This window comes from Neopelma chrysocephalum, unplaced genomic scaffold (genome assembly GCF_003984885.1).
Source record: "Neopelma chrysocephalum unplaced genomic scaffold, ASM398488v2 Primary Assembly neopelma1_82, whole genome shotgun sequence".
Classification (NCBI taxonomy): domain Eukaryota; kingdom Metazoa; phylum Chordata; class Aves; order Passeriformes; family Pipridae; genus Neopelma; species Neopelma chrysocephalum.
Genome location: NW_020897744.1, coordinates 1425435 through 1686638, shown reverse-complemented (window position 1 = coordinate 1686638; position 261204 = coordinate 1425435). Strand labels below are relative to the sequence as shown.

Below are 261204 nucleotides of genomic sequence, written 5' to 3'. Positions count from 1 at the left end.
GCGGCTCCGCAGGAAGCGGCGCAGGCCCGGCCCCGGCGGAGGAGGGGCCGCACCGCCCCCGCCCCGCCACCGGCAGCGCCGCCGCGGCCGCCCCGCACCGGCACCGGCACCGCCCCGCACCCGGATCCGCACCCGAACCCGCACCGGCGCCGCCCCGCAGCCAGACCCGCACCCGAACCTGCACTCGCAATCGCGCCCGGAGCCCGCACCCGAATCCGCACGGTCACCAGCACCGCTCCGCACCGGCACCGCCCCCGCCCCGCACCCGCACCTGCATACGCCCCCAGGACAGCCCGCTCCCGGTCCCGCTCCCGGGTACACTACACCTGCTGCTGGGCATCACCCTGGTCCTGTTTCTGGTCCCGGGCGTTCATTAGTCCTGAGCCCAGTACCCGTCCTCAGTGCCTTCCCGCTCCCCTTTTCAATTCAGGGCACTGTCCTGGTCCTGCTCCGAGCCCTGGTCCCGTTCATCCCGGAGGGATGGTTCTGATCCTGGTCCTAGTCCTAGTCCGGGTCCTGTGCACTCCAGTCTCAGCCCTGCCCCCCCCCCCCCCACACTTGCTTCAGTCCTGCTCTGGGCACTCGTCCTGGATCCAGCACAGCCCTGGGCACCTCCAGCCCTCTTCCCAAAGCTACCTCTGGCACTGTGCACCCAATCCTGTCCACCCCTCCCTCCTTGTTGCCCCATCCCGGATGCACCCCGGGGTGCAACATGGGCAGCCAGGGGCAGACCAGGGGTCCCAGAACACGGGGGTTACCTGCCTGCTCCCCAGGACACTGCAGTGGGGATGTGTGGGTTGGTCCACAGCCCTGGGCTGTTCAGCAGGGGATTTTGGGGGTGGGGGTGGGGGTGGGAACTGGGGATGGTTTGGGGTCTCTTCCCTAACTGTGACCCTACAAGCACTTGGAGCAGGGAGGACACCCCAGTACCATGGGGGCCCCCCAGACAGGTGCGTGGGGGTCAGACCCCTGCAGGAGCCGGGGCAGTGGGGTCAGATCCTGCCCCCCAGCACGGTGGGGCAGGCGGGGTGACCTCACCGTGGGTGACCGAGGAGATGGCTCATGACGTCATGGGGCAGCGGGGCTGGCAGGGGGTGGGGGATGCTGTGCGGGGACCAGGAGTGGGGGGACGCGACCACTGCCACCGCCGTGGCAGAACGGAGAATAATGATGCCGAGGGGGGTTCCCCCCGTGGGAGGGTGGGGAGCAGCGGGGCGGGGGGGGCCGGGAGCGTGGCGCCGGCGGGGGCTGAGGCGGCCGCGGAGGCCCAGCCTCGCATTGTTCTCGGGCGGCAGCCGGAAAACGCGACGCCCGCCCGGGAGAGACGCAGGCGGAAAAGGAAACGGGGCTGGGGGCCCGTGCCTGGTGCTGCGGGGGCGAGAATCGGGGTCCCCTCACGACCCCCGCACGGCCCCCACTTGGTCCCCACCTACTGCCTTCGCCCCTGTCCCACCATGTGCTGGTGCCCGCTGCCCCATGGGGCGAGTGCGGGTCAGCTGGGACAGGGAATATCAGCCTGGGAAGCGGGGGAATTTGGGGAGGATGCTGATTGCCAGCGAGGTGTCCCTTTGCAGCCCCTCTGCGGGGTCGGAGGCTGCGGTGATGGGCTGAGCGGCGCGGGAGGGGGGCCAGAAAGGAGGAGGATGAAGATGAGGAAGAAGAAGGGGGCGATGCCGGGCAGGGCGACTACAAGTCCCATGAGGCCGGGCGGTGCGGGGGGGCCGGGGAAGCACCGGGCGGGAGGTGGCGGCCCGCCCCGCCCCGCGCCCCCCCGCCCCGCGCCGCCCCGCGCCGCGCCCGCCGCGCCGCTCCAGCATGCACGGAGGATGCTCGCGTCTTGCTCGGGCAGGAAGGGGCCGGAGGGCAGGTACCCGCTGCACTACCTCGTCTGGCACAACCGCGCCCGTGACCTGGACCGAGAGCTCAGCGCCAAGCAGGTGGGGCGGCGCGGGGACACTCCCGGCACGGCACGGCCCGGCCCGGCTCCGCTCGGCTCGGGCTGATGCAATGCTCGGAGCCGGGATGAGGATGAGGATGGAGATGAGGGGGGTGATAGGGATGGCGTCGCTCTCTGCGCTGGCAGAGCTCCGGGAGTGTGGGGTGTGTCCCCCCCTGCACCCCGCGACTGTGCCTGCTGCCCCCGGGGCTGGCACGGAGCAGTGGGTACCACCCGCGGCTCCCCTGCGTCCTCCGGCACACGCAGCCCCGAGCATCCCTCCACACGTGTCCCCAGCTCCCTGCTAGGCCTCTGCAAACCCCCCGAACCCCAACCCGCACCCCACTTCTCAGGGTACTGCCACCTCCATGGGGTGCAGTCACCAGCTTGCCACCCTCAGGCTGAGCCCCTCTGAGGGGGGGGGACAAGGACCCTGATGCTGCTGGGGTGCAGCCCCCCATCCCCACGAGGCCAGGGAGGCTCTTCTCAGCGTGAGGGGACCCACTGTGTCCCTCAACCCGGGAACCTCCCAGCCGCCTGGTCGTGGAGCAGGGTGCGGGTGCATCCCCGGCGGGTTCCCAGCCTCCCTCTCCCCCATGGCGTTGCAATTCAGGTAATTAAAACCCAACCCTGAAGATGCAGGAAACCGCAGGCGCTGGAGGGAGGCCGGCGGCGGGCTGTGCTGAGCATCCCCGCTCCCTCGGCCGAGGTCCTTGCACCCCAAGGCACTGAGGGCCATGCTGGGTGGACCCTGGTGGTGCAGGAAACGGGGGTCATTGTGCCGCGATGCTCCCGCCGGGATGCAGGCGATGGCTCCCGCCACACCCGCCTCCATTGTGGGGTCCAGCCGGAGGCTGCGACAGCATCGCCCCGGTCCCCCACCCCGTGGCCAGTGGTTTTATTTCCGTGGTAATGTGGGGTCAGTTTTCCCAGGAGCCCAGCGCGGCAGAGATCAAAGCTGGGCTCGGCAGATGCAGGGAGATGGAGGGGCTGCGAGGGGGGCTCTGACCCACTCGCCTGCAGAGAGGCTCTCTAACCCCCAGCCTGGCCAGTGGAGGGGCTCTGCCATGGCCCCCACTGGCATTTGCAGGGTCAGAGCAAAGCCAGCCCTGTGTGCACCCCAGGGGTGCACGGGGGGGGACCATGGGTGCTGCAGGCCAGACTCTGTGGCAGGTGGGGGCTTGGGGGAAGGAGGTGGGGGCCAGCCCAGGCCCCCTGGTCTCTCCAGGGCATCCAGGGACACAGCTCAGCCCTTCTCACTGCCAGAGCATCCCCTGGGTAAGGGGTTGGGGCTGGGGCTGTGTGTGATCCTGGGGGCTGGATCTCCCCCTGTCTTAGAGCTCTGCCCTTCTCTGCCATCCCAGAGACCCACGCGGGGCAGTGGCTCCACATCCCCCCTTGTCGAAGTGCAAGTGTTTGGGGTTGGGAAGCACTGGGGCAGTTGGCAGCATTGCTCCTCTCTTCCCATAAGGGCCCTGTGTGGGTCACCCCCAAATTGTCACCATGAACTCCCATCCACAGTTTCCTCCACCAGGGAGAGAGGGTCAGCAGGTCCCCAGGGCAGGGAAATCACAAGGATGTGGCAGGCAGTGACACAGAGCCTGTTGTGTCAGGACACCCCACACCACAGCCTGCCCCATCACGCATGACAGGGACCCGAGGCTGCACAGGGACAGCAGTGCCTGGCACCACCTCCCCATGCTGGCCCATGTCCCTCACTGCCACCCAGGAGCAGGCACTGGGGTCCTCCAACCCAGGGATAACCCCAGCAGATGGGACGTGCAGTGCCACGTGCCCAGCTGGCACAGGAGGAGTGGCCAAGCTGCCATCCTGTGCTGCTCCGCTGCCACCCCAAAGCTGCCGCCATCCCTGTCCCCATCCCCGGGGGGTGTCACACCCCCAGGATGGGCAGCACCTCGAGGTCTGTGCTGCAGCCCCCAGGCTGGAGCCACCCCAGCACCAGGACCCAGGACTGAGCTCTTGCTGGCAAAAACTGGGTCACACCGTGTCCCCTGGGGTGGCTCCAGCACCGTGTCCCCAGAGTGGGGACCCTCATCCCACCCGGCGCTGGGGCCAGGCTGCAGCTGGGGAGCCCCGCTGAGCCTGCAGCACCCGCCCCCAGCTGGGGGGCGATAGCTTTAATTAGAGTCATTTCATTAGCACAATTAAGAAGCAGCAGTCGCCTGGAGAGCGATGGAACAGCACATTGACTCCCGGGAAACTGGGGGACTGTTTTGCTCTGGCAGTGTGGACAGACTGGGGGGTCCCCCTGCCTGGTGAGTCCCTGGGGATGCAGCCCATGGGAATGCCCAGCGTGGACAGGGATGGGGACATCCCTGGGACAACAGGACTGCAGGACATGCGCAGAGAGAGGCAGGGACATGCTGCGGGTGAGACCCCAGGCGCTGGGGAGCCCACACCCCATCTCTGCCCATGCCAAAACACTTCTGTCTGCCCAGTCTCAGCTGGCCTCTTTGGGCCCTGCACCCCCAGTTTGTTCTCCTGGAGGTGGCCTCCCCAAAACCCATGATTTGGGGTTTGTCTCACAACCTCCCGCCCTGGCAGCATCGCAGTGCCCCTCTCTGGGCGCAAGGCTTCTACACCAGCTGGGTGCTGGGGACGCAGAGGGTGGGCCAGGCCCCCCTGAGCTGTGTCCCCTGCCCTGGGCACGGGTGTGATGCTGCTCCTCACATGGGGAGCGGGGCCCGTGGGTGTTGGGGGTGCCCACCACCACCGCGCAAGGGATTCCTCGGGGCTGGCTGGGTGCCAGGCTCCGGGTTTGGCACAAACAACGGCAGCCCCGGCAGCGGCTCCCCAGGGCCCCGGGGATCCTCCGAGCAGCCGCTCCGCTCCCGCAGCCGCCCGCCCCCGGCTCAGGCTCAGGCAGGGGAACACGTGCGCCCGCCGCAGCCCACGCCGGCGCCCGCCGCAGCCCACGTCGCCCGCCGCGCTCCCGGCCCCGGCGGAGGGGGGCTGCCGGCAGCTGCTGCCTGGCAACTGGGCACAGCCCCCCCCAAATCCCAGAGGTGCGGGCTTTTCCCGAGCTTGCAGCTGCATCAAGATGTGCAGAGCTGTGTGCACTGCGCCAGGGGCATCCGTGCCCCTGCTGCCGTGCTGTGCCCCTGCTCCATGCCCGCGTCGGGGGTGCAGTCCAGCCTGACCATGCCGAGCTGTGCTGGGTGCTGGCAGCCACCACCGTGCTCTCCACACTCTCTTTGTGGGTATGGCAGTGGCTGCAGGGAGCTGGAAGAGGCTTTTGAGGTGCATCTCTTGGGGGAGCTCAGGGGTGGGGATGTTCTCCGGGATAGTGTCAAACGTTGGCTGCTTTCTGTGTCTGGGAGCTGCACATCTGTGGGAGGCTGCTGGGGAGCAAGGTGTGGCCACCCCGGTGATCCCAGAGCCCCATTCCCTCCTGGCAGGCCGACATCGAGCAGCTGGACCCCCGAGGACGCACCCCACTGCATCTGGCCACCACACTGGGCCACCTCGAGTGTGCCAGGGTGCTGCTGAAGCATGGAGCCGACGTGGGCAAGGAGAACCGCAGTGGATGGACAGGTGAGCAGGTGGCTCATTGTTTCTGTCCTCCCTCAGGCGGCACAGGCACAGAAATGGGCATAGGGACGGACATGAGCACGGACATGGGCACAAGCACAGACACAGGCATGGTCATGCTCACCCTGGTGATGCAGCTCCCCACGGGACCGTTCACATGGTGGTCTGTGCCTGTGGCTCCTGTGCAGTGCCCAGCTCTGCAGTGCCATGTGTGCCGTGCCATGGCCCTGGGCACTGCCCCTCTGCCCCACAGTCCTGCAGGAGGCCGTGAGCACCCGTGACCTGGAGCTGGTGCAGCTGGTCCTGCGCTACCGCGACTACCAGAGAGCCATCAAGCGCCTGGCCGGGATCCCCGTCCTGCTGGAGAAGCTGCGCAAGGTACCTCCCTCCTCCTGCGGGGGCTGCGGGGGGGCTGCCAACCACAGGCTCCTCCTGACCCCTCTGTGTGCTCCGCAGGCCCAGGACTTCTACGTGGAGATGAAGTGGGAGTTCACCAGCTGGGGTGAGCTCAGGGCAGAGCGTGGCTGTGGGAGGAGCGGGAGTTTCCTGGCAGAGTCCCCCAGCCCTGGCACCCATCCCCATCCCCAGGTCAGGGGTTACCTGCCCCTTTAGCCCCAGACACCCCAAGTTTGCAGACCCCCATCCCGCCAAGGCGTTGGGTTCCTCCCGTGCATCCACCGCCCAGCTCAGCGCTGGCAGCCCACTCGGGGGTGCAGGTGGCCCCATCCCTGGCTGGGCTATTGGCATCTCTCCCCAGTGCCACTGGTGTCCAAGATCTGCCCCAGTGACACCTACAAGGTGTGGAAGAGCGGCCAGAACCTGCGGGTGGACACCACACTGCTGGGCTTCGACCATATGACCTGGCAGCGGGGCAACCGCAGCTTTGTCTTCCGGGGACAAGGTGAGGTGGCCCCAGGGTGTCCCCCCTGCCCTCAGCGGGGAGCGCTGGTAGAGTCTCGTGGTGCTGCAGCAGGGCCAGGTAGTGTGGTGGGGACTGTGGTTGTCCTGACCCTGCTCCCTGCAGACACCAGCGCGGTGGTGATGGAGATTGACCACGACCGGCGGGTGGTCTACTCGGAGACGCTGGCCCTGGCCGGCCACGACCAGGAGGTGCTGCTGGCTGCTGTGCAGCCCACGGAGGAGCAGGTGATGGGGCGGCTGACGGCCCCCGTTGTCACCACTCAGCTCGACACCAAGAATATCGCCTTCGAGAGGTGGGCAGGCGTGGCACCGAGCCCACCCCCAGGGGTGTGGAGCACCCTGGGCTGTCCAAGCAAGCCCATCCATTGCTCACGGTGCTGTGTTGCTCCAGGAACAAGTCCGGGATCCTGGGCTGGAGGAGCGAGAAGACAGAAATGGTGAATGGGTACGAGGCCAAGGTGAGGGGCAGTGGGGGTTGAGCCACCCAGAGGGGTATGGCCAGTTGCAGGTGGGGGTTACCCACCTCTGCCATTCCCCTCCTCGTCCAGGTCTATGGCGCATCCAACGTGGAGCTGATCACGCGGACGCGGACTGAGCATCTCTCGGACCAGCACAAGGGCAAGAGCAAAGGTGCAGCTGGCACGGGCTGGGTAGGCAGGGCACCCCCGGCTCTGCCCTCACCCCCTCCTCTCCCGCAGGCTGTAAGACCCCCCTGCAATCCTTCCTGGGCATCGCCGAGCAGCACGTGGGGCCCAACAACGGGGTGAGTGTCCCGGAGGTCTGGGAGGTGGCCCTGCAGTCAGACCTCCCCCCTCACCCCACCGGGCTGTCCCCCCACGCAGACACTGATCACGCAGACGCTGAGCCACGCCAACCCCACCGCCATCACCCCTGAGGAGTATTTCAACCCCAACTTCGAGCTGGGCAACCGGGACATGGGACGGCCCATGGAGCTCACCACCAAGACACAGAAGTAAGAGGGGAAGGAGCAGATGGGGACCCCCTTGTGTCCCCACCCCCAGGGAGACAGGCAGGGGTCTGCAGCCCAACGCCTGTGCCCGTCAGGTTCAAGGCGAAGCTGTGGCTGTGCGAGGACCACCCACTGTCCCTCTGCGAGCAGGTTGCCCCCATCATCGACCTCATGGCAATAAGCAACGCGCTCTTCGCCAAACTGCGGGACTTCATCACCCTGCGCCTCCCGCCCGGCTTCCCCGTCAAGATCGGTATGGGGGGGGCTCTGCTGCCGGCCCAGCTGGCACAGCCAGCTTCCCTCCCTGCTTTTTTTTCTTCCCCTTCCTGCAGAAATCCCCATCTTCCATATCCTCAACGCCCGCATCACCTTCGGCAACCTCAACGGGTGTGACGAGCCCGTCAGTTCCCTGCGGCACAGCCCCAGCAGCGAGGCGCCCTCACCCAGCAGCGACTCCTCCAGCGTCAGCAGCTCCAGCTCCCTCAGTATGTGGGGTGGGAGGGAGGGGCCCAGCAGGATGGGGCAGACGTGGTTGGTGAGGCGGGGTGGGAATGGGTCCCAGCGGGATCAGGGGGACACAGCTGGTTGAGAGGGAAGAGGTCCCAGTGAGATGAGGGGAACACGGCTGGTGGGGCAGGGGTGGGTCACAGCAGGGTGAGAGACACATGACTACTGGGGTGGGAGGAGGTCCCTTGGAATCCCCAGCCATGCCAGCTCCTGTCTCCCCACAGCCTCATGCCGAGCGTGCGAGATGGACCCGGCGCTGTTCGAGGTGCCGCGGGGGTACAGCGTGGTGGGCACCCACCAGGATGCCCTGAGGGAAGATGAGGATGACCTGCTACAGTTTGCCATCCAGCAGAGCCTGCTGGAAGCCGGCAGCGAGTACGACCAGGTGGGCACTGCCACCCCCCTGCCTCCTCCTGCCCGCCTTGGCTGGGGGATTCTGCTGCTCATCCCATCCTGGTGTTTCCCAGGGTGTTCACCCCACATTTCCGCATTGCTGGTGGTGGGATCAGAGCTCACGCTAGGGGGTTGGGTTTTGGGGTGCCACTCTCCCAAGCGCCCCTTTACCACCGACCACAGGTGACCATTTGGGAAGCACTGACCAACAGCAAGCCGGGCACCCACCCCATGTCACACGAAGGCCGCCGGGGAGACAGGTTGGTAAGGTCTGGCCAGTCCCCCTGGGGGGAGTGGGAGCGGGTGCCAGCTCCACAGGGATCCTCGCTGAGCTCCTGCCACCCCCCAGGACTCCCCAGCACACGGCGGCCCCCCGGCCCCCCGTCGCCCCGTCCCCAGGGGGGGGCAGGGGGCCCAGCGCCCTGTTCCCCAGCTACGCAGAGCAGCTGCGTCTGGCCATGGCCCTGTCGGCGCGGGAGCAGGAGGAAGCGGAGCGCCGGACGCGGCAGGAGGAGGAGGATCTGCAACGGATCCTGCAGCTCTCGCTGACGGAGAAGTGACCCCGCGCCCCCACTGAGCCCCTCACCCGCCCCAGTGGGGATGGGGACACGGCCAGTGCCGTGTCTGGGGGCACAGAGGGGGAGCGGGATGGGGGGAGCCAGTCCGAGAACTGTGGAGGGCAAATGGGGAGGCAGGGCATGATTTGGCCCTGGTATGGGGGAGAATGTTGCCAGAGCCGGGGCAGCACGGGGTGGGGTGGGGGCACCCCACAGCAGGACAGGTTGGGGGTGGGTGTCAACCCCGCACCTGGGGTGGCAGGAACCAGGGAGGGCAACTGCACAGACTGTACCCCCTCCCCGGGACAGCCCTGGCCCCCCACAACTGCCCTATGGGGTGCTGCTCAGCGCCTCACCGCAGGAAGGTGGTGGGGGCACATCCAGATGGGTGGGCTGCCAGTTGCGTGGGGTTCCGGGGTGCCCCCAGAGCCAGGGGGCTCTGCCCAGTCCCCTCTTCCGCCCCTTGCCCAGGCGCTACCAAGTGCACTTACCCGGGAGCTGCTCTGCCTGCCAGGGGCTGGGGGGGGCTCAGCCCCATTGCACCCCATAGCCAGTGTGGGGCTGCACAGCCACCCCCCACTACAGTGCGGGGGGTCTGCTGGGGCAGCTGAGGGGGCGCCTGTGAGAGGCCGCCCGGTGTCACCCCCCTTACCCCCTGCTCACACCCCTCCACCCTGCTCGGATGTCCCCCCTTGGCAGCGCTGCACCCCCTCGTCCCGGGCACTGACCCCGAGAGAAACCTTACGTCAAATGGTGCTAACCCCGGCCCCCTGCCCCGGCTGCTCCTCCTTTGCACACAGGGGGCTGGGGGCTGCGGGGTGGGGGGCTGGGCTCGCTCCCCTGGGACTTTTCATAGCCGGCGCCCCCCACCCACCCACGCACCCCACAGCAACATCTGGGCCAGGGCCGGGGGAGCCCGAGCAGCTCCGACCGCGGCCAACACCAATAAATGCTCTTTAATGTTTGTCTCTCTTGGCCTCCCTCCGCCTGTGCAAGGGGTGTGTGGGCAGCAGGTGCTGGCAATGGGGTGCAGGCAGGACCCTCTGTCCTGGTGGTCCCTCGTCCCCAGTACCTGCCACGTGGCCAAGGGTGGCTGAGCCCTTTATTAAAGGGGTTGAGGAGCAAAGAGCTGGTTGGGAGCACTTGCCCAGGGGTTGATGGGGCAGGGGGAGGTGAGGGGGTGATGGGGTGGGGGTGTAGCACCGTACCCAAGCACATCCTGGCCAGGAGGGCCTGGCACCTCCCCGTCCTGGGAGGATGCTGGTGCCCAGCCTGCAGGTCCCCAAAGAAGGATGCTTGGCAGCCCCAGCCTGCAGGCACTGAAGCGGGACCCCCTTGGGTGCTGCAGTGGGGTGCCCATATGCTGGGGCACCCCAGGAGCAAGATGCAACTTATGCCAGTGGAGGTGGGGGTCAGGGTCCGACCCCCTCCCTGCCCCTTCAGCTCCTGGGGAAAGAACATGGCTCTGGGCTCCTGCCCAATGTGGGGACTCGGCTTTAATCCCCGGCAGGCCGGGGCAGTCCTTGCCCTGCCCGTGGCCTTGGCCACCGCGCTAGTCCGTGCCGTTGGTGAACTGGCAGAGTTTGTTCTCCAGGTCGGAGATGCGCTTCTCCTGTGCTTGGACCATCTCCTTCAGGGCACGGATCTCCTCCAACACCTCCTCCAAGGCTGGCTGCTGCAGGGAGGGGAGACACAGGGTCACCAAGGAGTCCCCTCTGGCCCCTCCAACCCACCCTGGAGAGGGGGACAGCCCTGCTGCCATGTCCCTGTCCTCAGGGCACTCACAGAGAAGTCAGAGTCGCAGGTGGAGTGGCTGCGGCGGGGGCCTGGGGGAGGTTTGCTGTCCAGGATGTTCTTCTTGACCACCTTCAGCTCCCGGTTCTTGATGGGGACGTACCCGTCCCGCAGCGAGATGAGGATGGGCTCTGCATCCTTCCCCGACAGCCACTCATCTGCCTCCAGGGCTGGCTCAGGGCCTGGTGTGTCAGGGTACAGGTCATCCTGGAAGAGGTCTGACTGCAGGAGGGAGAGACCAGAGTGAGACATGGGGTATCCCCCCCCAGACCTCCCATCTCCCCTGGGCCCCCCCGGAGCTCACCTTGCGTGGCACCGTCATGACGATGGGCTCACACTTGCGCTCATGGAGCTTGAAGAACCTGAGTGGGGCAGAGGCAGTCAGGGTCCAGCTGACCCCCCGACCCCTCTGGCTCCCCCCGGGCCCCCTTGCTCTCACCTGGCAATCTCGCACTTGCTGACATCCAGCCCACGCTTGGGCATGAAGCCCATGCCCCGCTGGGGCTCCTTGCTGCTGTAGGTGTTCAGGTAGTGCACATAGGGTGCCTCGTCCGTGATCTCAAAGTACCGGATGCTGCTGTCACCCTGCGGGTGTGGGGATGGGTGTCAGCCAGCCCCCCCGGGGGTGGGGTGGTATGGAGGTGCACCCTGGGTGGGGGGTTACCTTCCCGCAGAGGTAGACAATGCTGGAGTCGGCGTCGTAGAAGGGTAGCAGGACCCCGTTGCTCGTGTCCATCTCCTGCAGGGCGATGGGCTCCTCAAAGTTATTCTGCAGGGCCGCAGTGGTGGAGGGGTGTGAGCGGTGGCCACAAAACCCCCACCCTGGTTAGTCACACACATTAGCCACGGCACACTGGGGGACAGGGCTTGTCCCCCTCCCTGGGGTACACAACCCCTGGGCAGGCAGCTTGGCATGCCCCCCCCAGACCCTCGCCCCACTCCTGTTTACCTGCATGGCTGGGTACCCCCCAGCCTGGCTGTACCCGCCTCCCCCAGCACTCCCCGCCTCCCAGCCCCCTCCCCACCCCAGCACAGCACGGCACACTTGGGAACTTGGCATCTTTTGGAGGGGGGATGCTGCAGGCACCCCATCTTGGGGTGGGGGAGGGTGGCAGGGGGTCGGGGGGGCCAAGTTCCCGGGGCAGCACTCCATGCGGCCTCGTTACCGGGTCCCACAAGCCCAGCTCCCGCTGGCTCATTCTGGTAAAGCCCGTGGTAAAGATGTGTCCTTCCCGTGTGAAGATGGCCCGCACGGGCCTCAGCCCTTCGTGGGGGGCAAACCTCTCCTGGGGGGGAGGGAGGACAGTCAGCACGGGGCATGGGAAGGGGAGAAAAATGGAGGGGGTCCGGATCTGTCCCCTAAAACAGCTGTTGAGTCCTACTCCAGGGGAGCACACGATGCTCCCGGGGTACACGCGCGGCCGGGGAGTATCCCCGGCACCCAAAGCATTCCTGGCTGGGCTGAGCTCTGCAAGGTCGGTGCTGGCTGGGCGGGAGCCGCCGTCTCGTACCAGGTCCCAGAGGCCCAGCTGCCGCTCACTCATCTTGCTGAAGCCAGTGGTGAAGATCTTGCCATCGGCCACGAAGATGGCGCGGATGGGGCGGGTGCCGTCGTGCGGTTTGGTTTTCTCCTGCGCCGGCGTTAGCGGGTTAAACCAAACACAGAGACGCGCGGTGCGGGGGTTAGTAGGGTCAGGCAGGCACTGGGGGGACCCCGCGGCGGGCTGGGGGGGACACAGCAGGGGGACTCACCGCTATGATCTGCTGCTTGCGGGGGTCGATGACACGGACCTTCTTGTCCTTGCAGGTGGTGACGAGGAGGCTGCCGTTGCGGTTCCAGCCCACGTTGTAGATGAGGTCAGTGTGCATGTCATCCAGCGCCAGCAGCATCTCCCCCGTCCCCACGTTCCAGAGGATCACCAGGTTGTCACAGCCTGCAGAGGACCGAGGGGGCAGGTGCTGTCACCCCAGGAATCCCCTCTGACCCCGGGGAGGGCAACCCGGGACCCCCTTACCTGCGCTGAGCAGGACGTTGCGGGCGGTGGGGTGCCAGGAGATGATGCTCACCCGCTTGGAGTGTCCCTCCAGCGTCACCACTGGCTCCGTGATGTTGCGCACGGGGACATAGTCAGGGATCTGCCACACCTGGGGGAGGGACAGAGAGCGGGATATTGGGGATCACCCCGCATGTGAGGGCTAAGCGGATGAGAGCCTCGGAGCCAATTAACCTCATCGTTAATCTCGGCTCAGCCTGCAGGGAGGGTGGCGAGGGGACTCCAGAAGCGCCTCCATCCTGGGGTGCATCCCCAGCACTCGGGGTGCTGGTGGGCACAGGGCGGGGGGCATGGCCAGGGCGCAGCCCCCAGCCCCCCCCAGCTATTCCTGGGTGCTGAGTCGCCAGGGCGGGTATATTTAGCACAAACTGCTGCATCATGGAGCGAGCAGCCGCCGCCAGCGCGAACGCATGGCACCGGGGCTAAAAATAGGCCAGTGACACTCCGCAGGCAGCAAAGGGGGGGGAGTGTTCTGCACCGCTCCCCCAGCGCCTGCTGCCCCCCCCCCCACTCGGGGTCCAGCCCCTCACCATGACGGTGGTGTCCTCCGAGGCACTGGCGATGACGTTGTCGTTGTGGGGACACCAGTCGATGTCCAGCACAGGCGCCGTGTGTCCCGTCACCAGCGGGTGGTTCTTGTCCACCCGTCCTGTCTGCAACGTTGAGGTGTCAGAATGAATCTCCAGAGGCTGGGGGCAATCCTGCCAGGTGCCCTGGGAAGCCAAGCCCAGCCCAGCCAGGGTTTGTGGCACAAGTGGGGACGTGCAGGGGATCCCTGGCGGTGGCCAGAGATTTGCACCTGCCTTGAAAGGGGGAAACCGAGGCACGGAGGGGGAACAGGGTTCACTTGGTGTGCAGCCCCATAGGAACACAGAGGGGAACAATGTGCCCCTGAGAGACTGGTGTGTGTCCCTTCTTATGGCATGGAGGGGCTGGGGACCCCCCTTCCAGTCTCTCAGCCAGGGTTGGCAGGGCAGACCCCATCCCCCTGGGTGCTGCTCCATGGGCATCGTGTGTCTCTGAGGAATTGGGGAGAAAGCACCTGGGGATTTCCCACATCACCTCAGTTACCCCTGGGATGTTACTTTTCACAGGTGCTGATGATCAGCCAGGCTGTTCTTGCCCTGAGCCCTCATGTGAGGAGGGGGTGTTGGGGGAAAAGCTGGGGGGCTCTGGGGTCACCCAAAAGCAACACCCATCATGCAACCCCCCCAGAAGCAACACCCCACCAGCATGTCCCCCGGGGAGGCAGCCAGACCTCAGCATCCTCCCCACTCACCTTGGCAAGGGGCAGGACAATGAAGGCTCCCCCGCCGCCAGACTCCACAATGATGGCCACAAACTTGGGGTTGACGGCGCAGAAGGAGCTGTCACATGTCACCTTGGAGACACGGATGTCCTCGTACATCTGGTCGGCCTTCACCGGCTGCCCGAAGACGTGGCGGAACTTGCTCTGGCGCACCACGCGGCGGCTCATGGCTGGGGGGCACAGGGTCAGGCCACCACCTCCCCACTCTGGCACAGCATGGAGGGGTTTTGATCCCCTCAGACCTCGTGCTCCGAGTTACACCCTCTGCCCTGGGCACAGTGGGAAGCCTGGGAACACCGAGGTGGCCGGGGGTGAGGATGCAGGATGGTGCCTGATGTGGCCCCGACCCCACGGCAAGGACTGGAGGCAGCCCTTGTGCAGGGATGTGGGGAGGTGCTGCTGGTGCTGAGGGTGGGCAGCTGATGGCCAAAGCCACTTAAAGCTGAGCAGGGACACAGCTGTGCCATGATGTGCAGGTGTGCCATGTGCCACTGCATGCCATGTGCCACGGCTGTGCCATAACCCACATCTGTGCATTAACCCACAGCTGTGCAATGCTCCACAGCTCTGCCATACCCCACAGCTGTGTCATGCCCCATGGCTGTGCCGCATCCCTCACCTGTGCTGTGCCCTGGGGCTGGCACTGGGTTTGGCACATGAGCAGCTGCAGTACAGAAGCAGGGCTGAGAGGACTTTGTGGCGGACCTGTGACCATGCACCAACTCACAGCTTGTCCCCTTGTATCCCATCCTGCGCCAGTGAGGCTGCCTGGCCTGACCCAGCACCCAGGAGGGAGGCTGTGCCTCCAGTGTTGCCTGCTGGTGGCTCATGCGTCCCTCCATGGCCCCTGTCCCACAGATCCACATGTGCCACCCACTCTGCACCCCCACCTGGGCAAGGGCTGGACCTGGCATAGCCACACAGCCCCTGGGTACACCGGGGCGTGGAGGAGCCCCCATTCTCAGCATGGCTCTGGTGGGGTCTCCAGCCCTCAGCCACAGCCAGGCACACTGCCCATAGTCACCCATCCCTCTCCACAGCTCTGCTGCTCCAGGGACCTTCCCAGGGTGGGCACTGAGACACTCAGGATCCTGAAACCACTGGAGCTGGGGCTGTGCAGCACTCGCCACTGGCTGCCCTGGGGACTGCCCTGGTTCTTTTGGGTCCACAGCCATTGCCAGAGGCCACATCTGGCCACCAAAATGCAGCCGGAGGGCCAGGTACCGCTGTTCCCAGCCCGCGGGGCCGGTGTGGGCAGAGGCAGGAGCAGATCTGCTCCTCCTTGTTCCAGGAGGTAGCTTTTGGATAGGGCACATGCAGCTCCCAGCCAAGCTACATCTGCCCAGTCCCTGGGTGTTCCCGGAGTCCTCATGGCACTTCAGCATCATGCCTGGCCCAGCTGAACGGGTTGGAGCTGGGTGCTAAGGGGCCCGGAGCCCAGCTACCAAGGGAGGCTGGACACCGGCACCGCTGGTGTCACCCCCATGGTCCTGAGCACGGTCTCCGGCCCTGGGGAGGAGCTCTCCGGGGATTTTGCAGCACATCAACCGTTGCCAGTGGGAGCAGAGTTTGGGGTGTCAGCACGCAGGCTAAGGGGGGCCAGCCTGGCTGGCAGGGGAGGGTGCAGGCAGGGTGTGGGGTGCAGGTGAGGGGCGGATGTGGAGCAGGCAGAGTTGAGCAGGGTGCCAGCAGCGTGTAGGGTGCAGGCTGGGTTGGGTGGGGTGCAGGTGGGGTACAGGCAGGGGCCAGGCGAGGAGCTGTCAGGGTGCAGGCAGAGCTGAATGGGGTGCAGGTGGGGTGCAGGCAGGGTGCTAGTAGGCTGCAGGCATGAGAATTGGGTGGGGTGCAGGCAGGGTGCGGGTGGGGTTGGATGGGGTGCTGGCAGAGAGAGATGGGGTGCAGGTGGGGTGCAGGCAGCATGAAAGTGGGGTCAGGCGGGCTACGGGTGGGGTGCAGGCGGCGTGCAGGCAGGATACAGGCAGGGTGCAGGCAGGATACAGGCAGGACAGCCCCGCTCCCCGCTCCCGGCCGTGCCATTACGTTGCCACAATTGAATCCGCAGCGGCTGCTCGGGAACGACCAGAGGTCACTGTCCAAATATAGCCATCTCCGCCGGCGGGCGGCGAGGGGCCGGGGCCCGGGGGGCTCAGCCCCGCTCCCCGCGCCCCCCCCCCCCCCCCCCCCGCGGCCCCCCCCCCCCCCCCCCGCCCGGCTCCCACCTGCGCTCGGCGGCTCCTCCGCGCCCGGGCGCGCCCGGCTCCGCTCCGCGCCCCGCTCGGCTCCGCTCCGCCCGCTCCGGTCCCGCTCAGCCCCGCTCCGCTCCCCCCGGCCCGGCCCGGCCCCGCTCGGCTCCGCTCCGCCCGGCTGGGCTCGGCTCGGCTGGGCTCGGCTCGGCCCCGCGCGGTGCCGCTGCCGCAGAGAACAGCTGAGCCGAGCCGGGCGCGGGGCCGGCACAGCCCCCCCGCGGCGGGCACCGGAGGGGAGGGGAGGGGGGGGCCCGGCCCGGCCCCGCCTGCCCCCGCACCCTGCCCGGCCCCCCGCTCTGCCCGCGGGGATGGGGGCAGCCCCCGCACAGCCACCCCACACTCCCGCCCCAAAAGCGGGGGGGACCGAGGGTGCCCGCAGACCCCCCGGCGCGGTGCGTGGGAGCCCCTCTGCCCAGCGCTGCGGGGGTCTGGTGGGGCAGGAGAAGCCCCCTGAGTCTTCCTAAAGCACTGGGGGAAAACGAGGGGAGGGTCAGCTTCGACAGCCCCAGGCTGCCAAAACCCCGGGGGTCACCTCTGCCCAGGGCTGTGACCCTGCCATGGGTCCCCCCAAACCCCGGAGCCAGCCCAGCCCCACAGGGACCATGACCATGGGCTGCCCCTGGGGCTCCCAACACCCACGGCACCCATAACGTCCCCACCTCCCCCAGGAGAAAGGGATCTGCAAACCCACGGAGTGAGCCCACGTCAGCCCCAGCCCAGGACAGCAGGATGGTTGTACAGGCACATCCAGAAGCCAGATTTGGGATTTAGTGAAGCTCAGCCCCGGAGGGATGCCCTGGCCCAAGGGGATTAAGGGATTGCAGGGCTCAGGGACCAGAGGGAGGGGAGCGGTGGTTCCTGGAAAGGCAGCAAAGCCCTGGACCCTACAAGGGCACCATGTGGAGCTGGACGAGCATTGGCTGAGTGGGCAGGAGGGGGCAGCTGGCAAAAAGGCAGGGAAAACGTGACATCCTTGTTCACCCGGCCAAAGGGGTGGCAGAGAGGGATGGAGGTGCAGAGGCACCCCTTGCCTGCCCCACCCCACCGTGGCCCTGGCTCATTCTGCCTTTGGGGATGGAGTGAGCCCTGTGTCCCCAGCTCCAAGCCACATCCTCAGCAACTGGAGAAAAGGCCATGGGAAGCCTTTCCCCAGCTGGTGCTGCAGGGAGCGGGAAGGAATTGGGCACCCTGGAGACACTGCCCGCCCTATAGCAATGGCCCTGCACCCCTGGCCCCACACCCTGATGCCCTGGCCCAGTGGGAAGCTTCCTGGAAGACAAGGCTGATCTCGAGGGATTTGGCACTCTCAGTATTCCCTTGCTCACAGCAAGGGCAGTGGGAGCCCACAGAGACCCTTGTGCCACTTTCTTACCACAATGGGACAGAACCATGGTGCAAAACCAACTCACCCAAGATGGGCTGTTTCCCAATGCAAAGATCCACTCATGCCGTGGTTATTTGGTGCTTGGATTGGGCTCAGCTCCTTGGCTGACCATGATGGGTCTGGTTCGGCGTCTGGCTAAAACCTCACATCCCCCTTGGAGCTTAAACCCCAGGACCCTCCCCACAGCTCTGCCTGCAGCAGTGCAGGGAGGTCACCCACAGCATCCCAACAGCTTTACACACACAACCCCCGGCACCTGTCCTGCAACTGCAGCAGGATCTGGAGGTACATCTTGCTTGGAAGCACGGCTCCATCACTTGGGACAGGACAGACCCGTCCTCCCTTCTGTCAGGGGATGTAAGTGAACAACCCCACTCTGGCTCCCCAGATTCCCACCGCTGCCCTGTGCTTCGAGAGCACCACAGATCACTCCTCACCCCCAGCCCTGAGCCCCCCGAACAAGGCCACACGCCCACGTCATCTTCAAAATAAAGTTTTATTCATTCGGTAACAATAACATTGAATCTGCACATCAGTGCACAAGTTCACATTTAAAAACAGCTGAGCACATCGGTCATAGAGTCTTTAGGGGAAAAGGGGACGATCCCAGCCACCAAGGAAGATCCAGGAGGGGCAGACAGAAGCACTCCCCTCCCTGGTTTGCAACCCCACCGCCAGCTGCCCGGCCCTGGGCAATCCCTACAAACCAGCGCACGGACATCACATCTCCATAAAGGAAAATAAAAGGCACTGGCACCTTCTCTTGTGCCAACAGAGATGTCTGCAGCATGGGCTGGCAGCACCTCTGGCGGCACTGCCGGACCCTCCTGCGCCAGGCCAGAGCCTCTGCCCCGCGCCAGCAAGGGCTTGGGGGTCCCTCCCTTAGGGAGAAGTGGGGGGGCCTTGCGTGGAGCCAGGACCAGATTAAGGCAGGATGCACCGTGCGGGGAGCAGGGACCTGCAGTGGGTATGGCTTCCTCCTGCCAGCGGGCCAGGAGAGCTGTGAGGCTCTTGGAGCCCCCCGGGCAGGTGCAGTGCACCGGTGCCCACGGATTCCAGGCAGCTCACTCCTTCCAGGAGGTCCCCGGAGCAGCTGGAGCTGGGGCGGGTTCCCTTCCACCAGGCCTTTGCTGGCAGAGGGACACGGAGCTAATCCCTGCTCCGTTCAACATCCAAGTGACCCCAAAGCGGCATCACCTCCTGCCACCTGCTGGGACCGTGCCCCAGGAAAGGGCCAAAGGGGGGGAGATTTGTACATGTCACAACTTCTCAAGCAGACCAGACACACACACACACACACACCACCGAGTGCAACAGAACGCAGTGTAGAACCAGTTTCACGCACACGCAGTCCGTTTGTGCAAGGCTCACACGTTACAGTACGGCCGAGACGGGAGGCGATGGCTGGGATATTGTACAGGAGTCAATGTAAACAATAAAGCGTCCTCCGAGAGGCTTCGCAAGAGACCAAAGAACAGTTGCTTTGTACAAAAATGCCCTTAAAACACGTTTTCTCCTAAAACCCCTCCAACCGCGAGGCTTGGCGGCTGCTGAGCACCCCGGAGGTGCAGCTCCCCGTGGTGCTCAGCGGGGCACAAGCAGCTCTCATGGGTGGTCATGGGAAGCAGGAGCGAGTCACCACCCTCCCATGAGCCACCAGCATGGAGAAAGGGACAAATGTCCCCAGGCAGAGACCTCTGATGCCAGGGGCTTGGTGGCTTCATTGCCCAGACACTGGTCAAGGAGGTTCAGGCCCCTCCAGTCTGCCCCCTTCCTGCCATCCTGCTCAGAGCCTCCAGACCTCCAAGGCCTTCATCACTCTGCAAGAGAACCACCATCCCTGACTCCCTCTGCCTGTCCACAGCCTTCCCAGAGAAAAACCAGTTGTGCTGGGCCAGAGCCCAGGACAAGGGGACAGCAAAACACCTCCCTGCAGGGGCCTCTGCCCCTTCGCTGCTCTCCCCAGCTGAAGCACCCGGAGAGCAGCTGAGTATTGGAAGGAAGCAGCATTTCTGGTCTGCATGGAAGACCCTTCCTAGAGGGCATTTCTCCTGAGATCAAGCAGGGCAAAGAAACCCAATCCTCTTCCTCCTCCTCCTGCCTTCTTAAGGGAACAAATTTTACACAGCGCTTTCCCCTCCCCAGCAGATCCTTGTCACCAGGACACGCTGACAGCCAAGCTTGCTCCCTCCAACGCAGGGCAGGCTTGGTGGCAACCCATCCCTTCCGCCTGCGGAGGGGCAGGCAGGCATGTCCTTGGGGCCAGGAACAGTGGGCAGCAGGGCCTGGTGATGTTTGTGGGGGAGGCAAGGACTGAATCTGTCCTTCACCAGATGACATGAGCCACTTGGCCTTTCCACAGTGTCTGCCCAGCTCCGGAGCCAGCTGGAGCAGGCTAGGAGAAGCCACATGTCTTTCAGTGTCCCAAAGAAGTAACTGGCTTCCCAGGCCAGGGAAGGGGCTTAGGTGACTTCTAGTGACTGAAATGGCCTGGGGCGACACGGTATTTGACCCCAGACAGGGCTGTGCTCCAGCCCGCAGTGAGCACGGGCAGCAACATCCTCCCAGAGCTCAAGTTCCTTGGAAAGGGAGGGACAGTGCTCGTGGCTGCTGGAGCACAGACCAACTCACAGACCAACTGTGCCTGGGCTGCAAAGCAGCACAGGAGGATCCCTGGGAGCTACAGGAGGGCAGCAAGGTGGGATTACCTTGCCAACTGCCAGGCTCTCCTCTGCTGCCAGCTGGGGCGTCACAGACACCCCTTTCCCAGGGCAGGCACATGCTGCTTCCCAATACTCCCCAGCACTCTGGTGCCAGGCACTCCTCTCCAGCTCAAGATGAGTTTGTCCCATCAGAGTCTACAAGGCTCTGCAGCATCAGTGCTGCTTTCCAGGCACAGCCTTGGCTGTTGCTCCTCCCACACCGTGTCCTCTCCATGCTGGGCTTCAGCAGCTGGAGCCATTCTGCATCTTCCCTGTGCTTCATTCCTCCCCGGAGGGCAGGTCTGGGCCCAAGCCAAGCACCAGCTCAGACAGGACCTGCCACGGAACTGCAAACAGGACCCAGAGCTCCCCTGCCATGGCCAAGTGCCTTCCCCTCTGCTCCTACAGCACAGGGACAACTTGCTGATACACACAGCTGGAAAGGAGGACCTTTGATTTAGCCAAACTGCTCAGAAACCACTAAACAGTTTGCTAGAATTTGGAGCAGACCCTTCAAACACAGTTTCTCCAGGGAAGCAAGAACCTGCAGAATGGCTTGGAACCTGCTGACAGCTTTCCACATCTGACTGGCACTTCTGTAACCCAGCTTCCAGCAGGAGGGAGACAGGCAGAGACACAGTGCTCCTCCCACAGTGGGGTAACGGGGGTTCACACAGGACCAAAGGAGAAGGGACACATTTGGCAAAGGCTGGCATCGAGGCTCACTTTTGGAAAGGGAAGACAGCTTACAATGTCAAATCCACTCCCATGTCTGTGCAGATCACAATGAACAGCACTGAGTTTGAGTCAGGTGGGTTTGTTTTCCAGTTTACAGAATGCAGTCTTGCCCTTTTTTTTAAAAAAAACCCATAGAAACAACAACAAAAAACCCCCCCCTCATATAAATATCATATATACAATTTAGGCAAAAAAAAAAAAAAGAAAAATTCCAGAAAACATCTTCCCTCTGGGTTGAGAGTTAGGAGTGACAGCAGAGAGGACAAAGCTTTGCACTAAGGGCAACAATTGTTGTGTAACAATGGTAACAGGTCGAGGTTTGGGAGCAACCAGAAATGCCTGTGAGCACAGCAGAGGGGAGAGGAAAACTCAGGCAGCACGAGAACAGCTTTTGGGCAGAGGGGAGGCAGCAGGAGGGCAGAGGACAGATGATATGGCCATGAACTTAGAAGGCCCACAGCAGTATTCAAGTAATGGGAGGGTTAAAACCCTAATGAGGTGTTTGTTTTAAAAGAACACGCTGGTTTTGGGGGTAGAGGCGAGCTTGGCAGCTCATGGAGGAGCTCTGCCCCACCTCACCCCAGAACAGGGCTCTGTGTGCCCCATGGCAGGTGAGGAGTGCAGGTCTCAGTGCTGCCCATCCCTTGGGAGGATTTACCCCCGTGTGCTCCTTTTTGGGAAGCACCAGCTGAACCGAGCCTGGGAGGGTTTGTCCTGAAGCAGCTTTGTGAGGGACCTGCCAGCATGGTTGGAGTTCCAGTTTGCAGAAATAAAAGGCCAAACGAAGGGACCTTGGCACAGCCTTCACATTTACGGGGGCTCCCACCCCACCAACTGCCCAGCACCATTTCAAGGCATGGGGAGAATTCAAGTTAGGAACTAGCATCTGGTTCTAAGCAAAGCTCCACCTTGCCAAAGCTATCCAACATCAATTTTCGCATGATAAAGGTGTTCTTTTAAAACAAACTAACAAAAAAAAAAAAAGAACATTTGAGGTTATCTGAGTTAAAAAACTTAAAAAACCCAAACAGTCCTGCAGTCAGAGTCACACACAGAAGAACCAACCCACACCTACATGCGCCAGGAACAGTAAAATGACAATATATATAAAATTAACCAGTAAAGTGCATGTTCCTTATATTACACCTTCCCCTTGTGTGAAAGCAACACCACGGGTTCTGAGTAAGAAATCACAGCCAAGGGCCCGGGATCACATCGTGTTGTAGAGGGGATTGGTTGTCCGCTTTTTCTCATTGGTCTTTTTGAGCCTCCTCAGAGGGTGAGTTCTCCCGTGCTGCTGCCGAGGTGCAACAGCCAGACCTTGAGCTGGAGACAAGGAGTCCAGGACCTGCACCTGGAGCAGCGGAGGACCCTCCTCAGAGCTAGTCCACGTCGGATCCGTGCTGGAACACAAACTCTGCTGGCTGGAGCCGCACTCTTTGGCGTACTGAGCCAGCGGCCTCTCCACCGGCTTGCTCTGGGCAATGCACTCAGCTGTTCTGAGCTGTTCCACAAAATGCTTAGTGGGCTCTGGGGAGGAAAGGCGATGCTTTCCACACGTGCTTTCTGAACCCCTCTCCAACCTTCCCTCGCAAAAGCCTCGACCGAGGGCAACGCAGGTGAGAAGCACCGGGTTGGCATGGGAAGAGGCTGAGGCTGACTCCCTCTCGCACAAGTCGTCCTTGGAGAGGTCCAGGCAGTCCAGTTTGGCCAAGGATGCCGAGCGTTTCATGTGGGAGGGTGTGGTGAGCCCTGCGTGCCGGATCCGAGCCTCTATTTCCTTCGCTCGCTGCTTGACCAGCCCGGGGCTGCTGCTGCGCTCCTCCACGCTGCGGCTGCTGGGGCTGTGCGGGAGGCTGTAACACAGGAACGAGATGTCCAGAAGGTCCATGTTTTCGGCATGCTGGCTGGTGAAGTCCTCACTGCTCAGCTGCCTTGAGACGCTGTCACCGGCCCCGCAGACACGTTTGGGTCTGTCCCTGAACAGCAGAGTCGTGTTTCCCTCGACATCACACGGCGTGACCGGCTCATCGTCTGTACCCGTGCTCTGCTCAGTGACACCTTCCAGGTGGATTACATAGGGATAAGGAGAGCGGTCGAGGCTGGCTGAAGGTGTAGAGGTCACCTGGGCAGAGGGAGAGGCAGCACCGAGGCGAGCAGATAACCCACCGCCTTCCACGCTGGGGCTGCCTGCAGTGAGGGTGGCCTGCTCGCGTACCGTGTGCTCCGGCGGGGGGAGATCTGCCAGAGCTCCGAGACAGGCTGGAGCCTCCTCCAAGCACACTGAAGGGTTCAAGTTTTCATCTAAAGATGGGATGGCCGTGGCCAGCCCGCCCTGCTCACAGCTTGTGTCGGGGCGCTGCTCTGCAGACTTGACCGTGGGAGTGTATTCGATGATTTCGACTCTCTTTGGGAGGAGGGAGTGCAGGGGTGGCTCTTCCGTCCCATCAAACGAGACCACTGTCCTGTGCTCCTGCGCCGCTCCCTCCTGCCCTGGACTGGGCTCTGCAGCAGGGGGGGTGAGGGGTGCAGGCAGCTCTGCCCCAGGAGGCAGCAGAGGCTCCTCAGTGCCCGGTACCTGCCCCCTGTCACCCTCCGGAGCCAGCTCCAGGGGCGGCTCCTCGCTCTTCCCCCGCGGCAGGAGCTCGGCAGCAGGAGAGTCGTTCCTGGAGTTCTTGCGGGTGGGTAAGGTGCAGATGGGGGATGTGTGCTGGTGTTCCTGCTCCTGTCTCAAGCGCTCCTCGAACTCCAGCGTGGCTCGCCGGACAGAGCCGGGGCACCACTTGGGCTCAGGGTTGGGGGAGCCACGAGGCTCTTGCTGCTCCCCCACAGAGCCACTTTCCTCCAGCTCTGATTTACCAGATGGCTGCAGGGAGGGGGCAGCTTCTTCCTCAGCCAGCAGAGGGTCCTTCTCCTTTTCCTGGTGTCCAGCACAGGCTCCTTCACTCTGTTCCACCCTTTCCAATGCCCAAATGGCCTCCACTGGCAGGTCATGCACCGTGTTCCTCTTTGGTGTCTGGCTGAGGTTGGCTGAACCCTCTTTCTGCTGAGCAGGTCCTGCTCCCTGGTTGATTGACTCAATCTCTGTGACAATTTCCTTCACAGAAATGGCATTTTCCGAGTGGGATCTCGTGAGATGACCTGCACTAGGCAGCTCAGGGACCTCCTGCAATACACAAACAGGAAAATTACAAAGTGGATCAGCTCTGCTAACACAGCACAAACAGCAGCAGCTTAAAGGAGACAGGAGTACACATCCCTAAGGAACAAAAAAGCATGTGCCAGTGTGTGGAGATGGATCACAAGAGCAGTGATCACTAATGTAGATGCATTAGTGTCTCTGGGACTGAATTTAACATATTCTAGGCTGGATTTTCACTACTTTCACTTACACTGAGATTTAGGAACTTCTATTTAATCGTCACAAACTCCAAAGAAAATTTAGCCTTTTCTTTTTTTAATAAAGAAAAATCCAGCTAACAAAAAGAATCCTAATGCTGCTAAAAGTGCAGTTCCAAACTGAAAATATGAGAGATTCTGCTCACGTACAGAGCAAACAGAAGTACAGCAAAAAGAATGACCAAGTGCTGAAACGCTCTGGTTTCCTGGAGGAAAATGGCCAGAGAGGCTTCCCATCCCCACAGACACTGCCAAATCACTGGAGAGAGCATTGCCCTATTATATTTGGAAGAGCCTTATTGCCTCACATGGAGATGGAAAGGATTCAAGCAATGCAGCGTGGAATTTAAATAAGAGAGGCTCCCAGAAAACGATGGCCTCGGACATCATCAATCCCTGTGAGAGTCCTGGAGGCTGAAAAGCAATTACCTAAATTTAGAGGTTACTAAATTTTGTTCAGGACCATCTCTCTATCCAGGAGAGAAGTGAGCCATGACATGCCCAATGCCATCACTCTAGATCTGGACAGGCTCATTTCTTCCTCCAGCAGTGGAAGCTCTACATCTGCCTTGATTTACTACCCCAGTGCTGGTGCTTCCCAACCAGGGAAAGGCACCAGTTTTGCCCCATTCTTTGGTGGATTTCTCAAGTCAGATAAATATCTGTGCAGGTTTGGGACATTAGCTGGGTTTGGCTGTGCAGGGTCCAGCTGTATTAGTGGGTCAAGTCCCACCTTTCTGCTCTCCTGATGCAAAATTCAAAAATAAGTTTCTCACGAGAACAGCACAGCAGGTCAGGTCAAGGTCAGCTCAGCCAGTGCCCTGCCAATGCCAGCAAACTGATGTTTAAGGAAAAAGTGCAGAAAAGGGCAAGTATCTAAAAGTGAAGGAAGAGTAAAGCATCCAGCAATCCTTCCCCAAACAGCCACCCTGTCCAGCGAAAGTAGGGCTAGAAAATCCTATCCACAGCACCCCCTACAACAGGAGAACTGCCCAGGGATAGGTTTGAACAGCAGTTCCTAAAAAAACAAGCAAGTTATTTTAACCTTTTGTTGTTCTTGATCTGTGGAAGAGTCATCTGATGCCTGAGGAGAGTTTCCAGGGCTGTTCCTTCGAGCATCTGCACCCCCATCAGCAGCAGGTGGCACTTCCAGCACAGGCACCCTGGAGACCCCATTCCTTCCACTCCCTTGCTCCTCCGGCCTGGAATGGGAGCAGGTGCGGGACCGGCTCTCCTGGGAAAGCTCCACGAATTTCCCCAAAGCGCTGAAGAAATCGATCCTGTCTGTACTGAGGTCTGTCCCTTCGGGCTGAGGATTCTGCTGGAGACTCGGGGAATTTTGGTTTGGGGATTGAGGAGAGTCTTTTAAGCATGAAGTGAATTCTTCCATGGGAACCAAGTGCACGTTCATATCAGGCTTAAGGGCATCTTTTTCTAGATCGTCCACTGTCAAATCAGGAAACTCTGTTATTTCCAAGGGGTGCTGGAGCTGCATTAAGGCCTCAGAAGTATGGCAGTTATCAGGGGGGACAGAGTCTACACAACACCCCGCCGTACAACCATTGATATTGTTCAGGTTCAGCTTGTCCTCCATCTGCTCGGCGTGGAAGTCTCGGCACGTAAACTCTAAGTGGATCCTTCTCTCCTTTACACACACGTCCTCGATCATGTTTGTGTCCTCTGGAGGCTGCTGCTCCCTGTCCAGCTCAGCTGAGTAGATGGGAGACATGGGCTGCTGGTTGTCGTTGGTCTTTGCCTCCGAGATCTGGTCGGCTGAGGTGGTGATCTCCTTTTTGTTCAGCTCCAGCCCAGACTTGCAGATGGGCTCGTGGTGATCCGAGAGGTCGCTGTCGGAGTGCGAGCGCCACAGTTTGTTGTGCCGCTGTTTGCTGTGGGCAGGGAAAGCAAATGAAAACACTGAGTAGTTTTCACGTACCAGACTCAGACCCACCTTGTTCTAAGGGGATACAACCTACAGGAAAAGCCGTGCCAAGTACTGGAGTCACTGACCACAACTGCAGCTTCACCTCAACGGTTCAGGGCCAAACCTGCTGCTGGAGAAGTTGGTCCAATAATGAGTCACTTTCCAGGAGCTAAATCCCATGGCTCTATTCTGTTCCACACATGCCTATTCCCCAGCAGTGTTGGATCAGCCCACTCAACAAATGCAATGTTTAATCAACTATTTGGTCCTTTCTCAGCCATCAAGCATTTCCCATTTTTCTAGCAGGTGAGCCATGACCAGAAGAGACAGGATCCCTTGTCCTGGATGCAAGTGGGTGGTGGACACTGAATAAAGTCCAATTTCTCTCATGGCTCCTTCTTTTGAGTAGCTTCAGTGATCAATAAGTGGCTCTCGTGACCAAGGGTTAGGGTGGGGTGAGTGGGCGTGGGTGTGTGTAAAACGCACAAGATATCCTCAACAGCAAACAAACAGCCCAAACCACCACCCACCTTCCACAGGAAGGAAGCTCAGGAGTTCTCCCGCTCTTGGAAAGCCCCTTTAGGAAGGCCTGAGTAACTGCCAGTGGCATTGCATCACCCTCTTCATCTCCACCTGCCAAAAACCCCAGCCCACGCACCCGGGCTTACAGAGAGCCCCGGAGGCAACTTCTCGCCCTGAAACCCCAGAGCTACCCCAGTCTGCCAGGGTTTGCCGAGTGGCCACGGCCACAGGGATGTGCTTCCACCCATTGCCCCTAGGAGGAACACAGAAACCACAGAAACCTCCTTGGATCTGCAGGAGACCTTGCAAAACCCCTCAGTACCTCACTAGCGTGAGCAGGCGCTCCCAGACACATCCACTGGCTGCAGTAAGTTAATTAACAGATGTTATTGAGCTAATTAACATGTGTCAGTGTAGTTGTGGGTGCCCAACAGCTAAGGAGAATAATCCATTGCAGATTTAGCTTTCCAACCCCATAATCAGTGACAACCTTCACGTGTGACACAGGGCAGAATCAGGTCCTTTCAGAGGAGAAGAGGGTCAAGATCAGAGGTCAAATACACTGCTCTGGGGTGCACAAACTCGCCCTCTATTGGGTTTTGGAGCACAGTTTGACACTGGCAGCAGGAACAGGCTTCTCCCTGAGGCAGGTTCTTGCTGGGGCTCTGTATGGGGTGTCAAAGATTTCTGCTCATATAACCCCAGGAGCTGCTGATGTTTTTACAGGGCCCTTCAGTGCTCAAACTCAGCTCCCTGCAGCACATCTGATTTCAGAAGTCAAAAGTGCCTTTGTGTGTGAGAAAAACCAAACTTGCCTGGCACCAATCTGAGAATCAGAAGAGATGTCAAGCACCACTGGGAGAGGTGTGCTGTGTTAGCTTCCAACCTCACATTTCCTCCAGTCTTACAATGTGCAGGAGGTGCTTGAAGCAGGGTCAGAGAACAGGAGCCCATGTCCTTCCTAGAGCCCACAGACGCCTCTTGACTTTCCTGGGCAACATTCCTGGTGCTTGTGCCCACACCAGCTTTGGACCAGGAGCCCCCCACACCTCCCACCAGCTCTCCAGGCTCGGATATAAAACTGCTGTTGATTCACAAGCTGCACATGGCACGGGAGATCACAGACACTGTTTTCCTGTAACTTATCCATAACTAATAACAGAAACAGGCTTGGCTCAGCCTTGCTGTGTTTATCAACAGAGGGAGGGGACAGTTTAACTAACCCCAGGAAGTATGACAGTCCCAAAGAGCAAAACATGCTTGTTGTTGTGACTAAAAGCAGGCAGGGGGTTTTCATTTTACAGCTGGAAAACATATCCCAGTTGCTGTAACCCCAACACAAAACCGTAACTAGATAGTGCGAGCACATGGCTGCCCTCACATACCTCCCCCCTGAAATCGGAGCAGTCACATGAGCGTCAATCTGTTGTTTTTTTGTTTTTGTTTTTTTTTACCTGTCCTGGAATACCACAGCAATAAACAAGGCAGCCAGAGGCCAGAGGGCAAAGATAAACAACACAGAGAAGAAAGATGAAAAAAAAAAAAAGCAGTTTGGAGCTGAGAGAGGAAATAAAGAGGGACCATTCCTGCAGCACGTAGGGGCCATTCCTTGCTTCAGTGAAGCTTCATTTACTGCAGGCTTTTTCGTCCTACACAGATGTAATGCACTGCTCTTGCATTTTTTAAAGCCTCACAAGTAATCCTGTTTGTGCCATTGTACAGGGACCTGCCGAGTAGGTCAGGAGCAGTGGTGTGCTTCAGTGGGAGGGGAGCCACACACCATATAAATGATGGCAGCAAGAAAGATTTACCTCTGAAAAATACTAGAAAACAGGGAAAACAATAATCCTTAATCAAAATGTTTGTAACAGTGTGGCTTTGCAGGTGTGCCAGACTGGCAGATTATCTAAACCAACCCCTGCAGGGCTGAGGTCTTTAAAGATCACAGAACATTCTGACTTGGAAGGGGCCCACAAGGATCTTCAAGTCCAACTCTTCAGTGAATGGCCCCTCCAGGGATTGAAGCTACAGCTCTGGCACTATTAGCACCAGGCTCTGACCAACTGAGCCAATCTCAGGTCATGCATATGAGACACCACCTGCTCCTAGCGCAGGGCTCCTCATAGGTGTTCACCAACCTGTTATTGGTCTGTTTTTCACATCTAAAAAGGTTCTTCTTCTCCATCCAGTCCATCCCTGTCAGCTGTAATTTCCCAGTCTGCTCAGTGCACACCACACGGGTCAGGTCATCCCCAGCTCAGAGTCAGCACTGACCTTTAGTGACTGGTGCCAGCAGCATGTTTGGTGTCACGAGGCACCAAAGGCAGGTGTAGTGTCTGTCTCAAAGGGTTTCAGTCCAGAAGAGCATGATTTTTAAAAGTATCTATTCCACTGTCATTTATCCTGAGACTTGATAATACTTGGTTGCTTTTAGAGAGAAAGAGTGTCATTATGGCAGTCAGTGTTTGGGGAGCAGGGGGAGAGGAAGATGGGCACAGGAAGAGGTGGGGAATGAAGATCCTGTGGATGCACCACATCAGAGAATAAGCTGGGAGGAGCTCTCAGGTGGCTAATCTGCGCAGAGAGGGAAAGAGGAAGCACACTTCAGTGATGGGGAAGATTACACCAAAGGTTTGGTGTAAAAACTGGGAATCCAAACCTGGCCCAGCAGAAAAGACAGTTGGACTGCTGGGAGCAGGTGGAGAGCAAAGAAGGAAGGATATGTCACTAGAATGAAAGTGAAAAGAGGCATTTGTAAGTGGGTAGAACAGACATGAAGGGACAAAACCAAGCAGGGGACAGAGGTGAGAAGCATGCCCTAAAGGGAGCACCTGAGTGCCCAAGCTGCTGTAAAGAACAGCATATAAGACGTGTAGATGTGGCATTTGAGGACAGGGTTTAGTGGTGGGCTTGGCAGTGGTAGGGTATTGGTTGGACTCCATGATCTTAAAGCTCTTTTCCAATCTAAATGGTTCTACAACAAGCAGGCACCTTCCAACAGCACCAAGAAGCTTCAAAATTTACTATTTACTTTGGTCCAAACCTGCCAAGAGCTACCCCCTGTGGCAAGAGGCTCAGCTTGGGTAATTCTGCTTGCTGCAGATCTGCTCCCTGGAAAAGCACACCAGGATCCCAAATAAAATACCGTAATCTGGCAGAACAGAGTATCACTACCTCCTTCCAGCTGATCACGTGAAGACATTGCTTAACACAGCTTAGAAACATGCAGTATTTATGTCTTTTTGCTAGTCAGGTGATAGGCTTGGGATTACAACACACTTGCCCATACCCAGGCCCAGCTCCAGACCAGCCTCAGGACTCCAGGCAGGAATAAACACCACTGTTGCAATGCACAGAACATCCTGTCCCCTCCCCTCACACCAACACTTACCGAAGGGATCTAAATAAAACCAGACCAGCTGCTGAGGAGAGGCATGTTCAACAGGGAACTGCGAGGCTGTGATGGAGACAAAGCGAGTTCCCTGCCAAGTGATGTTACAAGCAATAGGGACATCATTTATCTCTGCTGGAGTCTGCACAGCTCTGAATGCTGCACTCGGATGGCACTTCATGGGATGCTACTCTCCAAAAAACCGACATCCCAGAAGTCAGAGAGCCTCCTAAAAGCTCTTTATTACACCTGTTTTCCCAGGCTCAGCTGAGACAACCCACGTAAACAGAACACTGTAATTCCCAAGACGATCCCGAGCTTACATAACACAGCGATGGAATCTCTAATTAAAATAATGGAGTCAGCCATTTAAGCGTTATGCCTTAACGTGGATAATCAGGATCATTCCTTCCACTCACCTGGCCAGCAGGATCCCTTGGTACTCCTCCAGCTGCCGCATGAAGCTGGGGTTGGGCTTGGTGACGGTGCGTCGTTCCTTCACGTAGTCGTACGCCCTGTCCAGGTTCCAGCCGTATTCCTTCATGGCATAGGCGATCACCGTGGATGCTGAGCGGCTCACTCCCATCTTGCAGTGCACCAGGCACTTAGAACCATTTTTCCTGAAGCAAAAGGAAGACAAAAGATCATTAAACAGAAAACGTGGCTTCTGAGAAGCTTAAGAAAACAGCAACTTCTTTGTCAGAGCATTATCAAATGCGTTTTCAACTCTCTGGCCACAGATGAAGTCTGGGATGTGATCTGATAATCCAATTTACAAACTAGAGCAAGACCCACAGAGACAGTGAAGAACAAGGTCTTATTAATATTCTTAACGGATTTGTTTTTACAACAGCTCTTCTGAAGCTGTTATTGCCAAGTGGACAATCATAGATTTATGAAGACCTCTAATTATTCCAAATAAAAAGAGCACCTATACCACAAACATGGTGTCACAGTTTAGAAACACATCCCTGGAAGCTACTGAGCAGTTCAAGGCAGCCTCTAGCACAGACATGTTCTTCTACTGCAAACTTCTGACAGCATGTTATTAGGTTTGTCAAGTGGCTGAATGAGACCATCATTGCCTTAACCCTCACCTAGCTAGTAGATAGAAAACTACAAAATGAAAATGTTTTGATTCTAGGTAGGCAAGGAGGAAAAGTAGTTACGAAAATCGGCAGGAAAATATAAAATACTTAGTATACATCTCCTAAATGTGTGTGTTCTGTCCTGAAAAAACTTACTTTGCCTTGGAGATGAACTTGTAGGTGTCATTCCAGTAAGCCAGAAGATCTGTTGCTTCTTCATCATAAACCCGAATATTGTGGTATTCGAAGAGCCCGGGGAAGAAGTTGTCTATCTCTCGAGTCACATTCAAAATATACCTCACCCTGCATGGAATCAGAGAGAGAGAAACACAGCAAGTTCAGAGAGATGTCACACTGCTCCACTGCCCTGCCTGGCTTTGCAAGGTGCATTTGAAAGCGGTCTTGAACAAACTTCCTGGGAAACCAGGAATTAGTGTAAAGAAGCAGCAACTAACACAGACAAAAGGTTTTGCTGAGGAGTTTAGAGCCTGATAACAGGGCTGCCATCCACACTGGACAGAAACTTCCTCTGCACTATGTCAGGTAACACTGCCCACCACCTCTATTCTCCATGTCAGCAACACTTGTGTCACAGGAGCCCCTGCAGAGACTCTTCAATTACACTTTCTTAAAGCCCCTTTGTGAATCTCTCCTTCTGCTCCATCAAAAACACAGGAAGATGGAAGACACAAGCTCTTAAGTAACACCACAGCTAAACAAATGCATAAAATAACTACAGAGAGATGTAACAGACAATAAGCCCCTGGGGAGGATTTATTTCTTATCCCTAAATTTTCTGGAAAGGAAACTGCTTGAGAAAGCACATGGTATTTATGTACACTACACTCAGTATTTTGAGCCCTGAGGGTTACTCGTAAGATGCTTATGAAATGCACTCATGCTGGGATATCAGACAGAACAAGGGCACTGCAAGGGAGTGACATCCCTTTTTCCCAAGCAGGTATGAGATTGCTGGCAGCCAAGTAGGACCAGCTGGACTCAAGGAAACAGCAGCAGACCCTGAGCTTAACAAGAGGAGTCACTTTTGCCAGGCTGAATTTCTGAGGTACAGAAGTATGTTATTAACTCAGGACCATGATTGCTTTTTTCCACTGGATTGGCACAAATAAGCCAAACCCATAAATAACAGTTTAATTGCGAAATCTTAGTGCTTAGTTCCACCTGGCCCTAGAGAAGGGCACTCTAAGCTTAAGCTTGAAAGGTAGAAAGGGCAGGAGCCAGAGGAACCCATCAGTGCTCAGCTTGAGAGCTACAGGACTTTACTTCCCACTGGGCCCCACTCAAAGTAAGGAATGCTCTTTTCCATATTTTCCTTCCTGCCGCAGTTCGGAGGTCCAGACTCCGAAGCGCCTCCGTAATCAGTCCAGAACAACAGGCTGGGGCCGAGGGCACGGAGCCAACTATGTTCAGTAATTGTAGCTTTTTACTACTTATAGTTGTGAGATTGCTGCCTTCCTTTGTTCTCCTTGGGGACGTTAGTCAAGGTCAGGGACGAGGGTTTTTGTACTTTAAGGGTGCCTGTTTGTGGGACACGGAGTCTGCAGGAATCAAGAGCTTGTTTGGATCTGTAAACCCCTCAGTAAGACTGAGGTTACACACAGCAGGTATGAAACAGAGCTTGTTGCTTAGACAAGTGTTAAGGCCAGGCTCTTGCTTTTAAGCTGATGGCCTGAAGCTACTTACCCTCTGTTCTGCAAGTCTTCCAAATTGGAGGCGTTCCATTCTGAGCCCTGCAGGGAAAAGATGCAAAGGGATACATCAGGCAGCAGGAAGGCATGGTCAGGCAACTGGTGGAGGGAGAGATTGCCACTACTGAACTGGAAGAGGAAGCTGGCCAGCCAAGTGTTGGATAACTGGGCGTGTTTTGAGTACAGGGGTACACAGAAGAGCGGTAACAGGGCTGATGTTCAGCACCTTCCCTTGCCCCATTAACCAGACCTCTTCTGAAACAAGAAGCAGCTCTGCAAAGCAGGAGCCCAGCACCATATGCTGGCACTTCCTGCAAACTGCTGACTAATCAACCTCGGCAAGACAAGACACACTCCACCCTTTCCCTGGAGGCTGCTGCCAGCTCTGCCCCACAGAAGAGAAACTGCCTGCATTTAAAAGCCATCCAGGTGCTCTTTATACATGAAACACCCATCACACATCAAAGGCAGCAACACCATAAGCTCACTTGGGTTACACCTCTCCACGTTCAAAGGCTCTGTGAGCAGAGAGATGAACACATTTAACCCTGGCTAGCTGACCCTCTTCTCTGCAGCACACACAGGCCTCCAAGCTGCTTGCTTCCTGCTCAAACACAAACCTGACTGAGGACAAAACCACTCTTCCTTCAAAATTTAAGGTGCACAAGCATCTGCTTTCCCAGCTTTAAAATGGCTCCCAAATGGAAAAACGGTTCAGACAGAGCAAGCAACAGGGATCCAGGCAACAATACCATCAGTGCAGAACAGCCCTGCTCATGGCTGCTCCCACGGCACAGGCTTCCACATTGCCCCAGGGCCAGGAGAGGGACAGCCAGGCCCTTGGAGCACACCCACCATCAGCCTGAGAGAGAGAACATCCCAGGCTTGCAGCAGCAGCAGTGTCCACCCAAAGGATGAGTTGCTGCTTGCCCAGAAAGTCTGCACAGGCACCCCGAGTCTGAGACGGGGGAGCTCCAAGAGCTCTGACTCACGGACACACACTCACAACCCGGGCAGCCCTTGCAGGCAACTCCAAGCACTCACAGTCTGTTCAGGAGAACACGCACAGGAAAGGGCCATGGTGCTGTTCTGGTAGCTACTGGGGACGAGTCTACAGCCTTTTCTTGGCATTTCAGGAATATAGCAAACAAAACGCAACTGGTTCTTCCAAAACTGAACTACTTCCTAAGAGAAACCATTGTAATGAAGACACCATTCAAGGGTTCAGCACAGATTTGAGCAGAACAAAGGGGCAAATGTTACATGCCATGGTAGCCCAGATTTCAACAGAATCCATTGCCTTCAGCCACAGATCAGGTCAATCCCAGCACAGTCCAGAGCTGTGCTTGATCTGAAGAAGGACTATATGGGTTCTTGCTATCTGCCAACATATTTTGATCACATTTACCCAAGCCCCCCAGACTTCATGTTGTCTCTTTCTAGACTAGCAAGAATAATTTAATTCAGGCCTGGGAATCACCAGTTTCCACAGGTAAGGAGAACAATGCTTTAGGGGTGAAAGCCTTTTCTCCCATCCTTTGATCCACAATTACCAACATCATCAGGTCTCTTATTTCCTGCTTAGTTGTTTCAGCACTCCCAAAGTGGGATCCCACAGGGCTCTTGCCTCCACTTGGAAATAACAGGTCCTTGCCTTCCAGAGCCCTCACAGGCAGCAGACACACTCCTGAGTGAAGGTGGTGCCCAGCCCCAGCAGCACTGCTCCTCACCGCAGCAGCTGCTTTGCAAATACTTCTGTTCCACACATTAGCCACAGCTCTTCTTGCTGCTGCCTCCAAGCCTTGTTTTAAGGTCTTCTTCCCATTAAATGCACTCGGAGCCAAGACTCCAAGCCCTGCAGCGGACCAAACTGCCTGTACAGCTTTTGAACAGCACCATAAGCCTGTAACAGGTCTCTCTCTCCTTATAACACACAGTCTGCAAAAAATAAAAATCCATTACATGGTAGGTACTTAAAGTTTCCTGGCTCTACCCCAGCGTGATATCCTGGGAGTGCTCACGTTAACACACACCATCCCTTCTGAGCTGGAGACTGGGAGAGGCCCTCTCCACTTGGAAAGACCAGCTGGTCCAAGAGGAATGGCTTTGTGTAAAGCTGAGCCAACCTCATAGGCCAGACAGCCCAACCAAACCTGCGTCCGTCGCTCCGGGGCTGGGAAATCCAGTGGAGCGCTGACTCACCAGAAGGAGCTGCAGCAATTAGACAGGCCCCAGCAGCAATGAAAGGCAACTAGGCAAGCAAAACATTAAACAGCAAAATGTTTACGTTTCCTTAAGTGACTTATCTCCAGGATTCTTTGTTATGTTCTTCCTGGATCACATGAACTCAAGAGTTTTCCATGTTACAAGAGCAGCATTCCACCTGAATGTCACACACACATAATGCAAGAACTGGGGGTGTGGGTACCCTGGAGAGTTAAAGCCATACAACTGGTCTTATATCAATGGAAACAGCCCTGAAAAATAGCTAGAATTAAGATTTTTTTTCCCTTCCATCCTCTAGTGACAGGGTCTACAGCTTGGCTGGTGCTATATGGCAAAGTTTAGTACAGCCAAAAAGCCAGGCTGCTCTTGTTCAGCAGCACTAGTGTCTTGTTTAAGACAATGTGACCCCAGGATCCACCATCTCTCCTTCAGAAGTCCTTCAACTTCCTCCAGAGGCCCCTGTGTCAACCAAGACACAGAGAGAAGTGTTAGGAGTGTTGAATTCACTGTTAGACTTACCAAAAAGACATGATCAAATATCTGTGTGGGGCTGTCCATCTGCCCGAGGATCACTATCATTTCATTGTCAATGAACTCTTTGAACTCCCGCAGGTTACACACCATCTGCATCTCCAGCTCGGTGCGGATCTGGATGGGGAGGAGGGACACAAGGAAGCCACGTGAAGCTTTTGTTCTGACCTCTCCCCGTGGCATGAAGTACAGAGCTCTCTAGTTTGCACAACAGTGCATCCAGTGCTGCTCCCTCACCACTCACCTCTTTTGATGTGATGTTCTCCAAATCCTTCTGCATCATGATTTCCCTTAACTTGGTCTTAATTAGCCGTTCCGTGCGTTCCCGCTCAGTTGGGCTAATCAGAAGAAAGCAACAGAGTCACTGTGAGGGGAAACAAACTGGACTCATGGCACTTATAAAATAGGTATTGTACAGACTGGATGCTCTGTGGAGTCTCAGATTCCCACTCTACTTCCCCCCACCATGTTCTCAGCTGCAGGGAATTCGGGTGACTGTAAAGCCCGGTTTAGATTCCCAGTTGTGTACGAAAGACACCAACTGAATGCCCCTAATCCATTGTAGTCATCCAGAGAACCTCTGGTATTTGGTAAAATTTAAATTGGGAAGGCTGCATTATACCCACTGGAGCAATATCTAAGCCTCTCCCTACCTTTCTTGGAAAGGTAACAGCTCCAAAACTCCTTACATGGAGAGACGAGGGCAGCTAAGCCTCTGCATTCCTCCCGCCCCTGCTGCCAGGGCCTTATCACCAGCTGCAAAAATAGCCTGACTAACACCAGGGGAAGCTGCAGCAGAGCAGCAGCACAGAGCTGGCTCACCCAGCATCTCTAGAAGAGACCCAGCAGTGACATCTTGCAGCACCTTTCCCTTTCTCTGGAAGGCTGCCAGGCTGGAGATGGCACAGGCACTACAGAAGCGTTCAACTGGTGGTTCACAGATAAAAACCAAAGTTCCTGGCCCTTTTAACCTCACTCATTATTTCAGGACTCAATTAACAGAATGCTGTTTAAGTGTCCCCAGGAAATCATTCAACTGCTGCCACCAGGGAAAGGGTGGGTTAGATAAAATTTATATATGAAAAGCTACAAGAAAATATTAATCTGACAGCCTGCCAAAGCTTTTCAGCCACCCTCCTTGCACATTAAAAAACAATCAAGTGTGAAGACTTGTTCACAGCTGAACAACTGCTTAGCATCATTATTCACTCACTGAACTCCAGCAACAGGAAATATCTGGGAGCATAAATCAACCAAAGGCACTATTATGCTGGGAAAGCAGCTGGGGCAGTGAAGTAATTTCTTCTACAAACTGGGCAACTTAAGCCCTCACACTTGGCATAACATCTGGACACCCAGTACTTTTGAGGTTATGTGGTATCAGTACCATCAGGAATGACTAATGACACAGGTGGTAAACCTTGAATGTCTACAAATTTTGCCTTTCCAAATAGTCTGCCCATCTACCTCAGCCACTGTTTGGACCATCTATCAGCAGATATCCAAGCGCTTAGCTGGAGGCATCTTGGGACCTATACACTGTCCTGTTACACACTTGCTGAGCTCCTCAGAATCAAAAAAACTGCATTGCTCTTTATCCCCATTCTTAGGTGTACCAGATGGATGCCATGAGGATGTTTTTGAGCTCACAGGCTCAGAAGTTAATACACAAACACTTCACTTTACAGCAAAATTACCTGAGTAAGGATAAAAAGACCATGTTAGTCTAAACATGAGCAAAGTCAAGAGAAACCGGTTCCTTCCAGGCCTGGATATCAGAAGACAAATCCAGCAGAGAGGAAGGCCTAGGTACACACACCTCTCTCGCTTGGAACACAGGATTTATGCTGCAGAAACAAAGGTCTGGAAGCCTAAAGCCCAAAGTAAACAACTAAACTGAAAACAGAGGCTGGAGAAGAAGCAAGGGAGCCCCAGGAGGGCTAAACTTTCAGTGCTGGGGTTTACCTAACCATGAGTCCGCTTATTACCTCTGGAACAGGAAACCTCTCCTTATTAACACCTAATTAAGAGCAATCTCTTGTGGAAACTGTGTCCTCATTTGGAGTGGGCAGTGCCTGACAGTCAAACACTTGGTCTCAGCAGAGCCAAACCAACTTACACATCTGTGAAGAGGGCAGGCGAGTCGGGCCGGTGGGACTGGACATCTTGCATGGCATTCCACTCGTTGACCGACGACTGGTCCGAGTTGATATGGCTCTCATAGTAACTGACCCACGTGAGGAAGAGGCTCCCTGGATAGTAATTGTTGCTCCGTGCCACTTCACAAGCCTTATGTAAACTCTGCAGGGCAGACCTGGGGAGAGAACAATACCTGCAGGTTTGTAATTTCTTCCTCAGGCTGGTATTGAGCACAAAGCAGCCGCCAAATCCACGATGCTGCTCGTGTTCCATCAGTTGGTACAAACCCCAGTGCTGGAGCCCTGGCACCGAGCAGGAGGCTGTTCTGCAGGAGTGTGGATGCCTACACGCTGCCAGAGCTTGCATGTCTTAACTGGAGTATGCCAAGGCAAGCCTGGATAGTGGTGAAGGTGCCCACAATTCAGAGGGCAGAGGCACCCGTGTCTCTGGCTCCAAAACGTGCTGCATCTACCCAAGCCCTAAATAAGACACACAGAGTTTGTGGCCAAGACAGGGTGCTGACAGCTCCTGCTGTGCCACCAGCTCCCCTGCGTGCAGGGCAGGGACACCCAGGACTCAGAGCTGGACAACCAAGGGCTTAGGACTGTACTGAGGTGTTTAAGTGTCTGCTCCCTCTCACTGCATGAGGGATGTCAGAAGTTTCTTCAGCTGCTGCTGGGAAACAAATCCCCCTCTCCTATTTTTAGCTTATTTTAAATCTTTGACTGTGATCAGAAGGATCCAGGTCAAAATCACTGGGGTGACAGAAGCATGACACCCTGACAGGCAACGTATTTCTGCAATGCAAAGAAGCTCAAGCCAGAAATACTTACATGACCACTACATGAACCACCCTAAAAGGGAAGAGAAATGCAGGCAGCTTCTCTGTCCTTCGCGCTATCACAATGAACATGTCTCAAAATATTTCAAAACATATACTCAAAGCAATTTTACTTTGGGGAGAGTCAAAGCAGCAGCCCTTTGCAAGGAAAATTGCCCTATTCCTTCCTGCCCCCACCTGAGACAAAGCTGCTGTAGAGCAGCACTTACACAGGGTTTTTTTCTTTTGGTATCAATCTTCCTTCCTTGTCTCTGAAGGAAACTTCTGGCTGCTGGAGTAGGTTTCAAGACACCAGCACCGTAAAGTAGCACCTGCTTTTTAAAAGCTTAAGCAGCCAAAACACCTGGAAAAAGGATCACTGGGACAGCTGATAGTAAGTACTTACCACATTGCTTGTACAGAAACGGGCTTGAATATGTGCACCCTGTTATCTGTTGATACGCTGAACCCTCTGGTGAGAAGAAAAAAAGGCACAGTAAAAATGCATCCCAAAAGTCACTTTTTAGTTAATAACTTATAGTCTGCAGCACATTAGAACAGCAAAGGTCTAGCCCTATGCATACACTGCTGAGTTCAGCTAGCAAACAGATCAAAATAGCACACTAAAAGCTCTAAGATAACTTTTTTAAGCAGCTGCTGTTTGGGAACGAAACTAAGACAGTGGGACAGTGCTGGGCTGTGCTGTTTACCTTGGCAACACAAATTCAGTGCCACAGCTGGGAGCAACAGAGTCCAGCTAAAGTGATCCTGGGGCAGCTACCAAGGAAAGAAAAGTCATTCCACGCACTGCACTGGACAGCCTGTGTAACTGGCACAAACAGGAGTCTGCAAGTCAGGTGTCTATTTGGCAGAGAAACATAATTCTTTTTTTATGTTCTGCTGAGCGCTGCCTGCTGCAAGTGTGATGGAGGAACACATAATAGGATCCCTTTAAGGAGCTTTCACTACACACCCACTCGCCAGTAAAAGCTCCTTTACTCCAGCTTAAACACACACATAAGCCACGGTCTCAGTGCATGTTTATTCACAGATAAGTCAATTATTGGTGTTCCCTGCCACAACCACTGTGATTTAGGGCCTTTGAGCCTACTAACCCTATACAGGTCAACAGAGGAGGTCTGCTGGACCTGTAAGGGCTCTGCAATCACTGGAATCCTTCCCCATACATCATGCTGCAAGCTCACACACAGAGACTGACCCTCTGCTATCGACCTACAACATACAAAAGACACTCACCCATCCCCATCCAGGTGGATCAAGGTGTCACTCCACAGTGGCAGCACCAAGCCCATCGTACAAGTGCTACTGCAGTAAGAAAGAGCAGGTCAGTCTATTTACTATGGCACCATGCTGTTATTCTAATTTCATGGCAAAAGTTGTGTATTTTTGTACTCATTAGGACAAAAAGAAAAAATCCCACTGTTGCTTCAGGGAAAAACAATGCCAGTGCTGTTCTACAGGGGTCTGACAAGGATCACTGATCAGATTCAGGGTACAGCAGTATCCTTTAAACAAGCTTAAAGGGTTAACACACACCCAGAGGAAGAGCAAACAGGATCCAGGAGCATTGAGCTCTGTGCAGAAGGTCAGAGGGGGCTTTCAGTCTTTGGTCAGCTTGAGGCTTTCTTTACAGATTAATCCCTCTCAGGCTCAAGTGGTTTGGTTCTAGCTCTGATTTTGCAATCCCCAGCTTTGCTTTCCTGTTTGTTCCCGAGCCACAGCTGCTGGCAACTGGGAGCAGTGCAGTGCAATCACAGGGTGACTGGCAGCACGGCAGGTTAGCAATCACTGCCTATCACCTGTGGTTGACTCCTGACCCTTCTTCACCCTCCCACACCTCGAGACTGAGACCAACAGCCAGCCCAGACAAACACCTCTTGGCAATCCCACTCCTCTCTCAGCTGCTTTGCCCTCTTTGCCCTCACAGTCACCTGCTTTCTGTAGGGCTGAGCAAAAAGCCAAGTTAAAAGCAGAAATCAAGCGACGGAAAAAAGGCAGGGGAACCCAACACAACCTGCACCAGGTTATAGAATCACAGAATATGCCAAGTTGGAAGGGACCCAGAAGGATGATCAAGTCCAACTCTTAACCCTGCACAGGACCATCCCCAAGAGTCACACCATGGGCCTGAGAGTATCGTCCAAACGTTTCTTGAGCTCTGTCAGCCTTGGTGCTGTGACCACTGCCCTGGGGAGCTTGTTCAGTGCCCAACCACCCTCTGGGGGAAGAACCTTTTCCTAATATCCAACCTAAACCTCCCCTGACACAACTTCAGACCATTCCCTTGGGTCCTATCACTGTTCCCCACAGAGAAGAGACCAGTGCCTGCCGCTCCTCTGAATCTCATAAAGCTGCAAAAATCGCTCCGTAATCAAAGCAGCATCTTGAAGAAGAATTGAATTCAACTGCCTCCTGCTCCTATGCTTTGCACTGGGTGCTCTCAAATTTCCACCAGCTCCAACGCCCCTGCCAGTCTCCAGCTCATGAGAAGTGGGGGAAGAGGGTGAGACCAGGCCTTGGAGGGTCAGCAGACACGGAGCCCTGGCCGTGCACACGCCTCGGAGCGCCCGGTGCCCCGCACAAGGAGACACTGCGGCACGCAGCTATTTCTGTTGACAACATGGGATGAGCTCATGGAAAGATGTGTTTTTAAAAGGCTTCCCAAGGTGGCCGGGGTATTTTTAGTGATACTGTGCAGCGAGCGCTTATCAGAGACCATAGCAACAAGTCTACACTGGGTTATAAATACCGAGTGGGCTCGGGGAGGGCGTATCAGAGTGACCATCCAGAACCTCGGTAACTTCAGCAGAAAGCTGAAACGACCCCGGTATGTTTATTAGAGACTGAATACCAGCGAGCTCTCAGTTATCAAAGGTGGCTGTGCTGCTACATCACAGCCAACAGTGAGCTGCTCCAAGCTCACAGCAACCTGTGCAAGGACAAGTTATTCTTACCCCATAGCAAGAGCATCCCCGAGCCACAGCTGTGCACACGCGCGCAGGGAGACAGGAGCCAGGGGCAGCATCAAGCTGGTCTCCTGTTTTAGCAGCAATCACCCAAGCCAAGCGTCCAAACTAAGCCACCTGAGACTAAGCATGGTGGCTGCTGTGACCAGCACGCTGTTTAGAAGGCAATTTCTTAGTCAAATAGTTCAAAAATGTTTTCTAATGACCCTGCTAACTACTTGGAAGTAATTTATTCCAACTACTGTCAAAGGCAAGACTCATTCCCGGAGCAGCTGTGCTAGAAGTAAGCGTGAGTACAAAAGCTTCCAAAATAGGTTAAATATGCAGGTGATTTTCTCACCATGTAGGCCAAGATTTACTCAGAGCTCATGTGCTTCCATGCCCTCTTCAAAGTGCCCAATGTCCCCTTCTAAATGTGAAGCTTCTGCCCCTGAAGCTGCAGGGGTGCTGCCTCCTGGCTTACAGGCCCTCCAGCAGCAAAAGCTGCTTCCTAGCCACATTCTGCAGCCTTGTGGAAAGGTCAGCAGGAATTTAAATGAATGAAGCAGAAGCACTAAACCCTGATGACACACTGCTGTCTGGGGAGAGCACACACTGTGCAAGATCTGCCATCTCCAACCCTGACATTCCCATCAGGCCTTTTTCGCCCTGACCTTGGCAAGGGGCTGCCTCACAGTCACTGTCTTATTACCTGCTCTCCTGAACCCTGACAGCTTCTCTAATTGCAGCTTTTTCTTTCTTTGCATGCAAATTGTCCCTGTCCCTGGTGTGCAGATGCAGGACTTGAAAGACCTAAGAGGCATTTAAGGGCACTGAACACCCTCACACAAGCCTGAGGCTCAGAGGAATCAACAAAATGCTGACCTGCACTGTTGCCTTCCCATTTGCCACCTCCTTTCAAGAAATAAAAAGGGAATTCTGGATCTCAAAACAGGTATTAGGCTGGAAAATTTAAAGCAGTCTATCCCCGGAAAACACGGTCACCAGACAGTGATTTCTACACTTAACTCGATGTGTGGATGAACACAAGGACTTCCCCCATCTGGACCCTCTGAGTACCTGTCATTGGAAGAGAAATCCATTCCTAGGACAATGCTCTCTTCGGTGTCTTGTCTGCCATTGGTGGACACCACCACCATGTATCTAGTGCGGTTCTGGTAGGTACTTTCCAGTCTTACAGCCTGAAGAAAAGAAGGGGAGAGATCAGCAGTGCACTCAGCAAAACACACATTATTACCTTCACAAGCCACTTTTTCATGCTGAGTGACAGGCGCAGAAGCAGTGATGCAGTTTGGACTAGTACGGACGTCCCACACTCCTCAGCTGGGTAAAGAGGGCCTCACTCTCCCACAGTGCCTTCCTCAACAGCTGGGATGTTCCTGGTGCCCTCTGCACGCCTGGCTCCAGGCCTGCTCTGTCCCACTAGGATTGGTTCTGAACAACCTACAGCCCTCTGACTGGTCCCAGCCCTGTGAGCTTCGGGACCATCACACGTTCAGCAAGACAGAAGGGTGTTGAACGTGCTCTTCACCTCTCCGAGGACTTTGCCCAAAAAACTAGAGCTTTCCTTTGAACTACTGTGTGCTACAACAGCTCCAACGAGACCCTTTCCACCACCACCTTCCCAGGCAGCTGGTCAGACAACCAGGATCTAATTCATAGGACCTAATTCATATGTGGTTTCCTGCTGGTCCTTTGAATTCTTCTGGCAACTTCTCCAGTGCAGATGCAACCTTGCTGCCCTACACCTGGCAGGAAAAGATGACTAAGCTGTATCCACCACTGGATTCAGATTGCCCAGAAAAGGTGAAAGTCATTGTGCCTCATTGCTCCTGCCACAACCACATTTACCCCAGTGCCAAAAGAGAGCTCCAGCAGGACTGCAGTTCAGCCCAAAGTCCTCCAGATCAAATACTACTGACAGCATTCAGAGAGCAGCTGTGGAACTTCAGCTGTGAATGTCAGACCAATACTGAAGCTCCTGGAAGGCTGCACTGAGCTGTGCTGCTCCTCCAGAAGCCACAAGGAAGTGAGAACTGAAGTGACTCCAGCAAGTCTTACAGAGAGGCTGCTGGTCAGCGAGGAGCCTGGGAAAGGAAGCCCTGCACTGCCTGTAAACATCTGCAGCAGGCAGCCTTTACTTGCAACACTTTCTGGACTCTGTTCCAAGCCATTTACAGTTATTTTAGTCACAGGATCCCAAGTAGAGAAATTAGGACACCCCTAGAAAGAAAGTGTCTTAATTCTGTATACTGAGCCTTAACTTTGGACAGCCCAATCCAACCCCAAGACCCTGCCTGGCCTCAGTGTTTACCACATTGTTAAACTGTTCCTTGAACTTTGAGCAGGGCCTGCAGAGAGCAAACACAGGCGAGAAGGAGCCGTCCCAGTCCAGCCTTGCCCCGTGCTCGGCAGGGAAAGCTTCCCAGTGGAATTGCAGGGAGCAGCAGCTCTAGTGATGGGGCAGAACAGCAAGTGCAGGCAGGAGACGGTGTTGATGGAGTCTTCTAGACTTGTCCAATGGGACCAAAGACCAACAGAAACTACCCAAATGCTGATGCCAGCAGACAGCCGTGCTCTGTACAGAGACTGTGCCCCACCCCATCTCCTTAGGATAAGTCATGCTAAAACCAGCCTTATTTTCCTTCTTGCTTCTTGAGTCACTGGCATTCCTTTGGAAACACGGAAGATCAAAGCGGTCAGTCCTTCAAGGTGTGAATTCTGCCAAAGACAGCTGTTTCTACCACTAACCACTTGTGGGAAAACAGAAAGGTGCTCTTCAACCTAGAAGAGCAAGTAATCACCAAGGGCTTGGTGGTTAAAGTTATTATCTACATTAGGAACCAAACCTCAACAAGAAGCACGGACTTGCCTAAAACGGGAGCAGACGGACGCAGCTGCTCCATGTCCGGGGCATCCACACACAAGTTCTGTTCTGCTTCTCTTGAGGACAGTCCATAAGCAAGAGGATTAACATAATCTAACTTACTTTGCTAAACCAATTTGGCTGGCAGTAATGGGAAGTCTTAATGCAAGACCCTTTAGAACAAGGCGAGACAAACAGCGAGCAAAGGTCAGGTAGCTATGCGTCGGTGGGGTGGGATTTTCAGAGGCCACTTAAGAGGAACAGGGCATGGCTTAGTGTGGCTCTCTGGGCTCAACACTTACACCCTTAGCACAAAGCAAAGAACCACGACTGGGGCAGATAATGTGTTTTGCTACATTTACTGGAATAATAAACCAGCAAATTTGACACTGTAAATCAGCCGACCTCAAAGATTACTACTAGAGCTCCAACATGCCCAACAAATCACAAATGAGTCTCCAACCTTTCCATTAAGTGCTAGTTCATATGCTCACCTGACAGCAGGAGCACACCAAGCACTCTGATGCCTTTTAAATGAAGGTATTTGAAATCCCAGTCACTTTAGGGAGGATGGCCTGGCTTCAGGGACTGTGATGAGATGGGAAGTTCTTCATCAACAGCTCATCTATATAGAGCTAGCTTTCTCAATTTGGGAAGGTTATTTGTAGTCTGTTCATGAACAAATCATCCCCTGTAGTGCTTTCAGTGCCAGACACATTTTTTTTTACTTTTAGGCTCACCTAAACACAAGCCAACTTTATCTTTTGCTGCATTCTTGTTTCATCAGAAGTATGATTTGATATTTCACCAGCCCTTATGAACAGCACATTCCAAGAAGTTCATACTGACCTTTCATCTTTTTTATTCTCTCTGATAGTGTTTCATCCAGGAAGACATTTCTCATTGAGATACTTGATTTGAAGACAAAAAGGTATGTCCAACTTTCAAGTCCCCAGCTCTGCTAAGCTACAGAAACATGTTCAATCACTTTGTACTCTTAACTCCTTTTCCTCCTTCCTACTGATTTTACACTGGTACCGTTGCTCTAATCCTGCTCCCACAGAGGGCTAAAAACCTCTGCCAACAGCTCCAACAGAGACAAGGGTTGTTCCAAATTTTAAGTGTAGGTTTTTAGAGGATTAGATTCCTCTGCTGCCCTCTGAATGACAGCAGCCAACAAAATGAAGAGAATGCATTTCTCTCAGTACTGTTTATATTTCAAATCTCATTATGTATCTACTGTCTTGTGAGAGACTCCACTGCAGCCCTGCACACCCTTCGTTCGTCAAGAATCAATTAAATTCAAGTAGACTATCGAACTTAACCTCACGCTAGATTTCAGCATTCCAAATGTAGCTCAGAACAAAAGGGTTTATGTCTCAGCCCACAAAGTCCTTATTCAGCTGTTAAGGCTAATTTGTCCCAAATCACACAATGTAGCCAGTGATATTGCCGAACAATGCCTTGTTCAATGGCTTCCAATGTTCTAACCCCAGCTCAGATTCTGAAAAGCACTGAGAGCCCCCATTCCCATCACTTCCAGCGAAATTTCAGTGACAGCAAGGTGTGCCTGAAAAAGTTTAGGAGCAGGTCCTTTAGTTTGCTTATGGCAAATTATTTTCGGTGGTCATTTTGGAAGTTTAAGCATTCCATATAAATTCTGGCTGTTTTCCTAGCTATACTCATACAACCAGTCCATCCCCAGCACGGCTCAGGAGGATTCAGCAAACCAGAGGTGCCAGATAACACTTGTGGTGCTGGCAGTCCTTCTTTGGGCAGACGTTGCTAAGATGCACCAAGACAACACAGGAAAGAAACTTCAGGCTACTGAGTGATGAGAGGTGCAGATACACTTGCAGTCATGCCTGGCCTTGTAGAGCACTTCAACATGTCCCAGACAAATTCCTCACTGCTCACGTTTGGCTTCTGGAGCTCTTCAGGACTGCACGACAATGCTACCAACAGCAATACCTGACTGCATCATTGTAGGAGGCAACAGCCCAAAAAAGCAGAAGGCCAAGGTTCAATATAAGTACATGGCTACATGGGGATCCTACCTGCTCCTTCCTGATAAGCCATGGCTTTTTGGGATGCCACAAGTGAGGAGAGAAGACTGAGGTACACAACTGAACTACTGTAGAAAGGCAGGTGCTCACACTGGTCAGACATAAATCATCTACTCTTGATTTAAATAGGGCACCAAGATAAATTCTTCTCTGGCAATTGTTACAGGACTTTGAGAGCACAGGTCTTCAGTGCTCGGTTCAAAGACAATCTTCTAGCCATACAATTTGTCTCACTGAACAACCAAATAAGCAGGCCTTTCATAATTTGCTGCTTTTCTACCTTTGTGGTTGCAAAGACTCCCCAGACCTGCTGACGAAACCACTCAGACACACACACAGCACTGCTTTCATGAGTTCCACAGGTGTATTTGTCAAGTGGCACTTAACCTTTACACTGGTTCCCAGCAGATAAGCACAAAGCCGACCTACCAGTCTGATGTTGTCTTCTGGGCGGAGCAGGATGAACATGGCCTGCAGGTGCTGCTGGAGATCCCCTGCAGGCAAGAGGGAAAGGTGAGTGCACAAAAATAGTTTTAAATCACATGCAAGTTCCTGGCTCTCCAGCCAGAACAAATGTCCACCAAGAAACCCGACACGTCACCGTGAGTGTCGTCACTCCCACCTCCTCAGAGATGAGTTGTCATCTCTGAGTCAGCTGCTCTTTGCTCCCTGTGCTCACCTGTTCCTCAGTTACTCTGCTCTCTCTTGCTAAATCCTGTTACCTTTTTTAACAGAAATAAACAGTGTTTCGGGGTTCTTTGTTCTTTTAATAGACACGGCAAACTAAGTAGATAAATGGACCCCACCCCGTGGTTCAACATCTCATTCTACCACATGCTTCAAACCAGAAATCTGCCACTTCTTTTATACCAACTTCTTTTTATATCAACTTCTTTTATAGTCAACTTTTATTACCCAGTGCAGAACTATTACCCAGACAAAAGTATCCCCTATGAAGTGAGATTTAGTCCCACCTTAGAGCAGCATGTGCCTATGTATGATTGTGTACCAACCCCTCCCAAAAGCAGCTAAGAATTGCCACCTGAAAAATCAAACACCAGCAATTTTTTTCTTAGAAAACACTTGCAACACTCACTGGTGAGGCTGAGGAAAAATAAAAGAAAATTAAATTTACTGCATGACTATGATTTTGAGTCTTATTAAAAAGAGTCAATCGTCCCAGGTTCCTAAAGCATTAAGTATTTGAAAGACAACTGAGATCCTTTCTGCCAGCACTGCTGCACTGACTTCTCACACTACTCCCCGGCCTGTAGAGAGCCAACATCACCCCCTGAGTGTCAGTCAGCAGCAGCACCTCCTGCAAGGGGCTGTTTTTGCCATCATTGTATGGAAAATTAATCTGCATTCCCAGAAAGGAGAGTGCAAGGCTGCCAGGTGGGTGGCACAGATCAGCAAGAAGAGGAGCCTTTACTCTCCCACCCTCTCCCACTCCCCCACAGCCAGGAAGCTGAGTTGAGGTAACACTGCAGGGAAGACCATGAAGCAGGAGCAAATATTCAGCAGGAGTGGTTATAAGAGCATTTTCTAGGAAGGCTGGTTAATCTCCCTGGCCTCCCTTCCTAATTCATCAGTGGTGCTACAATCCATGCTATTTCAGACTCTCAGAAACCAGGAAATCTTGGACATGGAGCAGCATCCAGAAATGCCCCAAAAGGGAAGGGAAAGAAAAGAAAAGCTGCCCAGCAAGAGCACAGTACCCAGTTTCCTAATGACTTTTACAGTTGGTGGAAGAGCAGCCCCTCTCTGGATGGGACAGAGGCAAGCTAGTGTGGAGGGGGCTACACAGGACACAGCATTCCCTGCTCTCTTCCTTCCTCCTTGAAACACATTTTAGCACATGGAGAATGAGTCAATGCTCTGGGATTGCGTTTTCAACTGGGGGTGGGAAAAACTGAGGCACTCTGCACCGCTGGGGAAGTCACATACAAAGTACCAGTGGCTGAAGCTGCTTCCTGCCCAAGGACATTGTTCCCAGTGCAGGAGTGGCTGGCACGTGCCTCCATAAATGACAACTATTTATGGAGATAGGTAACTCAGGAAAGGCCAACTCATCCATCAGGTGCTTGTCCTCCCAGGAGTGCAGCGACAGGACTTCCCCACGTCATCACCAGTGCAAAATCCTGGCAACGCCGCCCAGTTCCAGCAAGTTTCAGCTGCTCCCACAGTGGGAATTGCTGAGAACAGTCGACTCAACAGGCAAAGGTCCCTCTGCACCTCCTGCCCACTGCCTGGAAGAGCCCTGCAAGTGTCTGTCTCAAGAAGCATCCACGTCTTAGGCAGCTTGAAATGAAAGATGCTTCACCTCAGCTTCTCCCTCCCCAAAATGTAACGGTTCCCACCTATTGCTGCCAGTAATTCAGGAACCGGCTTAAGAGCCAAAGTTTCCAGAGCTTAAAAAAACATCACCAGGAATACTGGATTATCTCCATACTTAAAAACGAGACAAAGTTTCTACGACAACCCTTTCTGCAAGGCTCTGTCAAGGAGCTCCATTATCCCTCATCCTCAGAAAGTTTACCACACTCCTCCCTGTTCCCCTCCCAGCCTTGGGAGCTCCAGAGCTGGAAAGTAAAGGATTGCTTCCTCGGCCAGCTTTAATCGACTTGCAGCGTTTTCAGCCCCAAACACACAAGGCATTTTGTAAGCTTCCTGGATTAAGAAAAACCAAAGGAAAGATTTTAACATGCCAGAATCAGCACAAAGATACCACATCCTGTCCTGTGAAGAGCTGTCAGCTTTGGTGGCATTCATGGCAGGGCTGCTGCTTCCTATCACATTGTCCTGCACTGAGCAGATGCTTTTGTTTCCCTGAGCTGGCAGGATAGGTGCAAAGCATCAGAGTGGGATCTGAAAAGTGATTCACAGCGTTCCAGAGATGGCAAAAGCCCCAGGGAAGTTACACTGTTTTCTGGCCTGTGTTGTTTGTTGTGGAAAAGCAAGCCCACCATCCCACAGATCAGTTTTCCAGGTGGCACAGGACCGCCCAGCAAGAGGAGTGTGGACAGGTGGTGCCATATCTAGTCAATCTGCCAAGGATTCCATCGCTGGAGATGCGATTAAAGAAATGGGTGGGAGAATTAATTACTTCCTGTTACCCATTTACTCTTCCCGCTGGATTCCAGCGCCTCTGATGAATTAAAAAAGCAGGTCAGGAAGGTTAGTGAAGCTTCCTAGAAAATGCTCTTGGAGCCACTTGAAATACTATTGCATCCATAGGCAGCAATTCCATACTGGAAAGTTATGTCCGCTCTCTACCCTCTTCTAATTTTGTGTGCCAGAGATAAGTCATGACATAGATGGGAATGGAAGCTGAGCATGGAATATCAGTGTCCCAGAGAGGAGGCAGCTGCACACACTGTGCCAGCTCAGTGCCAGCGGCCAGTTCACCGCTCACAGCCATGCTCTCTACATCACTGATTTAATTTTGGTGGCACAGATGTTTTGCTCAAGAAGGCGACACGCTGATCCCTCGGTCTGCTGATTATTAGAAGAATCCACAGAAAAGAAAGCTGGTGCACACGCAGACAAGGGACCCTCTGCAGTGAAACCTCTAAGCACCATAAAAATCACTACAGCATTCCCATCACTTGACAAGCAGGGAAACTGAGGAAAGGACAGTACTGATGCCTCATTAAATGTCAGGACAGGAATAAAATACACCTTCTAAGAACAAAAATCCCACCCCTTAGGCAAGCCAGCCTCTCCAGTACCAAACATCTTGCTGTAAGCAATTACAACACACCGGATTTGCTTCTTTGGCAATCTGGCTTCCAAGAGCTCTGGGCTGATTAGACAAGCAACTATTTTTCCACCAAGGTCTCCAGACCTCATGCAAGTCAGTTGGAGCAAGTAGATGAGGGAAGGAGAGAGACTCAACAGCTGTTTGTGCTGCCCTGCAGAGGTTCACAAGGAAAACCATCCAGTGGGTCTCCTCAGCGAGGTAAAGCCAAGGCAGCAGCTGCCAGGGGGAGACCTGGGCTTCAGCAATGGTCTTTGGAGAGATCAAAAATCAAGACAGGCCAAGAGAAACTTTTAAAAGACTGCTGACTACTTTCACACTAAAGACAATTTCACTTCATTCTCGACCAGAAAGGTCAGCTTTAAATTAAGTTTCAGAGCATTTTCTTTTGACAACTGGTAATTAATGCATCTCACCAAAGTAGTTTGAATGCAAGTATGTGATTAACTGCCTTCTGACTTACACCTTTTCTATAAATATGCTTGTAAACAGATTTTGAGGTAGCCAGACATCAGGTACAGGACTCTGCCAGATGTAGACCTGGATGACAAGTCTGCTGGTCTCAAAGTACAAAGTGATCTACACCTGGAATCAGATCAAATCACGTTTTCCTGGTCACTTCCTGGCAAAGCACATTGACTCCTCCCTCTGTTTCTATTTCTGTCCCATATGCAAAAGTCTGAAGGTTTCCATGTTTTTTTTTTCCTGTCAATTGCTCAATGCAAGGGAAAATCCCCACGCTATCCGATCCCTGTAAAACACCATCACTGATTAAGCACCATAGCCAATGAAAAACAACCTACCCTGAAATGTTTGAGTTCCATTATTCAGGTCAACTTGTCAAAGAGAGTCAAAGCAAAAACACAAATCAAACTTGGAGCAGATAAAGGAGGCGGAATTATAACCAACTCTGTATTACTCACTCTGCTCACACCTCTGAGAAGTCACACTGACTTTGCTCAGAGGTTTCCTCACCCCCACGCAGAGGTAAATATCCTCCTCTCCCTCCATCATAACCGGTTACTTTCGGATTAGGGAGAACAATTACTCATCCCATATCACAACCTCAGGTTTCCCAGTGCAATGCCTGAAGGTTTTCATGCCAACCCTCCCATCCCCCTCTCATACAAAAATCACAGTATGGTATTTTGGGGGGCAGTTATTCTGAAGTCTCCACGATGTCATGACTACTGCCTTCATGTCCCTCATTTTCGCAGGAGAAACAAGAGTTCTGAAACCTTTCCATCTAATCAGCATCAAATAGCACAGCCTTGAGACTGGCAGGTCAGGCTTTAACAAACACCAGGAGCAGCCAGAAATGTGTGTCATGAGGTGAGAATGAACTCAAGAAAAGTGGACTTTGAAATTAGAGGGAACAGACAAGCCCCAGTCATCGATACACCACTTTACCTGCATGTTTGTTGCGCCTGTGACTGATCCTGGGAGTCGATGACCCATTTCCACGTGGCAGGAAAAGAGCTGCACCTTTCACAGTGAGGAAGCTTTCGCTGATACTGCAAGGGGAGAGACAAACAGAGAGTGAGGAAAACCGTCTTGTATTTAAAAGGGAAAAAAAGCAATGAACAAGAGAAGTTCAAGGCACTGAATGCAGGCTCTGTTCTTTTGCAAGGAAGTGATTTAGACCAAATTATTCTGTTGGTAAAGAACTTTCCCCCTCGTGTAAGTGCTGCAAACATTCAAAGCATAACTGAGAACAACACAAGAAGAGAAACACTGAAAAGCAGAACATATGCCTGGTGCCACTCTGCCTGCAGAGGTGGAACCTATGGCTACATTTTGGATTTGGAACTCAAGATGAGACATCCACATTTCTGAACGGTGATGAGCAGAGCGAGCCCACGCACCTCGGTAATTACGGACTCCGTTAACCCCGAGCTTTGTGGTTCAGACACAGCTGATGCCCTGCAGAAACAAATGTCTCCCTTCTGCAGTTAGCCAAAAGAAAATTAGTGTACATAACAGATTAAGAAATCATGAAACTACTGTCTATGAGTTGCATGATAATTAACTCTCAATGACTTATAAATTAAAATCAAAACTGTAATGCTGTTGAAATCAGACACCACTTACTGCCCTGATTTTGCCCTTTCTGAAGTCACATGAGGAGAGAAGTTTGTAAAAAAGGGGCAGTAAAGAATTCCCAGATTCTGAGGAACAGCTGGTATTTTAAGCACATCTTCCAGTAGCTTTCTTGGAGATGCTGTGGTTCGTGGAAAAAGCAAGACACACTCCAGGTTTTGCAATTCAGCCGTCCTGTTGCATACTTGAGGGTTCCTGCTTTTCTCAGAATTGATAAGACAGTCATACAGGCTTTGAAGAAAGCCAGAAGCAATTCTGCAGTCAACAGGATGGCTGATGAATATGGTAAGACAGAACGGGAGAGTCCCTGGCATTGTGCATCCCAGCAGCTCCGTGCCTTGAAAAAGATGTTGGCTTGTCCTTCAACTGAGCAAAGCTTAGGAACTTAATTCCTTTCGCTCCTTAAACAAATATCAAACCTAATTATTTATTCCTTTCCTTTAAGAGACAAGGACTGGGAAATTATTAATAGAGTAAAAAGCCCTGCCACGTATTTTCATTATTTGGGGTTGACTGCTTTAGCAAAGGCTTTGCCAACTACGCTTTTATAGGCACAAGAATTACACAAGCTTGTGTTAAAAAGTTGGATTTCCCTCTAAGCTCAGGCACATTTCTGGGCACCTCTCCATTTTGCTGCTGGGGACATGAAAAAATGAAGTTTTCCAAGCTCCAGCAAAGCAGATGCACAGATTCAAAAAGACCTTTCTAAAGCCTGCAGCACATCCCAATGTTTAGACCGTGCTGTCATACCCTCAGCACTCCTCACTGACAAAGTTTCTCCCAGAAATTTTTTTCTGAAATTGAACCAGATGTCAAACATGCTCTGGATGTTTCAACAAAACAGAATTTCAAAAAGGAGAAAATCACTCATCCCATGTTAAAATGGATCAGAGATCTTTACCTATACTAAAATTAAAAACAAAACATAATAAATTCATTGGGCACACTGAGCACAGATGTTTCCTCAGACTCTTCTCATATTAAAAAATTTGACTCAGCCTTTCCAGCTTTTGGTGACAAATAAATCATCTGAAAGCTCTCAAGCTGCACAGTTTCTTACAGCCTGAACTGGAGTTATCTCGAAGACACTTAAAAAAATAGTAATAGTATTATTAATGATAAAAATAAAATTCTTCTCCTCCCTTTATAATCTCACCACAGAAGAAAACTGTTAAAAGATGTTAGGCTGCACAGAAGGAGAAAGAACTCAACACTCACAGCCACTTTTCACACAGTTTATCAGCAAAGCCAACAACTAATATTAGCAATCCTTTAGCCTGTGCCTGAGGTTCCCCCAGAAGGTGGAATTAGCAACTATTTTTAGTGGATACAGCAGCACGTAGCTGGAGGGCTGGGAGGTTAAAAATCTTCTCAATTCTATCACTTTCTCTTATCACCAGCTCTCAGCCACCGGCCTGGAAAGGAACCAGCGGCAGAACTAAAGAGATTCCCATCAGGTGCATCCTTCCAGGAGGCCACCTTCTCTTCTAAAGCCAGGACAGCCTTGTTTTGGGCCATTAACCACAAGCATTAAATTTGGCTTGGTAAGACTAGGGAAAGGGAATGTGATTTCCCATACAAAGGATTGGAAGAGCTGAAGAATGTGGCAAAGCAGATCGTTCTTGTGGAACGGGGAGGTCAAGCAGGGAGGGCAGCACCTCCCCCAGGGCAGGAGCGAGGGCAGGAGATGGCCATCAGCACTGCTGGGACAAGGGCAAATCTACAGACACAAGAGCCCTGGTCCTTCTGCCAAATCCAGCTCTGGGGACACTGTGGAGATGAGGGCACAGCACAACCTCAGCATCCCCCACCCTGAACTCCCAACACCAAACACACATTGATATCCAGCACAGCACCTCAGCAAAAAACAACAACAATACACACACACACAACCAAGCCCTTGCCCTGAGATTCAAGCAGCACAGAAAATCTTGGGAGGAAAGGCCACAAATTTATAGGAAAGTCCGAGGAGCTCTAATAATAACTACCAGCAAAGTTTAACACTGTCCTTTCAGGAGATGCTTATTTTGGTGCCTGTGATGCACAATAAGGGGAAAAAAGCAATCAATCACTGGCCTGACATCCTCTGTGCCACACAGAGATGGCTGCTCAATTTGGGTCCATCCTGTTTGGACAGTCCCTGCCATGACCTTTCCCAAAAACTCCATATTTCAGGGCAAGATCACCTTTGGATACTACCCCTGAAACAAAAGCAGAGAGGATTCCTTGGGTGGGATGCTAACAGCAGGCTCCACCCTGAGATGCTTCAGAAACACAGAAGGTAGAAAAGATGTGTGTGAAAAGGGCAATTAGGGCTCAAAACAACCCTCACGATGTGGGACTGTGCTCACCACACCAGCAGAGCTGTGCTGCCATTCACTACTGATTCCACCCTGCTGACAGCTCAATGGCTCCCAAGTGTAACCTGGGCTTTGAAGTACTCCACAAAATCGGGTTTGCCAGAGCCTGCAGGAGCTTCAATGCTCTTTGAAACTATCTCCTGGGACAGACTGGGTGTTAAAAGACACTCAACGTGGGAGAAGTTGAGCCCAGGACAGCAGAAGACAAAGAGCCAACTTGGCAGAGGTAACAAAGCTGAGCTGTGTTTTATCAGCACACCAGGCTCGTCATCAGTCCTCTGGACTGCACAGGGCTTTCTTCTGGAGCAGACTTACTCGGGACATGCCTATAAAGGAGTAATTAAATCCATAAGCACTCCTCAGCACCACTGCTGGGGGGAAAAAACCCCTTCTGTTCCATGTTCAGCCTGCTCACTTCTGCAGTGAAGCAGCAGCCCCAAGGCCACCAGTGATGTGCTATTTGTAATTCCCTGCTCACTGGGAAGAGAACCAACACAAAGCAGAAAATTTAAGGAACTCCTACGGAAATCGCTACTTGTACCGATTTTACTCCCAGGTAGAAAAGATTTTGTAGAAACTGTACAAGTCACATCAGAACTATTTAAAGCCCTTTGCACAAAAAGCACGGACATTCCCCTCAGAAGACTCCATTTCTAACAAGCATTAACAGCAGGAAACAGAAGTGATTCCTGCACTGCCTGACTTGCTGCCCAGGGGCTGAGCTCCCCGTGCACGAGGAAAACACTGCACAGCTCATACCAAATTCTCATTATGCTACAAAATGGGATCCACATAGAACTTACAGATGGCAAACAAACAGTAAATACCTTCCCAGCTGTTACCCTGCACAGCTCTGTTCATGAACTGCAAGGACATAACACCAACAAAGTGGTCTGAAGACACAAAAGTGTTACTGGTTTAGGGACTATGCCAAAGTGATGCAATAACAGGAATCACTGGAAGCTTTGCCATGACCCTCCTGGATGATGCCTTCCATTGGAGGGGCTGCTCGGCTGGGGAGCTGCCCCACCTGCCAGGAGACAGGTGAATCTGCACCACCCACCAGTTTCGATGAGAAATTCTCAGTCCTCAGTGTAAATTACTCAAAAAGAAACCTTATAGTTTTCTTTTGAATCTGTTGCATAGAGGAAGAAGAGAAAACCTTTTTAAGAGCATGGCAAGGAAAGCAAGGAGGCACCTGAGCAGCTGCTGGCAATGTTTTATCCTAATAAACACTTAATTAAGTTATTGTGAGCCTGAGGACAACTTTCCAAAAGTCGGCTCTACTTACTCATCAGAGCAGCTCCTTTACAGCAGGCTCTGTCCTGTCCAGCCCAGCCCTTAGTCAGGCACTTGCCAAGTAGCACAACCAGAGAGCTGGCACCGTTCCCTGACAGGAGTTCTTCCACCATGTCCCCCTGCACAGCGCACAGGAACTGGTCAGTGCAGTGAGGAGCAAAGCTCCCCGTGCTGTCACCTCCTCACAGCCATGCCCACAGCACACAGGCACTGCAGGGAGGTCATGAACCCCAGCCCTGTTCCCCTCTGTCCTTAGAAGAAACAGGGACGTTAAAAAGTGATGGTAGAGGAAATGAAGATTTCAAGGTACTTCACATTTGAACAAAGTCCACTAACTGTATTATTTACAGAAATATGAACATGATTTCTGTCAGCTGTAGGTATTTATTAAGCAGAACCCTGTAGAAAAGTGCTCTGAAGCAGCATCCTAACACAGCTGGGAGACTACTCTGGGATTTCAATGCCAACCCTAGCTTGAACTGCAGCTCCCCATGACAAGAGAGTTGTGGAGTTACCCCAGACACTTCCAACTCCAGAGTGAAAAGAGATTTCCCTAAAGGGCATCTCTTGGAACACAACCACCACCCAGCACAAGCTCTACAAACACAAGACGCTGCCTGGCAGAATTGGGCACCACTAGGAAGGGATTCCAGTCTCCAATCCATTTGCAGGACATACCTTTCTCCCCAGCAGCTGCTCAGACCAAAGGTAAATAAAAGAAAAGCACTGCACTGATGAAAGCAGACAGGCCTGACAGTAAGGAATTACACAAGTTAACCCTGGTGTTGACTAACTGGGATGATCAGCAGCCCAAGTCTTCAAAATGGGAAGTGTCAATGCAGACTAAAGCACTGGGGACATCAGTCAGGACTCCGCGCTACCAAACGCTGCTCACGTGTGCAGGGAAAGGCAGCCCCTGTCTGAAGAGCCAGCAGCTAAACAGGACAGGGAAGAGATGCAGTACAGAAGGTGTCTATCAGGAAGTGAAACAAAATCGTGTACCCAACTCCCTGTTGTCATTTTTGAGCCAGGCTGCTCGCTCAAGAGTCCCCCAACATTCTGCCCTAACACGAGCAGCCAATGCTGCCTTGCACATCTGCACTCAGATCTACCATCCTCCTTTAATCCACGGGCTGCAAAACACAAAACCAAGAAGAAGACCAGAATTCCAAGGCTGGCAGGAGTGCACAGCAGGAGTCAATACTGAGCTCATTCCAGAGGCTGTGGAGCCAGGAGTGGAAGGAGGGAGAGAGGGCAGCTGGGGACACGAGAGCAAGCTCTGGAGCGGCCAGGACGCTCCCTGCACGGGCAGCAATTCCCCCACAGTTTGCTGTGCCTGCTGGGGAAGAAGTTACAGGAGGGCAGGCCAAGCAGCCTGCTGGCTTTTTCAGCACCTCAAGCCACTTCCCTCCCTCTTCCTGCTCTCCCTCCCAAACTGGCTGTTTCCCTTCCTCCACAGGCAGGCCCGGGGCCTGGCATCACACCTGCTGCAGGAGCAGCTCTCGCTGCCAGCCTCCCACTCACTTCCCCTGCCCACAAGAAAAGTCCTGGTTAATAACCCAGCAGTCCCCCAGCCAAGGGTGCAACAGCAGCTGGGTTCACAGCTGGATTATGTGCAGCCTGGCAGCCCAGGGCACTTCTCCATCAAACCACCAGACAAGAGCACTGCACTCCTCCAGCATCCCTCCCCTGAGAAGCACCTCTTTCACCTTCACTGTAGTTTGTTTTTCAACAAACAACACCCCTACTTCCCTTGTTTACTTTTTAAAGCACTGTTTAATAACTGCCAACAGCATTAATGAATTAAGTAGAGGGAAGCAATGTTTGGCTTCCAGTTTAAGCCTTTGCTCCCAGACAAGTGCTGAAGGCACCGTTTCTCTTCACACAGAGGCCAGATCTAGAGCTGTGTAAAGCACAGTACCACGTACTAATAAAAATCCCCACCAAAACCCTACCACAACAACAGGGAAATGGAAAAGGCAAAGATAACTCAGGACTGCCCTGCAGTGACATTTGTATTAACAGGGTCAGCTGGCAGCACACACAGACATGTCCAGGCTTCTCTGATACCCAAAACAGAAACAAACCCAGTGCTGAGCAAAACAAGGGCCACGACTTACCGAAAAAGGATTCAGCAGAGGTGACACCACCGAGGGCAGGGAGAGAAAGGGGAAGTGGTTCTCCACCAAAGGCCATCTCTTGCCACTCAGCACTTTTGCAACTTAAGAAACAACCAGAGGAGAAAAACAAAGCAAGCGTGGGAACCTACTCAGGCTCAGAGGTTTGACGCAAACTGCATTTTTAACAACATCTGCATTTGTGCCTTTTTCTTTTTTTTAAGAAGGAACTGTCTGCAGGCACTTCCTCTGCTCCAAGGTGGGGCTCCCTGGAGAGAGAACTCAGCTGCAATGACACAGGCAGGCATCACCACAGAAAGATCTGCAATGCCAACCGTTACTCATCTGCATGAACTGATGTACTGATCCCTTCTCACCATCACCAAGTCCCCTTTTCCCTTCCTTTGGGCTTCAATATGGGCATATTCTGAAGCCAAACTAAGACAATAGGAAAAACTCAGAGTTTGCTAGAAGACAGCCAAAGGCGAGGATGATGGGTGTGAATCTGAACTCCCAAAGGCCTTTTACTTGCTCCAAGTGAGGAGAGAATTTCTGGTAAATTCAAAGAGAATTTGCCAACTTGCCAAAGGGAATGGTGATGAGCATGGCTGTGTCTGCAAGTGAAGTGTGTCTGTGTCTGCTTCAGATACATGAAACAACCACAGTTAGAAAGTTTCAGAGACTGAGTCTAACCAGCCTCGGGTCATCCCACCAGGCTGAGGGGAGCACTGATACCCACTCAACACTCGAATGTGTTACCAGTCTACAAGTCAAGCCCTCTGCTGGAACAAACCATCACGCACATGCCATCAGGGCTCTTCTGCCACCAGAACCAATTACTGAGCTACAGAACCCACTTTGCAAACTTCAGTCAGAGCCTGGGCAGCCTGGGTATGCTGGAGAGAGCAGCGGTGTCCTCTGGAGACCGCACAGACGACGACAGCTCCGGGCTGAGAAACTTATCCCTGCCAGAAACTCATCCCTGCCTCGCTGCCAGCAAGGGGAGCAGCAACAGCTGCTGCTTGCAGGCGAAGTTTTCAGCCCACGCAGCTGCACAGCGCCGAGACAAACCCAACCACCTGCAGCATTCCTCTGCCTCCCAGTGCCCCCAGCCTCGCTCTGCAGGGCTGAGCTGACCTTCCTATCAAATGTATTCCCTCGCAGGCAGGGCTGGGATTGATTTGTCACAGGCAAAAGAAAGCAGATTGGGTTTTAAGCCGGACAACATTTTATAGTTTCTGATAAAACTCAAAGTCCACATGGGTTTCCTGTTCCCCTCACGTACTCCCGGCCTGTGGATGAACCAGCTAAACATATAAACTCCTAAAGTAAAGGCAAAGCACGGGCACCAGCTGTCTCCTCTCCATCCCACCTGGCAGAGCTCAGTGCTGCTTCCCCCCAGCCCTGTGCCCATGCCTGTGCCGACAGCTCCGGATTAGGTTTCACTGGGCTGCTGCTGAGCGCGTGCTCATACAGTAACTCTCACATAAACCCCCCCCCAGACACTTCATGCCGAGTCCATCCCTCTTGCTTCCTGCCAGCGCTCAGCAGCCTCAGAAGGGACCAACATGCCGAGGTTGGGCAGCTCTCAGGGTGGGGGAGATGTGCCGAGTGGAGTTTCAATTGCCGGCAACGCCAAAACGCAGCACGGGCTGGGACACTCCGCTGACGCCGGATCATCAGGTAATGTCTTATTTCAGGGAATACAAACCTGGGAACAGGCTGTGTGAGTCACCATGGCAATGAGGAAGACAGTTAAGCAAGGATGGAGGGAAGGTATCACAGAGCATTTTCCAGGCAGCACACTAATAAAAAAAGTTTTATTGCCCATCTCCCTGGCTGTGCAACACTGAGGGAGGCCCAGCAAGCCACGTGTTGGTGGCCCACGTTCAGCCTCCCAGCCGGCTCCGGATAATCTATCCAGAGAGAAGGAAAAAGATTCCAAAAAGCAACAGCAAAACAAGTTGTGCAAACAAAGCTCTGATGTCTCTGGAATTCAAGACTGAAGATACGCGCAAAATCGTTCTTCCTGCAGTCCGACCACGGCAGCTCACGGACTAGAAAGGGGGTGGCTCACACAATTAGGATGCTGATTAAGAAATCCAGGCACTCGGTGTTTACAGAAGAAATCTGATTCTGTGCAGTTTTTAAAGCCAGAGACCCAGACCGGAAGTGAGACCATGAAAGGAATTTGTTTTACATGATAGTCCCCAAAGGCTTCCAGGTCTCCAAGTCAAGACATTCCCAGATTAAAGGTCTACATGACATTCTTGTTGTGGTATATACTGTTTAAACATCCTTGGGCATTTTTAATGCATACCACTGGGTTCACAGAGCAGGACAGCGATACCCAGGAGAACACTCCACAGCGTTTTACCACCACGTGCCACACTCCTGCCACCTCAGTCTGTCCAAAGCGAGCCAGTTGCTGTGTACCAACAAAATGCTTTCACAAATATGTTCTTAAAAACACTTTAATCGACGTGAGAAAACTTCATAAGGGGAATCTATCGCATCGAGGATCAGAGAAAAATAACCAGCAGCTTTTTGATTAGCTGTCCTCAGGAAGAACAGCCCTCTGATTGACATGTACTTATCTTTTTTCCCTCCAAATTAACACAGTCCATGTTGATTATCTTTAAACCACACAATAATCTCCTCTGCCACCAAAGTTTGAAAGTGTTGCCTTCATACACAGCACATTTCTTTTTAAACCTTAAACAACAGCTGACAGACCCCTGAGCAGTTGGTTAGCAACCAGGTCTCTACGCACCATACTGAAATATGTTTAAGACAGGATATTTTATAACTAATTTTTACTCCCATCTCCCTGCACGTCACTGTCACAGACCTGACCATGTTTGGCCTGACTGGCAGTGCCCTGCAAGAAGGACTCCTCAGCTTTAAATACGACTGTAACACAAGTCACAGGAGACACTCTGAGGTCAACATACTGTCCCTCCCCACTGCAGCCAAGTCCAGCGTCCCCTATATTTAGACAAAGTATGTCCAGCACTTTACAGATGGAAGGGGATCACTGACTTGCCTGAACCATGGCCAGTGCTGGCCCTTGGAGCAGAACCGTGCCAGGACTCGGCTCTGCAGCCACCCCAACCAGGGCATGGGACAGAGGAATTACGCTGGGGAAGCTGCCTGGCTCTGATCACAGCCTTGCTGCCTGCCCTCAGTAAATACATTAACAGACCCCTGTAAATAGAGCACCAAAACAAGGACCACTCTGTCTCTACACAAAGAAATCAATGCTGAATAATAAGCCTTTTCCTCTGTGCTAAAAAGAAGCAGATGCTTGTTTACCAAAAGCATCAAAAATCATCAAGAGGCTGTTGGATTTGACTCATAAAAATATAGAAGGAAGTTATTTGTTCAGTATTTTAACTTCTGCTGCACTCAGCACTTTCAATTTTCTCTCATTTTTTTCTGCATCCTCCCCATGCACGAGGGGTGTTTGATCCCTGAATGACAGTTTCCAGCAGGAACAGTAAAATCGGTTTAGGAACGACTGTCCCTTTAGATTAGCAAAAAGGACAGTCAGCAGTAGCCAGTGATGTGAGATGGTTTGTGAACTGTTTCAGAGAGAACTGCCACGTCCCAGGTTTCTTTCAATAGGTTTTGATTTAAAATTGGAAGTCACAGGGAGCTTTACCTGTTGTGCTGATACAGCCCATAATTGGGCTATTGATCTGCTCCCCCTGGCAAGTACACCAGAGACCTCATTTTATGGAATAGGGAAGCTGCAATTAATGGAATACAAAATTTAACATGGCTGTAAATAATAACTTGAAATTTTAATCACTTAGAAGTGAGAAAACATCAAAGACAAAGGATCCAACTTTATAGCTGGAATAGTTTAATGGATTCTGTGTCTTCAAGGCAACACTCGGGACAGTTCTTTGCACAAGCAAGGTCAGTACAAACTTCAGACTCAATTTAAAGTTGCAAACCAAAGAATAAACACAGCATCCCTTTGGGTTAAACAACCCAGCACCACAGGGGATGAGGTCCCTCATCCTTTAAGGACAGGCTGTTCCCCAGGTGAGAGGCTGCCTGTTCTGGGGGCTCAGAGCACAACCTCCCCCCAGCACAGCACACCTACCCCAGCAGCAGCCACAAGAAACAGTGACAATCAGCCTCCAGAGCCATCAGGAAAAGCTCTCCAAATCAGACCATGAGATATAATTATGATGCCTTTCAAAATGCAAGCTCAGCATCACTTTCCAATCCAACTCTTCCCCCCGCGGATGTTACAAATTCTTCCTGGAGACAACATCCCTTGTGACTCTGCTTTTTCTTTTGGTGCTCTGAATAGGGATCAGCTTACCAGGAGTCCTTTATTCCCGAAATAATTTCCATTAATCACTCACCATACACCACTTTAAACAGAAGCTGACAGACTGTGGGATGTCTAACAGCAGCACAGCATCTCCCAGCTTAAATAAAGGCTGAAATGAAGGGCAGCCCAAGAGGCAAAAGGAACTGGGAGGTTTCTATGCAGCAGACAAGCAAACTTCTTCAAACCACTCTTGAAAATTGCAATGTTTTTATACAGCTACTTTAAATAAAAGCAGGGAAGCAGTACTGTTTGAACCATCCACTCTTCACGGTATATGCTCACAAAAAAAGTAAATTAAAGGAAACACAGCAACGTGCACCATTTTGAAACATCACCCTACAGTTTTGCATTTGTGATTCCTCAGCACAGCTGCAAATTAACCAACTCTTTTAGCACCTTAATGCGACTTTCACTTGCAGGAGATGTCAGTGCTTTGCTTCAAAATGCATTTTAAGGAGTTTCAACATAAAAACTCTGCAAAGTTTTGCTGACTAAGACTCAGATTGAAAACACATTATTTAAAGTTTTATTTTACAGGAGTTTGAACTCTGAAGAGTAGAGATTCCAGATGTGTTTATCCCTGCAAAAGTCAGGTGCTAAATTTCAGCAGAATTAGCACTTTAAGCACTTTGGCAGCCAATTTTCTGTGGTTAACTCAGGTCTTCATATTTCCTAAAAGCATGGAAAACCCTTTAAAAACCACACATTAAAGTAGAAAGACCAACAGAATACTAAATGCTGCTGCGTAACACAGATCCAGAGAAGTTTTTAACAAGAACACAGTGTACTTTAGGGAACGGGCTCTTAAACGGCTTTTAAAGAGGTTCCAGAATAGATATTTGCTGAATTTCAAGCTAGAGAGCCTCTCATAAAACATATCATGATGTACTTGAAGGAACTAAGGACAAAAAAGTCAGGAAGATTACAGTGGTGTCAAGGTTTTGCTCTGGTGACTGTGCTGGGAACCTGGTTGGTGGCCTGTTCCATCTCCTTGATGTCCTGCTGAGCAGACCCTGCCCTCTGAAACGCTGAAAGCAGCATCACCCACCTCTGGGAGGGACGTTGGTATCACCCCTGCTTGCCATGGAGGCACACCGATAATCCTCCTTTGCCTTCTTGCAACTTTCTCGTTGTGGCAAACCAACAGGAGGGGTAGAAATGGTGCTGACAAACGATTTGTTTTTATTTAGACTAACTGGCTTTCGGTCTTTGCATCACAAAGGAATGCAGCTGTTCCACTCTGCATTTGTTTTTTTTTTGATTTCTCTGTCTCTTTTACAAAGCAAATAAAGGGGGGAAAAAAACAAAACCCAAAAACAAACAAACCACCCCTAACAATAACAAAGCTGGTGACAAACTCTTGACACGCCACCACGCAACAAGCCCTAAAGAAACATAAACAAACCAAACAACCAAAAATCCCCAATGAACCTCCCCCCCCTCCCAATTCTGGGTTCATTTTAATTCAGCATCGAGTTGCAGAAAGCAAATAGGAGACTAACAGGAAGACAAAGGTAAGACTAATGATAGCTTTTCCCATCTGGAGCGTTGTGCAAATGAGGCACCCCCTTAAATTATGACCTGACAAAGGTAATTTATCATTTGCTAATAAAAATGACCCTACTCCTGTCCCACCTGCCATTTGGAGTCTCACGAAACACCAGCAACACACCCAGAGCAGGGCCTCCCATGCCTGTCTGTCACCTACAGGTGGCTGAGCCAAGACACAGGTAACAGCCCACTCCAAAGCAACCCACTGGGATGCTGTAAGAACAGAGGCTGCAGGGCAACAAGAGGCTCAGGTGAGCAAATCCATTCTCTCCACACTGGCAAACAAATCACAGGGAGAGAGAAAATCCAGCGCAGTCCATTATACACAATAACACCCCTGTACAGACAAGAACCGGCCCACGCTGGGCACCTCGACACAATTCTGGACCCAGGGATGAACTTACTCCGATCCAGCTCGGTGCCTCCACAAGAGCCATCCTGCCACAGCCAGATGTAACAGATCTGCACTCTTCCAGTGAAAAGGTGGAAGTTTAACAGTGTGACCCAGCTGCCGACCCCCGGTGCTCCCGAGGAGATCCCGGGCAGGAGGCAGCCCCGCAGGTGGGACAGTGTGGAGCTCACTGAGCCTTTGTGAGAAGTGTGTGAACAAATGAAGGACTTTGCTAATAAGTGACAAGGATCATTTGTTTAAAAGAAAGGACTAAACCATTTCTGGTTCAGCAGTCTGGGTTTAGCCTACTTGTAACAAAGGTGTTTTGAGCAAAAGCATACTGCTTAAATGGCTTATTGCAAGTAAACCCAGAGAGCCCAAAGGGCTGAATACAATGTTGATGAGGGGCAGATAAGTACTGGATAAACAGGAATATGCACTGAATGAGGAGCCTGTGGCCTCAATGTACCTAGAAATGCCCAAATTTAGACAACTGCCAAGGCCAAGCAGTCTCAACCCTACACAGAGGTCTCTCCAGCTGGATTCCTGTATCACCCCCAGCCTTCACCAACTCTGGAGTTTGTCTTATCATTTACCTCTACAGGCTTTTCTCCTCCCCAGCCTCCCTCCTCTGCAGGCTGATGTTCCTGAACCAGAAAACTCCTGTTTGTCACAAAACACTTGGTTAATCCCACACAACCCAGCAGCAGGTGGCTACAGAACAACTACTGCCAGTCTCCAGTTCCCTCCCAAGTTGCTCAATTCAGGCTCTGGCCCAGGTGCACATGAAAAGCGAAGGGGTGTCTTCAAAATACTTCAGTAAAGGCACAAGCATTCAGAATTAAGGACAGGAATGAGTTTTGTTCCATGTGTTTGTGAAAATAAGAGCATTCAACCAGCTGCTATGAAACAGCACGGCTGGAAACTCAAGTTGCAGATTTGCTCTGTACACAGTACATCCATTACACTGGAGAAAAATATTTGCTGAACTAGTTTTAAGCCCATACAGGCTGATAATTTAAATGCTGTTTATCAGACCAATGCAGAGGAGACAACAGCTCTTCAGAGCCTACTGCAGAATGGGATGCAGAATTTTAAACTTTCTCTGACCCCACAAACACTACTTAGAAGAAACATTTCAAGAAAGTTAGCCTGAAGTTATTTAAAAAACAATGAAGCAATATTTTAACCAGGGGCTCTGTGATAAAGGTACAAGGAAGTACAGTCCTGCAAAAAAATCCCAGCCAGCCCACTCAATAGCCCCGAAAGGTCTTTTTCTGCTGATAATCTCACTGGGGTCCTTCTGCTTTGAGGTCTTTAGAAAAATCCCAAGCATTTCCAGAGACAGGAACATCTGCAGATGTTTCCAGACAACACAGAACCTCAGAGGCAACTCTACCATTCACAGCCTTTTAAAACATTAATTTGGCAGCCCAGCAGCGTGGGCTTCCTAACTAAAACACATTGCTTGAAAACGGGTGGTGGTGTGGGGGGTTTGTCCTTGGAACACTGGTTTTGATTTTATGTCCGATAACCATCTCTTGTCTCTCTTCCAACCCCTACCAGGAAGGATCGGTGAGACAAATACCCACAGCTTCCAGGGGAATAAAAGGAAAAGCCAAACAGGAAAAGGAGTTATGAACAATACAGCCCTGGCTTAGTTAATGATCAACTCTGCACACACCATACTACTTTTACCCAAATACCACAACCTATTTGAATAGAGTTTTTAGGAATCAGTGGGTAGTTAAGAGGCCTCTTAAGTGTTGCATTTGTGTTATCAAAAGCAGCAAAGAAATAAAAAAGATGAGAAATCCCCGCCGACTCTGCTCTGTCAACAGGAAGCCCATCCAGTGTGCCGGGTGAGCTCAGCTGCGTGGAGGGGTGGGCAGGAAGGGTAAGGGGTCAGGTTCCCCTGCCTGCACATTCCCATCACATCCCTTATGGAGCACGAGGCTGCCTTCTGCAGCCGGACAAACCCTCAGCACACAATGGAGAACACAACTGCTGTAGCCCATCCTGATCCTACCAGCCCCTGCATGAGACCAAGAGCTAATCAACTGCTTTCTGTATTGCAAGCACCTCCAACCAGAGCGACCCTCAGCTCTTAAGGCAACTTCAGCAAGAACTGATAGCGGTAACTGGAATCACTCTGCTGATCTTCCAGTCCTTAGAGCAGCAGTTTCCAAGCTCAGCTCTTAAATATCATTGACTCTCAGCACAATGGTAAAACACTCACAAAAGCTACAGCGCTTTACGACGGCACAGAAGCAATTAAAGATTTCCAATAACACGCTGCTCAGAGGATTGCGGTCTAATTGCTGAGCGGTCAAGGTTTTTGGCAGCAATAACACTGTAAGGAGATAAAAAGGTTTCCTATATGAGAAATAAATAAATATACAGCTCTCCAAACAATGGCAGCAGCAGCCACACACCTATCTAAGTTCCTGACTCGGCACTTGGCATAATTCAAGATTAGGTGGTCATGAAATTTTCTAACATAGAGGCCACGGGTGCATGACAAAGGTAAATGAAAGGGGTGGGGAAGGACAAGGGCCAAGCAGGCTGGGCACAAAGACAAGTTACAACACTGAGGTGGCAACACAATGAGCCCGAATTACCCGGTGTTGTAATTTACTGCACAGTTTGTAATTACCTGCACAGCCTGGAACTTCCTCTTACACTGTAAAGTGTGGTTTCTTCACACTACGCTGAAGGGCTGTCACTTAGAGGAAAACTGATTATGGGAGGGAGCAACAGGCTGCTAAGCCAAGTCTGCAAGGACATTTTGTGGCTACTTACTGCTGAAAATAATTCTGTTTAACTTGTGGGGTTTATTTTTTTTCCCTAAAAAAACCCTGTCGTGGTTTTTTTCCATGATAAACCCACAACACTGTGAAGAAACTGCCTACTCTCTCTCTCTCTTCTTTTTTCCCCCTAAAGTTTAAAATACTTATAAAAACTATGAGTTAACAGCTTATAATAGAAAACAGACTGATATGTTGCAAGCACGAGAACCATGGAGAGCAGTGAGCAGATTCAAGTTTTTAGATCCATCTGGCTCCCGAGTGTTGGAGGATGGAGGAGTAAACAGTACAGGAGAGCTTTAACATGTGCTCGATGTGCACCCAGGGAGGGCTCAGGCTGGCAGAAAGGGAGCCCAGGCAGAGACAGAAGTGTTTAAACACAACAAAAAACGCCCAAAAATGCCAGGGGGATGAGGGCACCAGAGTGAGGTGGTTAATCCTCAGGTTCAAAACATGCCTCTGCACCTTCAGGCCCCTCTCCCTGGCTGGACACTGCCTGGTGGAACTCGGCCACGGTCTCACAGGAAGGATGTGGTGCAGTGGGAGCAAGAGCCGAGCCTTCCCAAATACCAAGTGAGTGCCCTGACTGCTGTGTCACCCTGCTTTGCCACTGAGATAAAAGAGGAAAACTGGGTGACAGAGGAATCCGGCATTATCAGAGGGACATGGAAAAACCACTTCAGGGACACCAGCAATGAATTAAATAACTAAAACTTGGCCAGAAGCAGAGGAAGCAACTCTAGGCAGGAAGAACCGATCCATGGCAATTTCTCCACGTTTCTTGTTAAAAATTCTTTGATATTTGCAGACTGCCTGAAGATTTGCTTTTTTCCTTCTATTTTTTCCTCAGCTGCCTTAGAGTTTTAGTAGACCAAATTAAATTTTGAATCCTACACACAAGTAAACTGGTAAATCAGCAGAATTCCCCCTAGATTCAATGAGAGCAGCAAGACTTTCTGGAATGGGTTACAACTATAAATTCTGAGCGTTTTGATAAACACAAGTCTCCCGGACATTATTTGAATCCTTGTGAACCTGAAATGAATTAGACCCAGACCAGCTGACTACATTACTGTCTAAAAGCGTCAACACAAGAGTAATTTCTGCTGATCTCTGAAAGTCAGAGCTGATCAGCCAAATACATCTACTAAAGAATACACTGAAACAGAAGTTTCTGATAATGTTTGGGTCACCACTGCCCTTCCCATTCCACAGAGAACACATTTTTAGCATAGCGAACAACTAAATCTGGATTTTTAGGCCTTGCCCACGATGAAATAAGGACATCCAATATTAATCAGCCTCTGTGAACTTGTAACTAGGAGCATAAACTTTAAAAATTGGCCTTTATTACACCAGACCGAAAGCCACAGCACTGTCCTGATTGAGAACACCAGGAAAATATTAATCCAGTGTTCAGCCTTGTGAGAACACTTATGTGTGGGCCAAAGGCTCTGTCATTCTCATGCTTATTAATCTTCCCTTCCAGAAGGCAAAGGACAGCGTAAGCTCCTGTGATAACTCTGTTATCTCTCTCCCCAGAAAAGGAAAGGGTGGCCCTTCCAACCCAGAGCCATTTAAACTACCACAAGATCCTCCACCACAGGGATACGTGCGGTGGAGGGAGCAGAGACAAGCAGTATTTCCCCTTTCTTTTGATCCCTTTCCATACAGTCTCCAACTGTGGGTTAAGTGTTTGAGTGGTGTATAAAACAAACACCTTAAAAGCACTTAAACTGTTACCTGGCTACCTGCTCTAGCTCGGTAAATCACCCAGAGCTCTAAGGAAATGTTCCAGCCTAGAGCGTGTTGGGTTTTTCTCCACAATTCCAGAATTACTGCTACTTCCCAACGCCCAGGGTATATCCAGTTTGCATTCCTGCCTCCACAGAACAGTTCAGGTACATCCCTGTTAAACCCACGTTATCAGCAACCGCAGGGAAAGCCGTGGTGTTTACAGGCAACAGTGTGAGCGGAAAAAAATTACTAACTACAAACATTTTGGGCTGAGTATGAAAGGCTCAGAGAGACTTAACTAAACTGATTACCAACTACTGCAGTGATTGCTAATGCTCACAAAGGAGGCCACAGAGTCCGGGGACTCATTTCCATATCAAGCCTAAGCAGAGATATCTACTAAAGACCTCGTAAGTGCAAAGCAGCTGCAATTCTAGTAGGAGCTTCTTGCGACAAGAACACAGTTCCAGGTGGGACCCAGCATTTATCCTACTATCTTGAAGTCTTTCATGATGTTTCCAAGAGATAAAATAGTCTGCTAGCTTCTTTAAAGAAATATCAAGCATGGCTAGACCACAGCGACTATCTCTCTGAACGCCTTATCTACCACCCCATAGCTGCCATTTCCCTCCTTAATCCTTCCAGCCAAACCCCACGACTCAGGCAGTCGCTGTTAATTGTCTATAAATTAAATGATTATTCGTATCTGCATTTCAAAGGGGGGTGCGCAGCTGCGGAGACTGATTTTTCCAAGCGGCTTAGTGTGGGGCACAGAGACACTCTGCACTTCAGAACTGCCCAAGACTGACAGCACTTAAAAACTGGCACCAGCTCATGTCTCTGCCTTGTGACCCGCAGGTGCTGTCTCAGACCTGCAACACCCCAGCCCCGCAGTCCCTCTCTGTCGCCTTGAGATAAGCCAAGACATCAAATAAAGGGGCTAATCTCTGCTTTAAGCCCAAAAGACGGCCAGGGCACACGGGCAGGGGAAGGCAGCACCCCGCTCTCAGCGCCCAGCCTGGCTGAGGGTCCCGCACCGGCCCCGCACGGGGGAACCGGCGGATCCGGCGACAGGAAGCGCAGCCCCGAGCTCCCGGGCAGCTCCCCTGTAACACTTTTCGAGGCGCTCAGATGGCACCAGCAGTACTTAAAGTGAAAAAAAAGAAATCAGGGAAGCGAGCGGGGAGCGAGCAGCGGCCGCCCCGCGGTGCCGGTGCCTCTCGCCGCCTCCCGGCAGCGGTGCCGGCTCCGCGGGCAGCGGAAAGTTTGCCCGGAGGCAACGTGCGGCTGAGAGAAGTACAGAGAACGGGGAGAGCGAGGAGACGGGAGAGTGAGGAGAGGGGAGAGAGGGGTGAGCGGGGAGAGCGCAGCGCAGGCGGCGACCCCGCACGCCCGGGGAGCCGGGGCAGGCGGGGCGGCACCGGGGAGGGGAGCAGAGGGGAGGCTCGGCGGCGTGTGCCCGGTACTCACATCTGGGCGATGGCGCCCTGCGAGATGACGGCGTTGTCGGAGAAGTAGGGGATCATCGCTCCCCGGCGCAGCGGCCGCCCCTGCCCCGCGGCATCGGCCCCGCGCCCCGCTCTGCCCCGCGCCCGCCGCACCGCCCCCGCCCCGCCCAGCGCGCAGCCGCGGCCGAGGGGCGGGTCCGGGGCCGGACACGCCCACAGACACACCCACGGCCCGCACGTGGCGGCTGCGGGGACTGGCGGGAGCGGGACAGGGGACACGCGGGACACGGACAGGAAGCAGGGACACCCAGAACAGGGACACCCAGAACAGGGACACGAGGGACAGGGAGCAGAGACAGGCAGGACGGGGACAGGCGGGACGGGGACAAGAAACAGGGACACCCAGAACGCGGGACAGGGAACGGGGACAGGGAGCAGAGACGCAGGACGGGGACAAGAAACAGGGACACGCAGGACGGGGACGCACGAGACGGGGACGCGCCGGACGGGCACAGGGAACAGGGACACGCGGGACAGGGACAGGCGGAATGGGAACGGAGCAGGGACACGCAGGAGGGGGACATGCGGGACAGGCGGAATGGGAACAGGTAGCAGGGACATGCGGGACAGGGACAGGCGGGCGGTCCGCTCCGCTCAGGGGTGGGGGTTTGCGTGGCGGGTGTGCTGGGTTTTGTGTTTTCCGTTCCCTTTCCCCCCTCGTTTTCTCCCCCCAGATCTAGGCCGGGGAGGCTGCACGTTCCGAAATCAGGTTTGTAGCGGCAGCACATCAAAAGGTGTTTTGCGAAAAGGCAGTCAGTGACGACTCGGGTGCTTAGGAAACGACCTTAATTTCTCTCCTGCAAGAGACGGAGGGAAGAGTTCTTGGCAGTAACTTTCATATGCAGAGACTCGACAACTCAGTTTCTGCCAAAGGAGAAGAGAAGCAGCTGCCTTTTAGTGCTGTTTAATCTTTAGCTTCATCACCCCTCAAGAGAAAAGGAAGAAAGGAAGTTATTTAGAACAAAAATCTTGTCCTCTGGCTGCTGGGAATTCAGATCTTGCAGCGCGAGGGAAACTTAATACAGTTTTCCACTGGGGAGAGCCGGGGGCAGCGCACTCGATCCCACCCTGCACTGCCCATCCCACATCGGAATTCTCCAGCCCCTACACCCACAGTGCAGGAGAACAGCCGAGAAGCCTTGGAAGCAAGCTCAGTTTTCTGTTTCCCGTAGGAATGCAGGACATCCCAGCACAGAGGAACACGACACACCAGCCTTAAGTCATCTGCTATGGGTGGCACAAGCCCAGTAAGGAGGCACAAGTGAGCTGGCAAGGGAAGATGACAGTTTAAACACATGTACTTGTTAATGACATCTACTGAAGAGCAAGAAAATACCAAGGCATCACTGCAGAGCTGCCCCTGTGATCAGGCAGCAGAGCTGGCAGCCCAAAAGCTTCATCAGCTTTATTTCCAATTATTAACTAAAACTATCAGAGAAGCAGAGAGGGGTTGAAAAAAGCGACACAGTGTGATGGCAACTGTTTTGGGTCTAAGACTTGGCAGAAGCAGGACAGACACTTGTCTGAAAGGTCTTGACGATCCCCACTTCAGGGACTCACAGGAAAAGGACAAAGCAGTGGAACTGGTGATTCTGCAAGTTTTGCTAAGATATGGTTTGGTTGCATTAATTTAAGCAGCAGCATCTTCTATAGCCAAGAGCGCAGCTCTGGTAATGGTGCCTCACAGCTGTAAAGAAAACGCAGTGCCAGCTCGCTGCAGTGCCAAAAAAAATCATTTTGTTAGGCAGAAATGAAGTCAGTTGCAAGAAGCAATGGAAAAATCGGGACATTAGAGAAATGGAGGGTAACTCAGTTCTTCCAGAGGTCAAGAGACTGGCAAGAACCTCATATTCAGTAGTAACACATACCACACATTCACAGACTGAAAAACAAGCCCAGAACCTCTATTCTATTCTAATTAATAACTTAAGGGCTTTATTCAAGCATTGTAGAAGACTAAATGTACTTAGATACTGTCCAGACACGTCAGATTTCTTACACGCAACATTACAAGGCAAGCCCTTAAAAACTGCTGAAAACAAGTGCAGTGATTAACTACAAGCAGCTACTCATAACATATGGATAATAGATTTGTAAATGAATTAGTCCTGGATTAATACAATCACACACTGCATGCCCATATGCCAGGAAACCACATGATAGAAATATCACCAGCTTTTTTCTTTATGAACCCTTGGAAATCAGAAGAAGGAAATCCTCAAAGAAATTCATATATAGAAATCTGCACTTATAAAAGGTATTTGAACCTGGTTTTATTGCCATAAAGATTGAAAAACCAGCCTGAAACTGGCACTGCCTTCAGGTTATGTTAGTGAGATTAACATTTCAGTTCCCACTGCCCATCTGTGTAGAATCACAGATTCATTAAGGCTGGAAAACAACTCCAACCTTTGACCGATCACCACCTTGTCAACTAGACCACGGCACTAAGTGTCACGTCCAGTCGTTTATTGAACACCTCCAGGGAGGTGTTCATCATATCCACCATTCCACCACACCCCTGGGCAGCGTGTTCCAATGCCTGACAACCCCTTCTGAGAAGAAATGCTTCCTGATGTCCAACCTGAGTCTTCCCTGGCACAGCTTGAGACCATTTCCTCTGGTCCTGTTGCTGTTTGCCTGAGATAAGAGGATAACCCCTACCTTGCTCCAATCTCCTTTCAGGCAGTTGTAGTGAGCAAGAAGGTCTCCCCTGCGTCTCCTTTTCTCCAGATTAAACACCTCCAGCTCCCTCAATCACTCCTCACATAACTTACTCTCTAGACCCTTCCCCACCTTTGTTGCCCTTGTCTGGACATGCTCCAGCACCTCAAAGCCTGTGTTATTTTCGTGTTTTGCTTTTTAAAATCAGACTTAAGGAACAACGCTATTTCTTTGTCAAAGCTGCATTTTACATTTAGACGTGAGCAAAAATACTGACCCAAAAATTTGATCTCCGAGCACACAGGAGCAAGGAGCAGGCAGAATGAAGGGGCTTTGAGGGGATGAACAAGATGGGAATTGAAGGCAGCAGGTCACAAGACAGACAAGAAACTGCTCCTTGCTGGAAGCAGGTGCACTCTGCTGGGACAAATACATGAAGAATTTAAAGTGCACGAAATTGCAGCGATGACAGGTAGCAGCCTAAATCACCGCGGTGCCGCAACAGAGCATGTGAGCAGAGCCATTAATCACTGCATGACAAGTTGTAAATACGCCTGTCTGGGGTCTCAAGTGCTTCCCAGCCCAGTGCACGAAATTACACTTTGCTGCAGGGAAAAGGGCACTGCCTGGCCGAGCTCTGTCGGCGTTTCACACTCCCCAGGAGGTCACAGGATCAGCAGGGCCCTGCGGAGCAAGTGGCAAACACACAGCACAGGACTCACAAGGCTTGTGGGGCAGCAGGATTCCATTTAACCTTTGAACACCACACACTAATAAACTACAGCTACATACAGCACGTGAGACACACTGTAAAAACACCCATCCCCAAACCTTTGTAACACTAACAGCTACTCCAGCAGCTAGAACCAGTTATGGAAGCAGTATGGAAAAAAACTACATTGAAGAGTGGATGTCTGAACAGGCACTTCAGGAGGAGGGAGCAGAGGAAAAGCCACCCGAGCTGCCTCTGGAGAGAAGTTTAAGGGAGTGGAAGGAGAACATATACACAAACCTCTCCTATTGACTTGTAGTGTTTGGTCTGGCAGACTCCAAGGCTGACAATATATTGTTTATTCATATAATCATCATCTCCCCTGGTGTCTGCATCCCAAAGCTACAGAGTCGCAGCAGCTTGCACCGGCAAGTTCAGCTACTCCACTTCTCATGAGCATCCCAGCACATTTTGATCTTGCAGTGATGTAACAGAGTGTTCTGTCTTGCTAATGCTTGCTAATGGCATTCTCCTCGTAAAGCCCAGGCCTCAGTCCACAGGTCACAAGGAAGGGCTCTGGTCAGGTTTGGCACTGGCATGCACAGATTTGACACTTGCAGGAGGCACGCTCACAGATGGACACCCAGTCCTGTCAGTGCACATAGTCCACATGCAAAGAGGGCATTAATCAAGCTTCTGTTTCCATCCAAGATCAACAGCTTAAGGCTGAATTGCTGCTTCTTGTCAGACCACACAAAGGTGTGGGTGTCACCGTGTTCCACCCACTCCTATCCCACAGGGGCTTGCTGAGTGTCTGCTCACATGTTAAGATGATTAAATCTGGAGCATGATTGTCTTATTAGGCATGTTCAATTCTTAGTCTACACTGGGGCCTGGTGACCTCTTTTCATTTCAGAGTATGTCTACCAGCAAGACTTTCTCTGGTCCTGTCAGTTCTCTCCTTTTGAAGAGCTCTAATGAACACAATATACTGTCCTTAGTGTCTCTAAAAACTTATTCCAGTGGATATGAAAGGTTGGGCTTTATTTTAAATCTGTTTTGACTGAAGTCCAGGTACTCTCTGCAAAAGCAAGGAATGTTCTTCTCTTCTTCCAACTGTGGGAGGTACTACAGTAGTAACATTTGTCATGTTCAAGGTAAAAGGGACAGTGGGCGGCTGTCAGACGTAGGAATTTTGCCCTCAATCATTTGCATCACTGTCACAGATAAGGCAATGCAAAACCCAGACCCGTGTTTTCAGGGGATTGTGAAAAAAACTTGTGAAGCTGCTGCAAAAGGCAAACAAACCTCCTCCTCGCCCCCAGCACATCCTCTTCCCACCGAGAGAGGTGCTACGGCCGTGCCTGCTCAGCCACCTTTACTGCACATATGGAAAGTTTGTTCTTTACTGTTCAGCAGCTGTTTCCGGCCACGTTTGTGAAAAGTTACAGAATTTTGAAAACAGCCCATCTCTGCCCGCAGCCGAGCACTGGAGTCCCGCACAGGCACCGCCGGGGAGCAGAGGTAGCAAGTTCATTTCCGTGTGCAGAGGTGGGGCCAAGGGCTTTGTTTTCCTCACCGGAGCTACACTCAAGCTTTGCCCACAAAGGGGGAAAAAGAAGGTCCTAAGGGGTAGCTTTGAAAAATCTGGTGCCACACTGAGCTGCTTGAGGGTCAAACGACCTGATGCCGCTGCTTTTCTGGTGGGAGGTTAATTCATCCTTTTGCTCTGAGGACACGTGGCTTTCAGCAATGAAGACTCATCCACAGATGAGTCTGAGTGGATTAAGGTCCAAACAGATGATTGATCTGGCCAGAGCCTTAAATTAGTGCAGCAAACCTGTAAATAGGTAGAGACCAATGGGCTGAGAGCAACATCTCCTGTGCTCCTCTCCTGCTGCTGCCTCCCTGCCTCGGAGGGAAATCTGTCAAAAGTCTTCTGGATGATTTTAGCATGGGAGACAAAGCCTTCTGTACTGTGCAGTCTAATTTATCAGGACAACATGAAGCCATTTCAGTAGCAGCGATCATAAACAAGCCAATGCATGCAGGGCACAGCGAGATTGAGTACAGTACAGAAACAAAGCTTTCCCAGTGATTAAGAGACATACCACCCACCAAGGCAGGGCTTACATCCACCAGCTGTATTGCACAGAGCCAGGGAAACTTAACCAAGTAATTATAAAGGAGCCCATATCTTGTTAAAACAAATGAAAAAAAAAAAAGGCAGGGGGAGGCAGGAACAGGGAAAGCACGCAAAACTGTACTCGAATCCTGAAGAACCAGTCAGAACAGGAAGCCACATTCTAAATTTGGTTATTTAAGCTGTCAAAGAGTATTTCTGTTTCCAGTTCCTGAGCAAAGAAATCAGACAAGTACAGGGGTAGGGTGATAAGCATCACTGAAAGAACAAACCCCTGCTTTTAAAGCCCGTTTGGTCAGCTGCCCATCAGGATCGATGATTAGGCTGCTAAGTTGAGAATTCAACACCTATTTTGCAATATTATCACTTCATTAAACCCTTCCCTCACCAACCCCACATCCAATCATTGTATAGTTTACTTATCAATGAATCTTAGAGGGTCTGACACAAAGAGGTCAATGCTCAATTACACCACTTTTACAGAGCCCGAAGCAAAGACAACTGAAGAAACCTGAGCGGTGCCACCAGGGGCAGGGAAAGGGACACAAGCAGCAACCTCTGGTCTCAACAAGCAACACCAATGTTGGACAGGGGTAACATGGTGAGACACATCTTTTGCTGAAACACCTTGTGCCACAGCCACCTTCTCCTGCTTTCTGGAGAGCTGCCTTCCACGAGCATTCAACCAACTCCAGAGGAGCTTTAAGAAACCAGCTCTTCAGATGAAAAAAACTACAGTGCAAACTCCCTGCAATCATCTTGCTACTAAAAAAGTTAATCCAGACCCTTGCAAACTGCTACAGCACTGCTCTAAGTCCAGCATGAAGGAAACGTGCCTGAAGGACGTCTGAAATCATAGAATAGGTATTATTTCAGTGACCTATGGAAAAGAACACCCCCCTAATTTTATAAAGGAATGTTTCTGATGCAAAGATACCAAAGAGCTGAACAGCAATGAGCCCAGAAACCCTGGCTCAGGTTATCAAAATAACATTTAAGTGTTTGAAATCCATGAAACACTGAAACTCTGAAGATTCCTGTTTAACTTTGAAATTTTGTGAAGGTGCCCTACCAGGAAAGATCAGGAAAGGGAATTTTGGAGTTTCCCTTTTTATTTGCAACGGGAATCTTAAGATCCCTCTAGGGTAGAGCACCTGGTTCATGCTCAGCAGGAGACACAAGCATGTATGGAATCCTTATGGCACCTCCTGGTCAGCCCCTCCTTTGTTAACCTTGGAAGAAGGAGCACAAGTGCAGGGGAACAGCTGTTCTGAACTTTCTCTGTGCCAACCAGACCCTTTTGGTAGCAGAAGGATCAGACCCACCTTCACTTCTTTTACTTCCCAATTTTTCTTTGCCTTGTTCCTCATTCTCCTCCGTTCATGCACTTAGAACGACAAATTAAAATAAAACTTTTCATAAGCATTCCCGTTTGGAGCGAGTCCCTCTGTTTATCTGGTAATTTGGTAACTCAACAATACAAGTCTGCTTGATCCTTCAGCCTGAAGATCACACCTGAAGTCATCTCACACATTATTGTGATCCACAGGTATGTAATCGGACTGGACTGAACCTGTTGCAAGCACAGTTGCACAGACCTTGCAGGGAACTAGCCCTGCAGATACCTGTTACTAATCCAATAAACCCAAATTTTACTGCCAGTTCTATAGCTTTGCTCACAAGTGTGATGATAAAAGAGCTGGTATTCAAAAACGAAGGCCACAGACCCGCTGTAATAATCGTGCTGTGTGGCCCACAGAACTTTTTCTGGTGGTCAGCAGAGCTGGCAGATTACCAGAACCGTTCTTTATCTCGGTATTACACTCTCCCCAAGCAGCTGTAGTAAATGCCACAGAGAGGCTGAGCTGTCACTGAAAGGAAAGACAGAAAGATGGATTCAGGAAACACATTCTAAAGATAAGGTTCATACTACAGGAGCTTAGTAATCTCCGGGATGGATAAACACACTCTTTCCTGTACACTGTACACAGTCCCCTCTTACTCAAGATCTGGAGTTATCAAGCTGTCTTGCACACCCATTAGAAGACTCAGCTACTGTTCAAGTACCAACAGAGTAAACGTTTGGCAGCTGCAGCAGCAAGCAAAGGCAGCACAAGGAAGGTTTAGTTGCCAGAACTCACAGCGCATGGTTTTGGGAAGTGCCTCTTGTAACACCAGATAGGCTTTAAGGACAACCAGGAGCGTCAGGAGCACCAAATGGTGATGATACACATCTCCAAAAGTCACAGCAGTCACAGGGTGCTGCAGTTCCACAGGTCTCAGGGTGGAGTGTAAATGAGCCTTCTGAAGTGCAGTCAATTCGGTATCACAGAATCACCCCCCTCTTCCTCATGGGGACTCACACACATCTTACACCAGGTCTCAGTTTAAAAATCCAACAGGTCGGCTTAGAATTTATTGAGCTGTTGCCCTGTACAAGGAAACACATGCACCCATTCCACTCACTATCTGAAAACCCATTTTTATGCTGTTATAAACTATAAGCTCCTGCATCAGACTGTGGTCTTCCGCTCCTGCAACAAAGATATTTACTCACAGCTTGAGACCTTGAGGCATCTTGGCACATCCCACTGTTATCATGGCAATAATCTGATTTGCTTTCCTTCCCAGTTCACTCCTGGAAGGAACTCTTTTGACTAAAAAAAACAAACCAGAAGGTAAGCATACTTGGGCTGCAAAAGGTGTGGTTTTCTTTTTAAATTGTATTTTAACACCACGCTCTTGCCCCCACTTAAAGAGGGGAGGACAAGCACTTTTTGAGATTATTTTCAGTTAACAAGCCCCAGATTTCAAGCAGGACCTAATTGCTTTCTGTGGCACCTGAAGGGAACGACAGGCTCTTCACCTTTACCTGAGCAAATGGACTTTAGTCCAATCCAGTGCCAGGCCACAAAAGCTCAAAGAATCCCTCTGAAGTCCCCAGCAGCCTCACTAGGCAGTACAGCTCACCCAGTTTTATATGCAGCAGTTACTGAGCAGCCTCAATGCCACATTTCAGCAACCAGAGCGGTTTCAAGGCACACAGAAGTGGTAAAATCGTGATGATGTGGAAAACAGAGGCACCATTTAAAACATAAACTGGCAGATCCTGACAGCAAATCCAACAGAGGCTGCAGCATCACTGCTGCCCCGGGCCCGGAGATGTCGTTTGTCAGCAAAACAAAGATGCTGAATCCTTAAAACCTTGGCACAGAGCACACAAAACCTGAATGTCAATACCTCGGTGGGTGTAAACACAACTCACAGCTCAATACATGTGCATTTTAGGTAAATTTTAACAACACTGGGATGCTGCAAAGAGACTGTAACACAGATGCTCCATTAAGAGTGTATTCAGCCTGGCAGCAGCATGTCTGGGGACAGGAGAGATGTGCAAGCCAGGCAGCTCTACAGCCTCCAGACAGCCTAATAAAAATGTCAGAAGATAGCTATGAAGGTAATAAATGTAATAAATAGATTGTTGAGGACATCTGCTTATGCAGCACTCTGTCTTAGTCCCGTTAGCCAGGAGTTAGACACCCAACAAGGACTGGCTTGATCAGGGACTCCAGAGCAAGAACTTGGATCCGTGTCAGGGCTTTGGGGATCTCACCCATAAACTGCAGGAATAGTCACAGCTACAGCCAGGCACGGAGACCCTCCTGGGCTTCCCCCAGAGCTGGGCCTGAATAAAAAAATATTCCAGCAGCCAAGCTGGTTTTTACCTGTTTGTTCAGCTTCAGGTATTTGCTGCATTAATTTGCTGGGATTTTTATTAGCAGATAGAAATCTTTGTAGAAATTAGGTCCATGTTCACTATACCCAAGTACTTTCCTCATTAGGAAAGCAAACCATCCCTCTTTGCATCAACACAAAAGAGTTTGCCAGGAAATGCCATTTCAAGCATCTTCCAAGGACGATTGCAGAGCACACTTTCAGAACCCTCTTCTGCACTCTGATAGCACTTTCCATCTTTTGAAGAAAAGCTTTAAGCAGATTCTGCTGATTCCCAAAGCAGAAAGCTCCTCACTCCATAATGGTGCTGGCAAGTGCAGACTTGTCAGGTCATTTGACTGCTCTGTAGAGCAGGTTTAAGTTCAAACAACATTTTCACACAGTCCTCCCTAGTCTGCAAGACCCAAGTCCATGCAATCACAGGCCTCTGTGGTGTTAGATCTTAAACAGCTCCAGCAGGTCAGCAACTAGACAGATCATTTCATTTAGGTATGATGATGTTGATGTACTTCCTACAAGTTTAAGCTCCTGTTTGGAATTCATTTCTCTGCCTCTCTGGAGGACATTTTAGTCTGCTGCTCTTTGGAGCCTCAGCTCAACAAGCACTGGTCACTCCTACTGTCCTGCTGCCAGGCTTTTCCATGTGTTCCTCTTCACCTCAAAATATATCCCATATCTCATCAGGAAGAAAAGATATACAGCAGAAAACTAACACCAGAAGCTATCTAGAAATTGCTAACCACGGGACTAGTGGAACATTTCTTTTGAAACAGCAATCCCTAGACTCTGCAGAGATGCGGGGACTCAGGAATGGAAATGAAGGCTCTGTGCTTCGGTCTCCAGCCGACTCCCTTGCAAGCATTAACACCTCTGTGCACCAACATCCTACTGAGAAGTTATTTTATTAACCCAAATACACTTTCAGCACTACCACAGCAGTATTCCTGCAGTCAGTGTCCAGTTAACAGGGTGAGTCTGGACGTGCCTGATGCCGACCTGCTACGCTGAGGCAGCGTGTGAGCACATTTTACGGGACTGCAGGAGACTAAAGGTCTCCTGTCAGAAGGGTTTTACGAATAGCAAAGATCCCACCCCAAACACTGACCACTGACTGTAGCTGCAGCCAGGTCACCTGAATGAAGCCTCAGGAGAACTTCACCAGCCCGGCCTTGCCCAGGCAGGCAGTGAGGAATGTCAGGCTGCTGCAGAGCTCTGCCTTGGAAACACTGCAGCACCTTTCCTTTAAAGCCCATCTCACTCCATTGCCTTTTTACTGTCTGGATTTTTAATAGCTTCTACTTGCTATGTTCCTGGGGATTAGATATACTCAAGAGCTGTTTATAGGCATCTGCTGCTCCTCCACAGCAGGACTCCAGGTTCACTGCTTACCCCGTTTGACTCTATTATTTTTATCCTACTGTAATCAAACACATTTAACACCCACCCCCTTGTTTTGCCCAAGAAGGAGCTTGGTTTCAGTGAGCTTTCTGACCCCAGTAACAGAAGTCAGGGAGTTCAGATCACCACATCAACAGCAGGTTGTCATTTCCTACCGCAGGAAGTTATTTCAAATATATTAAAAAAAAAAAAAAAAGCTCTTTTCAGACCTAACCTACAATTGTTGCTAAGTGCCCACAACAATTAAATAGCTCCCATCCCTTCCAATACATTATGTATACTGAGATCAAGTCATGAGTTGATCTTGTGACTGCTGGAAGGCCAAGAGTGAAATGAAAAATCGGAGTTTAGCCGAGTTCAATTTGAGCCTTCGGGAATTGCGCTTTCCAGCTTTCCTCTCAGTCATGAAAGCTGTAAAATGAAGAAACACCAATTCTTAAATCATCGTTTAAGGGTATAAGACTGAAGTAAACAGAGCAGTCACCTTCCCTGAGCCACACAATCACAGAACTACAGTGAAATCATGGGAATGTGCAATCAGGACAGCTTTTTCTTTTGCAGATTCATCCAAGTTGGCCCCAGATCCAAAGCCCAAATCTTGTTTAAGTATTTTAAATGCTAGATATTATGGCTTCTGTTACTACCAACTCACACAAACAACATTAAGCAAAGAAATGTAACAGCCAGAGAGCTCATAAAGGGAAAACCATTTCACCTTCACTTCCCCTTTACTCCCTCTGGAGGGAATCTTAAGCCTTTCATAAAATCTGACTGCAACATTTTAAGCCAAGAAAGTGCTCCTGCCATTGGAGAAGTCACCTGATACATACAATTTTTACTTTTATTAAGTTTAGCTGAAATAATTCTTTTGAAGGCTTAGAGGAAAGGAGACAAAGCTTACAAGACTCCAAAAAATCTTACCCTTCAGACTATAACTACATTATAAAAATCAGCATTAATACTTGTCACCGTTCAATCAGCTGAGTTGGTTTTTCCTGAAGCAACTGAAATCAGTGTTTACAAAAGGTGAACATCTCCCTGCAAAACAACCCCATTTAAAAATAAATCCCTGCAAATTCTCAATGTTGTCCTAACTTTGGAGCAGATGTTGGACTACCTGCATCAGTAGCAAATATCCACACACCCGCTGAACGTGCTATTTAATCAGCAGGTGCCCATGTGGCACAGGATCCCCCTTGATGGCAACAGGGACTTTTTAACCAGAGAACAAGAGTTCGTTAGTGTGGTTATGCCTTTCAGAATATTCTGATGATGGACCAAATCCTGAGAAACAACAAAGGACACTGGAGGGAGCTAAGGAACACCACAACCAGGACAGAAGCAAAGTCTCCCCATGCACAGAGAAGTGGAGTATCACTGTTCTATTCAGAGCGTGTCTGCAGGCAAACACCCCTTTGCTGGATGGAAACAATAATCTGGAGAATATGTTCAATGACATCTTTGCAAGCTGTTCTGTATATATAAATATATATTTAGTGTGTAATCTGACTTCTTCCGTTTCCTGCTGCAGCAGCCTCCTCACTGGGAGCATCATTCAGGCCACAGCCAAATCTGATTTTCAGTAAAGTTCACACAGGACAGTTGTGCAACATCAACATCAGGCAGAAAACGATGGGTGTTTGCAGAACATGCCAGAAAACCACAAAACCCCCCGTGGAACATTTCACACAGGGAGGGATCCTCGAGGACTCTCGTGAGCCTCAAGTGACACTCTTACCTTCTGGGCTGGGACCGGCATTCTTCTTCCCCACTGTCTGCCTCCTGCACACACAAGGAGAGGAGAAAATCATTAATATGCTTTAATATATGCAGGATGCATTTCACTGGTTTGATTGTATAAGGCAAGGGAAACTCTCCCTGCCTCTGCATGCAGCTGTCACTAGAGAAGAACTCACTTTCAGCTCAGCTGTCACTTCATGTTCTCTCAAAACCCTCTAAAAAGTCAACGCTACAGGAATTTTTGCCCCTGCAGGATTTTGCCTGTTTTTGCACGGACTTCCAGTGACCCCTGCCAAACAAGGCAAGCCAAGAGCCAAACACATAGTTCACTTCTGGGCAAAAACTCTGGGTTTTTTATTACCTTTATGGAGATCATATTAATTCATAGTCCAGTGTCAGCAATCAAGTGTAAAAATCCACAAAACCAGCAAGTAATAAACCTGACAAATAGGACTGGGTGAGCACAGATAGACTAGAAAGGTGAAATTTGACACATTATGCTGCTTTAGATGAGAAATTAATATGCATAATCTCTAATGTGCTGTGGAATTTTACTAGGCCTACCTACTACAGCCCAAAGCAATACCTCAGCAGAGAGATCTCAGCAATTAATTCTGCTTCACAGCACATTTACATATGCACTGCCAGGCACAGGAGATGGGGTACAGGATCAATTTTATTAGTGAGAATTTACTATGTACGTGCAGGTCTGCAGAACAAAACCATTTTAAAACACACCAAGGGTTCAGTCAGGGCAGGGGCATCCCATGGAAACCAGAGTTCAGCACAAGGGGACACAGGAAGCAAAGAGAGAATTTTGCTCCTGGTTGCTCTGGGCTTCCCTCCCGCAGGTCTCCTCTCCAGTGGAGTGATCAGCTTTTCAATCCACAAACCAGCAAGCAGGTGGTTGCAAGAGACCTGTGTCACAACGATGGTGTTTGACACAAGGATGGAGCTGGATTTACACCGACACGGTGACAGTGCTCTCTCCTCCCCAGAACTGCCCCTGCAGACTCCTCTGCAGTAGGCTCTGATAACCTTCGCCAATGAACAACCCCAGGGGAGACTCTACAGCTCTTTTGAGAAGGGAAACTATCCTTTTCTTCCTCTTCAGTTTGCTTCAGGACAGCGGTTTGGAAGATGCTCCACCATGCATACACTGCTTTCTGTTTTATGTACCATGGCACACAGACAGAAACTAAGGAAAGGAGTGTAAGGGATCTCATGGACTAGGGGAAGGCTGTGGAATGAGATAAATGTCAATTCCAACTGCAGTCAGTGGAAAAAGGAAATGAGGAACTGCATGTCCCTCGGGCCAGTGTTTCAGCCCCACCAAAGAGGACATGTACCTACCTGCTGCCCAGGGCAGGAAGGGAAGCACCAGGAGAGGGAGAGATTCTGGAATAGACACATTCAAAAAAACCTACAGAAACTAACACATAGAAGTGTCAAGCTCAAAAAGGGGAGGAGTGGAAAAGTTCAGTTTCTGTAAGATAACAGTATCAACAGGTGCTTTTTTCCTGAGAATCTTTTGAACTACATTTTTTGTGCTTCCTGGAGACAAAGATCCCATTCAGTTCACTTTTTAATACAGTTAAATGCAGATGCTCCTGCTGGATGTTCTGTTTCACTCTTACTTAAATGATCTGGGTCTATGAGATATAAGAATGACTAGAAAATACTGCTTGCTACTGGTCTTCTAAGAACGGAACTAGAGCCCCACTGCACCATGAAGCTGTTCACTTGGAGCCACCTGCAACCACAAATTCAAGCTAAAACCTGCAGACCATCTACAACAAGCAAGAGCTGGCAGGAATACCTTCTACTCATCATACCTTAGCATTAGCTCAGCCACTCGATAAGGGAGGCAGCATTCCTGACCCCTTCGAGGTGAAAACACCAATGAACTCCACAGTCAACAGAGAAGGACCTGTCACATCATTCACAAGGCTGCAGATGAAGAGCAGCCACCAGAGCAGCAGCAGCTCCTTCAGAGCAGGGAGCCAAGCCCTTGCTCCTGAGATGAAGCACCAGCATTCACTGGCAGGACACTCCAGGACACTCTCTGGGATCCAGACCCAAGGCTGGCCTCGCTGAAGAAGAATCCCATGGCGTGGAGTCACTTCCCATTATTCCAGCTTTTGCAATAATCACACTGGCTCAGGACCTCTCTGGGCCAGACTGTTTGCTGTCCACAGCTCCAGACACTGGACAGCTGTTCTGGCCACCCGTGCTCCCCACACAGCCAAACTCTCCACGCATTTCATCTGTGTTGCTTAACTGACACCCAGGGACAGCAGATATTCAATGGATCATGCTGCTCATTCTCCCTTTTGGCCTATTTTGGCCTGACAGATGGTAACAGCAGCGTTTTAGAAGTAAGACATCAAGTACTTCCAAGCAGTTCGATAGTGGTAAATTATCTTGCATGCATGGAGGCACTAAGTACCTGCATTTCTAGAGCAAGCAAACAAAGTCTACTTCAGTCCCAAATACTTCTCATACCTCCTTGCCTTGCTCCTCTTCTCTTAAATTTGTAATCCTAATTACTGGCATTTCCCAGGAGAGTGTATATTAATTTCTCGCCCCCGTTATGGGAAGTGCAGGCAAGGCTGCCAGAGCACAAGCTCCAACTGAGTTCCTTGTGGGCTGACAACAAGTTGACTTGTGGGAGCAAGAGGAAGAGGTCAGGGGAGGGAAAGAGGTTAGCTAAAGACATGATGGGGTTTGTGAATAAGCCAAAGCAGATCAAAAGTGTGTATTTGACTAGAGAACAAGTTCCTCAAACCCACAGTAAAGCAAAACAACTGAAAGAGCACTTGAAATCTCTACTGTGCTGCTCAGGAACCCAAGCTATGAAAACATTTTTAGTATTGTAATGAATGGCCATTTCCACATGCCAAGAAAAATCCTGGTCACAGCAACTGGCAAGCCATGGTATGCCATAGCCAAAAGTCCCACAAATGAGAGAAGATCCTGAAATATGCAGATCATTATCTTAGCTCCTCTCAAAATTCAGCCCTCAAGAGCTCAGTGTGGAGGAGGCCAGACATGGCCCAATTAGTCACCATCTGTCTCTGCTGAAGCTCTTACATCTCACGTCTCTTTGATATCAGACATAAATGTAGCAGATTTGTGAGGAGCACATTTACTCAGAATATAGCTGACTGTCTACAAAAACAGAACTGCAGACAAGTGACAGTACCTGGGATGCTGTCTGGAGCAAAACTAACCTTCAGCAACCTCCTTCTCTTCTCCTCAGCAACTCTGACCAGCTGCAGCCCACTCCTTCCCTGTGCCTCATGATTTGATCTGGACTTATAGAGTGGTCAGATTCAGGTTTCTGAATCATCCTCAGCCCATCAACTGCCTCCTCTGCAAATGCATCCATGAGAATATGGACAGAGAGTATGAAAGAAGATACGGCCAATGCTCCTATATTTCATATATCCCACCACCAGTCCATGCTGCCATTCCCATCCTACAACTCTCTGCGCTGTGCTCTGGTCACTATAAAATTCTGCAGCGACAAAACATCCCCCTGATCTGTGACTGGAGCCCAAACGGGCTGCAATGACTCGTCATCCCGCTAGAGGGGAGGGCAGGACAGGGATGTGTCCGCTCGGGTGCAGCACCAGGGAGGAAATTACTCCAATATAACAAGACCCCAGCACTGATATGACCCCTAAAACCAGCACCTTCATGTTTTCTTGCCATTTCCAGCGTATTTCCAAAGAGGAAGGAGTATTGCTGCCAGTGCGACAGTTCACCAGCCAAAAAGCACATAAAAACGCTCCTTTTTGAGGACATCTCTGAGAAGGAACATGCTTGGACATCATCCTTGGATACCAAACCCAGCCATTTGGAGGTGTGAACTGTGACACTGATCCACTCCAATCTTCACAGCTGCCACAGGTGGCGGCAGGAACCTTGGATCAGGCCCCACTCCCAGGTTCCCCGAGCTCCTGCAGCACCCATGCTGCGACCACAGCGACAGATTCAAGAGAGGGCAGCTTCCACAAATGCTTCTTGGAGATTCCTGATGCTGGATTGCTCCAGCCTCAAAGCAGCCTCCTCCACCAGCCTGCATGGAGGAGGAAGCTGAGCAGCACTGATGAGCTCCAGAGGGAGTCATGCCCTGCTTTCCTTGACCAGAAACAGAGGCCTCAGGGGAAATGGAAGGAATGAGTCGCATAGCTCTAAACTGGGCCACGATATTAAAAGCAGTTTAAAGTGAAAGATGAAAAATTCCATCTCTGCTCCTTTCAGGCCATGTAGGACAGAATATGCAAAACATTAATCCTGTTTGTGCTTTGATCCACTGCCAACTATCTGTCATCAAAAGGGCAAGGGAGAGGAGAGAAATTTTGGAGTGCTGTTCTCTTCTATACAATGGGAGTCACTCCATGTCACACAAACAATTCTGCTCTTATAAATCTCCTTTTTGCAGACTGATGTAATGATAAACAAGATTCAATCTCCATTCTTACGTACAGGGACTGGAACTGTCTGCCTGGAGTTAACATTAGGAACATCACAGCAAGTTCCTGTACTGTAAGATGTGATTATTAGCCTAAGTCATGCGCCTCACAATCACCACATTTCTGTTAACCAAGGAACATTTCACACAGACTACACCCTAAAAATACATCTTCCAAACCTTAAAAGAATTCCCATTTAATAACTGCTTGCTACGTGTGATTTTATGCCAACATACCTGACTGTACAGACAATGCCTGGGAAGTGTTTTTATCAGGAGTGAGTGGTCACAGCCATCAATATCAAGAGAGCACTGACAATTTAGACAGTTTTCACCACAAGTCAACACTTTGCTCGTAGCTGTGAACACTTCAGACATTACAGAACTTCTCTCCCCTTCTCCATTTTCTAAATTTTGACTTCTTATTCATGCAACAGAAGATTACTTAATATAGATCCCCCAAACCCACAGCAACACTCAGATGTAGCCATCAGAGAGGCTTTCCACTTATCGTGGCCAAACCTCCATCATGCAGGCAGCTCTAGACCCAGGCTCAAAGGAGGCACTACAAAGGAAAGGACTGTAATTAATGAGCAGTTTCTTAGTTCCCTGCCTGCTCTTTCCTTGGGTAGATCCCATCCAGTTGTTCAGACACACACCAAGTGCCTCTGAGCCGCACGTGACCTTTGCTGGGAAGAAGGCAGCTGCTTCAGTCAAATCAGAGGCTGTGCATGCAGGCACTGATCCAGCTGTTAAACCATGCAAATGCTCCTCTTCACACTGTCCACCAGTGTCCCAGTGTTCCTTTGTTTGGGCTACAGCCACACAGAGCCCTGCACACTGCTCCATACGGGAGCTCTCCTTGTGTGCCAGCAAGTATTAAGCAAGTCAGTACAAAAGCCACCCTCCCACAAGTATTTCCCAATGCATGGATAACCCAGTCTGGTCGAGTATTGCAGAGGGTGCCACTGCTGCAGCCACAGCCTCTCCTCTAATGCAGTACAAGGCACACAGAGATAAGAGCATCCACTGGACGATCAGATTCCTTAGGGCTCAGCTCAACTCCTGACAGACATGTGGTGGCAGTGGAGATGCCCTGGGGTATCCAACATCTGCACGGAACTGGCACTAGATGCCCGACTGAATGGAGGCTCCTGAAGTCCAAGGGACCAGGATCTGTGTGTGGACATCACACAGAACTGAAGTTCAGCGCCTTCCAAGATGAAATATTTGACAGATGCTGGTCCTATCAATGATCTCAAATCATCTACTGGAACAAAGCAAGACAAATGTTTGAGTCGGGTTGCCAAATATCTATTACACATTTCTGTGGCAGAGGGACTTCCCTGCAGAAGTCTGAGTTGTATCAATCTCTTAAATAAACTGTGTTAGCAAAAAGCCCACACATGCTGCATTTGCAGTATGGCTGGAGCGCCAGCAACAACACTGGCTGGGAAAGTGAAACAAGGGCTGACTCCAAAAGCTGGGTTGACAAAAGGTTCCCTTTCTTCCTGCAAAAAGCCCAAGATTCCATATAAATTCACCAGCTAGAACTTCTGGGGTTGGAGGGGAGATACAGAACCCTAACAGGTACCATTTCCAGTCTGACCATGTCTAGTAGCAGTTTGGTACTAAAAAGGGTGATTTGATCACAAAAATAATGGGCAGCCAGAGTTTGCAAGTTCCACAGCTGAAACATGGAGAAAAAAAACAACTCAAAATCTGCAGCAGTTTGTGAGAACCAATTTATTCAGTGTAATTTGGAAACCATCAACATGGTAGTGATGTGAAGATACTCATTGATAGAGGATAGGTCTCAGAGCTGAACTGAAAACCAGTTCACTGCAGAATCCTGCAGTCTCTTGAGATGGTTAACCTTAACCATTAATAAAAATTATGAAACTATTTAATGAAGTCACCTAGCATGCTCTAGAGAGCTAGCTCATTGCTACTTTCTGAAATACTTACATTTGCCATCAAACACATTTTAAAATAGAAGCTGCTACCAGGAAGCCTTTAAGTTTGACTTAAAAGTTCTTCAAAATGCCGAGCTGAGCAAAGGAGGCCACAAACGGGAAAGGGGAGAACTGTGCTGTGTTTTGCATAGTGCTTTTAGCTCTCCAAAGCTGTAGGGGTAAAGGGTAAACAAGCAGCTTTCTCCAGCCGTTTCTCTCTCACCCCTCGCTATTTGCATGGAATATTTTGAATGGGTGCTGTTTTCCGCCTCACATTTCTTCTGGGTTTGAGGTTCCACATAAGCAGCAGCTTTCTGCAGCCAAGTGTTCATTCAGAGGTTGGCATTCCTTCTGGATTGTTTTCTGTATCACTTTGCTATGCCAGTAATTGGTATATTTAGGTCAAAGACATTGTGCTCCTGCTCGGGAGAGAGAAAAAAACAAGTTCCTTATCAAAGCTTTCATCTTCCCGCTGAAGCGAAGGGATTTATGCAAACCTTGTTTAGAACAGGCCTCACTAAAAACTGCAGAACTAAAACTCAAACACTTGAAGACAAAAATTACAAGCCTCCAACTGGCACAACAAGAGTCAGGATGAGAAATATAGTGTGACACAGCCTGCTACACTACACCACAAGAACAGATTAAAAAGCAGATTACTGTCAACTGCATTTCTGCAGTGAAATCAGCCTGCCTGATGGGCAGTACAACAGCTTTTGCCTTAATCAGAGACGCACCCAACGGGAAAAACAAAGAATACAAACATTGTGCATACATATTCACATTAAATATTCCTACACCAAAGGTGTATTAATATAACTTCTCTCTAAAACTGTAGCAGCATATCACCCCTAGCCACTTACAGACACTAGGGAAAAGAAAAACCAGCAAAACTATTGTCTCCCTGAATAGACCTTTCCTCTGACTTTCAGCACTGCCTGAGTATGACAGAAAAGGCAGGTATTTACCATAATTATGATGCTTTGCTGGATTTAAAGCCTCTCAGAACCCTAAAGGTACCTGCCTAATCTCCTTTTAGGCAAAGTTAATGACACTCTCCACTGGAAATCTTAAAATCTAGGAGCATTTGTTTCCCTAGAACAATCACAAATGCTTATGGTGATGGGCCAAGTGTGAGAAAACTCACTCACTGTATAAACACAGGCAGTGGAACTCCAGTTTTCTTACTGGGAACTGTCGCTGACGTCAAGGGTATAGTTTGACTAAGACCAAGCCAAAGATATGCATGTGTACACTGGTGAATCTCAGGGCAGGGCTTCCACACCACCACCAGGCTGTGATTAAAATGAAATCCCAGCTCCACAGGTTACCACAACGAGCAGCCCTTCATTATCCACTCATGCAGGCTGACACATCTGCATGCATGAAATTGTCCCTCTGCAATTATGCAGGATGGACATTCACACCTCAGACCCTCTCCAGTCACTACCTGTTAATACACAGACCTTGCTCAACCTCCCGGTGCCCTCGGGAGCTTCCAGGGCAGCGTGGCCACGCATCTCCTCACCCACAGGGCTGACATCTTTACCTCAGAAGCTGGGCCTCTTTCCAGCTGGAGAGAGAGAGAGTCTCCTCAACTGCTGCATTAAAAAAGTGGCAGCTAGAATTAAACAAGATTGAAGGAGCCAGAAAAGCAAACTGGCTAATGAGCCAGATGCAGAGAAGTTGGAGACCCGGAACAGCAGCTGATAATCTTTTATCATCCACGAGCAATACTAAAGCATTACAAGGAATAAGGAGGTAGATCAGACGTGGCAGATGCACAACACCAGCTTCTGGTTTAAGTCACTTTCCCATTAACATGAACAAACATTAAACGTGTTTTTAAAAAAGGGAAATATTTGGTTTTCACTCCTCATGCTGAAGGGCTATTTTAGGAGGAGGAGGGTGGAAGGAAGGGAGGTACACTGCAAAGGGAAGGGTCTTTGTCTTGCAATCAGCCATTTTCCTGTTAGCATCTAGTTTACCTTGGTGCACGCTCGTTTGTATCCCTGCTGCAGTTATCTCCATTAAAAACCAGGGAGTTATTCTGGGCTCTGAGCAAGTTATAACTCCAGAGCTTTGACTTTTTCCAGAACGTACAGTAGGATCACTAATGCAATGCTGATCCACCTGCAACATATATAAAATACATTATTCCCATAATGGGACAAGAACAGAGCTATTTGGATACCACTCTTGGTTATGTCATAGTTGTGTCCACAGAATAAAGCTGTGCCAGCACAGCCCTCTTGTTAAAAGTCCAATTCCTCAGTGGCAGCAGCAGCAGAACAAGGCATGGGTTTTTCATTTTGACAGCTCGCCTCAAATTCCACCACTGAAATCACACACAGCCATCTCTGAGACACGTTTCAGTTGCACCTTCACCCCACACCGGCTCTGCAGGATGCTCTTAGAGCCCAGGGCTGCCTGTAACACATAAGCATCCTTCTCCCTGCCAGAATGCTACAGGAGACTCTCACCCACTCAGCTCCTCCGAGATCCAATCCCTGCAAGCCCCTGTCAAATCTCCTCTTGACGTAACAAACACACAACACGGAGAATTAGGAGCAGCACAGAAATCTTCGTGACCGACCCGAAATATAAGCCCTGGCAGCCAGGCCACTCAGGGCCCTCGGCATATTGCATCAATAATTAAGAGATGATTTTCTGGATGAAAGATATTCTCAAAGGGGGAAGTTATTTAACACTTACGAAGAGGAAATAAAGATTCTGAAAAGGCAGCAGAGCAACACTCAATCTTTTCAAATTCCACAACGCTCAACCTTTAAGAAGCATTATGGAGAGGAAGTCATCAATATTTCAGATTCTTAACCTGAAACTGTGTTCAACGGTACAAGTTGCAAATTATTACCTAGCATTTGTGAGAAAAATAACAACAAAAAAGAGGTATCCAAGCAACTACATTGTACAGCGTGTCTGGATGCAGCAGCATCTGCGTTGGCACTCACAGGCTGCTATTGCATAACCCTGGATTCGAGCAGGAGCACAGCCGGGGAGGCTCTGCTCTATTGCAGTGGCATATCTAGAACAGAAGTGGCTGGTAGAGCTTTAGCAGCAGGAGTTTAGACCCCATATCAGAAGAGGCATTGGCAGCAACGCCTCTTCACCTCCAGCCTCCATTTGGGTAGGGGAAAACCCCAAGTGTTTCAGGCGAAACTTCAAAAGGAATAGCTGGGACAGCTTTCTGTGCATGCAGGACACAAAGCAGAGCCTGTGGAGAGCAGAGGGAAAGGAACGCCTGAAGATATTCCCTGGCAAGAGACTGCAGAGAGAATCACAAGGTACAGAGTGTTCTCCTTGTTCACATCCCCCGTCCCCGGGGTGCACAACAGCCTCCCAGCTGCCCCACTTCTGGCAGGGGACCACTGCTGCTAGAACTGGGACATAACGATTATAAACTGCTCAGAATCACTCACTTCTTTACCAAATACACCCAGGTATTAGTCACATGTGGTTGGAGCTTAAGCCAGAGCCATTGTCTTGCCTGATAGGAGCTGGTTTTTAGGCTCTCGTACGCTGTTCCTCCACAGTAGAGTTCTGCCTACGCTCTTCCAGCACTGCACGCCTACAGCAGCTGGAGATCCAAGGGTCTAAGGAGTTTCTGAGGGACTAAAGCAAGGCAGCAAATATAATGACACCTTGTCAACAGGGGTTGAAGAAAAAAGAAAAAAAGAAAAGGGAACATGAAGCAGAGGAGTAGAACAGGGTTTTCTGGATGAGTCAAATATGAGCAGAACAAACTTGCATAATGAGTGACCCTTGACTTTTGTTATTTCTCCCAGCCAGCTCCTCCAAAAATCTATTTGTTATTGTTTATTTGGGTATCAGTCCAAATTGCTGTGGGAGGAGAGAAAAGGAGGAAAGGAAATGCTGTCAAGCTATTAATTCTAGTACTGTAGTCATCCAGCACTCTCCCGCTATTAACGAATCAGTGTCCTGTTTAATGCAACACTCTCTAGAGCCTGAAAGTTAAATACAAAAACAGATCTTAATTAGCCTCTTGCAAAAGTGACTCCAGCACTGTTTCTCCTCGGCCAGGATGAATTCTGCCTTTGCTTATTTGCCCACTGCTCAGTCCAGACCTGCAGTGTCATGTCACGTCCCTCTGGAGAGCAGGCAGGAGCCAGGGAAGCAGGCATCGGGCGAGCAGCACAGCTGGGAGCATCACTCCTGAAACTTAAGCCTCTGCGAAACATTATATTGCCATAAAGGCCAGGCTGTGTCAAAAGCCAAGAGCGACTGGGGCTGCCATCCGTCCTCCCGTTCTCCCAGGAGAGAAGTCACTTTCCTACACGAGTGCATCAGCAATAGGAGAAAAGCTGTACTAAACCAGAATTCAGGGTTATGTTTGGTTATTTCCCCCTCTCGGGATGCAAGTACCACTGGCAGTGGGTACAGCTTGACCTGTCAAAGGGACACGCTTCCACACAGCCACTCACCCTCACTCTGTGCCAAACCTGGCTGTTCCCTGGAGCAAGAATGTCTGAGGCAGAAGCCCACTGTCCAGGATAGCCTTTAACAACACAAGGACAGAAACACTGTGCCAAAGGCAAAGGAACCACATTAGTCTTGGCACAAGCCTGGATTTGCCTGACCCCAGGAAGTTCAGTGGATGTATCAGATTTGTGGCCCTGCAGTACTTGTCTGTATAATCCCAGCCTCCTTTGTGCCATCTGTTTCCCCTTCGGCAGACTGGCCATTAGAGACTCAATGCTAAAACTCGTGTCTCCTTAGTAACAGGTTTTTGTTGATCTCTCCCACGCCTCCCAATCTTTCTATCAATCCGGTAATCTACCAGGATTTTCCCTGCAGGGGATACATAACAGCATCAGTGGAAAAAAAAATATATGGGATGATAGAAGCACTTAAAGGCAAGGGAAGAAGGTGTAAAAGGGGAGTGCACGAAGTCAGAAGAGTTACAAGTCTATGGAAACCAGATGTTCTCATTATACTGGAGCAAGCCACCAACATACCTTCTGAGTGCCAGGTTTAAGATCTCATCTGAGCACTCAGTGGTTCACTAGTTTTTTCTTAAACAGTTGCCAATTATGAACTGTTTCCCATTAATACACCAGTCTTGAGAGAAAACACCCTACACCTGCCCTGCACCCCCAAGACCATCTTCTTTAATACCTCAAAGGTAAAAACACTGCCGATCTCAACGCTGTGCAGGTAAGGAAGGACTGTATTTCCCGTCTGTAGGGACTGGCTCTTTTACAGCAGGTTTTAAGTCAGTGATTGCTGGCTGCTTTTGGTTCATTAATCCTTAAATCCCCACACTCTCTTCTTGAGGTTAATCCAGTTAAAACTCCCCTTTCCCTTTGGCTAGTGCCTTGCATAAATAACCACCTGAAGAGCAGAGCTGCAGAAGCCAATGCTCAGAGTACAGCACTTCCCAGAACTTTGTCCCACTGCAAGAGACAATACAGAATAAATACTTGCTGTTGCCTGTGCCAGAAAGGGAAATCAAGATTAGCTAGGTAAGGGCAAAAGGCACTCCTTATGGATTGCTTAAATCAGCAGGAATCAATCATCCAGTCCAATCCAAATCCCCCAGTTGCTTTCTGCCTTAAGATAACTAGAAACAGGTTTATGCTATACTAAGATAAAGCTGCCTTAAACCAGTGTAAGCCCTTATGTGAAAACCTCCCTTTTTTGGGAGGAGAGGAGAACTTGCCTCTGAGGTCAGCTCTAAATGAGATACTATTACAGCCATATAGGCCATGTGGGATTTGGAAAAGCAACACTGATCAGCAAAAGAAAATCACCTCTGTAGACTTTGCCTGGCTGGTCTGGCCCCTGCAGCTCTCTTGGCACTGAGCCCGTGGGCAGGAGAGCAAAGGCAGCACTAGGAGCAGGGAGCCAGTCCTCACTCTCAGCCTGCCAGGAGAGGCCAGTGCCATACACAATCCAGCACATGCACACCACGAGGGCTGTCTCATTACACACAAAGCATCAACAGCCTGACCCAGTGAAGATGTGTAGGGAAAAATGAAAACACACCCAGTAAAGGCACAGAGGAATCCCAAGAAGAGTCTTGCCCATTCCCTCCCATGCAGAGAAACAGTGCAGAGAAAGCCAGGACAAGTGGTTGTGTGAAAGCCTGTCCTTTTCTGACAGGTGAGACCACAGTGACTTCCAATGGCACTTGTCCCCTGGGACGAGGCCCTGGGTAACCTGGCACCCTCCCCTGCACAGGCAGTGAGCAGTTGCTGGAGAAATCCTTAAGCTGGGACAGGTTTTAGGACAGACCACACGGATCCTGCCCCTGCAGCCCCTGCATGTATCTGTGTATCTTACTCTCATTGTGAAGCTGGGCCAGAGGCTCTGGAGCAGCAGGCATTGCCTGCCAGAGTCAAAACACTGCACATGGGCTCCCTGGTGCTTGCCAAGCTCTCCAATCTATGCACTAGAGCCAGGACTCGGACCATAAGCTCTTTGTGTTCCTGGTCATTCACAACCAAGAGAAAGAGAAATCTGGTTTTGAGGACTGTTTATCAGCCTCACGCTTCCAAGATCCTCAGTCTTGAGAGCAGTGAGAATGAACAGCCCCCTCAGCTTGCTGCCTAACCAGAGAGACAGCAAGCAGGATATGCATTCTGCCTCCCAGGGTAGAACTCACTGAGGTGAGGAGGTGTGGGGTAAGAGGACAGCACAGGGAGCCGGGTGCCTGCCCAGCTCTGCTCTGCAGCACGTTTCTGACTCCGTTCGTGCGGATACGGAGAGCAGCCGCTCGGTCTCTGGTGCACATTTAAATGCTCATTCTGAATGGCCGATTAGTCAGAAGTGGAATGTTTCTGCATTCACAGAGTAGCTATTTTAAGATTACATTCTGCTCCCTGCTTCCATTAATAGGTACATCTATAAAAAAAAAAAAAGGAAAGGCGCTACACCCAGCGATGCATTTGTCTCAGACCTGAGAGCTGCGTGTCCAGACTCCCAGTGCCAGCAGGGGAAAGCTGATGAGTTGTGTTATTGACAGGCCACATTCTTCTTCACAGCCCCAGAGATCACCAGTCACCAGGCTTGCCAAATCTTGATGGAACAAGTCAAATCACTGTGCTCGGCGGCCACCTCTGCTGCAGGCCTGTCAGGCTGCATCTTCTGCTGCCGTGTTAAAACTCCGAGGAAGTCACCAAACTGAGGGAAGTTAAAGCAGACGAGTGCAGCATCTCACGTGTCCTGCAGCTCCCGAGGAGGCTGACCCAGATACTCTCATTCCAGACACCAGTTTCCCTGCTCATGTTGCCCATGCTCCCCAGTGCTGCCTTCACTCAACCATAACCAGTGCACATCTATATCACTCCGGTGCCTCTGGATCCCCTTTGAGTCCACAGATATTGGACAAGCTGAAAGTTCACAGGAACTTGTTTTGGAGCAAACTGAGAACTCTCAGGTTTTTTAAGCTAACGAAAATCACTAAATGCTGTCAAAATTTTGTGCAAAACAGAGGCAATTTTAGGAAAATACACATTTATGTTTGGCCAAGACCAACCCCTCCCAGTCTCTCCTGTGTGTGTTAGGAATGCAGCTGTATCCATAACATTCACACACAACCACCCATCCACTCTAACTTCCAGATTTGTTTCTTCTACCCTCTCCAAGCCCGGGCTGCGATATCAGGGTTTGATCAGTGTGGTTTTCTGAGAGGGGGGACTGGAGGAGCTAAGAGGACAAACATGGACACAAGCACTTTGCCAAACACCACAGAGGAGTTCCATGCCAATGCCACAAGGGAAGTTATTTTAACTCCAAAAATCAATACTCTTAACACGGGGCAGATTTGGTAAAGAGTCAATTTTCTGTCAACAGTTTTGCTTTTACTAACAAGTTTATTCAGATCATTTTGAAGATCAAAGCCACAAAATCTAACAGGTACAGGTATAATAAATCTCATTAAAACCAGAGCAGGTCAGCCCTCTGATGAACTTAAGCTGTAGATCCTTCTAATGCTCTTGAAGAAAGCTCGGGTGACCAGCCAAATGAGGATTCCCTCAGCTCACAAATCCACATCTTCTGAGCCAAGTGGAAATACTGTATGAGCTAAGCAAAACAGAGTTTTGTGTGTGGGTTGGTTTTCTTTTTTTTTTTAAACAATGTGAAGAGCAAGCAAAAAGCCTCAAATTATGGAGCAAAAATAATAGAGCTGAAAATAAAATCCGACTTGGAGGAAAAAAGGTGGTATAAAAACATTAACTGATGTTACTTTGATGTTGGATTCAAATCTGAAGAAATGCATTAGCCCACACACACATAAAAACTACAAAAAACCCAACAACTATTAGTATGTGAACTCTAGAGCACAGCTCTGCTGCAACATGATTTACACCCAACAGCAGTTGCTGTATCAAATGCAGAGGTGGAAATGCAGTAGTAGCAGCACATACATATATATTATATATATATCTCTGAAAAACAGTATTACATGGTGTCTGGAAATTAAATAAAAGGATGCCCAAATGATTGGAAGCACTGCTTTAAACAAACCTAATATGAAGTCTGATCTTGTGAGTCCTCAGTCCTGGGAGGGCTCCACTTCCACTGCACAGAGGGGGAATGGACACGGACATCACACACAGGCAGGACAAGGAGCTGTACAGGCTCACTAAAGGCACTTATAGTGCTCCAAAACTTTGGCCATTGTGGAGAAACAGTAAATTCTTGGCACAAATACACACATTTCAACTTTGTTCATTTTAGTGCAGCAATAAAGATATTGCTTTACAGATGCCACAGCTGCTATGCGCAAAAAATGTGGAACAGAAAGATAGTTTCCAACTTTCTCAGTTAAAACACACCCACCCACCCACCAAGGATTAAAAAAATCTCTTCCCCCAAGATGTGAAGATATTTCTTTTACCAAAGCATTGGGTTTTCCTGGTTTTTTAACCAGGATAGTAAGAGAAAAACCAGGCTTTTAATGCAGAAAACATTTCTGTGAAACTATGGAAGAGGTAGAAAATCCTGGATTGCATTTAACTAGTGAGCAAGGTCACAAATTAAGTAGTCTGAGAATTTCTGGTAGCTTAGCCCTGAAATAGTTCCCTTTTTTCCCCCTCCCAACCCCCTCCACTACTTAGCTCAAAATGCAAGACCAACAAGAACACATGATACAGCTGCATTGGTAGGGGCAAATACATGGCTGAAGTCACAGGAGCACATTCTTCAGGGCTCATGAACCATCACATGACAAACATCATAAGAAGTCAATTTACTAAACTCAATTTAAACTTGAAGAAGTTAATAATAATAATAACAAAACCCACACTGGAAAGGTCTCTTAGGAAGGGAGAAGCTGCATTTGAAAGAGAAAAATAAATAACAAAGCCAAGATTAGTTCTCATGTTATTTGAAACTTTTGATTTCTAGTGCTACATACACAAACTACTATTGCTTACTAGTCCCTGATATATACTTGTAGTTATACAGCCTACAGCAAACAAAAAAGTTGACCAGCAGCCAGTGAAGACCTTATCGATAAGCCTCTCACAAACATACAAATATTTGAATTCAATTGCACAGACTTGAGCTAAATCCCTTCTGATTCTACATGTTTGAAAACCAGCAGCCTGTTCATTTACTATAAAGCTTACAGGTAAGTGACTTCTTTTTCAAAAAGAGGACATGCAATCCAGGACAAGCAAGGATGTTCCTTCTCCTTAGTTGTCACAAAGTACTGACAGCTATTCAGAGCATACACAAGCTTTGCTTCCAGCTCCAACTGGACAAATGGAAATAAAAGCAGAACTACCTGTTAACAAGATGGCACTGTACAAACCGATGATCAGTACACTTTAACTTTACTCATTTCTGTACCAAGACAAAGGAACTTGTTTGATTTTTTTTTTAATTTCATGAGAGCTACTTTCATTGGAAAAGTCTCAAAGCTATACTAACATTTTATCCCGACAATTTAATTAGGGATTGGTCCAGTTCTAGTGCTCAACATTCAGAGATCCTGAAGGCTCTCAGCTGCTTAAAAAGGTTGCAGTGATCTGCAGAGCCACCATCAAACAGATCACTGTAGACTCATCCTTGGGATTAAGTCATCTCTATTTGTGAGCCCTTATGTGATGATCTGTTACAGAGCGTAAGTACTGCATGAAAGCCTCTTCAAGGCCTTCACCACCATCTGTGAATTACATTATTAACAATGGTATGAACTTCCTAAGAGCATCTGGTTCTCTCCCCACCCCCTTCTCAAATCACTGCAAAGAGCTCTTCAGTATCAAAACAGGCTCAGGCAAAGCTGTTTTCCACTTTTCCATCTTTCCCCACCTCCTCCCGCCCTCCAACAGCAGAGGATAGACAGGGCTCAGCTCTCCATTGCCGTGCCCTGCATGTTTTCTGCACAACTCTTGTTATTGTTAAATAAAGATGGCCCAAACCAACTCTGTGATGCGTGAACCACAGGCATTTTACTGGGAAAAGCGGAAGTTTATTCCCTCCTTTTGCAGAGGCAGCATCTGAAGAACGCTATGAACTGCTGAGGCACCGTGGGGACTGCACATTCCCACCCCAGGATTCGCTTCCCACCAGCACAATTCCTGACATTAACCAAAACCAGGCAGCAGCCATTCAGCCAACTTGAAGTTACTGCTGTAACAGTAACTTCCTACATGTAAAGAGGTATTTTGTCATCCCAATCCTCCTCCCCACCAAGGATGTTTCAGCAGTTTATTCTGAAATCACGCCAGCTTCTTGTAAACAAGAAGGAGGAAGAGGCAGCATTGCCCGGGACACTGGAGCACACTCTCCACTGAACTTTGCACAGAGTTCACACCAACCAGCCTCCTTGGCTGCTCTAAGGGATCATTTACTCTTGCAGGACCAGAGTTTTCCTATCTTGCTCTTCAAACCCAGCTTCTCTTCTTGCTCTAAACATAGGGCTTCCCATTGCCTCAACTTCCTGTGCACTTCAGCAGCAGTTTTTCCACTCTGTTTTGCACAATGTAATTCTTCAGTTGCACAACAGCTTGCAAATGCAGACATCGTTACAGCCCTGTAACACACACCATCTTCCTCTGTCTTATGTCAGCAGCAGCGTTTCTTGAGAGAAAAGAGCAACACTATGGGCAGCTTCATAAAGACTTGTATTCAGGAGGAAACAGCATCCAAAACTAACAATCCTGCAATGTGCAGTAACAGGCAGAAAATCCTGGGCGGGGTGAGGGAGACAAAACTGCTCCTGCACAAATTCACATGAACCTTTCTTCTCACATGCTGCTTCTCTTATGCCCATGTTTCAAATAAATAATCACACGTATGTTGAGGTGCTCAGACAGCAGCATCTAGAACATACTCCTGCTGTAATTAAAGGGAAATAAAGAATATCTTCAAGTTTACAAAATAATGTTCAAGTATGTTTATTTGGGGTCAGCATCACTCCTGTGCTGCCCGAATCCATGCTCTTTGTGTGGGTTGTAACAGGAAGGCTGCAGTTACCGCTGACCTCAAGCTACATCAGGGGAGGAAGCCTCCAGGGCCCTTCTGCCAGGGTTTAATTTCATATTGGTCCCTCTGCTTTGGATGGTGGGTGAGGCTGAAGATGGACCACTACCCAAACTCCCGGGAAAGGCCACGGCTGTGTTTTAATGCAGCCATTTAAAAAAGTCAAGAGAGCCGTAAGAAAATCAAGTGAGTTTTATGAGTGGCTTTAGAGGGATGGCTTAACAACAGAATCCCACTCTTATTCCCTACAGCTTATTGGGAGGGGTGCAGGGAGAAGAAAAGCCAAGAAACTGGCAAGTCTTGGAGCAAATTAGTGGCAATTAGAGATAGGCTCTGCCAAGCCCAGCTCCCAGCATACAGTGGGAGCACAGCATCTGATCAAGAGGATTTTTATAACATCGGTATCTGGAGCAACTAAATTTGGAATGAATTCCCATCTTCCAAACAGTATGTACAGGTGACCATGTAATCAAATTAACCGATATTTTGCTAAATCAGTGCATTGAATATTACCCGATGAGCTCATTTTTGGAGGCAGTTCAACGCCTCACTTCTAGGACTGATGTCAGTGTCACATGCTTGGAGAGGATCAGTCTGCAGCTGGATATTTTAAAGCCTTCTATTAGGAGCACAGAAAAGTCAGCGGATTTCAACAGCATCAGCTGAAGAATTTGTGTCTTATCATAACAATTTTAGCCACCAGGCCCCACTGTCAATATCTCTGTGAGAATATCAGACTATTTCAGACAGTTCCCCCTCCCTCCACTTTAAGGCACTAGAGGGAAACTCAAGAGTGCAGCAACTGAGTTGTGTTTCAACAGAGAAAGTTGTGTTTCAACAAAAAAGGAAATCAACAGAAAGACATGGAAACAGGAAACTCTTGCTGATTCTGACTGCCTCCTGATAAAATAATTAACCTCTGAGAGACTAAACTCAGCAGTTGTAAAAATACACAAACAAACAATAGCAGGGCAAAGGATGCTGAGCATCAGTAGCACAAACGGTTCAGGCAGCAACATTCAACCCTGAGTTCAAATCCCATTCACTCACAGACCAACTGTGATGTCATCTTTTATTCTGACATAATGCAGGATGTCACTGAGGTTCAGTGGCAAGTGTTCATGCAGGATCTGTGAGGTCTCCACACTTTGATGCTCTCTGCTTGCACTTTGTACCAACAAGCAGGAACACATTTGCATTACACAAATAAGCAGTGTCTTCATTGTGCAACCACATGCGACTTTTTTGGAGAAAAACAATGCTGAAATACAAGGAGTGCTGTGTGCATCAGGCTGCAGAGTGGGTGGCAGTGATGTTGTCAGAAAGCAGTCGGCACCGCTTACCTCCACACCCATTGACTTCAGCAGAAGGCTACATACGAAAAGTCTCTGAAGATGAAGCTGAAGTGCTCCCTAACCCATGGCGCTGTCCATACACTATACTTAAGAAAGAGACAAAACAAAAACCACACAAGTGAAGCAGCTTGAAATTGCAGGGTTTGGGTTGTTTTTTTTGTAAAGACTCCCTGTTCCAGTTAAGAAATCAGACTATACACCCGACAGTTGTGAGCAAGCCCTTCCCCACACCATCGGAGCCTTTTCCATCTCTGGAGTGTAGGATGAGAACGATGGTATTTTACTGCATGCTTACAGTGCTCCCAGAAGACCTTGGATGAAGTTGCCTTAAAGCTTCTCGTTCTGCTCAGCTGTTAAATTGTTCAGTGAGGCTGGCTGGGTTAGTCAGGGGCTGTACCAAAACCCACAGTTCCTCACATGCAACACAGGGAGATTCCCTGGGAGCTTCCCTCCAAAAAGTTCACAAACTCCGCCTCTGTTTCCTGAGCAGTTCAGTTCACCCTCACCCAGGCTACAAGTTGCATTCATAATAGCTTTAAGGAGAGTCCAAGGCAAGAAGCCCTAAATCTCCATGAATGTGAAGCCCATATACAGGATTACAGAGCAATGAGCAGCTGAGGTACCTCCAGAGGAACGGGCACAAAGACCAGGCACTTGAACTTCAGTGTGACAGACCCTCCTGGCATTGTGACCCTGTGGGAGCATAAATACATTTGGTGCACAGGCTGCAGCTGGGGTCAGGGAAGGTTTTTATAAGCAAGACAAACTCCCTCACAGTGTTCCAGCAGTTAACTCCCAGAGGCCTGTGACTATTTTCAGACAGTAGTTTTTATCCCAGGCAGCCAGTTGAAGAAAGGACAGACCAAAGAAAATAACAAGATCCTTACATGTACAAGCTCTCATTGAGCTGCTTGTGGTTCAGCAAGACATTCATACTCATTTTAAGATGAGGTTTATAAATTCAGTGCACCTCAAAGGTTTTAGAATGAGCAGAATGCATCCTTCATTCCAAACTATCCCATTTGCAGCCAGAACTCCTCTACACAGAGCTCAATTTTTTTTTTCAGAGGTTTGAAGCTCTTTGGCAGTTATGTGCAGCTCAGACCAGCCTGCACATTTCTCTCTTTCTCTCTCTCTTTTTTTTTTTAATTTTAGACTTAATGTAGCATGTACTCTCAGAAAGGTTTACAATGCAGCCTTTTGTAGTTAACTTGCTCCAAGCTGGGCCACTGCCAGGTTGTTATCAATGACATTTTAAGGCAGATGAATGAAGTTCTTATTATGGTGACAAGCAGAATTGTGATATGGCACATGCATACACTGACAGAAGAGAGCTTGCTATTAGTTTGTCAGGTTAATAAATAAATAGTGATTTCATGAATAAAAGCCTTTTATTAGGAAACAAATGAACAAAATTAATATTTATAAAGCTTTAGTGCTTTAGAGCACCCTTTAAAATAAGATTATTCCATTTCAGTCCGAGCCACCATCATGGATGAGAGATTCTTGAACGCAGCTTCCCCTCCTAATTCTCTTATCATAGCAGTGCAAGGCAGGGGGCAAAGCTGTGCCTTCTGAAATGTTCAGGCCAGACTCAGGCCTGTTCCACTACTCTGTCACAAGTAACTCCTCGGTTTGGGTCTGACAATATCAAAGGCCCATGACATTTCAGCAAACATTACTGTGACATCTTCAGGACTGCAGCTAAAGGCTGCACCTGTTGGAAGAGCTGTTGGTTCCTTATCACAGCAGGAAGTTCTCACGTTTTGCACAGCGAGCTTCCCCAGCACACAGAGCACTGAACCCACGCCAAGGCACGGAGAGCGATGCTGCGCCTCAGCCAAAGCGCCTGCAAGCAACGCTCGGCTGGGAAATCGCTCCCCATCTGCCCCCAGAAAAGATTCTTCACTAATGCCCTGTTGATCTCTCTCACTGCTTCAGGGTTCCTCAGCATCTCCCACAGCATGTGCAGAGAATGTTCACCAATAGAGTGACGTTTCAGTGTCCAGGATGTCCTACATCACAGCAAGGACATGAAATTCTGACACATAACAGATCACTTCTCACCTCAAGCTGTCTTTGCACTTACTCCTTTCAGCTCGAGGTGTTCTCTGCTCATCTGTCCTAAAACCAAACTTGCAAGTTTAAACTCTAAACAAGCTGAGTAGTTTTGGTTTGGGTTTTGTTCCGAGGTTTTGCGGGGATGTTTGTAGGGAGGGGGTTGTTTAGTTTTGGTTTTGTTGGGTTTTTTAATACTTTACTTTTTAAATGAGGCACTTCTCAAGTTTAGAATCAAGATGTGAACAAGTACTCAAGCTTAAAAATTTATTTTGGCTCATGCCATCTTCTCCTCAAATACTAAAAAAAAGTCATCAAACTTCTCCCTTCTCCTTAAGGCAAAGTCAAGTCTGAACTTTCTCACTCATAAGAGAACCAGACAGAAACTGCCCCAAAATAACCATCTCAGCCATCTACAGTCAACATGAACAGATCTAAGTTAAACAGAGCTTCCTCCCTACAAGAGCAGTTTCTGGTGTATGTGTAAAAGAAAAAAAAAAATTCCACTTCCAAGACCAGAAGTGTGGGTTGCAGAAGCCTGTGGCACAGTTCTTATCTTTGCAGCATGAAGCACATGTAGAGATCAGGGATCTGTAAAATGTTTGTGAAAAATATTCATTTCACCCACTGAGACGATGCAAACTCTATCCAGTCATACTATAAACGTTAACTTGTAATGCCTCCCTTGCCTTAAAGTTTATATAACCATGCCCGACTTTTGGGAAGGCATTTGAAAATATGCTCTGTTCATACTGGTTTGCCCTGACACTCCTTTATTTGAGATTCAGGAGCAGAGAGAAGCTGCACAGGACAATTCATTCCCAGGACACCACTGAGGCAGTGACACAGCGAAGTGCTGAGGGACACGATGACAGGTGGACACAAAAAGCAAGAGAAAATATATTAATATTTGATTCCCATGTGCAGCTGTACTGACAAGTTCATGCAAAATTAGACTCGACCCACACTACAGGGGTAGCTGCTGTCTGAAGATTCATTAAGAGCTGGAATTCAGGCTTAGACATTCTATTAACTGCTGCAGAACCAAAATACTACCACGGAGGAAGAAATGCCACAAAGAACAAAAAGTCTAAGTTGTCCTGTTTCACTTCACTTTTTGAAGTCACAAGCTTGCTCTCCCACATAAGCACAACTCGGCTGAAAACAAAAACAGAGGAAACTCCCAGTAACGAAACTCACTAGATGTTACATAAGAAAAATATTTGTTCAGAAAGTGAATTAAATCTTTGTCAACCACTCTGCAATGTTAAAGGGCAAACGGGAGGGCTGTCATTTCAAGGTTTGCACTTCACTCAGGAAGACAATATAATACAGCACCTAGGTAGCTGTTCCATACCACATTTTGAAGCACTGCACTTAAATACTGTGGTTACAGCACCTCTGAAGAACATGCCCAGAGCTGTTTGTCTTTAAACTATTTTAAACTGTTGAGGAAGACTGCGGAAAGGAAAACAAAACCAAAAAGACAACAACAGAAACAAAGAAAAACAAAAAATAATCAATCCTTATTCCAGGATTGATTTCCTAGAATTTCCTCTTGTAACTAGGTTTAGCTCCTGTCTGTAGGTCAGAGAGCTGAGTCATTTCCCTGCCTGCCCCACAGCTACTCATGAGCTAAATTTTCAGTGTGACACCCTGTTTCCTACAGAAGATACTCTAGAACTTGGGACTGCTGCAAGGGAACAGCAGGCTCAAAAGGATACCTGCTACCACACAAGAAGCTCAGAGACATCTGCTGACTCTCTGCAGTCCTTTCAGTAGCTTCAGAGACCCATGGGAAACTCCATCTTCAGATGGATTGAGCCAAAGGGTTGGTCCTGCAACACTCAGAAGACTCAGATGACCTCAAACTACCAACAAAGCTCTCCTTTGGAAAGCAAAGTATTTTACACATGGAAGATATATGCCTTATCCCTCCCTCTCATCACCACTAAAAGGCTGAGAGATGAAAAGCCTAACAGGTTTTGGTTTTTTCCTGAAGAATCCTAATATGCACATTTCTCAGATGTCAGACACTGAAGCTAAACCAAGCCAGTTTAACAAGTCTTAAAAGTTCTTGCTGCAGTTTTAAATATGATAGTTCTGTACATCAAAACAGAAGGGACACAATAGCAGCAAGTGAGAATAATAGGACAGGCACAGTCCCCTGTGACAGGACCAGCTCTCCACATTAAAATCCACTTCTCAGATATTTAATCCAGTTAAAAGTTGAAGATCAACTCCTGAGACAACATCTCCGGAATTTACTTCTCCAAGGTCTCCTTCACTGCTCTACTTGCATCCAAGCCACCTGCTGAGCTCTGGTACGAACTTAGTACAGGGACAGTGTGATCTGTGATAAAAGAGTTCTTTCCAAATAGGTCAGATGAAATAACCCAATGTCTTTGATTACCTCAATACAAGTAGTTTACACTGCGGCCTCAAGTTCCCCACTAACTTCACCCTGAAACAGCCCACATTGATGCAGTAACTCCATTATTGCCACGAAGCCTTAGCTGAGGGGTTCCTTGGCAGAAGGTAGAGGACCAGCGCACCCAAAAGCAGGGAGCAGCCACAAGCCAAAGGCGTTTTGTGAGTGCCATGGGCGTTCAGTTCAGCGGGGCCATAAGGAGTTCACAGGGCACTGCCAGCACTGGGTGCTCAGTCAGGGCGCGTCTCACCATGGAAGCAACTGAGCTGTTTAACTGGGTGACTCATCTTACAGCAACGTCCTCTGCCTTCCAGAGGAGATCAGCCTGCAGTGAGCAACGCTGATAAGATGCATATTCAGAGTCATTTTGTTTGGGCAAAAAGCTATTGACACATTCAAACCCGGCCATACAGGGGCCTGCCCAAATGCTGACTAAAACACGGGAACACACGCACTGCAGCACTGGAGTATTGCGATAAGACATTTTGCAGATGGTTGGTAGTAATTTAATCAATTTATACGGCCCAGCTCAGAAATGCAAAAATGGCTTTTGGCCTTCGTAATTTTTTATCCCTTTAAACAGAGCACTCTGGAGGAAGAGCTTCCGGCCAAAAGGTAAGAAACACTGTCTGCCTTGTTTAAATCTCTACTTCCAATAGATATCAGCTCTTTCTTCTCCTGCTTCCAAGATTCCCCTTTTATACAAAAGATATGAGCTTCAGTAATAATCAAATTAAAAGAATGCTCAGGCAAATCAATGGCACAGACAGGAGATTTCTTAAATTCACAGGCTGAACTAAACAACTGGAACACTTGGAGCCGGCAGCTGACCAGCCCAGTGCTCTCATGTTGCAAGGCCAGTCCTTAGGAACGAAACATCGGTCACAAACCAGCAGCTCAGTTCATACTTCTTGCTTTTGGCACCAGCAACAGTCAGACATGAAGACAGTAAAAAGCTTTCTGTCAGTTGAACTCTAAAAGGACAAGGGCATGTTTGAAGTCTTCCCTTCCAGTACATTCTTGCAGGGATGGCAGGAGCTCCCAGTGCACAGGCGTTCCCGGGAGCCTGTGAACAGCCCTCTCGCTTCAGCTGCTCCTGGGAGGATGTGGTTTGTTGTGACTGAAGAATGAAACCTTGAGCTGCAGCCTGTGATCAGGGAGCAGCTACACTGAGCTAAGCTGCCCAAAGGCTATTTTTTTTCCCCATTTCCCAAGACAGCAGAGTTGCAGCTACAGATCCTTCAGAATTTTTTCCAGTAACTGGAAATCCTCAGGCATTACCCCTGCATGAGGGCAGCCCTCTTACACTAAAATATTTCCAGCAGACTGCTTTGTGAATGGCACTCTCCACTCAAAATAGCATTTTCCACTCAAATAAATGTGTCATTGGCTCCCAAAATAACTGTAGATGCTACTGTACCCTGCCCTTTTCAACTTACTTTCATTTCTTAAAACAGCAAGAATCAATACTGGTCAGATAATGACTCATTACAGCATCACAGGTTATTTTCATTTTTGAATTACAAGTTCCTTTTCAAAACACAAGAATTTATGTGCTGCTGGAACTCAAGAGGTTAGAACTTAAATGTGTATTGCACTCAATTTGTTTCAATGTAAGTTCATAGTTCCAAAGATACAACTGAGCTGAAGAGTTTTTTATCTACAATGCAGCAGTTGCATCATAGTTGGTGGATTTAAAAAAGAGTGAAATAAGTAAAAAGACAAAATTTCCCTGTCAACCTAAAAATGGCCATTTTAGGTCAACATTGACACAGTACTACAAGACTTCTTATCTCAAGAAAAGTAGGCTTCAGTCTCTAGGCCAACTACCAGAGCTTCTGTGGGCTGGACTTCACTGGTCAAGACACAAATACTCCAGAACTGACAACTGGTAAAGCAACACCCCAGGAACGAAACAAAGAGAAGGTGAAGAATATGGGAGAAGCAAATGCCAACTCTGTAAAGAAACCTTAGGCTGTTTCAGGAAGAAATAAGACAAAATAGAAATCAAGCCTATCACTGAGATGTGCTACAAAGGGACAGTCAGATCCCTTAAAAAAAAAAAGGTAAAGACTTTTTTCTTGCACTTTGAAAGTTTTAAGAATGTTTCTCTATGATGCTCCAATTCAACTGTCACCATCCTCCCTCTCAGCTCCAAAGACTGTTCTGACCCCTAAGGAGATCAGATCCTCTAAGGATCTGATTTCATGCAGATCCCTACAAGAGCCTGGTCAGTGTGGATACACAGGCAGCAGATCTTCCAGAGAAGGACAGGTCTTTTGGCACAGTTTGACCATCAAGCTGCTTTAGGAACAGGAGAATCTCACCACACACGAATCCATTTACACACACAAAAGTTATCTGTGCTGCTGGAGAGAAATCTTCATCTTTTAACAACACAGCATCAAGCCCAGCAAGAGGTGGAGGTCTTCTGGTTCCCTTACAGAAGTTTCAACAGAAGTTTGAAAGACAGGGAAGAAGTAACAGGTCACCTCACTGAAACAGTTTTATCTCCCAAATGGTGACAGCTGGCACTGTAGGAAATTGAGGTATCTGTACAGCACAAGGTTTGCCTCAAGCAGGAATCAGCTCATCCTTCTGGGCCACTGCCTCCAAAAACTTCAGTTTCCAGAATGAGCTCTGGCTATATCTGGAAAACATCAGCTGAGGAAAACCAACAAACAACAGATGATACCATCTTGAAATATCAGGCATTCCTAAATCTACTAAGTATTTCATAAGAAGCTTCTGATCTCCCAGCTACATTGTAGTCCCCTCCAAAAATCAACTCCCCATAACACCATAAACTCAGCAGTTATCAAGATCTTAATTAATTAGAAAAAAAAGGAAAAAAGAAAAATAAGTTCTATGTGAGATAGATTAGATTTACCAATGATTAAGTAAACTCACAATTACCACATTGTTTAACAGCAATTACAGGACCAGGGGTAGAGAAATGTTATATTTACCTTCCCCATAAATAAGTGGGAAAAGTGTTTCCTGTAAGCTCCACCAGCAAGGAGCTCCCAAGCACAACATGAGATTCCCCAACACACTTGCAGGACTCTGCTTCCTGCTCAAGCTGTTCCCCTGGGATTAAGGAGGGGAAGTTCAATGGCTTAGGTTTTCATTTGCTTTCGCATATTTTTTTTCCAAAACTGTGCATTTTAGAACAATCCATGTACAGCATAGCCTCTCTTTTTGGGTCAGTCGGTCCCTTCCAATGAAAGCATATTGTGTCCCAGAGGGTAGGGAAGGCAAGTGAACTGTGAGAGCAGCCAGGGCCAGATTGCCTGCCCAGCTTCTTCACCTCTCAGGAAAGAGATATAATAGACAAAAAGAAAACTGCACCTTAAAGAAACTACAGAATTTTTTTTTTAACTGTGCATACAAATAATATAAAAGAGCAAGTTTCAATAGATTATTTTCTGATACAGATTTATTAGTCAACAACTGCCTTGAACAACAATGCATCAGCATTAGCACTAAGGGAGCCTCTCTCTGGCTCGTGGTACCTTTACATTTTACTGAAGCACAGCCCTGCCTTGGACCACTTTCTGCCAACAGGGCATGTCAGAAGACAACTGCTCTGCCGTAAGAAGTGAAGATTGCAGTCTGATTTCTCAAGAATGACTGCATAACCAAAGGCCAAAACAAACAGCAAAAGTCTGGACCAACAATTAAAGGAATTTTACAAGTCATCAAGCAACCAGAGGGCTGTAAATGTATAATTGACACTTTGCATGAACTACCCTGAAATGAATGCTCATGAGATGCTCTATGGCAATGAGAACAAGATAAAAACCTATAAATAAAAGCCATCCAATTTCAGAGTGATTGAGATCAGCTACTCCCCTGAATCCACAAGAGCCAATTATAACAGTTTATAGGGCATACCTAGTGCAAAAAATTCAGTCTGAGGACACCAATTTCACCTTTTCTCCTTGCCTGAGAAGTTTATCTCTAAAGTAAAAAGACACTGAGCAATTTTAAAGAGAATCCATTTTCTGTCCTCAAAATTCTTAGTGACCTGGAAACAGAATTAGACAGAGCCATATGCTTGCACACCAACACGCTTCTCCCTTGCCCACAAGCTGGAACAGCAAAGTTCCAGCAGCCACCAGAAAATCTTTGCTCAAAAGCAGAGTGTTCCACGCTGCAGGATAGACCCTTATACTACTCATAAGAATTACTCAGCCAGACAAGCTTTCTTTTAAAGTAGTAACTTGGAGATAGTTACTGGTCTGTACAGAAGGAAGCTACCACCAGTTTACAACAGAATGGTTGAAACAATTTCAATTAAAACTCAAAGAATCAAGTCCTCCTGCTGAAGCTGACAAGGATCCATCACAACAGCAAGTGTGGAAGGCCCAAAGCTCTCTTAAGGACTAAAAAGGTGTCTGCCCTTGTTCACGAGCCCTCAGCAGGCGAGGAGGGAACGTCATCTGAAATGATACCAAAAGTTCTGAGTAAGAAACAAGAAGTTTGTGGCAGAGGAGAAACACACACGAGCTCAGCAAAACCCTGGCGGAAGGATGGGGAAACAAGCCCAGCTATCTAACAAGAGGCTAAAAGGGCAGCCAAACCCCTGAAGTGTGGTTAGGAAGCTGCAACAGGAAATGCAGAAGTGCTCAACCAACAGCAGTTAAGGGCAGAATGTGATGAAAATCATTTGCACTTTATACTGCAAGAGAAGTGTGAGAAAGTAGAAGCAATTATGAGAACCAAAACCAGGCCAGGAACATGCCACACACTTATTTTTGGATAGGGCAGCAAGGCTGTACAAATCCCGCTGGCACAGAATACACTCTGAACTATGGGATGGAAGGAAGAGAATATAGATACATACACTGAAAGCTGCACCCCCTGGGTGTATCAGCCTCCACAGGGAGTTGTTTTTATATTTAAAAACTAAGTAGTGTCCAAAAATCAGCACAGCTTCAATTTAATTTAATTGGTTGGGAAACAGCCTGGCTGTTCCAGATGGAAAAGCTTTAAAGAACACAGCTAATTGTTCATATATATATAAAATATTTAAGAAAGGGAGAGGTTATGCATCCAAGTGGGAGAAAGAAGGAAGATGCCAAGAGAACTCTATCTGTTCTCACAAGGCATCTTAAATACAATAACTGTATGGGAAAAGGAATAGTGGAAAGGGTAAAGAAGTCAAAGAGGGAAACAATCTCTGAGTAAGGCAGCACATTAATATTTATGGCAGAGAAATATAAGTGAAATTAATCTGTGTTGCTAAATAAACATACCTTAGGAGAGGCATGGGAATGAAAGAGGGGAAAAAAAAAATAAGTGTTCTGACAGCTAAAATGCTGTCAGGGCAGGCAGGACCTGTCAAGTAGCTGATCTAGTTTCTGAAGAGGTTACCTAACACAACAAGAAATATTTTCAGAGTACTTGGCTTTTTCATCCCCCCCCTCCACGACGGAAGCAACTGGGATTTCAATTCTTCTCTCCCTCCAAACATTTGCAAACCAGACATAACGCCAGTGTGATAATGCATGAGGTTTTTTAAGGATAAAAGCTAACTTAGAACTGAGCATACAGACGTGAAAGCAAGCTATTTTCATTCTCATCCTTGGTTACATAGGAAACAGGGTTGGCAGCAGCTGAAGGGGTTAACAAGCAGGATTTTACAACACAGAAGTACTAAAACAACAGTCTGTCCTAAGTGTAAAGAGCATGGAAAGCCAGAAGCCTCCAGAGCCGCCTGCCTGACCCAGGGCAGCGATGGGAACATCTGTCCTGCTGCACATCTCACCCGGGGATTTGGAATCCACCGTTCTGTGCCTGTCCTGGGCTTGACACAGCGCCGTGAAAATTATATTCACCATTCGGAAGAAGGGGCAGAAAAAATACCCTTATGTGTTGGCCAAGGCAGGGCGCTGGGGATACCCAGAGGTGCTGTCAGATGAGATCAGCTGAGCACGGCCGGAGCCCCAACCATGTCAGGTCTCTTCCACACACGCTTCCCGCCTCTCCCACCGCACACAATGAGCATGGACTAGACCAGGCGGATTTACAGAAACAGCCCCGCGCTGCCCCATCCTTCACAGCGGGGTTGGGTCTGACCGGGGCCCCGCGGTGCCCCGAGGGCCGGTAGGGAACTGCGCTACCCCAACGGGGGCCTGCTGAGGGGCAGCGGGACCCCCCGCCCGTCCCCTGGGTTGTCACCAGGCCACAGCGCAGGGTGTGTGACCCCCCGTTCCCGGCGGACCGCGGGCCGCCCTCGCCCCCGGCCCGGGGCCCGGACCCCGCCGGCACCGGGGGGCGACTGAGGAGAGGTGTGGGGGGGTGGGGAGCGCATGCGCAGCGCCGCGCGCCGGACCCCAACGGCCGCCGAGCGCCGCGCTGCCCCCTCAGCGCCCGCCGGGGACTCACCGAGGCGCAGGGGCTGGAGGTGGCGCTGGGGGTAGGCGAGCGCTGCACCGTGACCAGAGCCATCGAGGCGCGGCGGGGCCCCCCCGTCCGGCCGTCCGGCGGGGGCCGTCACTCCATGGCGAGCGGGCGGGCGGGGGAAGGGGGGGGGATGCGGAGGTGGCGGCGGCGGCCGCAGGGGGCGGCAGCGGCAGCAGCTCCGCGCGCGCCCGCGGCCTCTCGCCGACTGAGGCGCGGCGGGGCCGGGCCGGCCGGGCACAATGAGGCGCCAGCGCGCACGCGCCGGCTGTCAGCGCGCGCGCGGCGCCGCCCCCTGGCGGCCGCGCCGCTTTAACCCCCGCGGCGCCGGCGGCTCCTGAGGGGGGTCTCGGCATCGCCCCCCGGTCCCTGAGGGCACGGCGGGGGTGGGGGGTCCCGGCATCGCACCGCTGGTCCCTGAGCGAGCTGGAGGTCCCGGCATCCATCCCTGGTCCCTGGGGGCGTGAGGTGGGTCCCATCATCGCCCCCCCGGTCCCTGAGGGGGCTGGAGGGTCCTGGCATCCACCCCTGGTCCCTGAGGGAACGGCCGTGGAGTAGGGGGTCCTGGCGTCGCCCCTCCTGTCTCTCAGCCCCAGAGGTGGCTTTTATGAATGTGTGTCAGCTGGGCACCCTCAGTGCGCCTCCTGGCTGGTGATGGTTTGTGGAATCCCGTCCCACTGGGATCCGTGACAGCGGGCTTGGCACCCACTGGTGAAAGCTGGCATTAGTGCTCAAATAATGTAGCTTTTCCTCAGCTGTGGTAGCAATAGTAACTCTTTCCATAATGAAAACAGCGTATAACACCTCTTCATACATCAATGCACAAGCCCAAATAGCAAAAAACGAGTCTGATGAGTACACGAGATATTTTAGGCCCTCAGACATCCACAGATGCAGAACTGCTCAGCGGTTTGGGGTCTGAGGCGAAGGGTCAAGTGCTGTTAAACTTCATTTGCCTTGCATTTTCAGCCTGGTGCTACCGAATTCATGGGAAGGAGGTAATTTGGATCAAGAATCCACCAAATATCATGGGAAGGAGGTAACTGGGATCAAGATTTGTCTTGAATATTGAATGACACCACCACAAATGATAACCAGAAGCTGTTCTAAATATTAGAGCAAATTCTTTGTCAAGGGGGTGTATTAACCCATAGTTTCCTTTTAAGCACATGGCTGATGTGGCTTTGATCTGCTCCTCAGGCTGACTGCACTTTGCCCCTGTAAATTTAAGTGCTGGAGAAACCACATGGTCGCTCTTAAGGTTATTCCCCAGTTAAAATAATGATCAGGGAGGCTCCTGTAGCTGGGCTTTGCTGCAATGGAGAAGTGAGGATCGCTAATGAAGCATTTTGCCTCCTGGTGGACAGGCGAGGATGGAGGACAGGGATGGAAGATAGGGATTGAGGACAGGCTCCCTGAACTGGACCAAAGTGAGTTTGTAGGGTGGGCTGCACATCCAAAAGACTCCCCAGGGGGATCTGAGCATATGGGGAGAGTAAGCAAAACCCACTGGGAAATGAAGAGCCCTTGTCCTGTGTTTTACAGCCAAAATGTTGTTTTTTTTGAAACACAGTATTTATGGATGGTGTGCTTGCAGCACACTGATTTATGGCAAAATGGGCAAGAAAATGCCTTCCAGACTCTTTTTAAGTTAAGTAACTAAACTGCATGTTGAGGTGGCAGCCAGGCATGAGGCCATGATGCTGTAAAGTTTTTCCCATGATTTTCAGCAGAAGCAGGAGTTACATTTGAGGATGGGAAAGTTTTTCCTTTTCTGGCATACAACTGTTCACCTTTCTCTAAAGTATAATTTGAGGTTTTTTAGTTTCATTCCTGCAAATATAGGGCTGCTTCAAGGCACATAGCTCATCTTCAGGTACCTCTGCACTGGTACAGAGGATGGATGACTGAAGTTCCCAGAGTGTTGTAGCAGTTCCCTCACCTGGGACTGGCATTTCATTTTGGATTTTGATCAAGTCACGCAGAGATTACTATCGAGAAATGATTATTTACACCAACTTCCAAAATTACTTTTGTGTAATTTTTGTATACCCTGTAGCTCTTCCAGGTATTTGAACAGCAAACCCTTATAAAAAACATTTACCACAAGTAAATAATAGAGTTGCTATCTACAGTCCAACATATCAGTTGTTAACTACAACAATCACAGATTGGGATGGTTCTCCAGCCCTTAGAAAGGTATAATTTGCTTGTGCAGTGTCTTTTAGCAGCAGAATTTAAATGTGGAGGAGGAAGCTAAAAGGCAGATGTATTGGGATTGAAAAGAGCAATTAGAGGGCAGGTTGTGGTCACAGCATCAGGGTTGGTACAAAAAGGAGGCTGGAAGCCTGTGACCTTATTCTTTCCTGTGTGGTCAGCACCTGCAGCTTCAGCCCAGTGTAGCATTTAAAGGATGTGGAGCTGTACACGAGCTGGTTTTGTACACATTTCCAAAACTGACTATTTAATACACTGCAAACATTTCTCTGGCTAACACAACTTGTTATTACTACGTGTTAGGGCTTTTATTGCATAATCTTGGCTGCAAAAGACATCAGAGTGCTCCCAAAATGTATCTTACACAGAAAAACAAAAAAGATAGAAGAGGCAATTCCAGCAAAACATCTGTGATGACATATTCAGCCCATTATTTTGTCAACAGTGCAAGTATTTGATGGCATAATAAAAAGATACACTTTGCTTAGCAAAAACATTAAGGGATAACAGCCAAGTTAAATAGGGTACAATTAAAGGTTTGCTTAACCCACGGGATTCCACTTCCAGAAAAACAAAAATAGAGCCATTTTGATCCCTCCTTCCAAGTTCTATTTGTATACTCTTGTTTGGGGGTTGAAAAAAAAAATCACTTTTAGCAAAAAGGAGAGTATCTTCTTGATTTACGTTTCATACCGAAAAATGTTTCGTAAGTTAATCATAATAGAAACAGAATTCTGAATTGCAAAGGGGGAAAACCAAGCACACCTGGGAGAAGAGATAACAGGAATTAATCATGTGCAACCTGCTTTGAGGGAAAAAGTTCACAATCCAGTTTAAAGCCTCATTTTAAATTAGTCCTGTGCACTAATTTTCTGCTTCATTTTGTTAACATAATTGATGCTAGACTTCAACACGTCTTGGAAATGCACTGCATTTCCTTCTGATACACTTTTTTCCAAATAAATAGCAAAGAAATGGTAATTTATTACAGCTATTTTTCACATGAAAGTTGACCTCCTCTATTTCAAGGTTTCTTACAAGTTGTCCCATGAAATGGAGACTAATACCGTGCCAGAGGACAGGGTATTGTGCAGCTGTTCCAATGACAAATACTGTAGATAAATTCACAGTTCAGTTTTCCTGCAGGTAGGAAATCCAAAGATTATGCCACTTCCAGCACAAAACACAAATTTAAACCAGCATTAGATAAACCTTGTTTCCTGGCAGAAATTGCCATGAATTTCTCAGCTGGAAGTCCTGCCTAACCCAAGGAAATCGCTGAAGAGGCACCTGATTTGCATTAGAGTAAATGAGTGCAGGATGGCTGTTGAAGATGTGTTTGTCTTTTCCCTTCTCCTTTCCCTGTGTTGCATATTATTCTTCAAAGAATGTAGGAGAAATTATGAAAGGAGATTCATCAAATTCCTTTAGATTCAGGTTTAAAAGCAGTCTAACAAAATGGCACTGTGCACTCCCCCCTTTTTAGTGCTGTGTGTGCCTTTCCTGCAAGGCTGCTTCGAAGCAACGCAGTTCTTCGCAAGAAAGAAAGCCTGAAAATGTTTAGATTTGAGTTTGGAATTAATTTTATCTCTCAAATTCTCACATCTGGTTAACACAGTCCTCCCTTCAGCTGGTAATGGACTTGTGACAGTTCTGGACCTCATGATCCTCGAATCTGAAGGTAAACCTGTCACAGGGCACCTGCAGATTCTCTGCTTGTGCTCTTAATGTTGTCTGTTGCTATTCCTAGTCCTTTTTGGATTTTATTTTCAGTCATGTGGTGCAATGATCTAAGTTCAGAACAGAAGAGTCTGTTGGGCTGTGCCAAAGCCAAAAGACAACCTACAGCAATTCTGATCGTGGAAAGACATAGCAACCTTTGGGATTATTGCTTAGCAACTGCAAACACACAGAGGAGTAAAACTCACAGCCCGGCTCCACAGCAGGTCTGAGAAATCCCTAATTCACTTCAAGATTTTTAATGGTGGAGAACAGATGGGCATGTATTAAATTCCTCTTGATTTGCAAAGCCACTTTGAATGCAGGAGGAGTAAGATCTATTTTGATACCTGCTCCAAAGGTAAGAAAAACAGTTCTTCAAAGCTTCAGAAAGCAAAAGGAAAAATGTTTTAAAATTTTAATTGTATTGAAAAGGTCATGTATGAAAAGGGTATTGGGCTCTTTGTGATTGATGAGATAAACATGCTCTGTGGAACATATTAGAGTGATAGAGTGTCAAAAAGATTGGACTGTTTTTGAAAAGATTTTGTAACTCAGACATCTCCAAAATACTTACCTAAACAAACTTTAGTGTTTCCTGGCCCTATCCCACCCACCAAAATTCCCTAACAGAATAACAATGAAACCATAAGAATCTTATTTATGAGCAGATTTGGGTTTTGTACAGAAAACACAGAGATAATTTTTTTCTACCTGTAGGGATTCCAGCAAGAATATTTTTCTCACAGAAAAGGAGCCAGGAAAGTGGCATCCTACTGAATAATAGAAAGCTTATCTTGCCCTCAGCTTGAACAAAGGCTTACAGGAAACTTTATATGACATTTCAAACTTCCTAGGTGTTTCTAAAGTTTGCCTCTGTGCTCCATGCTTACTGTTATTTGGGCTCCATCTGGGAATGCCATAGGCCGTGAGAGCTCTCTGTATTATTATAGAATCACAGACTCTCAGAATCATTAAGAATGGAAAAGATCTCCAAGATCATCACGTCCAACTTTTGACCAAACACCACATTGTCAACTAGACCCGGCACTGGGTGCCACGTCCAGTCGTTTCTTGAACACCTCCAGGGATGGAGACTCCACCACTTCCCTGGGCAGCCCATTCCAGTGCCTGACCACCCTTTCAGTTAAGAATTTTTTCCTTGTGGGCCAAATTCTGAACTAATGTAAATCAGCACTGAAGTTTATGAGCCAATGGTGTGTTATCCAAACTGGAGGTGTGTCCCTGTTATCCTCAACAAATTCCAAGCTTCAGGGCCTGATTCTAGCCCTCCTTTGTTGTTTATTTGAACAGTTATGTATTGTTTGTGTGTTCTTCCATACCCTCTTAGTCTTCTCCATCTGTACTGCATTAAAGCAGTGGGAACAGTTCTCTGGGCTCTGCTTCCATTCCTGGAGTTATGTGAATGCCCTGGAATTGAGATAGAACAGTTGCACTAGTTGTTTTATGTTTTGTTTTGGTCAGAGACATAGAGATACTTTATAAACATTTACTAATCCTCAAAACCATCCTTAACAAAAGGTTGAGAGCAGCATAGAAAATGTATTCATCATCTCTCAGAATCAGCCACCTCATGAAGCAGAGGGCAGTTGTCACTTTAACATTGCACAGAAACTGCAGAGAGTTTCATAAAGGTTGTTTAAAAAATAACATAAGTATTTGAAACTGCAAGAACAGTTTATTTTGGCACAACAAAACCAGCTGATTTGGAATGTGACCAGAACATTTGGTCAACACCCTTCTTTGAACCAAGGAGTCTGGTTTTACAGCTCATTGGAAGGAACTCACCTAAGCAAGGAACAATTCAACAGGGTGGACAGGTTTCCCTTTTTACCACTATAAACTCATATTCCTTTACAGCTCATGTCCCTCAGTGGCAAAACCAGCTACCAACTTAAAACCCTTTGTGTGGGTCAGGCAGGCAGTTTGAGCCATAAATTCATCCCATTCCCTGGCAGGTAATCATCTTTGAAATCAAATTACCACAAGATGCCAACAAGCCCATCAAGAAAACAGACCTAGAAATGCAATGCTGTGAAGCATCCCACCTATCCAGCAGTACTTGCACTCCAACAGTGGTAATGAACCAGAAGGTCAACATATTAGTAATTACATTTGTGTGCCAGGAGGGCTGTAGATCACATTTATGCATTTCCTGGAAGGTTGAACTCACTTCAGAACAGCTACAAATGCTTAAACAGCAAGAGCAATACATATCAAAAGCAGCAGTATTGCTATGGATACTGAGAGGCCTCAGTGAAAAGCTCTTTTAAATAAAAACTTGAAAAGGTTGGTGCGGCAGCAAGTTCTGAGCGGAGTTTCATCTTTAATTTGGAAAGGTGTTAGGCTATTTATTAATAGCACCCTTCTTTGCTGTTGCTTAACGCTGAGCTGGGGTTTGGCAGCATGCTGCTGAGTTTTCATGCTTTGAATCAAGCAGTAGCCAGCCCTCTGCTCCATCCTGTGTGTGTGTAAATCCCACTGCAGATGCAGACAGTTATGCCTGGAGACACACGGAAACATTTTTCAAATTGTGCCTTGTGAGCAGCTCAGTTTCTTCCTAATATTTCACAGAAAGAACATTTTGAGAAGCAAAACAGCAAGGTTCATGAAATTGTAAAGGGAGATACCTCTTTTACACAATAATCTACAACATTAAGTGCTTGTGAACAACTTGATTACAGAGTTCATGGTATAGAGTTTCCCTTTCCGTAGAAGCTCTGCTGATCCACACACCTGTGTCCTTGTTACCTTAACAAAATATCCAGAGGAAAAAATAGTTGCCAAAGTTGAAGTTAAGTAGTTTGTGGGACAAGCTTCTTCACTGTCCTTCACAGCTACAGAAAAGCTGAAGCAGAGGCAGCATATAGAGGAATCTTGCTGCTGGGTATCTGACATTTTCCATTACTTGCTTCCTTTGTCTCATATCCACTGGATTTCCTGGAGGCAGGGAATGGACCTAAACAGAAATAATGGTACTGGGGGTAAGAGGATTCCACTGGTTGAAACTGGGGAACAAGTTCTGAGCACCGTTCACCACTTGGTTTCTGAGTCTTCAAGTGACCTGCAATTAATCACTCCCCCTTTGTGTCTCAGTTTCTTCTCTGGTAAGAAAGGAACACAGTTAGTTGCTCTGTCTCCAAGGGCTGTTGTGATACATAATTAATCTTTATAAATCATTTACTGCTCTTTGAAGCAAAGGGGCTGTATTTATTTAAGAGTACAAAGCAGCAGTAACAGAATAAAAAAGGAACATAGAAAAAATATTAGTTAATTCCTAACAATAGGCTTTATTGCTGTGTCACCTGTTAGGGCCCTGCTGCATCTTTTGGCATTATATAACAAGCTGCTTTTTTTCTGTGTCACAGTGATTGAGGTATGGCTGCTCATCCAGAAGAATCAGCAGAGTCTGCAGGTCTGCAATATCCCAAACTTGGACATGAGGATGGAGCTGCCACAGAAATGGGAAGCAATCAGGGGAATGATGAACTGCCATGTCTTAGTAATTACGCTTCGTGGAAAGAGTGTTTTTATGAAAAGGTACAACAAAGGTGTCTGAGTCTGCAGGAGACAAAGGCAAGTGTGATTGGAGCACAAAAGGCAGAAAAAGAAAAGATAGAGAAGAGAGAACCCTGTGACTCTCTGGCCAGAGAGTGGTACAGCGAAGAGAGAGAGACACTCGATACTCGCATCTATTTGCTTGACAAACTCCTACCTACATTAATCCCAGGAGTAGAAAATCTGTTAATGGAAGTGGAAAGAAAGCATGTGCTTGCATCAGACAAAGACCCAAGCACATTTGACCCCATTAATTATCTTGCAGAATATCTGATGCGACACAACCCTCTGTACAGTGTTCCTACCAAACCAGGCCCGTACGTGAGAGGAATAAAGATGGTGGCGGAGGAGCTCAAATCTTTGATGCGAGGTACAACATCAGAGAGGTGAGAACGGTGACAGTGTGGCTGGTCACGAGGCCAGAGCTGGTGTCCTGGTCTCTCCTTTACAAAAGGAATGGTATCACTGCAGCCTGGCTGGTGGGGTGTTGAACAGAACACACCTTGTGGAGTGCAGTGCCAGGGGTGGTATTTGTCTCTCATCAAAACTTGAGAAGCAGGACAAATGCCAGAACATGTCACACAAAATGAAACACTAGTTATTCCTGTTTAAGGCAATATTCTGCCCTTTACAAGTATATAATTCCTCCTTAGACTCTATCTTAATTACATATGTGCAATGCAAACTGCTTCCAAACCGGTCTAGCTTAGTGACAGCAGTTCTTTGGGACAGGTGTTACTATCAAAGGTCTAAGAGACTCCTCAGATCATTTCTTCTCTATTCTTCCAAACATAATAAAAATATAACCTTTTTTCCCCTTTCAGGATGGTTTCTCTTGACCAAACCACCAACAATGTTGTCCTGGCACATCGTAGAAACTCCTTCTCCTGTGTTTTCTGCTTAGGCTTTCTTTTCAGATTCTCTTTTTCCCTTTAAAGTAGGAACTGTTTTGTATTTTATTCTGTTGCTTATTTCCAGGCTGCTAGCTTTAGTATAATATTTAATGAATATTGGAAGGGGGTTCCATGTCACCTTACAATATGCTGAGCTTAGAATGTGAGAGCATTAGGTGAGCAATAATGCTTTATTTTCATTGCTCTATTCAGAAAAATATAGAAGTGAACTTCTGAGTTTGCAGATGATCCAGACGTGATTGTGATTGATGTCAAAATTACTCATTTGCTACTAGATCACTTCATTCTGTATCTGTGTTTGTAGAATAATGACTTCTATTTGAATGCCTGACTATTTGCATAAATAGTGCATACAGCCTGAAAATTGGTTTCAGGGTTTCAGTGTCAGGAATTAGGGAAGTAAAATGTTGACATGTCTTATGCATAAACCCTAAATGAAGATAATTGAAGTTCTCAGCATTATAATGCATAAAAGGATATGTTAAATCTCTCTCTACTGCTCTGAGCTTCTCTCTACATTTCCATTCCACATACTGTTGCAGATCACTGGAACATGCCTGGTGTGAATTCAATAAAGCAGTGTGAGAAGTGAATTTCATACAGTCACCTCCTTTCTCAGCATAGATAAAAATAATCATAACTGATTGATGTGGTCAGTGTGCAAGAGCTCAGCTTTTGGGTTTTCTATATAAGCAGACATACAGTGGTAAAAATAGAGCTGGTAAAAGAATTTCAGTTTTATTTTCTATTTTTTAAGTGTTGGTCCACTGAACAAATGAGCTGGGGAAACACCTCTTTCAGTGAGTTTTCACTCAAGCACAGACTTTTCTGGGGGGATGTTTAGTATGCCAGCCTTGCGACATCTTTGCTTTAGGACTGTTTCATCACTTATATTGCTTCACAGAGGGACACCTGCATATAAGAAGTTCAGAACCATATCTCAGTTGATTTTGCAAAGGAAATTGAATTACAATACAAAAATTTCCTGGGGTTTTCAGTTGGATTTTTGTTTGCTTTGGTTTTGTGGTTTGGTTTTTTTTTCTCTGCTAAAATACTCTTGGCTTTCATTGTGAATCACAGCTTATTTCTGAAGAGGGCAGATTTTCCTGTAGAATGCAAAGTATTGGCTACCCATGACCTGTGATCCTGACCTTGGCTGTTAAGCCCATGTTTACATTTGGAGGCAGGTTCTCAATTTGTAGCTCTCAGAGCTGATGCAAAAGAAGTGACTATCAAGACTTGTAGAAATAAATATCTCCATAGGCAGCATTGCCACGGGGGTTTCTGTAATCTCACGGCTGTAGCAGGTTTTGCATATCCACTGGTAGTACTCTCATGGGATTTGCATTCACTGCAGCTCAGGATTTACATATTTGTGATGGCTGTATTGTGGGATTTGCATGGGATTCTCAAATCACAGCAACACAGAGGATTTTACCGACACCATGCAGCACTGAGACTCCTTATGTGAGTCACTGGCTTTCCAAACAGGAAAGAAGTGTAACAGGAGCAGTGCCAGTCCGTGCTCAACATCTCCCACATAAGCACCAGAAGGGTGAGGAATTGAATTCTGGCCCAAATGAAGCTCCCGGGAGCCTTGGCATTACCTTCAGGAAAGGCAGGATTCACCACAGGTTCCCATTTAATGCTTACCCATCCTCAGTGAGCTCACTTGGGCTTCCTCCAGTTTCTCCTGAACTGCCACCTGACTGGGAGTCAAGGCACGCAGGAGAACAGATGGGAGAAATTCCTTATCCACAGGGACCGATACCTGGAACAGATGTGTTTGTCCAGGGATGGCAGTCCTTCAGGCTGAGTCACCCATCCCTGTGTGGGAGGCAGGCAGCTCCCTTCCTGAGGAGACATGTTTGGTTCTGCAGGGAGAAGTCACCTCGCTGCCATCTCATCTTTTCTGGAAATGTCTGATATGAAACGAGCTCACTTTGCGATGGGTGCCCAGTGCTGTTATCCCTGTTTTGCTGTTATAGTCTGGGGGGAAACATTTTGTCCTTCCTCAGGGACACCAGGCAGAGGATACAACTGCACAGTGGTTTAGGACCCTAGAAATTAATGCAAAACTGCAGGCCAGTGCAGGTGCAGCACAGAATGTAACTTGTGCTGGACACTGCCCAAATCAATCACAGAGCACCTTGGCAGCTCCAAGCACAGCCCTCTCTCTGCTTGTGGCTTGCAGACAGCTCTGGAGGAGGAGCTACATCTACAAATGGTCTGTTTTCTCTTTCTGTCTGCAGCATATATTGGAGGAGAATCTGCTAGTCCATTTAGGTTGGTACCTGCTGCATTCCTCCCCTTTGCTGGCTCGGGGAAGGAGTCAGAAGATGGGAAATTATTTTCCCCTTCCCCTGGTATCAAAGTGCCGGAGGCTGAGCTGCCTCAGCAGGACTTGTGCAATGCCCACCATTGATTGAGGAACCCAGTGATTCATTAAGAAACCTCTGTGATAAATGGCCATGAAGAACAAGTACCTGGTGATAAAACTGACTGTGATCAAAGAGTATTGCTGTGACATGTAAAACAGGTCTCTCTGTTCATTAAGGAAGGTATTGATGGCTTATAATTTCTAGGATGATCCCAGAGCAACAGAAGAGAGCAGGGATAGGATCATCCCATTTCACAGCATGTGAAACAGGGGTAAGAAGGGAATTGTTAGCTAAAATACACATTTTGGAGTTCTCGGGTACAAAAGAGGAGCAATTCCCCTTTCTCTGAGTAGCTACAGAGGGTGTGAAGGCCACGAAGGTGAGCAGCTGCCTCAGTGCAGAGAGATTCCAGCAGCCTCCATGAGCAGGAGCTGTTCTCCCCATATGAACCAATTCTTTGGCTTTAAGTATTTTGACCTTCCTAAAGGCTTTTTTTTTCCATTTCATAAATTAAAAAAGTCAAAATTATCACAGTTCTACGGGATCAATTTTATTCAGTTCTTTTATCGTGTGAAATAGAGGATTGGGAAAAACATGGCTGGGTGATCAGGGAAGCAGAGAAAACAAAAAGAGGAAGAAAGGGAGCTACTTTTAGTCCAAACCTGCAAATTCTGTGTGTTCGGAATGATGGAGAGGTTGGGGTATTTTCCATATCCTAAGGCAGTGAGGGCTCTATTGTGTGAGGCTGCTTCAGAAATTTCATCGAACATTGTTCTTTGCCAGTGAAGTACTTGTGTGAAAAGGTACTTGGGCTTGGAGACAAAGGAGACTGATGCAATTCTGTTGGTAAATCAAGTGTAGCAAAATTATGCACCTGTCTTCTTGCTAAAATTGAAAGGAAATTGAAGGACATCTACACAATAAATGATGAATGCCATTATAAATGTGAAGGTAAAATTTATCGCTGTTGAAATTACACAAAATAGAAGAGCTGCACAGATGATTTTCCCTTAAATGCCTACCACATGGAAAAGAATATCAGTAAAAAGTTCCTTCCTTTCCTTTTGTTCTTCAGGGTAGGCTTAGCAAGCTTAAGTATATTTATGATGATATCTTTTCAATCCATATTCCCATGTCCTATAGGCTGGTCAAGATGAAGGCTGAGGCAAAGGACAAACGTGAGGCCAGGGAGGAGATGGAAAGAAAGAAGGCTGAGGAGAGAGAGATGAGGAAGGAGACACTGACAGCTCTGTTCAAAGAGTGGACGGTGGATGGCAAGCACAGAATACCAGTGGCACTGGTAACTAGGAAAGATCCTTGGTAACACACTGCTGTGGTTGTTCCAGACAGGAGGAAAAGGGCATTTGTGGGTGGGTGATGGCTCTGCTGCCCTCAGGGTCGTTGTCTGCCTCAGGCTCACCAAGCCCTGATTCCCCACGAATCTTACCTGTAAGACTCATGACTGGCCCATATGTCTGATTATTCCAGGTGATTTATTTTGGTAATTGCCCACTGCTGTCTGCATGACACAGGCCTTTGACTATTACCTTGATTTGTAGGTTCAGAGTGTCCTGAGGTCTTTTCCAGATGTCACTGATTCTATTCCCGAAAAAATGAGAAAAGGTAAGTTTTCGATGTGTCTTCCTTAGTTTTATTGCTGCAACCTGAATTCTGGTCTGAGCTGTGGGCAAACAGCAAATGGATTTCATAACAGAGGGAGAATATCTAAGAGCAGTTATATCAGGATATGAACCACAAATCTACAGACAGATTGGAGGATCTGAACCACCCTGTGGCTCATTAACATGATCTTGCAAAGAATGGAAAGAAGTTTAAAAAATCTTTCAGGAGATAGAAGGACCAGATTCAGGCCCTTTCCACTTACATCCTGCATTAGCCAGACGTTGCCACGTGCTTATCACTATTTTTAAGAATCACTGTGCCAACCTCCTCCTTCACCTGCCCTATCAGGCAGTGTTTGTCTCATGGGAGGTCTTGGAAATACGGGCATACTGGGAGGTATGGAGCAAACGTAGGATCAACAACATTAACAGAGTTGTTACCTTTTAATGGTTTCAGGGGAAATGCTGAAGTTTAGCTAATGCTCCACAAAATAGCCCATGTCATTGAGCCATTCCTTTAGCCAGTCCCAGACCATCCCAGTGACAGCCCAGGGCCTCTGGATGGGAACACTTGGCTCAGTAACATTTCCATAATTCCTGTCACTTTACATAGCTCACACTTGACCTCCCTGAATGATGAAAATTGAGTAGAGCTGGGAACGCTGAAGTGGCACCACGAGCCTGCTGCCAGGCTTTCCTGAGCCTGTAATGATCATCAATGATAACAGATCTGCCTTCCCTGGTTTGGGATGATAAACAGGGCACTTCAGAGTGCATTTCTGCTGGAGTCACCTCTGCCTGGAGCTCGCCCTTGCTTAGCCCTGTCCATATTACAGATCTGTTTCTCTGGTCTCAGTAGGATGTTGTGACTGCCAGCACAGCCCCCGCTGTGCTCCTGCTGTGGGACAGTGCAAACAGACCCTGGGACATGAGACTGTGAAGGAAGTGCCTCCCCAAATGTTTGCTCTCCAGATGCTGGAGGTGCTCTCTGTCCTATTTCACTAATAGTGTGGCTCCATTTCTTAATTCGTTTCGTCTAATAGCATTCAATGTACATTAAGAGAACATTAAGCTCTGTTTATAGTTTAATAAAGATAATGTACAGTTTAGGAATGTCTTAACCAACAAGAGATAAATGCATTCTATAGTGAATTTTCTCATTACTCCAGATATATGGTAGAAGAAAGAACAGAAAAATGATGCCAACAGAAATAGCATGTCTGTGCTCAAAGACCTCATTCAGAAATCTGTGTAGATGTTTGATTTCTCTTCTCAGTTCCATTATAGCAGCTCAGAAGCTGACCAAAACATACTTTTGAATATCATCATCAGTAAAAATATTCCCACAGATATTCTTGAGAAAATTACTATGATTTTCAGATTCCACTCTTGCAAAGCAGAACCCATGTCTCCAGTGTTCTAAGGCAGTTTTATCTGTTTGTTAAATCAAAATTCATTTCCTCCCTCACATAATTAGTTTTAAGTACCGTTAAAATCATTGCAATTTGCACCAACTTATGTCAAGAATAAATATGACTCTACAGTTCTGAATAGCTAAATGCAGATTCTCAGCAAGAGATACATGTAAGGAGCTGATTTGGTTGGTCTCTGTACAGTCAGATGCTTCAGCTACTGTGGGATAACCTCAAAAAAATGTTTGAGAAGATGAGAAGAAAGTTAATGTAACAGCACAGTGTGCAAAAAAATGTGTACAATATACAAAATCACAACTGTTGCTTTCTAAACCAATATCCCTTCATTTTTTTACCAGCAATCCAGGACAGGAAGCTCAAAATCTTAAACACATTGGAAGAAACTTTAAAGCTAGATGAGTTCACAGAGGTGAGAAATGAAATAAGAGCATCTGGTTCAGAATATGATGTTTATCACAAAGCAACAGCATTTCCCTGGGGACAGCCCAGAGGAGTAAGAAGGGCTGCCCTTCTCCAGCATCCCAGGGAGCTGGTTGTATCAGGACATTTCACGTTCCATCTCCATATCCATACTCTCCTGCCACACTTCCATTCTGGCCAGCAAAGGGGAAGTGTTTTGCTTTCCTCAGAGCTGCAGCCTGTGCTGCTCTCTGGGAAGTACTGTGGGAGCTGTGGTTTTTAGGACATCCCTCCCAGTCCCTCTCTGAAATGCCAAAGCCCTGAATCACTTGTGAATTCAGACTTTGCCTTGCCTGCTCAGGGGAGGGTTGGTGTCCCACCAGAACCATTAGCCAATGGTAATTAGTAACATCCTCACAGTATTGTTATTTCTAATTAAGTTCCATTAACCATAGAAGAACCAAACCATGATGAACTGGGATGAGAAGCTCTACCATTTTTGCCCTGAAGTATCGCTGGCCTGAACCGTAACCAAACTTCAACAAGTGTCATAAATGTACAGGAACCATAACCAGGCAGTTTTAAACTCAAAAGCTGTCATTGAGAAATATCAGAAGTGTGGTTTTAGCTCACCAAAATCGTAAATGTAGTTGGAAGTTTCACCCCATTACTCTGCTGTTCCTCAAGTTGAAAATAACCAAATCAGTTCAAACTGTGTTTCTTGAAAATTCTCCAGGCCAGGGCTTTGCCAGCCATTTCTACCTGCAGCAGAGCTGAATTTTATGGCTGGGTAATTGAACCTGTGAAAAGGGGTGTTTAGAATAGAAATAATTACAGACCCTCATTGCAGCAGTGCTAGTGGGTGCTGTTATAATAATTAAAACCACAGTATAAAGCAGCTGTGCAGAGACTATTTCCAAGAAACCATGTGTGATTTTTGTGCCTTCTTCCCTCCCAGGAGACTCACATGTTCGGTATTTTGCACGGAGATGCATTTTTATGATAACTTGTTGAAGGTTTTTTAAGCATGAAATGAGGAATTTTTGAATTTAACCTCAGAATTACTGCATCTAATTAAGAAAGCTATTGTGGATAATGAGAGCCAGAGAATTGCTTTTGTCACTGCAATGAAGCATCAATCCATAACCCCTGTGGTACATATATATAAGCTCTGAATGAATTTATGCTCCATTAGCATTAGAAAACTCTTTAAAATATATTTTGTGTACTCTTTATTTTAACTCAATTAAAGATATGACAACGGAGATGAGAAGCACAAAAGACATGGATTGTCAAGCTGTCTGATTTACCAGCAATGTTCTCTCAGAATATGTTCTCTGATGCTTCTTCCAGTCCGGTTTTAATTGAATCAAATGATGAGGCTTTCATCACTTCCCTGGGGAACTGTTCCATCATTAGGACAGGGCTGCTTCTAATCCTCAGCTACAATTTACCTTTGTTCCTCCCTTTGCATCATCCACCAAACCCAGAAAGAGAGATGATCTTTCTCCACACTGGTCCGGGCCTTTCCCCATGTGGAAAGCATTGCTTTTAATGGACCTTAAAATTAAATAGCCTTTTTTTTTTCTTTCTTGAATTCAGTGCAGCTTTAGGCTACTTCAAGGCCGTTAGAAACTCAGTAGAGAGACCTCACACATTGTTTTTGTTGGGCTTGGGTTTTTTTTTCAAACATGCAAAACAGTGGCTGTTGTATTTTTACATCCTTCATGACAAGCTCGTGGGGTCTTTTATATTAAAAGCATTTAAATCCCAGAGACCAGCCCTTAATAGTTTGTTTCACAGGCTTCGTACTCTATAACACACAAACTCCCAGCAGTCTGGCACAAAGCTACTGACACCAAGGGGAAAACTCACACTGCCTTTGCAGGGTCAGAATCAGGCCTTAAAGGTGAGATTGTTTTCCATGACTGCCTGTGGCATTCTCGATTTCTAGCGAGATCAGTAGCAACAAGAAGCAAAGATCCATTGTTATTGATGACAACGTGTTCACAAACTACAGCAAAGTCTCTGGATGGCAAGAAGGAATTGTGCCAGCTTTCTTCAGAGAGGTGTCAAAATCTCTCAGTTAATAATAAATAAATGTATGTTTATTATGTGTACAGTACTTTGCACATCAGCTAAGAAAAGCTTAAGACTATGATAGTGCCTGCTGCCCACATGGCACTTGTAAACAATGTCCTGTGATGCTGTTAGACAGCAGGAGCCTTTGGATGTGTCATCAGCATGACATCCAAAATAACAAGCTGCTTGTCCAACCTGCCTCCTCCCATCAGCTGCCACCTTCAAGGTTCCTCTGTCACAGGGCTTTGGGTTGTAACAGCTCTGGAAAGCTGGTGGATGCCCACGGCCCCACCTTCTCTCCAACCACCTACATCCTGTCTTTTTATGCTGAAAGCAGAAACCCCCCACATTGTGTAGGAGTTCTGCTTTCCCACCAGCCACCCCTCAGGCCATTGCTTTTTTTTCTGCTCTTCCTCTTTTCCACTTGTCCCATATATTTGGAAATTATGCAATATAGACATGAATAATTATAACATATATTAATATTTTGGTTTGTTAATGCCTGTGAGGCACTTCAACAAGTCCAAGATGTTGTAGCACTTATGTTAGGTATCCATACTCTAAAAATGGGCTGTGTTTTGGAAATTCCTCCTTTTAACTGTATAAGTTCCCTGTTAGTGTGGCTGGCTCCAGAAACCTGCTATAATAATTCAGCCCAGGCTTTGGGATTGTGGTTTGTTCTGATGGCCATTATTATTTATGTCATGCACACCACATTTTTAGAACCATATTGCTTTTGCTCATAAAAGCCACATGGCTATAAATCCAAAGTGTTAAAGTGTCTCCAAGGCTGGAACTTAAAATCAATCTCCAGTCAGTAGTATTCCCAGTGTCAGAGGACTTAGGTGACAGCAGGCTCATTTTCAAAAGGATTTTTCATGTTTTTATTGTATCCAGACTGGTTTTCTAAACACTGAAATTGTGGGCAATGCTCATTTTGTGGCATTTGAGAGTTGAGTGACTGTCAGTTCTGCAAAATCTAATGGCTCAAAATGCCTCCTTGGGAGTAAAGTCAGGAATACTAAATGCTGCAAAAAAAACGTGGAGAACTTAAATCCTCCCTGAGAAAACCAAGCTTAAGCCATGGCATTCCATAGGAGGGATCTGATCCAGCATCTCTGAATGCTGAGCATAATAAGTGACCTGTGGGCCAGGAAAGGACCTATTGAGGAGGCATTTGTGCAGTGTCCCAGGCTGGTTAGGAGAATATTGTTTCTTCTGAAAGAAAGAACAAAGTAGACACCAAGTCTATGTTATGTTGGCAGATTAAACTACAAGTTCTTAAATATTTCATTGCATGCAATAGGTTTTTAGGAGTTCAAATAAAGGTGAAAATACTTGAAGAAAAGCTAACCACATACACTGCTGCTTTCTCTCCACAGTTTGTCCTTTCCTACACGGAGCATGTTTCAAGTGACACATTCCAAGAAATCATGAAATATCTCCATCAGTGTGGTGAGGACTTCCAGGAAGCAAGAGAACGAGCTCTGTGGAGGCAAAATTTTACTGATCTCTTCCAAGATTGTGATTATGAAAAGGTAGGCACAGCAGCTCTCCATTTCAATGTGGGGATGTTTCCAGTCTGCTATTTCTCTGGGTCACTGCTTGCTTTTTCTTCTTCCCAACTCTAGATACTCTCTTTGTGCTTATTCAGCAGTATTTTGGAGGACAATAGCTGCAGCATTGTCTTCAAATTCATACTTTAGACATAGAAACATCCAATTGCCTATAAGCTGATGGCTAATTAGAAACTGAATGACCTAATGGGATTATTACCTGCTCCCTCAGCACAGTTCAGAACTTGGTCTAATTTATCTATTCAGCCATGTTTCAGCAAAGATAACCTGATGTAGATTGACCTTAACAAATGTGCACATTACTTCAATTATAACATATATTGCATTCATTATGTTGCCTAACTTTATAGATCTTTAGGGCTTCTATCAATAAATCTCATAGTTTAAATTTAAAGTGCAAAATAATCCGCCTTTACAACCTCTCTGAGAACAGTGCTGTGAACTTCAGCCACAGTTTATGGACAGGAAATTAAAATACAGTAAGTCAGTTACAGAGCTGGAAATGGAACTCAAAAGCCATAATTTGGTTTTCAGCAGCTCTAATCTCTGTCATCCTCTGAGTACACCTGCATCCCCATTAAAAAACAAACAAAAAAGCTAGACTTGTTAGAAAACCAGTAAATTGTGGAAGCTGAAGAATCAATGGCATAAACTATTGCTAAAAACTTGGGCTTCATCCAAAAAGTGTGGTACTTGCTATGAGTAGCCTCAGCTTGCCAGTTGCTGGCTACTACAGAGCAAGCAGATGCCATAATCTTAGTTTCCTCCCCTACAGAAATTATATATTCCACCCAGCACTCCTCTAGTGATGCTTGCAGAGAGCTACCCAGAGTGAACTGTGCTCTACAATGTCATGCTAATAATGTCATTACTGCCAAGAGAAAGGAATTACAGAGCTCGTTTCAACACCAATGGTGTGTTTTAGAGAATAGCAGGCAAGCTGCTGTTTCAGGCATGAGGAAAGAAATGTGTCTGCTTCCCAGCTAGAAGACATTTCATTTTCCTACGGCTCTGTCAAGAATGGCTGTGATGAATCCTCCTGGCTACAGTGATACATAAAGCCCAGTCCTATCCTTGCCATGCATTTTGAAAAGACCCCTTCTTTCCTTTCATCTTTTAATGTGACTTTCTTCCTATTATTTCTGTGGCAGTAATCACCATCTCCATGCTACTAATCCCAGTGGAATCTCAGAGGCAAAGAGCCAAAAATACTAACACAACATGAGAGAGCAGCTATCAGCACCAACACCATCTCTGCCCAAAAAAAACTGGTCAGAGCACAGAGTTGTTCTTTCCAGACTCCAAGGTAGCCTTACTCTGCAAATTGAGTTCACTGAAGTGTCGTGTAGGCCACGCAGTTCTTTTAAACCTGGCCTGGTTTCTTTTGTATGGCTCTACTGTACCCACAGGGGAGATAAAAATGCAAAGTAACCCAAGGACTTCTACCACTTGAATGGGATCCATTACCTGTAGAGCCCATTCTGCAAAGCACAGCAAAGCAGTTGTTTCAGTTCCTAATTTCCATTTGTTTGGTAGCAGGCAGTTATTCCAGTCTGCACGGGGAGTGTGGCTGGCTGCCTCAATGAGCTGCAATTGGGGCCAGGGAGCTGAGAAAGCAGCGTTTAAATTACAGTCAAATTAGAAGGTATCCACATGATCATTATTATGATTTCAAACCAATGCATCCAGAAGGATGGCAGCTCAACAAGGACAGCCTGGACTATACACTGAGGCAGAAACTTCCCCAGACAATCCCACAACACAGTTGGATCACTGCTGTAATACCCCAAAAGGCAATGGCTCTGTGAATTTTAAGCTTATTATATCTGTGCTCACTTGTATCAGGTATAGTTTCTTTTATGTATTATAACAGAATCTACATTAATTTTCAGGGATGTTTTAAGCCTGGGACCTTTAAATGAAACCGAATTTGGTCAGAGATTAGTTTTCAAGCTAATGACGTCTGAGACACTCCTGATTACCTTTCTTTCAGCACAGCAACAACAAAGTCTGCTTTCTCATGACCTTTTCTGAGTGTCTGCTCTTCCCATCTTGCTCACGAACAAGCACACTGTGGGGATCAGGATACACACATCACATTTCCAGAAAAACAATCGAGTGGTTAAACACTGACCTATCCCTGATTAAATGGCAAGTCTGGTTTAGTCTGTGTTGCTAAAGGAATTACTCATAGGTCACAGAACATTGCTGAAAACAACAGAGAATCATCACCTGCCAATATCTGGGTGACAAGAAAATTAGGCCAACATGTTTCAACTCCCTGGGCACTAAAGCTGCCCCAAGTTTTGGGCGGCTGTACAAACACAGATGTTCCTGTGGTGCTGAGAGGGGAGGCTGGACCTGTCCTGCTCACGAGGTGCAGTACAAAGAGTGGACCTTTGTACTTCAATCAGCTTCCCCAGTCACACAAGAAGTGCAAAGAAAAGTCACCTTTGCTAGTAAATATAGGAACTCAGAAAGACAGCACAGCTGGGGAGAGGAGCTTTCCTGTTGAAATGCTTCTCTCTTCTATAGATGTACTGTGGCATCTTCCTCCCAGGGTGAGTTGTAAGGAAAAGTGTCCTGAAATAACAGGGACCTCTGGTAGAGTGGCAAATCTGTATAAATTGTGAATGCTAAAACAAGGAAATATGACCTAATTCATATTTGGTAATTTCAGCTGTTTTATCTATTTTTATATCTCTCTTTAACAATATATTAAAATAAAATTATTTGATCCAAATCACAAAAAAATCTCTTCAAAAATCTGAGTTATCCAAATCCTCCAAGTGTATTATTTTAGTATAACAAAAAAGTGCATCTGAATCCCAAGACAACATCCTTATTTTCATCTTAATGGTACTTCATAATTTTCTTAATATTCATTATATTCTTAATAAGAATAATACTTCATTTATCGATTCCCCTTTTTCATAAAATAAAGTTTTGCATTAGTGCTGCCAACTTCAAGGCAACCAGCGGATGATTGTGACAAGTAACAGCTGAGAAAATTTGAATGGAAAATTAAGTGTGTGTAATGGAAATACTGAATGGAGAATCCAAATATTCCACAGTGATCTGGTAACATCTTCAAAAACATGTGCTGTGTTTGTATGGCTACTAAATGGATCAGAACCAGATCTGATATATTCAATTGAAAGACAAATAGCATGAAGAAATGTTTGCATGGGGGCGTGCAAGGTCTTTGTATGTTAATGTCAGGAACATGAAGATTCTGGGAATCAGGGCCTACATCTGGTAAGTTTAGGGACAGAATTCTGTGATGACATTTGTTGTTCCAAACCCACCGATGGCTGAAATTCAACCCTAATTTCCAGCATTTTTTTACCAGCAGGAATGAAATTAGCAGAGTCTGAAACACTAAAACTGGACTGAGTGGCTTCTTACATTTCAGTTCAGGTCCTTTCTTCAGAATTGGCAATAAACTTTCAGTTCCCTGTAGAGGAAGGTCCTGCAGTACCAGCAAACGTGATGTAATTGTTTAGTTCCAGTATTAACTTCACCAGTAGGTGATGTGTATCTCTCAGTTGTTTCCAAACCTTCTGTTTCTAACTTTTGGTGCCATTAATTACAGATTTAGGTTATAAACAATGCAGTCATCTTGAGCTCATTTCCAGAAAAGATCAGCAAAGTTCTTCCTTTATTTCTTCAGCCTAAGGGCAGGTAAAGTTCACAAGGAATTAAAAGCCTGGTGAATTTTCTATTTTGCAGGTTTTAATCTAAGAACAAAACGTGAAAAGGAAATCAATAATTCACATGGAAAGCTACTCGCTACAAATAATGAACTTAAGTAAATCTGTTCCCTAATTAACTACTTTATTTCACTAATGGGAGGGAGATTACAAAAGTGGCAGGACTTAAACAATGACAACAGGAATTCATCATAAAATGGAAAACTTGCAATCGCTTAGATTTGCTTTACTTTTTTAAACCCACAATTTCCTGATTGGAAATGACCCATTTCATTGCCTTTTCCTGGGTTTATCGTCTGTGTACACTCACTCTGAGCAACAAGGACTTAATAAACTCTGCACGTTCCTCTGCACTGGAACTGCTGATGCCTCTCTCACCTCTGTGGTCAAATGTCTATGAATTTTTAAAGGAAATTAGGGAGGTTGTCATAATAGCTTGGATTTTTGGACTAATTATGTTCCCAGGCAGCTGCCAATACATCACGCTTCAAAGGAGATGATGGGGCACAAAAGCAAACTACAGTGTGCAGTCACTAAGGTAATACAGCCCATAATAGGTGAAAATTCTTCCATGGTGCTGTCAGGCAATCAATATCTGTCCTGAGAGTATGAAAAGTTGAAGCTTTGATCTTTACATGAAGAACCCCTTTGGCAGAACAGCTACAATTATCTAACTGTAATTTGTCAAGGAAGTGCCTGCAAAGTAATATGTGTGGGGAGGGAGTTCCAGCTGAGCCCAGAGAAGAAGTTTTTGCCTCTATGAAATAAATTCACTTTGAAATCTGTAGTCATGTTCTGGTAATGGGTAATTTTCAGTCACAGGTAATTCTTAGCTGATGGTGTCTTTGTAGTGCTGCAAATGTTGATGTGAGACCCAAGAACCACAGGAAAAACCCAATAATTATAATCTTTTTGTCTAGGTTGGTGTCTTGGATAGACAAAAAATACTGGCCCTGCTGAGAGAGTTCTATGACAGAAGCCCCGTGGCTGAAAAGAGGGAATTGTGGAACCCCAGACAATGTGAGTACCTGGGAAGTTTTGGTTGTGGTTAAAACACTGGGAGGTCACACGGGGCTGGATAGTTCATATATGTTTTATAAGTGTTACCAGAAGTGAACAGGGCCCAAAAAAGGACCCAAATGAATGTTCTGACCTGCCATAATTTGCAAACTATGATGCAACATTCAGAAATGCTTCAGCATCCAAGAGTTTTCCTTCCTACAAAATTCAGAAGTACTTCAGGATTAAAGAAAGACTTTTCCTGAAACAAATGTTCTCTCTTACTGGGCAATGTTAGAAGTTAATTTTGTGTTTGCACTGAAGTTCCTCCAGGCACATGGAAAGATAAAGAAAAAACACGGGGGATCATCTGCATGAAAGTAAAATATTTTAAAGATATTGGACATTCATTAATTGCTAAGATCAAATGCAGGGCAAATTACAGGTCTCCTTCTTAATACGGAGAATTATGAAACATTTATTTCAAAAGAAATGTGGTGTAATAAACAGTAAGAAGTGCACATCTCTGCAGGCAAAGACATTATTCTGAAGTTTTGTGGTTTAGAGATGTGTGTTTGCAGAAGGTACCTTCTGATAGTTTGTATTTGCTTGGCAGTATCTTTTTTGTTTAATTTTTCTTGTGCAATACTAGAGAACATAAAACCAATGTGAAGTATCAACTTACCCGTATTTTTTTCTATTCTAGGGCCAATAATTAAGTTGCAAGAGATTGATCTTGCAGATTTGTGGGGAGGCCTTGATGACCAAGCAGCAGAGTCAAGTGATGCTGAAGTGAGCAAGGAAGGTGAGGATGCTGTGTCAGAGGTGAAAGGCACTGGATTTGAAGCTGGTGAGGAACCCAGCTCCCAGGAAGACATCAAAACTGAGAAGGAAGCTGAGCCTGGAAGTGCAGAGAGACAGGATGAAGCTTTGCCAGAATCAGCCTCTGATGGATACAATCTCAGTAGGGATGGAGAACCTGGATCTGAAAAACAGGTAGAGGAAGAGGAATCCAGCCTGGGTAGAGAGCCTGAGACAGAAACAAAAAGTGAAGGAGACAGAGATGTGGCAGACATGGATGTCACTGGTTCAGAACAGGGTGCTCCAGCTGCAGAGGCTGTGGAAGAAACCCCTGCAGGAAAAGGGAGTTTTTCAAGGCAGCATAGCAGCCAGTTTGACCAACAGACAAGCTCTGAGACAAGGCTGCAGGATGACAACCTTCTGCATGACCAGGGTAAAGATATTCTCCTTTATTCTGGCAGACCTTAATCTTTTTCAATGTATATATTTGGACTAGTTTAACTATAGGCTATTTTAAATCCATTTCAAAACCATGTGAGTGATTTCTGAGTGGAGAAGACCATAAGCTTTGATATCTTCTCAGCATGGTGTTTTCTGCCAAGGTTTCAGAGCATGTTCCTCTCTCAGGATGGCAGGTGAGTCACTTTGCTGGTGATCTGTATTCAAGGCACTGAGCAGACACTTTAATTCAAGTAGGGACTTTGTGAAGCAGCAGCATTTTTATAATAAGAAGAAACTTTATGTTCTGTTTCACTCTGTAATATTAGTGTAGCAAGACAGGAACCTGAGCATGTTAAATCTAGAAATTACTTTAATAATTTTTAGCCTGTTATTGCCCATAGGGAGATATAATATGAGATCATATAGAAGAAACCTTTTATTTTAATCTCTCACTGTTTTTCCAAAGGATGATCGTACTTCATTGTGTACAAAGGCCCTTGTTCTAGGAAGGCTGTGATCAGACAGCTGTGTGTTTCAAAGAGGTACTTTCTTAAACATCCTAGAAGGACCAACCTCCTTGCCAGTGCTCTGTGAACACTCTCTTATGTCTCACAGTTTAGAACACTGCAAGAACTGGGTCTACATTGCCCAAGCAATCTAGTGACAGACTTATTATGTAAAGGGTTGTAAATCTGATGGTACAGCCCACTGGCACCTACAGCTTTCTGAGTTAACTTCCAGTGTTATGCAGGATGTGCATCCTGCATTGTTTGGGACATGCAGTACCTCAGACAGTCTTTGTCTCAGATGGCCCCTTGCTGAGTAACAGGAATTTCAGCTCACCTGTGTTCAGAGGTTGACCTGGCTGTACATTGGCATCCGTGCCAGACTGGCTCTGAAGAGCTACTATTAGAACAGTATAAGCAGATTAAGGCCTTTACTCAGCATGGAGTCAGTCTGGATTCAGCTGTAATTTCCCTGGATAGGAAGTGCAGGATTGAGGAGTGAGTTGATAGCTGCCACGTGCCTGGCTTTAGGGCAGCGTTTGGCTTTCTGTGACACACTGTGCTTTCTGCCTTTCAGACTCAGGTCCCAGCATGGCAGAGATTCAGAACCATCGGGCTTCTTGTACTCAGAGTTCCTTTGGTGCGAGCTGCCTCACCCAGCCACAGTTTGTACAGCTCATGGAGACGTTTGTTGGGCAAGACAGTTCTGTGCCTACTGTGAAGAGGCTTATTGCATTTATCAAAGAAGAGTACAAACAGACAGAGGAGGAAAAAATGGAACAACTAGAAAAAGTAAATATTGATAAGTTTTGCTGATCCTGTGTCCAAACAAAAAACAAGCAAATGCCTTCAGACACTTACAAAGTCAACTGTTAATCTCACACTGGCAGAGCTCTCTGCTTGCAGCCTTGCATCCCCTATTTCTTCAGGAAACCTTTGACCCCTTTGTTTTCATACAGATGCTCCCTCCCTAGCCCTCAGCTCTGGAAGTGATGACAGACTCATCCTGTAAGAGGTTGTCTGTCTGTCCTAGAGCCGGACTCAGTGAGACAACAGTTGATAGTTAATTGTGAAAGAGCCCAAAACATTCCATTCTGCTTATTCACCTTTATAATAGCCAAGAACCTGATCTCTGACCTACTGCACTGGCATGTACACAGGAGGTTGTGGATGTTTGGGGAGGATTTTAAAACAAGTGTGTTTGGATCTGCTTTGTGCATGGCTGGATGTTAGTGTGCATGTGCTTCTCTGTGCTTAACTTACAAGGTGCTCTTGCCATGTGTAGAAAAAAAAATTCTCCTTCCTCCTGCACAGCATCAGGGTGCCCCATATCACTTCAGGTCTGTTGTGTGTCTCTCTGTGGGTCTCTCTAGCTGTGTTTTTCTCAGACCTCTTTCTGGTTTCCCTCTGTGCTGCTGACCTAATTTGAATGAGATATTGGATCTGACGGCTCTCCAGTCCTCACTGAACACAGCACACGCTGCCAGTGTTTTGGCCTTTGAGAGGATTCCACTCCAGCCAGTTATCCCTCTGTCCTGGGTTTAGAGGACAAATGGTACATGCATTTGCTTGTAGCCCACACACTTCAGGGCAGCACCAGCAAAATAACAATGTACAGAAATCCAAACTGTCACATCTCTGGGTGTCACTGACAAGGCTGTGGTTATTTCTTGCTAGGGAGACATTTGTATTCTGGGAAACTTGCATTTACCTGAGTTGACCTCCCCTTAAATCCAGCACAGGCTTCATTTGTTCCCTGTGAAATAACTCTCTGCAGTGCTGGTCCAGCCTGGTAGGCTGAACTGTCACCTGTGTTTAGTGTTTGTAAGTATCTCCCAGGTTTAATGATTCATTTGCAGGTCTGAGCCGTGTATGTACAGATTTGGCCTGGTCCATAGGAATGATGTGAGTGGCACAGCACTGCAGTGCCCACACTGTGTAGACACCCAGCATCAGTGTCCAGGAGTTACCCAGGAGTTACCCAAGACCAGCTGTTCCTCTGTTGCAGGTTCACCACATGTCTCGGGCGGCCCAACGGAAACTGCTTTTGGAGGCACTTTTTGAAAAGTGGGACAGCAATGGACATGGGTTTCTGGACCTGGAAGAGGTGGATGCTGTTCTGAGCAAATTCATGGGAGGCATGAAAAAAGAGGCCTTGATGAAGGGTAAGGAGACAGCTCTGCTCTGAGAGAACAACACAGTAGACCTTCAACCATTCAATGACGGTGCTAGTGAGGTTGTTGGCAAGCACTAGTTTGGTTTTGCAAGCAGTCATAAGTATACATGGTATGAGGTGTAAAATGAAAAGGAACAGTTACCCAGACCTGCTTGTTAATGCAGAGCTCCATCTCCTCCTCCTGTGCAAGACTCCCAGGCAAGAGAAGTGCTTTCATGACACTGGGATGTGTTGAACACTTATTTCAGCTGTAACATGCAATGTATACATGTGATATGGCAGTGAAAAAACACACATAAAGCCTGGGGACATGTTTGCACTTTTAGTCTAATCCATCTGTGTTATCCAGCTATTTTTAATAGATACATTTTACTGTGCTTGCTGCAGGAATGTACCTCATAGGAGAGAACAGCTTTCCTTATGGGTCTCAAATAGCTCATAGTAATCCACACTGTCACACAGCTCTCATGAATTAGCAACTTCGAGTCTCGCTTCTCTGTTGGTTCATTTCTCTGAATAAACTTAGCAAATTTGGTCCTTAACAAAATAGACTTGGGTCAGACAGAAGTGCTGCAGGTTCACCTGAACCTGTCTGGCAGCCTCATGCATATTAACAAGTGGGTACAAGGTGTTCTGAAATACTGTGTTAGCAATTAAGAACATGTCTGCATGTGTGCTTGGGTGGAGAGGACTGTTTTTTTCATCTCCATGCTGCTTGTTCTGCTGCAGATCACTAAAAATGGCTTGTTTTGGCAACCACCAAAACCTGTTTATTGTTTAGCTCAGTGGAGGCAGCTGGTGGGTGGGGAGCACACCGACCTGTCATATTTGATGACTGTCTGTCCAGCCAGGAAAAACTGGCACTTTACTGCTCTCTTGTATTCAAAGCATGCTAGAACAGACTATGGAAATATGGAAGGACATAGTCCCTTCCATGAAGGGCTCATAAACTAAAGGACAAATAAATAGAAAGAGAGCATAGCAAAATCAATACCAGCAACATAAAACTATTTCTAGCAGCTTCAACCTAATCTCTCAAAGATGTGGAACAAGCAGGTCTGGGGGGAGGGTTCACAGACATTGCACTTCTCCTGGATGGAAATAGAGTGAAGAGTGAGTAGAATTATTTGATTTTCCTTGTAAATGAAAAGTGTAACATTAGATATAATGGGGGAAATTATGCATTATGCTGTGGCTCAGTAGTGAAGGAAATGATCATCCTGCATTCAACTTCATGCATATTTCTTTCTTCATCTTTTCTGTAAAGAGAAGAGAAAGAGGAGGTGAATATCCAAATATTTTTATACCATCAACAAATTCTCCATCCTAGTTCTGTCAGAAAATCAGAAATTAAATTAAGAATACTGAATGTTCTTTAGATTATGAACTGCATTAACAGGCAGCTCCACCATGACTGGGCCAGTTAGTACTTGCTACTTCTACAGCTGAAATCAGTGATAATAATGATAGAATGGTTTGGGTTGGAAAGGACCTTCAAAGGTCATCCAGTCCAACCCCCTGCCATGACCAGGGACATTTTCGGGTCCAACAGGATTTGAAATCAGGATGCAGAAAAAATGATGGAAGCGTTAGTCACAGAGCTCCCGTGAATCCCGGGCTCCCGCAGCCAGGCAGGCGCCTGCACCTTCCTCAGGCTGTGCAAGAGCACCCCCGTGAGCCCAGAGCCGGGGCTGGGGAGAGCCTGCGCAGGGCTGGGACAGCTCGGACAGACCGGCCGCTGATTTAACCGACACCTGGGTAGAAACCAGCGCTGTGCAGGGTTCCTTCTCACTAGGAGGGAAAACAGGCGTCCAGAGGAAAGGATGCATCCAGTGTGGAAGCTGGAGATTACCTGTCACTGTGACAACTTCCATTTAGGAGATAGCTGAAAGAAACCCAGAACAATGGACTAGAACACTCCACCCAAAGACAGTTTAGGGCTTGATTCACATTCTGCAAAACTGATTAATCAACTAGATTGTCTCTGTCTTATTTTCTGCTTTTTTGTTTTCTTTTTCTACTAGCAAGGGCACGCCTTTGCTCCCAATACCCCCAGCTCAGCAGAGTGGAGATGGTATCCCCAAAGGTATTCCAGACCTTCCTTGAGTTAATTGCTTCTGAGTTAACTGGCAATGAGGATGAAGCTATTGATAACTTGGTGAGATTTCTGACCACAAGCGTGGAGCAAAGTCATAGGGAGTCCTTGCAAAGCTTAACCAGGAGGAAATGGCTGCAGGACATCCAGCAAGCGGCTGAGACCGGCGGAGCAAGCACGGAATCGGTGTACAAAGCAGTGTTTAAGGCCATCTCCCAGGTGGGCATCCCAGGGAGCACAAGAGGTGCTTGTGTTGGGGTTGGGACGCTGATTCCAAACCCTGGAATTGAGTGGAACTCGCAGGCAGTGTGGGAAGCTGCTCTGAGGCTGTTTCCTTGTGCTTTCCTGTACTTAGCTGATGTTCAGGAGAGCCCGTGGTTATGCACAGAAAGGGTCACAGATCAGATCAGCAATGCAAGGATTCTTGTCCTTGCTATGCCAATACAGAAGGAATCTCATGGAAACATATCTCACTTTTGGAAGGACTGACTCAGATCAGACCTGGAAATCCATAGTTATAGTTTTGGAGCTTCTGAAATGAAACACACCAGAGTCAGTTTGGGACAAAGATGGTTAATTTGTAGTGGAAATATTTTCATTTTTAACTTACAGCTGCAACTTTAGCTGTTTGTCCTCACTATTAAAGCCCCCCTCAAAGCCAAACTTCTCTCTGAAGTGTTCTTCTAGTATTGTCCAGGTTTGTAAATGTGGCAACTCTGGCACTTGTTTGTGTTTTTTTCCCAAAGAAATCTCCAATTAGGGAAGAAATCCACAGGGCTTTTGCTTAAGCACAGATTATAGTTAGGGATTATTTTTATATTATTTACTTCTCCCCATTAAGAGCAGGAAACAAGAAATCCATTTTCCTTGCCAATCAAAATACTGAGTGTTTTTGCTTGTCACGGAGTGCTCTGGGCAGACACGGCCACAGCACAGACACGGCCACGTCACACTGGGGGTGTGTGACACACAAACTCAGTGACCCAGAGCAGCATCTCAGCACAAAAGAGACAAGTGCTAAGGACATGAAATAAGTGGCTAATGCCCATAATGTAATGGGAAACATTTGGTTGCTAGGACGCAGAAGCCCATGGGGGTAACAAGAAGATCAGTGCCTATATTGCCCTTTTGGAAGAGAACCAGCTCTCAGCAGAGCAGGGCCAGGTTCTCCTGCGCTATGTGGCCTGTACTCCGGACGATGCTCCGTATGTCCTGAACCAGACACTTCACAGACACATGAAAGGAATAAGGTAAGAAAAGCTGCAAAAATCTGTTCCTTTTTCTCAAAACTATTTGGAATGTAGGGGTACTGGGCAGTGTTTGGGATGCACTGGAAACTGAGGTTCATGGAGTACTCCAGAGAGGAAATCTCCTGAGAGACTGTTGTGGAAGGATCCAATATCCTATAAATGTCCTATAGTCTGCACGGTCTTCTTAGAACTGCTCTGTTTGGGATTTCACTCCTTTCCTTGGGGATATTAGCTCACAGTCTAATGAATCTCATCCTTTAGCAAATGTCTGTGGCATTGGCCCTACATTTCCTTCTTTAAAAATTAATTCCCATACACAATTTTATATCCACAGGATATTTTTTTAGAACAATGCCTTTCCCTCCCTAGTGTTTATGCTATAAACAGCTTTCATGCCTCTTCACTTGTCATTTCCAAAAGCCAGACATATTTGTCTCTTTAAATATCGCTGCTACTAACCTATTAAATGAGACTGCTGCTTGCTTCTGTATTCCTTTTCATTGCATTCATTAGCTGATGTTTTAAAATGTCCTAAGGATGAAGAGTGACTTATTTATTACCACTATCTTTGGGATACAAGTGGTAAATGTGGTATTGCTGGGTGTGGTCAGAGTACAGACCTCACACTTTCCTTCTCTGATGCCAAAAAGCAGAGAGAGATCAAAGCTCTGCAGTATTTACCGTTTCACTAAAGGCTTTCTGCTCCTCCCAACAAACCTCCTCATAAATTTATTTTTCAGCTTTGCAGCTGTTGATGAAGGAAAGCCAATCCATGTTCCAAGAGTTCAGCTCCACGGAAATATCCATTTCTGGAACTCTGAGCGCCCAGAGGAGGAGAGGAAAGGTTCCCTCCTGGTGCTGCCCTTGTATGATGCTCGCTGGAGAGTCTTTGGCATTCTAGGACTTGACACTCTTCGGGACCATTCTGAGAAAACCATCTTTCTGACCCATGAGATCATTTTCTACCAGGTGGGCACCATCAGAAAGCAGTTTCTCAGTCCAATCTGCAAAAAACTTGTGATTTTTACGTGTTTGAGTAAACGTAAGATGTACAACTAAGAAAAGATCTATTGGTCCCTTTCTGCAGTATAGGGGGAAAGTGGTGTGAGCAGGACACCTTAATAGTGTCTTACCTGAAACTGACTGAGGTATCACTTCATCAGGAATTTATTTAATCTTCTCCTGACTAGTAAATTAATTGCCCTTTTGTGCAAAGCCCAAAGATAGCAGCTTTTATTTCTTGAAGCTCTCGACCTCATTTTTGTGTTCATTTCCATAAAGTGACATGAAACCTTACTTTTTACGTGGTGGAATAATAGTAAGCAGCAGCAGCCCGGATTTCTTTGGGATGCTTTTTGGAATCAACCTCAGTGTGGGTGCACCATCTGGACAGCAGGGAGCGCAGCAAGCCAGCCTTACCAGTCCATTTGGCTATTTCCACTAAAAACCAGCTAATCTAGTTTAGGACTTACCAGTCACTTGGCTGTGACCCGGTACTGGGGAACTTTAGAGCATTATTTGATAAGGGACATTTCACAGTCACTTTTCAGCTCTACGAGTTCTGATTAAAGTAACTTCTTACAACCATTTTGCTTCATGAACACTCCCCCAGCTTTTTTCCCCCCAAATCTTGTGGAATTGTCTGGCTCATTTGGAGGATTCTGCTTTCACAGGGAGTTTCCCATGCATTCAGCAAAGCCTACCACCATATCTGCACACGGGAAAATGTCCTACAAATGGCTGTTTATGCTCTGGGCTGGTTGTATCCCAGGACACCCAGCATCCACACCGTCACCATGTACCTGGTGGAGCCTGCCAAAGACAAGGTACTGCAGGGAAAAGGTCTGTAATTGTCAGGGGCTGAAAGGCTGCTTTAGGGAAGATGTGCCATCTCTAGTGCCTGTGTTTTCCCAATGGTTTTATCGTTAAAACTGAACCCTGCCCAAGATTCTTGTGCCTGCCCATGCAACAAAAGGGCTACAAAGGTAGAGAAGGAAGTTTCCCTCTGTAAAGGAGATCCCTCTTCATTCTTTCCATCTTCCCATGTAAAACAATTCAAGAGCAGTGCTAGTATAGCCCCTTCTCCATGGGAAAAGGGAATATTCTCCTACTTCAGTGCTTGCTGCTGCATAGCAACCAATAGAGCAAAACCCCACACCCATCCATCCATCCATAGCTTTGCTGTCTGGAACCTCCACAGAGGGAGATGCTCTTCTGTGGAGATTCTCTGCATGTCAAAGTTATGGTACTTTATAGGGAAAAGAGAACGTTTCAGCTAATGTATTAGCTCTTTGTTCTGAACTAATGTCAGCAGCCAAGATGTAAATACAGCTCAGGAAGTGGCTGTTTCCCAATTAGGCAGCTTGTAAAGGCAGCCCCCACTCCATGCAGGTCAGATTCCAGTTGTTCAGCAGGCACTCGGGCCCTGGGAAGCTTGTCACTTCATGTACCAGCGAGTTAAGAAGATGAAAAGTGTATGCAATATTTAGGACCGATCCCATGTCATCCCAAAGTCTGTATGACATCTGCTGTAGCCATAATTCAGCTGCTTCCTCTGATAAGCATGGTTTATGTTGGCAGTGTTCTGTTGTCATTCCAGGCTCGGCACTGTTCCCTTGTTAGCTTCCTGATAGCCAGGTCACTCACTCCCCTCTGTGCTTTTCACATGCCAAGGCACACTGACACGAACACGACATGAGAAAGGATGGGAAAAGAATGGAAGCCTCTGGGTCTGTGGGTGTTCCTCAGTGTGGAGCCTGGGGGTGGATTAAATAGTCTGGCTGAGGGAGGTTCAGGGCACATTCTTCATGTATCTTGAGTGATACAGTGTGGGAATAAAACCAAGCATTGTTGGGAGATGTCTTTAAACCACCCCTTGAATGTACATAGGAGTTTCCTATAAGAAATAAGCCATTTCCTCTCCCTCCAAACTTCAAAATATCCGTTCCTTTCTTGTATGCAGCTAAACCTCTCTTTTCTCTCTGGCAGGCTCTGTACAAGATGATCACTACAGATAACACAGGACAAAAAGAAATCCATAGCTCTCCTGCTCTTCTCCTCAAAGAAGAAAACCTGCTCAGGTAGGCTCCAGCAGCCAGAGTTGGACTAGTCCCCTCTGCTCTTAGACTCAGCCTACATCAGGCATGATCCATGTTACACAAAGCCCCTGGTAGTGCAACCCTGTGACAGTGTCTGGCTGTAGCTCTGTCACTGTCAAGGCTCCTGGTGCGTATGCACATGACACTGAACTGTGAAGGGGTGAGGGGTATTTTCTCTTTGAGTTTAGGCTTCCAAAAACTTAACTTCTGATTTGATACTTAGTAGCTGAGCTGCCAAGGTTTGCAGGATTAAAGCCTGCACTGAACCATTTTGCTCTTTAGATTAATCTGTCCCCTTTCCTGGCCACATTAGTCTCATTTCCTTCAGCTGGCTGTTTCCTTCCACTGTCAAGATCCTCACAGACTTGTCTTTCAAGCATATCATCCCTGTGGTCAAAGTTGCTTGAACAGCCTTTTGCTGTTCCAGCAGCTGTTTTTACTTTTTATAAAACTCCATAGATTTATATGTCACTGCATTTATAAACAGAAAACTGTTTTTAAAGCAAGGTTTGTTAAATATTTAGGATTTTCAGCAGTCACCTTGGCTAAGCAATATGTGTTCCCCGTGCTATTTTCTCCTTTGTGTACATGGCTGGAATGATACTTAGAGCTGTGCATATTTCAGCTCAAGGAAATAAACTATTATTTAGTAATGTAATACCCTTAACAGTGAGAGATGAATGTCATCTTACTAAAATATGCTAAGTAAATTACCAAAAGAAACCAGAATGATAAAATCTAGTACATTTTATTTCAGGGATTACCTGTTTAGGTGCACAGACAGTTTAGAGATCGCTCTCACTGCTGTCCGTGGAGAACAGCACATTGCAGTACCTCTCCATGACCTATCAAGACAAGCTCTTGGCATATTTGATATCAGCATTGGACACCACAAGAAATTACCACCTCAGGAACAGAAAGACCTGCAGAAAATGCTAAAGATGGTCCAAGCCGCCTGCTTGGAGATCCTGTGGAGGTCTCTAGAGGAAACAGAACCAACCTACGTGCTGGGTATTGTGCATACAGAGACAAGATAGGGTTTTTTAGGAGTGAAATTAGGAATCTCAGCAAAACCACATCTAAAGTATCTTTCCTACAAGTATGGAAAGACAAATACAAATCTGTGGTATATGTGAACAACTTCTGAGTAAGTCTAAGAGCTTAGTGGAGCACAGTTAAACAGAATGGTTAGATTTTAACTCTGGTTCACAGGGTACTTAGTGCTGAAATCAGAGGTGTGAAGCAAGGTGCCTTGTCGCCCTCAGGGATCTACCATGTCCTCCTCAGAACTGCTCTGACTAGGAGCAAAGGAATTTGAATGTCACAGAATTGTCTGCACACCTGAACTCTTCATGGTCTCAGGACCTCTGCTTCCCCTGTGTTGTCCCCTTCTGAAGCACATATCCATTTTTAAAAGCTTGGTAGGATACTTGGGCTGTAAACAAATCAATCAAGGAGGCAAAGAGTAAATCACAAAGAGGGCAGAGCCCATCAGTCAATAATGTAAGTCTTGAGTAGCAGATATTTCTGAGCAACTTCTTGAGAGGTTTATTTTTGATTGCAGAGGCAGAACGGGTGGCAAATGTGAGGCACCCAGGGTTTCTGTTCCACCGGTTCATGCTGCAGGACCTGCGCGAGTGTGTCCGGAAACTCGGTGCCGAGAGCTTTGCTGGAGTAAAGAGCTGTGCAGAACCCCCAGCTCTGCTACACGACATAATTAAGGCTGTGCTGTTGCTTTTGCATCCAGACTGGAAGGGCTCAGAGGAGATCGAGAACTGGAGTCAGTGTAAACTGGTGAGACTTCAAATTGTTGAGAGTTTGTCTTCTATTATTCCTCCCTCAAGAAGACTCAGTGGAATTTGCCAAGGGGGAATTGGCAGTGAAATAATTAATTACCTATAGATTTCCTATATGCTTCTCTCTGCCATCTTTCATTCTGTAACCTTCTCATCACCACCCAACTCTTTCTGTTCTTTGCATTGCAGAAACTTGATGACAATTTGATTCAGGAGATTTATTGCTTTGATCCAACTGCTGCATCTGTGCAAATTCAAGCAGAGCTGCTGGACTGCATCACTGGTAAATATCATAAACTCCTTGTGAGGTTCCCAGGTACAGCTCAGAAACAGTGTCGGTGGCCACCTTCAGCTGAGTGCTTTTAAGGTCCTTACTTCATAAATTAGCTTTGATTTCACAAGAGATTAAACAACAGATAAAGGTTCCTAAATATCTGCAGTCTTTTTTGGTCACTATAAGTAAACCTGTTAAATTTAGACTTAAAATTCACAGCCTTAAAGAAAGGGGAGCAGATCAGCTTTGAAAGCTTCCAGAACAAGTGATCTCATTGTACACCTCCAGATAAACATATGAAGAATGAGAGTTCTTTTGGCAAGTAATATGTGAAGACATATGAAGAATGATGGTTCTTTTGGCAAGCAAATCTACTTCAGACCTCTGTGCCCTGCCCTAGGGACTGACCCAGCTCCAGACAGGAACATGACTGTGGGAGGACAGAGTGAGCCCTCCTCTTTGTAAACACCATCTGCCAAGTGCTTAATGTACTCACTGGCCACAAACAGGAGCTGGTTTTCAGTCTGTCTCTCTCTCCTTTAATGAACATGGGCTTTTTTGGTGCCAGGGCACTCAAGAGGCTATTATTATTATTATTATTATTATTATTATTATTATTATTTGCAATATCTCTGCAAGAGAAATTACTTGTTCTTGTTGAGATCTCTCCCTTGATGATCTGAGAGGCCTGTTAAAAAACAAACCTGGACAAGAATTATTAATTTAGCTGGAGATATTTATCAACAGTACCTTGCCTGCTGATAAAGAGTAAACACTTGAGGCTGTCATGGTTCCTTTTCATGTGTTCTCCTCATATATATTAAACTAATTCACTGGAAAGAACAAGGCAGGCCTACAGCACCCGGTGTTCCTACAGCTATGGACAAAGATGTAACTAGATTAAAGAATACAGCTTTGGCCAATTGCTGGTATGCTAGGAAAGGCTGGTTTCCCAGCATGAAATGCAGGTATAACTCACAGTTACAGGAATTCCTTTAAAATGAACATCAGGTAATACACATATGTTCCATATATTTGTGCTGTAATATGGAACAGAGCACAAAACAACCCGTATTCTATGGACAGAGCAACCTTTATGGCATGATTATGTGGTGACTTTTAATAGCACTTAGTAAAAGCTTTGAATGATACTACTCTTAAAACAAATCTGAACTTGGATTTAAGAAAGCACTTTTCTCATTGTATTTTTGATTATCAAAAGTTTAGCATTAAAATATAGCAGAGCACTTTGTACAGTAGGGGACTTACCACAATAGAGGATAAATTATAATAATAAAAAGTCAGCACTTCTGTGCTTGACAGGTCACTGTCACGATAATGCTCAGTGCCTTTCAAAGCATCACCATTCTGCAGGGTGGAATTACTGGACTCAGGGAAAGCACTGCTGATGGGATGATCTTTCTTTGATTTTGTGGCAACACTGCTCATGGTTTTGACTTTCCCTCTTGTAGTTACAGCTCTTTTTTTGTTGCAGGTATCCCTCGAGCAACAGTGTGGCAGCAGGGCTGTGCTCCAGCCGAGTACCTGCACCACTGGGTTCACACCTGCCTGGCACTCGCAGAGATCACAAGGAGCCAACACAGCGAAAAACCCCATCCTTAGTTCCTTTTGGCATCCAGTTGTTGTGTGCCTCCAATTAAATCTCTTAATTCCTCATCTGACCCTCGTGATTCTAGTATTTCACAAATTTTAAAATTTAAATTAACTGCTGTTTTTCTATTTTTTTAAGCATAGCCACTAAGTATTTGTTGTTAGGATGGTTGAAGTTTGTTAGGGATTATTAGTTAAAATGATAGGAAGTCTGTTGAGGATTATTAAGAAAAAGCAATAAAAACATTAAAGGAAACAATTTTTCTAATATAGCTACTGAATTTTAAAGGCTTGAATAAAGTTTCGGGTGTTTTTAAGTGACGACTTTATGACTTCCAAGCTACAATGCTCATAAATGATACAGCAAAAATTTTCAAGATTCAGTCACCTTAAATGACTTTTTAGGAATAATTTTAAGCAGAGGTTATTAATCAGCATTTTGTAACGTTCTTCTGAACACGCTGCAGAAAAGCCCAACACTGTTAATATAACACAAAAAGCTTTCTTATTGGGATAAAGCTTGATATTACAGCAACTGCATCGTCGGCAGCGAGATTTCATCTTTCCAATAACGTCCCTTTTGGCAGAATCACTTTTTTAATAATATTTTGGGAAATTAAAACTCCTCTTTCAGTCTTTAGCGGGCAACAAGTGACAGGTCTGTGATGACTGGGGGGGGCAGGACGGCTCTGCACCCCCGGCCCGGGGACCGGCGACCACCAGGGGCATAGTCGGGGGTGCCTCAGGGGCTTTTCCCTTCAAGGACCTTTTCCCTTCAAGGGCTTTCCCCCCTCAGGGATCTTTCTCGCCTCAGGGGATTTTCCCGCCACTGCCCTGAGACGCCCCCTGCTCCCCTCAGGGCGTCGCGCGCCGCCCGGGACAGCCCCTTCCCGTATCGGCACTTTCGCCACCCACCAACGGGCCGCTGAAAAAAAATCACCCGCCGCCTCCAGCCCCCTCCACCCGCTCTCCGCTCCCTTCCCGGAGCGGGACGGCGGCGCGGTGCCGTGGGGGTCTCCGGGCAGGGCGGGGAAAAATGTGTGTGGGCGACTCGGCCGAGAGGAATCTGCGGGCGCGGAACAGCAGCGGCTGCGCAGGGGCGGCCGGGCAAGATGGCGGCGTTGGGGAAGCAGTGAGTGCTGAGGGGGAAGGGGCGGGCGGGCCCCGCCGGGGGGGTTTTGGGGCTGGCACTGAGGGTGGGGACGAGCTCTGGCACAACTGCCGCCCGTGGACTCGCTCGTCACGGATGTCCGCGGCATAGCCCCGCTGTGTTGGCCTGAATTTAAACCTGTGTTTATTAAAAGCAAACGAACTCCAAACAGCAGGCAGGTGCTTGAGGCAGCGGCGGTGTTGCCCGGCGGTGTTTTGTACTCTTAGGGAAGGGAATTTCCTCAGTTTTCCCTCACACAGAGCCGTGCTTCCCACCCCCGAGCGCCGGCCCCGGGGGCAGCTGGGCCGGAGGGAGCTGAGGGGAGGGTTCAGGGCGGTCACAGAGATGGGGTTGTACCCCAAGATGGTGCGGTGCTCCAGCTCAGACGAACTATTCACTCAGTGATGGACTCAGGGAACGGCAGGTGGGGGAGAAATTCCTCATTTAGAGGTTGCTCAGTACGAAAAGGAGGTGTTTTTAACAGAGGTGGGCCGTGTCAGCGGAAGAGTTGTCTGCATGTGGTTAATCAATCTCTGCGTGACATAATCAGACTGCAAGTGTTATCCTTTGGCCTTTGTAAACCTGATGTTTACATCGCCAGCAAAACAGGTGAACTTCTTATTGCACTGCAAACGTAGCTACAGAATATTGTGGTGTAGATTAAGGCTAAATCCCTTCAGGTTAAACAGTAATTTCTTACTTGTCCGAGGGAAAAAAGAAAAACCCCATGGAGAATTCTGAGCAAGAGGGGTTTGTGCCTAATTTAGGACACAAATTTACATCCAGAAACTTTACATGGAAGAAGACAGCAATAGCTCTGGGAGGACCAAGTCCTCTGCTGCAAAGGCTGCTCACATCTGACTTCGATACATTATATTGATACTGAGCTTTTGCTTCTGAAATGGCGAGTGGCAGATTTTTGCTTCGGAACATGCCATGTGTTTTGTTATAACTTTTTTTTTTCTTTTCTCTAGATATGGGCTTATTATGCCCAAAAAATTGCCACAGAAAAATCTCGTTTCAAAGAAGCTCTCGGTGTTTGCAGATGAGTCAGATGAAGAGGTCAGTTCAACAATTTTCTTCTGAAATTTTGCCCTGTATTTTGCAAATTGTTTGTGTCCAGTTCTTAATGCCTGCATCAGGTTATGGCATTGTCACTAGGACTTGTGTCATCATTTTGGATTTGGGTGTGAAACATGATCTGTGTTGTCTGTAGTGTGAGTTACATGGAATTGATGAGTTGATTGTCACTCTCTGTAAACTCGTTCAAAAATTCAGCACGTGGCAACCTGTTGACAGGAGTTAGTTGTAGCTCGTAATAAGGTTTGTTGGATGTCACTGGTGAATACATTTGGAAATAGAAAGACCAATCAACAGGTCTTCCTGAGATATTAATCTAAAGTGTGGTAATTAAGTGTATTTTACCCTTTAAGGATATTATTAACTGTATTTTATCCTTTAGCTCATTCCACCCAAATTTTATGTAGCTGATTTATGATGTTCACACTCACTGTGAACAGAAGCAAGGCTGTACAACCCAAAAGTTTTAAAGCAAAAGGAGATGTGTGATATTGCACGATAGTGTTCTTTTCTATAATCTTTAATTTTTTAAGTATTACCTTCAAAATAGTCGCTCCCTACCTGCCCCAGTAGAGGGCGGTGTGTGCTGTAAATCCTACCTGGATGTGCCTCTGGGAACACGGGAAGCATCCAGGAACGGGCTGTGGAATGGGCTGGTCTGGGGCCCTTAAGAAACCCTTAATTTTGCTAAAACAGAATTTGTGAAGGATTTGAAGCCAGTAGCTTTGTAGTTTGCAGATAAGGAATAGAAACTCTGGATTGTGGAGTTAACTCTCCACATGGATGGAGCCCTCTGAACGTAATGTTACAATTTTCTGGGCTTTATCGACCTGGAATTACTTGTGGTAATTTAGTCATAATGTCATTATGTGCATACTTAGGGTTTTTTTTTCCACAAAACCCAGAAATAAATTTCACCTGTACCTATAGTCTAAAATTTTAACATTTAAGAAGTTGAACTTTTGTATAATTTGAACTTTAGAAACAGAACCTGTGTTACAAAGATGTTCTTATTTTCCTAGAGCTTTACTCCATGCTCATTCTTTTGTGTGGTTGCAAAAAACAAGGCTAATAAAGCTTCAAATAATTTTGGTCAGTTTTTGACTCATGAAATATTTGTTTTTAAAATCTTTTTCAATGAATTAGCAGTTGCATTTTTTATGTCAAAGCCTGAATCCAGCAATTCCCAACCTCTGTGTACTGGTTCCATCACAGCATCCAGAGTGTTGCTGTGGAAGGTGTCTGAGCTCCTGTTACACAGGGCATGAAAGGGCTGAGGGCCTTCCTAGTGATACCCACTCGACCCTCAACATGAAACTGCCTCAGTGCAGCTCACAGTGAACAGAGACAACAGGGATGTGTTTTAAATCCCGTCTCCTTCCTCACTTAGCTGTGGTCCTCAGAGGTGCATCCCTTCCCCTGAGCTCACAGTTGGCTCTGTGGCTCTGGAGGCTTTCCTTTAACTAATGGAGATGGCAGTGGATCCTGTCTCCTCAGTGGCAGGAGCACTTTCCTTGTCAGTTGGGATTTGGTGTCTTTCTCTACATTAAGGATCTGACCCCACATTTTCCAGATTCCAGGAATAAGCTGGATTTAATCTGTTGTCATTAAACATTACACGGTAGGAGTGGGAACCTTCCCGAGTAGGGGACTATCTTGTATTTTTGCATTTTCTCTTAATATCTAAATATTAAAGCAAAAAGAATGAATGCTAATAATTCTAGTAAAAATAATGTATGGTGCTGTCTGCCAGCTTTTAGCTTAACAGCTCAAGTATCCTCCCTTTCAGAAAGACTGACAGATTCACTGCCAGAGTCTGTTATAAAGACTCTTAAAAGTTGTCATGCTCAGTATGGTACATACCCAGCAAAAAGTAATAATCTCATAACTGCCTTTATCAAAAAAGATTGTTTTTTTTCAAAAAAAGCAACATTACTTTATTAGTTCTATAATAATTTCAGAGCTTTTCCAGATAAGGAGCAGCATTTGGGAGGGGTTTCATTTCCTGTCTGCTACCTTATCAGTCAGAACTACATCTCAAATGTCTGGAGATCATGTATTTTTAACTGAACTCTAATAAAGTTTGTGCTGGGGAATCTGCACACCTGACTTGGTCTGTGATTATATATTAGATACCAAACTTTTGCTTCCTTTTTTTTTTAATGTTACTATGCATATTTCATTAAGATTTTGCTTGTATCCTTGCTGAAGGAATTAGGATTCTTTTTCCCCCTGTAGCTAAGTACATTAATGGGTGTTAGTTGCTAATGAACATGATCTTTGGGTTAGTTCATATGAAACAGAATATCTAGGGTGAAAATTTTCTTCAAATACAATGTTGACTGGGAAAAAGTAAAGCAGATGCTTACAGTCACTTGTAGCCAATATACTTCTGAATTATTTATCTTCATAATGAGGAGGTGTTGAGGGAAAGGTTGTTGCCCCAACAAAAACCTGTTGTAGAGAGTAGATGCTACAACAACAAACTATAATATAGAAATGAGTTTCCATTCTGAGTTACTGTTATTTGTGATCTATTAATTTTCTCCAAAGAGATTATTCCCTTATTCATGCATTGTGTTTTCAGAGGTGGCTTGTCAGTATTCCCAGCGTGTTGCTCATTGTTCTGTTTTACCTTTGGAGTTTAGTTGAAATTATCTCTGTGGTACAGCAGATAAAATTTCTGTTTCTTGATTGTATCAAAATTACCCAGCATATTCCTGTACCTTACCAGCTTTTCAAAACTGATTTGTTCCTACAGATTGAAAAGTGTTGCTCAAAAAATAACTGTATGTACACCTCAGTAGGTGCTAAATAGGTGTACATACAATAGGTGTGGATAGTTCTGTGAATGTATAGCTGGATTTGGTGGGTGTTTTCGTGACCATCTAAAAGATAAATGAAGTATTTAAGCAGGCAGAAGCTGAAAATAAGAAGAAAATTGTAGATTCAGATTTTTGGGTTTGCTTACAGATGCTTCCATTCCCTTTGCAGTTTTGCAAAGGAACAGTATGACTGAAAAAAAGGATTCTCTAAGTTATGAGAATTGGTGCTGACCAGAATTTATGCAACAGTTCCAGGCACAGTAAGACTAAGTAGACTAAAGAGGCTCTTAGAAAAGAGTTTTCTGAGGAGGAGGAAGTGGACAGGAGGAACTCAACAGGATGTACATAAAATGAAGAATGATTCAGGGGAACTGAGGTGATGTTGCCATTTCTCGTAATGTGAGCAATATTATAGAATTATTATTATATTATAGAATTACCAAGTAACTGGTAACTGGTTTAATCTAAACAAGAGGAAGTTGGGGGGTTTTCTGTACAGTGTGAAACTCCTTGCCACAGGATATTGTGGCATGGCCAAAAATATATATGGATTTAAAAATGGATTAGTTAAATTAAGGGATGCTCTTGGTGTCAAACAATGGACCAGATGCATCCTCAAGTTCAGGAAGTCCCTGATCTCTTGGTTTCTGGAAGCTATGAAGGAGTGCCAAGGAAAGCTAATTTTGTGTATGTGACTTGTTTTTCATGTTCATTCCCTTAATCTTCTGGTAGGAGCTATGACTTGTGTGTGAATTGAGAGGAATCTGTTGCCCGATGTGATTTTTATTTTTTTCCTCATGAAGACTGGAGTCTCATGTGCATGGAGGGATCATCCATGTGCAGGCTGTAGGTGGATAGTACAGATCCCTGTGAGGGCAAGCATTAAGGATTCCCTCCTAAATACATGTACATGAGGGTGTAAGTAGCTCATTTTAAGACCTTTTGGTACCAAAGTGTCATGAACCCAATGATCTCAGAGCCTGAGATGTGAGAAGGATGAAGTGAGCGGAGCCAGATCTCAGCCTGTCAGAGATGTGGCCACAGGGGGCACATGCAGGTGGCTGCACTTGAGTTCCCTGAGCTTCCCTGAGCTCCCTGAGCCCAGAGATACTTCTGAGGCACAACTTACCTCATTCTAAAGTAGACACCTAAAATCAGTGTGATGAATTTTTCTCTCAAGGTGCCTATTTCTCAATCTTTACCAGTGCAGTGTTCTGGGATGACTAGCTCAGTTTAGATGTAAGCTTTGTTTTTTGTGAACTGGCTGATTGTCTGTGCTTCTTTCACTGCAAATTATCTTGTTCCTGTTTGGTCAAATATTTTTCTGTGCATTCAGTTGAAACTGGATGGTTGTAGTGAGAGATTAAAATCAAACTGCATGTAGTCTAGCTGACATCACTGAAGCATTTCATTTCCCTTTAAAATGGATTTCACTTTAAACAAAGGTAATTTATTTTACGTGTCTACAGCAAAGCAGCACATGGAGAATTCACAAGGGCAGTGTTAAAGGGCAAAGCCTCCTTATGGATCTCTCATAACATGTTATATTACAGCAGAAGCATCTTTTGGTTTCAAAAAAAAAATGAGAGGAGTGATGTCTTATGTTGTCTGTCAATAAGTACCATGCCTGGGGTTTTGGAGCAACCACAAATGCTTTTCCTTAGGAGGCAGGTTAGGCAGCTAATAGGAGATATTCCATTAGTAATAGCTATTATGTTAGAATTTGTTGGTCTCATAATTCTTGTGGCAGTCAGTGGGGAAAAACAAATGAGACACCTCACATGCACTTTGAGAGCATCTCTTAAAATAGTTGTGACAATTTTTACAAGGCATCCTCAGCTTTAGATTTAAGGATGTATCTTCCTAGAAACCACCAGTTTGAATGTCTGTTCTTCTTTGGTCATTTGGGAGCAACGTAAAGAAAGTATTTTAAGAAAAAATTTACAAGGAGTGTTTGCCTTTGGGATAAAAATAAGGAGGTAGCACAAGCACTAAAGCTGAAACAAGCTATAGATACCCGGAGGAGATAAGAAATGGAGAGAACAATGAGAAGTGTTAGCAGATTGGGGGAATTTATTGCCTTTTTTTTTTTTTTAATAACCTTTTCAGTTGTGTACAAGCTGTCTCCCATGGTCTCAGAGCAGTGGTAGACTGGAGAGCCTCATCTCGAAGAGTCCCTTGCTTTGCATGGGTTGTGTTGTTTCACAGGATAGGGTTAAAACATTCTCTCCTTCCATAAAACACTGAACTACAAGCTTTGTGCTTCAGAAGAATAGCTTGGCTACAGGGAAAGAGAAAGTATGAGGCAGATTGCTGAGCTTGTAGGGCCTTTAATAAACGGGCAGTTGATAAGTAAAAACAATACAAAAGGACGGGAAGTTCTCATCTGTCAGAGCTCACAGCACGACAGGAAATTGTCCCCCATAAACCACTGGGGAAGGTGTTTGTTTTCTGTACACTCACTGCCACTCCAGACAAATGGCAGATGGGCTCCTTTACCATCATATGTCCAGTAGTGAGGATTATATATTGCTTTTGTGTTTGTGCAGTCTTTGTGGATCAATGCATTTATTTCACGTAGGCAGACAAGGAAAACATTCTAAGCCGTGTTTCAGATATTTTGGTGGAATAAAGCTTATTCTGTAAATACAGCTGCAGAATCTGGTTTGTGTTTTACTGAGCCCCTGCTTTCTGGACTAGTGCAGGGGAGATCCTTTGTTGTTGAGGTACCTTTCTGTTAAACCAGTGTAAAAGTTTTCCATAAAGGAAACCTTCAGTGATGACCCTCAATATGCCAAGCAAAGAACCATTTTCTTTCCCAAGAGCCAGGTCTTCTGGAAGTCAGGTTCCTCTGTGTAATGCTGTTATGTGTTCTATGCCAATTTAAAATGGGTCTTTATAGTTTATACTGACTCATTTATGGCATTTTCAAAAGAAAGTATATGTCATAAAATTAAATATATTATTGTAAACTATTTCTCAACATCAGTTTTTCAGTCTAGAAAGCTGAAGGTAAATACTGAATGAGTGAAGCCAGGATTCCTATAGGTTGTTTTAAACTAAATAATCCACTATCTACTTCCCCCAGTCAGCCAACCAACTGGCTACATAAATAAATAAGAGACTATATCCAATTCTAGTCCAAACAATCAGCAAGCTGCAGCAGACAGGGTGTAGTCCCTGAGACCAGAGAGGACTTTGTGTGTTCCTAATGTTTGCTGAGCTCAGCTTCCTAAAGTCTGAGTGTGCCCTGCTTCCTTACCTGGTTACCTGCAGCCAGGTAAGGGAGAGGGAAAGAGCAGCTGCTGTCTGATGATGAGCACAGAATCAGGGCAGGGTTTTTCTTCCAGGCAAGTGCACATCATGCTTTCCCTTTATCAGTGTAGTTTAACCACAAGGTTTAACGTTTTGAAAGCAGACATGGAATTTATCTAAGTTTGCAGGTAGGAACTAAAGCACCAGAAGAAGTATGTGCCCTTTCAAATTCCTGTTTTTACTGGTCTGAGTCCTTTGCTTTGAGGGAGCTGGGAAGGAATAGTTTGAATATTCTGTGTCTTGGGTTTCTCTGACTGTAGTACTCCTTATAAATGTCAGTACTAGTGTGTTTATGGGAGGTGAGCACAAGTCTGGAGTGCAGTGAATGCTATTGTGTGATACCATATGCACCTCTCTAAATATTGAGTGTTGTCTTAGCACCTTCTCTTGCTGAATTTAGAATTACTTGGTACTCTTCTGAGATACTGCCTTTCTGAAGGTAGTATCTCAGAAGTTTGCAAGTCTTTTTATTATTCATGGTTTGCACAGCAGAATAAAAATCTGTTAGAGGTGATCCCTGTCTGTAGCTGTTGCTTAGTCCCATCCTGGGTGGGTGACAGGTCCCAAAGGTACAGTGTTCCTGTGCTCTTTGTTAAAATGCCAGCTGGGTAAAGGGACAGATATTGGTGAGAATGTGTGATTTTAGTCTTCCCCAGAGTTGAAGGGGAACTGTTGGCTCAGCACAGGGCCAGGGTCTGCTCTGCCCACCTGCCAAATCAGCAGCACCTCTGAGGAGGTGAGAGGGGACACAGAGAGAGTGCACAGAGTCACGTATAATGGAACTCCAGCCTGGCACCACTTGTTGCCTGTTCTGAAATTACCCAGTGAAAAGAGGATTTGCACTGTTTACAGTCTGTCCTGTAGGGAATTGTGGAAAAGCACTTGGTGTTTTTCCTTCTTGAGAGATCTGTTAAAATGTTAATAGGATAAGAAAGAGGGGTCACAACATGTTATTATTTTATTTTAAGCATCAAATGAATTCAAAAGCCTTCTTGTTCAGGGGATCTGTTTGAATTTAGATGGTGCTAATTCTGATTGATTTCAGAAGATCTTAATCCCTACTGCCAAGCTCTCTGCCAGTTGGTTTTCATTTTTTAATTTTATTAAGAGCAAATTACAGAATCTCTTTGTCTTTTTAAAATGTGATACAGAGCATGCCTTAGTCAAAGTTGCAAAACTTGGGAAGCTGCCAGAATGCAAAAGGATTTTTCCTTCCTATTTCTGCTCTTTAAGATTGAGAGATATTTAATTACATAAACAAGGGTACAAGTCCTGTCATTATAGTGGATCTGTTTAATAAACACTATTATCTATTGGTTGAGAAAAGATAGATATTTGGTTAGTTCGAGACTAATTAAAAGAAAAAACTAAATAAAATGCAAAGTTTTTATTTAAAAGACTATGATTAGGAAACATTTTCAGTAAGGATCTGTTTCTTCTTAGGGAAGATTAGCTTTGCTGTTTTCTAGCATGTGAATCTTGAGAAATTAAACAGTAACATTTGAAGTACATGCTGTTCAGCACTGTTCTTATTTCTGAAAATACAGAGCTAATGATACAACTCAAACTTGAAATAAATGCCAAATCTTTTAGGATATTTGGTTTTTACTGTGAGTACATAGTTTGTTTTTTTACACCTGTTTCACAGACTGTTTGCATGTGGAAAATGTTAATTCTTTGTATGCTGGTGAATGAACTTACAGTTTTTCGTGCTTACAGAAAATACTATTGAAGTGAGAGACTGACTTATGTAATTGGACTATTTTATAGTTGTTTGTTAGAATGGTAGAAAAATAATATTATCTGTGTCAACATAATGAATTTTGTTTCTACAATGCTTCCTTCTCACAGCCATCTGTTGGGGAAAGTCTTCAGAAAGAAGCATTGAAAAAGCAAGCAATGAAACAGGTAAGGGACTGTTTTTAATTTACATTCAATGTTCTAATGGGTAGCTTTATGCTATAGATCTGTTTAAGTTACAATATAGGAAAGAAATATTTGAAAATAGTAAAGATTTCATTATTATTTTTTGATATCTTTTCTTCTCCTCCCCTGTTTCTTCTTTTAGACTAAATTGGAGATTCAGAAGGCTTTGGAGGAAGATGCTACAGTGTATGAATATGACAGTATTTATGATGAAATGCAGCAGAAGAAGAAAGAAAGTAGTGCCAAAATGTTATCTGGACAAGATGACAAAAAGGTCAATACCTGGCAATGTGTGCTGTCTGTCTTACCCCTGTCTGCTTGGAACAACCATGGTTGGTTAACTTGTAAGCTTTGCCACAAGCATTTCCTTTAAATTTCATATAAGATTAGGCTCAAATGCTGTTACATAAGGCAAGAATTTGCAAGAATCTTGGCAAAGCTGTTAATTCATCAGGTGCTTCAGAGTCCCAGTGTGGGATGTTCTTGAGGGCAGTAGACCACACGTTTCCCACCCAGTTACCACAAGTTTCCCACCCAGTTTATGGTGTATATGGGGTGTATCTTTCTGGATGTTTCTGAAGAGAATGTTACAGTGGGATAATAGGATTAGGGGCAATGGGCCCTGCACAACAACACTACTGCTGGTGATAAAGACTTCTGTTTCTAAGCCAGTGGACATAAATTGTCCCTCCTCCTCCATCAGTGAGCTGCTGGAGGACTGTCAGAAGACTAAAGTGATTAACTTCCATTGGTGAAATGTGAGCCCATTTGCACAGCCCAATGCCTTGTTTCAAAGCACTGCTGAATTAGCCTGACAAATTATATTTTCATTGTTACTTATTCTTTTTCATTTGAAAGCTCTTGTCAGGTTCTGTGGGTAAAAAAAGGAAGCTTCCCACTCCTTTACAGCAATAGAAAGGCGAGACTGTTACAGAACAGAAGACAGAGGGATGAGAAATTGAAAAACATTTAATTTCATTTAGAGTAAAAATCTTCCTAGTCAAAGATGGGATGACTCTTTTGATTCAATACAGCAACCTCTTTTGTTCCTGGGAAGCATGCCATGTTAGGGATCTAAAAGGGAATGACAGTTTATTTTAGATAGCTGTCCAACAGGGTGAGAGCACGTTAGACTTGCTTTGGTCCATTTTCTTCCATTACCAACTGTCTTCAACATCTCCATCAATCCCAATTTGTATTTTCTCAGCCACCTCAATTACTTCTCAGCACAGTAACTTTTTTCCCTTCTGTTTTAGCCCAGGTACATCCATAATATCCTCAAAGCAGCTGAGATTAGAAAGAAGGAACAAGAAAAAAGAATGGAAAGAAAAATTCAGAAAGAGCGTGAAATGGAAGGAGAAGAGTTCGCACACAAAGAGGCTTTTGTGACTTCAGCCTATAAGAAGAAGCTTCAGGAAAGGGCTGAGGAGGAGGAAAGAGAAAGAAGACAGTCAGCTCTTGAGGGTGAGAGTCACACTGAAATAATTGTCCTTAAAAAGAAGTATGACCTTGGGCATGATTTACAACATTGTCATCTGGTCTCTCTCTGAGGCTTGAGATAAATAAAATCAAAGAGGACCAGATTAGCAGATCCTGAATCAGATCCCACTTGGTCTCTTATATTCCTCTGTACAGGTTACAAAAGGAACAGAGGAAGCTCCTCAGTTTGTGTGTCAGTACTATTTGGGTTGGTACTTTTTATTTTTGAGGGAGGGTCAGTTGTTGAAGGCAGACTCATAAGCCTGGGGTACAATGATGTTTACAGTCCTTACCTCAGGCATTCCATGCAGTGTCCCAGGAGTAGATGTAAAGCACAGGATATAGGATCATAACATAAATTGGGTTGGAGTGGACCTCTGAAGGTCACCTGTTCAAACTCCTGCTCAAAGCATGGTCTGCTGAGAGGTCAGATCAGGTTGCTCTGAGCTTTTTCCACTTTGGACTTGAAAACCTCCAGGATGGAGATTGCAGTCTTGATGCTTTCTACCAATTTTGAGTTGTGTGTGATGAGTATTTGTGGCACAGTAAATCCAACCTTCCTTCCTTTCTCTCAGCGTACCTGGATGTGACCAAACAGAGGGATCTCAGTGGATTTTACAGACACCTTTTAAACCAGAGGGTAGGGGAAGAAGAAATGCCTAAATGCAGCTTCCGTGAAGCCAGGTAGGATGTGATTCCAACAGGCTTTTGGATATAAAAACCAGCATCTGGCTGTTTGGGATTCCAGACTCACTGGAGAGTTAGACAGAGAGCACTAAAACACTTGGTAGGTTAAGCTGGTTATTTCATACACGTGATGAACTGAATTATTTGGTAAAATGATGGTCAGTGATACAGAAACAAAACAAGCAGGAGAGGGATGCTGTTTAAAAAGTATCAAGAGGACAGTCATGTTTGTAATACTGCTTGGTATTATTATAACCTACATGTAATTTGGCTTAGATAATATTTACCAAATCTGTATTAAGTTAAACATTTTGAATCGTGAGGGAGACAAAAGGTAAAATAATGAGCAGAGAGGTAAGTCATAGGAAATGATGCTGGGCTATGAATTTCCTGAAAAGAATGTGAGTCTCTAACTTTGTACTTATTCCACATCTACAATTTCATATAAAATTAATTGAGTGATGATGCTGTGGTAAAAGGAAATTAATCAAATATATAGGAAATCCAGTGGGAATATTTTAGAATCTTAATATATGCACATTCCAAAGCAACGTAGTAAGATGAGACTGAATTATTTAGATAGTTGAGGTGGTAAATGTGGATGCCCTGTGGATGAATGTGATGAAGGGAACATGTTTCTGGTATGCAACAACTGATCATTTGAAACAATTAACTCAGGTTAAACTTCACTTAATACAGGCCTTAAGCATGGATGTCACTAGTTAAATGCTTGCCATTACAAGGAAAATACAGCTTTCACTAAGAGATCATCTGGATCTGAGATCGGATTATTAGGAAGTAAATTCTTAGCTTAAATAAGGAATGTGGTCACTGAAGTTACTCAGCCATCTGAAATAAGGAAATTCTCCATTATGTCTTCAGGATGGTGTGGTTTTGTTCTGCATAGAGATCATTTGAAATGGTGATTTCTAAATCTTGCAAATTAAGGAAATGTTCCTTTTGTGGCACATAAAATGAATTCTGGGGGGAAACAAGTAGTGCTGCAGATGGTGCTCCCAGCAAGGCTTTCAGATGAGCTCAGGTGTATATTTTAACTTTGGTTTTACTTACGGTGGTACACCAGGATGCAGAGAAAAAACCAGCTCCATTTTTAGATCTCAGAATTGTGCCTCAAGTGATTCACCTTTGACTTGTGAGTTTAATTAATGGGATTACTAAATAAATTACCAAACTTTTCAGCATATTTTTTAGTCATTGTTCATAGGCTATCCATGCTTTTAAACATGCAGCAAGCATTCAAACTAACGAGCTGGTGTGCTGATTCATGAGAGTCACCACAGGCTGTTCCTGGAGCTGTGTGATTAAAAAGAAGAGACATGTGGCTCTTGTAAGTAACATGTATTTCCTCATCAGCCAGAAGAGAATGACAAAGCAGAACCTTTCTGCTCTACTGCCCAATTTAGTCCTCCAGGGGTCAGCTTTTTGCATTTAAGAATCTTTGAGCTGTTAAAAGATGCTAACTTCTATCTAGCCACGAGTGAGATCTTCAGAAATACTGGATTAAAAAAAACCCTACTGCTAGTGGAAACCATGTTCCTTCCTCAGTCAACAAAACATGCAGTCTGCTGCTTCTCTGGATAATTACTTGACATGAATAGAGGAATAAGCACATAGGAAAACCTGTAACTTGCCAACAGGCTTACACAGGAACACAAATGGATGTCATTTTCCTTAGATGGAGCCTGCAGATACTTAATCAAAGTCATTCTTTTAGATAAATTCATCAGCTCACATTCACCAATGAACCAGAGAAAGATACTTAGCAGAAATCCTTTGTGCTGGATTCCTGGAACCTGAGCCACAGACAGATTTGCTTTCGTAGACTTTTCAGCAGCATCTTTTGCTTAAGTCCTGACCAGAAGTCACTTTGTAGAAAAGTCCAAGATTTCAGGCTTTTTAATGTTGTTTTTCTTTTCTAACATAAAAAATGTAGGATAAAGGAAGAAAAGCCTGACAGTCAGGATGAATCCACCGAAAGGAACAAATGCCCCTCTGAGAAACAAAGAGTGAAACCCTCTGTCAAGAAAGAGAGTAATCCAGATGCTGATACTGACTTGGGAACTGATAGCAGTGATGATGACAAGAGACACAAACACAGTAAAGTAGATTTGAAAAAGAAGAACAGGAGAGAGAGCTCGGTGAGCAGTGAAGAGGAGGCCAAACACCACAAGAGCCAGAGGCATTCCAGGTCAGCAAGTTCATCCAGTGTGGAGGAAGAGCCACGCACCAAAGCCCAAACAAGTCATCTGGCAAAGAGGGGGGAGAGCAGACCAAGCAGAAGGGGGAATGATGAACTGTACAGGGAAAAAGATTATGAGAGAAGCAGGACCCACGAAAAGGATCACCAGAGGGAAAGGGAAGAGCGACACAGGCACGGGGATCACAGTAGTAAGGATCACTACAGAAGGAGGGAAGAGCAAGATGATAAGCAAAGGGGGAAGGAAAGAAAGGAGAGGGAGGGACATGGCAGAGAAAGAGGAGAGAGGAGGGCAAAGGAGAGAGAGGAGAAGGGGTCAGAGAAGGAGCGAGAGAAAGAAAGAAGAAATGATAAAGACAGATATAATGACAGAGAGAAGGAAAGAGGAGAGAAATACAGAGAAAAGGAAGATCATGTGAAGGAGAGGAGAGACAAGTATGGTAGTGATGAAAAGAAATACAGAGAGAGGAGGGAAAGTAGTCCTGCATCTCTAGAAAAAGATGGAGAGACTGATCTAGAAAAAGAGAGAAAGGGAAAAGACAGGCAGGTGGATGAGAAGGGCAGCTCCAGCTCTGGGGTTTCGTCTGAGCAGAAACGTAAAGCTGGAGAAGAAGGGGAGAAAGAGGAGAAAGAACAAGCACAGAAACCTCCTGAGGGCATGAGCAAATTTGCCAAACGGAGCAACGAGGAGACAGTGATGTCAGCACGGGACCGGTACCTGGCACGGCAGATGGCACGTGTCACCAGCAAACCCTACATCGAGAAGGAGGAGGATTAATGTCCCTCTGGTGGACAAAGACACCTGGGCTGTCAACCAAAAGGAAAAGCCGCCTCTGTGTGGACTCTTGTACAGAAGTAAAAGGGTATCCCAGCTGTTTATTCCTGGCTTTCCTTTGAGAAATTGTCCCTGAATAGAACAACTTCTGGAATGGATTACTGGATCACTTGATACACCCTTAGTCTGTTTATACAGTTGAAATGTTAAATGTGGCTGATTCTGTTCACCTTGCCCTTCAGTCCTTGGTACTTAAAGATTTTGGACAGACCTGGGAGTGTTAAACATAAGGTGAGAAAACATCCCCCTGGCAGCCCCTGCTCCTTCCACCAGCTGAAACTGAGCTCTGCTGAAACAAAGGTGCTCTCAGCCCTCAGCAGGAATCATTGTTGCCCCATGATGGTCACAAAAACGGGAAGCAGACCTGTAAAAGTGTAGGGGGGGAAAGCAAGAAAAACAGCCTGAATAATAATCTAGGAGATTTCTGTACGTAGTGTGGTTTTGTAAGCTAAATTGATACATGACTTTTGTATTTATGTATGGGCTTTAGTTTGGGAGCCTGGTGTACAGAAACAATAAAGTGTAAGATATGTATTGGATCTAATGTGTGGGTCTTTTTTAATGTGTGAGTTATTTTACTGCATCTTTTTTTGCATGAAATAAGGTCTATGAGTCTTTTTTCATGTATTATGGTTGTATCTGCTTGTTCTGCTGGAAGTGATGTTACAGATTTGTCAATCTTCTGTTCAAAGGTTCATAATTGAGCATAAAGTTACTTCCAAACTGGGTAAGCAGGACATCTGACAGTGCCTGTAGCTTTTAGAATATATTTTCAACACTTTCCACAAAGGTTTCTTTCGCTTTGTTTTGTAGTAAAATTATCATTTTCATGCTGGAGTGAGGTGAACTTCCGTAAAAAGGTTTTGAGATGGGTGTTCCCCTAATAATTTGTTCAGCAAACTTAGTAATGAGACAAAATGTGAGTAAAATGAAATGCAAATCTCGCAGTTTACAGAGACTTGAATGAGTTTTATATGTAAGCTAATCAAGCAGCTGAGCACTTGCTCCAAGTGTGGAGGAGTTTGGTTTTGCTTTTTTGTCTAAACAAATGTAATGAGCATTGGTTCTTCTGCTGGAATGGAATGAAGGAGCGTTCAGCCGTGGGCCAGGGTTCAAACACTGCAGGGAATCCTCTGCTTTTTGTCAGAGGCCTTGTTGATATTGTAAACTGGACTAGATATTCTGCTTTTACTTAGAAGTGAGGTTTTATCTTTGTTGTTCCCATAAGAGAGAGGCACGAGAGACGTCTACAGATGGTTTGTGAATATTAAATTTATTACAATAACAGTTTACAGTACAAGGCACATACTGATGACTTACAATCAGCTTGCAACACTTGTAACTAAACAGCTGCATAAATTAATACAGGCGCGTCATGTACAAGTTGGAGGGAATACTTAGTTCTGTACAGCTAAAACTCCAGTTTAATTCTCTTTAAAAGGCAAAGATGGTCCTAATTTACCAGTCTCATAACTTCCTTTCACTGTTCAGAACAGAGGGTAGGATATACTCGTGTGACAGATGAGTGGAAGGTGAGCTGAAGAGAAGGAAATGTTTGCCTCAAAACATTTGTAATTGCAGTGCAGCCCATTTGGTATCAATATAAGTGGGTTTTGTACAAAACTGATATTTAATATATGGCTACTTGTTGAGCTACCTGATAAATATTGGTTATTTTACATGTTTTCAGGTGGATATGTAAAAGGAAGAAAAAAAGCAATGATATAAATAAATGAAATCAGTTTCTCAGTATTTCAACCACTCCATCTAAAGGAAAGTGAAGCCTAAAACATCACAAAAATTGCTTTTGCAGTATTTATGATGCAAGAAACAGTAGAAATTGTTACCACCTACAAAATGCAGGAAATGAAAAGGAGGCCAGTGCTGATGTGTGCAGAGCTGTATGTAGTGCTGCTCAGGATTGTTTCCTCTCCCTCTATCTCCTCCACTACAAACCTCGGGGATTAACTATTTTTTTATATTCCTAGTTTATAAAACCCTGTGTTGCTCGAGTGATGTATGGCTATCAGAAGTAGTTCTGCATTTTTCCACGTAGTTGAAGCAATTAGGACCTTAAAGCGAATACGACATTGCCCAGGACGAACGACCACATTGAGGAAGGTACGGGAGCACTGCCACAGACTGGGGTTCACACCTAATCCCACCCGGCCTGGAGTGGCTGCTGCAGTCACCCGGTGCCCACACGTGGAGCAGGGATGTTCCCGTGCACACAGGCGTCCTCGTGTTCCAGAGGGAGGGAGTTCTCAGTTCAGCCTGGTTGGAAGTGCACAGGAGGTTTCGTTGAATTGCTTGGGTGAATGTGCTGGAGGCATCACGTTCCCAAATGCCTGTTGTCAGTGCTGCAGCCTCCATGGGAAACTCCTCTGTTGTCTCAGCTGGAAAGGGGATTCTTCGGCGGGGGGAGTGTGGGGAAGGTGACATCTTGTGCTCCCCTCTGTGCCCCCAAACCCAGGGTAGTTTATACTGCATTCATGCGGATGTCTCCAAAGGGAATTTCTGTAGCTGTTTCTGGAGTGATGCTTTTCAGAATACGCTGTTGGAAAGCAATTAATATTAGAAATTGATTAATTTTAGAGGTAATACATGACAGACATTTAGAAAGAGATTTATAATAAAATACGACTTTGAGTTACACCTCTTGAACTACTACTTAACTCCTGAACTACTTAACTACTTGAACTACTCTTGAACTACTACCACTTATTACTTCAGGCCTCTGTTATTTCAGCACTATGAAGGTGTAAAGTGCTATAGAAGTACACAGTGGGTTTTTTTAATTATTTGTAACATAATTGAAATCAAAGCTTGGCAGTTGTTGTATTGGTGCTTTAGGACTTTGCAGTTTACTTGGATACCCTGAGTCAACTGAACAGATTCTTTATGAACTGGTATTTATTTGAACTTACAGTAAATCCCAAAATGGTCATCACAGGCTGCCACAGGTTTATGACAGAGAAATATTATCTTATGGGAGAGAAAAAGAACCCTTTCTTACAGATATACCCAGGGGAACCAGCCCTTCACTGCCTCTTTACATGACAGTGTCTGGGGTGATTTCTAGGAAGAGCCTCTAGTTCAGGAGAGCTTAAAAAAATTACATGATATAATATTTCTAAGAATATGTTGGTGGCCTCAGTAAGACCTGGGGAGACTTTTGAATCCCTCAGAATGGGCAGAAGTCAATTAGCATTCAGCTGGCCAGGAACAGAACAGCCAAATCCCAGGTCATCAGTCCCTAGAAAAACCTACTCGTAATATTTATGGGAATCCCCTCCTTCCTAACATCAAATAGAAGCGACAGAGCATCTTGGATACCTCCTTAAGTGTTCCTGGAGTGACGATCAGCCGGTAAACCATGTAGATTGGAATGAAGATGACAGATGAGGTTCCTATGCAATAACCCACCACTGTGGTCCAGTAGGGATAATCATATTCAAAAAGCCTCAGCTCAGGAGGGTTGGACAGAAAGCTGCAAGTAACAAACTGAAAAAGAGAAGGAATGAAGTATGAATAAGTGGATTTTGATGGCACACACACTGGGGAATTCTGTGTTCCTACCTGGCACTGAAATAAATAAATTAGTAGGACTCAACGTATGTTGACACTGAAAAAATCCTGAATTACGTTAGTATGGATTTTAAAAAGAAACAAAAAACCAACAAGAAACCACAAAACAAAGACCAAAGCAATGCTTTCCAAAGCAGATTCTCTCCACACTACACTGCTCTCTGTCAATATAGGAGAAGAAAGAAATGTCAGCTTGGTTATTGCTGTTCATCATTTTCCTAAGCATATCATTCATGACTGAAAAATGTCCTATGAAACAACAAATACTTTTAGTTGAATATCACAGAAATAATATTTGTGAATATCTTCGGAAGGATCTCTGACTTTGTTTCTTCCAGAGTATCATCAGAAGCTCAAGATTACCAGGAAAATTTCCATATGGAAATTACATCATTCCTTCTGAGCTTTCCTTATTTTGGGTTAGTTCCCACAGGGAATGCAGATAGCTCTGCCTGGTAACCACATCCCCAGAGCTCTGTGCCTCTGTTTATTTTGCTGGTTTAGGATCACAAAGCGAACAGTTCTATAAAAATTACTGTGGTGTCACATTTTTATTTATAGCCTTTTCATCCCTTCTTTTTCTAGGAGTAATAAAATGGAAGTCTGTTAATTATGCCTTGATCATTACAAGTGCTTTGAATTCACTTTGCAGGTCTTAAATCTACATTCTGTGCTTCATAAACTCCGTCTTGACCTGCTCTGCTCCCACTAAGGCCAGTCAGAATAAAAGACACCGTGAACTAATTTTGAATCAGGAAATGAACACTTTATGTTCAAGTGTTATCAATAATACTGCCAAGTCAAATATTTGGGCAGTATTTCCCATTCTGAATTATAGATTTATAAAAGTTGTAATTAACGGCTGTAAAACTTAAGTGGAATATTCTGAAGTTGTCGGTCAGCGGTTGCTGAGACAGTGTATTTACTGACAGTGTGTTTCATAACCTTTTTTACTTCATTTTGCTGAGATAAAGCAACTAAACAAAGTGAGTTTGCTCAGCAGAGGGAGGGAGGAAAGTTCTTCAGAACCCAGACGTACTTAGCTAACTCATCTGCAAAAATCCTTAACATCATGATTTGGTAACAAGACCTTGCAGCATTGCATTGGCTTTATCATTAATTGAGCCTTTTTCGGTTCAACGAAAATTATTACTAAAGAACTTCACGAGAAAATTCCAGAATTTAGCTCTTAGAAGTCTAAGGAACTGCATTGCTCAGTGGTAATTTTCTTGTGCTGGAAAGAAAAAGCTCCAAAGAAAACTCACCAGAAGGAAGAGGGGACTAATTGCAACCCAGCAAACTCGCCAGTACCAGCCTGGGGCAGAGCCCAGCATTTCCTTCACGTCGTTGCAGAACTGGGTGATGCCTGTGAAGACAAATGGGAGGAGAGGGGTGACAGCAGATCTAAGTTTTCCCTAAGTAGATGTTCAGCATTTTTTATGCCAAGCAAGTAAATCTAGAATCCAGCACCAGAGACTGTTTTGTTCCTATAACTCTTAATTATATTAAATCCTTCATTAGTCTGAATTATATCTCCTGTTACTTTTAGGTGTCTCTACTTCTCTCAGAGAACAATATTAATTCTCACAGATTTAGTAATCAGTGAGTTTGTAAAAAGGTTTTGTGAACTTTTTCTGGAGACATCACTGATCTTTGCTGAAACTGAGGAAATGCTGCACTGCAGAAGCTCAGGAGTGTTTGTAGACCTACCATAGAACCAGGACACAGCGACTGCTTCCAGGAACACGACGGTCAGGACAGCTGGACCAGTGGCGTATTCCTCAAACAGCTTTACCACATACGCTCCCCCCTGGAAAGGACATCGAATTGTCAGTGTCCCAAGGATCCAGGGATGGAAATCCTGCTTATTCTCAGATGGGAAACTCACTCAGTTCTGTCCCTTTGTGGCAGTTCCTGCCAGGGAAATCCTTGGTGATCTGCTCGCTCTCTGTGGACATCCCTCACCAGTGGGGTTGCCATGCAGAGAAGCTAAAACCTGCTGGCAGTTCTACCTGGATTTTACTGAACAAAATGGGATTTGGTGGTGGTTGGCAGGATGGCTTTTGCCTGCCTTCTATGATGGCATCTTTCTCCAACATGAATTATAGCAACTGAAAGGAAATAAATAAAGTGTTGCTTTGCTTTCTTCCCATTTGGGGTCTAGAATCATGAAAGAGGAGACCCCTTGGGGAGGGACTAATCGTCCTTGTAGAGCAAACACTTTAAGTGAGAAGGAAGTTGCACATAAATGAGCAAGTGGAGCGAAATGTAACAGGAAAGCCAAGTATTTTTTTCTTTTTCCCTTATGGTCATTACACTCATTATTCAAAAAATTCTTATTGTGAGAATGAAATCCACAAGCCCCCCAGGGACTCTTCTGTGTGACTAATTTCTGGGATATCCAGGAAATTCATTACTAGAAATTTTTGGAAAACTGCAACAGTCAGCTGCAGCATTTTCTAGCCGATCATTTTTTATAATTTTTTTTTTAATTCAAAATAAATTTTAAACATTGGGGAAATTATAACAATTCATGTTATTTTTAAACATGGAGTTTCTGGGAACAAGAAGTAAACCACATGCAAAATGTGGAGGGCTGTCTGCTGACTGATGCAGCAGCTGGAGCAGCCGTGTCATTTATGATGTGTTGCAGTAGGATCATTTTGCAACACATTTCCTAGTGAAATAGTGTTCACGTTTATTCCAAGTAATTGATTTCTAATGTATAAAGATCACAGGCTGGAGATTTAATCTGATGTCTTGAATCTCTCTTGAAAAAATACCACCCCCTCCAAGATGTCATTTGCAGGAAACTGCCAGTGAGGAGGGCTGGGAGTGGGTGAAATACTCACAAATGTCAGGGTTGCCAGTGACCCCAAAAAGCAAACAATGGTCAGGCCAAGGACGAACAATTCCCTGCGTTTGCCCCAGACATGTGGGAATTCATCCAGTACTCCAGTAATCACTCCCTCTAGTCCTGCAAACTGAAAAGCATGGAAAAATCACTGGAAAATAGAGGGCAGTGTTACCTGCTTGAAAGTGTGTTTCAATACTTAAAGGAGCTTTACAGCACAGAAGCACTGGGGCTTTGTTCTGCTGTAAAGGTGGTGTGGCTGCTGTTTAGACAAGTCTCTCCTCAGAAAGCTCTTTACAGCTCTTTAGGGTGGGGATTTAGTCTTCAAGTATCTGCAGGAATGGACTGTCATCCAGAGGCAGTTCTGTGTTACAGGCACTCGGTGGGGACAAGTGGGAGGTGGTTCAGTAGAACCAAGATCATTAAATCAGCTGAGCTCAGCCTTGCTGGAAGGAGCTAATTCTCCATCTGTAAAACCAGGCTCACATGATAAGCTTTTAGTGTATCTCCTCCTCACAGGGCCGCTGAGAGTTCCCACCTCCAGTTCCCACCTTTTAAATCCAATTTGTGAGAAAAACTTCCAGAATTTAATAATTGCTTTGTAGGTTCACAAGCGAGAAGGAGCCTGGAAGGCCGCATTCAACCAAGGGTTTGTGAATCAAGTGCTTTGGTTGTGTTTCTGGGTCTGTTAGGAGTTGTCACAGTACAACAGTGACAAATCATTTAATTATATTTAGGCAAAAATTGGTGTAATAGTTGCTGTCTTACAGAAGGCACCTGGAGTTGCCAATCCTGCTGTAACCCCCCCAGTGACAGTGCAATGTTTGCAGTTCTGTTTCTGTGCTGTCTGGGGGGGGTGAGGCCGTACATGGAGGGTCTGGGAGCCCCACTACTCACCGTGCTGTCTAATCCCAGCGTGAGCAGCATCAGGAAGAAGATGATGGCAAAGAAGGTGGAAGCTGGCATGTTGGCAATGGCCTCGGCGTACGTGATGAAGAGCAGGCTGGGTCCTGGTGTCAGAGAATTGGGATAATTGTCAGCCAGTGCTGCTGCAGGGAGGGCAGACTGGGTCACTGAAACGTGTTATCTCCCAGGGGAAAACTCCCCACAGGCTGTTACCACCACGTGTGTGAAGCTGCAATATGACTTGTATGTGCTGTATTTATGGGCTAGTTTTTTAGCTCTACTGGGTAACAGTGCCCTTATCATAAAGTCAGTATCCTGAATCAATACTAAATATTTCTCATCACTTGGGCTGTTCTCAATCTAGAAGGTAACACACGAATATATTCTTGCTTAGAAGCAGTTTGAGGTGTGTAAGAGCATTAACCTACCGGTGTCTTTGGCAACCTCTGACACATCCTCGTTCCTCATCTCAGCCATGTACCCCAGCACAGTGAAGATGACAAATCCAGACACGAAACTGGTCACGCAGTTCACGGTGCTGGTAACCAGAGCATCTCTGCAACAGAAGACCTAACTCACATCAGGGAATGTGCATCTGCTGCAAAGGGTAATTTACAACCAGATGGGGTGAGTTAACAGTCTGGACAGGCTCCTAGAAAAACTAGGAGAATACAGGGAAAAAAAAAAGCAGCATGTTTGAAAGCAAGTTAAAAAAAACAACCCATGACTACTTTTCCTTCTTCGAATTCAAACAGATGCTGTAACATTAGTCTGACACTAGATTGAATGCTGGCTGTTTTAAAAGAATAGGAATTACTATAGGAATATTAAAGAATTAAGAATTTTATTTCACAAGTTAGAAATAGAATTTTTTCAATTTAAACAAGGAAACAACTATAAATTGCCTTTCAGCTCAAGAACATGAAGTTATTTCCTAAGATTAAATAATTACAGTGTGATGGTTTGTCAGGGGTTTAGTCCATTTTGTTGCCACAGTTTTCTACACTTTAGACCTCTACTGTAATTGGTGAAAATGATTTCTCTTTAAGGTGGGCACAACAGAGGAGAAATGCTTTAGATTGCAGGTTCTTGCAATAAGGATTTCTGTTCTGTTACACTTCTGTCTCATTTGTATGTACACAGGTCTGACATTTCAGTGCCTTTCACCAGCACCATGTTTCTTTTTCATCAATACCCACAGTTACATTTTTTAACTTGATTTTACTTTTAGAATAAGGTAGAACTCACTGGTAGCAGTTGTTGTGGAATTTGTTGTAGCTGGCATAAGCCAATAGGACCCCAAAACCTGGTCCCAGGGAGAAAAAAATCTGAGCTGCTGCATCCACCCAAACCTGAAAAATATTGAAAATCAAGAAAAAAATGATGTGAAACAGATTGAATGAGTTTGGGATATTCAGAATATCACTTAGGCCTACAAAAGGTTTTTTCACTGCTCTGCCTATGTCCTAGTCCTGGTCTAACTGACACTTTGTTAGGAGAGATGTTGAAATATGAATGATTATTATAGATCTGTGAGAGCTGTAAATATCTACTCTGGTGCCTATGGGTGCTTCTTTTATCTCTGCACTGTTGTGGCAGTTTCACTTCTGGAAGCATCTTAGATTAATTCAGTGATTTGCCTCATAATCAGTTTAACACAAGTTTTGCACACGTGCATAGAGAACTTTCTATCCATGATTTTGCAGTCTTCCTCCAAACTCTGTGTGCTGTGGAGTAGTCCCATGTTTGGCTTTGTGTCCTCCAGGCTAAGTAGTAGATGAACACTGTCCAGATTTTTCCTAGATTTGTGGAAATACGTTTGACAGTGTGGGTGCAGTTCTGGTCCTTAGGACTCAATTCAGCTTTGTTGTAGCCATGACAGATGCAAGTGTGATGATCTTGTTATGAAAAGCCTGTTGTACTTGAAAAGTGGCCACAGCCCTAATGAGTAATGTTCTAAAGTACAATATCAGTTCTCTTTCTGAAGGTGAAAGTCCTCATTCATTTATCCTCTTTTGATTGAAACATGGAGTTCATTACAACTCATTTCTAATATTCTCTTCCATCGTGTGAGGCCATCCTGTATCACCCAGACAGAGCTCTGTCATCGTCCAGCACACAGATTGCAATCTGCTGTCCTCACTTCAGATACATCCAATACAATATCAATGCCCTTTATTGCTTTTTCAGAAGATGTGGGTCCTTATTGGAGATGCTGCTTTATCAGAGACTGGTGTCTTTTCATTTCCTCTTCATTCAAAACTCTCCATATCAGCTGGGCAGCACCAGACTTGCAAACATTAGAAATTTTTAATCTATGTGTTTGTACTATTTATTGCTTTGGGTTTTTTTCCATCACCCTCCTCACTAGACACTTTCACAGGCAGTGAAGTAAGTGCAGCCTTGGGCCTGATGGACTATTTGTCATCCACGGAGTTCATGGCTGAATCAGATACTGGAGTGACTGAGGTTTGTTGGTTCACTCAGTCTTGTCCTCATTCCTCCTTTCCTTCCAGATTTTTGAGGTGTATGCAGGCCTATCTGATTTATTCCTCCTCCACAGCCTGTTCACCATTTTTCTAATGAAAAACTGGTCACTTGTTTTCTTTCTAATCATATTGCTAATTCTATTCACACACTGTATGGGAATTCTGCCACTGATGGTGGATTCTCATCTTTAAAATTCTTCATAATTATGGAAGGAATAGCAGGACTGTTTAAACAAGAGCATGGAGTCAGGCTTTTAAGTCCATGCTAAGACATCTGTTCAATCATGCTCTTTTGGACACTGAAGTATGTATGTGCTGATATACACACTGATAGGCTCAAAGCAAATCTCTGCCCTTTGATCCTGTTTCTTACCTCAGTGGCCAGGAGTTTCTGCCAGTCAGGTTTCAAGTAGTAGAGGACACCTCTCCAAGCCCCAGGCAGAGTTGCACCTCTTACTAGCAGGATAATGAGGATGATGTAAGGGAACGTGGCAGTCACCCAAACCACCTGTGAGGGAAAATGGTAACACAGCATTTGCCACGGGTAGAAATTTAACAGGGGTAATAAGAATGAGATATTTATATTATATCTCTTAGGATTTATGACATCTTCACATGAGCTGCTCTGAAGGTCTGCAAACAGGCAGTGTGCACATCTGTACCCACTTTCCCTGGCAGGACTGTTCTTGCCCAGAGAACAGGGGTGTAACTTACTGGTGTCATATATTACTTGGATAACAATAGCAATCACTCTACAGCATTCCCAAATAATCAGCCTGTAATCCCTGTCATGAACACTGAGACAATTCCCTGACAGTTAATTAGCTCATTTAGAACTGCCTCTAGACTGTCCTGTACCAAGTTGATTTATCCTGCTTTTGCATTCACCTTGCCAGATGTTTTGACCCCTTTCCAGATACTGAAGTACACAATGGTGAAGATTAGCAACAAACAGAGGGTCAGTTGCCAGCTGATGCCCCCCAGGTCATCCAGCCCCTCAGACCTGTGCACCTGTAGAACTTGGCGGCTGAAAGAGGAAAGAAAAGCACAGTATAGATATTTATTTTTTTTAACAAATGCTTACACTAAGTTTGCTTTGAATAGTCCTGTACTGTGGTGTGACCATTACAAGGAGTCCTGAGGCCTTGATAAGTAGCCTTCGGAGTCATGTAATCTCAGATTTATTTTATTTTAGCTAAAAGTTTGATGTTAATGGTACGTTGGGGATGATAAGTGATGACAGCTGAGTACCCCCATCCACCCCAACCTTACGTAACCTACAAATATTCAGTGATTTGAATGGTTCAGGAGAGGGCACCATTAACATTAAGCCCTGCTCTCCTCCAAGGAAGAGCTTGCTACCTGCTCCACCAGACTGTCTCCTATCACCGTCCTCACTTACATGCACTTACGTATAAAATTCTTCAGCGGGAGAGACGGAGTGCACGGACCAGCTGACGTTGTCCTTGCTGAAGTAGTTGGTGCAGTTGCCTGTGTTCCAGGGGTTTGTGCAGCTGGTCCACGGCAGCTCCGCCGTGAAGGAGGATATGAGGTAGTAAAAGGCCCAAGCCATGATGGTGTTGTAGTAGGAGGCTACATAAAGATCTATTATACAGATGGCAAAGCCAATTCCTAGTGAGGCAGGAAATAATTACGTGCAGTCAGTGTAAAGTTTAGGCCAAAAATAAAAGGAATTGGTTATCACATCAGCTACCATTACTGACTTTCTAGGGCAGCTCTGCAGGACTTAACCATACCCTCCCAGGTGTTTACAATGCTGGAATTTCATGTGACTTCAGAAACACTCAGGCTCTGATTCCACTAAAACATCCTTAGTTAAGACAGAACATGCTTATAGAGATTTTTTTTATCTGTTCCTAAATTTCTGGAGTTCAGAAATAGGCATCTTGCAGCCTCAAAAAAGACAAGATCAGAGCTATAACACTGGGAACAACAGTAAATGAGCATATAGAACACCTCCTTTTCCTATCTTTTATTTATATTTTCAGACTTGGGTCAGAGAAGTGAACTGGCCTCTAATCAATTTGAGAGTTGCATATTATAGGTGTATACAACAGTACACACACATGCAGATGTTATAGAGTTTTAGGAAAGCTTTCTTTTAAAACCAAAATCTTGTAGAACAAGCCTTATGAGTTTTATGAGATTTTCCTTTTTTCCCAGAAATTTCATCTTTATAGGAAAATTTTCCAGTTATTCAGAAAGTTCCCTTCTTTACCTTTGAATATAGGACATATTTTTCTCCAAATGGAAATACACCCATTCCTGTGGTACTGTCCTAGTGCTAATTCCATATAGAAGAGGGGAATCCCTCCAAAGATGGCCATGATTGTGTAAGGAATGAGGAATGCTCCTGCAAGAGAGAAAGCACATGATTGTAACTCTTCATAGGACTTCTCTTCCAACAGTACCAGCACTCTATAAACTGGAGTTCTTTTTATCCCACAGGGAAAATGCATATCCCCTCTGTAGCCAGTGTACCACACTGAATTATTGTGGGATTTCTTGTAAGAGTAACTACTTAGCTGTGTGAAAAAGAAGCAGCACTCAGGCCAAATTTCTCACATTTCTGTAGTGAGTACATGTAGGATTCACCAAGACTCCGCTGGCTACAATGGGTACAGCTGTGAGATGGGCTACAGATAAAATAATTTATTTAGCCAGTAAAATGCCTTTGTTACATCAAGGAGACAAAAGTCCTCTCCAAGATCTCCTTGAGTAGATTTTAGATTTATATTTTGTCTCTTATGCCAGTCTAAGACCTCGCCTTCATCATGAGTTGGTTTTGACATGTTGGTTTATCTGACTTTAAAATACTCCTTTGGGCAGGGATTGAGTGTTTCCTATGGGAGGGTGATTGTGCACATAGCTTGCTAATTGTATACTGATTTTTTAAATCTTGCTGACTAGTTTTTCTTTCATCTTAATGTTATCCTATCCCAATATTTAAGTTTTCCAGTCTGCTTAAAAAGTAAGTAATTTCCCTCTGATCATTTGTTATACAGGATAATTTAAAAGCCACTAAGTCATCCATTTATAAGCAAGGAAGTTCAGCATTAAGAAACACCCAACAGGGCTGGGCACTGACCTCCTCCATTTTGGTAGCATATATATGGAAATCTCCACACATTTCCCAGATCCACTGCATATCCAATGACAGAGAGGAGAAAGTCAATTTTTTTACTCCAGGTCTCTCTGTCTTCCAACTCCATCAGCTGCTGCTGCCCTTCAGCTCCACAGGTGGTGGACGTGGTGGTTGTGGTGGTGGTTGTGGCTGCTGGGGCCGTGCCCTGGGTATCCTCCACTTCTCCCATCCCATTGCAGGGGGCCGAGCTCTGAACTGCTGAATAACCATTTGAGATCTGAGCAGCCTCCCCTTTGCCCCCCTGGCTGGGATGGACTTTATTGCCATCCTCTACCAGCCGCAGGGCAGATTTAGGGTTCCTGACCAGAAGTCCGTTCTCTTTACAATCTTCTCCTTTGTTACAGTCTGAGGCATCTTTCTTGGAAGTTAGTGGCTCAGTCTCATTGCTTGTTGCCTTTTTTTCCATTTTTTCTGGGATTTGTTCTGATCACTTGCAGACAGGCAGCAGCACAGAGTCCCCTCGTGGCTTGTCTTCCCACACTTTTATTCCCACCACTTTTAGAATTCCTCTTCCATACTTAAATCCATCCGATTGAAGGCACGGGCACCATCTAAGAAATTAAAAGAGAGTTACAAATCCATGATTCTGGTAACTTTCAAGTTACAACTGACAGATTCTGTGATTAAAATACCGTCGGAAGTAATTAGCCATCACAGCATGCAATGTGAATCACAGAGCTGATAATCCATTCAGGATTTTGTCCAGAGAAAGGAAGGAAACAGTCATCCTCTTCCACAGCAGAGGTCGGTGTACCTGCATTACACCCTCTCAGGCAGGTGTGCGGGACTTTGGGCATTGTTGGACACCTCACAGGCAGTCACAGTCCTGCTGTCTTCTGTTCTCTGAACACTGGATTCACACCCAGGGAGCTTGTGGGACTCCCAGTTTGCAAACTGAGGTCAGACTTTAGTGTGACTTGGACATTCATTTTCATAAGCTGTGACTGATCCACTCATCCTGTGGCAATTTCTAGATTCACCCAGTATGAAGGCAAAAGAATTATTTAAAGAAATATGGGATAACCATGGATATAAAAATTACATTTCATGACTACCTTTCTTGAGAATCCCACAGTGTCTGCTATGTTTAGCAGCAGACCTAGAAGGCTTGAATGAAACTTCAGAAAAGTATTTAAATCTCACTGGTTTTGCATCAATTAACACTTGAGGCTCAGTCAACACTAATAGCAAGAAGAAAAGATAATAAACTTCAATTTGATTCTTTTGATTAAAAGCTAACACGTGAGTCTAAAGGATAAAACCTGTCCCCAGTTTTATTTGACTCCTTGGGCAGATAAAAGCATCTTTCCTTCTGTTTGGATCTGCTGACACTGTGGTTCCAGCCCCAGGAAGGCTTGTGGGCAAAAAAACAGGCACTGGGAGAATCCCTGGCTTTACCTGCCCTCTTCATATGTGCTAAAAACAGAATCCAAGGGAAATAAACCATCCTGAAATAAAGAAGAAATGTGACACAAATAACTTTTCCTTCAGAACAAAGAGAACAGAAAAAAGAGTTGTGATTCAGCAGGTTATGCTTTGTTTTCTGCTCATTTGTTCAGATAATGTAAATACTCAACTGCCTTTACCCAACAAAACCTTGGCACAGGAGTTGATCCTCTGTGCTGTAAATTCCCCAGGGTAGTAACCCTGCTTTATAGCCAGCAAAGAGTCACACAAACTACACCATGCCACCACAGATTAAATTATTACAATTGCATCTATTTTTAACTTTTCAAAGCATTTTACAACAGTAGCTACTATTGTCACATCCTAGCAGAACAATAAGCATTATTTCATTTTTAACTGGAGGAAAAACTAAAGCAGAGAAGGGATATTATTTGCTTATTTCTAGAATTTGCTGATTACCAGAGCTATTAAAACTCAAGTTTTTCGCAGCTTTGAGCCTTTTGCAAAGACAACTTGTTAAACCTCTTCTAAACATTTCTCAGTTCAAGTAGAAAGAGAAGGAAAGTTATCAAACTGCAAAGCAAATGGGAGGATGTTCTCGAGATAAAAGTCACTTGAAGGTGTTGTTTATAACTTGCAGAAATCTCTAATTCTCCAGGCTTACCTTCTGTCTTTACCCAAATAATATCATTTTCATCACAAAGCAAGCAATGCATCATTAATGTGAATTTTTACAGGAGCACGTACTTTGCTACCATTAGTTAATCATCCACAAAGATTGAAACATCAAGAACAGGAGTTTCTGTTTTACCTGCAGGACCAGAAAACCTGAATGTCTTTGGAGTCCAAAACCTTCCAAATGTCCCAAAAGAGCTTATGTAGATGGCAACAGTCCTACCACCACTGGTGTCAACACAGAATTCCTAGGAAAGGCCACAGCCAATCCTTCCCTTGTATAGAGCATATTAAATATAAGGTAGGAATATGGAAAAGTAACCTGAGCCCTTCTGGACTTTACACCTCTGATCCATAAATGGGAAAGCAGTAAAGGATGTTGATTTAACTGCATTATCTCTTGGGACTGATTTTCCCATACCTAAGGCTTAAACACTTACTGTGTTTGCAAAGCCCTTTGTTTCTGCACAAAGATACTTCTCAGTGCTTTCTTCACCAAGGGGAGGTCCTCGAGTGTATTGTTGATTTCCAAGATCTGTGACAATGAGGGTCATTGTCTATCCAGATCTAAGCTCCTTCTGGTCTTCTGCAGACCACAGAAAAGAAATGGAACATTATTTGAAATATTTTTGTAGAATTTTCAGTAGTTTGAGCCTCAAAGACGCAAAATGGCACGTGAATTTTCAGGGGCTTGAGATGAAACTATTTTTTTTTCTGAAACAGAACTACAGCTTGTCAGTTATCCTGGGAAATCTCTGGAGTGAGGAACTCCAGGGCTATTCAGTGGTGTTCAGGGGGGCATAGTTGGCACATAAAAACAGAACAGATACAGAATCAAAAAGTTTCATTACGCTGTAAAAAACTCCAGGAGAACATACTTTTCCCCCTGATTTGTTACAGCTCAAGAAAAAAAATACTTGAAGGAACTGTAACAGCTACAGTGAACAGCTGCAGAACTGGAGCTCTTGGGGTTGGGAAGTATGCTAGGACAGCAGGGAGGACATCCAGGGAAATTTTCTGTAATAGTGAAGGATTTTTCCCACTTCAGCCTCCATTTCTCTGTGCCGATCTCTCAGTAGTTCAGGTGCTTGACTGATGACAGTGAACAATGTCAGAAATGGCAGTTTATTACCTATTTTCAGTCTGAGCTGTTGCAAAGGTTGCTCTTATATAACTGCACCTTGGCTTCTTATCACCCATAATTAGCTATGGAAGAGAAAGCAAAGATAAAAAGAGGAAGAGGACAGATATCTGTGCCTTCATTTCGGTTTGATCTGTGTTTGGTGGACGTGACTTTGCTCCTTCGGGAGGCCCCGAGTGCTTTGTCTCCCTACAGTAGCTCTGCCCAGAGATTATTCTGCAGGGCAGTTTTCACCTCAGTATTTCCATACCGTGCAGGAGCACGTGGAAGGTGCCAGGCTGGCAATGGCACCCTCCCTGTGCAAAGAGTGACTAAAGAGGAGTGACCCTGGAACACGTAGCGTGTCCACCACAACTATTCCCTGCTTTGCTTGTTTGTTGAAAACACCCAGATGGATAATTGAAGACATGTGTTTGTACATGCTTGGCTGGAGCCACCAACGCACTTCACATCAGCCAAATATTAATTAAATTATATTTATTTATCTCCCACACAGAGCTAAACTTGAACTAGCACTGTAGATGTAAAAGCCCTGCATGACACAAATGATGTAAAAGCCTTGATGCACAAATTCGGCTCCTTTGCCTCTAGCAAAGCAATCCTCGAGGAGCATCCCTGGCCTGGGGTCTGCTTCCTTTTGCACAACTGGTGGCTCATCTCCTGTTTATTTCTGGAGCACGCAGTGACCTCTCGTGGAGGTGTGGGAATCCCTTGCCTTTAATGCTCTGCCGCAGAGTAAACAAATCCTTCCACCACTTTAAAACAAAGTGATTCTCCTGCTGGTTTTTTTTAAAGGAGAAAATGACTTTTAGCATGTCTAGGAGAGTAAAGCAATGAGGTTGAGATAGAGCAAACAGCAGATGCTTCAAGGAGGCAAATCTTAAAGCCTCGAGTCACCTGGAGGTTTCTGTGTTTGAGGTGTGGCTGCGGTGCCTGGGCAGCTCCCAGGGCTTGTCCAGCCCCCTGTGCCTGACTGCAGAAGTCATGACGGTCGCAAAATTCCTAGATTTGTTTTTATATTTCACTTCATGCAAATTATGTTCTTATCCCACGTGCTGATTTTACAAAGCAAAGCTTGTGGAGAAGCAGCCACTCACCGGGTTACAGCCACATTCCTGCAGCAGAACTCACGGTCCCACCATCCCTCCCACTGCCCCGGCCGCTCACAGGCAGAGACTTGCAGGGAATTAAAGCACTTGGAACCTCAAGACAAAGAGTGAGCCCGGGGTGTTGGCAAACAGAATCAAACTCTTAACTTGACCTAAATCTCACTTTTATCACTTAAGTATTTCAGATGCTTGAAGTGCCATATCTGCCTGACTGCAGTTACACCTTGCTGTTCACACAGGCTTGTACATAAATGGAAAGAGTCCAAGGAAATTACTGCTATCTGGAATATCAAACAAGAAGTTTGTATGACTACGAATGAGATAGAACTCATTTATCTCACGCAGGAGAAGGCTGTGCTGTTTACCTGGAGGCACCATTCTCACCTCTGAGCCAAAATATGAGCTGTGACCCTCTGACAGACTCATACCTGGGTGTTTCCAGGTTCAGGACTCATGTCACACACGAGTCATATTTAGGTTCATTGTGCAAAAAAATTAGTGCATTTTGATTTTGAGTGTGTTCAGTTACACTGATTTAATTAAAAAATAAATACCTAGAATATCCCTTTACATTATCTTGCTTCCATTAGGTGAGCTGACAGAAAGTGTGACAGTTTGCATTGCAGATTTCAAAGCCTGATATTCATATATAATTGGTAGCCACAGAATTGGGGTGTTAGGTACAAAGCAGATTTGAGCTGATATCTAGAACATCCCTCAACAACTGAACATTGAATTATTCAGGGGTTTTTTTGAGATATTCTTCTCTAGTTGAACTGAGTTTTGATAGAGTGATCAAAACCCACTGAAATTTATGTGCCAGTGAGTTGTAACAGGTCTGACCCCAGTGCTGGTGATTTTAAATGTTACTGGGTTGGGTACTTCGGCACAGCACTAACATGTGAATGTTTCACAGGAGATTTGCAGTGTGTAGGTGACCATGGATCCTGTATATGAATATTTGCAGGTCTCCAAGGGCTTGCTCACATACTAAAGCAGAGTCCAAGTGTACTCAGCAAGTAGTGCTGGTGAGACAATGGCCCTCCTGGGAGAACTAAAGTGTTTCCCAAAGAGTGGCATGAGGAGTGGGCTCTCTCTGGTTAACTCCTGTATTCCCAGATAAGGCTAAATATAAGTAAGATGAGAAAACAGTGCTTCTGAAAGCAACAGTATTGGGGAAATATAAACCTGTGCTGTGAGTTTTATGTCACAATTTTATCCATGTTTCAGTCTGAAATTAAAAAGTCTGCAGGAAAGAGAGATTTTTACCTTTAAAAATTTGTTGAGGAGGCAGACACTGTATTTTAGTGGGAATGCTGCCAAATTGGTGACAGTCATTTAAAGAACAGGAAGGGGGAAATGCATTTTGTGGCTTGAGAGTGTCTGTGTGTAGTGCAAGGAAACAGATAAGCTTAGAGGGAAGATATTGCTTTTGTATTCTTCCTCAAATTATTTATATAAGCTTGAAGGAAGAGTCCTAACACAGCAACCACCACCAAATAAATACAGCACCACTCCTGAGTAACAGATGATGTTTCTTTGAAGGTGGCTTGTTAATGGCTATCTCCAAGTTACAGCCCCTTTATTCAGGCTCCAAGTTCTACTTAAGTTCTTTATGAAACACTTGTCCCACAGATGGGCTTCATTATGTTGTAACAGTTCTTCAAGATACAGATCAACAGAGCTGCAAACACATGGGCTGGGAAAAGAGCTCAAACCTGAGCAGCAGAAAGGAGACCAGGACACAGAAAGAACGTTTCAGGCTCTAATACTGTTACAAGTGAAAACTCAGCAGTTTATATTTCCATGGAGGAAAGCAGGAAATGTGCAGTGTATTTAAGCTCTTTCCATGTGGGGGAATAATTTAGGGGGGTTATTAAATTCCATTCTTAGGGCATTTTTTCTTACTTTGACCATCTGAAATTCATCACGCCCTGTGCAATTAGAAAATGGACCCACAGCTGTCACTTGCTGTACAACAACTTTGCAAAGAACTCTCCAAGAAAATTATGGTCAATGCGCCATCGAAAGCACCAGAAGATGCAGCTCAAGTGTTTGAGCCCTTCCCTGGTAAAAGTCTGACAACTGACAACCCACATTACAAAAATGCCACAACATTTTCAAGAACCCAAATCCATTAAATGCACGATCCTTTTCCCCCCAGGCTTTCTTAACCCGTCAAAACATGTTGTCCTTGCCTGTATTCACTTACATTACATTCCTTACTTAAACTTCCACATTTCTTAGCAAACTAACCCAGCAAGCCAGTTGGTCTCAGTAAACGTGTTTGACTATAAATACATAGGACATGCTCCTCAGATTTATTACTTACAATAAATCTGTCCCATTGAGTTCGATAATTTACTGTGCCAGAACAGTTTACCTTTTAAAATATAACTTCATATGGTTAACAAACCTCACTTTACCCTTTCAAAATAAATAACAGTTTGCATTGACTTTTTTCTTTTTCTCCCCACTTCAGATTCTGCTGCTTTCCTTCATTTTTCCTTATAGTTTAATTCTTTTTTTTGTAAATTTTGAATAGCTTTACATTTGTAATGCAGTTATGTGAACTGCCAGAACTCCCAATTTCAGATTGTTGGAACATTTTCTGCTTACAGGCATTTGACTCCCAACATTCATAACTGCTGGACAAGTGCCTGAACATGACAGAGTAGAGCATGTCACAGCAGAAAAGCAAGAGAAAGCATTAAAAGTTTTAAAAAATCAAAGCAAACTTTCACCAAAAATCAGTGTATCTTTTTCCACCCCCAAAGCTTTGTTAGATGTACATTTTCCCAATGTTTTAAAAATTAATCAAAGACCTGAAAGTTGCCTTAAAAAGGAACAAAATCTAGAGTTCAGGTTTCAGCCTGTCATTAGTATTTCAGATTTTATAACTGAAGTTGAAAGAGGCAACGAGGAAGGAAAGTTAATGAAACTCCAGTGTCTGCTGCTGCAGGAGGTCGGCTCTGAGGAGAAGCCGTCTCAGAGTCTGTCTGAATTTCCTAAAGTACTTTAGACATCACTGTGTTAGAGACAAAATTATAAAATACCTGTGTTTGGGGTCGGTCCGAAGCGCTTCCCTTGGAGTTATCCAAGCCTGAGGGACCTTCACCCACATTTACTTCAGCCTCGGGAACTCAGCCTGTGGGCAACTCAGCACCTTGGTGAGGTTTTTGTACACCAGCCCCCCTCACATGGTCTGATTTCCAGATAATCTGCTGCCAAAGAGCTCTTTAAGAATTTTTGCGTCACTTTACCCAAATAAACTTTATGTTTCACCAGGGCTGCAGCTCAGTTTTCCTCCTAGAGGTGGGTGGCTACATTTGTCTGCTCTGATCCGTTCAGAGCAGGATCCAATGAAGGCAGAGGGAGAAGGAGGGAAGCTTTCCTGGTAAGGGGCAGTTTTGTTGGATGTTGTTACAGCTATAAATAACAGGCTGGTGATGAGGATGGAGGCAACAAACAGAATGGAAGTTTTGAGGGAGTCAGTAAATTACAAGTTTACAGGTGGGTCTGTAGTTTACAGAAGCATAGGAAGGACTGGGATATTATCACAATAAAAGGGCTCAAAAAGAATAATTTCTACTGCTGAATATTTGCATTATTTTCATAAAGAAATAAGGTTTAGCTTTGTTTTAAAGCTTGGAGCACAAATTCTTCCCAAGCGTTTTGCTGCCTCAGTAAGCTCAACAAGTAATTTCCTTTCTTCCTACTACTACTCCAAATACCTCACTCCACCTCTGATATGCTTTTTCTCCAGCTTTTTTCATCCAGGATTTCTTCATTCCTGCCCTTTGCAATTTTTTTATAAAAAGTCATAAATCACAGGTCAACAAAATAGTGCCATAGTGGAGGTGGCAGATTTGGAGGGGAAAAAAAGCGGAAAAGCAGAATGGGGACAAATAAGAAAAGCTGATCGTTAGAGCAGCAGCACTTTGCTGCAAGCGGCTGCCAGTTTTCAGAGACTCGTTCCAAACAATTGAAAAGAAAATAAACAGCAAAGTGAGGAGCCGAGGGCTGTAATTAGCACTTTCCCTTGCTGTCCCTGGTCCCTGACAGAGCAGCAGCCGGTCAGGGCGAGTCACCTGCACCATCTCAAGGAGAGCTCGGGCATTGCAGTTACAGACACGAGGGATCAAAACCATTTTTGCTTTCCCATTGACTCCTGTGGACAGTGGATTACGACTGTTTTGTCAAGTGAAGCTTCTTGCCTTCAGCTGTTCTAGAAATTCATTGATCTTTTAGTGAAAATAACAATATCTAACTCCTCCCTGCCATGCTGAATTCCCCTCCTGTACTCTGCTTTCCAAAATAATCAGGTTTGGTCCTGACAATCTTCACTTCCCTGCAGACAGGAAAAACCCCACAAGTTACTGTCCTTGCATCCCCAGCGTTCCCCCTGTTTTGTCCCATTCCAAAGGGTTTACCAGAACAGAATCTGTTGTGCCTCACTCACTAAACCTTTATGGAGGTCAAAGCACAGTGTTTTAGTGCATAAATACCTATCTGTGGATTAGACCCCTTGCTCTGGACAGCAGGATTTTTTTTTGGGAGATGGGATGACAGATGGTACAAGGAATCTGTGCCTTCCCTTTCATACAGATTTCCAGCTCACTACTGCTGGGAGACTGGAATTATTTTCCAAACTCACTTTTTCTACCCTCTTACAACAAATAAATTCTCTCTGCTTAGAGCCCTTCTGCCTTTTACTTAATTATATCTTTGGGGTTTCTTCTAGTTTTAGAGGGATCATGACCTTTGTCTGAGGTTTTTCTCCATCTCAGTCTCTGCTTAGAGTAGGTTCTTTCAAGAAGTCTAAAACACTATTGCATATAATTCATCTTAGTCAATGCAGTTGCTTTCTCAGCAGCACCAGTGTCACTGCTCAGTTATTTTGGTAGGGCACACAAAGCTGTAATGTGAAAACCAGCATGCTGTGAATGTGAAAACCACCTTTCAAGCCTTATCCTGGCCTTTTTGTTCACTTGTTTTTTTTCATTAATGTTTTCTACAGCAGCACAGTTGTGGTTTTTTTCCTTAATTTCTTGTCAAACAGTCTGGAACCTTTGGAGCATCACAGAAATAACAGACTGGAGATTGCAGGCAAATCCTTCAACTCTATGACACTTATTTACCTCATACATGAAAAACTTTCAGGTTGTCCTTTGAGCCAGTTCCAGAATCTCATTAAATCTTCTGTGCACTGGTGGGCAAATCCTAATGATTTAGGGAAAGTATAAAAAAAAAGAGGAAGAAAATGCACTTAAGACGTAACTTCAGATACTTCCACCCTTCTCCACAGATACAGCAGCTTTAGATTCCAGCAAAAGGATGGGAAGCATCGATCAAATTACCTAATAACTGTAGTACCAGCTGTACCAAGAGATTAGTAATAATTCTGCAAGTGTCTCTGATTCACTGCCTATAAAAGGGTAGGAACAATTTTCCAAATAACACAAAACAAACAAATCCTAAAGTATTTATTTGTTCCCATCTTTTGCTTGGTTAGCAATCAGACTACATTAGAAGCTGTTACAACTGGCTTTGGGATAAAAGACGTTCTTATTGCCCTTCCCTGCTATTTTCCACACAGAAAGTGCTGGGATTCACATCTGGGAGCTGGATGGGGTTTGGAGAGGTTTTGCTGTTTCCACTACAACTGTTTTAAGAGCACATTCCAATGGAGAAATCTGACTCTGAGAACCCACAAACTGCCACTGCATGCAACCTCTCCTCCTACCTCTTCCTTGTCTTCATTAGGAATAGTTATTTTTTGGCTTTTGATTGAACCTGAGACAACTGACTTTTATAACATTATCTGTCAATATTTGCCACCTGTCAGGGGAACTGCCCTTGAATTTTCACATGAAAACAACGTGGGTTTGTTGATGAACTGGAAAAGGAAACTGTTAATTGGGTGGTTCCTCAACAATCCAAAGGTCAGGGCTCTGCAAAGGATATAAACTAAAGGACAAATCAGCATTGAAATACAGTGGGCATGAATTCTTTTTTTATTCTAACCAAAGCATCTTTTTATCAGTTGGCTGTTAATTTTGTTTTTGTAATCTGGTTTTACACTTCATAAGTCATAGAGCTTTCTTTGCTTAGAGACAACCTGCAGCAAGCCAGGCTCACTGCCACGCTATTTCCCTTCCACCAGTTGGAAAGAGTTTAATTTTTCATCATCTCTGAACTACTTCCTGCAAACCAGCAGGGGTTAAGTGGCCTATTCCTTGATCACATACCCCACGTGTGCTGGAGAGGGGCTGGGCCAACTCACTGTCACCCCTGGGCTGTGAACTGCCTTCCACACACCTGAGAAGACACTGAGGCTCTCGTGGATGCAGCTGTGCCACTGAGAACTTCCCCAGGTTCCGGAGGGAGCACGTGGCATCTCAGTCATCCCTCAGCTGTCTCCAGCCTCATTTCTTCAGCTGAGGGCTGCTGATCACATCAGTGAGTTTTCCCAATTCCACCCTGCAAAGAACTTAAAAAATTGCTGGGCAAGTAGAGGCAAAAGTGTTGCTGCCAGATTGGCTTCATTTCCCGTGACGTGTTTCAGCCATGTGGATTTTCTGTGCTTACTTGAAGGAAAGGGAGAGAAACAACATTCTATTGTATAAGCTGTACAGGGAAATATCTGAGCAAGAGCTGGGGAGATAAGCACATGCTGGACAATACTTTTAAATACCTAAATTAGCAAAAACTGGCCTGGAATCAGTTTTTCATTTATCAAATTCAATCCTCATCAGTGCTGCCACGGGCAACAAAAATGTCAGTTAAACTCCAGAGAAAAAGTTAATTCTCTTTGGCTGCTGTCACACTCATAGATAGCATAGAGGAAACTGAAGAACTGGTGCTAAAGTCGTAAGTAGAAAGATCTTGAAGGACTAAAATTACTGACCTTTTGGAAGAGGAAAGAGCCCCCAAAACAACACATGCATTAGTCATAATCAAAATATCGTGCATAATACAGCTTTCCAAGAGACCTGGCTCTGTTTCAAAGCCACCAGGGTTCAGCAGCAAGTACAAGACTGTTTACTTGCCCTGATGCAAGAAACAGCACGAGGTGGAGACTGAGCACCAGACCCCCAACACCAAAAGGGACCCCAAAAGATCATCTGGTCCATCCCCCCACCCAAAGGGGGATCAGCTGCACCAGGGCCATTCCTGCCACAGTTCTGTAACATGATCTCCAGGGTCTGTAACAATGGAGGCACCACATCCTCCACAATCTGCTCCAGTTCTTGTCACCAGAAAGCTTTCCCTGGGCTCACTAAATCTTGCTGCAGTTGAAACCTCTGACGTTTTCATCAATTTATCATGAGCAGTGGGAACAAAATTCCCTTCTTAAAGGCATCCATTTATGAACTCATGGAACATGATGTCTCCTCTACTGACTAAACATGTTTCTTTCAGCCTTCTACTAGTAATGATTTCACATCCTCTGGACATTCTTACCACTGCTCTCTACACTCCTTTCAGTTTTCATCTCCCCTGAGCTGCAGGGTCCTAAACCAGATCCTGCCCTCAGCTCACACCCAACAGTCCTAAGCAAACCTAGGTAATTTGACATATATTTCAGGTTATTTCTGTTTATACACATTTTTTTTTCCACAAGACTGTGAGGTCAACCATGATATTTTTATATTTTTCTTTCCACTCAGAGTTCATTCTTGTTCTTGCCCAGTGACTCCTGGCTACCGTTCCTTAAACAACTCACATTTGCATGGTTTGACAGAGATCACATTTTGATGAGCAAAGGGTATAAATCAGAAATGGCAACAAAATATGTGATAGTCACCTGATAATTAAATCTACTTGACAAATCAATATTCAGCAATATCTCCAGCACAGCTTTGTTACTTCATCAGGGAATCCTGTGAAGGGCATGGACTTTAAAACACATAACTCAAGGACAGTAACAACAGCCTCCTGCTGCTGCTCCACACCAAATTCTCTAGTCCAAGCAGCATTCCTGTTAGAATGTTAATCCAGAAAACAATCCCAGCAGGTTGAATCATTTTAGATGACTCCTAGACAAGCTCTAACCTGGATTTAGTTTAGCAGGCAGGATTCAGCTTGGGATTTCTGATACATGTACGTACATGGAGACACATCTGTGTAACCAGCACAAGATACACTTGCAGAATCATTTAATAACTTCCTCCCTCTTTTGTCCAAATGGAAGAAAAGTCAAACCCTATTGCAGAGCACCGTGGCCACACCAAACATCCTTTTTGAGCTTGCACTTGACTTGAACAACATCTCTGTGCCACCCCACTCATGTTCCAGGGTGGTTGTTCATCCTTACTTACCCTCGTTTGCCTTGGACTAAACCCAGGGCAGAGCAGGGAGGTTGGCAGGGGACACACAGACATTCTGCACTATTTAAATCACAGGATTAGTCCTGTTCTCAAACTATTTGAGTGCCTGGGGCATGTGAGATATGTTCACATTTTTACTCAGAATTATTTGCAGGTCATTAATATCTTCCCATTTCATGAGTTACATGTGTCTCATTTAAAAAATAAAGAAACCAGAACTGTGCCAGTCACTTTAGAAAGTGTTTATTCAAAAGCTTCATAGCACCATCTTGTTTTTTAAAACAACCAAATAAAATGCAGCAATTAAAACATTGGTTTTTCTGTTGAGCATGACACTAACTCCACCTGTGAACATATTTATGGTTGTTCTTGCTAATATAAGTGAAAAATAGCGCTCCTGTGCACACAGACACAGCACTGGGCCTTGGGGTGGGTTGTCCAGTCCCAGCTCAATAATGGAAGAATAAAAACAAGTGAAACTGGATACCTCAAGGAAACAGTTCCCCCTCCCCAGTTCTGCAGGAAGAGAAAAGTTTTCTAAAGGTAATTTTTAGCAGTTTCAATTCATATGTCCCCCTCCAAAACTTCAGCAAAACTAAAAATGTAAATATATAAAATATTTTTGGGCATTCTTTTATGGAACAAGTCAGAGCATAATTAGTTAATTAAGTATCTCAATGTGTTTGTTCTATCATCTAGCTATTAATTTTAAAGGGCCTTTCATGCCCATTTTTTCTAGGGAAAACACTGGTCAAAATATTTTCACTACATTACTACTCTGATTTGCGTTAAAAATTTAAGCTAAAATCAAACTGCCATTGACAGCACTTGCCACGTGTTTTCATCAGGAGTTTTTTTCCTTTTCCCTTTTGAGTTTTGGAGTAGCCAGTCTGAGAGCTTTGATCAGCCAAGGCAGTAAAGCGCTATTTCCCAAGGATCCTTAACTTAATTTCAGGAATACGGACCACGCCGAGTGCTTGGTCACATCATCATTTGGCTATGGCTTCCGACCACTGGAATTCTCTATTGCATCTACTTCTGATGACCGTGGAGAGGCAAATGCTCTGGAGTTCACTTGGCTAAAGCCCCCATGGGGTCCCAGGCTGGCAGGACAATGGGCTCCTGCTGCATCACTGCCAGGATTTCCTCTGGCACGTGCTTCTTGTCCACCACCACCTCGTACACGTACTCAGAGAACCAGTCGTCCGTCATGATCAGGTAACCTGGGGGTGAAAACAGACCATCACAGCACAGAGCCAAGCCTCACCTGTGAACAGGGCATCAAACAGGACCTGCTCACACTGCTGCTCTCTCAAAACAAACAAACCAAACAAAAAAAAACACAAGGAATTTAACATACAGACTGACAGGATGTTCTTCGTGTGCCCTGAAAGGCCAAGCGAGAAGCCCACTAGGAAAAACAAGTCCCAGAATATCCATAATTTATGTTTCCTCTGTTAAAATAGGCATTGAGAATACTCAAGGGAATTAAAAAGCCTTAAAAGAAAAAAAAAAAAAGGTATTTAAGGCAGAATGTAAAATTGAGTATCTGGCTTATGAAGTGTTCAGGATTTTGTGTAAAAGGCAATTTTCCAGATGAATATCCAAACCAGCTCTGGTTTAAGAAAGCTTTGCTGGTTTAGTTCCTGCAGCAAGAGGCAGCTGCCTGCTTTCCTCAAACATAAAGCCACCTAAATCACACTTAGGCTGAACCACATCTTAATTTTCCCCCTTAATATAACTCTTACTGAGAATTTCAGGGAACACCCTTTGAACTGGTGTGGGGGAAGTCACATTTAGAGGATCACAGGTTTGAGCAGAGCTACCATTGGAAACAAACTCTTCCAGGTGAGCTGAAAAATGAGAGTGGCTGGGAGAAAGGAAGCATTTAGCAGACAGATGAGAAGGCTTTATGTAATAAAGTTCCTCGTGTCCTTAAACAGTATCATCACACAATCAAATGAAACAAGAAAACGTCCAAAGAATGTGGACAATAAACACATCTATCTACACCATCTTGTTTCTAAAGCAAGAGATCAGATAATTCCTATAAATTAAAACCCCTATCAATTGTAACCCGAGCTAGAAGCCATTTTGGAAACACTGCCAAAGGGAGCTGCCTTGATTATTCTCTCTTCAGGATATGAGTTCTTGGGACACACAAAAACCTCTCACTCCCAAGAGCCAACAAGTAATTGCACCCTGAGAGGATAATGAACTGTGCCTCTGCCATCCCGTATCTCGAAGCCGACGGTGCCGATTGGGATCGCGGCGTCTGAGAAGGAGGAAGCGTCGAGCAGAACCTCAGGACATGCAAATAAGTCAGGTGGCTTTTAGAGCAATAAAACCACCGTTAACCACAGGAGACACCTCCTGCAGACACCTGAAAACAAAGCCCCTGGAAGTGCCCGCAGGACTCGGCACAAGCCCCTCCGTGCCTGTGCCGTGACTCCCCCCCAGGGAGAGCCAAGTGACAGTGCCTGGCACAGGGCACTGTGGGCAGCAGGGGAGGGCAGGGGCTGCCACTGGATGGCTGCACTTCAGTCCTTGGAATGCCCTCATGCAGAAGAGCATGTGAGCAACAGCCAGGACAAGAGATGAAAAGCCCTAAGGGAGCTGACTTGTAGCTGGAGATGTATCACAGGAAGGTTCTTTCCATGCCAAAACAAGCAGATGGACCCCTATCCCAAGGGATGCGATAGTGTGATTTAGTATTGCCCTCTTGCTTGCTTTTAAAAAAAGATATCCTATGGGATAAGCTGGGTTCAAAGTTAGGTAATAATGTCCTGTGTCTCCAGAACAAAAGAGTACTCAGAATAATTAAACTTGCCTGGGTGGCTGAAGAAGTGCCAATAAACCAGAAAGGAAATATTTGACTGGGAAGTGACTTTTTTACCTCAAAAAACAAGCAATGTTTGTCAGCAGCTGTGTTCGTTCCTTAAGGAAAAACAGAGAGGATTCCAAGAAACACTTTTACAACAGATATAAATGTAACTACTAAATATTCAGGAGAAGGAATGCTAGGCTGCTGTTCCCAGGGCTTCCTTTTCTCCAGGACAAGCACTACCACAAGATTTCAGTCCTGCCCACTCCAGAGTGTGGGCACATAACTGACTCCATCCCATGATCCCCAAACCAGGGGTCACAGTTTTTCAAGTCCTGTCCCAGGCAAGTCAGGGAAAAGAAGTGTTACCTGGCACCTCAGAATGTGTTTGCAGCAAAGCAAGAGGGACAACAAGGAAAAACACTTTCCTTCCCTCCCAACAAATAGTCATTTGTTTGCTCGTTGTTCAGTGACCCAAGTCCAGTCTCTGGTGTTTTGTTGCAGGCTGGACCCTTTAGCACCCTGTCCAAGAAATACTGGAAGTTGGGGCTTACTGGTGTCCCCCACACCCAGCTGGGATGTGCCAAGTTTAACATCATCCTTGGCTGCCTCTTTGCTGATGTGGATTCTTGTGCTGGACTTACCCAAGCACTGCTTCCCAGATAAGGCAGATAAGATAAAAATCTTACACCTTATCTTATCACAGCGAGAGTGACACAGCAAGAGAGTTCAAACTATGAGTCCTCACCCTCCCACACCAGCTACTAATGGACACTGAGTGAAAAAAGTCAGGGCAGGAAGAAGGAAACCCTGTCAAGTTAAGTCACCATCCCTGGAGGGATGTGAGTGACGTGTAGATGTGGCACTTGGGGACATGGCTCAGTGTGGGCTTTGCAGTGCTGGGTTAACAGTTGGACTCTGTTTGCCCTTAAAAGGTTTTTTCCAACCTAAATGATTCTGTGACTCTAAGTCACCTCTTCTGGTGTTTGAGAAGGGGCCCTGAGGGATATGTCCAACTGCCCTTAGTTCCACCACAGATTGGGTGGTCATAACCAAGAAAATCAATTCAGGGATTCACCTCCCTGAGATAACACAGTCTGAGAGAGAGCCAAGCTTCCTTGGGATTTTCTGTCAAGGCACTTTTCCAGGCAACTCCCTAAGCAAAACAAGGTATAAACAGCGAGCAAGACTTTCCAGAGACCGAGCAAGACTTTCCAGAGACTGTGGTCTCCATCAGTACAAAGCAGATAAGGGACAGTGACTCACCCTGCAAAGTCCACACAGATGGCATGTGGACAAGGCTGGGCAGGGTTTATTCAGGTCACTTTGGGGTCCTATTTTATTTCAAAGGACAAGTAGCTCCTCTTAAATGGCTCTAGAAGAGCTCATTCTTGAAAAATCAGTGTATTTGGATGCTCCAGCCCAGAAATGCCACTGCTCAGTCACAGCTCAACAGGTACCACTTGTAGCAGTGTCAGGGTTCAGTTATTGCCCTGTGATTTGGGAATAACAGCCAATATTCTGAAATTGAATCCAGTCTTCATCCAGTTCTAATAAAGAACAGCTGGCCAAGGAGCATATACAACTCACACAAATTGCTGACAGACACCTTTTAACTTCAGTGTTTGCAGAACTAACCCAAGTCCACTGGTGCTGTAAGGCAGCTGAGTAAGGTCCTTCCTTCCTGGAAACATTCCTCTCACACCAGCAGCATCTGACATCACAAACCAAGCATCTGGAGTGTCCCAAAGCAAAGTGTTTGACAATCCCAGCACATTTTTATATTTCACATTCTCTGTTACGCACAGAAGTGCTCAACAAAATAGTTTGTACTTGGAGACAATAAAAAGTTTTGATGTTCCTTCAGTATGGATTTGGCTTTTTTAACTTAATCCAACATCCCAAAGTACATTTTACTACTGTCACATGGATGAGCCTTGAAGGCTGAACGTCAACAGTTCCATTGTTTTGTCAAGACTGAAGATTTTTATTGGGATACTTTGCTGTGAATGGATACAGCTAACTCAGAACAGACAGGCCACAACATAAATTAAGACACTTTTCCAAGAATATTCTATGTTTTAGTTAGTTGTTCATGTTATCAAAAGCTTATGAGTAAGACCACATCCTAAAACAGTTCTCCAGAAATAGTCTATTCCCAGAAGAAAACCTAAGATGTCCTGGGAAAGTTCTGCCATACTGAATCTTACAAACACAACATTTGGGATTAATGTGCAGCAGAAAAATGTGGTCAGCGGTGACTGTTGTGCCCTGGGACACTGTCCAGCCTGGCACACCCAGCAGGGAGGCTGTGCCACAGCTGAGCCCACATCCGACCTGTCCCACAGAGGAGATGACAAAAACCATGGACTTTCCCTCCACTCCATTAGGAAAAGCTGAGTGACCTTGGCAGGGCAAAGCAGGGACGGCTCTCACACCACCAGCCCCACTCACCGAGGGCCTGGGAGGTCAGAGCTGCCCCCCAGCCCAGCAGAGAAACACCTTCAAGTCATTCCCATTTTCCATGAGCATGGAAGTAACTGGAAGCAATTTCCTAAACCCCTGCTGAGCTGTGACTCGGGGTTCTGTCCACGCTGCTGCCACATGCCAGAGCCTTTCCAAAGGAACAGCAGGGCAGGCCAGGACAGGAGAACAGGGACAGGAGAACAAGTCCCTGCAGAACATCCCGGTAAGGACTCGATGTTGTGCCCCCAGTGCCTGTCACACCAGAGAGCAGCACTGCAGGGGTGCTGCACACCCTGTCTTTGGCACAGCTTCCAAAAGGCAACCAGAACTATCATTTTTTCATTGTTTTTTCCACAGCCAGCTATTGGAGCTAGAACAGTTTGCACCACAGCTGTTCACAGCACAAGCTGGGACCAGCCATGCCCTCATTTCCTCGTTTACAAAATCAGTAAGCAAAATCTTGCAGATTGATAAACAGTGCTTTAAAAGAAAACACAAACCACTTCAGTGTCACACATGGCTCAGGAAGGTTATTCAGTAACACCAGCCACAGGCAGCACAAGATCCCACAGAGGGGACAGCTGTAGTGACAGACTCAAGCTTAGCTCTGCTACCAAAAGCTTTAGTACATGTAGAAGTGTTGCAGTGAACTCTTTATTTTTGCTTTCATACCTGAAGGAAAAAGCATTCCTATACAATGCAGTCCTTGGAAGTGATCCTGTCTTATTGATACTGCCAAGCATTTATCTGTTGTCCCCTTATGAACAGATCCATTACACACCCCCAGGAATTCCTGGTATCTCACAGGAGAGGTGCCATCATAGTTTTGGACTAATGCTACCAGATTTTTCACACTTATGTTCTGCAGCAAAGGACTGAGCAACAAAATAGCCAAGGTTCTGACCAGTGTGACAGAGGGAGAGCAAACTCCTACAGCTGCTGGGGATTTTAGAAAGGAATAAGTGGAATTTATTATGTCTAGGAATTTACTTGTGGTCAACAGCAAACTGGTATCAAGGCTTAAGAAAATCAGCAGCCTCACAGCAATAAACTTCAAGAAAGTGATAATGAAGGATTTAAACTTTGATAAAATATGAGCTTTAGATAAAGTCTACCAGTATCTTCTCATGCCTTCCACACACAAACCAGTCCTTATTTCCAACCACTATGTTCAGCCCTCTGTTCCCATGACCATAAATTACCTTTATTGCCACGGTCTTCACCCCAGGAGTTTTCCACTCTCCATTTCTCAAATGCATCTTCTTGCCCATCCTGTGACAAAACAAGTCAATGGCATTCAGTAAGTGCAGGACAGGCCAGGGAAGAGCAGCCAATCCCCTCCATGTCCAAATCCAGCACCAGCAACCACAGAGCTCTCCTGCCAACAGTCTGCAGGCACCACAGAGTTCCACACAATGCCAACAGTTGGAGAAATATAACTTGTTAAAATACCTGTCTACCCACTTCATAAAATCTGAGGAAATGTGGTCAGGAAGAGACCCTCCAATAAACACCTATTTTTACCAGAACACTTGAATTTAACTAAATTCAAATTTGGCCTTAACTGACTCACAGAATTTAAGCAGCCATCCCTATCCCCCATCAGGGCATGGGGCCTTCTGAAATGCAGGATGCACAACTTGCCTGAACTGGGAATCAGAGGAAAAGAACAAGGACAACAAAGCAACTCTCATAATTCAGAACAACATCAGTAAGAGCAAGCACAAACCCTTGAAGAATCCAGCTGAAGGACACAGTTCCAAGTCTGCTGCATTGCTACTGAAATCTTTTAATATAAAAAAGTAACCTGAAAAAACACCTCATAAATCCATTTTTAACATTCAGTGGAATATTGTTGCAATGCTTCTATTCTCACTCAAAAATATAGGACAGTCCTTAAGGTGAGACACTTGAGAGCTCCCAGACAGGAACTGGGATGAGCATGTTCATGTACAGTAAGTTTTTAACCAAAAGGTGCATTTAATCCAAATCAATTTTTGATGTTGTTAAATTGTAATAGGATTTCTTAAATCTTCAAAGCCTTTTTTATAAAGCAGGTAAATCCAAAGTATTACATTTTCAACTCAGTTTATCAGAGCTCCTTTAGCTTAAGTAAATGTTTAATGTTAAGGCATTTACAAATAAGAAGTAGAAACAACTTTGCCCATTTTAAAAGTGTAAAAGCTTCTGAATTCTGAACTTGTTGTAGGATAACTTCTTTTAAATCATCTTTTGATTTCAGACACACCATCCATCATCTACTGATCTTCTACTCCCTTTGTTAAAGAATTCAGGTCACATTTAGTCACATCTTATGCAACTGTATTTAAGTATTCAAAAATTAATTTAAAAATACAGACCATGGACTGGAGTTGCTAGTCACTCACACCATCAGTGCAAACATACAGGCTTCAGTGATGAACAGAGAAATAAGTTTTTAAAAAGTACCACTATAAAACAAATTGTCCTTGGTTTTTAGTTAGATATTTAAAGAAGTGCTCATGCAATCTGATACACAATGGAGGTGTTTATAGCTCAGAGTGCAGAAAACAGGAAAAGTTATATCAAGTTGTAAAAAGTAACTTGGAAAAATTATTATGACTCAGCAGTCCCATCTTGAGTCCCCAAACTCCAGAGCTCAAGCAAACTTGTTCTGTGCTGTGCAAGCTGTTATTTCTCAAGCCAAGGTCATGTTGGACAGGAAGAGATCACTTCAAAGAAACTTTATTAAAGACAACTTCTGGAAATAAATGGAAACATCAACATTGCAGATAACCCCGAGTTGTAAGTTTTTACATGGTTCTTTTTACTGCATTATGTGCTTTGTTATACTGCCAGGAGCTGATTTAGTTGTGGATTCGTCTCAGCCACGGAGCTATTTTGGACACTGTTTTCCTCCTCTAATTAGAGGTCAGAGAGATCCCAAGCCAGGGAGCTGCAGGAGGTTTAACACTGTTACACTGTTACAAAGAGCCTCCTACAGCATTTTACCAGGAGTTTCATGCTCTAAAACACACTGAACTGACCATGCAGTGGTTCTCCAATAAAAGTCTGTGGGCAAAAGGAAACAAGCCCCTTGGCATGTCTAAAATTCTTCCCTTCTTCTTAAATATTTATAGTTCTGAGCACTCAGACAAGCAAACACAAGGAGAACAAACAGCCAGGCCTTGTGGCAGAACAACTTACACACCGAGCCCAGAACACAAACAAACACCCAGGATAATCCAATAAATCCCTGCCAGCATCAGAAGTTCAGGAATGAGACTCTACCTTCTCAGTGACAGCTGTCAGGACCATGGCATGGGTCATCAGGGATTCTCCAAAGATCAGTCGCTCTGCTTTGTTCATGTTCTTGATGGAGACACCGAACACCAGCTCATGATTAAATCTATCAGAAAGCCAAATAAGCCACATCAAAAAGGATGCAGGGAGAGTTCTGACTAGTAAATCAGGGAATTAGGAGACTGTCCTGTCCCAGGAGCCAGTGCACAGACTGGCACTGAACAGAGTTCAAGTAATTTTAATGTCAGAATAAATGCAAAAACTGATCCCTTAAGGAGTTTCTCTCACCAGATATTAGACAATTTAAATAAGTAAGAATACTTAACAACTACTTGTAGTGCATCTTTAAAGGATTCAGATTTAACTAACAAATGAAAACATTTCTGTGCTGCTGAATTACTTAAATATAATCTTTTGGGGTATATAATCCACAGTATGCATGAATTAGTTTCTTAAGCAGCCAAAGGACTCTTCATGTCCTCACCAAGTATCCCAAATGGCATCCTGGTTTGATTCTCTACTCACATATTCAGGTCATTGATTCCCAGCTTGCCATAGAAGTGCTTTGCCACGTCACAGCCAAACCACACAGCCTGCAAACAGAGGGAAGGGTCATTTCTGGGCCATATCCCAGGGGTTTTCCATGGCATGGGCTGCACTGTGCCATCCATGAAGAGAAGCCAAACCCACCTCTCCATCCTTAATAGATGCTGCAGCCAATTTCTTCAGGACCTCCACGGGCTGGTTGTTGTAGAGTGTTTTCCTGCCCCCAGCCATGTTGCCCAGGTACTCCACTGTGTACAGCCTGTTGTAGGGATTCTGGGGTCGAGGATCATTCACTAGACAAATCTGCCAAAAACCAAGATGTCATAAAGAGGTGCAACTGAAATCTCTGAGCAGTGGATCTAGAAGGATTTCAGGGAATGGCTTTTGTCCCAGATACCTGCCTGTCCCATAGCAAACAAGCCACTTAACTGAAATAGCATTTTTATGGGTTTGTTTGTTGTTTTGTTTACAAGTTCACCTCCTAACTGTGGCAGAGCAGCTCTGCATATTATTCCTGCTCTAATGGCTGCCTTATGACCTGCTATGACTGATGAGATCACTGCATATTTAATCATTACAAAATCATCGTGGAGCTGCAACGTGAGATCACAGATGATTGAAGGGCAGGGCACAAACAGCACAACAGGGAGAATAAACACGGGGCCCTCTGACTTGGGGGAGCAGAACCCACCCCATGTGCTGCAGTTACAGGGGGGACAGACACTGGAAACAGTGGAAAGTAAGTGGCTTAGCAGCAAACAGAGGTCTTGGAAAGCCTTTCAGCACCCCCCACCTTGTCCTCCATGTTGAAGTAGGGCTTCACATGCTCGTTGTAGAACTGCACCGGGGTCATGGGGCCATATTTGTGGTAGTTCTTCTCCTTATCCCGGAATTCCCAGCAGAAGGTCTCCGGAGGGCTGCCCAGGCAAGTGCTCACTATTCTGAACACCTGCCCAGAGAAACAAACAGCTGTGAGCCTGATGGAACATGCAGGTCTGCCTCTCCTACCACAGCAATGCCACTGCAGGACAGATTTCCCCACGTGAGAACCAGCTGGAGAAACGGGATCTTAACGGTCACCTTTGAACAATGTGAATAAACACACACGTGAATTATTTGCATTTATCCCTTGAAATCCGGGTGTTTCAGCAGTTCAAAACCAATCTGAAAGGCCACAGGAAAATCAACAGCATCTCTCTCCATTCTCACACTCCATGTTCTCAGGTAAACCATCAGGCAAAACAGAAGCTCAAGGCTGAACCTACAAATTCCAGGTTATTCAAGGAATGCGGTAGCCAAAAGCAAAAGCCAGGACACTGCCCAGTCTCATTCCAACATTTCCTAAATAATTCTGAAGTTCCTCCAACAAGAGAAACGTTACCAAATTGATTCTAGAAAGGCTTCAGCATTCAGCATCACCTGTTCCACCAGGTGTTTGTCCCATGCAGAGACAAACCAGACCTTCTAACATGGGCATTTTATCCCAGTGTTTCCCCTGCACTAATCCCCTTTTTAACCGTAATGTTCATTTGGATTTCAAAGATGGGCCTTTGCTTCTTTTCAAAGGCCCAGAATAATCTCCTCATCTGTTTTAATAACATTTAACAACATCTCTGTTCAGGGCTGAGCTGGCAGATTATGTAATTTAATTCCAGATCCCTGCCTGCTGCCTGTGACATCCTTTACAGCTGGCAGCTTTCTTTGGATTTTTAACACAAAAAGTTGACCAGATTTCAAGTCAGCCCCCTTATAAATCAGAACATGAAACTGCACTTCAGAACCACTACTGCACTTTCTCACGGGGCTTATCAGGGAACGTGCTGACACTGGCAGTGTAACCAGATGAGTGTCTTTAGGGACACTGAGCAGGACCTGCCACAAGTACTCTGGGGACAGAGAATTTAATCATAGTTAAACAGGTTTGAATCTGTTTTACTTCAGCTGACACTGGTCTTCAGCTCTGTCCACGTCTTGAGCACAAGGTAAGTCTCTTCCTTGCAAGGAACCAACAGGTTATTTAAAACAACTGCACCTTCTCCACTGGGATCCAGCTCCTGTGGTCTGTGCCAGCTTTCCCAGGCTGGCAGTCCTCACACTTTCCCCTCTTCTTCCCTTTCCCAAACCTGACTTACTCTTCCTGGAGCTGGTTGAGCTGATTTATATGGATCCTAAGGCTCCATAAGAACTGCCTTTGTGCTCTTTGTGCTGACAGCAAAAGGAATGCACTGTTCATGTTAAGTAACACGACCTGGCTGTGCACAAAATACAAATAAAGGTGTTCTTGCTCCAAGCAATTTAAGAAAACAAGCGAAAAGATTAATTACAGGTTGAAACAAGGGTGTGGGCATGAGGTTTTTGCTGTAGGAACTCACACGTTTATTTCTCAATAAATATGTTAAAGAGCAAGTGTAAATCCCTGAACTACTATAAATATTTAATTTTGCACATACTGCACGAAAGGTACCATTTGCTGTGGCTACACCCACATTACCTCAGATAACCACAAGTGGTGAGAGATGAGGCTGTGGAAACAAAATAAGCAAGAAAAATGCCTAAAAAGAGAGCTGCAACCACATGGGCTCCAGGCAGAGGAAGGAAAGTGATGGAGACAGAAGTCTCCAGGGAACAGAGGCAGCACAGCCTGGGAATGGCCTCCCTCAATTGTTTTGCCACCACACCCAACACAGGTCATCTCTTTGTATCTCACCAGCTTCCTCCATCAATAAATAAAATAAGCATATTTTAATTAAAAGGTGACTTATATCAACCCAGTGACAACTAGAACCAAGATAAGGCAAAGATATAGGGGCTTGTGGTAAAACCCAAAATGAGTAAGGAGGGGAAAAGGACACTCCTGATAAGGAAGAGTCTATAAAAGAGAACAGCAAAGGAGAAAAATTCAGTTGCATGAACTGCACTGATTTCAACTTCCGACCTGCTGTGCACTGGTTTGATAAGAGAATGTTTATACAGTTCTGGAGTGAATATTTAATTGTGTGTTCCAGTATAACTCCCCCATTTCAGCTCGAGTGCTGCTCCCAGCAGGAGCAAACCGAGATTTGCTATGCAAATAAAACCTCACAGAAGAAAACCAAGATCTGCTTTGCCACATAAAAAAGAGGCAACACCACTTACATACATATAAACACATGCAAACCACTGTTACTACTGCAGGAAAAAATGCTGTGTTAACATCAGAGGATTAAGCATTTACAGAACAGACAAACTGCAATCAGTTAATAACCCTTTAAGGTCAGCTCCAGGACCCCTTGTCAAAGGGCAAGAGGCTCTAAACAAAAGAGACATTTTGCAGTGTCCCTGCCCTAAAAATGACCATCTCCAGGAAGCTTTTGATGTCCGCTGTAAAATCCTCCAAGGGCTTTTGGACACTCACATGAATGCAGGTTACATTAATTCACCTATCAGCTAAGAGCTGACTGGCAACATGCTGGGGTCAGCTCAAAGCACAGAATTCTGTTCATCCTAAGGCAGAAATACATTTCACAACAGTTCAGGTGAAATCCAAGGAACATGAATCAGTTTTCTTTTAATCTAACCTTAAAATCAGATTAAAAGAAGCTACAGGTTTTTACATGAAGTGCAAAAGATGAATTTTGAAAACCCAAACCAGCACATTAATCAATACTTGCATATTAGTGGAACTGCCTAAAACTTCACAGAAATAGGCCAAGGTGGGTTCTGACTAATACTGATGTTGACTGGATTGCAGAAAAACTAACACCCAAACACCAAAACATTTGATTTAGTGATTCATCTAAAAACAAACATTAAACCACTTGGCACTGTACGTTTGAGAAATAAATGAAATATGTCCTTTTTTTAAAGTGTATGCACTAGGTCAAACTAAAACAGCCTCCACTTCTAAAGTTATTTTTGGCAGCTTAAGAACCAAGTATGAGTAGTACAGAAAGAGAAAAATGAGACAGGTCACTCCTGTTCTATGTGAGCAGATGGAGGTTCAGGCACTGCAGACACACTGCACTTGCAGGTTGGGTTAATTCACAGCCAGAAACAGATGCTGTGATTCCTTCCCCTGCTGCCCCCCAGGATCAGCCCACAGCTGGACTCAGCCTTGTGCAGAGACCTCCCTTCCGTGGTTCTTTTCTGCTCTCTTGTGGGGAATCTTTGCACAACACTCCTGCTGCAAGATTTGCATTCAAAGCCATCGGAACGTGACTTTCAACCTCTTTCCTGCTATTTATAAGAGCCTGACAAGCTGCTATTTTCACCTCTCAAGACACAAAATGCTGTTTTCCTGCAGCAAGGGGCAGATGTCTGTAAAGTGTCATCATCCTGAAATCTGTAGATTCAAGATCTTTGTCTGGAAGTATGAGAAAAATCTCAGAATGAGGTGAGCAACAAGCCACTGCAAAACAAATTCACTTGAGTAGCTCCAACCACACTTCTAGTTGGGCAAAAAAAGGCACTTGTTTTGGTTGATTCAATAGCTACAGAACAAGAGGAAGACATCCCTTCCATTCTGGCCCTGTGTTCCAAGAAGATTCATGCCTTTTTATTTATTTACCTCTTCTATCATCATGTCCATGGCAGCACAAAGTTCTCCTTTGCTTCCTCCACTTTCCACCATGTTTCTTAACCGCAAACAATATTCCCTCATCTGTTTGAAAAGAAAGTCATTTGATTATAAGGGTATGAAAGGTGCCACCTAATCAGTTCCAGGACTTCCCATCTGGTTGTTTCAAGCACCTCTTTTACTCTTCACAACATGTTTTCAAAATGAAAAGAAAACACCCTTCAGAAGGCTTAGTTTGAGATTGATTCGTTAAAAAATAACAAGATAATTGAATGCTTTGAAATATCAGCAAAATATAATGAAAAATTAACAAATAGTCACAATTCAATTACAGTTTTCCAGCCACTGATGTGAGGCTTGCAGCCATTAAGCTCTTAAGGCTTGATTTCTCTCAGTTCCATGACTGGTGCTACAACATCCACACAACACCAGCACCCCTGTGACTCACAGAACACACTGTCTTCATACTGTAACATTTATTTTGCAATTCTAATGCATAATTGATCTCCTGGTTGATAAAAAGCAAGCAGCATTTCCCCACTGCATGCACAACTGCAGTAAGAGCAGCACACACTTCCCATTACTGTCACCATCCATAAGGCTGGGAACAGTGAGTGGGGCTCCCTCAGGACCAGCTGCTTTGCCACGCTCAAGACTAGAATAACATTAACAACATTTATGATGTCTAAGCTCATTTCAGCACATACTTTGCATTTTTTATGTGGATTTCAGCAGGCAGTTTTCCCTGAGCATGTAGCATATGAACTGGAAAAAAAAAATAATCAAATCACACTGTAAAAAAAAATATTTAATTACCTTTTTTATCTAGCTCCCTACACTAGCACCTTTCCAGGTTAACTAATTTCTGTAGTTCAGGGAGTCAATTAACACCTTCCTTCAGACCAAGCTGGGCACTTCTAGAGTGAAAGCTGATTTTTAAAGATTCACTGTTTTGAAAATACATTTTTTTCATCTTTTTTATCAAATCTGACAGCCATCTCCAGAAGCCTTGGCACACTGGTAGATGAAATATCGAGGGGGTGGAAAAAATCACCTAGACGCCATGTGCTAGTTTTGCAGAAACAGATTTAAGCAGCCACATGTCAAGAATCTGAGGATTAGAAATAACTGCTTTTAAAACCACATGGGGTACCTTCAAGCTACTGAAGCCTGGCAATGGGCATCTTTGACAATCTCACTTTCCTGCTCCACGTTTCAAGATTAACATCACACTTTGGTGAGACTTTAGGCTGCTTGTTAATAAGTTTAAGTTGCTGAAATGCACTTAACACTTTGGTGAGTAAAGATAAGGTGGTCAGGAATATTTGGAGCAGGTTCATTCCCATCCCCTCCCAGTCATTATATCACCTAAATCAATTTTACCTTATGATTCAAGATCTCATTCATCCTCCTAGTAGCCTCTGTGGTGTGAGACTCTGGGAAGTATTTCTTGGGGACAACACCGTACTTTTCTAAAAGACATAAAACTACAGGTTAACAACTGGCTTTTCCACATAACAGATGCTCATACTTCTGCTTATACCCATGTAAAAGCTAAAGAGAGTTTGGATTTGTGCAGAGATAAGGGAAAGTCTTTTACTTAAAAGGTCACAAGTACTCCAAGTTTACATTTTAATTTGTGACTGAATCTTCACCTGTGAACCACATTCCACAGGGGTCCCAGAATGTGGAATCCCTGAACTGCTCAGTATCATTTAATTCAACACTTAAAAGTTCTAAACTAATTAGTGCTTTAAGAAGTTCTTTTCACCAGAAAAAAAACAAAACAAACAACCAACTTGATTACTTTAAAATTAATACCTTCTGAAATACCTCCTAAAGATTTGGCCTCCTATGAATCACTCCATGTAGTTTATCTACAATTAACCAACTAACTTCCTGGTCTCCTTTACTCCTCAATACTTATAAAATACCAGCAGCAGCTCATTTGTTTCCTACATTGTGGGACCAATAACAGGTCACACCATGCAAGGCTCTGGATGTAACTGCAGCAGCAAAAATCTTCTTTGCCCTGATTATTAATCACAAATGGGTGAGGAAAAAAGGAACCTCCAGGCTTCAAAGAAACAAATTCCTTTTGTGATTCTAAGTATCTGTTATTGGCTTGTTGATTTACCAAAGGTATCACATTGTTTCACAACACAAATGAAAGCAAGTGCTGGTGTAATTAAGTCTCTCCATCAGCGTAGGATCCCGTTTGTGCTGGATCTTTGTAAGACCAGCACTGCCACATTCCACATCAATTCCCTCTCACTGGTCTTTGTACCAACTTCAGGCTGCAACTCCAAGTAGTTTTGCTCCTGCCTGGTGGACACACCCAAGTGTAGCCACGTTTTTGCCTTACCTTGTGCCCTAAAAATTGTACACATGGATGTAAATAAATAATGTTGACGACTGGAGTAAAAAGGGATTGAACCTTTTTACTAAATGGGAAGTCTGGGATATCTGATTATTTCTGTTGATCTTCTGAGCTTTTATCATCAGCAGCAATATGCTAAAGCAATGCAAGACAATTTAAGCCCAGCATGAAAAAGGTCCTTGGTTAGAAAAGGTAGTGGTTAATGGCATCGTGTTCCTTGGCAAATTCCCAGGTCCCAAACTCAGTTTCTTCTTCTGTTCCATTCCCCATCTCAAACCAGTGTGCAATTTCAGGAAGGGCTCCTAATGATCAATTCTCTTACCAATAATGTTAACCAGCATATCCCACTGTCCTCCATCATTGGTGGGGTTGGAGAGCAGGAATTGGACCAGTCTTCCTTCCACTGGCTCCTTTTTCTGGGCTGTTTCCACAAAAGCATTTAAAAAGTAGTAACAACGTTCAACCTGAAACACACAGGGAAAAAAACCCTTTTAAGTCTGACATATTAATTAATTGCTAAATATTCAAGTTGTTTGGAAGTACAAAATAGATGAAGCTACTTCCTGCTCATCCACTGAAATCCTTATTTTCCCCCTCTAGCATTCCAGGGGCTACCTCTTTGTTACAGATCAAATATTCAGGAGGGAGTTAGCTCAGAGCTTGAGGGTAGGGGAACAGGAAATGTGAAGCAGAAGTTATGCAATGAAGCCTGGCCCAAACTAGCACTAGATTCGCTTCATTTCCCTTAGGGGGACGAGCAGACACACAGCAGGTGACAAGCATGAGTGACAATCACGTTTCCCCTGAGCTTCCAACAAGTAACTTATGAAATATCAAGTAACTCCTGAAGTATCAAGTAACACTTGAAAAAAAGACTTTTACTATTCCAAAACATCAACATGTTGACAACTTTCTTCTCAAGCTGAAAGTCACACTTTGCTCGACCTGCATTTAAAATGCATTTTTAAAGAACTTTTGAAGTTTCTTCCCATGTGTGTTTTCCAGATGTATTGTTAAAACAACCCAGCCTAAAAGAAGTCTTAGTGTCCCAACACTACCACCTGATTGCATAAGCCATCCTAGCACAACCTGCATGACTGTACCTTATCCCAGAAAAAGAGATAGGACTGGCTGAACTCAAACTCTTCAATGTTGTATTTCTTCATGAAAGGAAGACGCATTGCGTTGAGACAGGAAAAGATCCAGCATCTCCCTGAGAGATCAAAGGAACAAGGATTAAAGTGGAACGCCTGTACTCAAGAGCTGCACAACAATTTCTTTTACCACGAGATTCATGACATAGTTCTGCCTCCAGCCTTTGGCCAGGGCTGTACCACACCAAAAAGCTCTGAAGGACTTCTGAAATCTTCCACTGCGAGCACCGGTCTCAGTTACAGGAGGAAAGAGAGGGAAACGCTGCGAGCCTGAAGTCTGTTATTAACTCAGGAGATGCTGCAGGGATTCAACTTTGCTCTGGAGCCCGGACAAAGGGCTCCCAGAAGCACAGTCAGTGTTACCGGTCAATCCCCAAACACCACCCCGAGCCCGACCCCCTCTCACCGGAGTTCTTCTGGTTGGTGACGGGCTTGCCCTCAGCGGGCACGGCGTGCTGGAACACCTGCACGGTGTCCTGCACCACCTGGCGCTGCAGGCACACCTCCAGCGGGTCGTTGCATGTCGCCACGTTCTGGGCCAGCAGGAACTGCGGCTCGGCCCGCAGCCGCCGGCTGAAGGCGACGGCCTTCTCCGTGCTCAGCCCTGCCGAGGGGACACGGGGACACCGTCGCGGCCGGCCCCGCACCACCAACACCCCCCCGAGGAACCCCCTCCCTCACCGTCCCCCTCCCTGGGCCATCGCAGGGTCTCCCGGCCCCCCAATCCCCCACAGACAGGATCCCACTCACCCACAGCCCCGGTAACGCTTCCCCCTCCCTCTCCCACCACTCCTGCACGGGTAACCCCCCCCAGACCCACTGCTGAGAGCACGGCCAGTCTCCCACCCCACGGACTGGATCCCCCCCGCCCGTAGCCCCGCTAAGGGCCGGTAATCGTCCTTCCCCACCCCGAGGCAACGGTGAGTCTCCCCCTCATCATGGACGGGGGGCCCCGCGCGTAGCCCCGGTAACGGCTGCCCCCCCCCTCCGCCAACACCCCTCACCCCATTAACCGCCCCCGCCATGGCTGAGGTACCGCCGTGCACCCCCCCAGTGGTCGTGGCCCCTCCCGGACAGACCCCCCCGGCTCCCTTCCCCCGCTCACCGCGGGCGTTCATGGCGGCACCGGCGGCGCGCGCTCCCGGCACGGGCCCGAGGCGGAAGCGGCTCTTATAGCGCCGGCACCGGAAGCCGGAAGAGGGGCCTGGGGCCGCGGCCGGGGGCGGGGAGGGGGCGAACGGGGATGGGAGGGGGAACGGAGCGCGGTGAGGGACACGATTGGTTTGGGGGTGCCGCTCCTGCCTCTCATAGTGACCCCTGTTACCGACCCTTCACAGCGACCCCTCACACTGACCCTCACTCTGACCCTTCGTAGCGGCCCCTCACACAGAGCCCTCACAGCGACCCCCCACAGAGACCCTCACACAGATCCTTCACATCTGCCCCTCACATTGACCCCTCACACCGACCCCCACAGCGACCCCTCAGACCAACCCTCACACCAGCCCCTCACACCGACCTCTCACACTGACCCTCACACCGACCCCTCACACCGACCCCTCACACAGACCCTCACACAGACCCCTCACACTGACCCCTCATCCCCGCCCGAGGAGCAGCAGTGCCAGGGGCTGTGTGTGGCTTCAGGCAGCCACATTCCCTCAGGGCCGGTGTCACCCTGGGCAAGGGACACCCAACTGGAACATCCTCATCCCACTGTTCCCAGCTCCACCCCTGCAAAGTCATCCTGAACTCTGCTGGGTTTGGCACAACGGCAGTGTTGACACCAGGCACTCAGGAGCATGAGGTGGCACCGACATGGTCCTCCCTGAGCCCTGGGGAACGTCAGTCAAGGACACGCTCTGGATCACGCTCCGGATCAGGCTGCGGAGTCTCCCTGATGAGTAACAGCCCTGCTCCTCCGAGAAGAGTGTTGGCGCACTGCAGTCTCAAATTGATTTACAGCACACTGTGTTTACTTGCAGTATTAGTAATGTACCATCCAAGGCATGATGAGGCCTCAACAGCTTGCCAGGACCTTGAGAAAAGTGCCTGAGTGGCACATTTGTTGGGAGAAGGGGTGGATGGAGAGGTTTTCCTGCCATTGTAGTGCTGGAGCAACCACACTGGAACTTCACTGTGTGCTATCATGTGTTTGGGGCTGCCCCGAGCCCTGGGGTCCGGTCTCAGCCATGGAGACGGGAGGTGCAGTGGCAGTGCTGAAGTGCCGGGCAGATTTCACCCTCACAACAGGAGCTGAGATGCCCAAAGGATCACTCGGAAGGGGCAGGAAGTTGGGTGGCCACCACCCCAGCACCCTGTGGAATGGCACTGCAGGACAGAAAGCAGCTGCCAGCTCAGCACCTCACTTCATTTGTGTGCATCAGCATCACAATCCGTGGCAATCCAGTGCAGATTCCTCTGTGGACTGATCCACAACCCGCATGCCTGACTGCACGTGCATTCCTTGTCGGAATAAGCATGGAGGGGAAGAAATGGCATCATCTCAGGCAGCCTCCCCTCCACAGCAATGCTCTAAGCAGCAGGTTAGAATCAACAGGTGCAAAGAACTAGTCATATTTTGAAAAAAACACCATATAAAGTTGACCCTGAAAAACTTGTTTCAGTGCTTTATCTCATCATCTCACGCAAGGCCTTAGTTCCACCCCTAGAAATGATGTTTTCTGGGTGTGCACAGGAACTTTGTGTTCTTCACCTGCAGCAAAACGAACAGAAGAAATGAAAAATCACCTACAGGGAAAAACTTCATAAGTGAGTTAAATTCACCTGGGCTGAGTTCAGCTTCAGAAAGCACCATTAACTTTTATCCCCCGTGCCTCCATACATAGCCAGGGTACTGGGATGGCCAGAGCAAGGGCAGGAGCCTGGGGCAGGATCTGTGTGAGTCCTGCCATACTCCCAGGGACCACTCTCCACTGGGAGAGAAGGTGTGGGTCATGCTGAGTGCTCTTTTCCAGGTTCTGGCAATTTTAAAGAAGGAAGTTAATTTGGAATAAGCACAAATGAGCAGTCAAATACTTACAGAGCTGTTTCGCTTGATTTCTTGAAGCACTGAAAAGAAAGAAACAGTCTTATCTTTCACATTTCCTGACCAAAGGGATATTGTTACAAATATCTTGCAAGTATGTGATGCCTTCTTTAAAATATCTAATATTTGATTTATCTACTGGTAATTCTAATGCAGGAGGAAGTATGTAGCAGTTCTCTTACAGTGAAAAGCAACACTATGAAGTAGAATAGAAAAGGCAGAAAAAAATCAGGGCATTGCAACAAACTATTTTTTCCCTATGAAACTAGAGCTTTCCTTACCTTACATAATTTATCTCTTCGAGCCACAATTCCAAAAAATACCACGAGTGCAACCACCACGACTCCAGTAATAACAGCCTCTTTGGGAAAAACAGCTTTTTTGTCTGTCAGGAAAGAGGAGGTTGGATATGTGATAGATTAGTGAAGTCATATAACCCAGAACATTTCACAGGACTGCAGGAAGACCTATTTCTTTTCCCACAGCTGTCACTGTTGCTCTCTCTGCTGTTTGCAGGCTGACTGTGTGCAAAGTGAAGAAGAATTGAAACATCAGCTCCAGAAGAAGAGTCTGTCCCCCAGGCACTGTTACGCTCAGGAATAATATGACACAGGTAACATTGCTTTTTATCTTGTGCCGGGAGTATAGAAATGAAAGGGGCCTGGACAGAGGGTGGGAAATAGATGCCTGTGGGTCACCTGTCTGAGACCTGAGCACCCAGCCCAATTTCTGGAGCACAACTTGTCTTAAGAACCTTAAGCAGCTCTTTGGGCTTGCCAGAATACTGTGGCCAGAGTAAGACACTTCAAGTAAGACCTGAGCTGCTCCGAACCACGCTCGAGTGTGCCCTGTCAGCGTGGGAGGTGCGACAGTGGGATGAGCCTGCCCTGGGTCACACTTGCCAAACACCTCTGAATAACAGGTAGAGCAGGACAAGCCCTTCCTGGTGCTGTGGTCCCAGGCACAGGAGCAGGAGAGCTCCTTGTGTTGCTGTGCCCTCAGAAGTTAACACTGGGAATTTTCCACATTCCACTTACATGTCTTAATATAAATGGATTGCTGTCATCATAAAAGAGAATGGAGAATTAATTGTAAAGCTTATTGTCTAACAGCAGCCTTGTTACCTTCAATTATCAGGTGGAAATCCCTTGTCCCCTTTCCCAAGGAAGATTCCACCACACAGGTGTAGGTCCCACTGTCAGACTTCTGTACTTTTGTGATAGAGAGCTGAAAGACCTCACTCGTCTGGCGGACCACGTGACGACCCTGCTGTAGGGCCAAGTTGTTGTTGTCCTTATACCAAGTTGTTTGGGCTTGAGGGTTGGATTTGGAGTTGCAGGTCAGAGTAACATCTTTCTCTTCCTCAATTTGGAGGGTCTCTTCTCCGCTCAGCTGGGGAGGAACTGTTCACAGCAATGCAGTTCAATGGGCCATTAATAATGCTGCTCGTAGAATCACAGAAATCACCATTTAGGTTGGAAAAGCCCTCTAAGATCGAGTCCAGCTGTTAACTCAGCACTGCCAAGGCCACCCCTAAACCATGTCCTCAGGTGTCATATCTACAGATCTTTTAAATCCCTCCACGGATGGTGATTCCACCACTGCAGTGGGCAGTTCCATTGATTGATAACCCCTTCAAGTGAAGAAATTTCCCCTAATATCCAGTCTAAACCTACCCTGGTGCAACTTGGGGCCATTTCCTCTCGTAACTTGTTACCTGGAAAAAGAGACTGACCCCACCTTGCTCCAATTTCAGGTACTTGTAGAATGGCCACCATTAAACATAAGTTCCCTTCACACATCCCTTGTACTCCTTGTTCAGTGGTCTAACACATCACAGTTGCACAGCCTTTCCTGATCCCAGGAATCAGCAGGGAAATCAGTGGCAGAGACTGTCACTCCTGTATCTCCTGTGCCCTGGCTTGTATTCCTGGGAAAGAATCTAGGTGGAGTCAGGGACATATCCAGGACCTCTTTCTTAAGGGCCCACCCACTCCCTATAAAAGAGGCCTTGGATCAGGCCATAAGCACCTCTGTGGAAAGGGAGTGTCTTACAATGTGAGTTATCTCCTCCTAAACACATTTTTTCTTGGTGAAGACAGCACACAAGGGTGTATAACACCGCCCAGACACCGCACTGCTCAGCCCAGGGCTCCATCCCACCCCGGCCATTCCACACAGAAATCCACCCTGGCGACTCACACTCGACATCCAGGATCACAGACACCTGCACGGACTTGTCCCGCGCCAGCCTGCACGTGAAGGTGACTCCGTTGTCAGACTCGTTGACTGGGTGTATGCAGATGTGGCTGATGTTCACTTTATTCCCATCTTTCAGACTCACTTGCCCATCTCCCCGGTACCAGAGCAGGTTCTCAGCCTGGCTGCTGTTGTGGACGAGGCAGGAGAGGGAGACTGAACTGCCAGGCGTTGTAGACAGGGGGAAGTCGGCAGCGTGGTTATTTATGGACAGCTCCAAACCTGCAGAAGGAGGAGGACAAGGACAGTAAGCTTCCTAAGCCATACCCTTGCCACAAAAGCTGCCCTGCTCACTTGTCCATGCCTCAGCCTTGGAGGAGGGACTGAGACTTTCAGTCTTCAGCATAACAGCTGTTTTCAGGTGGGGTGTTAGTTTTTGAGACAAGAAGTCTTCATCACAAAGCTCCCTTTACAGTTATTCAAAACAAAGGCTTTCGCAGCTGACTAACAGAACACCAAGCCTGACCTGTGACAACAAAATGTCTCAAAACCAGCAGTGACCATGTAACACACAGCAAAAGATCATCCCCATCCTGCTGGTCTTGCTCACCCTCCTGCCACCAATCACTGTTGCAGTCCCACTGTGCCCTCGGGTTTTCTGCTCACTGTTTGATACTCTGTTTTTCAGCTGGAGTTGGATGCCCTTGGAAGTATAAATTAGTTAATCAGCCCCTCAGCTGTATCCTGGACAGGCTGAGTCTGGCAGTTGCAGAGTTGTACAAACCTCAGGACATACTAAATGAAATAAGTATGGAAAGTAACTTTTTGTAATGGGCTGAAACTCACTACTGTAGCCTCGGTCATGGATTAATGAACTATAAATACAGCTCAGAATATAAAGTATTGTGAACATAAAGAATTCTGAAGCTCCCTATCTCTTCCCAGGTGGCCAAAGCTGTCATCACTTCTCACTGCTTAGAGTAGGTTTGGAAACTGTGCCCTCATCAGTCCTGTGCAGCTGGCATAATACTGTTAGAAAATGCTGAAGCTCCCCCATTCCCTTCTCTGCTACTCTCAAAATCACAGGCTGGTTTTCAGACAGTCCTCTGGGCATGACCTCCAGAACACCCCAAAACTGGGATGCTGCTGTGGCACATCACCCAGCCCTGGGCAGTTTCGACTGTCAGCATGATGAGGCTTGGACAAAGCCACCAGAGATTTTTTCTGTTGCTTACCTGTGGCTACACATGCCAGGAAGGAAATGGCAAGGACGGGCGCTCCGTAGGGAATGGTGAGGCCGTGTCTCTGTGCCATCTCAGCTGCTGTCTGTGGAGAGAGGGTCACAGCACTGCTGGGGCTCGCAGGGGTTAATCCCTGCTGCCATCAGACACCCTGGGGAGAGTCCTCACAGCAGGGACGGGGTCACCAGGGAACAAACTGAGCCGATTGTTGCAGGGCATTTTCCAGTTAAGAGCAGATTCCAGGGGGTTGGATATCTCTAATCTCCATTACATGAGTTTGTTGTCCCTAATCATCTGCCAGGGGAACCCATCTCTGGGCCGTGTAGCACCAGACTTACCTTGGGATGAGTCTCTGGAGAGGCTGATTCTGCTGAGAAATGCACAGCTCCTTCCCCTCCTTATTTATAGGGTCTGAATTTCAATATTTTATGGTAGTTCAGTAAGAAGCAAACCCATAAAATGGGTTCAAGGCCTCGTTCTATTCCTGGATTTCTGAGCTCCCAGAACACTGAGGAAAAGCACTTGCTGGGCTCCACTGGCTGTTTTATGAGACTTGCCAAGGCAATGAATAACTAACAAGAGAGTTCCTGCATCAGCCATAAAGACTTCCAGCCAAAAATAATACCTTTACCTCTCAGCTTTCTGAGTGTTCACAACACTGTTTCAAGCCATAGGAAGTTTATCCTAGTTATCCTAGAGCAGGAGTAGACTCCAATTTGCTGCTTTCTGCCCAAAGTGCTGTCACCATGTCCTTCTTTGAGTGGAAAATAAGAAAATGCACAGATTCAGACTTTGAGCTGTGTGTTGGCAGAGGGGAGGTCAGGGACACTGTCCTGCTCACCAGTGTGTGCCCCCAGGCTGCTCTTGTGCTTAGCTCAGCCCTGGTCCCCCCCCAGCATGGAGTGAGGGGTCTGTCCCAGCTGTCCCTGCTGCTGGGACAGCTGTGCATGGGCTGTGCATGCCCAGGGGACAACTGAAGCACTTGGCTAAGTGGAAAACTGTCTGAACACGCTGCGTACACCTCAGCAGGATGACGGTGACGTGGTTGCAAAGCACAGGAACCTTGCAATCCCTGGAATGTGTTCTCACTGCTCTCAGTGTCCCTGCAGGCACAGGGCACATCACTCATCAGCAATGGGCTCATCAGAGCCATAAAGTGCATTTCATGAGCAGGAGGAGCCTGGGACATGTCCTTGGTGTTTTCTTCGTAGCACGGAGGTGGGCAGGGAGGGCTCCTGCTCCAGGGCTGTCTGTACACACAGCACAGGACCACACAGCACTAGTCATTTGTGGGGATGTTGCAAACAAGGGTCACTTCTGAGTGTTTCTTAATATATCTCTTTCTGTTTATTGGTTTACCCTTAAAACTAACAGGGAATAATTTTCAGTTAAAAAGTAAATGTGTACAAAAGTCCCTTAAAGAGACAGTTCTCAGTCTGCCTTTCAGAAAACTTAAAAATGAGTGTCCAGCCTTTAGTGTACTTTTTACCCTCATACTCAGTTTAAGAAATAAATTTAGCTTCTCCCAACATTTTTAGAAAGTTATATGTCCTGTGCTTACAGTATTCAACTAACTGTAAAATGTTGAGTTATGGTTCAGTACAAACTTCAATCCAAATGCTCTTCTAAGAGTGAAGTGATCTTTGTGGTTTGGAATTAAGCTGAGTTGCAATAGGGAGGGATGCAAAGGAAGGGGCTGGGAAATGGCTCGTGCCAAAGGCAGGAGAGTGTGGGGAGCTCTGCGATCCCTCTGATTACTGCATTGCAGTGGTACTCTGGGAGAAGGATGTGATTAGAGTAGGTGAGGATGTAAAGAAGGAAAGCATAGAGTTTGGGGGCACATTTTGAGTCTAAAAATGAAAGCAAGGGAAAAGGTTGCCAGCTGTTCTGTGGGGGGTTGTCCCGACATTGGGCACAGCATCAAGGACCTGGGTAAAATTCTGTCCCAGCAGGTCCATGACACAGGCAGTGAGGTGAGCTCAGGTTCATCTGGTGCAATGGCAGTGTCCTCTTTTGCAATGGGCTTTGAGATCTGCTGAAGGAAGAGGGACTAGAAAATCCAGGTGTTTCTGGCCCAAGGCACCAAAAGGCAGCTTTTTGGAACTGGTAAAAATTGCTTTCGCAATGACTTTTTACACTTTTCTTTTTATACAGGGTGTAATTAACTTGTGGGTGTCTAATTACTGAGGTCTAGAGTTTTGTGGGTTGCATTCTCCACCTTTCCATTACGTTTTGGAGGGACGTAAACCTCGCGTTCCAGAATGGAAAGCAGCCAGTAATGACTTGGACTGGAGGAACCTCCTCAGTGAGGCAGATACTCTGTAACTCTTCACGGCAAAGGATCCAACCCTCACGTTTGAGGCACTTGGATCAGGCACTGCCAAGGCTGGATTAGACAGACCATGGGCTAGAGCCAGAGTAATCCACCACACCAGCTCCTGCTTGTCATCCTTATGGCAACGCTGGACCAACAAACCCAGAATAAGACTGGTGTCAAATATGACTCTGAGCAGCCTCAAAGGGAATTAATTAATAAGCACCAGTCTATTCCTGGGTGTAATCCAAGCCTTAGAAACCTGAGATGAGAAGATTTAGAACATGATAGAGATTGGGCAGAAATTTCTTTTCCACTGGGTGGAACCTCTTAACCTCTGATTTCAAACTTCCCAGCAGTTTCTCCCAGCACAGATCTCCTCAGTGCCTTCAGGGGCACAACTCTTACTCCCCCGCAGTCTCACTGGCAGATGAGAGCCCAACTTATATCCAGCAGAGTTGTGAGGGCTGATGGTTGCTCTTGGAGTCAGGGGCATGGCAGGATCTGCACAGATGTGTGGGAGCCCGAGATCGTATCCATGGGTTGGTTTGTCAAGCAAACAATGCCTGTAACACGGCTGTAATCCCGCTCCAGAAAACATGTTTCTGCAACAGTGCCTGAGGCTTGCTCCAAGGCTGCTCCTGTCTTCCTACTCCTTGCGGTTCCCCACTCCTAATCCCTTCTTAATACGTGGTGCTACATATTTTGCAACATTTCCATTGTTGGAGGATGACTGTAACACCCAAATCCACTGCCTCCGCTCGCCAGATATCAGGGGTGGAAAGCAAGGCTGTCAGGGAACGCTGCTTGAACTTACTCAGCACTCCTGTTCCCTCCCACAAAGCCTATTTTTCCCAAGTATAAAGATTATGGAGCTGTGATGTGCCCTGATTTCCCAGACTCCCAGCCTATACCCCACATTTTTCCCACTGCTGAGAAGGACTGATCTCAAGTATTTTTTTCATGATTTTGTTAATCATTCTGTTTTCTGATGGTCCTTACATAAAGGTCACATGCTGTGCCCCTGAATGCAGAGGGATGATAAGTGAATTTCATTCTTGGGAAGGAATAAGAATAGCAAAAGAAGCACCAAACCAGTGAATATGGTGTAATTTTAAAATAAATTGCTTAGAGGGCATTAAACATTCAAATGAAAAATAGGCATTAATTAATTAAGAAACAGATCCTGGGATAAATACAGTGGAAGAGAAGCCTTCAGGAAGGTGAGGCTCCAGCACAAGTGTTGGATGTGAATGCCACCTGCTGGGTACCCACCCACGAGAGCTGGCAGGGCGCAAAGTCACCTGGGAGAGCTGGAAACTGGAGGAGATCCCTGTGAACACCTTGGCACAAGCTCAGAGACAGTAAACCCTGCAGAAGGCTAAAGCCACGCTCATGGGCAGGTCTGCTCAAACCCCTGGGCTCAGAGGAGGAGAAGGCATCTCTGAGATGGTAATTCCACTGGTGGTTTTCATCTGTGCTGTAGGAAGTGCCCTGTGGAGTCTGTGCTCCTTCTGATGCAATAAGGAAGCTTATCCTGGGCTTTTACTGATATATATATATATATTGCTGTACTCATGTACTTCTTCCAGAAGTGTGAGTAAATTAGGGTTGGAGAACTTCAGTCATCATATCAAACAACTGCTCCTGGATAGTTTAAACTCTCCCTTTCTGAAGTGAGTGCAAGGAATGGAACCACATTCCAGGAGGGCAAGTCCAACCTTGAATCAGGAGCATCAAGGCACTTGCCAATGTTTCCTGTGCTGAGAAGAAAGCACTGCAGTAGGCACAGCTTCTCTTACCTGCAGTCAGCACCGGTCCCCCTCTTTCCCACCTGCTCTGGGTCCCATCCAGCACTGGTGGGTTCTGGAGTCACCAATCATGACTAAAGACAGCGCATTAGTGTGGCTGCTGCTGTCCTACCCCGACACATGGGAAATGTGAAAGAAGCTTGGCATCAAATTAGCAATATAGGTCCCCTGCAGGAGATAAAAGTGACTTGTCTGTATGAAATTCCACCTAAATGTTGGCCCTTGTAGTTTCCCACCTCGGGAGCCCTGGTTGGCAGCCTGGAGCTCTCATACCTGGCAGCACTCAGGGAAATCACTGCTGTTATTCTTTGTTTCATGTCACCCACTCATGAAACTCCATTTTCTACCTGACTGACCCAATTTTCCAGGTGGGATCCTGCCTCAGCCAGGGGTCAGGGTGTGTCGTAGCTGTGATTACCTGCCAGGTTCCCATGACTTTGTTAGTCTTATGGACAGAAAACACACCTCTGGAACGGGTGGGCTGGACTTCAAGGGTTTCCTCTGGGAAACAAAAATTACTAGGTAGGATGCTAAACTTAGTTCCTGTTTCATGCTGGTGGTCAGTACAGGACATTCCTTAGCAGTATTCCCAGATCCGCTTCTCTTTAAGACTGTATTCCACTGTGGCTGCTGAGCAGCCCAGATCTCAGATATTTTTGTCTACCTAGGAACTTTCATCACCAGTGGGATTTCTTGGAAGTGCTCTGCTGGAAAACCAAGTGCTGATTTGATCTTGTGAAGTGCTGCCAGACAATATTAGCAGTTTTAACTTCCCCGCTGTGGCGTCACCCTTCATTCCCTCTGCGAGGAATCTGCAAAGACTGAGCTGCTCCATCTTTCCAGTTCATGGGAAACCATTTGCAGCCAACCTTCAGGATGAAACCACATTCCTGTTCCAAGGTTGCAATCACTGCAGAGTGTCATGAGGCAAAAGCCACAGCTCCTGAGTAACCACCTTGTCGAGTGCCAGGGCTGAAGCTCACGGCAAGAGATGAGGAGGAGGAGGAAGAGGAAAAGGAGGAAGAAGAGCAGGAGGAGGTGACTTCTTTGCAGGTCGGTCCCTAACCTGAGGATTTTCTCACTCAGGGATGTGGAAGGCAGAGCTCTCCAAGGAAATGTGAAGGATTTATTGTTACTGGCTGCTGAGCAAATGAGCGGGTGACTCATCAGCCTTTGCCACATGCTGCTTTTACAATTGGTCTGTTGGAGTTCCAGACAATGGGGCTTTTATCAGCTAAAAAGGGAAATGAGCTCAGTTACTCTGGGTAAATCCTGAGCAATTTGTTTGTAGACTGAGGACTTAAAGCTGTGTGATGGTGATCACTTCTGAGACAGTCAAATTGCCTCTTGATGTTCCTTCCTCCCGTTGGCTTAAGAACATACTGATGACCAAGGTCTTTTGTCTTTTCCAGTTTAATTAGATCTGGGGCATTTTTTTGATGGATAGTCCCTGTTCCCTGCTTGTCCCTCTCCTAATGATTGAGCAGTGCAGATGAGCCCCAAGAAAGAAAAGCCAATTTACTCTCCCTTTCCTCAGGGCCCTTTTGATGCTCACACAGGAGTTTGCATCATCTGATCTCTTGTGCAAAGGATCCCAGAATGCCGTGAGGTGAAGGAGTCACAGCACTGATGGTTCCCCTGAACATCAGTTTTATGTGCTGGACTTGCAGCTTGTGCCTCCAACAGGAAATGCCAGAGCTGGGAAGCAGATGTGTTCATGAGATACTACTGAAAAGTTAAACAGGAATGGACGGAATCTGCTGTTGGAGATGGACATTTTCAATTTTTTATGGACTGTGAGGTGATTTTTGCAGAGTAAGGTGTCCTGCTTTTAGTCATCTCACCTGCCTCCCAAAGGGAATTAGAAGAAGGAAACCCAAAAGTAAAATGTGTATCTCTTCTGAGGCTCACAGTTCTGCAGTTGCTCGCAGCACAGCAACACAACATAGAAACATCATGTTAAAATGTGTTTAATCCCCAGAGGTTTGATCTGAGCAGGTAGCGTGGCCAGGGCTGGTCACATGCACTTCCCGCCAGGAAGACGGAGGTCCCAGGAGCTGCACTTTGTGCCCTCTGACCTGCAGCCTGTCACCGTGCCCAGGCAAAGGCCACCCCATCCTTCCACTCCAGGCTCTGGTTTATGTCCAGGCTTTATCCTCCGGAGGAGAGGCTGCTGGGGCGGCCTGTCGTGACCCCTCCGAGGGGGTCAGGGTGCTGCTGTTTGTCCCCCTGGGCGCAACAACTCGCTCTTGGATTATTATCCATCTCAGCCGCACCGTGCAGCGGCTCCGCTTAGGCTTACGGGAGGGCAAATAGCGAGCGCGGAAAGCCAAGGATGGGGGACGGAAACACCTCTCCAGGGAGCGCGACTGAGCTCCGCTCCCGCTCCCACTCCCGCTCCAGCCCCAGTTCAGCCCCGCAGCGGGCCCGGGCCCAGGGGCAGCGACACGGCCGCCAGGGGGCGCCGCAGGGTTCGATGCCACCCACCCCCTGCAGTGACGCGACGCTCCCGCCGCCCCTCATTGGTCCCCCACCGCCTCTCCCGGGCGGCTCCTCCCCCTCCCCCACCGCTGATTGGCGGGCGCGGCGGCAGGTCCCGCCCCCCGGCTGGCTCCGCCCCCCCGGCGGGTCCCGGAGCGGCGCGGCGGGACCGGGGCGCGCGCGGGGCCATGGCCGCGGGGAGCGCGGCGCGGGGGCCCGGCCGGGCGATGCCGCGGCTGCTGCCGCTCCTCTGCGCGCTGCTACCGCTGCTGCTGCCTCTGCCGAGCCCGGCCCGCGCCCGCCACATCAAGAAAGCGGAGGCGGCGGCGGCGGAGCCCGGCGAGGCGCTGCGCTACCTGCACTCGGCCGAGCTGGGCGAGGCGCTGCGGGCTCTGGCGGACGCGGCCCCGCCGGGCCTGGCGCGGCTCTTCAGCATCGGGCAGTCGGTGGAGAAGCGGCCGCTGTGGGTGCTGCGGCTCACGGCCGGGCTGGGCCCCGAGCGGCCTGACGAGCCGGCCGGCGGAGCGGCTCTGCCCGGGCGGCCGCAGGTGAAGCTGGTGGGGAACATGCACGGAGACGAGCCGCTGGCACGGCCGCTGCTGCTGCGCCTGGCGCGGGAGCTGGTGCGGGGCTGGGCCAGCGGCGACGCGCGCATCGTCCGCCTGCTCAACACCACCGACCTGTACCTGCTGCCCAGCCTCAACCCCGACGGCTTCGAGCGCGCCCGCGAGGGCGACTGCGGCGGCGGCGGGGAGGGCGGGCGGGAGAACAGCCGCGGCCGCGACCTCAACCGCAGCTTTCCCGACCAGTTCGGCGCCGCCGAGCCCGACCTGGAGCCCGTGCCCGAGGTGCAAGCGCTCATCGACTGGATGCGCCGCAACAAGTGAGTGCAGCGCGGTCCCCCCCTCGCCCGGCGCCCCGCACCTCGGCAGCGCTTCCCCGGAGGTGTCAGCCGGTTTCCAGCCCTTCCCGGTGCTTCCCAGGAGGGCCTGAGGGGAAGGAAAAGCTCGTTCTCCACCTGTTTTTCCCCAGCCTGCCTCCCCGCGTGGGCCTTTCATCGTAGCCGGTACCATCCTGCGCTGGGCTGGCCCTGGGGGGAGCATTTGGTGGCCCCAGTTTCTGTGCACTTGCAAAGAAGCCGCACCAGCCCCGCAGGGCATAGCCTGTGCCCTGCACACGCCCAGGTGTTCCCGGCCTCCATGGCCTTCTGCGCGTGTCCCACCTCCCGGAGATTGTGGCTGGAAACTTCCCTCCCGCCTCGCCTTGAGCTTGTCGGTGTGTCGTGCTCTTGGGGCTGATAGTGCTTTCACCACGAACTGTGGGATGCTGGAAATATCCGGGGTTAAGTGAGCAGCTAGTCTGTGTGTGACCATGTTAACAGAATTGCACTGAACTGGGCTTTTTACCCCCATCTTTGTGTTTCATGGAAAATTCCCTGGATTTAGCAATAATGCTCTGTGCAGCAGCGTTTCCAAATACAGGCCCTACTCTCATAGTCCTCTTCCCCGTCTGTCCTGTGGAAGCACACAGGGCTCAGCTGTTAGGCTCTCCCCTTCCAAGGAGGGGAGCAATGGGAAGCTGCTGTGCTTGGAATGGGGCAGCCCAGGAGAGGAGATGGCACTTTTGAAGCCCAGCCCTGGTTTGAGGGTCTGGGGCAGCCCTGGAAAGCTCAGTGGCCGGGATGGGCACTGGCTTTTCATTTGCCCTGTGTTCTACTTTGGAGAACTGTGGAAGGTCCAAACCACAAAGGTCAGTGCAACCGACCGTGGGAAGTTGTGCAGAGAAAGCAGGAATGCAAAGTGTGATCAAATACAGGCAACACACTTAAACGAATTATGGCCCTCTTCCCAAAACAGGGATAGAGAGAGATGGAGAGGGGGTGGCTGATGGCCAGTGTGCTGTTGGTTGACTCCAACCAACAGACACAACGTTCAGCATTGTATAATATTTCCTCAGCTTTAGGAAACAAAATTTGCTTGAACTCTTATTAAATCTTGGTGGATTTATTAAGTATCTTTATTAAAACTTGATGGATGGCAGTGTCCATGGGGATGCTGCTCCAGAGAAATTTCATGAACTTCACCAGAATTGCTTGTCCAAAGGATCCTTTAGGAAAGCTCTGATGAAGCACTTTCCACTAAAATCTCCCCAGATTTGGTTCAACTCAAAATGAGTTGCTAGGGAAACTTGTGCATTCTTGATATCGTTTTGAAAACACCTTGAGCTTTTTATTTTATTTTTTCTGTGAGTATTTGAGGTGGGATTTGCTGTCAGCCAGGGTGAAACAGGAAAAACGCGGTGCTTTGTGCATCCCTCTGCCTGGCAGCACCAGTTAATAGTGGTGTGATTGTTAGACTAACATAACTGCTGATAGAAAAATGAATGGGTAAACAGAACTGTTTGATTAAAAACGGAGATAGTGGGTGTAATGCAATTCATGGGCACTATTTTAAGCAGAGTAAAAGTATCGGTCATGTTACCTTTGCTTGGAAACCAAATCCCATTTGAGTGAGTGCACGGGAGAGCTTTTTCCCTCAACGCTGTGTTTGGTGGGAAGAGGAAGAGCAGGGACAATTACCTTTGGTATTCATTGAAATGCTTGTGCTGCCTATGACCAAACTGAAGGGTGATACAGGGCCTGTGTTTTTTGAGTTGAGATTTTAACAGCTCTGTCTCACATCCAGATTTTATTTGAGTGAGTTGGTTCTGTTGTACCTACCAGGAGTTGCTCAGAGCTTGACGAAGAGCCGTGTACATCGGTTCATGTGCAGGGCACTGCTCGTCTGTCACAAAGTTTGAGGGCTGGGTCTTAGGCTGCAGCAAGGAACTCGTTCCCTCTCCAGTAATGCCAGATGTCAGTTTGGGGAGCCAATCAACCAGTCCTGAGAGTTGGTTATGGCAGAAAATCTGGAGATTTCCCCACTGTGCTCCCACTGGGACGCTGTTCAGACCCTCTGCTGATCCTGCTCACTGTGTTGGAGGCTGGGATACATCTCCCAGGATGGTGTGTCGTGTCCAACAGTAACTGACTGGGTGTTGAACAAGTGCCTGTCTGTTAACATAACCTTGGTGTAGCTGCAGCTCCACAGGTGTTCTCCCTGCACAGGGCTGGTGGAGCAGGGTCCGATCGCTTCCACTTCCAAAGTGCCCAACTTACTGCTGGGCACCTCATCCAATGAGTGCATTTTTGCCTCATTGATCTCAAACAGAGCTTGGAGGCTCCCAAGAGCCTGGTTTGGGTGGGAAAGCAGCAGAATAACTGGTTGGGTGGCTGTAGCCTGCTTCTTGTTGGAATTGTTCCAGTGTGATTCTCCTTCCCAACCACAGGTTTCTGCTCTCTGGCAATCTCCATGGTGGCTCCGTGGTGGCAAGCTATCCCTACGATGACTCTCCCACGCATAGGCCCACAGGAGTCTACAGTAAATCAGCTGATGATGAAGTCTTCAAATATTTGGCAAAAGCTTATGCATCTCATCACCCCATAATGAGAACTGGCAAACCCAATTGCCCTGGCGAGGAGGGAGAGACCTTCCAGGATGGGATCACGAACGGTGCCCAGTGGTACGACGTGGAAGGTAAGCTGTGCTGGCCCTGCTGGCTCACCTGGCACAGGATCTTCTAGAAGTAGTTTCTGAGAACTGACACCCAGACCAGTGGTGATTACCACAGAGGAAGGGACGGTGGGTGAAGTGATATTTTTAGCTTTGAATGCGTTCTAGCAGCTTGAGGTGAAGAGAGGTGGCATCATGGGCACACCAATAGGCACCTAATGAGTCATGGCTTGGGAGGTGTTTTTAGGGAAGAGATCACAGCAAACTGGAGGATTCTTCCTGACCCTGTTAGGTAGTGGAGAGTTGTCCTGCATATGGGAGGCTTCATTTGCCAAATGAATTCTCCTTAGGTCTCTCGATGGTTACTAAGTTTTGATACAGGAAAGAAGAAATTATTTTTAATGGTATTAAACCAATGCCAGTGTCCTGTGAGGTTTTTTAATCTCTGAACTTGTGATTTTATGATTATAGAATAGCCTGCTGTAAGGCTATGTAAAATTTAGATAGATGATCTGAGCTAACCAAGGTGCTCTCCCTGGAAGTGGGGTTGGCAGGTTTTCCATGGACTGCTCTGCTCGTAGACCTGTGTGGAGGGTGACAGCCTGCATGACCTGTTCTCATCCACTGTATGGGGGATCTAGAAGGGATCTGAAATTCTCTGCTGGAGCCTCTAGGAGAGCTCCTAATCCCTCCCTTAGGGAATCTGAATCACTGGGAAGTGATCTGAATAGGAGAAAGTGACCTCCTGGTGCCACCATTCTGTCTGGGTGGAGGCGGCTGGGCTGGCTCAGCCACTACAGTGGGCTGCTGTGTGTGTGTGTTGGTTTTGTTGAAAATGGAATTTAAATAATAGTTTATGTCATGAGAGGCTCTCGTGGAAGAGGCTCTGTGGGCTGGGGAGGAAGAGAAATCTTGGCTGTGTCATTAGAAGCAGTTACCCCATTGCTGTGCCCCCTCGGCGGATGTTGTACATCAGCCTCACCAGACAGGGCAGGAACTTCTGTGGTGAGGAAACAACAGAAACCTTGCAGAAAGGATCCCAAGAAGTTGTGTTGCTTTGCTGGACTCTGACTGCTCTGCTTTTCCTCATACTGGGGCTGAGGGATGATGGCAGGAGTGCTGAGGAAGCAGTGACATCCAGTGCTGTTTATCCCTCAGAGCTTACAGCTTAACAATTTCTAATAAGACTGTCTTTCTGAAACATGGGCTTTGGAGCAGAATCCTGTGCTAACCCTGCATCCAGCTTGCTTGGGAAGGAGGGAGAGGGATCCATTACTGGGCCTGAACACATCAGCTCCATGCGGGAAGAGGAAGTCTTGATTTTTAGCAGTGGCTGAATCATTCCCCAGGATTTCACTGACCAAATAAGATGTTGTGTTCAAATAAGATGCAGTTTGATCTCTTTCCCTACCACCTGTCTCCTTCCCTCCACCCTGCTGAGCACACCAGCCCTGGTGTTTGCTGGCACAAGGTTCACTCTGCTGCTGTGAGAAGTCCAGCAGGAGGAAGGTTTGTGTAATCTGGTGACTTGGCTTAGGAGGGAACAGGATATCCTGGACGATCTGTGCTGCGTGTTCTGGTGGCTTTTGTTACCAGCAGACACCTCGGGCGGGAGGTTTGTTAACTGCAGCTCTGAGCTTTTCTGCCCTTGTGATGAGGTGGGATGGGTGGGCTCTGAAGGGAAAGTGATTCCAGAGCTTTGGACTTACGATCCTCTGCTCCCAGAGCGCGGTATTTTTTGCTGCAGGGTTGATTTCATCCTCCAGCTTCGTTGTGAGGCAGCTGGTTAGAGGCTGTGGCATTAGTGGCTGGTGTGTGAGCCTTTCAGGCTGCCTTTGCCCTGCCAGCGATCAGAGGTTTCACCTACTTTCGTTTCACAAGAAATGGGAAGGTGTGAACTGCAGACCAGTTTGCTCTGTGCTGCCATCACTGTGGTTTATTTTGTGTCCAATAGCCTCTAGCATCTGCAGAAATAAACCCTTTCACTGTGACAAGTCACAGCCTCAGGCTCAGTGTTGGCGGCTGTGGGCAACTCACGGGCTGAGATTGCACTGACACGAACTGAGTGGAACATTGCTGAGGCTGCAGACGGGATCCACTGGGCATCTGTATGGTCTCTCCCTAAGCAGTAATTTACATCACACTGTTGTTAAAGATGCCCCTGTGGAGGGTGCCAGCAGCCCTTGGAGCAGCTCCCCAGCCAAGGAGTTCATGTAAAGTGTAACCCGGGGGAGAGCGTGGATGAACTGACTGATACCACAGTGTAATTTGATGTTGTGTGAATTTATCGTGTCCCTTTGGGGTTGTAGGTTTTAACGTTTATTTTTAGTAGTGGATGAAGAGCAGGCAAAGGGGAGTCAGTTGTAAGTGGTGTGACAGAAGGAGCAAAACCACCAGAGGGGCTGTTTTGAGCCATCTGAATTGCTCAGCTCTGTGCCAAGGACTGTGGAGGCTTGTACTTGAACCAGGACACCTTTCCCAGTGATTCCAGAATTTAAATGTGCAATGAAATGAGGATGGGGAAATCCCAATCCCCTGCAGGAGCTTCCTGGGCTGAGCTCTAGAGATGGATAACCAGAGTACATGGTTCAGTGAACAGTGCAGGGCATGTGCTCATGGCCTCCAGACCAGGTTGTGCCAGGAGAGACTCCTGCAGGCTCCAAGTGAACTAAAGCCAGGAAAAACAAAGAAATGAGAACATGGTGTTTCAACAGGTGGAAATTTTCCTGCCACATTTTATCGTGTGAAATCAAACATACTGGAGAGCAAACTGCCACGGGATTCATTGTCCTGGAGTTACCAGTTCAGGGCCATGCTGGTGCCAGTCCCCATTAACTTTGATTTGAGTTTGCAAACAACCTCTTATGTGTGTCAAATCGAGGTGACAAGTACAAACCACGGGAGTAATTGCTAAGGTCAAGTGTGCGCAGAGAAAGATGGGTCTCTGCCAAACAGCTGAATTTGGCTCCTGCATTCCAGCTGCTGTAGATAAGCATGTCTGTGACTGGGATGCTTCTTAGAGGCTATCTCTGGTGTGCATGCTCTTTCTCTTCCTTCCTTTTTAACCTTTAAGGGTTTTAACTACCAAGTGGCTGGTTCAGATCAAGTAAATGCATGCATTTACCCCCATGGACTAGGGTATAGAAAGCAGTTAAGAAACCTCTCTAGTCTGATCTGTGGGCAGGATGTGGTTTGCCTTTTTGTTGTTAAGAGCCCAGTTCAGAAACTGAACTCATCATGAAGTTCAGCAGTGTATTTTGTGGGCAGCCCTGGAAAGTTTGTTGTTATGTGCAGTCCCTTCCTAAAAGTTGTTTTCTTGCTAGTTGGGTTCTTTGATGCCCAAATGTTTGAGATGTTTCTGACCTCTGTTGGAAGGTACATCTCAGGTTGAAAGTGGATTTAGGTTACCTGAGTGCTGACTGGGTTGCTTTGTCTGTGGTTACCAGCCACACTGAGCTTCCAAACAGATTTTGGTGGCATCAAACTCAGAGCAGTTAAAATGAGTGCTGATAACACTCACTAAAAAGAGTGCTCATGGCAGTGCTGTGGTGGCCTCTGTTTCCATGGAGTGCCCAGAGTGAGCTCTGGTAGAAGCTCTCAGCCACGTCTTTCTGAGCTGTGCACAATTTGCTGCACTTCTGTGTTTGTGTTTTCATAAAATTCTTACTGAAATTCTTTTTCTTTTTGAGAAACACATTGGCTTGGTGTTTTGAGGGTCTGATGCCTCTTTTCATGTCTATCATGAACTGCTGGGCAATGCTATGCTGGTGCAGCTCTTGGGAATACTCTGCCCTTTTCTTTGAGAGAAGGCTGCAGGGTTTTGCTGCTCTGGGCTGTGATGCAGCTTCTTCAGTTGGAGGCTCAAACCTCACCTCCTCTGAGTTTTAATGATTGCAGACTAATAGACCAGAACATTCCTCTGCCTCTTTGGTGCTGCTCTTGGTGCTCCCCTGATCTCCTGCTGTGAGACAATTGGTTCTATCCACAGAGTCAGCAACTTATGCCACATATTGAATCACGTCTCCAGCTTGCTTGGTGCCATCTGCTCTCTCTGCAGAGCAGACATGGCCTATGTCTCTGCTTTAACTTAGCTGCGGGTCTCTTATCTCCTGATGTCAGCTCCAGTGAGAGCTGGAATTAGTTTTCTGCATGGTGCAGTTTGAAAATAGAGTCCTTCTTGGCTGGCCTGGAAGGCTTCTCCTGGCACGTGGAGTATTTATGGTATCTGGGTCCCGAGGCTTGACTCTGGAGAGCTGCATTCCCCTGATTTGAGCTTGGCAGGGAGCAGAGGCAGCCCTGCCTGTCAGTGTGAGCTCTGCAGTGCTTGTGCTGCAGGAGGTCTGGGATCCCTGCCTGAAGCACAGTTCTGATGCTCAGGGAGTGGGACAGAGCAGGAGAGAGGTTTGTTCTGAGCATATTTGTGACCTACTGCTAGCCAGGGACTGGCTTGCTGTGACGCTAAGCTGCTCATTTTCCCTTTCTTTCCTCACTGACAGCATGGGTATAGTGCTTCATGGGGAGGCTGGAACTTTTTGCAGTGTTAAAAAAACCCCAACTTTTTGCAGTGTCTTTGCTAAAAGACACCCTGTGATTAAAAGTGCTGAAATAAATCCATCAGGTTATCCCAGCTATTACTCAAGCAGAGGAGAAGCACTGTCCTCTAGTCTGACAGTTCTCTGCTTCAAGTGTGTTTTTTCTGCTCTACTCCTGCCTGAGCACAGGTCTCTCTTTACCCCTCCAGATCTCTGCAGAGCCAAGAGAGGTTGTGCAGATGGTATGTGGGGAAAATACGTAATTCCACATGCTGTAAAAATAACTGTCCTGCTCTGCAATAGAGCCATGTGAAGGCCAAATATGTGCAATGGATACAATCCAAATTTTCAAGAATGCAGTGCACTACTTTCTCCAAGAGACAGTTTTACCAAAATCGATGTAGCAAGCTCTAATTTAGTCCGTTGCTGCTCTATTATGGGTGAGTATCTGTCCTAAATTTGCTTGAATGGCAGATGAAGCACTAAATATGTTTCATAATGGCTCTGGTTTACGTATGGATGTTTTCAAATGCATTAGCATCCTGCTATGAGCAGATGGTTATGGGCTGGCAAATTGTTTCACTCGCGTGGTGTTTACTGGCGAGAGAGGAGCCTGCTGTGCTTTGCTGTTCTGAGCCTGGTAACGGGAGCTGAACAGAGCTGAGGGGGGATCAGATTCACAGGCCTTGTTTCTCTAACCCCTTGAACTGAGTTGGAGAGTTATAAAGCCCTCAGACACTTTCTGGCCCCTTGTGCTGGACAGAAAAGTCTCTTTCCTGTTTTGCTGTCAGCCCCTGCACGAGCTGCAGTTCTCTCCTGGCCGCCAGTGACATTTAATTTGTTACAATAAAAGCTTCGCGTTCCCTTAGCAGCAGACTCCCAGGGGAACTGAGAGGAACTGGGACATCTTTGTTGTGGTACCATCCTGCACGTCTTCCCAGAGGTCTGTTCTAAATCCTGCTTTATGCTGTCAGTTCCTCCCTGCTTTACTGGACTGCAGTGGGGCTGTTGAATTCAGAGCAGTGGTCCCTGACTTTTTGGGCCGTCACATCTGCTGTGAGCCTCCCCTGCTTGGCAGAGTGCTGCTGGTGGGTTTTCTTGGCTGTGCATTAACACAGGCTCTGCCAGTGCCAGGTAATGCATTTGCACTGGGATATCGATCCGTTCTGGGCAGTTAATTGACCGGTGCCACAGAGGGTCCCTCGCTTGTGAAGAGGCTTGGGAATGATTAGGAAACTGCTCAGACAAAGCAAGTGAGGTTTATGGGCACAGCACTAACGTAGCACTTCGGCGGCCCAGGCAGAGGATGGGAGTACAGAGCCTGCATTTCTCACACACCTGCCTGCTGGGGTTCTGCAGGACACCTGCCACAGGCCTTCTGCTTTCCTTCTCCTGGACTTTGCATCTGCCTCCTGTGGAGAAAATATGTAGCTGTTTCCTGAGAGATGGGCTTCTGAGAGCCAGTTTGACTTCCTCAACTCATCCAGAAGAGGCCCATTGCCCGGGCTGCTGTGTCCAGCTGACACTGGGAGTTGTTCCATTGGGGTATGGAGGTCTCTGGGCTCGGTGGTTGCAGTCTGACACGCCAGTCTAACTGGGTTGTAACTGGATAAGGTTGTGTAAGCCAGAAGACATCATCAGCACGCATAAAACTTATTGTGGGGTGTCTTTCCTGCTGACCCAAGTGCCTGAGTGGGTGGTGGGAACAATCCTCTCATGTGGTCATGACGTCTGGCTACAGTCATGTGGTGGGATTTGTTGGGCTGACTCTGAAACCTGTTTCACAGACTTGTGGTGGTTTTGGAATGTCCTTTTTACTGTTGAAAGCTCCCATAAATGTTTAGAGGGCCGAACACTTGCGATGTCCAGCAGCATGCTCAGGTCTGGGCTCCAGATCATGAGTGGTGATACCTGCAGACCTCGGGTCCTGCTGGTACGTGGTTCATTCCTGTTTGAGGAACAGGTTTGCTTGCTGAGGGCTGGATGTAAACTTCAGCAAGTGGGGTCAGGACACTTGCTGGGACAAGGTGACCTTTTTGATTCGTAGCAGTGCCTGTGGTTTCTCTGAAGGGCAAGAGCAACAAGGTGAACTTAACACAGGGGAACAGCTCTGTGCACTCCTGTTTTGTGGTGCTCACAGAGGTTTGGCTGGTTTAGCACTAAGCTAACAAACTGTCTCCAGGTGCTGCAACATCCTTAAATTGATTTGAGACTGCTGCCTTAAAGAGGAAATGTGGGAGGAGGCTGGTAACTTGGCCAAGAACAAGTTTCTCAGCCTTTCTCAGGTGCATAAATCTGTCCTGTACTCCTCTTGCAGGACCTGGCTGCTGTGGGGTTGAGGCAATGAGAGAGGCAATGAGGGAGGCATTGCTGCCCTCCCAAACTGAGAAGAGAGTTTCCTGAAGGGGACTTGCTGCAGTTCACTGCACACTCTCACCGTGTCAGACCTTGTCAGACTTTCTGCCAGGGCTGCTCTAAATATCAAGTAAATGCAGATCTTTTAATAAGAAGTTGGAGGAAAATTGCAGCTGAGGAAGCAGAGAAGGGGAAGCATTGCTCTCATCTTGTCTGGAGTTTTGCTAAGAGGCTTTTGGGAGATCAATTTTGAGCTGCCACCTCCCAGGTTGATAGTCCATTGTGTTCTTTTATATCAGAGACCTCAAGCTCATTTCAGGTGAAGTAACTTCTCCTGCAGGCAGACCTCACAAATGTGAAGGTATTTTGGAATGCGCAGTGAAGGACTCAGCAGTGGGAATGTTCAGAATCTGGTGTGCCTGCCCTGGCATACTGGGTTTGTTGTGTCTGGAAATGTAAAACGAATCCATATGAATTTCCAAGTGCTGTGCTGCCAAGCTCAGCTGATGGAGCAGTGAGACCAAAGGGACTGTCACTTTGACCTGTCTGTGGCCCAGAGTGCTGGTTATTGGGAGAAATGGAGCTCAATCTTCCCTGGCTGTCATGATAATCTGACCTGATTTTTCTCCTTAAGTTGCTCCCTCTGGAGCTGGGGCAGCATCCTGGGGAGAGGCTGAGGGGGGCTGAAGGACAGGGAGAAATGTGCATCCCGTGGTGGGATGCCTGTGCATTGCCCTTGGGATATGTCTCTGCCTCCCTTTCTCAGGTGGGATGCAGGATTACAACTATGTGTGGGCCAACTGCTTTGAGATCACGTTGGAGCTGTCTTGCTGCAAATATCCTCCAGCCTCTGAGCTTCAGAAGGAGTGGGAGAACAACAGGGAGTCTCTCCTTGCTTTCATTGAGAAGGTAAGTGTGGGCTGGGATGGGTGTGGGGGCGGCAGCTGGGAAACCCGTGTGCCTGTGACGGGCTGGGAGCACCGTGCTCGGGTGCTCTTGTGGCTTTGTTTGCTGTATGAGGTAACACAGCTGCAACAGCTGTTGTGTGGAGGTCGGTGGCTACAAAGCTGTTGTGTATCTCTGTGGTCCTGCCACAGCTCCCACAACCCCCACAATAACAGAGCTCTGCTGAGAGGGGCCTCGTGAGGTGCAGTGTTACAGGGACCGATGGGTGCTGGCCGAGGACACGGTTCCCCTGATGTTGTCTGTCTTCAGCCAGGCCCTTGCATTGTTTTCCTCAGGTCCACATTGGTGTGAAAGGCTTTGTCAAGGATGCAATCACTGGAGTTGGCCTGGACAACGCGACCATCGCCGTTGCTGGTATCGCTCACAACATCACAGCGGGCAAATTTGGGGATTACCACCGACTGCTTGTGCCTGGGACCTACAACGTGACTGCAGTTGTCGTGGGGTAATGTCTCTGTGGCAGCCTGTGTCCACACTGCCAACTCCTCCTCTTCCTTCACTTGTTTTCCTCCCCCAAAGCACCTTATGTGTTTAAGGGGCTTGGCTGTAAAGGACTCCAGCTCAGAGCTGCAGCTGTGTTTGCTCACCCTGTGCCCTGTTGCAGTGGGGTGCTGTTGAATACACAGAATTTTTGTCGCCTTTGTTTGACTGCTTATATCAAACTGCATCTTACTTTTGTGCAAAGGGAGAAAGCGGAGTGGGGTCACCCCAGTAGGAGTTTGTGTTGTCCCAAGCCTGGGTGTGAATGTGTAACTTGCCTCTTGGCTAGTTCTGTGATACACCTGGGGCTTCTTCCCTGCTGAGCCTGTAAACAGGAACTCATGCCTCTGACACAGCAAGGACAGCAGTGGAGCTGGGTTCAGTGGTAGTGGGATATGTCCCATCAGCTTGTTCCTGGTGAATCTCTCACAAGGTCATTAATATCCCGGTGTGTTTGGGCTGGTGGGGTGGAGGGACTGGAGGGGTTTTTTTCCCTCTGTTTGCAGAGCCTCCTTGCTGAAGCCAGTTGTTTTTTTCACAGTTACACACCAGTGACCAAAGAGAACGTCGAGGTGAAGGAGGGAGATGCAACAGAAGTGAATTTCTCCTTGCAGCCAACTGTGATGCCACCAGCTCTTAATGTCACACAGTTCACGACAGCGCCGGCTCCTGCCACTACCGTCACCCCCACCCCTGTGCTGGCAGAGGCCCCAAATCCAACCTCTCTCCATGAACCCATCCAGCCCGTGGACTTCCGCCACCATCACTTCTCGGACATGGAGATCTTCCTGCGGCGTTATGCCAACGAGTATCCCAACATAACCCGGCTCTACTCCGTCGGCAAGTCCGCGGAGCTGCGGGAGCTCTACGTGATGGAGATCTCTGACAACCCCGGCGTCCACGAAGCAGGTGATGTGAGAAATCCTTTGCAGCGAGGCACAAATGCAAGTGACAGACCCCTTGCATGGGAGAGTGTGGGCAGAGCAGAAAGGAGGGTAGAGCTGGCCTCTGTCTCAACAGAGTTTGAGCTGCTCCTTGCATATCCTGTGTAAAAAGTGCGAGTGCAGTGGGTGGCACTTGTGTGTTAAAGAGCATTGCTGGGGACATCTGTGCTGGTCATGAAGCTCTGGGGACAGAAGGAGCACGGGGCTTCCCTGAGACATTGTTCTTTTTGGTGGTGTGGGAGCAGAAGGGTAAATTTTAGGTAAATACCCTGCAGCAAAACCTGCAAGAGCAATGGTCAGGGTGGTGAGGTGTCTCCAAGCTGTAATGTAATGGCTGTAATTGTCTCTTTGGTGTCACCATGTGTCTGCAGGTGAGCCGGAGTTCAAGTACATCGGGAACATGCATGGGAATGAGGTTGTGGGGCGAGAGCTTCTCCTGAACCTCATCGAGTACCTCTGCAAGAACTTTGGCACAGATCCTGAAGTGACTGAGTTGGTTCAGAGCACACGGATCCACATCATGCCGTCTATGAACCCTGATGGCTATGAGAGATCCCAGGAAGGTATTGCTGTCTGTGCTGAAATATCTGTGGGGTTTCTAGCTCTGAGAATAAGCCTTTTGGGTTCATGGTACCTCTGGGAAATCTGGAAGCTGTGCTGGAGCAGATGTGCTCTCTGCACAGGGAGGCTGGGAAGGGACTTGGTGCTGGGGGATGAGTGGGTGGACACTCACTGTAGGATGTGGGTGCTTGATGGATGCTGGAAGCTGTTGGAGAGAGCTCTTATGCTTCAGCAGAGCTATATACTGCCCCTCTTTGGGCCCCCTTATGGTAATCCAGGGCTTATTTTAAAAAAAGACATTTCTTTGACACAGCTCTTGCCTTGCTGTGCTTTGGTCCATTCTCTCAGTAAATGTGCTGTGGGAGCCAGGCTGTCTGCAGAGCACTTGTCCATGGATAACGTAGACTTTTATCATGAGGTTGAAATTGGCAAAAACATCCTTCAGGGAAGTCTTAAAACTACGTGGCTCTTGCAGATTGGCGGAACAAAGTCTGTCCAGAATCACTTTCTGGAAGCAGAGCTCTGCTCAGGTCTAATAAAGAACTTGTCCGGCTGGTTTGAGAAGGGGAGCTCTGAGGTTTCTGTGGTCGCGACATCCGGCTGCAGAGATTGTTCATGGTTCGGTGCCTGTCTGCTGGTTGAGGTGTCAGTGGCACTGAGAGCCTGAGCAAACATCCACTGGAAGGGCCCCCAGGCATCGCTGTGCAGAGCAGGTCACTCCCTGAGGGAGAGCGTGGGTGCCCCTCTCTCGGTGAAGCTTCTGTGCTGAAGTGGGAGCTTCACTAGGCACGAGCTTGAACTTGTGTTTAATTTTCAGGAGACAAAGGAGGTACCGTTGGCAGAAACAACAGCAACAACTATGACCTGAACCGGAACTTCCCAGATCAGTTTGTCAACGTGACAGACCCTCCACAGCCAGAAACTCTTGCTGTCATGGCCTGGTTGAAGTCTTACCCGTTTGTGCTCTCGGCAAACTTGCATGGAGGTACCACGACCAAGCTCCTTTCTCTGTACTGGGGTTTGTGGGATGGGAGTTTGCAGGGATATCTCCACAGTGTTCTAGGTGTGCACTGAGGAGCTCTCCTGCTTCAAGATGGAGGAGAAGGTGGAAACATAGGGTGAAAAACCATGTCCCCAAACATGTTTGTGCAGAGTTGAAGAGGCTGCTGGGATGATCCCAACCACTTCTCTGCAGGGAGCAGATGGGAATGATCATGGCAGATGGGGATGGACTCTTGTCAGCACTTGCTCAGCAGCTGGTCTGGGAATGGGATGCAGAGCTGTGGCTGTTAAAGGCTTCACAGTGTTTATAAAGTGAATGCAATCCTGAGGGTTCCATGCCTTGAATCACATGGCGGAACTATGAAATTTGCTGTAATTTAATTATCTTTTTTGGAATAATCTAAATTAAGTCTCTGTGTATTACAGTTTATTCCCTAGACAGTTTGTCTGCTGGCTTGTAGCTGTGGTAACTTGCAGGTGGTTGCTTTGTGCCAGCACGTTTTGTTTGGAGTGCAGAAGTACCGTGTGTGGGGATGAGGGGGCTGGCAGGTCTCCAGCAGCAGTGGTGTCTAGGGCTTCATGGTGCTATTAGTACAGCTTCCATAGGGAAAACCTTCAGTAACAAATTCCAGAAGGCTGAAAAACTGCATCATTTGGGTCAAAAGCATCATGTAGGCTGTAGGAAATTCCTCCCCTTGCTTTCACTTCCCTGTGAAAGCAATTATTATGTGGTTGTGCTCAGCCCTCCTTCGTGTAGAAGCCAAAGCTTTGATGTGTTGTGGCTTTGGTTCACCTTCTCATCTAGATGTGGTGTTATCTCTTCCTGTGCTTCTGTTGTCTTTTCTATCCACTGGGCTTAATGCTTTGTTTGATGCCAAGTCCTGAGAAACAGAAGACTTGGCACTTGCTGGAGAATAATTTCCCTTACTATGCCGAGGGAAGACTGGGAAAGCACACAAGTATGAGCCAAAGCTTGTTTTGCCTGCAGGTTCTCTGGTGGTTAATTACCCCTTTGATGATGATGAGCAAGGAATAGCCATATACAGTAAATCCCCAGACGATGCTGTGTTCCAGAAGCTGGCACTTGCCTACTCCAAGGTAGGGCTCTAACAGGATCATCCTGATGGGTGAACTCCAGGGAACCTCCCGAGCAGCTGGTATAGGTGGGCACAGGTACTGTGGGTGCCTAGTGTTGCAGGCACAGCAGAAGGGTCCCACAGCAGACTCTTGTTCCATGAGTGATGTCCAGCACATTCCATCTGCAGGCACTGAGGGAGGAGAGCTCTGTGCAGGCTCAGGGAACAACACGTTGAAGGGTGTTGGAAAATGCTGTTAACTGGCTGGGAGGAGGGCAAGGGTATCTCTGGGTTGTGTTTGGGTGTGGAAGCAGTTGGTGCTGCAGCCATACAAACACACCTCTACATGAACCTCTGTTTGGTAACACCAAGCATGTGACTGATGGTAGAACAATAGTGCCAGTGGCTGTGGAGTGCAGACTCAGCTTCACATGTTGCATCTTGTTTTACAGGAAAATGCACAGATGTACCAGGGAAGCCCTTGTAAGGATATGTACCCCACTGAGTACTTCCCACACGGCATCACTAATGGGGCTCAGTGGTACAATGTTCCAGGTAAAGTACACCCTAAATCTCCTGCACTGTTTGTCTCCAAGTTAATGCATGTGCAGCTTAAATAATTTAGTCTGATCAGTCAGGAGCTCTGCATTGGTCAGCCCAGATTAATGGGCTTCTTTTATAACCTCTTGAATAATGTACTCAGATAAACTTATTCCTGGGGGAAGGAATTTATAGTATAGTTTTCCCGGCTATTAGCAAAATGGTTTCATAAAATTTTACAGCACTTTATTAGCATGAAAGGTATTTACAAGAAGAAAGGTTATTTGTCTGCTCTTTTGGCATCCCTTTGAAGCTTGAATCCTGCCCTGTGTAAAAGCCTTCTCCCTTCAAGTTTCACTTCATCTTTCTCTGCTGTCTGATATTTTGGTTTAGCTGTGATACTTCAGAAGACTTTGTCAAAATTCTTTTTACGTTCCTGTTGTAGGTGGGATGCAAGACTGGAATTACTTGCATACAAACTGCTTTGAACTGACCATTGAGCTGGGCTGTGTGAAATACCCAAGAGCTGAGGAGCTGCCCAAGTACTGGGCCCAGAACCGCCGATCGCTGCTGCAGTTCATGAAACAGGTGGGACACTTGGACCTCAGGCAATCGTGTGAGCTGCCTCTGGGGTTTGTTTTAGACATGCCACAATGAACAGGCTGGTCTGTGGGCTGAAGCAAGTGCTGCTTCCTGGCCGAACCAGGTACCTGCTCCTCAGAAATCATCCCCATCAGAACCTGTCACAACTCCTTCTCTCCCCTCCTTCTCAACATACCAAAAATCTGTATGGAAATAGCAGCCAAGTGATGCAGGTGTGGGTTTTTTATGTACCACTACCTTGGCTTTCCCTAGGCTGGAGTGGTCCTTACATGCTGTTCCTACCTGAGCCAGGGCTGCTGCACACCTGGGGCGTGCAAACAAAGGTGTGGAGCAGAGAGTGCCGTGCTGGCACTCTGAGCCAAACAATTGCTCATTGTACTCATCAGGTGATCTTTGACCACACCAGCTACTGGCCAGTCTAACCTGAACCCTTTTGGAACATCTTGCTCCTCTGGGAATGCTGGAAGTCCCGGGCTGGGAGGTGGGGGAGTGTGGATGTCAGGGAGGGCCGTCTCTCAGCAGGGCTCGGGTCTGTGTGCAGGTTCACCTCGGCGTCTGGGGCTTTGTGCTGGATGCTGTGGACAAGAGGGGCATTCTCAATGCCACCATCAGCGTGGCCGACATCAACCACCCCGTGACCACCTACAAGGATGGAGACTACTGGCGCCTCTTGGTCCCGGGGACGTACAAAATCACAGCGTCTGCCCGAGGGTGAGCGAGCCACGGCACGAAGGCGGGCGGCTGCGTGACTGACTGCCCCGTCAGGAGCATCCCATCCCCTCTGCCTACAGCAGATGTAGGAATGGGCCTTTCTCCTGCCCTCTGGCCTGTGCAGAGAGAGCAGTGTGAGGCTACCCTGATGTCAGAGACTGCTCACCTGGCTCTGGTGTACAGTCCCAATCTTCCCTTGTTTGGAGGTGATCTGTTGAAGGAGTGGATAACTCAGTGTCCTTAGGGGAAATTCTCTTCCAGGCAGCTGCCCACAGAAATGACTTCATCACTTCAACTGCTGCCAAAACTCTGTGTTAAAGCAGCCTGACTTGCTGTCTTGCCAGTCTGCCACATAACCCTGCAACACCTGAGCCAAAAGCAGCTCAACGCCATGTTGGGCCCTGAGCTGTTCTCTGTCCTCCTGCCGTTCCCATGTCCTTTTGAACTGCTCTTGCTCCTCATTTCTACCCTTCTCACTTAGGGCTGGGGAGCAATAGCAGTCCCATGTGAAAATGTAGTAAGGACAGGGATGGCCTGTTGTCTGAGATCTCAAATGCCTGATGTTTCCTTGTACCTTCTTTTCCCTGGGCAGGTATGATCCAGTCACTAAGATGGTGGAAGTTGGCAGCAAAGGTGGGGTGCAGGTCAACTTCACTCTTTCACGGACAGACAGCAAAGTGGAGGAGGGAAAGGTGCTGGTCTTGAACACCCCAGACACCAGCAACCCCACCGAGAAGGAGTTTGAGACCCTGATCAAAGATCTCTCTGCTGAGAATGGTCTGGAGCGGCTCCTGCTCACCTCCTCCCGGGATGTGGCTCCGTACCGGTACCGCCCGTACAAGGACCTCTCCGAGTTCCTCCGAGGCCTCTATCTGAACTACCCACACATCACAAATCTCACCAGGTGAAAACAAAGCAGCAGTGCTCAGCTCCTCCCTGAGCAGCAGCCTGGGGTAGGGATGTTGTGCAATTGTGAGCTGGGAACACAGATGGGGAGCTCATCCTTCCCCTTCCCTGTGCTCCCTGAGATGGAGGGAGCGCCGTGTGTAAGGACATGGTGGCTGGGCAGTGGCTGCAGGGAGTGTATCTGTGTGCTTTTTCCTGAGACGTCATTTTGTTGACTTAAACCTGGAGTGCTCTTGGTTCCCCAGGTGTGCCTGGGACTGGCAGTATTCCCAGTGTTGATATCCCAGGCTTCTGCAGATATCTCTGCTCTGTGCTCTCCGTTTCTTTTCCAAATCCTTTCTGACATCCACCCTGCTAAAGAGCCCCCATCAAAAATGATCTGGTTTGACTTACAAATCTCAGATGGCCTTTTTTCATTGTCTGCCTCCAGATTTGATTTCAGTAGTGTGAGACATGTTTGAGTGAGCTTGCCCTGAGCCAAGGTCTCTGCCCTCCTGCAGGAGACCAGCTGCTGCCATCCTCTGCTTTCCTTTGTAACCTTACCCTCTGTCAGCTTTAGAAAGCACAAATCCCTTTGTCCCAGGACCTCATTTGCTTGTTGTCACCAGGCACAATGTGCTCATGTGCTGTCCCCACTGGTGCCAAGGCTGCTTTGCTGATCTGTAGCCTCTATTGTCCCTGCAGTTGCATGAGCCCTGAGTCTGTTCCTTGCTTTCCCTGCATTCAATTTGCCAGCTTAATGGCATGACTGTAGCAACAGCTCCTGCATTACTGGGAACAGGCCTCTTTTGTCCTCCACACTGGGTGCTTGATAAATTAGTTTGATGTCCAGGTGTATCCTGCTCTGAAGGAAAAAAAGCCCCCACAAACAAACCAAAAACCACCATTGGCAGCACAGAGGCATCCAGCAGTTCCACATTTATCATGATCCCATGGGCTATATGGAGATGTATGGAGCATTGGGTGTCCTGGATACGCTCTTCCACAGATGCTGCTGTTCAAACTGATGTTCCTGGTGAATTCTGTTCAGTGCTGCTGCAAATCTGCCCTCAGGATGTGGTTGTGTTTCACTTGCCTTTGCAGCCTCCTCAAGGAGATTCCTTTCCACAGTGGGGTTTCTCCATGAGGTCAGGCTGGAGTTGCAGCTGGAGTTGAGCTGACACTCCCATTTCTCATCTCTTGGCAGTTTGGGTCAGAGTGTCGAGTTCCGTCAGATCTGGTCCCTTGAAATCTCCAACAAGCCCAACCAGTCTGAACCTGAGGAGCCCAAGATCCGCTTTGTTGCCGGTATTCATGGCAATGCTCCTGTTGGGACAGAGCTGCTCCTGACACTGGCAGAATTCCTTTGCATGAACTACAAGAAGAACGCTGCTGTTACAAAGGTGAGGGACCAATGCAAGGGACCACCTTGAGCCTTCCTGAGATGGCAGTGCTCACTGGGAGGGACTTGTCTTGCTAACCCTGGCTTGGGGCTTGCGGTGATCCCGTGTGTAATAGGGAGGTGTGCGATCCGTGGAGTGAATGGGAACCTCAAACTGTGGTTCCTAGGATGAGCTCCAGGAAAGTGAGCTGTACAGAGAGTTAGCCCTACTAATTGCACTTTATGTACTGTTTCTCCTTTTGCTCAGCTGATTGACCGGACACGGATTGTGATTGTGCCTTCCCTGAACCCAGACGGACGCGAGATCGCCCAGGAGAGGGGCTGCACGTCAAACATAGGCCGGACTAATGCTCACGGCAGAGATCTGGACACAGACTTCACAAGTAAAGCAAACCAGAGCAGTGATGTGTAGTGTCCCTGTAGAAATGCAGGCTGCTGCAGGAGTCTCCTGCTAAGTGCTCTGGAGTTGGGTGGAGTTGTTCAGTTACAGGGCCTGCCTGTAAAGAGGGCAGCGCTCCTGCCCTGGAGACCAGGCAGCACAGCTGCTGGGAAGCTTCCAAAGCTTGAATCCCTCTTACAGACAGCAATTTGCAGTCTCTTATGTGCAAGAGACGAAGCAGAGTTCTTTAGGAATAGTCCAGAGGTCAGATAACACCTAATATATTTTTGCTCTTCATTGATTTCTTTCATCTCTGAAAAAATGCTCTCCATTCATGCTTCCCAGAAACAGTCTCCTTTTTTCATGCTTTTCTGGTTTCCATGTAACTGTATCCATAGCACTGTATCAGTGTTATGCCTACTCTCCCTAAGGAGTAAGTGTTCTGTGCCCAAGTTGGGCTGGGATCGTTCCAAATGCTTTCTTAACAAAATGTCAGTACTGTGACATTGCTGTGAGCAGACACACATGAAATACCCTCTGCAACACAAAACTAAATAGCCTGGGGAAGTAGTGATGTTTCACGTCTGTTTAGCTTTGCAGATGAATTCCCCCCATGTGTAGTGAGGACTGGGTGCTTTACTTGGTCAGTCAGGTGCATCTGCTGAGATCTAACAGATGCTTTTTAATACATGCAGCAGACTTAATTTCAGACATAAAGGATGTATTTCCGGCCCCTCAAACCGCTGAGGAAACTGGTTCTATTTGTTGTTCTGATTTACAGGCAATTACACCCGGCACTCTGCGACACGGGAGCCTGAGACCAAAGCCATCATGGAGAACTTGATACTGAAGCAGGATTTCAGCCTCTCTGTTGCCCTGGATGGAGGATCCCTTCTTGTCACTTACCCCTATGATAAGCCAACCCAGTCAGGTATGACTGAGTGCACAGTTACCCTCGGGCTGTCTCTCCAGAAGTTCATGTGACCCCGTGGTGTAAGAGCTTTTTGTGCTGCTGGTGTTCTGTAACCTCCTTTGTTTTCAGCCCTTTGTATGTGGAGTTGACAGTCTGTAAGTAAAGCTATAAAACCTCTCAGGGTTCAGCTAGGGATCAGAACACTTACAACTTCTGTTTCTACAACAGTATTTCAACCTTTCCTCTGCCAAAGCCAGTATAAAGTGTACTTTTGATACAGCCCCTCAGTGTTAGAGGAAATCAGGAATGCCCCTGGAACAATGTATGTCACTGTTTAGTACAGGATTGTGGGGTTAGAATGGGAATCTGCCCCTCCAGGGAATGGGAGCTGCACTCTCAAAGTCTCACTTTTCTCGTTGTAGTGGAGAACAAAGAAACACTGAAGCATTTGGCATCTCTGTATGCAAACAACCACCCAGTGATGCACTTGGGCCAGCCAGGCTGTCCAAATAAGTCAGGTATGTTTGGTTGAATCTTTTAACCCCCTGTCAGCTTGTGGCAGACTCTGCTGGAGCAGCTCTGTCTGACAGCTGTGTTCTTGCTCTCACAGACGAGAATATTCCTGGTGGCGTGATCCGTGGCTCAGAATGGCACAGTCACTTGGGAAGTATGAAGGTACTGCTGCATGGCACAAGGCTTTCCACATCTGCTAAATGACCAATAAAAAGCATGTTTTTTCTGATATCTGGGCTAAACTTCCTCACCTTTGGCTGCTTTTGGCAAAGCTTTTTTAATACCTCTTTTTTTGTAACTGCGATGGTGTTTTTTGCAGGATTTCAGCGTGACATTTGGTCATTGTCCTGAGATCACTGTTTATACCAGCTGCTGCTACTTCCCGAGCGCTGGACAGCTTCCTGGCCTGTGGGCAGACCACAGGAAATCTCTCCTCAGCATGCTCGTGGAGGTGAGCTGCAGTCTGTGGGAGGAAATTCTGGCAAGGAGCGAAGGTAGTGGGGAGGGGGAGAGGAAGAGAACAGCACGGAGAGTCTTTGTGGTTTTGTTGGTGCTGTGTAATTACAGACGGTCATAATTTAGACTGTATGAGGAATGGATTGAACAGAGGCAGCAAGTGACCAGGACATGTGTTGACACAAGAGTTAAACATCTGTGCTGTGTTGCCTTGCAGTGTCATGCACTGTTATTTATTGTGGGGGTCAGGGCTGGGAAGGGGGCTGTATTTTGGGGGGAAGGTTAGATCCTATTTTAGTTCCAAGTGCACTGTATGCTTGGATCTGAACGTGAAGTGTCTGTAATGCTTCATTTCAGGTTCATAAGGGAGTGCATGGGATTGTCCAAGACAAGAGTGGCAAGCCAATTTCTAAAGCTACCATTGTTCTGAACGAGGGTTTGAGGGTCTATACTAAAGAAGGGGGCTATTTCCACGTGCTCCTGGCTCCAGGTTTTCACAGCATCGATGCAATAGCCAATGGGTACCAGCAGAAACATGTCAAGGTATGTGAATGTCCCTGTCAGAGATCTTCCCCCACTCCCTGCACATACAGACTTCCCTGTTTAGCTGTTGATTATGTGCCATCAGGAGCTGTTTTCTGCCTTGATACAATGGATGGAGAACAACTTTCCAGCACAGCAGGGTTGTTTGAGCAGTAGCTTCTCTTTTCATTGCACTTGTTTTTGCTGACTGGGGCAGGACTGGGTGGATGACAAGTGTCTCTCTTGTCTGGACACCCAACACAGGTGAAAACTGAGATGATCTAATCTCTCCTGTCTTTCTGCAGGTCTTTGTACGTGATGATGCACCCAGCTCTGTCTTCATAATATTTGACACAGAAAACAGGATTTTTGGACTGCCAAGGGAGCTGGTTATAACTGTTGCAGGTAAAGTGACACTTGTTATCAAAGCTTTGAGCTTTGCTTTCTGTGCTAGTTCATGATGATGGTGACCCTCCACTGAACTGGGAAAGCAGCCTTCAGACTTAAACCATCTCCAGCTTTCCCTTTTGAACACACACTTTTCCATGCAAACTGATCCAACGGCCCTTGGGTCTGGTGATGCTGGGCTAGCAGGAGGGAGGGTGGAAGTGTGTTGCAGGGATTTGTGGGGTCCACAACGTACTTTGAGATGCCTGGAATGGGGAGAGCTTGTGTGTAGAGCTGGGAGCTAGGAGATCTTTTTGCTTCCCCAAGGTTTCTTTGGGTGGTGTGGCACCAGGTGAGCATTAAGAGATTATTTTATGTTATCAAGGTGGAAGCACCTGGGGAGGATGAGAGTTTAGATCCAGTGGTCTGCAGAGGAGCTCGGTGATGGTCTCCTAGATTGCAGGCACAGAAAATAAAGTGAGTGCTGTTCTCTTCTGGGATCAGCTCTCCCGTCTTCCATGGCCTAGGAGGAAGGAGCAGGGTCACAGTGAGGTGAGGAAAGTGGTTGTGACTGTAGGAGGGAAGATGGATCAAGCCTGGGAGCCTCTGTGGTGAGGGAACATGGCATTAACATTAGTGTCCTCTCTCTGGCAGGTGCAAGTATGTCTGCTCTGGTCCTCACTGCCTGCATCATCTGGTGTGTCTGCTCAATCAAGTCCAACAGACACAAGGATGGCTTCCACCGCCTCCGGCAGCACCACGACGACTACGAGGACGAAATCCGCATGATGTCCACTGGCTCCAAGAAATCCCTGCTGAGCCACGAATTCCAGGATGAAACGGACACTGAAGAAGAAACACTGTACTCCAGCAAACACTGACACCTCCCGGGCAGGAAAGGAGGTTGCCATGGACCAGAGCCGGTTGTGGGGGGCGGTCCCTGTGGTTCAGTTTTGAAACCTTAGCTTCAGGATGTGTCCTCCAGAGGGGCAGGTGGCAGCTCCCAACTTCCCTCTGTTTGCTCTGTCCTAATGTACCTGCTAATCAGTGGGTGTTGGAGGCTGTTTCTGGGATAATGACATGGTGTTGGTACATTTTTGGGTGAAGATCTGGAGGGTCACATGACGTGATTTGAAAGGCAACTTAACAGGGTGGCCAGCAGAGCTTTTAGCACTTCCCCAGCATCTCAGCACAGGGAATAGATGGTGGGGAAGTGCCCCAAGACCTGCCTGGAGTCGTGGCTACAACACTCCAAAGAGGTTTCTCTACCTGTTTTGATTTGATATTTTCCACTCTGTGCTTGGGGGAAGCCAGATCCTTCACGTGAATCAATGTTCCCCAGGGCAGCCCTTGGAAAAAGACCAAAAAAAAAAAAAGCCTTCGATTCTCAGCTCTTCCCTTGGAGCTTTTCCCGCCATGGGATGCTGTGGCCTGGTGTGATCTGCAGTGGTTGTGGAGCATCTCTTTATGTGTCATTAGTTTCAGGGGGTGACTTGGCATCCTGAAAGCTGGAGGACATGACATCGTTCTTGATGTGAGCTGGAGAAAGTCAGAGCCTCAGTGCACTCTGACAGAGTTCCATTGCCTGCCAGCTCTGCCACAGGGCTGCTCCTGACTTCTGGGGAAGAAAGAAACTTTATCCCCGTCACCCCTGGTTGTGTTTTGTTTGTGTAATAGGCTTGGCTGTGGGAGTCTCATGTTAATGTTACCACAGCTCAGTGTCTGCAAGAGCAGCTGAAGGTTATTCTAAGGGAATGGATTCACTGATTTGTAGAAGAGCAGTCAGTTACTGCTCCACCTGATCAGCTTTGCTCAAATCCACCTTTGTTCAGGAGGAAACAGTGAAATCTGTATACCACTGCTTTGTATTGGAGCTTCAGGGAGAGGTCATGGGAGTATCCATGGCCCAACTTTAGCACTAAATTTTGAAGAAAAGCTGCACCATTTGCCAATTTCCGCATAACACCATTTCAGTCACCAAGCTCTGGTGATGGCAGGCAGCAAATTAGCTGCTGGCTCGGTTCTGTTCTGCTCCTGCAGCGTCCCTGAAGTGTAGAGCAGGAGCTCCACCTGTATGTGTGGCTGCAGCTGAGGCTGCTGTGGGTCCTGGGGGCAAGGTGTGAGGAAGGGCTGAATTGTGCTGAAGGAGGAGGGAAAAGCAGCCAAATTCTGTTGTGTAGCACTTGGCAGGAAGTTGTAAAGAGGAGCTGCAGCACACATCCCCAAGACATGCAGGATTTGTGGGGAATAGAAGGGATGTCCAGAGGGGAAGAATGGCTGAAATGTTTGATTTCTAAAGCCTTTATGCATCTCTGATGTTCCTGTGCTTTCTGGGCAGAAGGCTGGGGTTAGAATAGGCACTTATTTTCTTGCTGCTCATTTTCTTTTTTAATTCTTGCCCCACTGACCTGATCTCTGGGGTGCAGGAGCCTTAGGCCTCTAGTTTGGCCTGAGCTGCTCTGTCCTCCAGCAGCCTGGGGATGTCCACTAGAGCAACCTGCACGTGGTGTCCATGGTGGGGGTGTTTGCACCCAAATAGATGATGGGGTCTGCTCTGCAGGGCTCTGACCTGCTCTCCTCTGGAGGAACAGCACAGTGTGTTCCCCTTTTAAGGCTGTTGGGCCATGTCACCTGGGGAAGAGGCTGTTCCTCACCTCTGCCTGTGGTGATGCCCTGCCAGAACCACGTGGCTGTGCTGTCATTCTCATCATCTCATCTGGTTTTGTGTAGCTGTCTGGGGGCACAGAGATAACCCTTAGTCACCAGTGTACCTTCTTCCCTGTTCCACAGGGGATTCTACTACAAAACATGAAAAGGTGTGGCTGAGGTGGTGTGCTGGGAACAGTGAGATGAGGCTGAGCATTCCCCACACTCCTGTCCCCCCTGTCCTGTTGATTCTGCAGGAACCATGAACATCTCTGAGCCTGTTCCCAGCTCATCGTGCTGAGCAGGGGATTGGCTTTAGTCCTGGGCCATGTCCCTTTTCCATGTGTACCAGGCTGCAGGACACCAGCACACAAAAGCATTAATCCTGCCTCATCTCTGAACTGTTCCTCCTTTAACAAGAGACACAGTAGGTTTTATTTAAAGTCGGGTTTGCAAATGGCTCTTAGGGCTCTGTTTGGGCTTTGTTTGCTCTGTCAGCAGGTAACGGGCAGAGCTGGCCGTGCTTTGTCCCTCTAGCAATAAGTCCTGGCCCTTTCCCTCAGAGTGAATTTCGCAGTTTAGCTTGGAGTAGGTGTGTATATTTAAGGTGAGTGGATTTGAGATGTTTTGCAAACGTGAGAGACTTTTCCTACGTAGCAGGACCAGGTGGGGGTGCCTGGCTCTGGCCCCGGCTCTGTGCTCAGAGCTTCGCAAGCGCTGGGGCTGTTCCTGAGCAGTTTGGGAAGGCAGGAGCGGCTCCCCCGAGCCCTCGGTCCGTCTGTCCGTCCGTGCGTCCGCCCGTGCCCCGGGCCGAGGAGCCGGTCCCCGCTGTCGCTGTCGCTCCGTGCACTTGTGCCTTCAAATGTAATTTTAAAAGGGACTTGAATCGCCGATTCCTGGCAGCGGGAGGGGAGGGGGCGGCGCGGGGCCGGGCCCGGCTCTGCCCTCGGGCGCTGCCTGTTTTTTACCTGTTATACTGAGATCAATAATCTGTATAAAACTATTTTGATGTCCACGTGGGTTCTCTCGTTCTTGCTGCTGCGGGACAGGGGGGACTCGAGGTTGTGAGGAGGGCGCTGGGCGGGACGGGAGAAGCGGGACCGGGGGATAGGGAACGGGGATCGGGGGAGCAGGACCAGGGGATCGACACCGGGAGAGAGGGAGCGGGGCTGGGGGACCGGGATCAGTGGATCTGGACAGGGGCCGAGGAGAAGAGCGGGACCGAGACCGGGGGAGCGGCATCGGGACGGTGACGGGGACCGGGGGACCGGGACCAGGACCGGCGGAGTGAGAGCTGGACCTGGGGAGCGGGACCTGGACCGGGAGATCAGGGTCGGGGGAAGCAGGATCTGGATCAGCGCAGGGGGACCTACACCGGGAGATCGGGATGGGGTCGGGAGCAGGAGCGGCGCGTCCCGCCCGGTGTAGGCGCTGTGTCCGCCCGGCCGCTGGGCGGCGCTGCTGTGGGAGGCCCGCCCGTGCCGGGGGCCGCTCCGTCCCGCCCGTCTCGGCGGCGCTGGCCCGCAGCTGACGTTGGACAACAAAGATGGCGGCGGGGAGCAGCAACTACTGGGAAGGCGAGTGGGGCCGGGGGCGGCGGGGCCGGGGCGGCCGCGCCCCGCGGGGCTCCCCTGGGGCACGGCCCGGGCACGGCGCGGCGGGACCGCCGCCGGGGCCCCTCTGCTCGCCTCCGGGGGGCCGACGGGCGCGGGCGGTGCCGGCCCGTCAGCCATGAGGCGCCGGTGCCCGCGGAGCCCCGCGGCTGTGGGGCAGGGCTGAGGCTGCTCAGCCGTGACCCCCTTTGGGCGTGGGGCGCTCCCCCAGCCATGAGGGTCCCTCCTTACCCTGTGGGTTCCCCTCCCCGGGGCTCCCGGGCGGTCTGTGGGACCGGGAACTCCCGAGGCGCGGGGGCCCCGGGCGGGTCCGTGACTGTCCCCCCGCCCCGCGCAGATCTCAGGAAACAGGCGAGGCAGCTGGAGAACGAGCTGGACCTGAAGCTGGTCTCCTTCAGCAAGCTCTGCACCAGCTACAGCAGCGGCCGAGACGGAAGGCGCGACAGGTATAGGTACTAAGCCCGTTTCTTTATGTTTTAAACGCTGCCCCTGGTGCTGGGTTCGTTTTTATCGTTTGCTGAATGGTGGTCCCACCTGTGGCTCGTTTCAGCACTTGCTGCTGGTGTTGGCCTTGATGTGATTTCGGGGTGTGAGTCAGGAAGGGCTGTGGGTGACACATGTCACTGGGGAGAGCTGAGTTTAAAGTTCAGTCTGTGTGGGGTCACTGGGAACTGCTGATAGAAGTTTTTAATGCTCATTACATCATCTTGTTTCCCAGTTTTCATTGTATTGAACCAGCAGGAGGTTTTCAGGACCTCATCATTAGGGGAATTTAGCCTTACACCTCCCAGGTGTGCTGTGTAATCCCCGTTTTAAGGGAACTGGAGCACTGAGCAGCTGTGGCTGGTGCAAGGCTGGCAGGGAACAAGCCCTCTCTTCACAGGGGTGGCTGTTTCTTCCTGGCTTTCTCCTAAGGTGAGTGATAATCACAGAACCATGGAATGGTTTGGGTTGGAAGGTACCTTAAAGGTTATCTCGTTCCAACCTCCTGCCATGGGCAGGGACAGTGTTAATGAGAATGATGAGAGCTGCACATATATTTTTATATGTGTGTATATATGTATATGAACCAGATAAGTAGGTACTTGTGCGTGTATATGAGTAGTTTCTGTTTGCTTTAGGCAGATTCATGTTTGACTGAAGAATTACTTTGATAAAACTCTTCCAGTCTTTCTATGTTGGGGGCCAAAGGTGAGCTCTTCCCTGCAGTTCCACAGCAGGAATTATGAACTTCTCTGTCTGAGTGCAACCTTTAAAAAATGCCATTCTTTGCTTATTAACTGTATCAGTTATGACTGTGATTACTGTAGGGGTGTGTGTACTGATTTTTTTTTTTTAATTTGATGAATTAATCTATTTTGAACCTTTCCCTGAATTTCTGGTTCTGGAAGCCTGAGAGCATCAGAGCCCTTAGTTTCACTTTTGCTTCTGACTCTGTGCTGTTACTTGATGTGTAATCTAATTGTTTTCATTGTTTTTGTTGTCCAATGCAAAACTTACTTCTCTTACTCAAGTTAAGGCAGATTACCAAAGCCCTGAGTTGTCTCTGAGGGTTCTTAATTGTCACACTTTTACAGGCAGGTCTTAGATGTGACTTTTCCTTGTGGTTTTAGTTTATCTTAAAAAGCAAATAGGGAAGGTGTGTGAAACTGTAATTGTGTGTGTTGCTCTGTAGAGCACTGATTGCTTAATAAGTTAGTGGGTTGTCCTAACACCGTGTTATTAAGGTGTGATTATGTTGCTGTAACAGTGCAGTGCTCCCTTCTGCCAGTAAATAAATAAATCAAATTTAAAACTTGGGGAGAAAAGGACATTGGTGCCAGACAAAGGTGTGTGGTGTCAGGCATGTCTTCCAAGGAGAGGTTGTATTTCCCCATGTGTCATCCATTCAGATAAGAATTAAAGGTATATGTGATAAGAAAATGTGGTTTTCCTGAGCTTAATTCACCTCTAGGAAACCTGGGTAGTGGAGCTTTCCAACCCCTGTCCCCAGTGTTTCCTTATTTCTTGCATTTGTGGAATGATGCGCTTTTCAGTAACTGCTCCTCCCCTTTTCCCTAGCTCTGACACAACTCCTCTCTTAAATGGATCAAGCCAGGACAGAATGTTTGAGACCATGGCCGTGGAGATTGAACAACTTCTGGGAAAGGTAACTGGAGTTACTGTGGCTTTACTGGGGCGTTTAGGAAATGTTGCGGTCCGGGTTTGTGTGAGGGACGTTTGGAAACGCAAGTGTGGGTGTTGGACAAGGTGTGCCTGTCCAGCCAACTCCTTCAGCTTGTGCATTGTATTTTTCATACAAGAACGAGCCTTTCATGGGTTTTTTGGGGTTGTTTTCCCTCCTGTAGCTCACTGGGATAAATGACAAAATGGCAGAGTACACCAACAGTGCGGGCGTGCCGTCCCTGAATGCGGCGCTGATGCACACGCTGCAGCGCCACAGAGACATCCTGCAGGTAACAAAACGGGCCTCCCCCCTGCCTTTGGGTTGGTTCTTAAAAATAATTTAATCGTTTAATTGTAATAGTTTAAAATAATTATTGTCAGTGCTGATCTCACGGCGTGCTGGAGTGTCTTACCAGGAGGTTCAGACACCACCGATCCCATCTCACTTTTCTTCACTCCAGGCACCCTCTGAACACTGAGTTGAAAGGAATAGCATTTTTTATGTTATATTGGTGACTAGTACTTAGCTAAGAAAGAACAGTAAAGGGAGCTGTCTTATGTGGGTGGGGTTTATGTGGCAAAAGGGGGAAGGTGCTGTAATGATTTACTTTGCGTGGTTTGTAACGTAGCAATAACCAAGGGAACATCACACTTCAGAAGACATGATTGGAAAACCTTCTAAGCTTTTCAAGTGAGTTGAAGGAGATGTGCTGGGTAAAGCTACTAGTTAGTGCTGTAAATTAACCATGTTTCACACAGGTGATGTTTTCATGGCATAGGATTGTTAAAATGCATGTTTTATTTGTCTGGTCATGTGCAGTTTGATTTCTGCTTTGTATCTGTGCAATATACAGTGTACAAAGCACAGTGTTTTGTAAAAGCCATAGCATTTATATGAATGGAATGGGTTTGGTGGACACCAGTTGCCAGTTGAATTGTTTTTTTTGAGAAGTACCAGCTGCCTGAAATGGTTTCAAATGTAAAATTGCAACTTGAACATAAAGAAGTCACGTTCACTGTTCAAAGAGTACTTTTTTTCATCCAGTGTGACAGCAAAATAAACCCAAGGACATCTTCACCACACTAAACAAGTAGGTTTTATTAGATGTTCTAATTGAACCAATAAGGAGAAATTCCAGCACAAACCAGTTCATCAGAGAGGCGAGGATATATGACACTGGGACAAAGAATTACAGTGGATTTCCCTGCATGACCTTGTCTGTACCTGTCAAATTTAGCAACTACTGTAAGAGCAGTGAGTTTTAAAAATACTTTGCATTAGCTTCTGGCCATTTTTGCTGTTCATTTCATAAGCTGGTCTTGCACTTTGTATTGGAGAACATTTGGCAATTGAAAAAGTGGTTGGATCTTCTGTGGGTATATTGTGTTGTTAAACCTCAGGATCCTGATTTTGAGATAACTGTTTTATTACAGGATTATACACACGAATTCCACAAAACCAAAGCGAACTTCTTGGCAATAAGAGAAAGGGAGAATCTGTTGGGATCGGTACGGAAAGATATCGAGTAAGTTGTGTTGTTTGTTGCAGCAGTGGAATGGGACTGTCCTCGGAGGGAGAAGGTGGAAACCCTTCTGGAGGAGAATCCTTGGCATAGCTCGCTTGTCCATGCTCTGAGTAAAGCTAAAGAAGTTACTTGAATTCACAATTTTTATTAAGGTTCTGACAAGATTCTGTTTTGTTGGATTTTAGGTCATATAAAAGCGGGTCTGGCGTGAACAACAGAAGAACAGAACTGTTCCTGAAGGAGCACGAACACCTTCGAAAGTAGGTGTTGTTTCCTATTTACTTATGTTGGAGGTGCCTGACTTTCCTGGGGGGTGAAACATTCTGAATTTCCAGTGTGTGTGAAAGCTGTGTCCATTGGGACAATAACATGTGCACAAAGAATGCCTTGCACTGTGTATTCTGTGACAGTGCTGCTGCTTTTGCAGCTGGAGAGATATTTGTGGGTCATGCTGAGTGTGAAGTGTGGTAGGTAATAATCAAGGTATTTGTCAGTGATTTTGGCTTTAGGATCTTGTCAGTGACTTCTGTGTTGTCATCAGTGGGCTTTCACAAGTCACTTGTAACTCAGACCTCCTTCTCCCAAGGGAGTAGATGCCTTTACACACTGACTAGGATAAGGGTTAAGAAACAAAACTCCTATGATTTGGCTGTTTTTCCCTTTGTTTATTTGTCAGAGTCAGACAGAAGAGAACCTTTTTGCTTTTTGTCTCTACTGAACGTGTAGAAAAGGTGACAGAAGAGACTAATTCCAAAGTTACCTGTGCACTTAAATATTGCAAATTTGGTCTATTTTATTCACCCAGGTAACAAGCAAAATAGAAAGCACTTTATTCCTGTTGCAGAGAGGGCATTAGGTTGTGAGCAGCTGCTTTGGGTGTCCCCTGTGCAGCAAAAGCAGCAGAGCCAAGAGCAGAGCACTGCAGGGTTTGTGTTCTTTGGAGAGTCCAGAGGTAATTCTGATTTTCCTGCCTCTCTCCTTGCCTGTAGTGGTGCTAAACCTCAGTCTCACACGAGAGGGCAGGCTTGCATTTAGAAAAAAAACAAAATAAATAAAAAATTACCTGTGGCTTTCTCAAATGTGCTTTCCTATAGATAACTTAAACTTGTAGCCAGAACTGCACAAAAAGCTTTTACAGGAAATTTAAACAATTTTTTCCCCATTTTGGCTTAACACCACTTCATTGTTGGTTTTCTTTAATATTTTTAAGACTTAGAAATTAATTGATTTAAAGCTTGAATTTTGAGTTCTGTTAGGAGTTCTGTTAGGTTGAATTTGTTACTAAACATGCTTGGCCATGAAATAGAAAGTTTCCAGGAAAAAACCCCCAATATTAATATTCCAGAGGTGAATCTTACCTGAAGTGTTGTACTTTAAAGAATCAGTCTCAGTTAATCTGAGTAAACCTGATTCTGTCCAGATGCTGTGTTTGGGATTTTTTGTTTTGCTTTGTTATTTTTGTTGGAGAGGTGATAAATACTTTCAGACATTTGGCATTTTGTTAAAGAAGGCCACAAATTAAATATTTCTGGAATTGTAAAATACAACTTCTGAGAAACTGACTTTGCTCTGAGTGCACTATTTTGGAAAGTTTGCAACAATTAAGAGAGGAAAACTTAAACCATTTTGTAAATGTTGTCTGGCAGATGTCTTCAGAGTTTGAGCCCAACATTTGTTGAGGCATTGATTATTTTGATCTTTTAAACACACTAAACTCTCCAGTATGTTTTTAGGATTAAAATGCATGAAAATTAGAGTGAAATAAGGCAGTTTACAAACAGTTAAACCATCTTCTGGGTGATTATTTGAAAATATCAAGACTTTTAAAAAAACCCCTCTACCGTGACATTGAGAAAAAGAAAACAAGAAATAAGTGTGAGTTGGGGGTCTGTAGGAAACAGGGCCAAAACTAATCATGGAATACCACTGCAAGGTGGAGATAACTGTAAGGACTGTGAAGAAATCCAGTGTAGAAGCAGAAGACAACATTGGCAAGAAATCAAAGCTTGCAGGATGTTCAAAACTTTTGAATTGAGAATCAGTGAGCTCTGAAAGAGATAGTGGCAGAGGAAAATTATTAGAGAGGTTCAACATATTTGTCTTCAAAGAAAACAGTTAATGAGCTATTTGTGCCAAAAAAGCTGTAAAAGCTAGGAAAAGGTCCCAGGAAATCACCAGGAGCTGGCAGATTACACCAAACATGCTCCCAGGATAAACTGACAGGCTTTGTGTGAGTCATGATGCTGAATATTTGCAGTGCAGGAAACCCTGGTGCCAGACTAATTGACAGAACTACACAGGAATATATTTACGTTGTCACAAAGACACAACAGGAAGAATCCAAAACGTGTTTTCAGGGAAGTTAAACCAATGAAAAGAGCGTGAGAAATGGACGTGGCAGCACAAACTTGACAAGTGTGTTATTACCTGCTGCAGAAGAATGTAATCATGCCCCAGGAATGATGTATTCCTATCAGATATTGGAGTGTTCACCTAGTCTTGGCCCTGCTTAATTTATGCCATTAAGTATTTTGACCTGTTACATATTTATCCCATTATCTGTTGATGGAGGATGCTGAGCTGTTGCCCCAGTGCAGGGTCCTGGCCCTTTTCTTTATGCACAACCACGTGAGACAGGATAAATGGCCACTGGAATTTTCTCTTGGCTCTGTTTTCCCTGAGCGCTCTTAAAGAGCTGCTGGCAGCCCTGGGCGGGATTGTTCGTGGGGGCATCTCACTGGAAAGGAAGAGGAGGAGAGCCAGGAAGCCTTTTTTCTGGGATGGACTTTGGAGAGAAGCTGGATCTCTGCTTTTTACCTGAATCTGCCTTTTTTTATTTTTGTATCACATTTGAACATCATCTCTTCTGAAAGAAAACTGAAGGAGAATCTGTGTGTTAATGTTGTATATGTAGGTGAACCTAAAAAAGGGAGGGAAGTTAAAAATCTGTGAGTAAAAAATGATGAATAAAAGGACCCAACGTACATTAAGCACCAAGGGAATGACAACAGCTGAAGCTCTGTGCAAACCCTGGCTGTGCCTGTCTTTCCATTAAGCTGTGAGGATCCTGGATCCATTTGGAGTCCCTTTCCCAGGGTGGGGCTGGCTGCTGTGTCAGTGCTGCTGGCACGGTGTGTGCAGCACTTCCACATTGGGATCACGGTGCTACCGGGGCACAAAGGGCTCTGTGCTGCTGCATCCCACTTCTGGGAGGGTTAGAGAGCACATATTGTGTTCTTCTCTCTTTGAAAGCTTCACTGCTGCCTCAGTTTATTTTAGAAATCATCTGATTGTGAGTTTTATTGGGAAAGGAGGTTTGTCCAGAAATTCTGTTGCCTGTGGACAGGTCACTCTGTTTCCTACTTAAGTTCTATACAGGTAATTCAAGGAGAGCTTTTCCTGCCTCTGGAGAGACAAACAATAATGCCTAGATTTTTAAATAAAAACTTTAACCCCCCCTTAATTAAAATAAGGCTGGCAGATCTTGTTGAATATTGATGCCTTCTTAATATTTTTACTTAATACCTCAGACTTTTTGCCCTGTCAGATGCTTGAAGAAGTACTTCTTGGGTCTGTGCCATTCCCTGAAGTTGTTTAATCTTTTCTGTTTGTGTGCTTTTGGCCAGGGATGCAAACAAGTCATCCTTTTTCCTGTGATGCCGTTTTCCATCTAAAGGAAGCAATTTTGATGAATAGATGTAGCTTAGCATTTTAAAAACTGCTCTGAAAAGTGCTGCCTCAGAGGAAAGAATTCTGTCAACTTAGTGTCTGCCCTGAGAAATTCTGCAGTTATTGATGAGTTACAGTCTAAGTCAGCGAAGAGGGGACTAATGTGCTTGATTAAATTTGCAATATTGTGTGTGTATGCAAGTGAAAATTTCCCTTGTGTTGGTGCTTGGGTTGTTCTGTGAGTGGTATCAGGTGATACTGCTGAATTTGTGTTAAAATCGATGAAGGCTTCCAAAGTTTGGAGAGAAACTACAGATTGTATTACCTGTGGTGAATTCCTTGTAAAACTAGGTGAATACAGACCACTGAGTGGTCACCAGCATTTGCTGTGGTGGATTTATTCTGTCATTATAGGGCCACTCTGTGACTGTTGCTTTATTACTCAGCTCCAGCACTCAAAAATTTGTCATTTATCCCTTTCCAAAAGAAGTGGCTGGTGGGGAAGCAGGTGCAGGTATCATTAGCTGTGTTTTTAGTTGTTGTCAGGTGACTGCATGGTTCTTGTGGGTGTTGCTATGCAGCCTATGAATCTATCCAGTGAAAAAAAAAATTCATCTTAGCTGGAATACCATGTGTGAATGATGCAGGTAGACGGTATGAACCTGTGTTCAGACAGCCCTGTGTGTCTTAAAATGTTTAGCAGTGGGACAGAGAAGGCCACAGGAGGTGGGTAAGAAACTTTGAAGGAGGAGGAGAACAAACAAATCAGAGGGACGTGTTCTGCATGTGAAAGGGAAAAGAGGAATAAGGGAAGTGAGCAAAGGAACTAACGGGAATCCGCAGCAGTTGCGTAATGGTGTATTAATAATACATACCTGGGATGATTAGGGGAAATTAGTGTTTGTGCAGCTCTTCACGTGTGTGAAGTGCTCTGGAGTACTAAATATTTTTGTGACTTTGATTATGGCATTTCATTTTTCAATAGCAGGGCTGTTTGAAATTTCCTGTTGTTGTTTGGGCAGAAATGGGCACATTCAGTAGAGAATAATCACCGGGAAACTGCTCCCTAACTTTGTTGGTGATACAGGCCAGGTCCTAGTGGAGGGAGTGATTGACTGACAGTTTTTCCTCTAAAAATTGCCTTTGCTTACCAATTTTCACTTCAGCACTGATTTGCACAGAGAAATCAGCTTAATGAGATGCAGAGACACCTTACAGGGTTTTTGATTACAGGTGCATTGACCTTTTGGAAACAAGCTGCCAGTTTTCTACCTTAATTTAATTTCCTTTTCTTTTGTTATCCCTGCTCTCTGCTCTGCACACCCTGATTTCCACTCACTGTGCTGTTGCTGCTCAGGTTCCTGTGGATTTGAGTGAGACCTTCAGGATTGGATTGAAACCAGAGAACTGCTGTTGCCTCCCTTCCATCCCCTCCCTCACCTCCACTTGCAGGGGAGGACACACAGATGCCTGGGCAGTAACTGCTCCAGCTGACACACAGTTCACCACTGCATCTCCTTCATCTTCTCTTGGACAGAGAGACACTGTAGGAGAAACAGCTAATTCACCAATTCCTTTTTCATTCCCAAGGTGGTTGGGGAAGCAGCAGGGAGGGAGGAATGTGATGAGTCTCTTCCCTGTGGGTGCCTGCTGGCTGCCTGCTCTGCAGCCTCAGAACTGCTGAGCTCCACTTTAGTCAGGCCCAGTAAGGGGTTTTTCTTAATTACCAAACCTGCCTCTTAATTAAACTTATTTTTTGTTTGTGTCAGAGCAGAATGTGGTGTTTTTGTGGTTCCATTCTCTCAATTTTAATGCAGATTTAACTGAAACAGCACTTGGTAATGAATAATCTTATTTGCTGTGTAGCAGTTATGAAAAAACCAAACAGCTCTGCCCTGACAGGACAGACACGTTCCCCATGGCTGTGGTTTGGAGGGTTTGCCAAGAGGCACCAGATCTGGTGCAGTTTGGCTGCAGACCTGCTGTGCAGGGGGAGTGGAAGGTGCTGCAGCACTTTGTCCATTGAACTGGAAGACAGAGTGCAAGGAGGGATTGAGGAATCTAGGTTAAAACGTTTCTCTGCTGGCCATTAATTGCAAGAGCTCTGGCAATGGTCTGTCCCTGTTTTCCCAAAAGCCATTGACTTGTTTTCTTCATTTCTGGAATAGGGCAGTCGGAGAAATTACTGCATTAAAAGTGCTTGCCAGTGCCAGCCAGGATGGCTGTGGTAATTCCCTTCCTGACTTACCACTGAATATCCACCACACAGGCTTTTGGGGCAGGGCTCTGTGCTCTGTCTGAGCAGCAGCACAAATGAAATGGTTTTCAAAGAAGGGATTTGGGCACAGGAGGATTTTTAGTGTTGCAAAGCCTTACTTAGAGATGCACAATGACTTGTTCTGTAATCCTGTTTCAAAATATGGATTCTATTCTCTCTGTCTGCTCTGTCTCCTATTGCTGCAGAGTTTTCTTGATTGCATCAGTGATTCCTTCCTTTAGCCTTATCTCTGTCTGGATTGAATGGGTTTTATCTCCAAGCCTCTGTCTCCTGAAGATCCATGGCAGAGGGACACAAGGCCACTCTGTAAGTGGCTGGATCAGCTTCCCCTGTAACAGCCCCAGACTAATATGACACTTGAGCAGATCAACTGCAGCACCAGACTGAGCATAACTTGCTGTATTCTTATTTTAGTAGTAAATACTGCTCAGAGAGGGAGGCAGTTCAGGTCTTCTGGAAAAGGAGAAACTTCACTGTTCATTACGTGTAATAATTACTGTGTGAGCAAGTTAATGAAGTAGTTTAATGAGAATTTGGGGAGGTTCAAAGCTTGCAGGCAATGAAGGAAGTTGCTCTTCTGGGTATTATTATTATTTATAAATAACTTAATAAAAGAACATGAAAATCAGCCAAGCACTTCAGGATTTAAGAGATTTTTAATTTAAAAATAGCTCGAGCTTCATTAGAGTAAAATCTACTGCTGCTTTTCATCTTCCTGGGCTGTATTTAGGACTTAAAAAACCAAACCTACCTGAGCAAAAGATTGCATTTGTTTCATAGCATTTATTTGCATGCTTTCCTTATAGTTGGTTTAAAAAGTTCTGTAATCAGTAATTTCCCTGACAACAATGCCTATTGAGATATTTTTATAACTTTAATATGTCTAAAACTAATGATTTTTAAAGAAAGGTGAGGAGGGGAGGGGAACATCAAATGAAAAAACCAACAAACTCATCACACACAGAGCACAAAACGTAATTTGGGGATTTCCTTTGTAACTTCCAGAACAAAATTAAATTATCCAGGTGACAGAGGATGCAGCCACACATTGAGCATTAAGAACTTCAAACTCATTGTTGCTTTTTTTCTGTATGACACGTGAAGGTTTGTGCATGAACTTCCATGTTCCTCTGGGAAAGAGGCCACAGAAGCTCCCCTTAGGTCTTTATTGCTGCCTGAAGAAACTAAAGAGCAAACCCTCAGAGTGAAACATTACCTGAATACATCATGGGGAAACAAGTGTTTGGACTAAAACTAGGCTCTGGTTCTCCATTCTGGGCTTCACCTTGGAAACAGCACTTTGTTCTTAATTTGGGGAGAGGGAAGGATATAAACCCACACTTCAAACTTCAGAGCTCTGTGTTTGCTTCTGAAGTTTGTTGCTCCTTTCAGAAATAAACAAGTCGGTGATGCATGTTTTATTTGTTTTTAGCTTTCCTTTCAACACGGTTTCTTAACTAGGACAGCTTCTCTCCCCCCCCCCCAAAGTCTGGTGTTGAAATTAGGGCTTTGACAGGACTGAAATCATTCCTACATGGGTTGGTTCTGGAAAGTAGGTGCAGCTTTTGAACAGAATCAACAGTAGTGAAGTTTTATAGAGTTTCTTTTGTGCAATATGAGAACCACTTATTATTCTAATGCAGCATATCATTTTACTTTTTTTTGTTATTGTGGCTGTTCATTATTCTTTAGGACCAGAATGCTTGCTCATTATTTGCTATTGGATCCTCCAGTAGAAACAAGCTGTTGAACTCAATTCGATGTGTATGGATATGTTAAATAGTGATTATTTCCATTTTCTCAAATACAGAGTGTACCTCTGGAAAGTTACCACATTGCTGCATAAATGTCATTCTTGAGTTTATTTAATTTCAGCCTCTACTAATGCATCAGAATTAGGTTCTCCTCATTCTTGGCTGAATGGTTGCTATGCAGATATTAGTGTTCTATCAAATCCACGAGGGTAAGCAGAACTAGATCCAAATTCCCCATAAAGCATCTCTATTTTATCCTGATAGTACAGTTTTGTTTAGAACTTTTCAAGGACCTTGGTTTTGTTGTGAATTGAGAGATGCAGAGTGCCTTCCTCTCACTTGAGAGGCTTGTTTATACTGAGTATTAGTTGCACTTCTGGAAGAATGCATCTTGTACAGTCTCAGATAAAAAGACAGGCCTAAGAACAGGGGGAAATTGGGTCAGAAGAAAAACGTTGAGATCTTTACCCGTTGAATTACATCCTTAATTTGGCTTGTAGATGTTTTAAAAGCAGCGTGCACTTTAAAATTTTGAACCACAAGTGCTTGTTATGTTGCAGAGTTGACTATGCAGCTTTAAGAATAGTTTTCTGAAACTTAATAAACATATAGGTAGATAGTTGTAAATCAGGTACCTCAGCCAAGTCCTGGCTGAAAGCCACAGAGCTTTCTGCATCTACCAGCAAACCCTCAAAACCACAGCAGGTGAAAAGGCAGTTGAGAAGCCGAATACACGTCTGTCAATGTGTATTTTAGGGTTTCATACCACATTAAAGTTGAGTTGTCATCCTAGGGATAACTCTCAGTTCATTTCTGTGTTAGCTTCACTGGAAATTAAAAAGATATTAATTATGAATTGTTTGTATGATGGGGCTCTTCTGGAAAGACATTCCCCCTCCTGTTCTCTTGGTTACTTAGGAGTGTGTGAATAGTAGACCAGTTTTTTAGCTTTGCCAAGCTTTAGTCAGAAAACACTGAACTGGAAAAGTGATACAATCTATTTTGTTACAGCACAGATTACAAACAGCTTGTGTTTGTTGTAAGTTGAGCATCTCTCTTGTCTGTGTGTGCCCAACAAATCAGTAATGACAGGTTATGCTGCTCGAGCTCGTTTTTCATCAGGTCAGTGTTGCATATTGAAGGCTGTGTTGCTTGGTTTTGAAGGTTTTTCCCTTTAGTTAAAGGTTTCATTTAAATTATATGTTTTAAACCAGAGGAAATAATGAAAAACAGCACTTCCACTGGCCGCTGGTTGTGTGTGCAGATGTAAAATTTGAGGAAATGCCGATAGAGTCCATTAGTAAGTTACTGGAATTGTTCTGACAGTTGTGGTTGCTGAT

At 47.0% G+C, this 261204-nt stretch overlaps 10 protein-coding genes and 1 long non-coding RNA gene across 31 annotated transcripts in view; 5 read left to right on the top strand and 6 right to left on the bottom strand.

Moving 5' to 3' along the window:
• Window positions 1-1805: 1805 nt before the first annotated feature.
• Window positions 1806-9800, top strand: ANKRD13B (ankyrin repeat domain 13B). 2 transcript variants are annotated; one of them, XM_027691027.1, is made up of 15 exons: window positions 1806-1937; window positions 5356-5491; window positions 5742-5866; window positions 5945-5990; window positions 6246-6389; window positions 6513-6702; window positions 6801-6867; window positions 6958-7039; window positions 7108-7172; window positions 7252-7382; window positions 7475-7632; window positions 7712-7864; window positions 8111-8271; window positions 8463-8539; window positions 8629-9800. In XM_027691027.1, exons 1-15 carry the CDS (start codon window positions 1827-1829, stop codon window positions 8837-8839), a joined length of 1857 nt encoding a protein of 618 aa, XP_027546828.1. In that variant the 5' UTR covers window positions 1806-1826; the 3' UTR covers window positions 8840-9800. The 2 variants fall into 2 exon arrangements, with proteins under 2 accessions (XP_027546828.1, XP_027546827.1); XM_027691026.1 differs by having other exon boundaries at window positions 8463-8543.
• A 119-nt stretch (window positions 9801-9919) lies between these two features.
• On the bottom strand, window positions 9920-14176 carry CORO6 (coronin 6). 6 transcript variants are annotated; one of them, XM_027691034.1, is made up of 11 exons: window positions 13964-14163; window positions 13215-13337; window positions 12646-12775; window positions 12383-12564; window positions 12142-12261; window positions 11797-11916; window positions 11295-11399; window positions 11070-11215; window positions 10935-10992; window positions 10622-10852; window positions 9920-10511 (listed from the first exon to the last, which is right to left on the bottom strand). In XM_027691034.1, the coding sequence occupies exons 1-11, from the start codon at window positions 14159-14161 to the stop codon at window positions 10389-10391; spliced, it is 1536 nt and encodes a 511-aa protein (XP_027546835.1). In that variant the 5' UTR covers window positions 14162-14163; the 3' UTR covers window positions 9920-10388. The 6 variants fall into 6 exon arrangements, with proteins under 6 accessions (XP_027546835.1, XP_027546834.1, XP_027546830.1 ...); XM_027691033.1 differs by lacking the exon at window positions 11797-11916 and having other exon boundaries at window positions 13964-14176; XM_027691029.1 differs by lacking the exon at window positions 12142-12261 and having other exon boundaries at window positions 13964-14176.
• A 3924-nt stretch (window positions 14177-18100) lies between these two features.
• SSH2 (slingshot protein phosphatase 2) lies at window positions 18101-113380 on the bottom strand. 3 transcript variants are annotated; one of them, XM_027690937.1, is made up of 15 exons: window positions 113252-113380; window positions 83103-83146; window positions 51902-52005; window positions 47161-47225; window positions 42859-42980; window positions 40070-40138; window positions 39219-39284; window positions 37973-38167; window positions 36098-36191; window positions 35842-35970; window positions 33092-33138; window positions 31544-31690; window positions 30719-30919; window positions 25508-26351; window positions 18101-24229 (listed from the first exon to the last, which is right to left on the bottom strand). In XM_027690937.1, the coding sequence occupies exons 1-15, from the start codon at window positions 113312-113314 to the stop codon at window positions 22274-22276; spliced, it is 4146 nt and encodes a 1381-aa protein (XP_027546738.1). In that variant the 5' UTR covers window positions 113315-113380; the 3' UTR covers window positions 18101-22273. The 3 variants fall into 3 exon arrangements, with proteins under 3 accessions (XP_027546738.1, XP_027546740.1, XP_027546739.1); XM_027690939.1 differs by lacking the exon at window positions 113252-113380 and adding an exon at window positions 88107-88127; XM_027690938.1 differs by lacking the exons at window positions 83103-83146; window positions 113252-113380 and adding an exon at window positions 70675-70769.
• On the bottom strand, window positions 99397-102658 carry LOC113971239. Its single transcript, XR_003535482.1, has 2 exons — window positions 102358-102658; window positions 99397-102275 (listed from the first exon to the last, which is right to left on the bottom strand). It is a non-coding gene; the product is annotated as an uncharacterized LOC113971239 (long non-coding RNA).
• EFCAB5 (EF-hand calcium binding domain 5) lies at window positions 113191-150266 on the top strand. Of its 7 annotated transcripts, XM_027690943.1 has the most exons (20): window positions 113191-113282; window positions 119182-119301; window positions 120592-121167; window positions 125220-125376; window positions 125636-125699; window positions 127470-127540; window positions 130995-131150; window positions 135823-135922; window positions 136608-137135; window positions 138227-138441; window positions 139658-139814; window positions 141850-142139; window positions 142998-143170; window positions 143911-144139; window positions 144844-144996; window positions 146159-146250; window positions 147026-147279; window positions 147833-148062; window positions 148254-148347; window positions 149834-150266. In XM_027690943.1, the coding sequence occupies exons 3-20, from the start codon at window positions 120602-120604 to the stop codon at window positions 149959-149961; spliced, it is 3657 nt and encodes a 1218-aa protein (XP_027546744.1). In that variant the 5' UTR covers window positions 113191-113282; window positions 119182-119301; window positions 120592-120601; the 3' UTR covers window positions 149962-150266. The 7 variants fall into 7 exon arrangements, 6 of the variants coding, with proteins under 6 accessions (XP_027546744.1, XP_027546747.1, XP_027546741.1 ...); XM_027690946.1 differs by lacking the exon at window positions 119182-119301 and having other exon boundaries at window positions 113195-113282; window positions 138233-138441; XM_027690940.1 differs by lacking the exon at window positions 119182-119301 and having other exon boundaries at window positions 113195-113282.
• Window positions 150267-150822: 556 nt separating this feature from the next.
• On the top strand, window positions 150823-166008 carry NSRP1 (nuclear speckle splicing regulatory protein 1). The gene is made up of 7 exons (XM_027690948.1): window positions 150823-151081; window positions 152074-152161; window positions 160171-160227; window positions 160388-160519; window positions 161502-161709; window positions 162300-162408; window positions 164366-166008. Exons 1-7 carry the CDS (start codon window positions 151062-151064, stop codon window positions 165405-165407), a joined length of 1656 nt encoding a protein of 551 aa, XP_027546749.1. The 5' UTR covers window positions 150823-151061; the 3' UTR covers window positions 165408-166008.
• A 708-nt stretch (window positions 166009-166716) lies between these two features.
• Window positions 166717-186222, bottom strand: SLC6A4 (solute carrier family 6 member 4). Its single transcript, XM_027690947.1, has 14 exons — window positions 185856-186222; window positions 178411-179018; window positions 177541-177675; window positions 176714-176933; window positions 176190-176328; window positions 175675-175809; window positions 174061-174164; window positions 173241-173368; window positions 172804-172916; window positions 171905-172036; window positions 170763-170862; window positions 170318-170418; window positions 168801-168968; window positions 166717-168018 (listed from the first exon to the last, which is right to left on the bottom strand). Exons 2-14 carry the CDS (start codon window positions 178871-178873, stop codon window positions 167944-167946), a joined length of 2013 nt encoding a protein of 670 aa, XP_027546748.1. The 5' UTR covers window positions 178874-179018; window positions 185856-186222; the 3' UTR covers window positions 166717-167943.
• Window positions 186223-191359: 5137 nt separating this feature from the next.
• Window positions 191360-209531, bottom strand: BLMH (bleomycin hydrolase). Its single transcript, XM_027691152.1, has 12 exons — window positions 209445-209531; window positions 208746-208943; window positions 208289-208398; window positions 207508-207649; window positions 206189-206277; window positions 204797-204889; window positions 201044-201199; window positions 200395-200553; window positions 200230-200297; window positions 199693-199810; window positions 197625-197694; window positions 191360-192355 (listed from the first exon to the last, which is right to left on the bottom strand). The coding sequence occupies exons 1-12, from the start codon at window positions 209455-209457 to the stop codon at window positions 192204-192206; spliced, it is 1368 nt and encodes a 455-aa protein (XP_027546953.1). The 5' UTR covers window positions 209458-209531; the 3' UTR covers window positions 191360-192203.
• A 1415-nt stretch (window positions 209532-210946) lies between these two features.
• Window positions 210947-215564, bottom strand: TMIGD1 (transmembrane and immunoglobulin domain containing 1). 2 transcript variants are annotated; one of them, XM_027691153.1, is made up of 7 exons: window positions 215167-215564; window positions 214823-214913; window positions 213591-213869; window positions 212513-212791; window positions 211670-211773; window positions 211383-211411; window positions 210947-211055 (listed from the first exon to the last, which is right to left on the bottom strand). In XM_027691153.1, exons 2-7 carry the CDS (start codon window positions 214899-214901, stop codon window positions 211052-211054), a joined length of 774 nt encoding a protein of 257 aa, XP_027546954.1. In that variant the 5' UTR covers window positions 214902-214913; window positions 215167-215564; the 3' UTR covers window positions 210947-211051. The 2 variants fall into 2 exon arrangements, with proteins under 2 accessions (XP_027546954.1, XP_027546955.1); XM_027691154.1 differs by lacking the exon at window positions 210947-211055 and having other exon boundaries at window positions 211379-211411.
• On the top strand, window positions 211905-247873 carry CPD (carboxypeptidase D). Of its 4 annotated transcripts, none has more exons than XM_027691150.1 (22): window positions 211905-212001; window positions 216781-216934; window positions 224762-225009; window positions 232639-232781; window positions 233114-233283; window positions 233860-234227; window positions 234634-234825; window positions 235641-235808; window positions 236814-236923; window positions 237354-237456; window positions 237887-238029; window positions 238586-238755; window positions 239348-239659; window positions 240848-241043; window positions 241290-241446; window positions 242203-242352; window positions 242757-242852; window positions 242945-243009; window positions 243167-243298; window positions 243661-243846; window positions 244131-244230; window positions 244867-247873. In XM_027691150.1, the coding sequence occupies exons 3-22, from the start codon at window positions 224919-224921 to the stop codon at window positions 245091-245093; spliced, it is 3279 nt and encodes a 1092-aa protein (XP_027546951.1). In that variant the 5' UTR covers window positions 211905-212001; window positions 216781-216934; window positions 224762-224918; the 3' UTR covers window positions 245094-247873. The 4 variants fall into 4 exon arrangements, with proteins under 4 accessions (XP_027546951.1, XP_027546952.1, XP_027546950.1 ...); XM_027691151.1 differs by having other exon boundaries at window positions 216778-216934; XM_027691149.1 differs by lacking the exons at window positions 211905-212001; window positions 216781-216934 and adding an exon at window positions 221641-222317 and having other exon boundaries at window positions 241290-241425.
• A 477-nt stretch (window positions 247874-248350) lies between these two features.
• GOSR1 (golgi SNAP receptor complex member 1) overlaps window positions 248351-261204 on the top strand; it is a 28734-nt gene continuing 15880 nt past the window's right edge. For 2 of the 3 annotated variants that reach the window (XM_027690926.1, XM_027690928.1), the window contains exons 1-6: window positions 248351-248435; window positions 248809-248923; window positions 250533-250620; window positions 250820-250927; window positions 252072-252163; window positions 252349-252423. In XM_027690926.1, the coding sequence (XP_027546727.1) occupies window positions 248405-248435; window positions 248809-248923; window positions 250533-250620; window positions 250820-250927; window positions 252072-252163; window positions 252349-252423 (509 nt within the window). In that variant the 5' untranslated portion in view covers window positions 248351-248404. The remainder of the gene's footprint in view (window positions 248436-248808; window positions 248924-250532; window positions 250621-250819; window positions 250928-252071; window positions 252164-252348; window positions 252424-261204) is intronic. The other variant, XM_027690927.1, reaches the window with a different exon arrangement.

Coding starts and splice junctions, on each gene's coding strand:
- CORO6 (XM_027691034.1), bottom strand. CDS start 14,161: ATGAGCCGCCGCGTGGTGCGCCAGAGCAAGTTCCGCCACGTCTTCGGG. Junction 13,338..13,963: donor TTGTCCTGCCCCTTGCCAAG/GTGAGTGGGGAG, acceptor TCAACGTTGCAG/ACAGGACGGGTGGACAAGAA. Junction 12,565..12,645: donor CAACGTCCTGCTCAGCGCAG/GTAAGGGGGTCC, acceptor GGTCCTCTGCAG/GCTGTGACAACCTGGTGATC.
- NSRP1 (XM_027690948.1), top strand. CDS start 151,062: ATGGCGGCGTTGGGGAAGCA. Junction 151,082..152,073: donor ATGGCGGCGTTGGGGAAGCA/GTGAGTGCTGAG, acceptor TCTTTTCTCTAG/ATATGGGCTTATTATGCCCA. Junction 162,409..164,365: donor TGCAGCTTCCGTGAAGCCAG/GTAGGATGTGAT, acceptor TAAAAAATGTAG/GATAAAGGAAGAAAAGCCTG.
- SSH2 (XM_027690937.1), bottom strand. CDS start 113,314: ATGGCTCTGGTCACGGTGCAGCGCTCGCCTACCCCCAGCGCCACCTCC. Junction 47,226..51,901: donor CAGGCGCAACAAACATGCAG/GTAAAGTGGTGT, acceptor TCTTGCCTGCAG/GGGATCTCCAGCAGCACCTG. Junction 35,971..36,097: donor AGAACATCACATCAAAAGAG/GTGAGTGGTGAG, acceptor CTCCCCATCCAG/ATCCGCACCGAGCTGGAGAT.
- SLC6A4 (XM_027690947.1), bottom strand. CDS start 178,873: ATGGAAAAAAAGGCAACAAGCAATGAGACTGAGCCACTAACTTCCAAG. Junction 174,165..175,674: donor AGAAACTCCTGGCCACTGAG/GTAAGAAACAGG, acceptor AATATTTTTCAG/GTTTGGGTGGATGCAGCAGC. Junction 170,863..171,904: donor CACTGGCAACCCTGACATTT/GTGAGTATTTCA, acceptor TGTCCTTTCCAG/GGGGGAGCGTATGTGGTAAA.
- TMIGD1 (XM_027691153.1), bottom strand. CDS start 214,901: ATGGCACAGAGACACGGCCTCACCATTCCCTACGGAGCGCCCGTCCTT. Junction 212,792..213,590: donor TGTGATCCTGGATGTCGAGT/GTGAGTCGCCAG, acceptor TGCTGTGAACAG/TTCCTCCCCAGCTGAGCGGA. Junction 211,412..211,669: donor GAAGAGATAAATTATGTAAG/GTAAGGAAAGCT, acceptor CTTTCTTTTCAG/TGCTTCAAGAAATCAAGCGA.
- BLMH (XM_027691152.1), bottom strand. Junction 207,650..208,288: donor ATCTCTTTTTCTGGGATAAG/GTACAGTCATGC, acceptor TGTGTGTTTCAG/GTTGAACGTTGTTACTACTT. Junction 206,278..207,507: donor TATGCTGGTTAACATTATTG/GTAAGAGAATTG, acceptor TATGTCTTTTAG/AAAAGTACGGTGTTGTCCCC.
- CPD (XM_027691149.1), top strand. CDS start 221,662: ATGCCGCGGCTGCTGCCGCTCCTCTGCGCGCTGCTACCGCTGCTGCTG. Junction 222,318..224,761: donor GACTGGATGCGCCGCAACAA/GTGAGTGCAGCG, acceptor TCCCAACCACAG/GTTTCTGCTCTCTGGCAATC. Junction 241,044..241,289: donor AGAACGCTGCTGTTACAAAG/GTGAGGGACCAA, acceptor CCTTTTGCTCAG/CTGATTGACCGGACACGGAT.
- ANKRD13B (XM_027691026.1), top strand. CDS start 1,827: ATGCTCGCGTCTTGCTCGGGCAGGAAGGGGCCGGAGGGCAGGTACCCG. Junction 7,173..7,251: donor ACGTGGGGCCCAACAACGGG/GTGAGTGTCCCG, acceptor CCCCCCACGCAG/ACACTGATCACGCAGACGCT. Junction 8,272..8,462: donor CCGGCAGCGAGTACGACCAG/GTGGGCACTGCC, acceptor CACCGACCACAG/GTGACCATTTGGGAAGCACT.
- EFCAB5 (XM_027690943.1), top strand. CDS start 120,602: ATGGCTGCTCATCCAGAAGAATCAGCAGAGTCTGCAGGTCTGCAATAT. Junction 137,136..138,226: donor CAACCTTCTGCATGACCAGG/GTAAAGATATTC, acceptor TCTGCCTTTCAG/ACTCAGGTCCCAGCATGGCA. Junction 142,140..142,997: donor TGTTTAAGGCCATCTCCCAG/GTGGGCATCCCA, acceptor TTTGGTTGCTAG/GACGCAGAAGCCCATGGGGG.